This window comes from Haliotis rufescens, unplaced genomic scaffold, assembly GCF_023055435.1.
Source record: "Haliotis rufescens isolate VD_foot unplaced genomic scaffold, xgHalRufe1.0.p SCAF_16, whole genome shotgun sequence".
Lineage (NCBI taxonomy): Eukaryota > Metazoa > Mollusca > Gastropoda > Lepetellida > Haliotidae > Haliotis > Haliotis rufescens.
This window is the reverse complement of record NW_025963846.1, coordinates 23,706,348-23,994,705: the sequence shown is the minus strand read 5'-3', so window position 1 is coordinate 23,994,705 and position 288,358 is coordinate 23,706,348. Positions and strand designations below refer to the sequence as shown.

General features: G+C 41.2%; 5 protein-coding genes and 1 pseudogene across 9 annotated transcripts; 5 read left to right on the top strand and 1 right to left on the bottom strand.

The window, feature by feature from the left end:
• Positions 1 to 53,542: 53,542 nt before the first annotated feature.
• Positions 53,543 to 77,836, top strand: LOC124133827 (beta-hexosaminidase-like). The gene is made up of 8 exons (XM_046498365.2): positions 53,543 to 53,718; positions 60,348 to 61,055; positions 63,312 to 63,742; positions 64,893 to 65,627; positions 69,162 to 69,402; positions 71,024 to 71,276; positions 72,607 to 72,753; positions 77,567 to 77,836. The coding sequence occupies exons 1-8, from the start codon at positions 53,652 to 53,654 to the stop codon at positions 77,691 to 77,693; spliced, it is 2,709 nt and encodes a 902-aa protein (XP_046354321.2). The 5' UTR covers positions 53,543 to 53,651; the 3' UTR covers positions 77,694 to 77,836.
• Positions 77,837 to 80,968: 3,132 nt separating this feature from the next.
• Positions 80,969 to 96,270, top strand: LOC124133828 (epidermal growth factor receptor-like). Its single transcript, XM_046498366.2, has 5 exons — positions 80,969 to 81,157; positions 86,267 to 86,605; positions 87,966 to 88,112; positions 92,179 to 92,285; positions 95,676 to 96,270. Exons 1-5 carry the CDS (start codon positions 81,046 to 81,048, stop codon positions 95,784 to 95,786), a joined length of 816 nt encoding a protein of 271 aa, XP_046354322.2. The 5' UTR covers positions 80,969 to 81,045; the 3' UTR covers positions 95,787 to 96,270.
• Positions 96,271 to 101,680: 5,410 nt separating this feature from the next.
• On the bottom strand, positions 101,681 to 258,279 carry LOC124133830 (orexin receptor type 2-like). Of its 4 annotated transcripts, XM_046498370.2 has the most exons (4): positions 258,152 to 258,279; positions 174,172 to 174,201; positions 160,971 to 161,006; positions 101,681 to 103,872 (listed from the first exon to the last, which is right to left on the bottom strand). In XM_046498370.2, the coding sequence occupies exon 4, from the start codon at positions 103,870 to 103,872 to the stop codon at positions 102,619 to 102,621; it is 1,254 nt and encodes a 417-aa protein (XP_046354326.2). In that variant the 5' UTR covers positions 160,971 to 161,006; positions 174,172 to 174,201; positions 258,152 to 258,279; the 3' UTR covers positions 101,681 to 102,618. The 4 variants fall into 4 exon arrangements, with proteins under 4 accessions (XP_046354326.2, XP_046354325.2, XP_046354324.2 ...); XM_046498369.2 differs by lacking the exon at positions 160,971 to 161,006; XM_046498368.2 differs by lacking the exons at positions 160,971 to 161,006; positions 174,172 to 174,201; positions 258,152 to 258,279 and adding an exon at positions 109,426 to 109,545.
• On the top strand, positions 114,873 to 151,893 carry LOC124133873 (annotated as a pseudogene).
• Positions 163,249 to 201,595, top strand: LOC124133831 (aminoacylase-1B-like). 2 transcript variants are annotated; one of them, XM_046498373.2, is made up of 17 exons: positions 163,249 to 163,544; positions 165,613 to 165,677; positions 171,481 to 171,585; positions 174,174 to 174,245; positions 174,536 to 174,558; positions 177,183 to 177,259; positions 179,719 to 179,805; positions 181,920 to 181,976; positions 186,279 to 186,352; positions 187,763 to 187,812; positions 188,757 to 188,820; positions 192,020 to 192,062; positions 193,816 to 193,922; positions 195,191 to 195,270; positions 199,163 to 199,223; positions 200,061 to 200,235; positions 200,308 to 201,595. In XM_046498373.2, exons 1-16 carry the CDS (start codon positions 163,472 to 163,474, stop codon positions 200,208 to 200,210), a joined length of 1,188 nt encoding a protein of 395 aa, XP_046354329.2. In that variant the 5' UTR covers positions 163,249 to 163,471; the 3' UTR covers positions 200,211 to 200,235; positions 200,308 to 201,595. The 2 variants fall into 2 exon arrangements, with proteins under 2 accessions (XP_046354329.2, XP_046354328.2); XM_046498372.2 differs by having other exon boundaries at positions 163,250 to 163,544; positions 200,061 to 201,595.
• On the top strand, positions 204,726 to 279,550 carry LOC124133829. The gene is made up of 14 exons (XM_046498367.2): positions 204,726 to 204,899; positions 206,747 to 206,809; positions 207,357 to 207,458; positions 208,203 to 208,313; positions 211,257 to 211,403; positions 212,122 to 212,229; positions 216,039 to 216,134; positions 224,066 to 224,170; positions 225,444 to 225,548; positions 228,751 to 228,861; positions 242,284 to 242,394; positions 258,168 to 258,272; positions 273,835 to 273,933; positions 279,078 to 279,550. The coding sequence occupies exons 1-14, from the start codon at positions 204,749 to 204,751 to the stop codon at positions 279,230 to 279,232; spliced, it is 1,569 nt and encodes a 522-aa protein (XP_046354323.1). The 5' UTR covers positions 204,726 to 204,748; the 3' UTR covers positions 279,233 to 279,550.
• Positions 279,551 to 288,358: the final 8,808 nt, after the last annotated feature.

Here is a 288,358-nt window from a genome sequence, read left to right as displayed (position 1 = left end):
GCACAGAAAGCAAACGTTTAAGTGGAAATGTGGGACAAAACTGCCGTTGTTGCTGCGTTAATCACCCGATTTTCTATTCATTTAATTGACGTTTTATATATTAAGTAATAATGTCAACATTTTCCCACAAATATCAAGTTTGAAAACCTTTGTCAGTTAACGTGTGAATAATTATATTTTTATTGATTATTATTAGAATTATTAGTATAACGTTATTGTATACGTATATCTATTTTGACTAGGCATTTGCATATTTATACATAGATCATACTGGTAAAATACTGTATTATTCACACGGCATGCTTGTGTGAATTTCGGTGCAAAGGGCACTGTAAGCGTGTTTGAATACGCCTGATAAGCCAATCAGACCAAACCCCATTTTATGATAACTTCTCCCAAGAAATTCGGAGGACCCCTTACAAACATCCCCGTAATGTCCGTACACTTTTATCTGACCTCGTCTGTGATAATTGAGAAAATAAAACAAACCATATCTCAGCTCGATCATCATCGAGAGTCTTAAAACCGATGCCACGCTTCCAAACTTCCATAAATGGCCGACTCTGCTTCGACATCAAATGAATATGAAATATCGATAGCCGTAAGAATCAATATGACACGTGCATCATACTATACCCCATTAACCCGTGGGGAAATAACTTGACATCAAAAACAAATATGTCGCCCATTTTGAACCAGATTGTTACTCAACCAACTTGAACCAGATTGTTTCTCAACCAACTTTAAAGAACATTAGGTCAAAGATAACGAATTTGATCCTTGGCACGAAGCATGTTGGATAGCATTGGTGAGGTTTTGTATCCATTTTTTCTTTATTTTTTAAACTGTTATGTATATTAAACATACATCATAATAACTCAGTGTGTGAGTGAGTGAGTTGGGTTTAACGCCGCTTTTAACAGTATTCCAGTTATATCACGGCGTGTCAACTTAATGTGGGAGGAAAGCCCGAAGTGATGCAGGTCTCAGACGTTTACCACTAAGGTGAAACCCACGAGCACGGGTATGGTGCTGACAAACCTAGAAACATAATCGGGGCGAACCGGGATTTGAACCCACGATCATAGGTTTCTGGCGTGCCCAAGGAACGCAACTCAGCGAATCGCGGCGCCTGAGACGACTGGGCCATCCGTGCCCCCTCATAATAACTGAGCACACCACATTTTGAATCTGATTGTTCCTCAACCAACTATAAAGAACATTACGTCTAAGATAACGAATTTTATCCTTGGCATGAAGCATGTGGGTTAGAACTGGTGAGAATACCCATTTCATTTTTCAATGAAATAATAATAATAATAATAATAATAACTGTAATAACTGAGGATACTCAATTTTGAATCTGATAGTTCCTCAACCACTATAAATAACAGATAACGAATTTCATCTTTGGAATGTAGCCAGTTTACCAAACTGTATATTAAACATACATCATAATAACCTACCATTATATTAACCAACAACGCTAAATTATGTTAATGTGTTAATATGGACCTAATCATACTGGGCATCGTCCACGCTGTTGACAGTTTGCGCAAACCAACACAATACTTCTTTGTCTCTGTCTTAGCAGGTGTGTAAGGAACAGTGGGAAAACGACGGCAAATACTTTCATATGTGTCTTGTATGTCACAGCCTATGAATAACAAGCTAATGAGCTTCTATGTCCCTAAGTCTATAATGTGAATTGTTGTGTGATTAGCTATCACATTATTATTATAGGAACATTATGAGAAAGGTAAAGCTACTTACATATCTGCTGGGTGCCACTTTTTATATTCGGGTGTGTATGTGTGGTGTGGTGTGTGGGGTGGGAAGAAGAAATAAGAAGAAATTGCCTACCACAAAAATTAGATTGTCGCAAGGTGATTTCCTCAAAAATAACTCATAGTTTTAACTACAATTATTACTGATTTTGTAGCTGTAGATAAAAACATATCTAATCTCGATAAAAATACACCCCCAACCCCATACATCAAACGGTCGGTCTCATATGTAATCATAGTATAATTTGCAAAAACATGCTTTTACTTTAAAGTTCCAACGATTCGTGTTGTAATTAACAACGACAAACTCTTTCAACAACCATAAGAAATCTCGACTACATGATAAATATATGGTTACGAATCACTCTCAAATATTGATGATATCAGGTGTTTGTGGTCACAAAAAAACAAGTCAATTTTCTTTTGAAAATACTCGTGAACATATGGTTCAAGTCAAAATAGGACGTTGCATCTGGCGTTATTTTTTGTCATTGATGCGTCAGATTTTGAAATATCCTCCACTTGTCCAACATAAAACATGAAAGTGTTACTGAAAAAAATCCTTAATGTGAACAAAGTAAATACACGACTGAATAATCACTTTATTTAACTGAACTGTCCATAACATGTGAAACATAGGGACGGTTGTACATCAATGGCGGAAAATAATTAGTCTTGAATATCATGGACTGTTTATAGATTTTTTAAACATTTATATTCAGGTTCTCATTGGTTTTTTTGTCTCACTGTGGCAATTGATCCACCAAAAAGAGAAATAAATGTGTAAATTGCGTTTGAATTGTTCCACACGGTTTGCCATGGAACTGTCACGACATCAATAGATCAATTAACCTTGATAAATTTGTGAACTGTATCATTGTGACATACATGCTGGTGACTTCATTTATTATAAACTATACAAATAGCACACACCGTATGAAAACAGGTGCTTTAGCTGTTATAAGCATTGTTATTGGTATGATTCTAAATCGTAACGTAACGTGAGTGAGTAAGGTTTAAAGTCGTTTTAGCTTTTGGCCTGCAATATCATATAAATGAGTTTCACACAGTATACTATTGTTGGGTAATGCAAACCGGGCCATCGGCGTAACGAGTGATTGCTTTAACAAATAGGCCACCCCAATGCCCGTGACAATAATGACAAAGAAAGAAGGCATATCAATGACAACAAGGCATTGTGGACAATCTTCTCTGTGGTGGCAACAGTCTGAACCAAGGATCATTATCGGGACGAACCCAGGGATAGTTCGCTCTCCATGATGTGAACACATATGGTGCTATCTTTCTGTAAATGGTATTCATCAATAGTTTTAATAAAAGTTTCTGTAATAGTTTTAAATGCTATCTTGGAGTTTGTATCAGGTTCTGTAATTGAATAAACGACACTTTCCCTAATGCTAGCCGGCTATTACGATTCAAGGTTATAATGATATGAAGAATACTTGCTCATGGTTCTTTAATGTAGTATTAGTATACCTTTTATCAAACATGGATGTCTAATTTAAATGCAAGTAGCAGATATGATGTGTATAGATCATTCAAATCCTTACTGGAGCCTGAAAAATATTTAAGTGTTCTTTGTAGTTTAAATCTTCGTTCAACATTCACGCGTTTTCGTATGGGACTGAGTGATATTAGAGTAAATACCGGAAGAAGACAAAATACGTTAAAATCTATGCGTTTGTGTCCATTATGTGATATGGGTGTTGAGGACGAATTTCATGTACTTTTTATCTGTGAGTTTTACCAAGATATCCGAAAACGTTTTGTACCCGCTAAATACCCTAAACAGCAATGTACCACATCCCTTATATCACTTATGTCTAATCAATCTTCTGATGTAATCTACAGCCTAGCTCAATTTCTCCATCAAGCACTCAATATTCGTAAAGAACTTGTAAATACAAATGTCTCCTAGAATGCATATATGTTGAAAGTATGTATACATTGTGTGTATTTGTATATAGGCCGGAGGCCTTTCATACAATAAACTTCTTGTCTCTGTATGAAGGGTCCTTGTTCTTGGCTCTACAACGGTGTGAAATATACCTAATCTTATGTAATGAAAAAAATATAGAATACTAAACGAGCTCCCGTGTAGTACCAATTTTATGAAATGAGTGAATGGTTCTGGTATTTGACGAGCGAAAGCAAGTCAGATACCAGAACTATTCACGAGTTTCATAAAATTGGTATTACACGGGAGCGAGTTTAGTATTTTATTTATAACTTGTCATTAATTAACTTTTTTTTTAGAATTTCACTGCCTTGTATGAATAGGCAGACACATTCCCGATCCACAACGTAGTCCAATTGAGTTTTACAGAATAATACTTCAAACACGTAAAACATTGACACATAATAACTTTATACCGTACAACGGTCCACCTTTGGAATTCAGTCGTCCGTGGTGTAACTCACATACTTTTTACATACTTGCGCTACAATACGATCACCTTGTGGAACGGGACCTGCACCACAAAGTTTACAATCACGTCACAATACACTATGACGTGATTTGTGGAATTTTAGTGCAAGATCCACCGGCGAAACAATGCCATGTGACGTCAGCCTAGCAACGGGGTTGCTGGGGTTACTAAGTGTGCATAAGCTTCTCTCAGTGATCATCATCTCCTCACGCAATGCAACTGAATAAGCCAAGAGATTCTTGAAGCTTTTAATGTTTGTTACGGAACTTGTACATAAGCAAGCGCTTTTGTACTACACAATGTGTAATACAGCTGAATGTTTATTAAACGGCTGATCTCTTCACGGGCAAGTAATAACACATATTTTCATACACGACTATAGTTAAATAAAGGATCCCTGTTCTTGGTTCTACAACGGTGTGAAAGATACCCAAACGTCTGTATTGAAATAAAACATATTTGCAAACACCACTTTTTTATATAATGGATCCTTGTTCTTGGCTCTACAGCGGTGTGAAAGATACTCACCCTTCTGTAATGAAATAAAACATACTTGAATACCACTATAATGATATAAAGGATCCTTGCTGGGATGACCATTCATGGTACGGATGCTGGCCGTGTACTATAAGGTATAAAGGATACTTTCTATATGTTTTGGAATTGTGTAAATGATGCTTGTTCTGTGTTCTATAGGATACCTTCTACATTTTTATATTGATGTTTATGGCGGTTTCATTACGGTGTAAATATTTGTTTCAGGTTCTATCAAAGATTAAAGGTCTTTGATTCTATGACTTGGCGGTAAAAACTAAAGTAAGGCAAAAACAATTTCTATTCAATTTTTGTATAAATACTGAAGTAGGAATATATCAGTCTGTAGAGCTGTGCGCTAGATATGATCATAACGAGAAGATATTATACCGAAGTTATAGGACTATTGATTGAATATTTACAGGCTGCAAGAGGGCAGTGATCTCAGAACGTGGCTGGAATGGTTCTGAGAAAGATTTCCAAAGGATGTTATGAAAATTTTGGATCTGTCGTCTATAAAGAGAATTCCTAAGCCATGTTTCAAGTTGGGAGTTGAAGTCATTGCTGCGGTAACATATTGCAAATCCCGTTATAGCAGTATGACACATCACAAACAATGGCGGAAAGCGCAGCGTCTTTGTTTAAAGACTTCGGTACAATATCTGATTTAATCTTAAATAAAAAATCGAAACGAATCTGAGGAAAAAATCTTATCAGAAACGAACAAGAGGCCGCTTAGAAATCTTCTCACATGAAATTAATGTGAAATCGCTTTCTTGGGGAAGAAAGAAAATTGGTTGTTGCTGGAGAGGTCTGATAAGAGAAATGAGTGAGGCGGGGGATGTAGAGAGGCTGTTATCGGCCAAGAGGCTGAGGCCACTGGGCGCATCATCGGTTGCCCTCCTTCCACAGTTTGTCTTTTATCTACTGCAATATTTCGCCATCACAACATAGCGGCAAGATACCCCTAAGTCGCTTATCACCCACAAACTGTAATAAATTCCTATAATGAATATCTGTCTGCCCGTGAACAAAATTGAATTCTAAAATTATCGCAACTCCATTGAGGCTAGAGGGATTTAAAACAGCGGGTTTGTTGTAGAAGGTTAGATGCTCTTGAGCAGTTCAAAACGTCGACCCTGGTGGGTACAGTAGATGTGGATTTACCTAACCTTGGCTGCCACCGGACGGTACGTACACTCTGGCATCAATGCAACCATGCTATAAGCTACACAGAGAAATTCCTAGTTGTATTAACAGGGGTCTGACCATTTCACTCTCACGGAATATGTATTCCATATAGTTTTCATGACCTGTGTTTGCTGAACTATTGTATGTCTTTTGTGAAGACAATGTTTCAAGTGGCCATTTGGTATGCAAATACTGACATTCAAATTAATTTATTGGTTGAAAGATATTTTTATTTTTAAGAGATCATTTGCTTTCGACTATCTACTTATGAATGTACACATTCATTTGAAACCTCTGTTTTTGTCGGGTTTTCATTACGGAAACTGCCAAGAATTGAAGGACATTATGGGTTTAAGGAACCGCCTCATTGAGATTTTAAATAATTTGGTCTTGCGAAGCTTTGTTCACTATTCAAATGTAGTTTATATTTTTCAACATATAAAAGAAAATAAAAAATCTATATCTATTAAGTAGAATAAAGGAGAGACCTTTAGCGAACAAATTGTAAATATATCTTTTGTGTTTTGCTTTTGTAATATTTACAGGTACATATTCAACATTGTGTGTTTATATTCTTTGCGATATTAACGGACAAGAAACACAAGGTTTCATGAGAAAAACAACTGGTTATGGTAATGCTAATTTAATTCAACATTAACTTATTTTATGTAAACCCCATGATCTGTCTGGGATAATAATACGTATGATGTTGTGGTTTCATTGTAATATTTATGTGTGCAAAATAGTTACCAGTATAGATGGTGTTGCAACCAAATGCACATCTGAATCACAAGCTGTTATTTTATAACCTCACGTTACTTCCGTATTACCATATTCTCTTTATGCACATTGCATCCTTGATACATTGGATGGAGTAAAAATAAATTACAATATTTAATATGTCAATTACAAAGCAAGAAATAACATTTCAATTCAAAATTATGATTAGACACTTGTGCTCATGTAAACAATATTTGAATATGATATGATTACTCGCAGCAAAAAAAACATAGTTGAAAATTAGCCTATTTGAATATATATTTGAAGCGAATAAAATGTTAAATCAAGTTGATTTTTTTAATTTGGATATCTCTTGGTTTGAGTTCGTCGTTATGTGGCATCGCCTTACGCAGAAAGGCCTAATAATATATTTAAACTAAGTAACCAAACTTTACGAGGCTAATACATGCAGAGCTAGTCTTTTCCATTGCACAAACAATGGTAGGTGTTAACCAGGAAGTGATCTGTGTTATTACAAGGCCATGAATGATGTTTATTCATAAAGGGAAAGGGAAAAAATCATCTATCGTTAACAGTTTACTGTCCACAATGAATCTATCATATTTATGTTTCTGAAACAAAGTGGATCTTTTATTTAAAAGTATTCAGTATGATATTTTATTTTAAGCCTTAAGTGTTAATTTTATGCGACTTATGCGAGGACATTGTGTCACTCATACGGGACATGTGTGACGCACATGTGAACTTAATATTCTGTAATTTCAATTCCAAATATGAATTTAAATGGTAACTCAATACTTAAGTGTACAAGATAGACGCATCATTTTTATGATTGTTCAATTACTGAAAATGCATTTACTATTAACATGTATGAAATTAACTAACAGCAGACCAAAAATGTCATATAATCGCATAAGATAATGATTTAAATGCAACTTGAACATGTTTCACAGGAAATCACCTGCAAACAACACGTTAATTTGTAAATGATATATATCGTTATTCATAAAAGGCATTTTGTGGTAATTCTTTGTGATATTTCAGCTGATATTTCAATACTAAAGATCACGTTTGAAACTAAACGACCTCAAAATAGTTTGCTCATTTAAGCAAAAGTGTCTGGGTTGGTTCAGAAGTTGTCATTTTATATCTGCAACCAGTTCCCTTTGTATAACCATGCATAAAACCAACTTCAAAGGTAGATTGCCCATGTTGCAACAACTTGTATCTAAAAAGGAAGGAATAACGAGCGCATCTCAGCAGTGTATATAGTTCTATTGAAGGGCAACCAAATTGTCATGTTGGGCTATTCTATCGTGGCAGTATTTGAATAATATAATAGCTGTAAGATGTTCGTTTCATACTTTACGTAACAAACTAATAATAACGTAAACGATCACGCCTTTATTGTAGGTATTCCAAGGTCAAGACATGTTTTAACGGGCTCACCTTTTCGCGAACACCTGTGTCATCACTATTTGATAGTAATTCACGAACAGATGCTTATCATATCGTCGGAAGTATACAATAAGCTCTACTTTCAGCACATACTTCTTGTGATTTTGGAAAAGGTTTTGTTGTATACTGTAGACCTAAGTAACAGCTTTTAACTTTCCAACTTAAGGCATTTAGACCACATCTATACTTACATATATCAAGAGTTTGAAGTATTAAAATATGCAATTAATGACGTACGAGGCAGTCATAAATTGAAACGGGCGTACCTATTAAAAGGAGAAGCTATTTTGTAAGAAAACCCGTGAACAAATACGTGCACTGATACAGTAAAGACACATAGATAAGTCAATTTCATAATTCAACAAATTAAAATTTTGATTATCCAAATATGTAATATTTCCGAAAATATTGAAAGGAAAGTTTCAAGAAATTATAAATTAATTTTCATCACTTCTGAAACGGCGATGTAACGTGGATGGTAAGATTTGCTGCAGATGGTGACAAATACCTCGCAATATCTTACTGGATATCTCCCCATCACATATAATGTGCGCCATGTGCATGAAATTGTGGTACTTTGCTGTAAAGTGCGCATCACTTTACAAGGTAGATGAGCCACGGTAATATATTACATGGCCACTCAATTCATGCCTTGTACTTCATTACGTTATAGTACTGTCCAGTGGGGGCAGCGTGTTGCCACTCAAACACATCGCATCACAACAGCGGGAAATCAGAACTTCAATATTAACAGTAATTGAACATTGAAACCGCCCTTATCTGTCAAAGGTATGCACAGGTGAATGGCGGTTATTGTTCCTCCACTCATTGCCGTGAAATGAACAAAGCCAAACTGAAAATCTCCTGGGGCAGCGCTATCAGGGCAGCCCACCTGTTACCTGGGATCTTCAGATGAGACCCGTCACACTGCAGGCAAGCTGATCTCCTGCCGATAGGATCAACCGTAATTACCCACATAAAGACCCAGCAAGCGTAATGTTTCAATAGTAAATCTATTTTTTAATTTGGTTTTATATACATCTTGAAAAGAAACAGAACAGAAATTAACATGTGTACATTTCAGATGGTTAGGTTGTTCAATATAGGTGCTAAGTTATCAGGGTTTTGAAAGAGTTTTTGGATGTTGGTAGACGGGGAACTGTCATGCATCTCTATTGCAGATATGTTACAGTATTTATCCGACACGGGTTGCTTGCCATGTATGTGTCGATGTGTAACGGTAATTATGCCGTTTCAGCTTTTGCAAGCATCTTTCACACGTTATTTTCAGAAGTTGTAACATAACCATTATATGACTATTAACGCTGAAGTGATACACATATATATGTGTTATGAAATTTTTTTAAGGTGCCAATTCGCGAACATATAATATTTGAGGAGTAATAGTTTACAACTCAAAGGAGACGCATGCAAATTGACATGACCATCAGTTACTTTTGTGCAACTCGTAGTTTTGTGACATCTTTAACATGAAAAACATGATCTACATCTGTAACGGTCAGTGAAGATCTGTATACATTACGCTACGTATCTATGCTGATAGCAAAACAAAACTGAGGGTTACATTCACATGTATCTTACTAAGGGTGTCGAGTATACTTGTAATTTTATTTTGAGCAGCTTATACTTGTACGAGGTGACCAAATGGTCAGACTCGATGACTTGGTTGTCATGGTATCCTGACGTCATTGGCGTTGTTCATAATATCAATCACTGCGTGAAGATCCGGGGTGGAATAGGTCTTCAGCAACCCATGCTTGTAAGAGGCGACTATGCTTGCCGTAAAAGGCGAATAACGGTATCGGTTGGTCAGGCTCGCTGACTTGGTTGACGCATGTCATCGTATCCCAGTTGCGTAGATCGATGTTCATGATGTCAATCACTAGGTTAAGTGTCCCAGACTCGATTATTTACATACCGCTGTCATATAGCTGGAATATTGCGGAGTCCGGCCTCGAACAACAAAGAAACATGAGGATGCTTAAATATTGCGTACTGTTTACATGTACGCGTCATACATAACTAGTAGCCTGTATCATGGAATTATAGAAACAACGCTACAAAAAAAATGTAAATGAAAAGTGATACCGAAGTAAAACGTTAACATTTACCTATTTCATAAGGGATTAATATGTAAAAACATCTGTGTTAAACGCTTTCAGTTGGTATTGATATATAAATATGTAAATATGTAGTGATACATGCATTTATGTATGCATGTGGAGGTGGCTGTTTCAAATAGTATGTGACTTAGGAGAGATGTATGGCTAGCTGAACTAAATCATATAGGAAGGAAGGCTTTGGGTTTGAGGGAAAACTTATGTTACATCGGAGAATCATACCAACGTATTTCCAAATACAATTATATGATCAATAAATAATTTTATGTTCTTCGCAAAATACAAGAGAATCTGATTTGGGCTTCCAGTTATTATATGTTAGTTATTTCATTTGTTGACAGATTTCTATAGTAGTCTACTGGTAGTAACCAATCCAGAATTTTAATTCATTGCATTTGAAATCTATTGTCTTCTACCCTTGTCCCTTGTCATATCTGTAATATCTTAAGAATGTTATAATGTTCTTTTCACCAATTGTTACTCCAAAACGGTACCTGTTTTAATTTGAAGCTATAGTCGCATGGATTATGTGGGTGGGTAATCAAATTCATGAAACTAGCAGACTTATTATGAAGAACGTCTTGTAGAAACGGTTCACAACACTTTAGTTGTAGTCGCGTCGCTTGGTTGAATTGGACGGCACATTAATCAAGATCTGCCCACAACATTCAACTCTAGCCAACGGCCAGAGAAAGGTTAAAAAGGTAACTGAATGCTTGTCATAGTTTCTGTAAAGAATCGCCTCACTACCGACACAAGCCAGCAATACATAACGTTTTCAACCAATAAAATGAAATGGTTAACGACAAACAGAATAATAAATATTAACCATAATTCATAGCTTACTGTCTGGTGTATAAACGAGAAAGGTGAAACTGTACCCTTTTCCCACGTTTTCTCAATAGGTCTCTCGAACAAATACAAATAAAAAACAAACCTAAAACGAACAAGCGGCCGTGATTGTCATAATGGTAACATATTGCTTCAGGGTTTTATGATATTTCCGTTTATTCATAACTAAAACCATTCTGTGGTCATGAAAAAAAAGGTTTGGCAATTATACCGTGACGTTTGCGTTCACCTTAAAGGAAAGAGTGGGAGAGAGCCACAATTTGGTTTGACTATACTGTCACAAATTAAGTAAAGTGAAATTGGGTTTAACGTCGCGTTCAAGGTTATTTCACTTATATAGAGACGTGCATGCACGCGTGTGTCTGCAGCTTAATAACTGTAGCATATGTGACCTCTGAAATGGCTATTATTTCTGTTTAAAATATTATATAAAATATTTGTATGAATGTCACATATGGCAACAAGACAATTATTTTATTTCTGTTAACCAAACATTACTCCATCAGTACGACTCATTTGTGAATGGATGAATACGTGTTTTAATATTAGCAACCTTAATCAACCGAATGCATAATAGTCAACATTTCAGAAAAAATACATCGTAATGTGGCATTGGTAATCAACCGCATAAAGAAGCATTATACTTTGTTCTATTTTAGTCAAAGATCAATGTTTTTTTATTAAAGACGGTCGTACGGGGGACATAATTTTGAATTAAGAAAATTAATTTAATTACGTTTACCTAAAAAGCGGTAAATCATTACTTTAACCAGATGCGAAATATGTATGAATAATAACAACGCACTACATGGCATTTGCACAGTTATCGTGTTAACAGAACGTCACTTGCCGTTGTTAACATGGTTACAGTATTTGTAAAGAAACACTATGTTGTTAATGCTCAAAAGATGTCCAGTTAAGGAACGCTCGACAACATCAGAATAGATCATGTTGATTCATATATTCTCGATGGGGTTTTCTAATCCTAAAACGCTGAGCCGGTCATTCCACAAAGGATTTTGATGCCGAAACTCAACAGTGTCGTTTTCGCAAATGTAGGAACATATGTAAAATGGACGCTTTGCAGAAATTCAGCCGTTGTGTTATTAAGATATTTGCTGATAGTGTCAGAAGTTTTTGTATGTAATGAAGAACAATATGCAGTATATGCTACGACATGTGATGCAAAACTGCATGGCAATTAAATATTATATATTTGTTAAACTATATTTTAGCTCAAAATGAAGGCAGATTTCAAATTTGAAGAAGGAATTATATAGATAACACAATCATTGCATATTTTAGATTCATATCTTTAACCGTGGTTTTAATAGCCTACAGGCAAGATAAATCATGAAAACGAAATATTTAAATCGAAAAATGACTTATTCGGTGACCCCAAAATTTATACCCATGAAGTTGTACACTCTACCATCCAGGAATTTATTAAATTGGTCTGTGTGACTGAATGAATAATAGCGCTATTTAATAGTGACACGGGTTGATTTATTTTTTTTAAGAAAACATTAAAAAACTTCGCTTCGAGGTAAGTACTATCAGAGAAAACAGCGTGCGTCCGTCGGTGATGTGATGTGGAGTGTTTCCATAATGTTCCGATGCTATCTGGGAGCTAGTATGGTATCTATTACACGGCGACATCACTCAACGGATAGAATATACTTTATAGGCTAACTTCATAAATTACTTTATGTCAGCTTCATAAACACCCCTGCCTACGTGTGGCCCTCACATCTGCTTGCCATTGTCGCACTTCAGATCCATTATCACTCAACCATATTACGATATTTGCATAATTATCAAAACATTCACTTGACACAAAATTAAAGCTGGTCCACATGGGTGAGTTTGAAAGCTTTTACTGACAATGAGTATGTACGAGGTGAGGTGAGGGATTTTGGCAAGGGGAGAGGGAGTGTGTATGGGGATGTGTGTGTCTTTGCGGAGGGGGAGGAGCGGATGGGGGGGGGGGGTTGACAGCTTCACCCTTACACCTGTCTTGCTTTTGGGGCCACAACCACCTGTCACAATGTATAAAACCTATACACACGCTTGAAATATTCAAACTCTTGGGTTTCTAAAACGACTAGAAATCTGTCGACGGGGGTCCCAAACACACTGACATATACTGATACAGTTTGATACAAGTATTGAATATATTTAAGCTGTATCCATGCTGGTAAGGGCATGTCAGTATACACGCAAACTTTGAAATGATACCAACAATGTTTATAAATAACATGCATATGAGATAAAATACAACATTATGACAAATACCATATACGTATGTACAAAATATATCATTATGAAATACTTGTGTTAAATGTCAACAGGCCTTTAAGGACGAGTACTGTGAAGATACAGTCTATTTTGAAAATATTTCTACATGTACATTAGAACGGTTAGGATGGGAATCTCGGGACATGTGTCTCCGTTTTAGGTAAAAAGATGAAAAAAGTCTATATTCTTATATAGCTGTATGTATACTGTTTATTCCCTCGCTAACCGATACAAACCTACACATTCATTATATTTACCAGATACAATGAACTGCATTGTGGGAACTTATGCTTATTAGAATATCAAAAGAAATTTATTTTGATCATCATTCAAACGAAACATTTCATGCTAATATGTCATGAGAAGTAAACAAAACGGAGATATGAACATAGAACATTACGTTGCAGAACGTGAACTCCCTGCCAATTATTTTATGTAAAACTTAATCATCCAAAGGTGAAACCTAGCTTCAACCTTTTCAAACATTTGCATGTGTAATTCCAAGTCAAACGCTTTCCCAATACATTTATGTACATCGAAATCAGTATCACATTATCACACAATTTCCATGAAACGCAACTCCACGAAACTTTCCTAAAATACTTGACCATCAAGCAAAGTTCAATCAGAGTGTCACTAATATAATTGAGTAGCCCCCCACCCCCCTCCCCCCGACCCCCCGCTAATGACGTCAGTCATCGACCAGGACAACCTCTCTTATCTCTTGCCGCCACGCTGCAGTCTTATCTTCAGCATTCGTACGGGAGTGATTGTGCATTAAAGAGAATCTAATCAAACCTTACAGTGTTAATCTGCGCGACTGTAACCAAACTGAGGATTTGCAAGAAATAAGACGCATTGACTCAGGCATTAGAGACTAATAAAATTTGCTTCCTGTTCTTGTAGGTGTACATTTCGACCTTGCATTGTCATTACTCGTTCCTAAGAGAAGCTTCTTTTCAAATAGTCGTCAGAAAAATAAACCGAAACAGTCCTGGGTGTTATTTATGGTGAAATGAGACTTAGATCTTGCCAAGAACATGATAGAGACTTCGTAACACTATCTTCACTGCATATGTGGAAATCTAAAAGTGTCTGGTGTAAAGGTTTTTTTGCGGGTAGTTTTTTTTATGTTACTGATCTAACCTTCTGAGAAGGTCATTTCTTTTTTATATTTCACCAGAAATGGAACTATGCAAAGATAACTTATATTGTCGTTAGTATTTTTAAACAAATTGTCCCGAGCCTGATTTTTCGTTAAGTAACGAGTCAATCATGTTTCTGATAATTGTTCGGGGTTATTTGAATAGGGAATGACATGTCTCTCACAAATTTACTAACTTCTCACGCTTCATTTAACCTTGCCATGGAGTTCTGAACGCTGTTCAACAAATATGAATATTCCATTGTACACAAATGCATTTATCAAGATCCAGAGTTGATTCAATTCCTTTTATATGCCGAGAGGTCACGCAACGAGGACAGTGATTCCAAATGTTTCGTTCTAAATGATCTTCTTGAGGACGATCGTTCAATTTCTTTACATGCTACATTATTGCAACACCGACGCCTTGCCGCTATAACTTACAATCACATAATGTCCCTGCATTGTAAGTTAAACATGTTTATGTTCATTATCTGGACAATCCTTATTGAATATTGAAATTGAATTAGCATGTATACATGATATCATCATTATGATGTACACACGATATCTTCATTATGTTGTACACGATATCTTCATTTTTAATCCACCGAAGCATTGACGTTTTTAATGATAACTACATTGTACGTTATCCCACAATATACCTAAACTACCTGCATCCATTAATATTTGGTGTCGTTTTTCAAATATATTGTTGCATAAATAATGGACAAACACATAAAATGTTTAATTTTTCACCAAATGAGAATGCGGAAGTAATATTTATTTTTAATCGTTTTATTTCATTCCATATGCAATCGGGGATGTTTTAGTTGATTGTGTGATATTTATCTCCTTTAAATCAGAGCCATTACATATTCTCGTGGATTTTCTCAATTTCTTTATTTCCGTACTGATGGAGGCCACAGGCCTATGTACATTTATGAGTTGTACATTCAGAATAGTAGAGTCTATAACATAATATGTTTTCTGTGTCTCATTGCATGATAAATGTACATAGATATATTTTGTAAAAGTAAGTACTTAGAGTTGTTTAACAGAGCTGTGAATTTAAAAGAATTGGGATTGACATGGTAACATTCAGGTATATACTTAGCCCTTAATGTTGCATAAAATGGGCATATAAGAAGGAAGTGGTATTCATCTTCAATGTCATTTAGGGCGCATTTTCTCATTACATTTGGATATAGCCCTAATGTGCATACATGCATCACATATTAAATGAATACTACATAAAGAGTGTGTTCTAAGCACATGTATAGGTTCTGAAGGTTTTTGCGAAATACGGTTTCCTTATTTTCAGCATCAGTTACAATAGCGAAACCCTGTTAATCCGGACTCTTCCGTTACCATTGAAATCGCCCGGATTAACACATTTCTGGATTAGTGGCACAAATAGTTGTGCCCCCCTTATAGTATATAAACGTTCCCCAGAATAACTGTCCGTAAAGTCGGGGTTCGGACTAACGCGGGTCCGTTGTGTATGGTATGTGAAAAATATGAAACCACTTTCCATATTAACTTTCAACAGTCATATAGCTTTATACAATACCCACGTGACCCAATACTAATTGTACTCAAGTTCAGGTTTGTGGATAATTAGGATAAACGCTTGCCAAAGAAAAACGATTTGAAAATATTATTGCATGTCTCTCACATAACACCCTTCGATTCGACACCATCCCCACCACGCACGCACGCACGCACGCACATACACAAACACACGCAGAAACTACTTGTCAGACAAAATATTGTTCAAATAAACTCGTAATGATAATTCCGTTATATGTGTAATTAGCGGGGTGCATCTCTTATAGCAAGTTAAATATTCTTGAGCGCCCGGAGACCACATCATATACAGACGAAACCAGGTATTCGCGGATGTTAAACGAAAACACCAACATCAGTCCAAAACTACAGGCTTTGAGACGGTCGTGAATCACGCTACCTTCACTTTGACGAATTCCATTGATAAGAACGGACCTATTCATCAAATTCATCAACACCTAGTCATATCATAATAAACTTAATTATTAGCAGTGAACGTGTTGTAAATGTGTTTTTTCAATTTGTTTTTATTCCTGTCAATCTTTCAAAAATATACACATATAGTGAGTGAGTTGTACGGAAGCCTTTTAGGGCCATTTGTTTTGCTGTTTTTTTCTGATTTTTTTTTCTCTGAAATTTCAAGCTACTGACAAGTTGTGTTTAACGGCCATTGGTAAAATGTATTACGCAGCAGATGTAAAACCCAAACCAATGATCGCAATCAGGAAGAATCTGGATTCGAACCCACGGGAATAAGTTCGTGGGATTTTTTATCGAAATTAGTTTTTTTCAGCTAGAGCTACAAAACAATTTTTCTTTTAATTTAAAACAAAGAGCCTCGACCTTTTTTAAAAAAAAATACATGTCATTTTTGTAGCAGGGAATTTTCTTTTCTTCCATGTCTTAAACGTAATTATTTTTTTCAAGAATTTTCTAGGTCAATTTACTTTTTTTATAAAATCCTAACAGTCGTCACTAAGCCTTTAATATCCGACTGGGCTACCCGCGCCCCTAAGTGTATACAGACTGCATGGCATTGACATGTACATTCGTGTCGTGGGGGCAATGCTGAATCCTGTTTGGGTAACACACTTCTGACTCACCCCAGTAACGTCATATATGCAGGACTAGGTCAAGTGTGATCATCTACCTTTTTATATTTATTTCAGTATAGGGGCCACCATTATACAAACGCAATGAATACATCCCTGGTTCGCAGGGAGATCGCTATTATGTATCACAGAGCAATGCATAATCAAGCATGCCTGATCAACCTGCAACTGCATGTGGGTACATTGTCAATAAACATGTACCCATTTTCATCACAATGGGGTGGGGGGTGGGGTTTGGGAGGGGGAGGGGGGAGTAGAGAGAGAGTAAAGAGACTGTTTCCTAACATGTGGGTTTATCGAGTTGAATAGCATATCACAACTAGAGTGAGTGATGATTATAGTTATTTCTTATTACAACCATCATAATAGGGACATTACATAGTACATCGTACTCAGTTTCTTGAAATGGTTCCTTGCCAAAAGGTCCCACTGACGGTCGTTGTTTGTACATTTAAGAAGGTTGGAGAAGTGTACTAAACAGTCAATAATACTGACAGTTTGTGTGCTATACCAACTACACCAAGCAGCTCCAGTGTCTGGTGTCTACATTTTACAACTATGGAAGTGCAATCGACCATGCTCTTTCAACGAAGATTTCAAATAGCGTCGTACGATTCTTGCTCAAAAGTTGTTTCGATAAGGGTTACAACAAGTGAGTGAGTGAGTTGGGGTTTACGCAACTTTTAGCAATATTCCATGCAATTTCACCAGAAACGGGCTTCACTCATTGTACCCATTTTGGGAATCGAACCCTGGCCCTCGGCGTGACGAGCGAATGCTTTTACCACCAGGCTACCCCACCGCTGCTCCAAGATAAAAATTCTTAGTGGGCTATCAAAAGGTGTACGGTAGACAAATGGAAAACACTTCCAAATTTGACCCATCGGTGATACATATGATGTCTTGTGCAATTCCCTATTTTGACTTGTACCATATGTTCTTGTGTTTTTAGGTAAACAATTGTCTTGCCTTTGCATGTGTTTTGGCGGGTGCTACCGTTGGAGCAGGATGCTCACCTTTTTGCGAACGCCTGATATCATCAATTTTTATAGCGATTAATAAACACATGCTTATAATCTGGTCGAAATCGTACAATGGTTCGTATGATTGTGGAAAGGATTGTGTCGCTTATATTTATCAACCAGATAAGCAAGAGCACACATCACTACGTACATTTAAGTATGTCTGTTGAAGAATGTTGGTACCGTCAAACAAACAACATTCCTACAGTTTGTATATGAGAGAACACCATTGATCCGCCTATAAATAAACTTACAATACAGGAAGCCGTTATTATTGTGTGTATGTGCAACCGTGCGTGTGTTCTTCGTGTAAAATGAGCATCTACATACATGATCTGATACTGAAATATATGATCTGATAATTGACATATATAATCTGACAATTTACATATATGATCTGATACTGAAATATGTGATCTGATACTTTTAATATATATGATCTGATATATTTCATATATGATGTGATCTGATATTTTATATATATGATCTGATACTGAAATATGTGATCTGATGCTTTAAATATATGATCAGATACTTAAATATGTGATCTGACACTTTAAATATATGATCTGATACTATACATATATGATCTGATACTGAAATACCTGATCTGATATTTTATATATATGATCTGATACTGAAATATGTGATCTGATGCTTTAAATATATGATCTGATACTACACATATATGATCTGATACTGAAATACGTGATCCCATACTTTAATTATGATCTGATATTTGAATATATGACCTGATACTGAAATATGTGATCTGATATTTTAAATATTTGATCTGATACTGAAAAAAGTGATCTGACGCTTAATATTAATGTCCTGATACTTATATATGATCTTGCACATAACATGTGATAGTTTGTTATACTTGTGGCATAATATATATGATCAAGGGTATTGTGTATCTTCAGTATGACCCATCTGTTCTGATACATTGCATATGCTCTATCACAGACTTTATGCTAGAAGATATCTGACTGTCACAAGTAACACGTTCCACTTTTCAGCTATGTTATGTTGACAATATTCAGAAATGTCTAAAACAAGATATGACTATTTTAAGAAATAGAATATCACTAAACGCATAGGGAGAAGACGGCTACTATATTATTTGTGTAAGTGATTTCTATCATTTTATTTGGACAATACCGCCTATATATGTTATAATTTATATTATGCCAACCTGCGTCCACTTTTGCCTAGGAAATACTTGTGTCATATAATGTCGATATGAACATCGCCTGGAACAGCTTCAGCACTAGTCCGCGACTAGAAACCTTAGCAATGCATGATAAGATTATTTAATTGGATTTTTTAGACATGGCGAAACCTCACATTTTAATCTTCCCCGAGCGTCTTATTGCACATGCAAGGGCGCATTTAATGCGATATAAAAGTAATCACAAAATGAGGTTTCAGGATTTTGAAACCAGCCATAATGTGAATTTAAGAAACTGTATACACCTCTGTGTTACTACATGTATACATCTCTGTGTAACTACATGTATACACCCTTGTGTTACTACATGTGTACACCTCCGTGTTACTACATGTATACACCTCCGTGTTACTACATGTGTACATCCCTGTGTTACTACATGTATAAACCCCTGTGTTACTACATGTGTACATCCCTGTGTTAATACATGTATACATCCCTGTGTTACTACATGTGTACATCCCTGTGTTAATACATGTATACATCCCTGTGTTACTACATGTATACATCCCTGTGTTACTACATGTATACACCCCTGTGTTACTACATGTATACATCCCTGTGTTACTACATGTATACACCCCTGTGTTACTACATGTATACACTTCTGTGTTACTACATGTATACATCCCTGTGTTACTACATGTGTACATCCCCGTGTTACTACATGTGTACACTTCTGTGTTACTACATGTGTACACTTCTGTGTTACTACATGTGTACACCCCTGTGTTACTACATGTGTACACTTCTGTGTTACTTCATGTGTACACTTCTGTGTTACTACATGTATACATCCCTGTGTTACTACATGTGTACACTTCTGTGTTACTACATGTGTACACCCCTGTGTTACTACATGTATACATCCCTGCGTTACTACATGTATTCACCTATGTGTTACTACATGTGTACATCCCTGTGTTACTACATGTATACATCCCTGTGTTACTACATGTATACATCCTTGTGTTACTACATGTGTACATCCCTGTGTTACTACATGTATACATCCCTGTGTTACTACATATATACACACCCGTGTTACTACATGTATACACCTCTGTGTAACTACATGTATACACCCTTGTGTTACTACATGTATACATCCCTGTGTTACTACATGTATACACCTCCGTGTTACTACATGTGTACATCCCTGTGTTACTACATGTATACACCTCCGTGTTACTACATGTGTACATCCCTGTGTTACTACATGTATACACCCCTGTGTTATTACATGTATACATCCCTGTGTTATTACATGTATACATCCCTGTGTTATTACATGTATACATCCCTGTGTTACTACATGTATACATCCCTGTGTTACTACATATATACACACCTGTGTTACTACATATGTACACACCTGTGTTACTACATATGTACACCTCTATGTTACTACATGTATGCATGTATGTATACTACTCCCTTCTCCTCCCCATCTACTCCCCTACTACTCCCCTACTACCCCCTTCTACTCCATTCTATTCCACAACTACCCCCTTCCAATCCCCTACCACTCCCCTTCTACTCCCCAACTATTCCCCTACTACTCCCCTTCTACTCCCCTTCTATTCCATTCTATTCCACAACTACCCCCTTCTACTCCCCTACTACTCCCCTTCTACTCCCCAACTACTCCCCTACTACACCCTTCTATTCCCATATTACTCCCCTTCTACTCCCCTACTACTCCCCTACTACTCCCCTTCTACTCCCCTACTACTCCCCGTCTACTCCCCGTCTACTCCCCATCTACTCCCCTACTACTACTCCCCTTCTACTCCACAACTACTCCCCTACTTCTCCCCTTCTACTCCCCGTCTACTCCCCGTCTACTCCCCTACTACTACTCCCCTACTACTACTCCCCTTCTACTCCACAACTACTCCCCTACTACTCCCCTACTACTCCCCTACTACTCCCCTACTACTACTCCCCTACTACTCTCCTACTACTACTCCCCTACTACTCCCCTTCTACTCCACAACTACTCCCCTACTACTCCCCTTCTACTCCCCTACTACTCCCCGTCTACTCCCCTACGACTCCCCGTCTACTCCCCTACTACTCCCCGTCTACTCCCCTACTACTACTCCCCTTCTACTCCACAACTACTCCCCTACTACTCCCCTTCTACTCCCCTACTACTCCCCGTCTACTCCCCTACTACTCCCCGTCTACTCCCCGTCTACTCCCCTACTACTACTCCCCTTCTACTCCACAACTACTCCCCTACTACTCCCCTTCTACTCCCCTACTACTCCCCGTCTACTCCCCTACGACTCCCCGTCTACTCCCCGTCTACTCCCCGTCTACTCCCCTACTACTACTCCCCTTCTACTCCACAACTACTCCCCTACTACTCCCCTTCTACTCCCCTACTACTCCCCGTCTACTCCCCTACTACTACTCCCCTACTACTCCCCTACTACTACTCCCCTACTACTACTCCCCTTCTACTCGCCTACTACTACTCCACAACTACTCCCCTACTACTCCCCTTCTACTCCCCTACTACTCCCCTTTTACTCCCCTACGACTCCCCGTCTACTGCCCTACTACTCCCCGTCTACTCCCCTACTACTACTCCCCTTCTACTCCACAACTGCTCCCCTATTACACCCTAACTACTCCCGAACTACTCCCCATCTACTCCCAAACTACTCCCTAACTACTCCCTCTACTACTCCCCTACTACTCCCCTTCTACTCCCCGTCTACTCCCCGTCTACTCCCCTACTACTCCCCTACTACTCCCCTTCTACTCCACAACTACTCCCCTACTACTCCCCTTCTACTCCCTACTACTCCCCTTTTACTCCCCTACGACTCCCCGTCTACTCCCCTACTACTCCCCGTCTACCCCCCTTCTACTACTCCCCTTCTACTCCACAACTACTCCCCTTCTACTCCCCTACTACTCCCCTTCTACTCCCCGTCTACTCCCCTTCTACTACTCCCCGTCTACTCCCCTACTTCTACTCCCCTACTACTCCCCTACTACTCCCCTACTACTCCCCTTCTACTCCCCTACTACTACTCCCCTACTTCTCCCCTTCTACTCCCCTTCTACTCGCCAACTACTACTCCCCTTCTATTCCCCTTCTACTCCCCTACTACTACCCCCCTTCTACTCCACAACTACTCCCCTACTACTCCCCGTCTACTCCCCTACTACTCCCCTTCTACTCCCCTACTACTCCCCTTCTACTACTCCCCGTCTACTCCCCTACTACTACTCCCCTACTACTCCCCTACTACTCCTCTTCTACTCCCCTACTACTACTCCCCTACTTCTCCCCTTCTACTCCCCTTCTACTCGCCTACTACTACTCCCCTTCTACTCCCGTCTACTCCCCTACTACTACTCCCCTTCTACTCCACAACTACTCCCCTACTACTCCCCTACTACTCCCTTACTACTCCCCTACTACTCCCCTTCTACTCCCCTACTACTACTCCCCTACTTCTCCCCTTCTACTCGCCTACTACTACTCCCCTTCTATTCCCCTTCTACTCCCCTACTACTACCCCCCTTCTACTCCACAACTACTCCCCTACTACTCCCCGTCTACTCCCCTACTACTCCCCTTCTACTCCCCTACTACTCCCCTTCTACTACTCCCCGTCTACTCCCCTACTACTACTCCCCTACTACTCCCCTACTACTCCTCTTCTACTCCCCTACTACTACTCCCCTACTTCTCCCCTTCTACTCCCCTTCTACTCGCCTACTACTACTCCCCTTCTACTCCCGTCTACTCCCCTACTACTACTCCCCTTCTACTCCACAACTACTCCCCTACTACTCCCCTACTACTCCCCTTCTATACCCCTACTACTCCCCTATTACTCCCCTACGACTCCCCGTCTACTCCCCGTCTACTCCCCTACTACTACTCCCCTTCTACTCTACAACTTCTCCCCTACTACTCCCCTTCTACTCCCCTACTACTCCCCTACTACTACTCCCCTACTTATCCCCTTTTACTCCCCTACTACTCCCCTTCTACTCCCCGTCTACTCGCCTACTACTACTCCCCTTCTTCTCCACAACTACTCCCCTACTACTCCCCTACTACTACTCCCCTTCTACTCCACAACTACTCCACAACTACTCCCCTACTACTCCCCTACTACCACAACTACTCCCCTACAACCACAACTACTCCCTAAACTGTACTAAAATGCACTACACTGGACTACACTACACTACACCACACTGCACTGCACTGCACTGCACTGCTCTGCACTGCACTGCACTGCACTACACTACACTACACTACACTACACTACACTACACTACACTACACTACACTACACTACAATACACTACACTACAATACAATACACTGACAGTTCCACTACCACCTCCACTACCAATACTAATACCACTACACTACTACCACCACCACGACATCTATCATTACCACCTCTACCATTCCTTCCACTACCCCCATCACTACCACTACCGCCACTACACCTACTATCACCACCGTCATCGCAGCTACTACTACCACTAAAACTACTTCCACCACTACCTTCATAACATCAATTGCAATAAAAACGACAAAAAGTATAAACTATTTCCATATATCACCGGAAATCTTAACCAAAAGCACAGTCCAGGGTATTGACCATATCAAACGCATGTGTTTATGAACCACTATCAAATAGTGACTAAACCAGGTGTTCGCGAAAAGGTCAGCATATTCAGCCCTACCAGTTGCACCGTCACAAAAACATGCAAAGGCAAGGCAATTGTTCACCTGATAAAACACGGAAACACATGGTGCAAGTCAAAATATGCATTTGCATCGGAATCATATTTATCACTGATGTATCAAATTTGCAAATGTCCTCCACATGTCTACCGTAAAAAAATGAAAGGTTTGCTGAGGCCCGATCAAACATCCTTGGATCAAGAGACGTAAGACGCGAGACCGCCTCCGTGGTCTTGTGGTAGAGCGTCCGCCCGGAGAGCGGAAGGTCCGGGGTTCGATCCCGGGCCGCGTCATACAAAAAGACGTTAAAAGATTGTACTTGTTGTTACCCTGTCTGGCGCTCGGCATTAAGGGGCTAAAACAAGGACTGGTCGGCTCGGAGTCAGTATACTGTGTCTGAGTGGGGTATTCATGTTAAACTGCGGCATGGTATCTCAGTGAGCTAGCACTATAAATCGGCATCAGTCCGGACTAGTACAAGCAGCCACACACACACATACACAAACATGCACGTCGCTATATAAGTGCAATAATCTTGGACGCGACGTTAAACCCAATTTCACCTCAACGTAAGACGCGCTTTGAAATTTTCGTGGAAAGAGCATGCTCGATTGTGCCTGAAGAGTTGTGAAATGTAAACACCAAAGGCTGGAGCTGTTGGAATATTGCCCGACATAAAGGGAAAGTAGACAATTGGAAAGCTAAAGTCATCTTCTTGCCATACAGTCTTGTGGATCGGCAAGTCTACAATCACCACAGCGTCCGTCTTGGTCTTCTGTTATGGTAATTCTCCCAGTCAGAAGTAATCAAATTCATCTGCCAGATTCGTATGTTCAATGCAATATAGAAACTTCCTCGCTCATCCCGAGAGAGATATTCGATTGGACGTAATACAATTATTTCATAAAAACAGTCCAGATAAGAAGTTTTCTAATACAACCTACAGTGTATTTCTCTATCTTTCAACCTTTGAGAGAAGCCAGCGCATATGCGTGGTTGCCAGAGATATGTCAAATATACACTTAAGTCAGCTAACGGCTCGAACTTAAGTATATTTTTTTAGACGCATTTTAGGGTAAAGTATATCTTCCTACTTATTCCATCCGTCCTTTCTTCATTACCTGGGTACACGAGTGACCCAGTCGTCTAAGGCGCCCCAATTCGCCGGGAACAGATGCTAGACATACCGATGATCGTGGGTTCGAATCCCGGTTCGCCCCGATTATGTTTCTAGGTTTGTCAGCACCATACCCGTGCTCGTGGGTTTCACTGAAGTGGTAAACGTCTGAGACCTGCATCACTTCGGGCTTTCCTCCCACATTGAGCTGACACGCCGTGATATAACTGGAATATTGTTAAAAGGAGCGTTAAAACCATCTCACTCACTCACTCACTCTTCATTGCCTAAACTAGACACAAATACAAGTTCAGTCTCATGGTTTTGAGTCATTGTTGCCATAGTGACCGTGTGTCAGGTCTTTGGTGTACGTAAACCATGAGACTTAAGATGTATTTGTGTCCAGTTTAGGCAATGAAGAGTGAGTGAGTGAGTTGAGTTTAACGCTCCTTTTAACAATATACCAGCTTTATCACGGCGGGTCAGCTTAATGTGGGAGGAAAAGCCCGAAGTGATGCAGGTCTCTGATCATGGCGTATATATATCCGATGACAATTTATATCACGCAGCGAAACTATTACAAGCACATCCAATCCATACGTGCTCATGATATCAACCACTGGATTGTCTGGCCCAGACTCGATTATTTACAGACCGCCATCACGTTAATGGAATCTTGCTGAGTGCGGCGTTAAACAACAAACAAACACAAATCTAACCTCGCCCTACGATCCTCCTTCTTACTCATCTTATGGGGCGGTCGGGTAGCCTAGTGGTTAAAGCGTTCGCTCGTCACGCCGAAGACCCGGGTTCGATTCCCGACATGGGTACACTGTGTGAAGCCCATGAATGGTGTCCCCCGCAGTGATATTGCTGGAATATTGCTAAAAGCAGCGTAAAACCATACTCACTCACTCTCTCGAAATCCTTATACTGCCATTCGATAAGTTTGGAAATTAAGTAATTTGAAAATTAGTTTTTTTTATTTGTGCAGAATGATTTCATTATATAAATTGTAACGTCTCCAATGTACTTTTCAAGCTGATACTAATTCCATGCATTTTTGTCGTTGGCGGTGTGGATGGAGAGGCGTAAAACCATACTCACTCACTCACTCATCTCATGTCCGTGTTCACTGACCCGTGTCAAATTTTCCCGATGGTCCGATGGTATATGAGAGAACTGAGTTAAACAATAATTGGAACAGTATTTCAGTTACTCCGCCCATCGGTATATCACGGCGTGTCAGACTGATGTGATTCACACGAGTATGGGTATGCTGATTCTGACGAATCGATGCGAATTCTGGTTTCGACGCCATGATCAGCAAATCCTGATACAGCTAAGGGGCACAACTCTGCAAGGAGAATTACGATGCCTTGTTCCCTTTAGGCACTTCTAAACTCGAATCGTTTCTGGAAATATATACTAAATTCAATATTGTACATTAAGCAGGTTCTTTCTTCATTAAACCAAACATCTTTCTTAACTCGCGTTGTAAAACGTTGTTTATTTGTTGCTTTACAGTCAGCAATTTGGTTGTAGTCTTGCTGTAATAGGAGATTGCAAAACTACCCGGGAAAAGGAAATAAACAATTTAAAATTAGATTTGACCAAGCAATTACAACGTTATTAAAACGTTACTAGGTTGAAAACGGTCGCCGAAACACTGCAAGGTCCAAAACACCAAAAAAGCTGGGATACCCGTATCAAATACCTCACCATCGGATAACCATTTCTTGTTTGTTTCATCTGTAGCCACCATCAAACATGGGTGTATACTTTTCCTTTCCTTGCAGTTTGTAATCAAAACTTAACTTTTGAATTTATGTATTCAAACTCATATTTCCATTTCTGATAATTAATTAATAACTACAAGAGTTAATAATAGTTATCTCGAACCGTTACAACGAATTTCTGAAAATAACCAATTAACAAAGCGACTATTATGCCCCACCTCGATACGATGCTTCATACGAGGGTTAACATAAAATTATTATGTGTAGCGCTATGAGCATCCACTTGGTGAATGGAATCCGGCGCATTATAAATGCAATGATGATGATGATGATGATGAGGGTTAACATAACAGTATTATGTGTAGCGCTATGAGCATCCACTTGGTGAATGGAATCCGGCGCATTATAAATGCAATGATGATGATGATGATGATGATGATGATGATGATTAGATGCATAAGTGAAACTGATCAGATCACATGTTGTTTAATGAAGGTTTCCGATTATATAGTAACAAGTCATTTTCATACCCAGGAAATGTCGGAACATTGTTTTCAAGAAAATGAGAAGGCTGAATTCAACCCCTAATTCATTGTTTTTGTTCCGAATCTAACAGAAGTCATGAAACAAAAACCCGGCTAGCAACATGACACAACCCCCTCTCTTGTTATAAAACTATAGTAATTGTGATTTTATACACACAGGCCGGTCGTTGTTATTCCTGCCAAGAAATATAAAATTAGAATTTTTGACGGAGTCAATAGTAATGTTATCTCTGAGAAATAATGAGGGGGATTTATCAACGTTGTGTTAGGCATAAGTGTCTTCCCTCCTGTCGCCTGGTCTCCATCAAACCCCCTCCCAGTTCCCCCATTGCCACCCCCCCATTTCTCTCGAGACCTCTGGAATATTGCCGCTTGCTTATCTCGCCGACTTAAACCGACGATAAAACAGCAACTCTTCCCAAGGGAAAGCTACAATATCGAAATATTACTTCTTTATATGTTTAATGATAGTGTTGGATCCATTTGCGGTAGAATTGTCGATGGCGGGTCAAATTTTGCTCTCCCTTCGCACGTAGCCTCTACCGCCACCAGATTTTTGAAATGGAGATTCCGACGAAAACAAAATTGAACGGTGACTTATCTAGATACGATCAGAATCGGGACAAGCATGTCAATTTCCACGCTATTCCCCCGAGTACGATTCGATTTCCCGACGAAGCCAGCATCAAAACGATTGAAGATTGATGAAGCATATCAGACCACGGGATCAGCTTGAGCGGAGGATGGAGCGAAGACGATTCACAAGACAGGATCGGTCCTTGGCTTCTGTAGCTCAGGACAAAGTCCTATGCCTCTCAATCTCCGCTGATAAACATCACCATGTCACACGCTAAAGACAAACTCAAATTAAGAGTCGTCCTTTTGCATAATAATCCGTACACTTTATTGTTTTTTCTTCTTAAAACAAACTTTTCCCATGAAAGTATTTTCTTGCAGCGATAAGCTTGCAGGCAAGAAGGAACTGCAAATAGAAGCCATGATCATTAATGTTTACGAGGTGGCTTCTATTAAATTTAAACTTATCGAATCGGTTTTTTTATTACTTTTTGAAAATATATTTACAAGATATTTATGAGATTTCAGACTTTTTCTTCAGGAGTTTGCTCACAGAAGTCAATTTCTAGATAAGGGATAGGTGAAGAGTCAAACGCATGTAGACAAATGACTGTTTTGATTCTTTGGAATTCTTAAGATCCTTTTTGTTTATGATCACCAAACCCTAATGAAAAGACCGATAAAACACTGCCTAATGATAGAATTATCTTAATTAGAAGAATGTACGTACGTAAATCGCGCTTATCAAGTCAACACTCATTTAAAATCAATGAATATATGGAAATAATGTTGGAAACGATGATTTATAATGGAAATAAGAGCTTTGGCTTAGTTTGCACATGATATTTATCACTACAATATGCCTAGAGAGAGATCCAACACGCCTCATTACATCGAATATGATGAAACGATATGGTGATATGCCAATTCCATATGTAACATTCCTACTATAAAGCTAAAAAAATACGTTAAACGATTTAAAAATGATCCAGAAAGTCGTTAATAATGCATTGCATTCATTTCTAGTGGTCTTAATCACACAAACATAAATGAATGATGCCACGGAGATATTTCGAAATGTTAGATCGGGTAAGAAAATTATTGCTTGAAATATAATCGTTAGAATCAAATAATTTAATAACCTCGTTTCATGTAATAAAATTATTGTTTTGGTATCATTGTTTGATGGGACCGTTTACGATGTGAAAAATGGTTCCAGTTGGTTCCATGCGATGCCGTGGCCAGAGACGATTGCAATGTCAAGAAATATTTTGAAATTAAGTACTTTGGAAAAAGTACTATAGAAAACGAAGGTCTGGATGTTTTCAGATAAGGGAAATTTATTCAGAACGATTGTGTCCGTCGTGTGGTCCGTCGCTTGTTGTTGGCGTCCGTCGTCTCCAGCTCTCTCATCAACGCCACTCCACCAACACCTGCAATCGCCTGTTGCAGTGTTACCTGGCTGATAACGATTACTCGAGGTTCATTTACTTTGCCGCTAAATAATGAAATCTACACTGAATGTGTGAAATCAAAATTGAGTGACTCGTGTCAGAATCATTATGTTCATTTCAGTGGAGTCTGACGATGAAGCTGATTCGTTTTCATTTTCTTGGTTTCCTTCAAGTGGTTTCTAATTTTTAGATGTACAGTTTGTTTTGTCATTTATTTGATGTTTAGGTAAAAATACTCAAAAGATGGAAACATAATCATGTCCTGAAGATTATTACAAGAAATAAACATGTTTTTTTATGAGATAGTAAACAATAACAAATGATATTTCGTTCTATATGAACACCTGGTGTCATTTGTGACCCAAAAAATATACTGATGGTCTGAAATGGTTGGGACTGGATTTTGAACCGTGCTGGTAGATTTAAGGAATTGAATTACCCATAAGCTTTTCTTTTATCTTTCATAAAGCGAGAAATAATTCCTGTAAAATCGGGGTTGTTTTGATACTCGACTACCTGAAATAGACCGTTACACACAATCTTCTTTCAATAACATGGAGCCTGCTTGTATGTTAGCTTTATCCAGTGATGAAAGATGTTTCGACATATGGGCATTGGTTGTATCTTTCTATGTGGAAGATGCTTTTGTATATTTCGTGTCCATAACCATTGTTAAATACGGCGATGGAAGAAAGGTTTCAGATGACTTACAATATGTTTTGGTCTTATTTAATATTATGATTGCCCCAGAAACAGATCATGCAGTATGGCTGCTTTTGTGGTACTGTTTTTAATACCACTAATTCTGACGGCTTCTCTCGCCAGTGATTTTCTTCACAAAAGAATGTGTGAATATTCTTTATCACGATTCACCTTTTGGTAAAATATCGTAATTTTTAATGACTAAATACCAACCCTTATCCTCATCTTCATCCTCACCCCACCTCTCCACCCCACCTCTCCACCCCACCTCTCCCTCCCACATCTCCACCCCACCTCTCCATCCAACCTCTCCATCCCACCTCTCCATCCAAACTCTCCACCCCACCTCTCAATCCCACCTTTCAACCCCACCTCTCCACCCCACCTCTCCATCCGACCTCTCCTTCCCACCTCTCCCACCCACCTCTCAACCCCACCTCTCCATCCAAACTCTCCACCCCACCTCTCCATCCCCACCTCTCCACCCCACCTCTCCATCCCACCTCTCCATCCCACCTTTCCATCCCACCTCTCCAACCCACCTCTCCAACCCACCTCTCCATCCCACCTCTCAACCCCACTTCTCCATCCCACCTCTCAACCCCACCTCTCCATCCCACCTCTCCATCCCACCTCTCCTTCCCACCTCTCCATCCCACCTCTCAATCCCACTTCTCCATCCCACCTCTCCACCCCACCTCTCCCTCCCACCTCTCCATCCCACCTCTCCACCCCACTTCTCCACCCCACCTCTCAACCCCACCTCTCCATCCCACCTCTCCACCCCACCTCTCCACCCCACCTCTCCCTCCCACCTCTCCATCCACACCTCTCCACCCCATCTCTCCACCCCACCTCTCCACCCCACCGCTCCACCCCACCTCTCCCTCCCACCTCTCCATCCCACTTCTCCACCCCACCTCTCCATCCCACCTCTCCACCCCACCTCTCCCTCCCACCTCTCCATCCCACCTCTCCACCCCACTTCTCCACCCCACCTCTCAACCCCACCTCTCCATCCCACCTCTCCACCCCACCTCTCCACCCCACCTCTCCCTCCCACCTCTCCATCCCACCTCTCCACCCCCACCTCTCCACCCCACCTCTCCCTCCCACCTCTCCATCCACACCTCTCCACCCCACCTCTTCACCCCACCTCTCCATCCCACCTCTCCACCCCACCTCTCCATCCACACCGCCAACGACAAAAATGCATGGAATTAGTATCAGCTTGAAATGTACATTGGAGACATTACCATTTATATAATGAATAATTAAACAAAATTATAAAAACTAATTTTCAAATTACTTAATTTCCAAACTTATCGAATGGCAGTATAAGGATTTCGAGTGAGTGAGTGAGTATGGTTTTACGCTGCTTTTATCAATATTCCAGAATTTTTACGGCGGGGGACACCAGAAATTGCCATCACACATTGTACCCATGTCGGGAATCGAACCCGGGTCTTCGGCGTTACGAGCGAACGCTTCAACCACTAGGCTACCTGATCCCCCGAAGGAAATAACGATGAATAGTTATCTTTTTTCTGTAATTATTTAATGTTTTGCGTGGCAAGTGGCATTATTTTTCGTGCTTACAACTAAGTACCATGATGTGGACGATTTCATCACATATGTTTTCAAGCAACTAGAGAAATCACGAACATGAATACCACATACCAGCATGACGTGGAAGAAGTTATTTGTGCGAGGTAGGCCCAATGAAAATGGAAATTCCAATATCCTTTACATCCCTGTTTTGAAAATGCTTCTGTTGATCAGATGGGGAGAGAAGATACGGACCCAAAACGTGTATTGGTGTATCACGACGTGCTTCTGATACCATCTAGATTAACGCAGTGCTACCGTAAGTGATTAAACCGTTTCTGAAATAGTTTCAAAACCTGACATTGATGGAGGCCGTTGTTAACAAACGACTGATCATATACAGCACGTGATCCTTCGGGGGGGGGGGGGGGGGGGGGGGGGGGGGTGATAAACGTTGGGGAAATATCAATAAATATACTTTTCTAAGAATGTTTAGCCAATAACAAAATAAAAAAAAATTTGCATTGCAAAGGTTGAAGGCGTAACTCCTATACACACCCGACCCCGACGCTTATCCCAAACACTACCCACACCGCACCCATAACCCCCACCCCTAACCACTACCCGACTTCGATATGTCCCTACCCCTGTTTGGGTAATACCACAACACAACTGATAAATACCTTATTTGGAGTTTTTGAGAATTGTGATAAGAGAGAAAAATACGATAATATCATGTGACATATTATATTTACAGTCTAACATGACACATGACTAATGCTCTACGATATGTAGCGCCAGTTTCAACAGAATTTATTGTGCTCCATTTGATTTTTCTTTGGACAATGAACTGACACATTTGGTTTCGTAGCACACTGCGTTTCAATGTCTCCCAATGATTGTCGATGCCTGAAATAAAATTTCAATACATTTAATATCTATTAAAACCCATCGGAGTTTCAACCGTCAATGATAGATGTCGGTTTAACATGAAACCTTCAGCCGTTGCATTGACCCGCAGTTCACGAATATTAGCACGATATTACAGAATATATACACGGCCCAATGTTACTGTACAAATGCACGCGCACTGCTTTAAAAAAAGATGACCTTATTCCCGTGTTGCGCCGCGTAAATCATAATGCAGCTAGGAAGCGTCTGTTTGTGGATTCGGCGCATTATAAGTGCCGATTATTATCATCGTCGTCGTCATCGTCATCCTTATTGTTATTACAGATTACAGATTACAGATTAGGGTACAGATTAAAATTTAAAATGCAGCAAAGAGGGTTTGTGTGATCCGTCAGGCTGGTTAGGCTCATCATCAGGCTTTATCAAAAAGGACAAGATCAGGTTTGTTGGCCACGTTACGTCTGAGGCTGTATACGGGCCTATGCCAAAGAATTTTGTATTTAACATTTTCCATGACGCCCTCTGCATATTCTGGGTCGTACCATGGATGGACCTCTGTGTCAAAACCATAAGCATTGCGAAGACGGTAATAAAATGATCGAGCGATACCATCATGCCGCTTAAGATACTGTATTTGTGCCTCCTTAAATTCATTACATAATCTACATTTCATATTTACATTTTGATGCAAAATCACACATTGACGGTTTCGATTATTAATATTATTGTTGTTGTTGTTGGTGGTGGTGGTGTTTTATTCCCCGTCAAAGCACTACTTGTTGTTATTATTATTTTACGCGTGGTGGTTACGCATAAAATACACTTAAGACATTTTTTTATAAACCCATCGTCTATAGTTTCCCGTTCCCTCGTAAGCAACAATTCCTGTGTCGAAATCCATAAAATCATATGAAATTATTATTACATTAACTGGATTTTTCCTTCAGCTTTGTGTGATATATTAGACTAAATTCATAATACCCTGACACGTTCTTAATCATGCAAATATGATTAATCACAAATGGCACAAGTGACTTTGTTTTGTTATTAATACGATGTTTACACTCTGAAATGACTGTATTCACGCATACTGTAGTGTTGCCTTAAGTCAAGGTTCAATATAGACATTATTGTGTGTTTGTTAATACATAAAATCCTTCCTTGTATAATCTTTAAAAAAAAGAACTTTACAGTATTAGATCATATGAAGATGGGCAATATTCTCAAAGGAAATGTGTATCTAAAGAAAAGATTCAGCGTTCGTCGTGATGGAGGGGAGGAATTGATAAAAAACGCCAATGTATCTGCATCGGCCCTAAATTCAAGGATGTGTGATTAAGGTGGATAGGAGCTGCTCCGTGTATAGAAACTTCAAACGATGTCAAAACATCCATCCAATTTTAACATGTAGCTTTAGAGTAATATTTTAAGACAGATTTACATGGCTGACTTGAGACGAGCCAAACAGCGAAAAGAAGGAGAATCGCGGAGAATAAGTGTCTATTATTGTCTACAAGTACCCGGGAGACTTAGATAAAGTCTAGACTTGATGACATATAACTAATGCATTCAACTCCACTCACCCGTCATAAATAGTGAATAATACAATTTTAATATCAGAAGAAAACAATGATTAGGTTAAGTAACTAAATGTTGCCAAAGTGCGAGCAAGATTTTCCGTGTGGGCTCACTTGAATGGCCCCAAAGTCCCATGATCCCAAAGGGCCGGAGAGGCGCGAGGCACACTCCTCTGATACTAGCTGTTTGAGCCACTTGCTAAATCCCTTGGTTGATAGTAGCATCAAAAGCCCATTACATCCACACTAGCCTAAGCCATCTGTTCAGAGGATACATCTAATTTTAGAGTGCCTTAATCGTTTGACATAAACTTTCGTATGAGGCTACAAAGCCCCTTAGCTAGCAAATCCCTTCCGATCATCAGTTTTGATAAAAGACACCGTTTTAACATACCCGCAACAATTATTTGCTTTGTATTTCTTGTCATAAGGCAGTGAATAGAAACACGTTGCTCTTTGTCGCCATTCTTTAAGATCTTTGTCTTGCGAGATGTTGCTTTGACAAGATGCCCCTTCTCTCCAACTGAAGCCTAATTTCTACACCATGGAAATATTGAAGGGCAATAGTGGAATATTACTAAGATTCTCTTTGTTATAAGGAAAGCAACGTTTGATCGCTACTTCTTCCCCTGTATGAGAAAAGGGTTCTCTGGTAAAACTGTTTTTTGGACTGAACGAAGTTCGGCTCCCCATTGTGACGAATGACGACTCCTTGTTGTCATGATGTGTGGGGTTCATTCTTCTGTTGTGTTATATATTCACAACGTCAGACCACGCACAACACATGTGTACATGCACTTCAAACCCGGATGTTCCATCTCGTCATTGTGTATTTGTATGATGTACGTACTCATAGTAAGCTGAAATAATAATTGCTAATTGGGTCGTAAAAAAGCACACATATTTTCCTTACGGGTCAGAAATAAGGGAAATAGGATGATTGAGCACGCTCTCTGTGTGACGGCGAGGGAACAATGGACCACACAGTAACGTCGTACCCAGTGAGTTCTCCTTGATTAACCGCACCCAGTGACGTTTTCCTGATTAACGTATTTCCGGATTAATCACAGTACGATGTAATGATCAATTATGTACATATTAGACTTACAGTAACAACTTGTAGATGGGGTTTCTGGTCTTTAGGGGTTCCACTGTTTTGGGTTTTTTAAAAATAATATTGACCCAACAATTGTAGATTGTCGAGATTGATATGATTCATATAAAATTGTATGATATAGGTGGGATCGGAGCTATCTTCTCACAGTTCACATGAGATGGAATATCTGCATCTATCCCATCTTGATTGCTCGGTGGGCCTCGGTTTGAACCAATTGTTTACTGGTGTATGTCTGGACCAGGAAAGGTTGCGAAAATATCTACAAGAGCCTGTGCACCTATTGTAATACATTTAAATAGAAGATCTTTATGACTTTACACTCATTTGTCCATTTCGGGATCATTTAAGAAAAAGATATGGGATGTATATCCGTCAACGATTCCACGTATCGCTACTCAATACTTCCGTGATAGGGGGCGGTCGGGTAGCCTAGTGGTTAAAGCGTTCGCTCGTCACGCCGAAGACCCGGGTTTGATTCCCGACATGGGTACAATGTGTGAAGCTCATTTCTGGTATCCCCCGCCGTGATATTGCTGGAATATTGCTAAAAGCGGCGTAAAACCATACTCACTCACTCACTCACTCCTTCCGTGATGTCAAATCTGTAATGTTTTGCCCCCGCTGTTACATAGAGATAAATTTGTTTGTCTTGCCATGTACTTTAGAATTCATGCATAAATGTTTTTTTATTTATTTATTTTTTATTTATCATTGACACCACTTACTATAAGTTTTTTGTATCTTGGATGATAGTCTTTCATAAAAAAAATATTTCATGCATGATATAAGATGCTACTGGGGGGGGGGGGGGGGGGGGGGTGGGGGTGGGGTGGGGGGGGGGTTGGGGGTTGGGGGTTGCTTTCTTGTTTTTATGCCTACATCAGGTTCCTTATACACGACTTGTGTCTTTATTTTAAACCTCGATTATTCAAATATGTATCTTCGCAATACGAACAATAAGTTTATTTCGTTTATAGCAGGTATTTATCATAATTTATTCAGTTTTGTTTTCATTCTTGTGAAAGTGACTGGCTATATCTACAAATACATTAGTAGTCTTTTGTATTGGCTTATCAAGCCAATTTCTCATAGATGTTCTGAAAATGCACTCTGCGATGGCTAATCCTCCATTTGCTCTACCGTGAGTATAATAATGTGTGTTGTGTTTGAAAAAAATTTAGTCAACATGGCGTTACATTATTGGTATCCGTTTCTATTAGGTGACGAAGCCGGCATCATTAAACCTGGAATATTTGTTTCATGTAGAAAATATTAAAACGAAAGTGGGAACTACTGAATGGCACCCTTTCATCACAAAAGCTGGAGTTGTTAATAGTGTAAGTTATCAGATGAAACATATATGTAATTGTCATTCGTGGCGTTAGATCGATAGAAAAACAAGTTCAGATTGCAAATGTATCAGGCTCTGAAAATGTAATATATCTGGCATATCTAACGCTCAACGTTCTTCACATAACACACATGGGTATTTTTAACTTTACAATTATAATATATAAAAATATATATAAAAATATATTTATATTACCTATTAAAGATCTTTTCAATTTGTTTTTGCATAAACACTTTATCGAGGCGAGAAGCTACATACAAGGTAAGCGCCGGTATATATTTCGAACAATTCAAAAATATTTTGATTGAGTGAGTTGGGTTTAACGCCGCTTTTAACATTATTCCAGTTATATCAGGGCGTGTCAGCTTAATGTCGGAGGAAAGCCCGAAGTGATGCAGGTCTCAGACGTTTACCACTTCGGTGAAACCCACGAGCACGGGTATGGTGCTGACAACAAAAATATTTTGAATAACAAACGTTTGCGAAATCAAATAAACACATTGTGTGTTTCCAATGTAGAACTAGGTTATCTGTAGATTTAACAGCGTAAAATATAGCATTTGAGGTTGCGTTCATTAATGTTTGATTCCTCAATCTACAGGTAACCTAGCTCTACATTGATAACACAGTCTGTTTATCTCCCAAATTAATAGGTGTAATAAATAGGAATAGGAAATTGGTGCCCAATTAAAGTCTAGACACAGTATGACTGTCCCCATTCTGAGGATTAAACGGCAAATAATGGCCTTCTTAAAGTATAGCGATGTAAATATGCTCAATGATATCCGAATACTTTCCTCGCATGCATTTGAGAGTGAAAACTGCTTTTGAAAGTGTGTACAAAAGTTTGGTCGTGGGCCAATATAAAGTGGGCTTCCCTGATGAAAATTAAGTATGGCTTGCAAGGTATACATCGCACGTCACAGTTATGACGTCACATCGCTCATTGTGACGCAACAGATATGACATCACAGTGTCATATATTAAGCCGAACATTTCAAGCTCTCTGTAGTCCCTAAAACGTGCAAACCACTGTTTAGAAGATTTTTATCGTGTATTCAGCCCTAAATGTTTTACCACACATACATTGAATTCCGACTACAGTCATCTCCGGATTGTGTTCCCCATTATCTATCATTATTTCAAAACGCCAACTGATAAAAGCTCAGAAAGAAGTACGTTTATAGATATTAGCTTCTGTTGCGATGCGGTCGTCAATTCAGGTCTTTTAATCAGAGGTGTTTATTGTGATTTGAAATCAATGATATCCACACTACCATAATCACGCAAACCAAAGTGTATCATCACTAATACAACCGTGTATCATCACACATACCACCGTGTATCATCACGTATACCACACTGTATCATCACACATACCACCGTGTATCATCACACATACCACCGTGTATCATCACACATACCACCGTGTATCATCATACATACCACAGTGTATCATCACGTATACCACAGTGTATCATCACACATACCACAGTGTATCATCACACATACCACCGTGTATCATCACACATACCACCGTGTATCATCACACATACCACCGTGTATCATCACACATACCACCGTGTATCATCACACATACCACCGTGTATCATCACACATACCACCGTGTATCATCACACATACCACCGTGTATCATCACACATACCACAGTGTATCATCACACATACCACAGTGTATCATCACACATACCACCGTGTATCATCACACATACCACCGTGTATCATCACACATACCACCGTGTATCATCACACATACCACAGTGTATCATCACACATACCACCGTGTATCATCACACATACCACCGTGTATCATCACACATACCACCGTGTATCATCACACATACCACAGTGTATCATCACACATACCACCGTGTATCATCACACGTCACCGTGTATCATCACTAATACAACCGTGTATCATCACACATACCACAGTGTATCATCACACATACCACTGTGTATCATCACACATACCACCGTGTATCATCACACATACCACCGTGTATCATCACACATACCACAGCGTATCATCACACATACCACAGTGTATCATCACACATACCACAGTGTATCATCACACATACCACCGTGTATCATCACACATAACAGTGTATCATCACACATACCACAGCGTATCATCACACATACCACAGTGTATCATCACACATACCACAGTGTATCATCACACATACCACCGTGTATCATCACACATACCACAGTGTATCATCACACATACCACAGTGTATCATCACGTATACCACAGTGTATCATCACACATACCACAGCGTATCATCACACGTAACAGTGTATCATCACACATACCACAGTGTATCATCACACATACCACAGTGTATCATCACACATTCCACTGTGTATCATCACAGATACCACAGTGTATCATCACGCATACCACAGTGTATCATCACGTATACCACCGTGTATCATCACACGTAACAGTGTATCATCACACATACCACTGTGTATCATCACAGATACCACAGTGTATCATCACACATACCACAGTGTATCATCACACATACCACAGTGTATCATCACACATACCACAGTGTATCATCACACATACAAGGGTGTATCTTCACGCATACCACAGTGTATCATCACACATACAAGGGTGTATCATCACACATACAAGGGTGTAACTTCACGCATAGAACTGCATATCATTAAGCATACTCAAGCTGTAATATCACGCATATTATATATATACCATTCTCAGTGACAATGTGTTCGCCAGGGCACGTTAAACATCAATCAACATCGTCACTGGGAGACGCAGAGCTGGAATATGCGCGTTTGTGCACAGTAAACCTTCCGTTAAGACGCGAATTCTCGACAATGTTATTCTCAGAATAACACAATACTTTATAACACAAAGCCAATCCATATACCACCTTGCGTCATCGTGTAACATTTGTTGGAGACTCGGGCTGAACCCCGTGTACCTGGTGCACTGGATGTGTGAGGGGAAAAAACATTACAAAGCCCATTTTCCTGATAACCTATTTTTCAAAACAATATTCAATAAACACACAATCAATCCACGGTCAGATAGCATCACCCAGGGAGCATCCGTTTGAGGGGGGGGGGAGAATTATCTATTAATTACCAAGCTGTATCCGACAAACTATTTATTCACTGATAATCATCAAACAATCTATTTATATTAACTACTACCACACAAAAAATATACTAACATTAGTATACTAATAATTTGACTACAAAAAAGTACAGTTATCAAAATTGTTATTAGTTTATTAAATTGTAAATCAAACAAATTATTCATCTTTTTCATCACTGCCGCAAACTGTTGATTTTGGGCATGTTTCTGAACAAACTATATTTAAAAAATCAAATTGAACTCACTTAAGAAAAGTCGTAAGGTTGTAAACATTGAACTGGTCCCCCAAATCCATCTTCGCGTAAGGTTAACTGATGATAATTGTAAAAGAGAACCCACGAGTGTTAAGGAAACGATCCAGTTTCTTGATTTTCCTGAATTGTTTGATAGGCATTACTTAGAAGTTGACGGATGACAAAGTAGACACAATTTATAGATAACAACTTCTTTAATGCAGTAAAGGCGACGTTTCTGTAAAGATCCTGATACCATTGTCAAGCAGGACTTGCTTGATAGGGAATCAGATATGCCCTATTTAAATATCGAATTGCATTTATATATGTATCCGACATTATTCAGTAGCACAGTACACATGATAGTGTTGGTTTATTAATTAAAATATAACAACAAAAATATAATAAATAATTAATACTTCGGTTGGTTGCTGAAAAAACGAATTTAATCAGGTTTGGGATGAGGCCCGTGGGCCGGTACTTCTTATTGTGTTAGAGTCAGATATCCGACTGATTTAAAATAATATTCCTGAACTAAACAGGCGGACAAAAGAAAGTATATGCTTGATAATTAGATTTGACCCCGAAATTAAAAAAGGTATCAAAAGGTTTCGAGGTTGAAAACAGGTACCGAAATACTGTAAACTTAAGGTCAAAAACACACCCATGACACCCGTATCAAGTACACTACCATCGGATAACCAGTACTTGTTTGTTTCATTTAAAGCCACCTTCAAACATGAGTGTTTACATTTTTAGCCCGGTAGTTTATGGTATATATTGACCGCTATCTGTTCGTGAAAGAAAGTTATATCGAAATTATCAGAAAATTGTCAAAGTCAAAATATCATCGTTCTTAAATATTAAATTTTTGAAAATTCATTTTATCATTTTGACTTCATATACATAGTGATTTACAAATGTCTCACTTGAGAGGATATCGTGGGTATATCAATGCATTGCTTATTTCGGTATTAGAAAAATTATAATGTGTCTCAAAAGAAAATCTATTTTTTCGAGAAAATGTTCCCTCTTTGTACCAGGACGCAAAAAAAGATGAGAAAATGTTTTTTTGGCGTTAGGAAATCCATGGATGTCATAACAATAGCTTGAAGATCCGGGTTTGTTTTGTTTTTTATCTCAGATGGTTAACCCCCAACAACAAGACGGCGGTCTGTAAATAATCGTGTCTCCGATCTGGACCGATTGTACAGTGATTGACGTCATGAGCATCCATCTAAGCAATAGGTTGAAAAGAATACATCAACCAAGTCACTAGCCTGACCACCGGATCCCGAAAGTCGCCTCTTTCGACAAGCATGGGTTGCTGAAGACGTACCTCCACCAGATCTTCATGAAGATCTGTAAAAAATATAGAAGTTCTTGATTACACCGAATAATACACAATGACGTGTTTCAGATAATCTTCCTTCCTTCAGCTTACATAGTGTAAAGTTTGGTTTTCGCTTTTAACACGTAGGATATGTTTTTGATTGAATTATGTGCACATAACTACGAGTGAATATTCCCGTGCTCTTTACATTTCCCGTGTGGTTTTAACTGTCTCCATTATGTTCAGTTTGCTGAGCTGTGTTTCTATGCGATGGACATGGTTGTCAGTTTGTGGGATCTGTTAAGGCCAGATCATAGTTTGTAAACTGTACCTGCTTCCTACGCTCCCTCCTCACGCTTGAACACAAACGCGTATGTGAGTGCACCGATATCGATTGGCGATGTCATGAGGCAAAATTTGTGGTCAAAGGGACATAACTCGGGAGCATCTTAACTGAGCGCAGTTGTGAGAAACTTCATTCTCTATTTCAACGCCGTTATGCACTAATCTATTGCCTGGGTCGATACAAAGGGTTGCGTTTTCCCTTTGAAAAGACTGGCAGCTTTGGTGTCATCTGAAATATATATTATTTTAACTTAAAAAATTGAAACTTTTAGCTGTTGTTTTATCTACTGGTAGGTGTACTCCTGTGGCTTTGTTTAATATTTACGAAGAGGGAACTCAATTGTTTATTATCTCCACTATGTCTACTGTATTCAGATCGTTTAACTGGTTTATGTCGATAACACCTCACTGACAGCAGTCTATATTGTGATAGGCCTGAGAACATAAATCGAAATACGACTACTTCTAACTAAATACTTCAGAAAGGTTAGGGGCGTCGGGTAGCCTAGTGGTTAAAGCGTTCGCTCGTCACGCCGGAGACCCGGGTTCGATTCCCGACATGGGTACAATGTGTGAAGCCCATTTCTGGTGTCCCCCGCCGTGATATTGCTAATATTGCTAAAGGCGGCGTAAAACCATACTCACTCACTCATTCAGAAAGGTTAAAGTCATCGCTGGATTTTTGTTTCTTTGTTTGTTTGTTTGTTTGTTTGTTTGTTGTTTAACGCCGCACTCGGCAATATTCCAGCTATATGACGGCGGTAGGTAAATAATCGAGTCTGGACCAGACAATCCAGTGATTGACATCATGAGCATCGATCCACGCAATTGGGATACGATGACATGCATCAACCATGTCAGCGAGCCTGACCACCCGATCCCGTTAGTCGCCTCTTACGACAAGCATAGTTGTCTTTTACGGCAAGAATGGGTCGCTGAAGACCTATTCTACCCCGGATCTTCACAGGTCCGACAATATCTGAAGCCAAATTTATGTTTTTCCTGCTGTGGTGTTGATGCAATGTATTTGAAGCGGCGTCAAAGTTCATTCACAATCTGGACGTCGATTTTGTGAAATTTATTATTTTATTAAAAAAAATTAATATATTTAATACATTTTTTTAAACATAAGGTCTCACATTTCAACCTTTAATGAGGATGTTCGTATCATCCCATTGTGCAATATTATCCCGGTATCCCGCCAATTTGAGTAGTGTATAATACATTTGACCGAAATTATTAAGAAATCAAGGATTAACGATGATGTTTACTATAGTGATTGAACGAGTAAGATTGGTTCAAAGCATCTTTGAATAGTATTCCAGTTATATCACGGCGTGTCAGCTTGATGTGGGAGTAAAACCCGAAGTGATGCAGGTCTCAGACGTTTACCACTTTGGTGAAACCAAGAGTACGGTATGGTTCTGACAAACCTAGAAACATAATCGGGGCGAACCGGGATTCGGGCACACGAAACTGGTTCTGCCAAGTCTAAGGGACGCAACTCTGCACAGCGAATTACGGCCTCATCGACTGGGCCACCCCCTCTGTATCATACAACTGGTTCACGGTGTCACGGTAGTCTGATGATACGGCCTCGTTGTGACAGGAACCAGGTAAAAGTGTGATTTAAGGTTTTGTCTTTGTTTAACGCCGCACGGTGGTATGTAAATAATCAAGTCTGGACCTGACAATCCAGTGATCGACATCATGGGCATCGATTCACGCAATATGATGACGTGTATCAACTAAGTCAGCGAGCCTGACCACCCGATCCCGTTAATCGCCTCTTGCTGCAAGCACAGTCGCCTCTTAAGATAAGCATGGGTTGCTGAAGACATTCTACCCCGGATCTTCACGGGTGGTGATTCGAGGAATCGCTCGTCACGCCGAAGACCTGTGTTAGGTCGCCCCGTAGTAATCACGTGTGAAATGCCGCGATGTTGCAGGAGCATTCGTTTAAAGCGGCGCAACACTCTATTCGCGCACTGAAACCCTGGCAACAGTGCAGGTAGTTGAAGCGTACGTAAAATCCCTTATGACAACCAGCTGCTCAGCCGGAAGTTTAAGCTACGCTATTCCAGCATGTTACGTCTTCATAAATAACAAAATATTACAGAAAAATAACCAACCCACCATCAGCCTCCATAACTAAGCAGTAATGCTGAAAGATTCCTCAGATATAAATTCAATCTAAGGAACCTTTACCACAGGCGGTGCAAGGGTGGCCCAGTCGTCTTAGGCGCCGCAATTAGCTGTGCAGAGTTGCGTTCCTTGGGCACACCAGAAACCTGTGATCGTTTGTTCGAAATCCGGTTTGCCCTTATTATCTTTCTGGAATTGTCAGCACCCCCTGCTCGTGGGTCTCACCAAAGTGGTAAACGTCTTACACCCGCATCACTTAGGACTTTCCTCCCTAATTAGGATGGCACGCAATGATTTAACTGCAATACACACTTCACCACACGCGGCCCGTGAAGATCCGGGCTAGAATAGGTCATCAGCAACCCATGCTTGCCGTAAAAGGCGACAATACTTGTCGTAAGAGGCGGCTTACGGGATCAGGTGGTCAGGCTCGGTGACTTGTTGATGCATGTCATCGTATCCCAGTTGTGTCGATCGATGCTCATGACGTTAGTCATTGGATTGTCTGGTCCAGACTCGATTATTTACGTACCGCCGTCATATAGCTGAAAGATTGCTGTGTTCGGACTTAAACAACAAACAAACAAACAAACAAACCACAGGAACAGTTGCATTCATGTATGTCACCGCATAGCTGAGGTAAGCGCATCTCCGTACTGCTCCGTATAAAGATTTTGATATTGACTTGACCCTACACAGATCTTCGGTCTGCCCATACTGTTTTCCTAAAAGGTCCCCGACCCAAATCTGCATCGCACAATATATGCTTCAGCAAAGTGTATTTGTTGTGATCGTGATTCACTTCCTGAGACACTGGCCTTCAAATACGAATGCTTGTATTTTAGATCGTGGAAAACATATTTGTTTTTCGAGTTGAAAATCGGACCTGTGAAGATTGTTTATCCGCGACCAAAATCCTCACCCCTTTGATGATTCCAACTAGATAAGTACTAGATAAGTACATAGAAGGTTGTATGATTGAATATATAAGTACCCGTATTTGACGGCTAGTGTTTAAGGAAGCGAATCGTGCTGCAGAGATCATGGGTTACGATTTGTGATTTTGTATGTTCCGAACCGGGAATCTGTCAGAAAAAAAGACCCGTGAAGATGGGGGGAAGAATTGGTCTTCAGCAACCCATGCTTGTCGTTAGAGGCGACTAACGGGATCGGGTGGTCAGGCTCGCTGACTTGGTTGATGCATGTGATCGTATCCCAGTTGTGTTGATCGATGCTCATGACGTCAATCACTGGATTGTCTGGTCCAGACTCGATTATTTACATACCGCCGTCATATAGCTGAATATTGCTGAGGGCGGCGTTAAACAACAAACAAACAAACAAACAAACAGGAGACCCCTATGGACCGGTAGCGCTGTGTAGCGACCTCCTTGGTGTGATGTTTAAAGTCTAAAGTAACCGCTCTAATAAGCACTGACCTGCTACGTACACTAAAACTCCGTTAATCCAGACTGCGGCGTTCCCAGGTGAAAATCCCGGATTAACAAATTTCCGGATTAATGAATTAAGGGTGTGTTACAATTTCCCTTTAATTAATTAATCCTCCGGAAGTCGGAATTTCATATTAACGCGGTTAATGGCTCATACCTAAACGAAACTGAAAAAACAAAATGACTTAAAGTTAACAAAAGTGAAAGTAACATGTATATTCTATATGTGCATATTTAGAGATTACATATCGATTACACATAGAGATAACGTATATAACGAACAACGTATATAACGAACTGATTTCTCCGGTACTTTGTAGTTCGTTATATCCACGATCTCCTGATAATTTTTTTATTTTTTATTTTCCAGAAACGTTTCAGATGGACAAAAAAAAAACATTCGTGATTCCTTCCTCGACAAAAACTGGACATAAAAGGACTTTGTTTCAGAGCAGAATATGCAAACACCAACACAAACTCCAATGCCAGCGACAACGACAACGACAACGCCAGCAGCAAGATAGTTCGTTTACTGTTACATTCTCATCGACGCATACTGCATGGATCAAACTGACCAGTGGACCACGTACCTGTCTGCCACCATGTATTTGGATACCGCCTTTCTGTCTGCAGGGGGGGTTGGGGTAGCTCAGTAGGGTACAACGAAGACCTTGGTTTGATTCTCATGATGTGTGCACTATATGAATCGATGGTGTCCCACGCAGTGGCATACATGACCTATTGCAGCAAGCTGTGTAAAACCATACTCCCTCCTCAACATTCCCACCTTTCCGGCATCCAGTTAGTAGTGAGTGAGTGAGTTAATATGTTAAGTCACGTGGGCAATATCTCAGCCATATTGTGACTAAGCAACGTAACACGTGTATATTTTCTTTAAAAAAACTGTCAACAAACTAATGTAATATAATTAGTGACATCACAGATTTGTGTTTAAAACAAGTTTGACAAGAATATTAAGAGTGAGTGAGTGAGTTGGGTTTAACGCCGCTTTTAACAGTATTCCAGTTATGTCACGGCGTGTCTGCTTAATGTGGGAGGAAAGCCCGAAGTGATGCAGGTCTCAGACGTATACCACTTCGGTGAAACCCACGAGCACGGGTATGGTGCTGACAAACCTAGAAACATAATCGGGGCGAACCGGGATTCGAACCCACAATCATAGGTTTCTGGCTCGCCCAAGGAGCGAAACTCTGCACAGCGAATCGCTGCGCCTAAGACAACTGGGCATCCCGTGCCCCCAGAATATTAAGAATAGACTTGCTATTAAACAACGACACAATATAAAGCTCAGACTATATACTGCAGCAACCAACAGGAGGCCCCCTTCCGAGGGACCTGCTACCTAAATGGTACCCCGTCAGATTTACACTATCCCTCTGTTAATTTTGATTGTGAACAGACATACATATCTGTAAGCATATTATTACATGACATGTATGTGGCTCAAATCACACAGCCGCACTGAGCTGGTTTCTGTTATCTTTTTGAGGCAAGGGAAGTGAGTGAGTGAGTGAGTGAGTGAGTGAGTGAGTGAGTTTAGTGAGTGAGTGAGTGCTTGTACTAGTCCGGACTAATGTAGGTTTTATTTTTGTTTGTTTTGTTTGGTATTTAACGCCGCACTCAGCAATATTCCAGCTATATGACGGCGGTCTGTAAATAATCGAGTCTGGACCAGACAATCCAATGATTGACAGCATGAACATCGATCCAAGCAATTGGGATCGATGACATGTATCAACCAAGTCAGCGAGCCTGACCACCCGATCCCGTTAGTCGCCTTTTACGACAAGCATAGTCGCCTTTTACGGCAAGTATGGGTTGCTGAAGACCTATTCTACCCCGGATCTTCGCGGGTCACGGTTTTATAGTGCACTCAGACACAGTATACTGACTCCGAGACGAGCCCCTTACAAGGTGACAACGCGAAGACGCTCTGTTCACTACACCACAGAGGCGGTCTGGGAGTGAGTGAGTGAGTGAGTGAGTGGGTGAGTGAGTGAGTGAGTGAGACATACCAAAAGTTGATATCATTGGTGTTCGATGCTACACAGTGAGCGAGGATAAACATTGGAATAAAACTTTAGTTTACACACGAATAATTGTGGATCTTATCTGCCCCGGAATTGCCACGGGTTATCGAAGTGGAAATAATGTGTGATTGTGTACAGGAAAGTTGAAAATAAAGAAAGCTGGAAATATTTATGTTCTGTCGTAATTGTTAATCTGAATATGTCCATTGTTGAGGTACACAAGTGCATCAATAAAATAACCGACACAATTTTTAACTGACAGTCGTGTTATGATTGGGACTGCAGACTACAATATTAGACACAATGGGAGCTAGATACAGTGGGAGTTTGGCAAATATATTGTAGGGAATATGCTGAATACTGCCAGTTAAGAGTGAGTGAGTATGGTTTTACGCCGCTTTTAGCAGTATTCCAGCAATATCACGACGGGGGACACCAGAAATGGATTTCACACATTGTACCCATGTGGGGGGGAATCGCACCCGGGTCTTTGGCGTGACGAGCGAACGCTTTAAACACTTGTTTACCTCTAGGCATTCAGACAAAACTTATTTAGGCATGTTTGGAGTTGGGCATTTTGTTGGCATGTACTGCGGAGGTGAGGTGAAATTGGGTTTAACGTCGCGTCCAAGATTATTGCACTTATATAACGACGTGCATGCACGTGCGTGTGTGTGGCTGCTTGTACTAGTCCGGACGGATGTCGATTTATAGTGCTAGCTCACTGAGATACCATGCCGCAGTTTAACATGAATACCCCACTCAGACACAGTATACTGACTCCGAGCCGACCAGTCCTTGTTTTAGCCCCCTCAATGCCGAGCGCCAGGCAGGGTAACAACAAGCACCATCTTTTAACGTCTTTTAACCCCGTACCTTCCGCTCTCCGGGGGGACGCGCTACCACTAGACCACGGAGGCGGTCTAGTTAGGCGGAATGTAACGTATGATATAGGTGTACGTCGGCGAGACAGAATGTAAGTTGGTCATACTTTGAGTTGGGAAGAATATGACGTAGGGCAGGTATGACGTAGGCATATTTGGATGAGTGAGTGAGTTAAACTTTAACGTCGCATCAGCGAATCGCGACGCCTAAGACGACTGGGCCATCCGTGCCCCCAGAATATTAAGAATAGACTTGCTATTAAACAACGACACAATATAAAGCTACGTCATATTTGGATGAGTGAGTGAGTTAAACTTTAACGTCACATCAGCATTATTTTAGCCTTGTGGCGACGAACATTTGGATGAAGACAAAAGGTGTTACAATGCAATAGTTTGTTTTTTTGTGATGATGATTGTACATACATGCGAAATCGTGTTGTAGGCACATTTAATTTGTCTGTTACAACGCGAACACAGCATTGACGCCCACACAAAGCCCGTCTCCAGGACCTAAATCCCTCTCGACACAAAGAGGTGTGCACACCCCCACACACGTCGGTGGCTGTTGGTGCGATGGTACTCCGTGGTTCTCACCTGATCCCTATAACATAAGGGCCTCACGTTGGACGTCAAAGAACACGGACACCTACACCGTTCAACTTTTATAAGGGATATTCCAGATTAGGGAAGAATTTAATTGGATGCTTTAAATGGCAAATAGTATTCAATATTGCCATGAGAATGACACATTTCCATCTTTGTTTTTAATGAAAATAACTGCACACGACTAGGAGTAGTTATCCAATATGTTCAGCTTCCCAATCAAGGTGAGGTGAAATGGGGTTTAACGTCGCGTCTACGATTGTTTCACTTACATAGCGACGGGCATGCACGTGTGTGTGTGTGTGTGTCTGTATGTCTGTGTGTGTACAAGTCAGGACCAATGTCTGTTTTATGCTACCCCACTGAGATACCATGCCGCAGTTCAACATGAATACCCCACTCAGACACAGTATACTGACTCCGAGCCGACCAGCCCTTGTTTTAGCCCCTTAATGCCGAGCGCCAGACAGGGTAACAACAAGTACCATCTTTTGACATATTTTGGTATGACGCGGCCGGGGATCGAACCCCTGACCTTCCGCTCTCCGGGTGGGCGCTCTACCACTAGACCACAGAGGCGATGTCGCATCCCAATCAAACGTTGAGTGGTATTTTATAGGAATGCACAATGGGATATGGATTTTCCTGGGGCAGTGACGCAAGGTGATTTCCCCACACTACAATCATGGTTTGGATAACGGAAATCCTTACATACTACTCCCACAATTCAAATAAACACAGGGGCGGTCGGGTAGCCTAGTGGTTAAAGCGTTCGCTTGTCACGCCGAAGACCTGGGTTCAATTCCCGACATGGGTACAATGTGTGAAGCCCATTTCTGGTGTCCCCCGCCGTGATATTGCTGGAATATTGCTAAAAGTGGCGTAAAACCATATTCACTCACTCACTCAAAGGAACATAACGTTTCGGATTAATAATCACCTATCAGCGCCGATTATCAGTTGACTTCCCTCGTTAGTTTCCACCTTTGTTATCTAATTACTTTTGTTGTTCTAACATGTACATTTATATGTTCTCTGCCTCATGGCATTCATTCACCTGATGAAGGTGTAAGCACATACTCCGAAACGTTGTGTTCCTCATAATAAAGAAGTTGACATCCATAAATTATCTTCTTTATGTGTATCACTTCTAAATGCCTTTCAAAGACTTAATGGTGACATAGTCAAAATTCTCAAAGCTAACGTTCGTGTACCTCTACGCAATGTATACTGCTATTTTGTCAAAGAAAAGGAGAAAGGTAGATCCCTATCAGTTATGGCAGACTATATCAGACAAATATATCACATTGGCAATAAAAGGAAACTCGTAAGGGCCGTCTCAAAGCAGAAAAGTAGAATTCGTGCCAGATAGTTTTGATATGAACGGGTTATTAGAACGCAGAATTTCATCAACTTGTGAAACGATTCAGATTGAAATAAAAGATTCTATAAACGCCTCCAGTACTACAAAACTACTTGCCTAAATTGAATTGGGTTCAAATACACTTAGCATAGTGACGATAGGGCAAGATGAAAATTCGGTTTTCAATGTGTGTACCTTGATGAAACATGGGTAAATAAAAATCACGCTACAAATAATAATAATTTTAATAACAACAACAGTCTATTTATATTGCACACATTTCCACACAACTCGGGGGCAAGCTCAAAGTGCTATTATTACCCTAGTCACTGGATCAGTGTGCACTCAAGAATCATTCTCAGCTCCCTGGGGAGTATACAACCCATGCTGCCTGTTAGACGCTAGAGGGTTAACAACTACCAGGTACCCATTCACTGCTGTATGTGGCTACCATCCGACGGCAACAGGCACCTATCCCTGTTCTGTCATCTGGCAAGGGAAGGCGTGTCATCGTCCCGGATGCCGGATCTCACGCCAAAGGTCTGTGACCAACTCTTTGAGGCCAAGGAATCGGAGAATGATTACCACGGAGATCAGTATTCCTTAATGGTTTGAACATAAGCTCCTTCTAAACCAACAAATTCGAAACAACATATTTGTTTACATCTCCAAGCAAATAAATTCCACAAAGTTAACATCGTATTTGGCAGTCTTATGTGATGTCTCCTAAACCAATACAAACCGACATGCTGTTGTAACTCGCGTCTAACCATCAGTAGCCACAAAAGCGAATGTCATCTGGCAAGGGAAGGCGTGTCATCGTCCTGGATGCCGGAACTCACGCCAAAGGTCTGTGACCAACTCTTTGAGGCCAAGGAATCGGAGAATGATTACCACGGAGATCAGTATTCCTTAATGGTTTGAACATAAGCTCCTTCTAAGGATGGATACCCAAAACGTGACAGACGAATGATGCGAGTTACCATCACATCCGCGAACCAAACAACATAACGCAGCATACCAGGCTGACGAATGTCAAGAGTTTGTCAGATGTGTTTTTGTCATCTTGTTGCAATATGAACTCTGTCCTAAAGACCAACGTTGGATTTTTTGTGGGAGGGAGAATGCTGCTTCAACGTACGCACTGTTTTCCTGGACACCCAGGATGTACACCGATCAATTACATCTGTGTTTGCTAGGTCCGTATTTGTGAGATTTATGTTTGTGAGATATGTGATTGTGCGATCTGTGTTTGCAAGGTCTGTGTTTTGTGGTGTGTTGGTAGTGAGTGAGTGAGTGAGTGAGTGAGTGAGTGAGTGGTCTTCGGCGTGACGAGCGAACGCTTTAACCACTAGGCTACCCGACCGCCCCGTGTAGGTAATGATTATGACTTCTCATTGTGTTTGTGAGATTTTATATAATAAAGTGCTTGAGAGCTTGGATTGTCTATTCGTATGTACACTATTTTTGCTAGGACTATGTCTGTTGATTTTGCTACTTTTACCGATTGTGACCACAACCCCCTCCATGATATTGTCTTGAATCGGCTGACAACCTGACTATGAAAGTAGCGACTGGGGGCCGATCGAACCAACGAGAACTTGTCCGGGGAAAGGTAGATAACTCTTGTATGACATCAAAGAAACTTACGAAACTGAATCTATCGAATGGGAAAGACAACAATAAGAGGTCAGCAACGAGTGTTTCAAACCTACACCTAGAGCAACCAGCACAACACCCATGTATTACTTTATCAAGGCAATGGTGCACATTCTGTTTATATCACAGAGAGTGAGTGAGTTGGGTTCAACGCCGCTTTTAACAGTATTCCAGTTATATCACGGCGTGTCAGCTTAATGTGGGAGGAAAGCCCGGAGTGATGCAGGTCTCAGACGTTTACCACTTCGGTGAAACCCGAGAGCACGGGTATGGTGCTGACAAACCTAGAAACATAATCGGTGCGAACCGGGATTCAAACCCACAATCATAGGTTTCTGGCTCGCCAAAGGAACGTACATCACAATTAAGTTGGTCAGACACACCAAAGTGGGGAAAAAGAATGTGATCATCTTCCGAACCTAAACTCGGATGCATGTATAAATACAGCGTTGTATTTCACAATTAAGAGCAATCGTGTTTTTATTCCATTAAAAAGTCACTATAGATGATGTCAATAACATAAGAAGTCAACGGGACCCGTGCGACGTCATGACGTCACGTTTTCACTATCATCTGATAACTTGACTTGACGTCCAACACTCCGGTGAGAAGTTCTTACATGCATAATTTAGACTACTGATATCTACAATTAACTGAGAATGTTATATTTCATTTCCACTGACTTTATAAACAGAGAATCTCACCCGAGTGTCTTTTGATATCAAATATATCAACGATTGAATGTAGATATCGCTTGATATCACCCAAGCGATATCTCCCGTGGGAGCCAGTTTTGGATGATGATAACTGTTCTGGAAATGTTTTTTATGTTGTTTTTGCATTAACCACATGTTATATACACATGTCGTTTACGCATAATTATTAATATATCTATTCCTACATATACTTGTACCACCTCCACATTAGTGAATTACGCCACAGGCGATGAAATAATATTCCCACGTACATTTAAAAAAATATATATGTTATCGAATTTTATGAATGGAAATTATGAAGCACTGGTGATATGGACTTGGGACACCGTATCCTAAAAAATATTCAACTTTCACAAAATGTTGATGAACATCTACAAAAACCAACAAATTCGAAACAACATATTTGTTTACATCTCCAAGCAAATAAATTCCACAAAGTTAACATCGTATTTGGCAGTCTTATGTGATGTCTCCTAAACTAATACAAACCGCCATGTTGTTGTAACTCGCGTCTAACTATCAGTAGCCACAAAAGCGAATGTCACCACAATAGCAGGACTTAACCTAACGTGCCAATCTCCACATCATGTGACGCGCCAGTGTTCAAGGTTAAACAGAGGCACGTTCGTGAGCCAACGTCGTCTCTCGTGCCCCGGCCCGTCCCCGTAGCATTAGCTTGTTGGGCCGCGAGACAAGCAAGCGTTCATATGACGGGACAAGCCATCTCCTCGTCAGACGCTGTGTTCGGTTGAGCCAGCACACATCGTACCTTTGGCTGTCTCTGGTGTTGACCCGCTGTCATGAAGGACTACTTCCATCCCATCATCTGTCTGTTTGCTCTTAACTATCTCTCTACACCACTTAACGGTAAGATGTGTTCAACGTTATTAATAACGTCAACTGACGTTGAATTTTCAACGTTGTGATGCGCTCATTGTTTAACTTATAACCTATTTGAAAATTTGTTGTGCGAATTGGACCTTGGCAATTCATGTAAAATTTAAGGTGTAAATGTATATTATGAAACATTGGGACATTTTACATTATGATTAATATTATTTTTGTTAAGCAACGATATCACGTAATGATTATTTGAATTCTACTTTCAATATCACTTCATGCGCTTGTTTATGTTATCATATGATTTGGTTGTATATCTATTTACCCTTTTATCATTTTTGATTGAGTCTGTCATTATTGTCTTGATTCACATACGATTATTTATCAAAACAATCAATACTATTTCTAAACATTTGATGTTTAGAAATATGGAAATTATTTTTGTTATCGGATACCACAACCATGTTCAAACTGGCAATCTGCTTGATATTGGCCTCGAACTTCAAACATTAGTATTTATTTGTTTCATTTTATATGTAAACTTTTCTTTTTGTGTGGGTAGACACCCAGTCCACTGTATAAACTAGTTTCCAACAACGTGAATCAAGGGAAAAACTCACGTCGCCCCCCTGTGTTGAAGGCAAAGATTAACCCACAACGACCACGTTGTTTAGACAGAGTGACTCGGGGAATAAACACGAGGCGTGTGGCCAGAAAGAGACATTTGTAGAAACACAACCAATATTTGCCTATCAGTTAGTCCTAATCCCTTCCTATAATGTCTCGTTAGGGCCACGTTCTTCACAAAAAGCGGCAGCAAAAGTAAAACGACCACTTTGTAATGAATTATTTATAGTGTACACATTATCAACTTATTTTCTTAAAGAATGCAAAAACGCCAAATATTTAAAGTCGTTTAAGTCAGTGCAAATACAACCCGATCACACGTGGAACGCTCTACAAATAACCTTTTTAAATTAACTCTAGTTACAAGAGCACGTGCAGAATGGTATGCCTTCGATATTTGCTGAACGATTAATACCCCCGAGGAAATTACAGAGGTTGCTGACAACCTCTTTTCTTACTTTATTTCAAAGTTTATGCTATTCTTGCCTTGTCATGTACTGTATATTCGAATTTGGTTATTTATGACGTTAAAACTCCCCTCTTAAACAAATTACAACATTTTCATTGCCGTAATAACTTGAGCAGTTGTGTATTATGCGATTTAATTTTTTTAAAGTTCTAAATCAAATTATATTTGTTAAATAAACTCATGTATAAGTATTCCTTGAGTGCTGACTAAGTGCTGTTCATTGTTTTATACAGATATCGCTATCTAAAGATATTTTCAATTGAAATCAAACATAATATTATGATAAAATCAACTGAGAGGTATGGGTTTTTTTCTCATTTGTTTAATAAAGGAGCGCAGAGGATGTCTTCATCATCCCTACTTGTGTTGATTGAACTGTTTTATCAATATTTTTTGGGTTAAAACAACAAGACGTTCAACGATTATGATGCGCCTGCGGTAATTGTCACCGACGTCACTTGAAACTTACTTGGTTGGTTGGTTTGTTGTTCAACGCCGCACTCAGAAATATTCCAGCTATATGACGGCGGTCTGTAAATAATTGAGTCTGGACCAGACAATTCAGTGATTAATATCATGAGCATCGATCTACGCAGTTGGGATACGAGGACATGCATCAACCAAGTCAGCGAGCCTGACCACCCGATCCCGTTAGTTATTCTCTAGAAATGTAAACCCCCATATAACCTAGTTCGGTATGGAGAAATAATAATACAGTAACTAATAATGGTTGATGGTTCTGGTCTGGTGGACGGTACAGAAATGAGGGTTAGCCAAGCGAAGTGTCATATCAAATCAGCGCAAGGAGGACGAACGACCACTGCATCGAGTTTTTGTGCAGTGTGTTGAGAAGAGCAGCAATTGGATGAGGTCGGCTAACCTAAAAAATTGAAACTGCTGCTCAGAAACAGTCATTTCCTACTCGAAACCCTCAATGTGTGATTTTGCATCAAAATGTAAATATGAAATGTAGATTATGCAATGAATTTAATGATACTGTCCAACACATTGACAGTGGATGTCCAGCTTTGGCACAAACACAGTATCTTAAGCGACAAGATGGCGTTGCTCGATCCTCTTATTACCGTCTTCGCAATGCTTGTGGTTTTGACTCAGAGGCCCATCCATAGGACGACCCAGAAGATGGAGAGGGCGTCATGAAAAATTATAGTTACAAAATTCTTTGGAATAAGCCCCCTTTTGACACATGTGATTGACAAGATTCAGGAAAACACGGCAAATATGCACACCTCGCTTTCGAAATGTCACGCTTGCATCCCAAGTACAGAACGGACAAATTCAATTGCCTACACTCCCCATATCATTTGTCTACCAAGAGGACCGCCTCCGTGGTCCGCCTGGAGAGCGGAAGGTCCGGAGTTCGATCCCCGACCGCGTCATACCAAAAGACGTTAAAAGATGGTACTTGTTGTTACCCTGTCTGGCGCTCGGCATTAATGGGCTAAAACAAGGACTGGTTGGCTCGGAGTCAGTATACTGTGTCTGAATGTGGTATTCAAGTTAAACTGTCTTATGGTATGTCAGTGAGCTAGCACTATAAATCTGCATCAGTCCGGACTAGTACAAGCAGCCACACACACACACACACACACACACACACACGTACATACACGTCGCTATATAAGTGCAATAATCTTGGACGCGACGTTAAACCCCATTTCACCTCACCTACTCGCCCACTTGCACGAAGCGATCTTAGCGCTAAGTCGGTCGTAAGTCAATGTTAAAGTATGGGAGTTACGATCATCTTAGCGCTAAGATCGCTTTGTGCAAGTGGGCCCTGGTGTCCGCGAAATGAGTGGCAACTTCGTTGCTACGTGTTCGAGGAAGTATATATGGCAATCGTGTAACATGACAATACGACAGGACCCATTTGTCTAAGGCGCCGCTAATCTGGTTCCAGAGTTGCATCCGAAAGGCGTGCCAGAATCCGCTCATCGAGAGTTCTCATCCAGATTCACCCTTCCCCTTGGCAGCGATCCTTGATTGTCAGCAAAATACCTGTTCTCATGGGTTTCACACAAGTGTTAAACGTCTAAGACCTGCATCACTTTGGGCCGCGATATAACAGGAATGCTGTTCAAAGCGGTGTTAAATCAAAATCACTCGCCCACTACAGGACCTCCATTTAACATTCTGAGATGTTTATGTAATCTGCGTGGTGCACGTGCGTGTGTGTCGGGGGGCCACTTGTCCGAGACGGAATATTTTTGCGGTCACTACTCTTCAAAGTCCGCATTTGTTTTCTTTCAAAGAGTTGTTGATTCTTTTAATAAAGCGATGTCAGTTATTAAATACCATTTATTTGCTTTGAAAATAGACTGAAATTTTCTTTAAAGATAAGTAGAGATTGGTAATTCTTTCAGAAGCAGCAGAAGTAACTAGTTTTAATCACCAAAATTTGTTAACTCCGATTCGGAGCGGTTGGGTGGCCTAGTGGTTAAAGCGTTCGCCCGTCACGCCGAAGACCCGGGTTCGAATCCGGCATGGGTACAATGCGTGAAGCCCATTTCTGGTGACGAACGTGATATTGCTGGAATAATGCTAAAAGCGGCGTAAAACGATACTCACCCACAACCCTTATTTAATCATTTTCACACACTAATTGAAGGTGTCTCGGCTTGAGGTAGTCATCTGTGTCTTGTCATAAACGACCTATTGTTGGTGAACTATGTAGCTTGAAGGCGCCGCGATTCGCTGTGCAGAGTTGCGTCCCTTTGGCACGTCAGAAACCTATGATTGTGGGTTCGAATCCCGGTTCGCCCCAATTATGTTTCTAGGTTTGTCAACACCATACCCGTGCTCGTGGGTTTCACCGAAGTGGTAAACGTCTGAGACCTGCATCACTTCGGGCTTTCCTCCCACATTAAGCTGACACGCCGTGATATAACTGGAATACTGTATAATAATACAACCCAACTCACTCACTCACTCACGAAAATAGAACACTACCAGTGGCTACAATACACTTATGCATGCAGACCCAACTTGAGGTTAAAGTACCCATTTATCCTTGATACACACATCTGTGGTCACTCACTGCCCCTCTACCAAGCATCAGTAATATCCTCATACAAACAGGCGTACACTCCATCTGCTGAAGACGAAGTCTATTCTCGTGCTTAAAAATGAGATTTTGCAAATCTGTTTTGAAGTGAGTTAATATTTATCGTCGCATCGGTAATCGGCGATTAACCCTTTAAGAGTTATCATTCATATTCATAATAAGCACATTGATTGTTACGTTTACATCTGCAGCCCAATATCAGTTAAAAGAGAAAGTAGTATTATCCCAATGATGGGATTCTTGCGTTTTATTTACATATTTACATTCAGTTTGTGATCTGTCAATCAAAATATTGTTTCTGTTCTAACGTTTTTATCTATTTTTTTTAAATATAGTCGCAAACATAACATAACATAACCTGCCAGACAATTCGCATAAAAAATATCAAGCTGAAATAAGAATTTTATAATGATTATATTGTTGAAAGATATTATAACTAAATGTTTCCAACACATACTTCACATAGTTCATGAAAAAGTCGAATACGCGCATACGCAAAGACATTATTGATAAATGCAAATCTCAAAATATGTTGTCCTAGTGCCAGAGATTTGTCACAACATTCTGAAGATACAGCGTCAGAGGATAGGACCGGTCTCGTGCCAACATCTTCTCCGTTATGTCATCGGGATTCCAGACTAAAACTCTTCTTTCGGCTTAAAGCACACAAAAAATCCTTCGGGCAACATTTTATCAATAACGTCCATTGACACGAACCTGTAGAATGTTTCATTTAGAAAACCTTCTGAAAACACAGTTTCTTAAAAAAACCACTTTACAATATGAATCATTGGCTTAAATATTTTTTCTTCTGCAAGTCATTTATTGGACTTGAGAAACCCTATCCTCTGTCACAATCTCTTCCTCTAGATTCACTACTTGGTATGTAAAGTTGTTGACGTATTTGACGCCAATATTTACACAAAGGGGATTGTTGACATTTCCCCCCCTGGCTCAATTGCCCAGCTCTGCATGTGACCCTGGGGCCACGGAGGGAATCTGGGTGTCGGGGCAGTGTGATGCGCCACAGGTCTGCTGCTGTTTGTTTGTGTGGACCTCGCCTTTACTTCGCGGATTAGGCAGCTATTCTGACCTCGCAGTTCTGCTGTTTTGCCTTTCTAACATATTAGTCGCTAAATTTAAACTCAGCTTGTGAGACTGGTAATCGTAGCTGTCACCTTTGGTTAAAATGTGGTATACGTTTCAGAGCAATTTTCATCACAAACCTAATTAAATGTTTAACAGCGGTTCATTTAGTGAGTGAGCTAGTTTGGTTTAACACCTCTTTTAACAGTATTCCACTTATAGAACGGCGTGTCAGTTTAATTTTGGAGGAAAGCCCGACGTAATGCCGGTCTCAATATTTACTAATTCGGTGAAACCCACGAGCACAGGTATAGTGCTGCCAAACATAGAAACATAATCCTGGCGAACCGGGATTCGAACCCACGATCATAGGTTTCTGGCGTACACACTTACTATAAGAGGATATGGCTTTCAAAATGGTTTCAAGTAAATCATACATTTTGGAAGAACGTGATATTGATAAAGCCAAACATGAACAGGGGGCATCATTAGTTGACAAAATAGTGTATTAAACTAAATATACTGTTCAACATATTATAAGAATGTTCATATTATTCCATTATACACCAAAATGACCCGTGAAGATCCGGGGTAGAATAGGTCTTCACCACTTTGGTGAAACCCACCAGCACGATATGGTGCTGACAAACCTTGAAACGTATGAAAGGATTCGAGCCCATGACCAGAGGTATCTGGCACGCCAAAGGTGGGAACGTAACAGCGAATTGCGGCGTCTTGTACGACCCCATTCCCCAGTGTTCGAAAAATGAGCGATTATTTTGACGTCGATTTGCTTCTGTATATAGCATCAACGTGACTCAATAAAGCAGCAAGTGAATATTCAATAAACGATCGTGAAGTTTTAATTGAAAATATATTTAACTTATTGACGCTGTATGACATATATGCGAAAGGTTTTGATATGACCTTCAACGGTTAAAACACCAAAGTTGACGCCCTCAAGAACATTTTTAAACCAGTCTACAATGTTTGACTTCGCATCACCATGGTGACAAAATAACTCATGATATCAACTGAAGTATCGGTAAGATTAGACAAGCTGTTGATACTGCACGGGCACAGCCCAATTGTTACAAGGCTACACACGTAATCATTCCGACAAACAAGACCTTCCACATTAGAAAAACGCTTTAAAAACCATCTGTTTTTAACCAAGTCAATACAAAACGTGCGAGTCCACATTTGTGTTTCGAATTTATTGTTTTGTTTTCCATTTAGGTTCTCCGATGGAGCAAACATTCATTCATGACACTGTTTTGACAATTTAAAACCTGTTTTCATTTGGTTTGATTTAGTTTTAAACAATCTGTTTTTCAAAAGAGTACAAATCAAAATATCATGGCACTTCCACTTTCTGTTCTCTAGGTCTCCGCCAAGAAACTGTCAACTATATAGCCCGGTACATGGATGTAAGGTACGATGTGATCGACAATCTCCGCGACGCTCTGAAGACATTTGAAGCTCAAATAACAATGACCAATACGGGATCCAAAACGATCCCTGGTAAAGGCTGGTCTATATATTTTTGTCATCTGAACCTTCTGGAACCAGAGTTCCTGCCTTCTGTAGAAGGTGCTGTTCTTGAGAACTATGGCATCAGGTTCCGCCACACGCAAGGGTGTCTGTTTATGCTGGAACTCTTAGACAATTTTCAGGCTATTCCACCAGGAGCGACAAGGAGTGTGAAGTTTCTCTCTGAAAACTTCTCCGTTTCAAAGTCTGATGGACTTCCAAACTGGTACGTTGCATCTGAAGGGCTAGAGTCTAGAGTCATCCTCAGCACCGCTGGAGAGTCTTTTGACTTCGTTGGCGACTTTGACACGCCTAATAAATGGAAAAGGTATGATTTCATAACCGAAGAGGCCGAAGGCCATGACAGATACGACCCATTCACCCCCAGAGTCAGATATTCTATGAATCAGGATACCAAAGACCTTGGTTCTGCTAACAATCACCTAATCCCCACACCAGCTAAGATGTCCGTTAATGGAAAAGATAAGATCTCCTTACAAACAAAAGATTGGAGGATATTTGCTGATGGAAACTTCAGCTATGAAGCACAGTATCTTGCAGGTAAGAAGTCTTTTGTTAACTGTTGCCATAAGCTGCCAGACTCTCTTACAACCCGTAAGAAGCTTTAATTTCTGTCTTGCAACTGAAGTCATGAAATACAGGCGTGATTCTTCAGGGAGCAGCTCGGATTAATTTTTATGAATATGACACACCTGTCTATGTGTCAAAATTATATGTGCACGAGTGTCTCCATCTGAACGCTATCTGTAGAATCTGCAGCAGGTGCTGAATATGAGTTTAGCCACAAAGTACATGATTTAGCATGGAGGATTTGTGACGAAAACCCCTGTTTCTTTCTGTTAAGTTAATTGCAACTGTGTTTGAGCGGTTTGCAGGGAGATGTTTTTAAGCCCTTCAAGTTTAATCCAGTTTAACTTTGCTGCCAGCAATCTTAGCCATGAATTGCAGTATCTTGCAGGTTTTAAAATGTTTTCCTCAAAGAACACACATTTCCTCTGTTAAGTCAATTTACATGGGTTATTTCTTGCGACAGATGTAACCAGTGCACCTGACAACAATGTTGTCTTTGGGATTAACCATCCTGTGTTAAATCCACCCATAAAGCTAATAAGGCACAAATAGCTAATGGATTGTTGTGCATAATGTGAAGCATATGTCAACACACCTTTTGTACGGTCATTTAGATTTAAGGGGAAACCGTCACTGACTGTAAATAAAGCACTAAACAGATACTTTCATTTTTATGTTCATATGGATTTTCTTGTCCAACACACAGTCAACTACGTTTATAACGGACAAGTCCCGGCCCTTTCTTGCATATATGCTGTATATATGGTTATAACGAACTACGGTTATTACGAACTAAAATTAATGGTCCCTTTGAGTTAGTCTTAACCGTAGTTTACTGTTTACACTTCGTAAGCTTACATCAATCTGACCTGTTGCCAATATTCCGCACGAAGATGCCATACCATATTGTGATAACAAACACTCTCATTTGAGCAGAACTTCTCTCAAATGTGAATTTCAAATATTGCTTTAAATGCTATTGGAAATTTAGTTTTAATACTCACACTTCTTAATAATAGCATTGGTATAAGCATGTTGTATTATACTAATTTATTTTTTTTAATTTTGAAACAAAATTATAAATGATGAACTCGTTCTCCCATTAGGAGCTGTAATAATGAACGTTTGAGACAGTAAACACTGTTGTTTGAAGACTTTAAACTTTAAATATTTAATCTTTAAAACGTACTGGTGAAATTTAATATATTCTGAGATGAAGCTTCCCGGGCCATTCTTTTTTATATTTCCTTCGCTCTCTGGAAAAATGTCAAACCTAAATAGGCCTTTTGACGTCACTAGCGTGGGGATAAGCCTCCCTTCAAACAGATTAAATGTCAGCCAAGTGTTTGTCATTGTATCTGAGTGTTACCCAAGGAGGGCGTGAGGTTCTATTTGGATTAATGCTATAGGTCATTGTGAACTTCGGTCCAGTTTTAACGTTTCTGAAATTGTAGGAAGAGGTTCAGAAAGAACTAACATTGGAATTGAGTCATGTCTGTTTGAGGCTTCAGGGTTATCGCCTAAGACTCAGTGTGGATAACCGAATCTGTTCTCTTGCCAGTATCCGACGTACTCGTGTGCGATTTGTATTTCACTCTTGATAAGCAGCAAACAAGCCCTGTACATTACACTGGCCTGGTTCATAAATGGTTGATGGCATCGATGTACTTGAAAACAAACTTTACTTTTTCAAGTTTCATTGTAAGATTAAGGCTGCATGTATCCGTGTTGGAAGCTTGAGGTTACTTTTATTATACTACATGTTCCAAAAAGTCGAATAAATTTATTTATATACAACATTTCTCTTGGTATATTTGAATAATTTTTAAACGTTTTTTTATGCTAAAATAATAAAATTATTTTGCCTCTATAGTTATTCCAATTTTTCAAAAATAATGAATAAAAGTAACTTTTTCAGAATATATTTTTCTTACATGGCGATGTAATCATTTGAGGGGTGGTCGTGATATTGCTGGAATATTGCTAAACGCGGCGTAAAACCATACTCACTCACTGTAATCCTTTGATCAAACTAAATAAAATTCTTTTTTATTATTTCGGGCGTTCGAAATCATTTTTAAAACTGTCTGATATAAATAATTCTATCTCAAAACTACAGTTTTCTGGGGAATATAAATCCGTTAAACAAGGCATTAACAGTATAAAATATAAGGTTTCGCACTTTGCCTATTGTACTGTATTCACATATGATGGTACGAATTTCAGAACGCCTTGGCATCAACGTCATAGCCACGGAGCCTAGTAGTGGCTACATTAAACTTACTAAAGGTAAGGTCGAGATCAACATTCCTGGAAGACAGCGCAACAGTCCTGAAGCTTACTCCTTGTCTGTGGATCCAGACAATGGATTGATAGAAATCAGGGCCAGTGCTCCAGCGGGAGTCTTCTATGGTGTGCAGACGCTGTTGAAGTTGATGGACGACGACCTGAACGTTCCCCACGTGACCGTCGTCGACGCTCCTCGCTACGCCTACCGTGGCGTGATGCTGGACGTGGCCAGGAACTTCCACAGCAAGGAGCAGGTGCTCCGCCTCATCAATATCATGGCCATGTTCAAACTGAACAAGCTGCATCTTCATCTCACTGATGACGAGGGATGGAGGCTCGAGATTCCTGGCCTGGAGGAACTCACTCAGGTCCGATCACTTTGTGATTATTTCATATTTTATTGTAAAACTGCACGATAACTTAGAATATAGTTGATTTCATGCACCAGGAATGCTCTTGGGAAAAAGGTGTTTTCTTTTTAACATTCACAAGTCCGCGGTAACTCTATTATGCAGTTTGGAAACTTGATGGTGTTATAACATGGTAAAATCAATGACCACAGCAAACTAGATGTAACTATAGAACGAGATCGCCAATAACGAAAAGGTTCTCCTCTCGGGGAGTGGTTATAGGCGTTAAAGGAGGTCCATTGGAATTGTATATACATGACGTTATGTGGAGAGAGAGAGAGAGAGAGAGAGAGAGAGAGAGAGAGAGAGAGTGTGTGTGTGTGTGTGTGTGTGTGTGTGTGTGTGTGTGTGTGTGTGCGTGCGGGCGTGCGGGCGTGCGCGCGTGCGGGCGTATGTGTGTCTGCTTAAGCAGTGAAACGGTTTTGTACTGTAAACCATGATCTAAGCTCTATCAAGATTCTTCCACCTCCAGACAACCTTAGCTTTATCAATGCTCAGTGGCCAGTTGACATGCAGTCCATGTGTAGAATTATCAGTTGGCAAGATAGTATATATGATATTTTACACGTTATATTTACTGCTAAATCAGGGAAATATTTCACCTGACTTCAACGTGACCTATGACAGTCACATCAACAGTCATGATTGAATTGTTCATTTAATGTTGCATGGAACCATAAATTGTCTTGGGACGTTGCGAAAATATTATACTGGTTTATACTGGAAAACAAAATGTTGATAATTTCGCTGGACAATCTGAAACCTAAAACAACACACACACACACACACACACACACACACACACACACACACAAAACACGAAACCGACATGTTAAACAGTCGGCTTCCTTCCATCAACCACAGGGGCGGTCGGGTAGCCTAGTGGTTAAAGCATTAGCTCGTCACGCTGAAGACCCGGTTTCGATTCCCGACATGGGTACAATGAGCCAATGTCTGGTGTCCCCCGCCGTGATATTGCTGGAATATTGCTAAAGGCGGCGTAAAACTATACACACTCCATCAACCACAAACTTGTTCAATTCAGTCTTGGCGTGCATTGTCAGACATGTAGCTATGAGTACCCTTCATCTTGAGATATTAATTTCAGGTAGCAGGCCGCAGATGCCATGACCCGAAAGAGGAACATTGCATCCTGCCCTTCCTTGGCTCAGGACCAACCTCCAATGCTCCGGGCACAGGATTCTACACCACCAAGGACTACCAAGAGATTGTCCGCTACGCCCGTGACCATCACATCGAGGTCATCCCGGAAGTGGACATGCCTGGTCACGGCCACGCCGTCATCAAGGCCATGGAAGCCAGAAGGAAACGCTTCCTGGCTCTGAACAACGTGACCGCAGCTAACGAGTATGTTCTCGTGGAAGCCAATGATCCATCGGTGTATAAATCCATCCAGATGTACACTGACAATGCCGTTAACCCCTGTCTCCCGTCAACATACAGGTTCATATACAAGATCGTTAAAACGCTGCACGATTTACACAAAGACATTTCACCTTTAAAAATATTTCACTTCGGTGGGGATGAAGTTGCGAAAGGAGCATGGGAAAATTCCACGGCTTGTGAACAGGTCTTTGGCAATGGGTTTGATATAGCTGATACAAAGATCCTAAAACAACTGTTTCTCCGCCAAGTTGCTAATCTCACCTCTCAGTTCGGGCTGGATTTAGCGGCGTGGGAGGATGGCATGATGGAGTCGGGGAGCACCCCCTACCAGAGAGGGGGGCTGCAGAATAAGAACATTTACGGCTACGCCTGGGACAACATCTGGGAGTGGGGGGCTGCAGCCAGGGCCTACAAACTCGCCAACGCTGGATACAAGGTAAAACGGAGGCACCATTAGGCCCAAGTGGCTGTCAATACTGCGTCATCTCATAAGTATTTTATGTGTCAAAACTTACAATTTTCTGTACAAGTCAAAGGAGTTATCTCATTAGATTGTGCAGATGTCAACAGGGTTATTTTCATCAAAACAAATATATTTTCAAGTAATTACACATTTCAATAACTGTTTACTGACAGTCGAAAATAATACTCTTTTAATGTAATTTATGTAACACATTTCGATTCGATATAGGACTCATATTCTGTAGCGCAATCTCATAAAAATCAGATCTTAGTTCTCGCTCCGGCTAAACAAAGATCTGGGGACATCCCATTACGGGTCACGTCAGACCGACCTTTCGCAAACTTTGACCGGCCAATGGAATGACTAACAAAAAGTCGACAATAGCCAATCCGCAGGCAGCTTAATCGAGCAATACGGCATGAGTTTCAAACTGGCGACAACGCTTCGAAACATATTTTGACATATACTCGATTAAAAAAATAAAAACTGAACAAAAGAACACTCTGGAATGGCTAATAGCTGGTCTAGATTGTATGAATACAGACATAAAGCCCATAACTGTCGTTCGGAATACCCTGTGTTATTATTCGAGGTTGCACCATCAAAAATCTCATTCCAACTGTCACTTTCATAATCTGATAAGCGATGCTCTGATTGGTCAGATGAAAGGTCGTTCTGACGTGACCCGTAATGGGATGTCCTCAGATCTTTGTTCAGCGGTAACGAGAAGTAAGATCTGATTTTAATGAGATTGCGCACAAACCAAAGTTGAAAGACGAATATTTCACAGCTACTTGTAACACCTCCCAGTAGTAGCCGAGGAGCTTGTGAACTATGTATAAAATGTAGTGTACATACCGTAAGTTTTCGAATAAGCGCCTTTAGGGTATATATTTCTGAAGTCCCTTAAGGCGGTTATTTTTTACATACTGGCGTTTGCACATTTTTTTTTTATTCCAACTGGGTTTGTTTGTTTTTTTAAATTTCTCTTCTCGGGGTTTCGCGGGTTTAGAGGGAACGGGTCAAATCATAGAATTGTTGATCGGTTTCTTTGGAAACCTGAAAACATGGTCAGTATTACTAAATATCCCTTTAATAGAATAAATAAGCAAGAATAGTTTTCCCTTATGTTTCGCAAGAAAATTGTTTATTTGTTTGAAAAATACTTTCGGAGATTTAATGAGTTTAAGATACCGTCTGTGAGTGAGTTGGGTTTAACGCCGCTTTTAACAGTATTCCAGTTATATCGCGGTGTGTCAACTTAATGTGGGAGGAAAGCCCGAAGTGATGCAGGTCTCAGACGTTTACCACTTCGGTGAGACCCACGAGCACGAGTGTGGAGCAGACAAACCTAGGAACATAATCGTGACGAACTGGGATTCAAAAACCCACAATCACAGGTTTCTGACGTGCCCAAGGGACGCAACTCTGCACAGCGAATTGTGGTGCCTCTATTCGCTGTTATTCAACACGATTTGAAGGTTTTATAGAAAGCAGGTTTACAAACTGAGGTGTCTTTTATTTATTCGAGGATTTACGATACATGAGACATTACCTGGTGAGGCCTTTTGCCTCTGTGTGCTATGACTGAGATACGTCGACTAAGTTGGAGGTCTAACAGCACTTAATTGTACATATAAAACACATGTTAAAACATGCATCTTAAGGCACAATATAATACACACTGCTAAATCCACGAGTTTGTCTTTTGATTGTGTCGTTAAAACTGAAAAGCTGTGCTTTTACGACTGTTGTAAAAAGATATAAAAAAGATGTTATAAATTTGATACCCCAGTGTCGGCCAACATTTACAGGCAACTGTAACGAGGCGTTAGGTTTCATTGGCACGGCGCGTTAGGTTTAAGAGCGCACGTTGGAGTTCGGTCCATTTATAATAATAATAATACTAATACTAATAAGAATAATAATAATGAGGAGGAGGAGGAGGATGATAATAATAATAATAATTCACACCCTAAAGCATGCTTCGATCGGTAAGTGGTTTACGGTGAAAACATGTAATATCACAACGCCATTGCTGCCCGAGGTATCATGGTGGTTACGGAATATTCCGGAATATGCCGAGTTTATCTACATTCGCCCTGATTATGACCCTTGGTTAGTGTTTGTTTCCCCTAAAGTAGTAAACGCTGCAACCTACGTCAGTCTGACTTTCCTCCCACAAGTCACACATCGTGGTAAAACAGAGATACTGTTCAAAGCGGAGTGAACTCACTCACTCACTCACTTTAAGACTATATTAACTGGGTTTTTTATATACAACTCCCCCAGCCACTATCCCACTGCTTGGATACGCGTTGGGTCATTTGTGGTCTGCTTAATTTAAATAATGAGTAAAATAAAATATTAATAAACATCATTGTCATAAAAGTATACATATATAGGAATATATTAAAGGAATGAGAACTCGACTTTGTTCATCACGACACGTGCATCTTTTGGACAACACAACTAAATGTAAAGATGAGGCTAGCCTGTGTCGAAAAGGCTGAATTTAGAGGTTTCCGGAAAGTTTGTTTTAAAAATGTTTGAACATGTGCCTTTTTTTATTCAAGTTAAGTTTGCAGATAAACGGTACGAACGTATAGTAAAAATCATCGTCGGAACCTCACTTCCTCGTGAAGTTGGTGATATCGGTCTTGTCACTCATATTGTTATCCAACACGTACACGTGTCAGAAAGACAAAAGGCTAGTTGTCAACCATATCAACATATCCGATAATTTTCATACCACTTTTAAAATATGAGTGAGTGAGTGAGTTGGGTTTTACGCCGCTTTTAACAGTATTCCAGTTATATGACGGCGTGTCAGCTTAATGTGGGAGGAAAGCCTGAAGTGATGCAGGTCTCAGACGTTTACCACTTCGGTGAAACCCACGAGCACGGGTATGGTGCTGACAAACCTAGAAACATAATCGGGGTGAACCCGGATTCGAACCCACAATCACAGGTTTCTGGCGTGCCAAAGGGACGCAACTCTGCACAGCGAATCGCGGCGCCTTAGTCAACTGGGCCACCCGTGCCCCCTTTAAAACATGACATTCCCATTTGGCAAAAAAAGGCCGTTATCCTACCTCGTTATGCCGTATCACTGCCTGACCCGTGAACATCCGGGTAAGCATAGGTAAGCAACCCATGCTTGTCTCAACTATAACAGGCGACTATGCTTACAAGGCCGTAGCTAATTTTGACAGGGGGCGGGGGGGGGGGGGGGGGGGGGGAAATAAGTTTATTTATTTTAATTCAAGTTAACTTTGACAAGGAAAAATGTTTTCTATAAACAATATATATGCCCCCTGCTCCCTGGCTGGCTACGACTAACGGAATCGGGTGGTCAGGCGCGCTGACTTGGTTGATGCAGGTCATCGTATCCCAACTGCGTGGACTCGATTAGTTAAAGACCAGATCATCCAGCTGGAATATTGCTGGGTGCGGCGTTAAACAAAACAACAACAAAAACCGGTACCACTGTCTTATGTATTTCAGGTAGTCATGGCACAAGCTACGCATCTCTACTTCGACCACCCCTACGAGCCCGACCCCCTAGAGCGCGGCTTGTACTGGGCGCCGCGGTACACCGACACCAGGAAGACGTTTGGCTTTATGCCCATGAACATGTACGCCAACGCGGACGTTGCGAGGTCGGGGGATCCGCTCACCAAGAAGGATGTCTGCGGAGAGGACCTAGACGGATGTATCCCTCTCGAGAAACCGGAAAATATTGTTGGTGAGACGACAGGGGGACATTGCGTTATTATTTACTTTGGCCGTGACCTTGACCTTGTTATTATTATTATTATGGAGACATTTTACGGTCGGTGTGAGGTTGTAGGTCTTCCGGGACCGGATAAGACAAATCACTTTTAGACATTTAAAAGGTGCCTGTCGTAAGTCAAGCTGTGTCGACTACCGGTCGGGTTCGCTTCCGGGGCAGAAGAAAGTAGCAATTGTATTTTGTTTCTCGGAACTTGTAAATATATCATCTTGTGTCGTCAACATGCAGACTGCTATTGAGGATGCCGTTATATATTTTTAAACATTTCTGAAACATCCTGATTTAAGACCCAGACGGTGAGAGGGAGGGGGGGGGGGGGGGGGGGAGGATGTGTGTGTGTGTGTGTGTGTGTGTGTGTGTGTGTGTGCTTGTACTAGTCCGGACTGATGCTGATTTTAGAGTCCTAGCACACTGAGATACCATGCCGCAGTTTAATATGAATACCCCACTCAGACACAGTATACTGACTCCGAGCCGACCAGTCCTTGTTTAAGCCCCTTAATGCCGAGCCGCAGACAGGGTAACAACAAGTACCTTCTTTTAACGTCTTTTGCTATGACGCGGCTGGTGATCGAACCCCGAACCTTCCGCTCTCGGGGCGGGCGCTCTACCACTAGACTAGACAGTGTCGTTTCAGTGAAGCTGTGACTAGTAGTCGTCCTGCCTACATGTAAACATATAAACAGTTACGTGCCATGGAGCATGCACAACATGTCAGGGCCAGGATGGAAACAACTTGCGAATTTTCTTCCTTTTGTTTGATAAACAAGTCTTAACTGGAATATTTATCCACCTCCCTGGTTTTCTAGAATCTTCGTATCCGTAAACCAAGTTAGAAAATACTAAACACATATATATAAGAGCCGACTCAAATGTGGATATGATAGTTAAATATCTGCCATTTTTATGCCTTTCTGATTGATGCTCATGCTATCAACCACTGGTTTGTCTGATGGAGTCGGATACTCCCTAGCAACCTATATAACTATAGTTGTAATATTCCTGGTTTAGGCATAACTGACATTACATAACTGATGTTCTAGTGTCTTAAAGCATTGCAAGTCGCTGAGACGAGTAGCGTCCCTTAGTCGTGCCAGGATCCGCATCCCAAATTAGTCCATATTAACATGTTTTGTCAGCACCAAAACTGTTCTGCTTGGTTTCAGACAAATTGTAAAAACACATTTTGCATTTGATGGTGATGTATTACGATATATAATACTCAAAAGAAGTTAAGAACACCCGATTCTGTCACATTACTATTGTAAATCTGCTATGCCATGCCACGTCATGCCATATTAGCTTTAAGAATATGAAATAATCGGGTGTTCCGTAACTTCTTTTGAGTGGTATATGTTATATTTGAGTGAGTGAGTATGTTTTTACGCCGCTTTTAGCAATATTCCAACAATATCACTGTGGGGGACACCAGAAATGGGCTTCACACACTGTACCCATGTCGGGATTCGAACCCGGGTCTTTGGCGTGACGAGCGAACGCTTTAACCACTAGGCTACCCAACCGCCCCTGTTATATTTGATAAATAAAACACATGTCACTCACCGTGTTGCAGGAATGCAGGGTCATCTGTGGAGCGAGCTGGTGAGGAACCGTGACATCGCCGACTACATGATGTTCCCCCGGCTGCTGGCCCTGGCGGAGAGGGCGTGGCACGAGGCGGCGTGGGAGGAGGAGGAGGACAATACGACCAGGCAGGCTATGGAGGACAGGGACTGGGAGCGGTTTGCCAACACCCTGGGCTACAGCGAGCTGAAGAGACTCGAAAACATCGGCATCAAGTATCGTGTGCCTCCCCCGGGAGCAATGTAGGTGGAGTTGTGTTTGTTTGTTTGTTTGTTTGTTTGTTAAGCGCCACACTCCTCAAAAGCAGAACTGTACGACGGTGCTCGTTAAATAATCTAGTGAGTGAGTATTGTTTTACGCCGCTTATATTCCAGCAATATCACGGCGGGGGACACCAGAAATGGGCTTCACACATTGTACCCATGTGGGGAATCGAACCCGGGTCTTCGGCGTGACGAGCGAACGCTTTAACCACTAGGCTATCCCCATCGCCCCTAAATAATCTAGTCTGGACTCGACAATCCAGTGATTGATATCATGAACATCGACCCACGAAATTGGGATATGATGACATTTAAGCCACAGGATCACCGAGCCTGACCTTCTGTTTCATCTTGTCGCCTCTTCCGACGGGTTGATTTGTGGTGGGACGCCCGTCATTTTTTTCATCATTATTTGAAAACTTACGTCACATTAATAACACATGTAGGCTTATATCTTTATACATTCGAAAATTTCTGTCCGTTGATTAAATGCTGCTATTGGCCTGATTAATGTTTCAATCAAAATGCGTTGCATGATCGTAGGTATTTTACCGCCTCTTTAAAAATGAGTTATCTCCCTTCCATCACACATCTACGTTAGCTACTAAAACTAGGCATGCCGCTGATCGACAAAAAAAACCTCTGAGGTGATCCACGTTGTCACTTGTTCTAATGAAACAGAAGATGTATTACATATATTTTGGGAATGCAACAAAGTGCGCTCAATCTGACGAGATTTGAAAACTTGGATCACGCACGAAACGCAAAGCACGGTAGCAGTATCAAAATAAAATGTTCTTTTTGGTTATTTATGGAAAAAAACAAATCGTTTAAACCTGACCATTATTTTGTCAATGCGAATCATTTTCAACTTTAGACTACCCACTAACTATCCACCAACATTCCAGTTTATACAGAAGGAGCTCACTGAATTTAATAAGTTGACAGAGGCGGTCGGGTAGCCCAGTGGTTAAAGCGTTCGCTCATCACGCCGAAGACCCGGGTTCGATTCCCGACATGGGTACAATGTGTTAAGCCCATCTGGTGTTCCCCGTCGTGATAGTACTGGAATATTGCTAAAAGCGGCGTAAAACTATATTTGCTCACTAATAACTAAACAAAGTATTCCGTCATTAATTTAACAGAGATTACTTTAATAATTTTTGGTCAAGCTATAATGCTTTATTTTTTTATTTATTTTTTTTTGCAAAACTGTGTAAATGCTCTGGAAATAAATTATAAAAAAATAACCACAGGATGTAGTTATTAGTCCATCATACAGTCTATACATGTAGTTATTATATTGCAGAGTTGAAGGGGACATTCTGCGGACGAACGTGGCGTACCCAGGCCTGACCGTGGAGTACAGCTTGAACGAGGGGGAGTCATGGTGTCAGGCTTCGGAACCAGTTCTGCTGAGACTAGTCAAGAGCACACGTATATTGCTGAGAACACGGTAACCACAATTGTCTAGCTGTCTGTTAATCCATCCGTCCGTCCGTCTGTGTGTCAGTGTGTCTAACCATCGATCGATATGTCGCAAAAGCATCCATCTTTCCGTACATTAATCTTTGAGAGCGACCCATAAGGAAGTCGTTCTTCCGTACTTTCGTCGTTGACTAGTCATCCGTCTAGCGGATTGCTTGACGGGCGACTGAAAGTCCTGACCAACTTCCTTATGGATGACTAGTAAGAGAGAACAGTACGGGCGGGCGGATTTCATAATCGATAAATGTACGAAGGAGATACGGTGGCCCATAAGGGACATGGAATCTGTTTTTCAATATTTCGATATTTCACTTACTGTTATCGTAACCTTTTGCAAATTAACACGATTTGCCATAAAAATGTGTGATTAATCATGTATAAAGAAGATATTGAATCGCTGAAAAGTGAAGCGAAAATGTCAAAAACTAAAACGAAAATGTCAAAAACATAAATGAAAATGTCAAAAACTAAACTGAAAATACAGAAAACTATTTTCACCGCGGTGGGAATAGTTTTCTTTTTTTTCATTTTAGTTTTTGACATTTTCATTTATGTTTTTGACATTTTCGTTTTAGTTTTTGACATTTTCGCTTCACTTTTCAGCGATTCAATAGCTACTTGAAGGTACATTTTCCATGTTTTCGGTTGTTTTTAATACATGATTTATCACATATTTTTATGACAAATTGTGTTAATTTGCAAAAGGTTACAATAAAAGTAAGTGAAATATCAAAATATTGAAAAGTAGACTCCGTGTCCCTTATGGGCCACCGTATCTCCTCCGTACATTTATCGATTAGGAAATCCGCCCGCCCGTACTGTTCTCTCTCTCCCGACAGCTATTGTTTGACGGTCACCATTCGTCCCTGTAGTGTTTACGGTTTTGTTTGTTTGTTTGTTTGTCAAAAACTAAACTGAAAATACAGAAAACTATTTTCACCGCGGTGGGAATAGTTTTCTTTTTTTTCATTTTAGTTTTTGACATTTTCATTTCAGTTTTTGACATTTTCGCTTCACATTTCAACGATTCAATAGCTACTTGAAGGTACATTTTCCATGTTTTCGGTTGTTTTTAATACATGATTTATCACATATTTTTATGACAAATTGTGTTAATTTGCAAAAGGTTACGATAAAAGTAAGTGAAATATCAAAATATTGAAAAGTAGACTCCGTGTCCCTTATGGGCCACCGTATCTCCTCCGTACATTTATCGATTAGGAAATCCGCCCGCCCGTACTGTTCTCTCTCTCCCGACAGCTATTGTTTGACGGTCACCATTCGTCCCTGTAGTGTTTACGGTTTTGTTTGTTTGTTTGTTTGTTTGTTTGTTTGTTTGTTGTTTAACACCGCACTCAGCAATATTCCAGCTATATGACGGCGGTCTGTAAAATAATCGAGTCTGGGACAGACAATCCAGTCATTGACATCATGAGCATCAATCTACGCAATTGGGATACGATGACATGCATCAACCAAGTCAGCGAGCCTGACCACCCGATCCCGTTAGTCGCCTCTAACGACAAGCATAGTCGCCTTTTACGGCAAGTATGGGTTGCTGAAGACCTATTCCCAGATTAATTCTGCGGTAAATTATCAAAACTCTGCGGTACAATTACCAAACATCTGCGGTAAAATGATCTTTCCCCTTAAAAAATTAATACAAACTCATTCGTGTAGACATTTCAGGTTCAGTTTAACATGTCAACTAATACCACAAGACCGTCGAAAAGTGAGAATTATTTATATTATATTTCGTTTTATCGTATGAATACTATTCTGTATGTTTGAATCGCATGTTTCATGTTTGGATATCATTCGAGTGCAAAATGTGATAGGAAAGCTAGAAAATAATGAAAAATAGTGTATTGATTGATACGAAAGGGGCAGATTTTTCTGCAATCTGCAGTGAGACACATTTCTGCAAATCATTCCGCAGAATTCGACTAGGACTGATAGATATAATTCTATTATTTATCTGATTTGTAAATGCCCAAATTATTCTCTTCTTTCATTCATATATTTTTCTTTCTCCTTTTCTGATCTCTTGTTTTCTGTGAGGTGTCACACTGTCTTCTCTCCCTAAGCCATGCTGTTGTACGTGACCTGCAGAAATGACGTATATCATTAGGAAATATTTATTTGGTTAAGCCTTTTATGTCGGAGCATGGTGAATAGTTAATGTCGAGACAGTTATAGAGAAGTCTCGACCGTGTCGACTCAATAGGATTGCGTATTATAAATATATTTAGATTACACATTGTGTTACAACTTAATATTATGAATACGCCATAGTTCGCCCAACTCATCACGTTTTAGTGGAACTAACTGCACATCCGTATCAAACAGACACCGTTAAGTGCATTATAGATTTAAGATAACGTGACCATCACGGAAGTGTGCACATTGTTGCGCTCAACAGGACATGACAAGAGCTTTAGTATGGATACGTCAAGATGTGGTAATTCCAGTGGCTACTTTAATCCGGAATTCTTCCAACAAGTTTAAGTCCAACCTTTTTACCACCAGGATGTAAGTCTCTCGGTTCCACACTAAGTCAGTAATTACGTCGTTTTAGCAATATTCCATATATGGCTTCTAACATAAATCCGATGTGGGGAATCGAACCCGGACCGTCGGCGTGACGATTGGACGATTTAACCACCGCAATACGTGTAGAATATTGACTGGGATCTGTTAGTTATTTGATATAGTAAAACCCTCGTTAGTCTGGACTCCGTTACAGTAAACTACGGTTATAACGAACTCAAAGGGACCACTAAATGTAGTTCGTTATAACCGTAGTTCGTTATAACCGTAGTTCGTTATGAGCATATTTACAACATATATACAGCAAATGGACGGGACCTAAAAACAGTTCGTTATATCCGTCAGTTCGTTATAAGCGTGTTCGTTATAAACGTATTTTGCTGTATTTCTGCAGGTAAATTTGCCGGCAGCCGTTACTAAAAGATTCACTTAATTTTATGATCAGTGTATTGTGAATTGAAATACTTTGCCTTGGACTTGAAACATCTAAAGTTTCTATGTTAACATAATATTGTCAACATATTGAAGCCGCTATGGATACAAGGTTGATATTTTTTACATCAATTAATTAATTAAATTTAATAAAGAATTTGAATAGTGCATTTTCCAATTAACAACTGCTCAAATGCGCTTAGACCATGACTGATCTAGTCAAAGGTTTATTTGAAGTGCGGGATTGGCTCAGCATGTTGAAATTACCTATCGCCATGTTTTGGTACGTGATTTTGGTACTACTAGCAGACGTTGGTCTTTTGATCGGAGAACACGTGCTGGCTTGTATGGTACTATAGGTTCCTGTAAGTCTGCAGGAGCCAAACTATGCATTGTCTTGAAAACCAGAGTAGTTTGAATTGCACTTTTTGTTGGATTGGCAGCCGGTGTACTTCAGTCAATATTGGAGTAGAGAGTTCACGCTTGGGTTAATGTCAGAATTCTTGCAGCTGTGTTCTGAATCCGCTGTAGTTTTTCTGCATCCTTCTTTGGTAGGCCAAAGATGAGGGGGCGACACCAACCCCACCTGGAGACGACATATATATGTGGATCAAGTTCTAAAACCTTTATGGAAAATATATATTGTACAGAGTTATGTCCCTTGTTTGATCTTTGGACATGATGCATTGCCGACAGTTTCTTGGAAACCGCTATAAGATGACCTGTTGAATTCGCCTTAAGTGATGAATGCCTTATCAAGTATGAAAACCGCCATCGAGAAGTACTATTTCCCAAAGGTATCAGCGTTAGAAACTAACAGTTTTAGACCACTTGTCCTTATAAGGATAACATACAGCAAAACCCTTAAGGGGCTAATTTCTACTAGTCCTTATGATACCTTAACTATTGGGCAGTTTGGCAAGGACTACAGGACTAGGGCCAATTTCTAACGCTGAGTATGGTCACAGCTTTATTGTATTGTTGTCATTGTTTCTTCTGCTCAAATGAGGGTAGGTTTTACTTATGAATCGTTTCATATTTCACAAAACTGTGTACACACATCAGGCAAGTACTGAACTGGTACTTTTCTGGAAATTTAATCTTTTACTTTTCCAAGGCACTAAGTTCAAACCTTTCATTGTTTGTTTGAAAATATATCAGGCCGCCTCCGTGGTGTAGTGGTTAGGGTGTCTACCCGCAGAGCGGAAGGTCGGTGGTTCGATCCCGCGTCATGCCGTGATATGTTGAAAGATGGTGCTTGATGTTTCCCTGCCTGACACTGGGCATGTATAGGTTAGAGTCCTCCTCAAGGACTTTCAACGAACTAAAGTCCACGTCACCAGCAGAGGGGGGCGTCCACTGACGTCATCGTACCTACAAGGGTTGTTGCTGATATCAAAAACTTGTTTGTCTGGTCGAGACTAGTTGTATACAGGTTGCCCACCCGTGAAGATTCCAGGGAAGAATAGGTCTTCAGCAACCCATACTTGCCGTAAAAGGCGACTATGCTTGTCGTAAGAGGCGACAAACGGGATCGGTGGTCAGGCTCGCTGACTTGGTTGATGCATGTCATCGTATCCCAATTGCGTAGATCGATGCTCATGATATCAATCACTGGATTGTCTGGTCCAGACTTGATTATTTACAGACCGCCGTCATATAGCTGGAATATTGCTGAGTGCGACCTTAAACAACAACCAAACAACAAACAAACAAACAGGTTGCCGTGATATTACAGTATAGTGATGGCTGCGGCGTGAAACAATATTCCCTCACTCACTCACTCATTCTCTTTTCAGAGGCGCTAACGGATCCCGAGTGAGTCGAGTGGTTCATCTGTTCACGGGGGCGACGGTAAACAGCGGAAACACGTTATACCCTATGTTTGCATTAGTTTTGTCAATCATATGTGTTATGTTCATGTAAATGTTATAAACCACCATACATTGGCTTATTCATAATGCTTCTCTCACGAAATCCTATCCACATTGAAATTAGAATCATTAGTTTGTATGTAAAATTGTCCGTCCAGCATCGAAATAAACATGAATTTTGGACATTTCTAACCAGTTGGGCTGTTATTTTTCCTTGACAGTCAAGTGCGCACGCACGCACACACACACACACACACACACACACACACACACACACACACACTCACTCACTCACTCACTCACTCACTCACTCACACTCACTCACTCACTCACTCACTCACACAGAGGACAATAAAGAACGAAGCGTGGTTTATTTCACGATAAAGCAGCGTTCTATCATGACGTCATTTTTGGAGATTTCGAATATGCGCTCGCAACTTGATGGCGTCGCATACATAGATATTGCTGGACAGCGCAGGTGAACGCAGTGGCTGGACGATCGCACCCAAAAGAGGGTATTGGGATAAATGGTGCAGATAATCGACGTGAAAATTGTGAGAATACCAAACACACACACACACACACACACACACACACACACACACACACACACACACACCTGGGTCTTCAGCGTGACGAGCGAACGCTTTAACCACTAGGCTACCCTGCCGCCCCTTTAAAAGGCGACTAACGGGATCGGGTGGTCAGGCTCGCTGACTTGGTTGATGCATGTCATCGATTCCCTATTGCATGGATCGATGCTCATGATATTAATCACTGGGTTGTCTTGTCCAGACTCGATTATTTACAGACCGCCGTCATATAGCTGGAATATTGCTGAGTGCGGCGTAAAACAACAAACAAACAACAAATTAGATAAACCAATTTTGACAATAAAAATATGAGTTAAACATATTTATCATCTAATGGGCAGGTTTCTCGGAGCCAACGGAGAAAATGATATCCGTTGGGGTCATATGAGGATACAGATGCAAATATCAAAGGTCAATTAGGGACTACTTTCAGTGTTTACAAACAAACATGGCGTCGCCCTTGTCACTCGGCGATCGTGTGAAAATTCACCATCGGGAATCTAGGCTTCCCCTTTCACGTTAAAAAATATGAAGTCTCAAAAAAAAATCCATTTATACTGGACGTATCTACCAGAAACCCCCCAAATGTACAGGTGACCGAATATTTGAAAGTATAGTATTGTGTGTGCAATACTCTTTAATATTCGGGGCGGTCGGGTAGCCAAGTGGTTAAAGCGTTCGCTCGTCACGCCGAAGACCCGGGTTCGATTCCCGACATGGGTACAATGTGTGAAGCCTATTTCTGGTGTTCCCCGTCGTGATATTGCTGGAATATTGCTAAAAGCGGCGTAAAACCACACTCACTCACTTTAATATTTTCTCATTTGTCCCCTGAACACGTGTATCCTCAGTTAAGCAATGTCGTGGAGATGTCGTGGAGATGTCGTGGTGATGTCGTGGTCGGAAGGGGCGACTAAATGGATTGGTGGGAGACTTGGTTGCTTGCGTGGTATTCCGACGGTGGATCGTTGCTCACAATATCGATCACTGGATTGTCAGGTCCAGATTCGCTTATCCTCAGGCTGGGGTCATAGAGCTGGAATATTGCTGAGTGCGGCGTTCTGTAACAAACATTCATATTGCTGTCACGTCGAGTTTCTGATCGTATTAATAAATCTTGTTGTGATTTGTGTGCAATATGCACTCGTGGGTTTCACCAGGGCATGCTGCCGCGACACTCAGGCCCGTAGGTGAGGTGAGGTGAGGTGAGGTGAGGTGAGGTGAAATGGGGTTGAACGTCGCGTACAAGATTATTGCACTTACATAGCGACGTTCATAGCCGATTCATAGCCGATTTATAGTGCTAGCTCACTGAGATACGATACCGCAGTTTGACATGAAAGCACCACTCAGACACAGAATACTGACTCCGAGCCGACCAGTCCTTATTTAGCCCCTAAATGCCGATTACCAGACAGGGTAACAACAAGTCCAATCTTTAAACATCTTTTGGTATGACGCGGCCGGGATCGAACCCCGGACCTTCCACTCTCCGGGCACACGCTTTACCACTAGACCACGGAGGCGGTCCAAATAGCCCAATAAACGACATTATGTAGATGAAAGGGTGTTTAAAATTGTGTTTGTAATTATAAGCGCGGTTAAAGATTAATATGTGCCTTCTTTGCAAACGCTAACATATTACCAAAGTAAAGTAACACACACGGAGACCAGGAGATTTACAGACATCAAGTACATTTCCCAAACAAAAGGTTCACATATGAACAAAATAGCACTTTGTTATTTTTTTAGCTATATCTCAAGATATTAAAGAGTGTAGCATAAACAGTGATTGATTGATTGGTTTGTTGTTTTACGCCGCACGCAGCAATATTCCAGCTATATGACGCCGGTCTGTAAATAATCGAGTCTGGACCAGACAATCCAGTGATTAATATCGTGAGCATCGATCCACGCAATTGTCAGCGAGCCTGACCGCCCGATCCCGTTAGTCGCCTTTTACGACAAGCATAGTCACCTTTTACGGCAAGCATGGGTTGCTGAAGACCTATTCTACCCCGGAATCTTCACGGGTCAGCATAAACAGAGAGAGCACGAAACAAATTAGGTCAGTTGTGGCATTCACGTAAACAACTATCTGATTTTAGATAACCCGACCAGTGAGAATGACGCCTACGAGCGATAAGAATCAAAGGTTGCCCCTATTGAATGTACCTTGTAAATATAGCTGCCATCTACAGTTACCTCGTGGGCATTCTAGTGACGGTCGCGTCCATTTGCCACTACTGTTTCAGCCCAAAAAAACATACCATTCAAACCTCCAAAACATATTTCCTATGGCAGGGGCGGATACAGAGGGGGGCGCGCAACCCCCCCCCCCCCCCCCCCCCCCTTTTTATTTCGAAAAAAATCTTTATTTCTGCATAAATTACCACCAAAGACAATAAATCAATAAATAGTTTTAATTGTGCAACCCCCTTTTCAAAAAAGCTGTATCCGCCCATGTATGGCAATACAATTTTCCTAACCGAATTGCATATGATCTTATCATGATGTCCAAAATTCGTCCGGAGAAGAATTGCCCGTAAGTTTCACATCAAAATACAATAAGTTAACCTTTTAAGAGCATGTGAAACTATTTTCTAATATGTGAAAGGGCGGAGGTTGGTCTTTCGGCCGGATGTTCTTATCAATTAATTAACGTGAATTAGATAATTGTGAAACTAGAAACGATATGACAGTAGATAAAAAGGTTGCTGTCGCCGACGATTTCAGTAAGCACATATATCCAGCGCGCACATACCCCGCACTTGTACAGTGCTTGCGGAGTTGAGTACCACACGAGAAGTGATGATGTTGCTGGTGGCAATGGTGGTCCTGGCGTTAGCCACGAGGACGGCTGTAAGTCTGAAACTTTCGTCGAATGACATCCCCGAGACAGGTATCACGGAAAACGATAGAGGTGTGTGTTTTTAATGTCATTATTTACTAAAGAGATAGGATTTTTTTACAGGTTTTACGACTTATATTTTGTGCACTTCTTGGTTTGATGTATACTGAAAGGTAGAAGAAAGCATACATTTTGAAACTGCATTTGACAAAAAATTACAAACGTTAGTAGGCTGAAAAAATTCGCCTGAGATTCTCATTGACAAGAGTCATGTGCATGTGATATCGCCTATGATACCATGCGGTCAATCTTGTACCTCTGCCTTAGGTCAGCGAGATGTGACGATTCGTCACAGTAACACAGTCCATTCACTAAATAATCTACACTTTTACACATGTCATGAAATGGTTAACTTTCATTAAGAAAATATCACAATAATTGAAGAACTATTTCCATTTGCGTATTTATCCTTTGTTTACATTGGTTGTACGGCTCCACGTGCTGTCGTCGAAGCACGACGGAGAGTTAGAGACAGGGTCACTTCAATGTTTAAAGATGTCTTGTCATGCTCCTCGCTGTGGCTGTTGTGGCATATCTATATAATTATGAAAAACAATATGTAAAGCGCACCGAAAGGGTTCCGTTAGGCTAGTCTGGTCTCATTTCAGACTAAACGCCATTCGTGACCAAATCGTGTTATTCCGGGACAAGCCGAATAGCGACTCGTGCCCCACTCGTGGCCATTTTTGCAACCGGGTTCCGTCTTAGCGCAAACGGGCATACATAAAACAATTGTCAACTCGTTGCGCAATGGTTCACATACATTTACCCATATATCATTTATATTTCAGACGCAATTAAAAGCACATCAGGACATGCGAAATTGTACAGTATGATTGAACACATTTAACTGTGTCTTGGGTATATTTTTAGATGCAAGACATATGTTAAAACAGAAATTATTTCTGAGGGATTCTTTGTCGAAGAACTTGAAATCATACGCGCATTCTGATTGGTTTGTCGTATTTTCGCACATAACATTCATCGATAGGGGGACGAGTCTTCTTGCAGGTTACGGAAAGGGGCGAGTGGTGACGAATGACTAAACGCGTCTGTTTTCAAGCAAAAGAAAAGTCCGGTCATGTGATATGCAAATTAGCGGTGTAATGCTAATCATTACTGCGCCGGGGTGTTGGCGGAGGAGCCGATAAAATTATGCAAATGAGGTAACCTGATATAGGAACTTTTTAGAAGTCCCGTGCATCGAAGCGGTGTCGTCTTACTAATACAAGCTATTGCCTAATGTTCCCAAACAGTTTCGAAATAGATTTCCGTATGTGTGTGTTTATGGAACCAAACATGGCAGCATACTTCTTCTTTTTTTAATGACACTATAACACTTGCATGTTTCCGTATTGAGCATAATACATAATTTTGATTCCATATATGTGGTAATTACGAAAGGAAAACACGGTGGTGTAACTGAAATACTGTTGAAAGCGGCGTTTAACCTCACTCACTCACTCACTCTCTCACTCTCTCACTCACTCACTCACTCATCACTCACTCGGAATTTTGGGAGGTATCACCAAAATGGAAAATGTCTGATCACATTAATCTGACATGCTGGAATATAGTTCAAAAGCGGCATTAAACCAAACTCACTCACTCACTCACTTGCTCTCACTCACTCACTCACTCACGCTCGCACGCACGCACGCACGCACCCTGCCTGATGCTCGGCATTAAGCGAATAAAACAAGGACTCGTTGGCTCGGATTCAGTAAAATGAGTCGGAGTTGGGTATCCATGTTAAACTGCAGCATAGTATTCTAGCGGACTTTAAAACCGACATTACCACAGGACTAGCACACACGCGTGTCATAAATAAATAAACAAACATGGTGTCACCCTTGTCATTCGCCAAGGCTCGCTAAATACAAAGTTTAATCCCAAAACAGGATATTTACCATCCCCAAACACACTCGCTTAGCTACGTCACAGTTAAACACTGATTTTCAGTATATTAGACTATTCTATTCATAATGATAGCAATTATCCCAGTAGTTTCTCCAGATTCCCGATGGTTAATTCTGACTCGATCGGCGAATGACAAGGGCGACGCCATGTTTGTTTGTAAACACAGGAAGTAGTCTCTAATTGACCTTTGATATTTGCATCTGTATCCGCATATGACCCCAACGGATATCGTTTTCTCCGTTGGCTCCGAGAAACCTGCCCATTATATGATATCTATATTTATCTCATTTTGTTGTTGTCAAAGTTGGTTTATCTTAACTAAGCGGCAAAAGAAAGTATAGGTTGACAATTTGTAATTTTCCTAAAACCAGCGATAACTAGTGGAAAGTGGGTATTGGGAATATGACTCCCGGCCCAGGAACAGGTACCCAAAAACACCTCACCCGAACGCGCCACCTTTGACGGCGCTCGTGCGGTGACAAAAAAATGGTGAAACAGGTTTCCATAAACTGCACGTGCATGTTAGCTGTATAAATGCGTTTGTCTGCAGGGTATAACCACACGTGATGAAAGCACACAAAAGAAATGCCACGACTGTCACAGGAGCAGAGAGAGAGAGAGCCATCGGTATGGCCGAAATGGGGGCAACACAGGTCCAAATTTCACAGAAGGTTTGTTTGTGCACCATTTACAGTAGCCAGGCTGATTCAACGGTACATGCAGACAGGGAGGACACAGGACAGGCCTAGAACCGGACGACCCCGAGTGACAACACCACTGGAAGACGGTCAGATACGGCTCATTCACCTGCGAAACAGATTCGCAACGGCGACGGCGACGGCAGCAACAGCGCTGGGACATCCCATTAGCCAACGTACAGTACTACGACGACTTCGTGCTGCTGGAATCCGAGCGTATCGTCCTTTCCGAGGAATGGTACTGACTGCTCAACATCGACGCCTGAGATTGCGATGGGCGAGGCAGGTTCGACGCTGGCAAGTGTGAAATTGGCGTCGAGTGCTGTTTACTGATGAAAGTCGGTTTAACTTGTTTCGAAATGACGGCAGAGAACGAGTTTATCGACGCAGAGAGGAACGTTTGGCTCCGGCGTGTATTCGAGAGGTCCATCCATTTGGCGGGGGAGGTGTCATGGTGTGGGGCGGTATTTGTGGAGATCAGAAGACTGATTTGGTGATTTATACAGGGAAACCTGAACGCTGTGCAGTACAGCGACCAAGTGTTGCAGCCAGTTGTGCTTCCGTCCTTACAAAACCAACAGCAGGGGACATTGTTTCAACACGACAATGCCAGACCCCATACTGCAAGACTGACTCGGAACTTTCTAAACCAGCAGAACGTTGACGTTTTGCCCTTGCCTTCCCACTCACCCGATATGAATCCTATTGAACATATGTGGGACCATCTTGACAGACAGATTAGAGCACGCCATCAGCCTCCCGTCAACAGACAAGAATTGTAGCAGGCCCTGAGAGACAAGTGGCAACGGATTCCAGTCCACGTCATCAGAAGACTGACGTCATCGATGAGGCGGCGTATCACAGCATGCATTGAGGTAGCTGGAGGTCATACACGCTATTGAAGGCAACAGTGTCGACAATGAACTTGTAGTGTGTCTGACAATTTTTTGGTGAAATTTCAGACAATTTTTGAAAATGAAATTTCTTACCCCACCATTGTTTACCTTGAGCTTACATTACCTGTGATTGTACAATTTCATTCAAACTGTGGTTGATCAATCATTTGTTAACCCTCCCTAGATTATATTATGATTCACAACAAAACTCTTCTTGTTTTTTTTTATCGATCATGGAACTCGACCTATACTTTCTTTTGCCGCCAAGTTTAATTGATTTTTATATGAACATTATTATAGGTAACCCACTGTAAGACAACACATATTTTTCCGACAAAATTTTAAAAAATAATTAAAAAATGGACCCGTGAAGATCCGGGGTAGAACAGGCGACAATGCTTGTCTTAAGAGGCGACAAACGGGATCGGGTGGTCAGGCTCGCTGATCGTGGATCGATGCTCATAATGACAATCACTGGATTGTCTGGTCCAGACTCGATTATTTACTGACCGCCGTCACAAGCTGGAATATTGCTGAGTGCGGCGTTAAACAAACAAACAAAGTTGTCAAAATTAAAAAAGAAATAGTTTCGTTATTCCAAGCGTAAATAAATTGAAACGTTGGTTTAAGATAATTTATAATTGACAAACAACTCTCCATTCCTGAAAAATAATGGACCGCTTAAACAATATAATGACGTCACAGATGTGTTTCAATGGAACATCCTCGCGTACTGTGATTTCGAGCCCCTAAAAAGTATTTATAATTACGTGTCGAATAACAAGGCCAATCCACTAAAATTAAGTCTTACCATAGAGAACATTCATTTCTGTTAACACTTGGATTATCAGATGACTGTGTCTTAATTTTATAGTGGTAATGCCTGGATGAGACAGGCGAGTCGAGCAGGCGCCATCTTGTTTCGGTCAACTGATTTCAGCCTCTCCATTACAGTCGGGTTAAAAATAGATGCACCACATGACAAGTCACATGACATTACACACTGGAGGTTCACAAACAGCAGCCGATGCATCATCGGCACATACAATTGTGCTGTTGCACAATTATCATCACATCAAGTCTGAATAAAAAGGGCATATATGAAAAAGTAAGTTTTGAGGTATGTTTTTCATTACTGATTGAATATTTTACCTCGTACCTTAATTCGCAATATACACTGTAACTTGACCAGTTGCAAGTGGCGATCACGTTGGTGTCTACAGAAGGCTCAGAAACGTCTACATTGATTACATCATGAAGTGACCCGAGAAGAGCCGGGATGGAATAGGTCTTCAGCAACCCATGCTTGCTGTAAAAGGCGACTATGTTTGTCGTAAGATGCGACTGACGGCATCGGGTGTCAGACTCGCTGACTTGGTTGATGCATGTCATCGATCCCAATTGCGTGGATCGATGCTCATGATATCAATCACTGGATTGTCTGGTCCAGACTCGATTATTTACAGACCGACGTCATATAGCTGGAATATTGCTGAGTGTGGCGTAAAACAACAAACAAACAAACATCATGAAGTGCGAAGTGACCGTGGTCACATATTGTTAAGGAGCTCGAAAACATGTGACGTGGGTATACTCTATCCTTGCAGTATGTTCCGGGAGCAGATCATCTTTGTCTTCTTCTGGCTCGGATAGCTGGTGGTACAACAAAACGGTACAACTATACACCAACTGCACCTACGTGGACGGCAACCTCGTCGTCACATGGCTTACGGACGAAAACATCAACTACGACCTAACTTTCCTACGTAACATACGGTACGTCCGAGGCTTCGTACTGATCGCAGGTTCGTATGAGCACATGGACCTGAGCCTCCCAAGCCTGGAGGTGATCAGGGGGAACTACACATTTCCCTATGGTGGAAACGAGTATGGGCTCGCAGTACTACTCACCAACTTTACGTCAGTACGACTACCCCGGTTGAAAGGTAAGTCCAAATAGGCTAGAGAGTGAGTCAGTGAGTTGGGTTTAACGCCGCTTTTAACAGTATTCCAGTTATATCAGGGCGTGTCAGCTTAATTTGGGCGGAAAGCCCGGAGTGATGCAGGTCTCAGACGTTTACCACTTTGGTGAAACCCACGAGCACGGGTATGGTGCTGACAAACCTAGAAACATAATCGGGGCGAACCGGGATTCGAACCCACAATCATAGGTTTCTGGCGTGCCCAAGGGACGCAACTCTGCAAAGCGAATCGCGGCGCCTTAGACAACTGGGCCACCCCTGCCCCCAAATAGGCTAAAGAATGAGCCGAAGGTTCATGGATACAGTAATAAGGCCTGTCGTTCAAGCGACGCTGAGCCATATGCTATAACACTGAAATAACACGCACACTATTCGCGGCGCAGTCGCGTTGGACCATCGGGAAAATTTGGCACGTGTCAGTGAACGCGGACATGAGATGAGTGAGAAGGAGTTCGTAGGGCCAGGTTAGATTAGTGTTTTGGGGGTTTTTTTTGTTGTTTAACGCCGCACTCAGCAATGTTCCAGCTGTCTGTAAATAATCTAATCTGGACCAGACAATCCAGTGATTGACATCATGAGCACCGATCCACGCAATTGGGATACGATGATATAGATCAACCAAGGCAGCGAGCCTGACCACCCGATCCCTTTGGTCGCCTCTTACCACAAGCATAGTCGCCTTTTACGGCAAGCGTGGGTGGTATGTGTCGATGTGGATACAAGACGGTGGGCTTATTGTTTCAGCTTTAAATTGGCTGGAATAGACCCGGGCGGTCTTGTGATCATGTGTGGTGACAAGTTCTCAAATTCCAGTGTGAACTTTTCCTTTCTTCCATTGAATTCAATATTTGACAGTAAGACACCGATATTTAATTTAAATTGCCCCACAGGCTTTATGAGAAAATTGTTTTGGTAGCATATTTCTTGAAGCAGTGGCCGAAAACAAGTCTGTCAGAAACACAAACCAACATAAGCACACATCATATAGGTATTGGCCAATGAACTAATAATTGTGTGCTTGTGTCAACGGTCAATCAGGTGGGTGAGTGAGTGAGTTTGATTTTACGCCGCTTTTAGCAATATTCCAGCAATATCACGGCTGGGGACACCAGAAATGGGATTCACACATTGTACCCATGTCTGGAATCGAACCCGGATCTTCAGCGTGACGAGCGAACGCTTTAACCGCTAGGCTACCCGACCGCCCCAAGCCAATCAGGCGGTCTACTGGCGGAAATCGTCAAACATGACCGACAAAGCATATGTCATGAAAGAATACAACTGCCATTGCGCTTTTTAGATAGCATCCTATCTCATTTTACAGAGATCTCAAACGGAAAAGTTATTTTTTATGCAAACCGACCCGACATTCGGGTAGAAGTGAGCAGGTCCTGGGACTCCATCGTGCGAAACAGGGAACCCGGGGCTGTCAACATACAGGGGCACATCATGCCTCTCTCCCCACATTCAGGTAAGTACGAATATATAGGTGAGGTGAGGTGAAATGGGGTTTTAACGTCGCGTCCAAGATTATTGCACTTATATAGCGACGTGCATGCGTGTGTGCGTGTGTGCGTGTGTGTGTGTGTGTGTGCGTGCTAGTCCGGACTGATGCCGATTAATAGTGCTAGCTCACTGAGATACCATGCCACAGTTTAACATGAATACCCCACTCAGACACAGTATACTGACTCCGAGCCGACCAGTCCTTGTTTTAGCCCCTTAATGCCGAGCGCCAGACAGGGTAACAACAAGTCCCATCTATAAACGTCTTTTGGTATGACGCCGTCGGGGATAGAACCCAGGACCTTCCGCTCTCCGGGCGGACGCACTACCACTAGACCACAGAGGCGGTCTAGTACGAATATATAAACTGCAGAGTGGTATCACAGTGGGCTAGCACTAAACAATCAGAAACACGCACGCACGCACGCACGCACGCACGCACGCACGCACGCGCTCAATCACGCGCACACGCAAGTCGCCATATTACTTGAGCGGAAAGATACTCCCAATTTCCCGTCACTTAATCGATATATTTTTTTTATTCTCTTATGGTTAATTGTGATTTGACATATGGTAAAATAATATACTATACTGTCGGTAATGATTACATAGCTGAACGTTCGCAATAAAGTCAAAGCCACAAATACTTATGCTGTACCCGTCCTTTCGTATTCTTTTGGTGTTGCTGATTGGACGAAACAAGAATTTCAGGGTACTGACACCCTCACACCAAGAATCATGTCAGACAGTAGATCCCACCACTCAATCACCTCAATCGCTTATATGTACCAATTATGATGGGAGGGCGTGGTTTGAATAATGTGGAGGCTCTTCATGATAGAACTGTTTTGTGCACTTTTGCACACATTTATGTGTCTGATGATTCTCTTGGGAAGCATGTTTAGAGCATGATGAAAACAAGGCATTCCACAGTTTTCTTAAACGAGCCAAGGATGTGGACATAATCTCATTGTCAGTGTTAAATTACTGTGTTCTGTACTGCTGGACGGTACAGAAATGAGTGTCAACCAAGCGAAGTGCCATTTCAAATCGGCCCAGACTCGGTTTTTTCAAGAAGAGGCTATCTGAACGGCCACTGCATCGAGTTTATGTGCAGTGTGTTGAGAAGACCGGCAATCCTGCAGAGCCCTTCACTTGGATGAAGTCGGTTGACCTGAAAAGTGAAACAGAAGGCTTTCTGTTTGCTGCTCAGGACCAGTCACTTCCAACTCGAAACCGTCAATGTGTGATTTTGCATCAAAATGTGAATATGAAATGTAGATTATGTAATGAATTTAATGAGACTGTCCAACACATTGTGAGTGGATGCCCAGCTTTGGCACAAACACAGTATCTTAAACGACATGATGGGGTGGCTCTTTATTACGGCCTTCGCCATGCTTGTGGTTTTGACACAGAGGTCCATCCATAGTACGACCCGGGATATGTAGAAGGCGTCATGGAAAATGATAAATACAAAATCCTTTGGAATAGGCCCGTTTACAGCCTCAGACATATCCAGGCCAACAAACCTGATCTTGTCCTTTTTGATAATTCCAATCAAATCATTTATATCATTGAATTTTCTGTCCCTTTTGACAGTAATGTGATTGACAAGATTCAGGAAAAACATGGCAAATAAGCGGACCTCGCTTTCGAAATGCCACGCTTGCATCCCAAGTACCAAGTTCTCCGACTTCCAATTGTGCTCGGTGCATTAGATTTGGTACCTCCCCCTCTGTTGACTGACACTGGGAGAGCAACTGGGTTAGCTACCAGGAATACAGCCCTTCTGACAAACTTGGTAATGCAGAAGGCTGCAGTGTTGGGGAGTCTTCACATTCTCCGAAAGGTTCTGGGTGGGTTTGACAAGGCAGTGATTCCTGGGAGATGTCCCATTCGCTGTCTGGGCTGCGTGTAGAGGGGGCAAGGGCCCTGGGCTGATGATGAGCCAAACCAGCCTGACTGTGCCAGGATCACCCAAACCCTCTTTGCTGCATTTTTAATTTTAATCTGTAAATAATAATAATACCATGAAAATGTCTGCCATAATTGAAATATTCTTCATGATTATTCATGATGAAAGTGAAATAAGATACATGTGATCCCTGCCATGTCGTCTCCAATATAAACTGAAAGAATTCTGAAATATCATACAATACGGTCATGTTTAAATGTTTATTTCACCCATTGCTCATCCATGTATGCGTGTATCATTATGACATTTTATATGCAGTAAGTTTATGGTAATGACAGTAACCCGTTACATTTTGGCATTGTGTATTGCCATATTCGCCATGACTTCAAACTTTGACCTTTAAATATGTTCCGCTGCATTAATGCCATGACAGGAATGAACATGCTGTTTTGCCCGTCTGAGAGACAATTTACATACCATTGTCTATTTTGATGATAACACGCGTTCCATATTCATAATAAATCTCGGCTAAAAGCAGTGTGGATTGTACAATTCCGGCTATATCATGAACATGTGTTTATGAATATAACTATCAAATAGTGATGATAGAAGGTGTTCGCGGAAAGATGTGTGTCTCCTGCCCCACAGGTGGAACCCGTCACAAACACATGCAAAGGAAAGTCAATTTTTCAAACTGATGCGTCAAATTTGGAAATGGCCACGAAATGTTTTGAAAGCTTCACCTTGTCTGTTGTCTGGGATCTTCTGTTATTTCGGACCGCCTCCGTGGTCTAGTGGTAGAACGTCTGCCCGGAGAGCGGAAGGTCCGGGGTTCGATCCCCAGCCGCGTCATACCAAAAGACGTTAAAAGATGGTACTTGTTGTTACCCTGTCTGGCGCTCGGCATTAAGGGGCTAAAACAAGGACTGGTCGGCTCGGAGTCAGTATACTGTGTCTGAGTGGGGTATTCATGTTAAACTGCGGCATGGTATCTCAGTGTGCTAGCACTATAAATCGGCATCTGTCCGGACTGGTACAAGCAGCAACACACATATACATGTGCATGCACGTCGCTATATAAGTGCAATAATCTTGGACGCGACGTTAAACCCCATTTCTCCTCACCTCTGTTATTTAGTTTTGTTATCCTTCTTTCCCCTTGTATGACCTTTCTGATCTGGTTGAAATAATGTCCAGACAAACTGTATTTTTACGGTAAATTACCAGCAACCTTTTCACCATTTTTTACAGTAAAAACGGTAGACGGTAAACCTATCTGAATCCAGTTAATGTACTGTTACTATAACGGTAAATTACTGTAAGACGCCAAACTCACAAACTATACAATGGTTTGCCAAATAAGGTATGCATCTAATGGTATGTTACTGCAAGTGGCAAGGAAACTAACTCCAATATCAGAAGAAGCCCCTTTTGACAAACTGATCCTTCGCAGTAAAGTTTTTCATAATACTTTTTTTATTTTGGGGGTCGAATTTTTGTCGGAATATATTCTGATGACTCAATGTTTAATCGACAACATATTTCCTCGTATGTAAACACGATACCTTCCCACAGGGAGGAGTAGTAAACAGATTAGGTAATTAGGAATTAGATTTATGTTCATCAATCTAAAAATTGATACCTCTCTGCATGAAGATCTGACGACGTCTCCATATGATGTCTCTCGAAAACGAAGATAATCGGGCTGTTCTCAATGGAAATAAGAAAGGCCACGCCCTTATATTGTTGTGGATAATTTATACACTTTGTCTTTTCCGTAGGCAATTGAATCTACATACAAAAGGGAGTACAATCGATGGAATATTTGTGTTCTGAATGGATTTATTCTTCTAAAACTTGACATTTTCGTGGTGGTAAAGAAATGAAAGCTGGCATCTGATTGTAACAATATTCATTGATATTTGGGCGGTTTCCGATCAAGCGACCATCTGTGGAGGGGTTGTCAGAACTTCACGCAGTAATGCAGCGTATCGGAGTAAGATATCTGATTATTATGAGATTGTTCCTTTATCAAACAGATAATAATAAATATCAATAAATGTTACAAAAAGAAGCAGGCTAACTTATCTTCACGTGACACTGGTGTTTGTAGATGAGTGCCCCTTGTCCTGTCCCCGGAGGTGCTACTGGTATGGTGCTGGGTGCTGTCACTCACAGTGTGCAGGGGGGTGCTGGGGTCCCACGCCAGCCCAATGTGAGGTAAGTGTCCCTCGCCCTGCCCCCGGAGGTGCTACAGGCATGTGGCTGGGTGCTGTCACCTACAGTGTACAGGGGGGTGCTGGGGACCCACGCCCGCCCAATGTGAGGTAAGTGTCCCTCGCCCTGCCCCCGGAGGTGCTACAGGCATGTGGCTGGGTGCTGTCACCTACAGTGTGCAGGGGGATGCTGGGGTCCCACGCCCGCCCAGTGTGAGGTAAGTGTCCCTCGCCCTGCCCTAGGTGGTGCTACAGACATGTGGCTGGGTGCTGTCACCTACAGTGTGCAGGGGGGTGCTGGGGACCCACGCCCGCCCAGTGTGAGGTAAGTGTCCCTCGCCCTGCCCCCGGAGGTGCTACGGGCATGTGGCTGGGTGCTGTCACCTACAGTGTGCAGGGGGATGCTGGGGTCCCACGCCCGCCCAATGTGAGGTAAGTGTCCCTCGCCCTGCCCTAGGGGGTGCTACAGACATGTGGCTGGGTGCTGTCACCTACAGTGTGCAGGGGGGTGCTGGGGACCGACGCCCGCCCAATGTGAGGTAAGTGTCCCTCGCCCTGCCCCAGGAGGTGCTACAGGCATGTGGCTGGGTGTTGTCACCTACAGTGTACAGGGGGATGCTGGGGACCCACGCCCGCCCAATGTGAGGTAAGTGTCCCTCGCCCTGCCCCAGGAGGTGCTACAGGCATGTGGCTGGGTGCTGTCACTCACAGTGTGCAGGGGGGTGCTGGGGACCCACGCCCGCCCAATGTGAGGTAAGTGTCCCTCGTCCTGCCCCCGGAGGTGTTTCTGGTATGGTGCTGGGTGCTGTCACCTACAGTGTACAGGGGGGTGCTTGGTATCAAGTTTACCCGAGAATTTTTAAAATCTGTTAATATCCCTTTTCCAAGACACCTCGGTACCTCTAACATTTGCTCCGACTTGCGCATGTAGGGCTTATCATCCTGTCCCGGACATCGCTATGTAAGTGCAATAATCTTGGACGCGACGTTAAACCATTTCACCTCATCTCATCCGGCCACGACATCGTTCACGGCGAGGCAGCAGCCAACCAAGACATCGTTCACGACCCAGGTCGCTATGTAAGTGCAATAATCTTGGACGCGACGTTAAACCCCATTTCACCTCATCTCATCCGGCCACGACATCGTTCACGATGCGGCAGCAGCCAATCAAGACATCGTTCACGACCCAGGGTGAGGAAGGTTTCTCCTAGAGACTGGTGCAGACATCATGCATGGCACCTCTGCAATCCAATCAAATAGAGTGTCGTGTTCTTCTCCGGTCTATATGCGACCTGGGATTCCTCTTGGGTCGTATACGGCCACGTAATGATTTACTCGGAGGTGTTAATAAAGTATGAAATAACGGATTCGTCGGAGAATGTCTCCGAACCGGTTTCTCGGAAGCGGTGGCAGAACCAGTATAAAGTAATGTGGGAATGAGGCACGATATTCCCCGTAAAGTCAAACATATCATGTCGGACATTTTAATGAAACAGAAACAGAAACAGAAGACAGAAACACAAACCTTCATTGCCACACTAACCAAATCGCCCCAAAATGAAATGTGTCTATATATTCATCTAAAGTGAATAATTGACCACTTTCTGTTATAAAGTGGATAATGGAAGTTAATTCTAATATTAGCAAAGGCAATCTCCTGACCGGAGCTCTGAGGACGTCTTCGTCCCACAACGAATAAACATAAACATCCACATGTTACCCCGTTCAACGTAGTGGTCCGTCACATCAGCATGACACGCACGAGATTTACCAAAAAAGAACATGCGCAACGGGTGTGTTTGGGCGAGCACTTCCATATTAATCAAGTGTATTTGGACGAGCTATACCAACCCAACCAAGAACAACTGTTTCCTTCTGTTCAAATGTGTTTCTCGGAAGCGGTGACAGAACCAGTATAAAGTAATGTGTTTCTCGGAAGCGGTGACAGAACCAGTATAAAGTAATGTGTTTCTCGGAAGCGTTGGCAGAACCAGTATAAAGTAATGTGTTTCTCGGAAGCGGTGACAGAACCAGTATAAAGTAATGTGTTTCTCGGAAGCGGTGACAGAACCAGTATAAAGTAATGTGTTTCTCGGAAGCAGTGATAGAACCAGTATAAAGTAATTTGTTTCTCGGAAGCGGTGACAGAACCAGTATAAAGTAATGTGTTTCTCGGAAGCGGTGACAGAACCAGTATAAAGTAATGTGTTTCTCGGAAGCGGTGACAGAACCAGTATAAAGTAATGTGTTTCTCGGAAGCAGTGATAGAACCAGTATAAAGTAATGTGTTTCTCGGAAGCGGTGGCAGAACCAGTATAAAGTAATGTGTTTCTCGGAAGCGGTGACAGAACCAGTATAAAGTAATGTGTTTCTCGGAAGCACTGACAGAACCAGTATAAAGTAATGTGTTCCTCGGAAGCGGTGACAGAACCAGTATAAAGTAATGTGTTTCTCGGAAGCGGTGACAGAACCAGTATAAACTAATGTGTTTCTCGGAAGCACTGACAGAACCAGTCTAAAGTACCGTGTTTCTCGGAAGCACTGACATAACCAGTCTAAATTAATGTGTTTCTCGGAAGCAATGACAGAACCAGTATAAAGTAATGTGTTTCTCGGAAGCGGTGGCAGAACCAGTATAAAGTACCGTGTTTCTCGGAAGCGATGACAGAACCAGTATAAAGTAATGTGTTTCTCGGAAGCAGTGATAGAACCAGTATAAAGTAATGTGTTTTCGGAAGCGGTGACAGAACCAGTATAAAGTAATGTGTTTCTCGGAAGCGTTGACAGAACCAGTCTAAAGTAATGTATTTCTCGGAAGCAGTGACAGAACCAGTCTAAAGTAATGTGATTCTCGGAAACACTTACAGAACCAGTATTAAGTAATATGTTTCTCGGAAGCTGTGATAGAACCAGCATAAAGTAATGTGTTTCTCGGAAGCGGTGACAGAACCAGTCTAAAGTAATGTGTTTCTCGGGACCGGTGACAGAACCAGTATAAAGTAATGTGTTTCTCGGAAATAAAGTATTACTGAACCAGTGTGAAGTAGTATATTCCCCTCCTTACTGACACTGAAACCCGTTTCACCCACACTGACTTGATCCATATATATAATGAATTAGTGAGTGAGTATGGTTTTACGCCGCTTTTAGCAATATTCAAGCAATATCACGGCGGGGGACACAAGATATAGGCTTCTCACATTGTACCCATGTCGGGAATCGAACCCGGGTCTTCGGCGTGACGAGCGAACGCTTTAACCACTAGGCTACCGACCGCCCCCATATAAAAAATAACATTATGATTGCTCATGTTATTTTGAGGACTTTATAAACTTGAAAATGAAAGAATTTGATCTAGATCTATCTATTGTCTTTCTTATTTTTCTTCCAGACGTGCAAAGATTTCGAGCTTGAAGGCGTGTGTCTGAGTCATTGTCCTGCAGACCACTACCGGCACGGTCGACGATGTCTGTTAAACCCCCTGTACAGAGGCGGACAATAGAGATGATGGAGTAGGAGGTACGCCGTCCCTGTGGATGTTTGGGGGACAAGGAGAAACATCCCAGATAGAAAGTATATATTCATTTACGTAGATTCTGAAACTTTTGTTGTGTATTTTGTATTATAATAACCCCAGTGACCGGTGTGAACACAAATACAGTAAATTACGGTTATAACGAACACGCTTATAACGAACTGACGGATATAACGAACTTACTTTTTTGGTCCCGACTATCTGTTGTAGTTATGCTGTATATATGCTTATAACGAACTACGGTTATAACGAACTAAAATTAGTAGTCCCTTTGAGTTCGTTATAACCGTACTTTACTGTATACCGATTTATGTCAAATAAATGTAGAGGCAGGACGAGAATGTGTAAAAAAACGTTGTGATTTTAGAGATTTCAAGAGGCCTGTTTCGTTTATTTGAACTGAGAATGTTTTTGTTTTGTTTTTAAATCAATAAAACGTTTTACTACGTGATGATGAATTTGTTTGACACCAAACACAATTTTATGTGTTTATAATTAATGATTGGACTTATTACTTTTTCACAAGACCCATCAAGATCCGGGTAAGAATAGGTCTTCAGCAATACATATGCTTGTCGATAGAGGCGACTAACGGGATCGGGTGGTCAGACACGCTGACTTGGTTGATGCATGACATCGTATCCCAATTGCGTGGTTCGATGCTCATGATGTCAGTCACTGGATTGTCTGATCCAGACTCGATTATTTACAGACCGCCGTCATATAGCTGGAATATTGCTGGTCGGCGACATCTGAGGTTGTTGGAACGGAGCCGTCGGATCAAAGTGTCCCGGCTTATGTGTCGATTATGTGTTCCTATGGTCTGTCGAGCACATTTCACTTGTAGTTAGGAACGGATGTCGCTGGTGTTGACGGGTAATCTGCCGATCTTGTAGAGGTGTGGTCACCCTAAGACGACCGCTCCGAGGAAGGTCATCTGTGGTCTGTGTAGCATTGTATAGATGCAGGAGACGGTAAATTGTGGTTATGTTAACGTTGAAATGACGGGCAACATCTTTGACACTCTCCAGCTTCCAAACGTCCGATAGCCCGGTTTCTCTGAATTTGAGTTAGGCGTGGCATTGTTGACCAAGGAGTGGTAGGTCCAAGAATCGTCCACAGTTTTATACCCACTAAAGTTCGTGACAGTTCGTGCATTTTCGATTTCGTGAGAAATGGGTGCATGATACCCACATATTCATTGAAATGGTGCGTTTTGGCGATTCGTTTTTTATGTTGCGTTTTTACTCGGGGCTTCCAAAATGCAACCAGAGATATTGATAACACCATCAGGCTTCACTGCATGCTAAAACTCATATCAATTTATGGTTCCTTGTTTATTACCTATTTGCTTAAAACCACTTGCGTTTCTTTTGCGTGTGAGTATATATTGTATATATCATATAAATAATCAACAGATGATAATCGATTGTTCAAAACTGGCACACATCATTGTCATTGACCCAGGTTCCACATGGCACACATGGATCGGTAGATTATAGGTCATTTGTTCTCAATATCTTGTATCGCAACCAATAGAGTAAAAAACTGACTGGCGTCATCGTCTCATGGAAGCAATCAGATTCCGAATTGCGGACTGGGGAATGTTCACTCACTCTGCCTGCAGTGCTTGTGTCAACTGTTGGCGGTTCTGTGGTTGTTGCTGACGTGCTCGTAGTCGTTGCTCAAGTGCATCCCATACCTTTTCTATTTGGTTCAAAACTGGTGACCTGGAGGGCCATGGCAGGAACTGGGTGTTGTGATTCCTGAAAAAAGCTGTCTGTCTTGCCGTGTGAGGTCGGGCGTTGTCTTGTTAGAAAATAACGATCGCTGATTGCGTAATGAGAAAGACGTGGGGCCGAAGAACATCATCCGTGTAGGAGAGTTCTACCCACATCATCACGCTACCTCCACCAAATCTGTCCACTTCCTGTATGCCGTTTCATGCATAACGTACTCCGCGACGCCTGTAAACACGACGTCTACCAGCCGATCGGCGAAGCATAAAACATTACTCGTCACTTAACCAAACCATTGTCGTCGCAGTCGTCCAAATGACACCTCGGACTGGTCGTTTAGCGCGAATATCTTCAGCGCACAAACGGTCCCTCACTGTCTTGGCTGAAATCACACGCAATCCTGGCATTGCCGTAGTTGTAGAGCAATCTAGTTCCCTGGGCATGCTGCACTGCCTCCCGCAGCAATTAAACAAGTTGTTAGCACTTCCGGTTTGGAAAAAACACATGTACATCGTAGAAAGCCCTGTTTGTCTGTTTGTTGTTTAACGTCGCACTCAGCAATATTGCAGCTATATGACGGCGGTCTGTAATTAATCGAGTCTGGACCAGACAATCCAGTGATTGACATCATGAGCATCGATCCACGCAATCGGGATACAAAGACATGCATCAACCAAGTCAGCGAGCCTGACTACCCGTTTGTCCCATATGCAGTGGGCCTTTTATACGGAACGTCCAATGCCTCTAACAACGTTAATAAGAAAGTGATATGCACTTTCGGTTTAATGGCATCACTTCCGGTTTGGGAAAAGACTTGCCTTTTTAAACAGGAAGTACCATGCCAACACTCAAACCTCAAAGGGGTTAGTAAACATCTTTTTCGTGTCATGGCCTTGAGGATTATATTGATATGACACATCAATGTGTCAATAACACATTTCCGAAGGCTATGCAGGCGATATACACGAGGTTATACCTCTGAGACTCAAGCCCCATGTGGTTTTCAAAACAGTGTGGCAGTGGCAGTCAAATTCAGGTAAAACGAAAATGCGAAATAATCAATTAAAAATATTGCAACGAAAAAAGTTGGTTTATTTCAAAACTTCACAAGACAACGAGATGATGATTATGGGTGCATTAAGGCATTTCTTCTTTAAAATATAATCTGAAACTGTGAATAACTAGGGTCACCACTTGTGTTAAATAAAATTGATCTAAACACTTAACAAAAGACAAGCCGACTTCTTGCAATGAAATTTCCCGTACGATTCTGTGAAATCGGCACATCGTATATCACCTATCAGCAGACAGGAGCCCAGTCTCTGAAAAAAAGTACCAAGTGTGTGGCTAAGCATACAAGATCGGCGGCGTTATGGCTATGAAGAAATGAAAGCCCATTAATACAACATTAAACTCTTCCAATACACGATATTATATGGGCGTCAACAATAGCGAGTATAGATCTACATTGTCCAAACACGACAGGATATCAAACAATACTGATAATCACAGTAACTACAAAACAGCGAACAGCGAACAAACGCATGGTCAAGACACATTCGTCACTACTCGCATATTTCAATATATGTTCCGGACAGGCGAGTGATCACAAATACACGAATGAATACTGAAATTCATTTCGATAGAAACAGGGATTTCAAAAGAATTCCCATGTCCTACCAAGTGCAAAATTTACATATTTTGATAAAATTTACAAAATTCATTGCTTCAAAATCATGCTGTCATTTTATGAAAACATTTGTTTTAAAACCTGAAGGCATGACAGTCGGAGCATATTATGATGAACATTATTTCAATTCAACCAGAACAGCTTGATAAAACTAAAAAAATAGATTATCAAAATCTGGGTTAAAGGCTTAATTTTCTCTTGGTTAATCATAGGCACTTGGAGCATAATAGTAAATGTGTGGGTGTTGGGTTAAACGCCGCCTTGGGCAGTATTTAAGATACTCTAAGGGTGATGAAGGCAGCAGACGTGGAAACACCCAAGAGCACGGCCATGACACTCACCAACCAGGGGACATAATCAGACTATACGGCACAATCTAATACCACATATACCCAAGGGCCTACGAGTGTGTTATTATATTAAAAACTTATACTACAAGTGTTACGCCGATGTCTAGTGAAACTGTTCAAACTGTTCGATACACGCCATAAATTGGCCATATTAGAACTGAAAGTGCCCGGATGTTGAAGTGACCGGAAGAGACAAAGGGAGATAAGTCATGTGAAATCAGGTAATTCAAAGGTGATTGAGCCCAGGTTAATCTCCATACACCGATGAACATGTAGCACGTGAGATCCGTCGCTAGTTTGACCCGCAAACAACACTATACAAATAGCATGGAAATATACAAAACGTTAAATGAGACAATTCCAGAAGATATCAAATATACACGGACACAAACCATATAAACAATCTTAACATGTTAGTATAAACATAACGAATAAATAACAAATAGGATTATATTGACATTTATACACAAACAAAACATTAACGAGTGATATTTCATGTAATATGACATCCATGACATCCATGACATTAAATCAACATATGAATACTTCGCACACAACTAACTACAACTTACTAAACGGCGATGATTGATTCTAATAAGGTGCATCGGTGCTTAGTTCATTTCGTAGCCAATAATATTATATGCGTAGTTAAACAATCAGCCCACTTTCTAAAATAAATATTAAAACGTTGACCCACTTACGAATGGAAATCTTCATTGTTTTCATATGCATTCATCTGAACGACCATAATTTACTTAACAATATAAGTATAGGTTTAATTTACAACGAAATTGTTATAAATAGTTGCGGCCTGAAACAGCCACCCTGGCCCATGCCAAGACTTGGTGTTTTTCAGCTAATACCTCAACTCTAAATGCTCTTCCCTCCCCGACATAATACCACTAAATTGGACAGTTTTTTGTTCAGTAGTGTATGGATATTTTTTCTTTGGTCTGTGGTCGAAATGAAAATTAGTTCTTTTATTGTAAAAATGTAGGTTGGTGGGGTAAGAAAAATAATCTCGATTTTCCATGTGAAATTTTTGTGACATTTGACAGGAATGTTAAAATTGTGTAAACGTGTGAACAGATAATTCCATACGCTGCTTGAAGTGCATGTGAACCTATGCGTGGTATTTGAGCGAACATTATGGGTCAGTGTATCATGTCTAGGTCAGGCAGGAAAACAATTTGTGATTTTTTATTCATAAGTGTTATAATCAAGTCTAAACTTGATCTGATTCAGTAGATCCGTAAACCAAGCAATAAAAATATAACGCCAAACGAGAAAAAAACTGAAGGCGACGTTATTCGCCGCTGATTCTGAGAGCATCGTTAAGCTTGAATTGTACGTTATCATCATTTTGTACTGAAATTGGGTTAGGGGCACCCAAAGAGCGAACGAGTTACTCCTCCCCAACGTGTTACTGTCCTGGTCTACCTTCCTGGTGGCAGCCTGCTTACTAACACATGGGTGACTGGGCCGAACTCACACCGACGTCACGCCGAGTTCCGACCAGCGGATACAGCTTTACCACTATGTCTAAACTCCCTGCACTGTTACTGGTGCTTCGCGGCGTGTTGGGTCTCCTAGTAAATATGTGCGTCGTTAAGCAGGGTTTCCATTATTATATGTTTAAGTTACGCCTAAAGCTGTTTCACATAAATTCATTTATAAAAGGATGAAGAGCTATATTTTAGAAAACAGGGTTATCTTATTTTTTACCATGGTGATAAAAAAACACGTACAATAGGTACGTGCCCTGTCGTGTGTTGTATATACTGTAAGCAAAGGAAACGCACCATATACCATATTTTTATGATACACCCTTCATTAATCTATCGGACCGCCTCCGTGGTCTAGTGGTAGAGCGTCCGCCCGGAGAGCGGAAGGTCCGGGTTTCGATCCCCGACCGCGTCATACCAAAAGACGTTAAAAAATGGTACTTGTTGTTACCCTGTCTGGCGCTCGGTATTAAGGGGCTAAAACAAGGAGTAGTCGGCTCGGAGTCAGTATACTGTGTCTGAGTCGGGTATTCATGTTAAACTGCGGCATGGTATCTCAGTGAGCTGGCACTATAAATCGGCATCAGTCCGGAATAGTACAAGCAGCCACACAAACACACACACGTGCACGTACGTCGCTATATAAGTGCAATAATCTTGGACGCGACGTTAAACCCCATTTCACCTCACCTCATTAATCTATCGTCACATCCTATTCCATGTAAAACTGGTTACCGGGCGTGAATTCTAAAGACGTGAAAATACTAGGAGACATAACTGAGACAAAATAGCCCGGTGTATGTACAATGCCTCTCTATATATGTAATTAAAATATGTTCAATGGTTAAATAATTAAAATATATAGTATGAGAAAGTGGTTTTGTTTAAGGCCGTATTTAACAGTATTTAAGTTACATTACGGCGTGTCAGCTTGATGTGGGAGTCGTGTGGGACTTTTACCACCCCAGGTGAAATCCACGAGCACGGATATGGTGCTGACAAACCAAGAAACATAACCAAGGCACTCTGGGATTCGAACCGAGCACCACATGTTTCTGGTATCCAAGGGGACGCAACTCTGCACCTTAGACGACTGGGCCCGTGCCTCCATATATAGGATGAATATGTTCCCCTTTACATGAATTAAGTATATATATTTTGTGACGCAGTAGACATTGTTCACAAATAGCATACACAACAAACAGAACTACTCATATTAATACAACCAGGTAGTTCTATGCAAACACAAGCATGTATACTACAGGAATGCGAAGAGATGGGCCGGCCATCTCAATCATGAGGTGTATACACTAAAACCTCGTTAATCCGGACGGTCTGTCCCCGTTGAAATCGTCCGGATTAACAGATGTCTGATTAAAGAATCATGGGTATTTGGATACGATCCTCTTATGTGTAGAGGCGTGACCAACAGTAATCGTCCGGAAAAGATGAGTTCCGGTGTGGCGGGGTTCGCTATAGTCGGTGTTAATACACTTACAAGCTACTCGAGCAATGTCAACAGTCAATAGGAATCATTTCCTTCTTCGTGCTTCTGTCAGAGTCACATTTCTGGGGGTATCGCCTTCTCCTTCGTTCACAACATAGGATTTTCTTGATAGCTATTTTAGCCTGGCGTCTGAAGTTAATGTTTAAGAAACTGTAGATTATTGGATTAATTGCGTTATTGATGAGAAAGAACTTTGAGAAGAGCTTGCTTGTGACGGCAGCCGTGGTGCTCTGAGTCTCTTCTATGCTTTTGTCCACAGATCGGATGATCATAATGACAATAGCAGGCAAATAGCTTATAAGGAAGGCTACGGTCACGGCGAAAAGTACGATTGTCGTACGACTTACGTGGAGTTTGGAGGCATACGCGGACAAGCTTGCGAAACGGGAGCGTACGGTTTGAGTAGCGGAGACAGTATGGCCGTTGCTGTTGTTGCAAGAGTCTTCGTCGCTCACGCTAGGGAGGTACTTGACTCGCATCTTCTTCCTCTCATGGACTTCCTCTGTCGGTTTGGAGATTTGGTCTCCGATCACCATTTTCTGTCGGCTTCGTATCTCCATCCAGATCCTAATGTACAGGACCGTTAGGATCAGAAGAAATGCCACGAAGATAAACATCAGAACGCCGTAATAGACTATCTGGAACACCTTGTTTTTGTAGTCTTTGTCGATGGAGCAGTCGTAGCCCATGATGTTCGTGTTGGGGATGATGGGGTGGCTGATGCCGAAGATGACTGCTGCGGGTGCCGAAAGAACAAGGGCCATAACCGCTGCAAGAATACACAGCATCTTGATCTTAAACAAGCTGATCACCATCAGCGGACGGCAGATTTTGAAGTAACGATCAAAGGCTATTTCAAGCAAGACACACGCAGACCCATATATCGAAAACGTCTCCGCGAACCGGAAGATCTTGCATCCGGATGAACTGTAGAAGGCGTACGGGTAGCGCAGGTCGTAGATCTCAGTGGGCATCCCCACCAAGCAGGCGACAAGGTCGAATATGGCCATGGTCAGGATAAAGTAATTGGAAGATGTCTTCTTGAAGCGACGTCGATAGACGTAGACGACTAAGCCGTTGCCAAAGACGCCGGTGACCATGAGCATGGCAACGTAGATCATCACCGGGATGTACTGGAGTGCATGCCTGTCGTTCTCCTGCAGCAATAGGTCGTGATCCACTTCGGTCAAGGACGAATTGCATACGGGTTCTGTGCAGTTGACCATAGGCGGTGATAGGGACATCTTACTGGCGTTCATCATCTGCAAAATACGATTAATAATAATAATAATAATAATAATGAGTCAGGATCACCCAAACCTTCTTTACTGCATTTTAGATTTCAATAAAGAAACAAGTAAATAAATAAATAAATAAATAAATAATCATCATCATCATCATCATCATCATCATCATCATCATCATCATCATCATCATTTCGTCAGCGATAGGGATTTATTCTGTCCGAAATCAAACATCCTCGAATAATAAATAGTAATAAAGTGACAGAAGTGACAGAATATTGTACGTGTATTTCTGAGATCATATATTTTTATTATAACCAACGTGAAATAGACGAGGATATGTAAACTGCTGGTCAAAAGAAAGTATCAACTTCTAATTTGGATTTGACCAAACAATTACAAACGTTACTAGGCTGAAAACAGTGGTCTGTCAAATGATGCATGTGAGATCCTCTATACCAGAGTCAACTTCATCACCACCTGATAACAATTTCGTTTAGCCAGCATAAAAAAAACATGGATGTGTAGTTTCTTTTTCCCGAGACCCCGGCCTATTGCCGTATAAAATATCAGTCAGAATTAATACTGTTGATCGGGTGTCTTGGTCTATCTCACAGTCCCTGAACCAGATTATTTTTTCTTTCGCCTAGCCCTTACCGTAATGCTACAGTACTAACTAAACACATTACACCCGTCCTGAAAGAGCTGCACTGGCTACCTGTGAGACTCAGGATCGTGTTCAAGCTGATCATGTTTGTCTACAAATCGATCCATGGGCTATCCCCAGTATACCTCCAGGAACTCACTGCCCTTTACCAACCTGGCCGAACACTGAGATCTGCAAACAAACTACAGCTTGCTGTTCCACCAACCAGCAGAACAACATATGGCGACAGAACCTTCCGAAAAGCAGGTGCAACTCTATGGAATGCACTGCCCATTGATGTCAGGGGATCTGAAGATGTCAACACCTTTAGATCAAAACTTAAGACCATCCTCTTCAAAAGAGCATACGACTGAGCGCTCTTGAGCAGGCAGTTGTCTGGATAAGTAGCGCTATATAAATGCGTAATTTAATTTTAATAATTTAACTGAAGCAAGTCGAGACGTGCTATATATTCCACATTCCAACAAGAAACGCCTTTCCATGATGGAAACTATGACAACTGCAGTTAGATATGTGGTGCGCTTTCAGTACCTGGGAGGGGGGGTGGGGGTGGGGGGGTGGGGGGGTGGGGGGTGGGGGGGTTGCAGGGGCACGCAGTCAACCCTTTTTCTTCTGAACATTTATACGTGTGATTGACAAAGCGTGAACGTTAATACAATATGCAACTAAATTATTTGGTGACATGTTTTCATTAATTAATTTCATCAATTAATACATTCGACCAAATGCAACTTCATCTACCAACATTGCTTTTTTACTGTATTTTCTGGAAGAAATTATTTTTGTTTTAAAACCCCATCTCCCAAAAGTTAACAATGTAGACAATCAAAGATGCATGAATATGAAATATAATTAACAGCAGAGTATTGTTTTTTCCTTCTTATCTAACGGAATGGCGATATACATATTTTTACCATCACAGATTTGGAAGCGACTTCAAGATGTGTCGCTATATGGCCGCAATATTAGGCTGAAAAAAACCCATTTGTTTCTCGAGCATTGGCGTCACTTTAAATCATTTAATTTTAATTGCTTGTAAAAAATAGTTTTTAAATTTCCCGCGTCATATAAATCACACTCTATTATCCATAAAATAACTGGCTTGACAACTGACATTGTGCTACAGCGACGAGTTCAATGAGTGCTTGTTGGTTTTCGGGGTGGGGAAACTAAAACGTGTTCCACCTATATCATCACATATATTTTCAAAAATATATAAATTTTAAAAATCCTACAACCCTCCTCACTTTTGAGGAAAATATTATTTTGTTTACTTTATTTTATTATGCAGTCTAATACTGGTACCATGTTCGTTCGGGCACGAGCGCAAAGAGAAAATATTCAGATATTTCAGTCTTCGGAAATAATATTCTTTTACTTAACCTTTTTGGAGTTGTAGCTTCAAAAATAAAAGAGAGATGACTTCTTTGAATTAACACCAAACTGGCGGTGAGGTTCCTCGTTATGTGTGAAAGGATTACAGAGCATAGGTAAAAGTACTTCTATACACATTTAATAATAAAATGTACAAAACAGAAGGCTTACGATCTTGAAGCCAATCTCATTAAAATCATATCTTAGTTCTCGCTATCGCTAAACAAAGCTTTGTTGACCGGCAGCGAGAACGTAGATCTGATTTTAATAAGATTGTCTTGAAACCATCGAAACAGTGATCTTTGGTTCTCAAATTGAGAAAATAATTTTACATGTGGAGCCACCCCTTAAACCTACAATGGGTTTTATTGTACAAAAGTCTGTAAAAAAAAAAAATATCTGTAAAATTAGTTGACATTAAACGCCGCCGAGATAGGCTTAGGTGAGTGAGTTAGTTTTACCGCCGCTTAGAACGGTATTTCAGTTATAGCATAGCGTATCAGTTTACTGTGGCAGGAAAGCAACGAGTGAGTGAGTGAGTATGGTTTTACGCCGCTTTTAGCAATATTCCAGCAATATCACGGCGAGGGACACCAGAAATGGGCTTCACACATTGTACCAATGTCGGGAATCGAACCTGGGTCTTCGGCGTGACGAGCGAACGCTTTAACCACTAGGCTACCCGACCGCCCCAGGAAAGCAACGAAGTGATGCGGGTCTCTGATATGTTTTGGGCCGACCATGTAAATATAAACTGTTATATACATACCGGTTACAGCAGGATTTAGCGTGTGTGGGGCAGTCCACGAAGTATATGGAAAACAGCTAGTTATTTACTAACGGGAAAACGACACAAGCTTCGACACTGTCCACAGGTCATGTATCGAGTGATGGCGTAGACCGATGTTGATTTCAGTTCGAAGAAATAGTGTTGAAATATGACTCATTGTTGCCGAGGAGATTCGATTGGTCAGAATTATCTGCGTTGTTAATGACAGTTTCTAACTTCCTGGTGGTATGGGAGGTTAATTTACTCATCTGTCGTTACTGTCATGAAATTGTTGATGTTTTATTATTTTTCATTATTAACTTAATTGAAGTAATTGTTGTAATTATATTTATAATATAATACAATGTAATTATGTTAATAATATACATATACAATGTTACACGAGTGAGTGAGTGAGTATGGTTCTACGCCGCTTTTAGCAATATTCCAGCAATATCACGGTTGGGGGCACCGGAAAATTGGCTTCACACATTGTACCCATATGGGGAATTGAACCCGGGTCTTCGGTGTGACGAGCGAACGCTTTACCAACTAGGCTACCCCACCGCCCCCAATGCTTTACGAGGAACCCTGAGTGAAATGAGGAAAAAGCAGTGGGGGCAGCTGGAACCAGTTGTATGGTTGTTGTTTTACGCCGCACTCAGCACAATTCCAGTTTCATGACGGCGGTCCGTCATAAATCGAGTCTGGTTCAAACAAACCAGTGATTGATATCATGACAGGCAATCAACTCGACCACCGAGCCGGACAACCTGATATATCTAGTCGCCCTTGCAACAAGCATAGGGTGGGGACCAAACCTAACCAGGGATCATCACGAGGGCTATTAGGGTGCACATGAGTCAGTATGTGGGGTTGGGTGGGGTGGGGTGAAGGTGTGGGGAGGGGAGATGGTGGTGGGTGGAAGTTGACACAATAGTCACCCACTCGTTCCATATGTGTATACACTTTCATGCATCTTTTTAATTTGTCACACTTCAGAAACCTTTTAATGTTTCTTTTTATGGTTTTACGTAGATATGTATATAGGTCCCGTTCTTGTAAATATGTAGGATTTCAACCGTTTCTACCTGTTCGTGTCCATTTCGGATTTGTATCGCTCTTTCATCGAACCTGTTCGGTTGAATACGTTTTAGGCACTTGACTTAACTTGATCTAACCGAAATACTTAGAAACAAGAATAGCAACCAAACCACGACCTGAAACTGAACTTGTTTGAAATTCATATGAAATTTATTTTTTTTTAAAATAACATCGACTGTTCATAAATTGATCAAAACTCCCGTGTACTCCAAAAGAAAGACTTTTAAGGTTGTTGTTGATCGTAACAAAGTCTACACAATATATATGTATATCAAAGTGCATCTTATAGGCAAGATTTCCCCGATGTTGGTAGATGTACGGATGTCATCAGAAAACATCTGACTGTATGACAACCGACACGTGAAGTCCGAGTGTTGATGGTGAATCACTCCATAGTTTCACAACGTACAGGGGGCACGGGTGGCCCAGTCGTCTAAGGCGCCGCGATTCGCTGTGCAGAATTGCGTCCCTTGGGCACGCCAGAAACCTATGATTGTGGGTTCGAATCCCGGTTCGCCCCGATTATGTTTCTAGGTTTGTCAGCAACATACCCGTGCTCGTGGGTTTTACCGAAGTGGTAAACGTCAAAGACCTGAATCACTTCAGGCTTTCCTCCCACATTAAGCTTGCACGCCGCGATATAACTGGAATACTGTTAAAAGCGGACTTAAACCCAACTCACTCACTCACTCACAGCATACATTGTTGGCGGTGAACGGTATGCCGACTGCTTCACAATATCATTACTGTTATTACAAAGTACACATACAAATTTGTCAGTACAGAGAGAGTGAGCTTCGTCGCTTCTTTAAACAATATTCCAGTAATATCACGGGGGATGACAAAGAGAATAGTCTCACACCTTGTGCCCATGTGGAGAAACAAACCGGTCCTTAGGAGTGACGAGCGAACGCTTTAATTACTGTATTTCCCCATTAGTATTGCCCTTATCGACACATTTTCACGTCCAATATTCCCTGTCTAAACAATTAAATGTTTCTGACGTTTCTCCATTTTCAATTTAGTTTTTTTAAACATTTGTTTTAAATAACACCGTATAGGTCAGCCATTACGGTCGGATGTTCATGCGGCGAAACGTCCAAATTCGGTGATATTTGCAATATTTCAAAATACTCTGACAAAAATGATTTTAGTACAGCTGATTTAAGGTGATCATTTGAAAGCAGACATGTTTCGCTAAATTGAGCAAAGATTTGATTTAATATGGGTGTTTGGTAGCCATGTTGTAGCAAGCTATACATTTGTATACCATTTATACTATTCTACTTTATACTATAAATGAAATAAATAAAAATAATAGCAAATATATAATTAACCCATTTACTTAAATGACATGGTTAAACATCAGGTACAAATAAATACGAATTAAATATTCATCATATGTGCTGAAATATTAATATATTTTAGAATTACGTTAATGTGAACCCATGACAACCACGAGATAAAAATGAAATGTAATATTGTGTATGGATACGATCACAATAATGAATTAAATTATATAATAATAAGGTTAATACTAGTACCAGCACAAGAAGAAGAAGAAGAAGAAGAAGAAGGGGAATCCCAAAGCGTTGATACAAGGATAAAAACTTAAAGATGATAGATGCTTAAGAAACATGGCAACATCCATACATACCTCAGCTCGCCTCAAGCACATCGTATTAGCGATCACTATACTACCAAGCGTACTGTGGCTCAACGTAGTAAAATGGCCTTTTACCATACATAACAGGAAAATCGTCAACCATAACGGGAAAGGGGGGCGGTGAGGTAAGGGGGACCTGTCAGCGTCTGTTTCTCACACTGGCAGGAAAGACCATCTCTTGTCTGACAAGTAGTGAAATCAAGGGGACGCGCACCTCTTCCTAAACAGCTCGTCTTCCACGCTTACTACGTACTGAGTGATTAATAATACATAGATACGCGTGCTGTAGGTCACTAGGTCAGGGACGAGCTTCTGGGTGTGTCATATGAAGAAAAATATAGAATTTTAGTTTTGTGTGATTATTGTACGATACTAACGTATGCGTACTGAGTATGTGTCTGTGTGGAAGGCAAGTAGATATCGCGTTCGCTCGTCACATACAATTCCCGGTTCTATTGTTTGTTTGTTTGTTTGTTTGTTTGTTTGTTGTTAACGCCGCATTCAGCAATATTCCGGCTATACGACGGTGGTCTGTAATAATCGAGTCTGGACCACACAATCCACTGATTGATATCATAAGCATCGAGCCACGCAATTGGGATACGATGACATGCATCAACCAAGTCACTGAGCCTGACCACCCGATCCCGTTAGTCGCCTCTTACGACAAGCATAGTCGCCTTTTACGGCAAGCATGGGTTGCTGAAGACCTATTCTACTCCGGATCTGGGTACGGGTTCTATTCCACATGGGTTCAGCGTGTGTAGACCACTTCGTGTCTTGGCAGGTGGTTGCTGAAGCGGTTAAAAGCTATGATAATTTATTCGGTGGCCACTTGTGTGTTCACATGGACATGTATGAATTTTAGCAAATAATATAATATTATTGAAGATGGTACAAGATGGTACTTGTTGTTATCCTGCCTCGCTAAAACACGGGCTGAGTGAGTGAGTTGGGTTTAACGTCGCTTTTAACAGTATTCCAGTTATATCACAGTGTGTCAGCCTAATGTGGGAGGAAAGCCCGAAGTCATGCAGGTCTCAGACGTTTACCACTTCGGTAAAACCCACGAGCACGGGTATGGTGCTGACATACCTAGAAACATAATCATGCCGAACCGGGATTCGAACCCACAATCATAAGTTTCTGGCGTGCCCAAGGGACGCAACTCTGCACAGCAAACTGCGGCGCCCTAGTCGACTGGGCCACCCGAGCCTCCACGCAAGTACTTGGTCGAGCAATAGGATACAAAGGAAAAGAGAAAGCATCTGAAAGGGATATCGAATAATTATTATAAGGGATCAGTCACAAAATATGACATTAGATAATCGATTTCGATTTCTGTATTGTAATATTATATGATGTAACTTTGTAAACAGAAACATATGTGTTTTGTTATAGAATTATAAAAGAATGAGATTTTAATAAATACTAATTAATATGGAAAATACAGTGTAAGCGGCGCTTAATTTTATCCAAGTGCAGACATATCAGTTTATTATCGCATGTATAGGCGTGTCGTTCTTAATGTCTCGTGTATGCAATTGTATTGCTCGGGATCTATAACAATGTTACTCGATCTGTCTGGATGGATATGTCTTGTTATCTCGAACGTTCGGATATCTCGAAGTTACAACACGGCCAGATAACGGTAAGCGGTATACATAAAGACTGTATTAACTGGTAATATAATCCGGTTTGAATGATATAACACTATAACTGTATTTTAATGTAGAATTAACAGTAGACCGAACTCTAACGATCAGCCCACACTTCCATTAGTCACGGTGAATAAAAAACGTATTTGGTTGGAGTGCATCTGCAACTAGTGACATCACTGCATCCTGGGAAATTCTTCGAGGCGCAATTAGAGATAGAAAACGTCCGAAGTTCGTAAAAGAACAAAGCGTCTCCGTGAGTTTACGTTAGAAAACTTCAGTGAGACAGACTCATTACAGCAATATACAGACAAAAATACAGCAATATTCAAGCAAAAAAATTACAGATCGATAGCACCATTCTCTACTTTACTGTCATAAATTGTAAGTAATGTCTTAGAACATCAGAAAAGGGGTTACTGGCGGTAACAAAGACAGATTAATGCGACCTTGTTAATCCCAAACCGCGCTACCCTGCCGATTACTGTAAGAAAATCTACAAATATTCAAGGGACATCACTCCTGACAGTGTATCCTTTATCCAGAAGCGGCACTGTCCGGGTGAACGGGGTCTGGTGTGTATACAAGAGATGAACTCCAAAACGGTGACTCGTTTATCCAGACATTTATTAATCCGGACGGTTTAACTGAAATGGTGCTGTCCGGATTAGGGGGTTGGGTGTATTTGAGTTGATCTACTGAATGACAAATGACTCTACTCCATAACGTTAGAACATTCAGAAATGTGTTTAACTGGGCCCCGTTACACAAAGCGACTTCGGGCTACCATGGTCGTAAGTTTTTGTTAAATTATGGGAGTTCCGATCGCCTTAGCACTATAATAGCTTTGTGAAACGGGACCTTGGTCCCGTTCCACAAAGCGATCTTAGCGCTACCATTGTCGTAAGTCAATGTTAAAGAATGGGAGTTAAGATCGACTTAGCGCTAAGATGACTTTGAGGAAGGGGACCCTGGATGATTTGACTGAAATGTTACCGTACGGATTAACGGTAGTTTGAGTGTGTTTGATTCGATCTACTTAATGCCATGAATGACTATGAATGAGTATGTGTAGTTTCAGCGTGTGAATGACAAACGAGAGGTGTTCATTTCCTTCAGCCAAACACGACCTGAACCCCGACACACAGAGACCATTGAACTCGGCGCGGATACCATATCCGCTGACACAGCAAGGATCAGCTCTGCATATCATGCTTGCTATACGGCGTGGGGATTCAAGTTAGAAAATGTCACCAGCATACGGTGGCCCATAAGGGACATGGAGTCTGTTTTTCAATATTTTTATATTTCACTTACTTTTGTCGTAACCTTTTGCAAATTAACACAATTTGTCATACAAATATGTGATAAATCATGTATAAAAACAACCGAAAACATGGAAAATGTACTTTCAAGTAGCTATTGAATCGCTGAAATGTGAAGCGAAAATGTCAAAAACTAAAATGGAAATATCAAAAACAAAAACGAAAAGGTCATAAACTAAAATGAAAATGTCCAAAACAAAAGTGAAAATGTCAAAAACTAAAATGAAAATACAGAAAACTATTTCCACCGCGGTGATAATACTCCCAACGCGGTGATAATATTTTCATTTATTTTTTTACCTTTTCGTTTTTGTTTTGGACATTTTCATTTTAGTTTTTTGACATTTTCGCTTCATTTTTCAGCAATTCAATATCTTCTTTATACATGATTTAGCACTTATTTGTATGACAAATCGAGTTAATTTGCATAAGGTTCCGATAACAGTAAGTGAAATATCAAAATATTGAAAAACAGACTCCATGTCCCTTATGGGCCACCGTACCAGCAACCTACCTGATGGTCGAAATACGCGACCAAATCACAGGAACTCGTTATTGGTCAGTAAATAAAAATATATACCCCCTATATGTAAAATTCTCTACTTACATATAGGGGGTAGATTTTTTTTTATTTACTGACCAATAACGAGTTCCTGTGGACCAAATGGATAGAGTGGTCAGACACCGTTATTTGATCATTTGCGTGTCATAGTTCCCTGATGACATGGAGCGTTCCACGCAATATCAATCACTGGATTGTCTGGTCCAGCCGTCATACAGCTAGCATATTTCTGAGTGCGGCGTTAAACAACAAACAAACCTGTATGATACACGGGTCTTTATTGTGAATAATGGCTGATTTACTGTCAGCTGGTGACACGTTCTTGTACGATCGTTAGGTTTTATAGACACCACATAAATAGTCACCTCGCTGTGTTAATAGCTATGTTTATAGGATCCTATTATAACCTACATATTGTTTTCCAAGCACGAGCACTGAAAACCAGCTTATTATGGAAATGAGGCAGTATATATACTTAATAGAAATGACTCAATATACCAGTTCACATCGTGACATTAAAAAGATATTTTCAGTAACATTATACACGTTCGGTTTCCTGATTTAAACACGACGTTTTTTTTATCGTGTGGGGAACATATTTCTCTGTGGATGTTTGTTACAAGAATAGGACCTGTGAAGATCCGGGGTAGAATAGGTCTTCAGCAACCCATGCTTGCCGTAAAGGGCGACTATGCTTGTCGTAAGAGGCGACAAACGGGAACAGGTGGCTAGGCTCGCTGACTTGGTCGATGCATGTCATCGTATCCCAACTGCGTGGATCGATGCTCATGATGTCAGTCAATGGACTGTCTGGTCCGGACTCGATTATTTACAGACCGCCGTCATATAGCTGATGCATAATTTGTATGAAAGATATTAGGTGCAACTGAATGTTTGTCGAAATGGTAAATGTAAAAAACGGACCAGCGCCTGGACTGGAGCAGTCCCCTTTTTTCATATAACAACGTTTAACATCACTTACTTCATAACGGTGTTAGAATCTACACCAAAACGTCGGTCCTAATTGTAATAAAGAAGTTGTTCACCCATAAATCTTATCCTTACTTAGTACCCAAACTTCTAAATGCCTCTCAAAGAAGTTAAACGTAGAAGAAGTTCAAACAAGTGTGAGTGAGTGAGTGTGGTTTTACGCCGCTTTAAGCCATATTCCAGCCAATTAGTTCTCGCTGCCGCGAAACAAAGCGGTGGCGAGAACTAAGATCTGATTTTAATGAGATTGTATTCCAGCAATATCACGGCGGGGGACACCAGAAATGGGCTTCACACATTATACCCATGTCGGGAATCGAACCCGGGTCTTCAGCATGACGAGCGAATGTTTTAACCACTAGGCTACCCGACCGCCCCTTCAAACAAGTACACGAATAAAATGCAACAAATCAGATTGAAATGATGTCAGAAAACGGAGCATTCCAGATTTTATGCATTCGGCACACACGAGGGACGAGGACTACGAACACTACGGTAGTAGGGTACAATAATTTTAAAATTATGTATTTTATTAGAAAATACGGCCATTTCGGAAATACGGAAAATTCGTACTACGCATGGAGAAGCATCTCCAATAACCATCACATCCTGATACCTATATATGTATCATCTGGACTAGACAAACATCGAGCAAATACGGATTACCTGCCCCGAATGAATTAATGGAATAATTACCGCTTTCTGTCAAAACTGATAATTCGCGATCAACGTATCCAATAGGGGTTGGGGTTTTTCAAAATATTAAGTGACCTTTTAAGAAAGTGGGTGTTGTTTGGCGCAGCAGTACTGCTATACCAAGGCGGTTTATGACTTATCTGATTTAAATTAGATTAAATTAGTGGATTTGAAACTGATCAAGAACGGTTGATTTCCGCTAGCTGCGGTAACAATATCTTTGTGCAGATCTCTATTTGTGATAATGACATATGTCACTACAGTAACCACAGATTGGGTTTCCACGAAGTTCAGCCCAGATTTAGAGTTATCTCCCTTCCGCGGTCTCGGGAAGTCTAGCCAACAGAAAGCCGAGCTTCGTCGAGACGAGTCGCATCTCACCTGCTCAACAATGTCGGAAATTAGTGAGGATCCTGCAGTGTCACTCTTCAGGGAGTACTTGAAGATACCAACAATGCACCCTGATCCAGATTACAGTAATTATGACTTTTACAACTTGTTTGCTTCTAATGCATATACTTGGTAAAGACGGGATATATGTCTTGGGTCATATGCCAAAACGGCCTCCGGCAAAAATGACTCCAAGACGTGGTAGAAACGGTAGATTGTCGAAAGAATTTCCAATGAATAAAACGTTAAAAGTAAACTTAATCATTGATTGAGTAATATTTCGCTATGTATCTGCAAAATCATACAGCATTTCTAATGTATGTGAAAAAATGTTTATGATATAAAGTAGACACAATTTATGGATAAAATCTTCTTAACCAGAAACCATATAATCTATTATATGGTCTCTGTCTTAACGTACTATTAGCAACGTTTTACTATAGACCCTTAAACACCTGTCAAGCAAGACTTTTGATTGTGATATACTGTATTTGACCCTTTAAAACCATGCTTCTGAAAAAAACAAAACATTATACAGCACACAATGTAATATGAGATATGTGAAGCAGTTGTGTGGCATATGTACTTTGTTACAAAGTGTTTTACTCAGTGGTATGATCGCCAATATCTGCTCAAGATCAACTGCCCCACCCCTCTGGGCAGCACCCTTGACCACCCTCCATGACCACCCTCCCCCCTCCTTCCAATACGTCACCTACGGTATTCGTCACTTGTGCTCTTGCACATATGGAGGTGTGTACTTATTAAAGGGGCACTAATCTCTGGCTTCTTCTCGGCGGTCTGACACTGGCCAGTAGGGCCCACTAGCTACCGTGAGTCGATTTGCTCGCCAACACAAATGAGCGTGACAAGAGACTGGGCTACCATCTGTAAAAACTGCGTAAATAAACTTGGAGGCAATATTTGTATTACTCATTTTTGAACACAGATTGGTTACCCATGATCTATGAAGATTTCGACAAAGGGCGCATGGTAATTAATTTCTTCAGCCTAAACAAACAGACAAAAAGAATGGTGGAAGATCATCAGATTTCGTTATTTGGAAATACACCTGATGGTTATAGTTTAATAATGAAAAAAAGGTATCCCTGCAGTGAAAGCAAATTCGGATTGCGTGGATAATGGGATTACTACTCCCTTGTTGTCATCCACGTTTTCTGGTATAACCCTACACATGTGTATGTATCGTTATTCACTTGATGCTCAGTTAATTAATTTATTACAGGTATAATTAGTGATAGCATCACTCAGATCACCTGATAAAGGCTCCCATTTGGCATTTATTGTGTCCTGGGTAATTATTCAATCTAAATCCAGGTTTGAAGTGAGGTGAAATGTGTGCTATGTAATATGCACGTGGCAGCCCAGCAAGAGATGAATGATTAGTTGATTTACTTTTTTGTAAATCAACGGATCATTCCTAGCCATCAAAGGATCAACAGAAAATTTGTTGATTGATTAATCACTGTTATCTTGCAGAGTGGATATGTCAAAAGTGAGTGTTTACATGTGTGGGTTTACTAAAGCAAAGGGAATACACTCATATTGTGGCGTGAAGTGCCGATGTAAAAACAACATACTTTGTTCAAAGGGTTAACCGATAATATGTTGATTGATTGCTCATCGTTATCTAACTCAATGGATTGTTTTAAAGAACCATGGACATATTGAAATAGTTGTCACGTGGGCTTTCTCAGCCGACCTTTGTGATTTGACACCTATGTGAAACACCTGAAACAAAGTGATCAGTTGAAAAACGAACCCTTGTGTCGAAGTCTCACTGACTGGAAATTTATAAATTTATAAATAATAACTTTAATAATAATATAATATTAATAAAGTTAATTACACTGCACATATACAGATACAATTTACCTATCTGCAATTAATCAAGTTAATACTGAAAATGAACTGGCCTCACCCATGAGGTGTTTCATTTTGAATTTTCTGCATTCTTATTGACCATCTTTACAATGGTAATATTAATACATGTACATAAAAACATTTCTTTGGCAATAAATATTAACTAAGTATCTAAAAAAACGCCTCCGTGGTCTAGTGGTAGAGCGTCCGCCTGGAGAGCGGAAGGTTGGGAGTTCAATCCCCGGCCGCGTCATACCAAGAGACTTTAAGAGATTGTACTTGCTGTTAGTTACCCTGTCTGGCACTCTGCATAAAGGAGCTAAAACAAGGACTGGTCGGCTCGGAGTCAGTATACTGTGTCTGAGTGGGGTATTCATGTTAAACTGCGGCACTATAAATCGGCATCAGTCCGGACTAGGACAAGCGCGCGCGCGCACGCACGCACGCACACACACACATCGCTATATAAGTGCAATACTCTTGGATGCGACGTTAAACCCCATCTCACCTCACCTGATATCTAAAATTTGTATTGATACAGTATCGACATATGTCGAAATATCATTATATATTTAGCAATAGATCAATAATGTGATATACGATGACATCCTAACTGAGAGTTTGGTGATCAGGTAGTCAGACTCGCTGACTTGGTTGATGCATGCCATTGTATCCCAATTGCGTGGATCGATGCTCATGATGACAATCACTGAATTGTCTGGTCCAGACTTGATTATTTACAGACCGCCGTCATATAGCTGGAATATTGCTGAGTGCGGCGTTAAACGACAAACAAACAAACAAACAAAAAACCAAGTCATTGGATGAGTACCAAGTCTACCAATCTACCATGTCCATTTGGTTGCCACAAGCGTAGATTACCAGGGCTCTACTATCACCTACATACTCAACGAGAATGTTAGAGAATAAGAATATTCAAACTCAGAGTGATACAAATATTCCAAGCACAGAATAGTGTTCATATTTTATATGCCTCTCCTGATGCTGAATATTTTAAGAACCATATTGTTATTCACTGAGTGAAGAATTTATGTATAATGTGGGGAATTCTGGGTAATACAAATATTCCAAGCACAGCATTATGCTAATATTGTATGTGGGTACCTGATGTTGAGTATGCATAAACATTTGTTGTTCCCTGAATGAAGAATTAAATGAAATCTTTGTGACTTGTCTGCTGTGGATCAATGCTCATGATATTAATCACTGGATTGTCTGGTCCAGACTCGATTATTTACAGACCGCCGTCATATAGCTGGAATATTGCTGAAAACAACTTAAACAACAAACATCCAACCAACCAATCAAAGTACAGAAGCAGTTGTCGACATCTTGGTCATTGGGTCAAATGTCATTCTTTAGGTGAAGAAATGATACACTAAAATTTTTATTCTGATGCACGTGGCCTTCGATACAACACATAATATGTATTGACCTGTGTTGCAATACATGACAATACAAAATACGTATTTTTGCTTACATACCATATTCAACGTAATAAGCGCCCAGGGCACTCTCAAAATTAGAAATATAGGTCTCTTATTAGAATGTTTTTTTAGTTTAAAGATAAATTTCGTGGTTTATGCTGACAGCCTGAAATGCTTATGTACGACAGATATATTTTTCCAGAATTTAATTGCCAATAATAAAGGGTGCATATTACACACGAGTGCGTATTATACGCGAATAGGGGTCGGAAGGGGTGCTAATTGGGATTGTTCACTCGCCAATATATTAGCAAATCTCGACGTGGGCGCTTATTAGAGCGGGGTGCTTATTACGTCAAAAGGGGGCGTGGTCGGCCCAATCATCTAAGGCGCCGCTATTCGCTGTGCAGAGTTGCGTCCCTTGGGCACGCAAGAAACCTCTGATTGTGGGTTCGGATCCTGGTTCGCCCCGATTATGTTTCTAGGTTTGTCAGCACCATACCCTTGCTCGTTGGTTTCACCAAAGTGGTAAACGTCTGAGACCTGCATCACCTTGAGCTTTCCCCCCACTTTAAGCTAACACGCTGCGATATGACTGCAATACTGTTAAAAGCGGCGTTAAACCCAACTCACTCACTCACTGACTATTACGTCAAATACGGTAATAGATAATAGAACTCTATGTGTGCTTGAAAAAACACACTACATAGAAGCTGTGGCTTTCCTGAAGCAACAGTTGGTCGCCATTTTCACACACATCTGCTATTCATGAGTATTTTAGTTGATGGCCTTTGAGTTGTGGTTGTGGCATATTGAGATACATTTTGTATCGTGATCAGTGTATCGAGATACGCATCATATCGTGGCCACCCGTATCATTGCACCCCTCAAGGGTTGATTTAGCTTTGTAAAATATGCATCAATGCAACCTTTTATTGATAAATTTATGTGCAAATTATATTTAAGTCTATATGCACCAAGTTCATGTTTAATCCTTATATGTCTACACCTCAATCTTTTAGACTTACATTTAGTCTATGAAATCTTATATTACACAATACTCTTCCCGCCTCTAAAATTAAACAAATTATCTTCCTAATGCTGATTTCATATACCATATTTAATGTAATATGCACCAAGGGAGCTCTCAAAATTATAAATAGGGGGCTCTTATTAGAATATAATTTTGGATAAAAAAACAGAGTTGAAAGATCATAAATTTCATGGTTTATACTGACAGCCTGAAATGATACAAAAGAAAAGTCTGTGTGTATTACACATGACAGATATATTTTTTCAGAATTTATTTGCCCATAATCAAGGGTGCATATAACACACGAGTGCATATTATACACAAAATTATAAGTCTTGTGTACATTGCCAATTGGAAGGGGTGCTAATTGGGATTGTTCACTAGCCAATATATTAGCAAATATCGCCGTGGGCGCTTATTACACATGATTACGTCAAATACGGTAATAGTTGAATAGAGCTAGCTAGAGTTGGCTAGATTTGCTTTTGTATCTAGATTGGGTGTTTTTAATAAAAAAAATATATTCCACAGTCCTGGTGCAGGACTATAAATCTTTCAAACATTCAATGCCTCTAAGCTTATTTACCATACCAAATCAACACCCTTATTTATGTGTAATTTGTCTTGCGTTATGGGGCTTGATGTCATCAAAATGTGTGAGCTTCAAGATTATGTGCACATACTTAAACGTTGATATATCTTTGGATCAGGGTGCAACCTGCTTTTGTCTGTGCAACTAGGTCTTAATGTCAATATGCACCTAGTGCAAGTTAAATCAAGTTCCTTAAATCAAGCCCTGCCTCTAGAACAAGCACTTTTCGCGTCTTTCTCTGACATAAATAATTCAACAGATATGGGAAGCAATAGGGCTGGGGCAGGTAACTCAGGTACCCAGGTCGGGTTGGTACCGACTAGGACCCGGGTACCCACAGGACTACCCGGACCCGTGGTTAGTCACGTGATATATTGTTTAATGACAAAAATTGTCTAGAACTGTATGGTTACACTACAAGTCACTAATGTTGGCATTTCTTTCTGACTATGCACCCATTCCTTCTGATTTTTGATATGGTTGAATAAAGATATAACTTAAGTCAACTTCAGTGTATGAATGACCAGATTGTTTAATACATGTATCTAAATACTTTTTGCCAGGTTTGCTAAAAGTGTTCCCAAGCAGACATTTTGAGACATCTCCTGAGACCTACAGTGGGTACCCGGGTAGGGTAGGGTAATAGGGGGGCGGGTACCTGGGTAGTAAATTTGGACTTTTCCCAGCCCTAGGAAGCAATTGCCAGAACATAACCTATTACCCTTTGTTTCAATGAGATCAACCGTGAGAATGCACACTGGGTACAAGTATGCCTGGTGCAGACTTTGGGAATGGTCTATCACATTATAATTAGGGGTGTTTGTTGTTCAGCATTATAACCAGAAACAAATGCTCCCTTAAAACAACAGGATGATGTCCCAAGAATTATTTATTTGTTCTTAAGAGTCACTCAGGAGTATTGAAAATCCCGGTTCGCCCCGATTATGTTTCTAGGTTTGTCAGCACCATACCTGGCTCATGGGTTTCACTGAAATGGTAAACTTCTGAGACCTGCATCACTTCGGGCTTTCCTCCCACATTAAGCTGACACACCGTGATATGACTGGAATACTGTTAAAAGCGACGTTAAACACCCAACTCACTCACTCACTCAATGGCAAAATGTTCCGTTATATGGACATTTGTCAATGTTCGTTCTCTTACTATCCCTCTACACCAAGACTACAGCTCAAGCAAAACTTTGATCTTGTTTTATTGTGAATCAGTATGTCGAAAATAGTCGCAAAATTTTGAAGGCCATGTGTGCTTGCAAGCCTTAAAAGTTAACAGCCAGTTTCAAATTTCACTAGCTTAAAAATCATATGCGACAGTTTATTTTTGTCCCCACAATGTTTAACGTGGTCAAAGTGTGTTAAGTTACACAGCTTGTGATTGGTTAAACTACAAATCACTCTTATCTCACAACATTGATACGTTTCAGTCTTCTGTATTTTTTGTTCTACAGAAATGGGAGAACTTTTTTGATTTTAATCAACCATGCGGTGTACATAAAAAAAATCCCTGTTAAAATTTCAGTTACAAAATTGGGTTGGGGACATTTTAGAACACAGCTGTGAATTGTAAATGAGAAATCCTTCTTTTTCCAAAAATTGAACTAAACAATGTACTAAGAAGACTTGTTATTTTTTGGTCATGTTGGTTGATTGTCATCTTTGTAGGGAAAATAATTGAAAAGAATATTTGATACATTAAATTCTATTTTCTTCCAGGAAAAGCCATAGATTTCCTCTCTAAACTTGCTGAAGATGTTGGCCTGGATTTCAAAACGATTGAGGTGGGTTTGCTAGTTCTTCCATCTTTCTTTCTGTACCTTTATTGTATGTTCTGTACATTGGTAAAATTGGGTTAAATTGGTAATATTTTTATATTTTCATATCCCTTTTACTGTTTTTATCCTTTACTCCAGACTGGCCCAAAGGAGTTATTTGTGATAATGTCACTGGTCTGAACAAACGCCTCCCTCCCAACCCTGGGTCTCTACTCTCACATGGACGTGGTGCCAGTGTTTCCGGTAGGTATATATAGAATACTAGTGAGTGAGTGAGTTTTATTGTACAAAAGTCAATAAAAATATCTGTAAAGTTAGTTGACATTAAACGCCGCCGAGATAGGTTAAGTGAGTGAGTTAGTTTTACCGCCGCTAAGAACTGTATTTCAGTTATAGCACAGCGTTCAGTTTACTGTGGCAGGAAAGCAACGAGTGAGTGAGTGAGTGTGGTTTTACGCCGCTTTTAGCAATATTCCAGCAATATCACGGCGGGGGACACCAGAAATGGGCTTCATACATTGTACCCATGTCGGAATCAAACCCAGGTCTTTGGCATGATGAGTGGAAGCTTTAACCACTAGGCTACCCGACCGCCCCTTTAGAATACTAAATGAACTCCGGTGTAATACCAATTTTATGAAACGAGTGAATAGTTCTGGGAGCTGAACCAGAACTATTCACAAGTTTCATAATATTGGTATTACACGGGAGCTCGTTTACTATCTTATTGATTACTTGCCATTTATATCTTTTTTTAAGAATTTCACTGTCAGGTATGAATAGGCAGACACCTACATGATCCACAACATAATCCAATTGAGTTTAACAGAATAATACTTCAAACACGTCAAACGTTGACACATATTAATTTAATACCATACAACGGCCCACTTTACAATTCAGGCGTCCGTTCCACAAAGTTATCGTAGCGCTAAGGTTATTGTAACTCACATACTCTAACAGAAACTTTGCGTTGTGTTGTGATGCGTTGCGTTGCGTTGCGTTGCGTTGCGTTACGTTACACTACGATCGCCTTGTGGAACGGGACCTGCACCACAAAGTTTACAATCACGTCACAATACCCGATGACGTGATTTGTGGAATGTATATTGCAAGATCCACCGGCGAAACAATGCCATGTGACGTCACCCTAGCAACAGGGTTGCTGGGGTCATTGAGTGTGCATAAGCTCCTCTCAGTGATCTATCATCTCCTCACGCAATGTCGTTGAATCAGCCAAGAAATGTTAAGAGCTTTCAATATTTGTTCGTGAAACGTGTTCCGAGAGTACATAAGCACGCGTTTTGGTATTACACAATGTGTAATACAGCTGTATGTTTATTAAACGGGTGATCTCTTCACGAGCAAGTAATAAAAACCTTTACAAATACAATACTCAAAATATAAAACATCCCGATGATTGACCATTGGGGGTATCTAACCTTCACATGGCAATAATTAAGAACATGTTTAAATGTAATTGAAGCCCGGGATCTTCTGGGCCTTTTCTGTGCATGAAGAATGTCCTTTCTTTGTGAAGAGGGTTTTACACGACTCACAAATGGATGGACACAGAACGAAAATTGACTGCATCCCGAAAGACACACAGTACCAGTGTTACTGCTGGCTTTTGAGTGAGTGAGTGAGTGAGTTTGGTTTTACGCCGCTTTTAGCAATATTCCAGCAATATGACGGCGAGGGACGCCAGAAATTGGCTTCACACATTGTACCCATGTCGGGAATCGAACCCGGGTCTTCGGCGTGACGAGCGAACGCTTTAACCACTAGGCTACCCGACCGCCCCTGCTGGTTTTTGAAACTGTCAGTCCTGGTGGACGGGCAACTCTATGAATTACCAGTCCCCCCTAATTTTTTATAGTCCCAACTTTCAACAAATAGAAAAACTTACGAAAATTACCTTGTTTTAATTCTTTCAACACCATGTTCAGTGCAATGATGTCATCTTTGAAGTAACTTAGATCTACACGTCATTCACATGAAGTTGAGTCACAATTATATCTTTTTTTTGTTTGGATATTTCGGAACTAAGTTGCTACAAAATATATATTTAACCTTAAAGCAACGCGAAATGATATTTCCTTGCACTCAAAAAAAGACAAGGGGAAACCCTGATGGTAACAGACAAGCTGACTTTGTTCAAAAAATATACTTATATGAATATCACCGATGTTTTGTTCAAAAACAAGGATTTATGAGGTACTTAATTTGCCGGTTCACAGGGACTGGAAGTCACATGAATTACCGGTCCAAGCCTAATTTTACTGGTAAAAAACTGGTAATTACCATAAAGTGGAACACTGGAATACTCTTTGTACCTACAGCATATCAAGAGTGTGTGTCTGTTATTTCATCCATCAAGCATGACCACTGTCCATTATTCTTTCGAGGCTCTAAGTGATTATATAAACGTAGAGTACACTACATCATTTCATTACTTACAGGACCCTCATATTGCCTGCAAGGACCCTTCAAATTAAATATTGGGGTGCCTGGCCCCCACTTTTGTAAGTGCAGCTAAAACCCTGCTGTGTATCATTTAATTTTCTGTTCAGGCGCGTCTGTCGGCTTTGGGTGGTGAATATTGTATATGTTATGTTTGAATAATATTTTACAGAAAAAACAAAACTTTTTGTGGATATGGTAGCATATGGCATCGTCCATTGTTCAGGAAAGCCATCGCATTCACCAACGACATCATGCAGGTTGCAGAGCTGTTTTATATTAAATATTAAATATATATTAAAATAATAGAATATTAAATATTGAATTATAACTCATTTACGCTTACAAATTTGATAGCATGCTCTGTTTTCACATTTGCATTTCTATTGCTGTGTGGAAAACCGGAAAATTGATAACATCTGGTTGCCTCCATCAAATATTAAAAAAAAGGGACAGATTAAACACATAATATTCATCTGTAAATTCTGCATAATGAATGTTTTGCAGTGCCTGTAAATGAAAATGTCAATTGCATAGAATTGGTGATTATGTTTTTATGATGTTAAGGCTGTTTATTCTAACATGTATGCCTCAATCAGGCCATAAATAGGCAAATGTATGAAGCAAATACAGTAGAACACGGATATAACGAACACGGATAGAGCGAACAAACAGATATAACGAACTGTTAAAAGATCCCTGATTTATCTCCTATATAATATCATATAAAATTTACATACATAACAAACTCTCTACAGCGGACTAATGGATACAGCAAACTGATATCTGATCACCAACAAGCCCATCTATCACTAATTAGTGACGTGTATAGCGAACTGAGAAATCTCACTCAGTGTCAAGTGTCACTGACAATTGGCTGTACGCAATCGGACGCGAATCAACACAATCGCGGCGAATCAACTCAATCACTGGTGACAATTCAAACCTTGTTAAAATTGCATTATGTTAATCTTAATTGTCCATGTAATTGGACTAATCTAGTAAAACAAACAAATTTCATTCAAAAATGTTTACATTAATTTTGGCAATATTGGAATATATTATTCTGATAAAATAATAACGTCAGATACAATATCTTCCGACCATTGCATTAAAATTTTGGTACCATTTAACTGAATCACTGGTAGATGTGGGAGCAAACGTGTATAAACGTGTATGTGTATTGTATTTTGTTTTAGCCAAGATGTCAGACGTTTCCGACCGAAAACTTATATAACAAACAACATATATAATGAACTTATTTTCTCCAGTCCCTTGTAGTTCCTTATATCCATGTTCTACTGTACATGTTTTGTTTGTTTGTTTGTTGTTTAACGCTGTACTCGGCAATATTCCAGCTATATGACGGCGGTCTGTCAATTATCAAGTCTGGACCAGATAATCCAGTGATTGATATCATGAGCATCGATCCAAGTAATTGGGATCGATGACATGCATCAACCAAGTCAGGGAGCCTGACCACCCGATCCCGTTAGTCGCCTCTTACGACAATGCCCTGATAATAATTATACCGGTGTATGTGCCCCGATTGGTGATACCTTTCTATTATTTATAATTTATTATTTATTAGCATACTATGTTTTCAATAAAGAGGTAGGTTACTTGTAGATTTAACTATGCTAACTTGAATTTGTAATGAAATCAATTTAACTGTTTCAATCAGAGGTGGTTAATGTGATATGAACATTTCAGCAATGATTGAACAATCAGAATTGATCATTTTCCAAATTCAATGCATATGGTTTTTTGTGTTTTCTTATTATTTTCCTGTTTTCAGCACAATTGACTGACGGTGTTTGATGTTGCAGGAACACTGGAAAGTGCCCCCATTCAGTGCAGAGAAGATGGAGAATGGGGATATCTATGCAAGAGGAAGTCAGGTGATCGCTAGTGTTTGTTTAATAATAACCAATAAAGGATGGAACAAATATCTACAGTATCGTAAAAATTGAAACAAAATTGCAGCAAGAGAGAATTTACTTCTGTTGCCAAAAGAATTTTAATGCATTTGGAGTGAGTGAGTGAGTTTGGTTTAACGCTACTTTTAGCAATATTCCAGCAACATCACAGCGAGGGACACCAGAAATGGGCTTCGAACCCGGGTCTTCGGCGTGACGAGCGAACGCTTTAACCACTAGGCTACCCGCCCTCCCCTAATGCATTTGGAACAGCCATTTCAGCAACCCATGACATTTTTCACTCAAACAGGCATTGTCTAGGATTCTAAGCTACGTGCCCTTGGCAGGCAAATTGGGAAAATCATTATCTTGTTCAATTTGGGATTTTTTTTAAGTTCCTATTTTCCTTAATTCAGGTCTTTTAACATTGAATTGTTACATGGCGTTAAATGCAATAATGTTAAACTATGCATTACAGTCTGTACCTCTGTATTGGTCCTGTTATCAGTGAAATACAAGTCACCACTGCCACAACAAAGGAGTGAGTGAGTGAGTATCGTTTTACGCCGCTTTTAGCAATATTCCAGCAATATCATGGCAGGGGACACCAGAAATGGGCTTCACACATTGTACCCATGTCGGGATTCGAATCCGGGTCTTTGGCGTGACGAGCGAACGCTTTAACCACTAGGCTACCCGACCGCCCCTCACAACATAGGAATAACTAGAACAGCATGAATTGGGAAATGTTTAAATATTTTGGGTGTGTTTACTGACACATGTGTCTTCACGAGGCAAGGGAGGTAACTGACTTCAAAAGTCCAGTTTCCACCCTTGCCGAACAAGGCTGGAATTTCTAGGCTTTATCGAGGCGCCACCAGTGGCTGTTACGAGTTATGTCACGAGTTATGTCCCTTCTATGTCCTTCCTATTGACCAATCAGATTCCCCCTCTCATATCACTTGCGTTTGCTTCAAACAATATTGTGGCACCCGGGCAGGACGATCGGATTGATAATCAAAATCTATATCGGGATAAAAACGGTCTTACATCGCAAAGTGCATCAAATCACATGAGCACATGAAAAGATTAAGGAAATATTTGTTGACACCCAGTTGGCGGTGCACATGCTTTGCAAATCCTGCTATCAACCAAAATCTGCACGACAGTTTACGAACCGGATTTTGATTTGGTTATGCAATTTTGATTGGATGATGCATAGACTTGTTAGTCCAGCCAAAATTTGACTTCATAACTCCTGCCCAGTTCAACAAGGGAGGAAACTGGTGTTTTATAGTCCTTTAACTCCCTTGCCTCAGGAAGATGTGATACTTGCTGCAGACATGGGGCCGATTATCAGCCTCTGAGCAAATCTAGATAAATCCCTGTGATTCGCCTCGATTATGTTTCTAGGTTTGTCAGCACCATACCCGTGCTTGTGGGTTTCACCGAAGTGGTAACCGTCTGAGACCTGCATCACTTCGGGCTTTCCTCCCACATTAAGCTGACTGGAATACTGTTAAAAGCGGTGTTAAACCCAACTCACTCACTCACTCACTCAATATGAAATGGGATATGTAATTGATAACAGCTGTTCAGGAAATAGCAGTAATACCTATGACAGCTTGTGTGAGTTCAGGGGTGGTCGGGTAGCCTAGTGGTTAAAGCGTTCGCTCGTCACGCCGAAGACCCGGGTTCGATTCCCGACATGGGTACAATGTGTGAAGCCCATTTCTGGTGTCCCCCGCCGTGATATTGCTGGAATATTGCTAAAAGCGGCGTAAAACCATACTCACTCACTCACTCACTCATTGTGTGAGTTCGAGTAATAGTTTGTGAAAAACACTCAATAAAACAACATTGCTATTTGAATTATCCAAAATGTAATGAAATATTAAGAACCTGTCGTGTGAGGCACTTACGTTCTAGCTGATATTTACATTTTAGAAAATTGTAATAAGTAAACTACGTTTATAACGAACACGCTTATAACGAACTGGCGGATATAATGAACATATTTTTGGTCCCGGCCATTTGCTGTATACCCTATTCGGCGTAATAAGCGGCCAGGGCGTCTCAAAATTAGAAATAGGGAGCGCTTTTTATTCCCCGTCCCAACGAAGTTGACGGGGGATATTGAAATAGGTTCCGTCCATCCGTGTTTGCGTGTGTGCGTTTCGTCCCAAAATTGTTTCCGGAGCATAACTAAAAAACTGTTCAATATTTTTCTACGAAACTTTGCATGACTATTTAGGAATTTCAGAAATTTACATTTTTTATGTTTCCATGGCAACAAGTTGGTTCTATAAGGGTGGTGTTCCTTTCAAGAGCATAACTCAAAACCCATTCAATACTTTCTTACAAAACTTTGCATGTCTACCAGGCACATACTGAACTGGTGCCTTTTGATATTAAGCACTTTTAGAAATTTTAAATTTTTTATGTTTCCATGGCAACAAGTTGGACTTAGAAAACAATAAGGGTAGGATTCGATTCCGGATGAAATTTTCCACATCTATCAGACACATGCTGAATTGTTGCCTTTTGCTATTTATGAATTTTAGAAATTTATATTACTGGGCATTATTTCCAGAGCTTGCTAGATTTTGAACTACACAGTTACGGCCCTGAATCCATGTTATTTTACAAAGTGCATAGTGTCTGCATTGCAATTCATTAATGACAAAGCGATCCAAGTGCCTGTCTCTACTTAAGGCTTTATAGGACTCTTTTTTTATAGTTTAAATTCACTACTACAAGAACAAACAAATTTCTAATGTGCCCCATGGCGGGGGATAGTGATAACACTGTTTCCTTGTTAGAATATGATTTTGGTGGGAAAAAATTGAAAAAGAATTTGGTGGAAAAAAAACGAAAAAGAATTGAAAGATCGTAAATTTTGTGGTTTGTTGAACACAGAAAACGATCGCTCTCAAAATTTTACCCCTTTAGATATAGATATCTTTTACAAATTATACCGTGTGCATGCCTGCACATATTGACTTACATATCTACGTATTGGTAATAACGCATCTCCATATTAACAGTGAGTAAAAATTATCGTCGATGCCCATTGTTCCAAATAGGAAGTACCGGTAATCAGAAGGTTAAGTTGAAAATATCAGCAAATATCGCAGTGGGCGCTTAATAGAGTAGGGCGCTTATTACGCCGAATACGGTATATGCTTGAAACGAACTACAGTTATATTGAACTAAAATCAGTGGTCCCTTTGAGTTTGTTATAACCATAGTTTACTGGTTTTTATTGCAAATCTTTCAGTGGTTAAAGCTCTGCACGCTAACGTCGAACCCATTCGACAGAGGTGTCCATCCCCGTGCATCTGATGTCGAACCCATTCGACAGGCAAACAGCATAACAACACCCCAAAATAAAACTCGCCATATCTATTTACCAAGAAGGCTTTGCGTAACATTTAAATTACGTATGACATGCATAAATCCTCAGCTTGCTCAATATCAAAACGTTCAGTCATTTATTTACCTCAAAAAGAAAATATCGCGAGTTAAAAATGTTTCGGCCAAACTTCTCGGCACACAACTACCAGAAACGGCCATTGTTGACTTTTGGCACTTCACGTTGAGCGGCATGCAGTCCGATATTTTCTTTATAATTTCATCATTTTTCCTATTCGATCATAATTCTTTGTTTGCTGGCGAAAGGAAAACACTCATGTTCCTTAATTTCTAAAAATTAGCAACTTTCGGTGTAACTAATTGTAAACAAAAACAATCTGAATCGTAACATCATCGATTGGATGAAACTTGTACTATCATGGCAACGGCGGTAAACAAACAACTCCACATGCATAGTTATCCCGTTAGACTATTACAATCATTTTGTTACATGTAACTTAATTTTCTAGAATTATTGACACGTATGTATAAATCTTTGTAAAAAGAATTTCATTTTTAAAGAGTTTGCAAATGATTTCGTTTGATAAACTTTCCGACACATTGACAAGCCGACAAACAGCTGACAAACGTCAGTGATACGTTTGGGCGTGGCCTAACTCGCGATTTGTTGAGTTGAACAAAGTCAACAAACACTGCGAAAAATGACAAATATTGGATGATACGCAAAATCTGAACTGATATACATTCTAGGTAAACCATTCAATAGCAAAATAATGCATTTTATGAGAAATAATCAAAATACTTGCAATTTTAGCTATGATTTCTGAAACCGGAAGCACGTACCGCATGTGACACATGGAAGCAAAATATGCAAAAGTTGGTAAGCAATCATAAAGAAATTCCGAAATAGATTCAAATTCAAAAGAAAATACATAATTTACTATTTTTCGTCAACTCTTTACTATTTATTGATCTGGAGAGCAGTCTTTACTCCTATTTGTTTCATATTTCTTCGTGATTGTCGCCATCAAATGTGCAAGTCTAAATCCGAAACCGTAATGGATTTCACGCTCGATGATATTAATTTTAAAATATTTTCTAAAAACGAACGCAACGGAGAGCGATACAACGTATTGATATGCCATAATAATAACATAATATTGTTATAGGTCTAACATTACAAAAAGAACAATTTAAATATTAAAGATGTTGTTGAAAACTTTCTGAGAACCTCCCGTCCTCTGAACCGATAAAATTTTGGTACACAACGAGGTAGGCTAGTGTAAATATATATAGATTCTAGGCTCCTATATATGTGATTTTGTACCCAAAACAAATTAAATTGTACCCAAAATACTTTGTGAATTTGTACCTAAGAAAATAAGAAAATAGATCTATAATTATATTTATGTTTTCATGTAGATGAACAGAACACACAATAAAATATTTCATCAAGTTCCAAATATGATTATGACTGTGATCCTTGAAATTGATTGTTTAGTTTTGAGAGAAAATTGACGTCTTGTCACTGAAGGAGAGGCCAGTTAAGTTGGTTAAACCTAAGTTAGAATGAATCGTTTTGATAGGAAAGTGATATGTTAAGTTTAAGACACCAAATTAATGTATATCTTTGAAATAATTCTAGGTTGATCTACAAAATCACATACCCATTTGGGTAACAAATTACTAGAAATTTTGGGTACAAAAGTCACCACTGTACATTTCAACTGATTTTCGTGAATCAATGGGATAAAAAAAATTCGTCTGAATGATTCCTTTTCTCATTTTTTAAGACAAGAATTTGTTTTACATAACAAAACAGGCAGATCTACACAGATCACGTTTAGTCCTAAAAATGTTTAAAATATGGACACCTCAGAAATGAGGGCTTATAAGGTTATAATTCTACCTAACTTGTCACATGGTTTGACTTAGATCTAGGTCTACCTAAGAAAAGTCCTTATGAAAATCTGTTTTTAATTTTTTTATGACACTGACATTTCTGGCACTTAGACAAAGAGTATTCAAGGAAAGACAGATATGTTTTTGAATGAAAATATGACTTTCCTTTATAATTCTTTTTTCATGATGACAGGGGAACTTTTATACACACCAGCTGAGGAAGTTGTGATACTGTGATTGCATACAAAGAAAAAACAGGTTGGAAGCAGTACCTGTATGTATAAAATAGGCCACATAAGGTGAACAAAAGTAATGGATTGGCTGACTGGAAAAAATACATCTGGCAAGGGTAAACATGTACACAGGCATGTTTCTTTTCATTCCAACCAGAAGACTGAGATAGCATTGTCTAAGAAACCTGTGGCAAACTTACCAGCTCATGTGCCACCATGGTTCTTGTGATTAAACAAACAAAAATGTCATGTACTGTTACAAGTACTGTTACTGTAATTAAATTAAATTAATTCCTATTAAATTTTATTTTAGAATTGTTTTATTTGGAAACAAACCACATAATGCACAAGATTAATGTCCATATGAGTTTAGTATGTATATGTTAAGGATCTGATTTATTCATTATTCATGGAATACTAAAATTAAAATGATGACATCAGAGAGTTACTTATTCACATAGTTGATTTTCAGAGTGCAAGATAATAATTGTTGAATAAATATGTTTAAACTAAAGATAATAATTGAAGTTTGATCAGTTACACTGTGCTGATGCAAAGACTAATATGTACTGTCCCCACACACCATCATTGTGGGAAAAATAACTACCGGTATTAAATATAACTTAAAATTTTTAAACCTGTAAACAGCTGTAAATAATTAAACAATTACAAATCTATCATCAATACGCCATCATGGTGCCATTGGTGGTCTTCATATTTTTGGAATAAATTTAGAAATCCTTCGTGTAACTGTTCTAAAATCATGCTAGAATCTATGAATGTATTCCCGAAAGGAAGCTATCCTAAATGTAATGTGGAACTAACACCGAAAATATGTACGTAGCATTTTATTGCTTATATATACCCTATCATATTCAGCAACGCGGGGATGTTATTTTGAAACACGTTTTGTCAAGCCCATTTTCGCGCACCTGTTGAAGAGGGTGATCTTGCTGATCGACGATATCCATAGACGTATTACGTGGGATACACTTGTTGTAGTGAAACTTATCAGCGTTTACATCGCAGAAATATGAATCATGTCCCATTTATATTCACAACATTGAATGGTGATTCTTAAATATCAACAGAAGTTCAAATAAAAGATACCGAGAAACTTGCATGTGGCATGTTGATTTATCGTCTACCGTTTCCGGGTCACGGGAGCATGCAAGGTCAAACGGATTAACTAATACGCGAATTATATCGTCAAAGTCACATTTTTATTTCATGTTAGTGGCGATTACTGATACTGTGTATCGACTTATGTTTTTGCTGTATGTGATAGGCGAACTATTTCAAAATTTACTGTAATTGTTTTGTTTCGAAAGCTTATCAGCAGACTACCCCTGTCTGTGACATCACATCCGGTGACCTATGCACTTATTGAAATAGTGCTGTCAGAATTCACGATCTTTATTTTCATTTTTCTCTCGTCATATTTATTGGAATATGACGAATAAAACATTCTTCGATTGAGAAGATCGTCAACTTTCGCCAAGTTATATTTTTAAAGGCAATGTAAACTTTGTTGATGTTAAAATAGCAGTAAGATATGCGGAGATCGAGCGAAGCGCGCCATGTTTGATTTTAGGACGTCTGCTAGCATCATGACACGGGTTGTTTATTTTTGTATATCGTAAATATTCAACCAAAACGCTTGAAATTAGGATTAGTGAATATTTATAAGTCATTAATTGTTTCCTGCAAATTTTATAACATGACACGTCAGATTAACCCGAATATTCGTATTTCTGCAACCGACATGATGACCTCGAAAATTAAGTTATTTTTATGTTTAACGTTTAGATAATAAATTCACTGAAATGGTTCCTAATTTACCATCGCGCTGTTATTTGCTGATAAAAAAACCCGAATTTTTACTCAATTAAAATTAAGATATCGGAGATATGATTATTGAAATCAATTTGCACAAATGTTACGATATTAAAAGGTTCCTAGCATGAAATGCAAACCACCTTCAATAACGCAATTCAGGTAAGTTCAAGAAAATTTACAAATTTTGTGTTCGCTTTGGTCTTAACATTGGTATGATTGAAAACATCAGGATATTTTTATATAGTACTGTGTAGTTTTCTATCAGGAATAAATGTGCAAAATATTTCTTCAATTGGCCCTTGTTTAATGAGGCACCGACTGTTTGAAATCACCCACCCTCTTTAGAGCGCCTTATGCTAAAATTAATCCAGCAGGCAGGGGTAAGAAGTGTGAAAATAATTCAGCAGGCTAAAGGTTAAATAAACTGTAGAGTGAACCATGCTTATTATTTATTTTTATATCTTTCAGGATATGAAGTGTGTTGGTATACAGTAAGTAACTTTTCTGGCTGTGGGGAAAATATGATGATTTTTAGTTTTTTAGTTACCATATATACAGAAAGCTTCTTCCTGTCGTACAATAATTCACTATGAATTGTAATTCGTTATCAGTGGGATTATTGTTGTCTTATAAATTAGAACTATGAAAAATTTCAACTTTTACTGGTATACCACTTATGTGTGGGCTGAGTTACCTGCCCTTGGCAGGAGTTACCTGACATGCGTCAATCTTTTTGAAAACAAAGAAAAGATGCATGAAAACAACAAAGCATTTTGGGTGATTTTTATGATGTTTTAATTCAAGTTAACTTGCCATTATTATGATATTCTCCATGTTCTTGTTATAATGTTGTTGGTTTCGAGTTGAAGTCAGTGTTGCATTGTCTTTCAGATATGTAGAAGCTATTAGACGATTGAAAAAGGAAGGAAAGAGATTTGTGCGTACCATCCATGTGATGTTTGGCCCAGGTGACTATGTTTAGATGTTTCTTTTTCTTTTTAGTCCCCCGCCGCGCGAAAGCGCGGAGCGGGGAATATAGTATTCACGACCGTCCGTACGTCCGTCCGTACGTCCCACCTGTTTGTTGCCGCGATATCTCAAGAACTAAACACTGGATTGTCTTCATATTTGGAACTATGGTGTATATACAGACTCCGCCGCAGACACCAGTCAGTTTTGGTGACCTTGACCCCATTTTCAAGGTCACAGCAGGCAAATCTGCTTTTGGAGTTGGAAAATGGTGTTGCCGCAATATCTCAAGAACTAATCGCTGGATTGTCTTCATATTTGGTACTATGGTGTATATACAGGCGGGGGACATTTCGTCACTTTGTGACAAATACTTGTTTTCTTTCTTTTTTAATGGAAACAATCAGGACACAGCCACTTTGCAAAATGTTTCGGCCATATATCCATTCTCTATCCACTAAAGTTTGTTACAAGTGTCAATAGCAGTAATATGACCATTTTTCCTGTAAATAACGGTGAGTTGTGTGATCTAGGGCTGGGACGAGTCCAAATTTACTACCTGGGTACCCACACCCCTCTTACCCGACCCTACCTGGGTACCAGCTGTTGGTTTCAAAAGATAGGTACAAAATGTCCGATTGGGAATAGTTTGACAGTAGCCCTGGCAGAATGTATTTAGATACACGTATGAATACACTGAAGTTGACTGATTTAGTTTGTTCAAACATATATAAGTCAAAAGGAACATGTTCATAGTCGTAAAGAAATGCCAACATTAGAGACTTAAAATTGTCGTGTCACCATGTAGTTATATTGTGAATTTTTGTCATGAAACAATATATCACATTACTAACCACGGGTCCGGGTAGACTTGTGGGTACCTGGGTCCTACTCAGGACCCACCCGACCCGAGTACCCGAGTACCCGAGTACCCGAGTTACCCGTCCCAGCCCTGGTGTGATCTTCCTCTCACTTCACATATGATTTCGTCGAAATGAATATTTACAATATTAAATGAAATTTTAAATAAAATTTTAAATAAAATTTTAAATAAAATTGATAAAATAGATTACAAACATCAGTCCAGATATATAATGAACTCTTTTTATAACCAGACAGTGTAATTACATGACTGGTTTGCGTACTTCAGTACAGATTTGTTGACATGGTATTTCTGGTGTTATGTGCTCGAAGTGATGTCTTTGTGTTGGGGAAAAAACATCAAAACTCTTCAACCCTGCGTATAAGACAACCCCCCTTGAAAGCCCCCTTATTCTAGGTACGAAAAACTGACAGTGATATACGGTATATCAAATCAAAACCTATTCTTCAAGATAGACAGAAATGTTCTCTAGTATTCCTTTAATAGTGGACAGAGCGGCCTAGTTGTCAAAGGTGCTGACATTCACTGTGTGGAGCTTCCTCAAGGCACTACCCCAAGCTCCTCACAGCTCTCTACACCGAGAGTGTAACAGAGGAGTCACGTGCTAGGAAGGAGCTTGGCACAACCCCTGCTTGTCTGTTTTAGCATACCCTATTCGATGTAATAAGCACCCAGGGCACTCTCAAAATTAGAAATAGGAGGCCCTTATTAGAATATTATTTTGGTGGAAAAAACAGAGTTGAAAGATAAATTTCTTGGTTTATGCTGACGGTCTGAACTGTTTATATACGACAAATATATTTTTCCAGAATTTAATTGCCCATAATTAAGGGTGTTTATAACACACGAGTGCGTATTATACATGAATAAATAAGTCTTGTGTACATTGATCAATCGGAAGGGTGCTAATTGGGATTGTTCACTAGCCAATATATTAGCAAATCTCGCCATGGGCGCCTATTAGAGTGGGGCGCTTATTACGTCGAATATGGTAATGGTTAATATCTAGACTCTGTCTGCACCACTTTGGGGTTTCAAGATGACAAATGATATACAGTGATCCCTCACTACAACGCTACCATTGGGGTCCAAATAATTGATAAACGTTATAGACGATCAGCGGTTTAACTGAGGTGGAGTCGTAGGGAGTAGATGACCACCAAAACAGTACATGCTTTGCCTACCTCACACGATCTACGCTGCATTTCAGTTTAAAAAAGATAAGAATAGCAGTTGTTTATGATTCATAGTGTAAAAAAAGATTTATCAAGGGTATTCGCTTTTAAAAGAACACATCGTATCCCTTCAGCGAATTCTGGTGAAAGAACAGGTATAACAAACTTGGTCAAACAAAATATGAAATTTGATACAAAACATCACTAGACAGGATGATTCACCATTTAAATTGTATTTCCTGCTCTCCAAGGCATTGTTTTATATGAAGAGATTAAGATTACCTTTATTTAGCCAGAAATAGCAACTGAAACATTGTTCAAACAGCGGTATACCAAACTTAATCAACCACAGACCGCCTCCGTGGTCTAGTGGTAGAGCGTCCGCCCGAAGAGCGAAATGTCCGGGGTTCGATCCCCGGCCGTGTCATACCTAAAAATGTTAAAAAAGATGGTACTTGTTGTTACCCTGTCTGGTGCTCGACATTAAGGGGCTAAAACAAGGACTGGTCGGCTCGGAGTCAGTATACTGTGTCTGAGTGGGGTATTCATGTTAAACTGCGGCATGGTATCAGCATTAGTCCGGACTAGTACAAGCAGCTACACACACGTGCAATAATCTTGGACACGACATTAAACCCAATTTCACCTCACCTCTCTCAACCCTTGTGAACACCTTTTGATTTTACTGGTTCTTTTTTCAATTTCAGATGAAGAGACGGGTGGAAAACGTGGCATGATACCATTTATGAAGCATCCTGAATCTAAAAGACTCAATTTGGGATTTTGTCTTGACGAAGGTAGAACCAAGGAAACTATTTGATTAAAACTAATTATTGAAAACTTAGATTCAGAAACAATGTTTCATTGGGAGGTGGATTTCCTTCTGTGTGTCACCAATGACACAGTGTTAATGTCATGTTAAGAGTTGTTGATGGTTGTCATTAATTGAAACCAGTCCCTGTTATCAATATGAATTTAAAAAATAATTTTAAAAAACCTGAGATATTTTTTCCCTACCTTGTGTGTACTGAATGCCTAAATATATGGGTTTGTTTTATTGTTGCAATTTTTCTTATTTTTATCTTTTTTGACATGTTTAAGGTTATACGATTTTGTATTTACATGATGTTATAATAAACAAGTTGTCATGAGAAACCATGAGATAAACTGCATATTTGCGTAAAATATGCATTAAATAAATACACAAATTATAAATTAATGCCTTTATTATAACTATTAGATAAAACCATTGCATATATTTCAACTGTAAGATAAAATGATTTGTATCAGCCGATCGCCAAATTCACTTATCGACAGTTACATTTGTAAAAGCTGCTGCAATAAACATACTGATTGATGATAATTGAAAAGCACATCAGCGATATTGTATGCCATGAAATGCCATTAAATGTATCAATGTACATGTTGTATTTTAATTAGTCATTGAGTGGTAATGAAAAAAAAAGGTTTTGTAAACAAAAAATGGCTTCCTTGAGTGAGTGAGTTCTATTTTACACCACTTTTAGCAATATTCCAAATATAAAAAAATAACCAAAAGTTTTATCTGTAGCTCTGAATCAGGACATGCTGCTACTGTCTATTCAATCAGATGTACGTATACTGCAGCAATTGCTCTTTCCAGAGGTGCATGTGTATTCAAGGGAGGATTTTTTATGAAAAGTTTTCAAGCTTTCTAGATTACTTGGTCAAATGCAAAAATGAAGAAAACAAATTAAAATAAGTCATCGAGTTTATTCTTTGACAAAAACTCTCTTGTAATAAAAATCAACAAATAGATATGTATTTTTCTTTTTTTTCACTTTTGCAGAAATAATGGCAATTTGAGCATAAGATTAGAATAGTCTTTTTGTCTAGTCTAAAGTTTGTTTGTTTGTTGTTTAATGTTGCACTCAGCAATATTCCAGCTTTATGATGGCGGTCTGTAAAAAATCGAGTCTGGACCAGACAATCCAGTGACTGACATAATGAGCATCGATCCACGCGATTGGGATCAATGACATGCATCAACCAAGTCAGCGAGCCTGACCACCCGATCCCGTTAGTCGCCTCTTACGACAAGCATAGTCGCATTTTACGACTAGAAGGGGCGGCCGGGTAGCCTAGTGGTTAAAGCGTTCGCTTGTCACGCAAAAGACTTGGGTTCGATTCCCGACATTTCTGGTGTCCCCCGCCGTGATTTTGCTGGAATATTGCTAAAAGCGGCGTAAAACCATACTCACTCACTCACTTCAGGTTTAATGTTCAACATGCTCTTTATTAAAATATCTTTCTAGAAAAATACTGACGACATGTTCTGTCACACCATTTGATTTCACATGTGGATTTGGAAATATTTTGCATTCAAAGTATGTATGCATGGGATCAGCATTTAAGATTTATCAAGACTTTTCAACCTCACAAGTCTATGGAAAAAAATGGTGGTCTGAATTGTGATGAGCAAGGAGTCTGTTCATGAAAATAACAATATTGTTGCAGGTATTGCCAACCCTGGACCAGAGTTTAGGGTATTCTATGGCGAACGATCATGCTGGTGTAAGTATGACATCATCCTCACCACACAGGGGTATATTCCAACTATTAACCCTGGAAAATACAAGTACACCATGTCGGGTACACTAGTTAGGTGAAATGGGGTTTAACGTCGCGTCCAAGATTATCGGGTACACCATCAAAGAATTCCTGGGTCAAATCCTATTGTTACGCAGAGGAAGGCAACGATCACATGTAAAGTGTGTCTTGCTCCATCGAACGAAAAGCCTACACTGACGATTGCAATGCTTCACTTGTCAGAATCTATTTTCTGCACTTGCAATGAATCCCACGATCTGTTTTCCACGAAGCATGTGGCGTTTTTATTATTTGTTCATGTTACATGAACTAAAACAATGTTTTGTTTTATTGCCCCTCCTGAACGCCCATTAATCTCAAATTCACACAAGAATCCTTTGAGCTTAGTGGTCAGGTAAATGGTATAATTATCACACTTTGATGTGACATATTTGAAGTTAAACTTTAATGCAGCTGTCGTTAAGAGTATTATGAGACCCATTCAAATGCATAAGTAGCATGTGCCTATATGAAATTATTTACTGAAGAAGTGTACGTGAAATCTACGATGACGTTGATATATGGGGAACCAGGAGTCACAATGTCTTAAAACCAATTCACCAGCTCATTCTGTCAAGGGAAAATTCGGAATTAGGTCCAGATTCTGAGGGTGAGGTATTCGTGTTGCAGGGATTACTGTCAGATGTCGAGGAAATCCAGGCCATGGCTCATCGTTCATACAGGATTCCGCCGCGGAGAAACTGGTGAGTTTTCTGTTTTTCTCTGTCCTCATTTTTAGCTCACCTTACGGGCCAAAAGTGAAAGAAATGATTGTGATTTTTTTGCAAATACAAAACACCAGGGCCCACATGCACAAAGCGATCTTAGCGCTAAGATGATCCTAACTCCCATACTTTAACATGGCCTTACAATGATCATCGTGCTAAGATCACTTTGTGCAAGTGGGCCCAGGAATTTGTTTTAACCCCAGTGGCGGATTGTTTCCTTTTGCCTGTCATTTTTTATTGTCTTTTTTTTTCAAATTTAATTTTAGAAAAGAATTTGTGAATAAGTATGCCCAAATGAATTAAAATCTGCAAAGTTGCTGATGTCCTTCTCAATTCTATCAGTCACAAACATCGTCCCTGAAACCAAAAGGGATAGGAATCTGGTACTTTGTATGGCTGACCCCTGAAACAGTGTTTCTCGAAAGGCCAATGTATTCTGATCTGATTTTAACCATAGCTACCATAACACAGCAGTGACAACTCACTGACATTAAGCAGGAGATAGATAAGAGGGCTTCACATTCTGATGATAACCACATGCGTTGCTTGAGTGCTGTATGTGAGGTACATGATTGATGAAGGCGGGGGCCCCAGTTGGCCGAGTAAGGTGCACTGTTTACTCTCTTAGGCGTGACGTGGCTATATAAGTGCAATAATCTTGGACGCAACGTTAAACCCCATTTCACCTCATCTCTTAGGCTCCCAGTTTCACCGTGATTGTGTTTCTAGGTTTGTCAGCACCATACCCGTGCTCGTGGGTTTCACCAAGTGGTAAATGTCTGAGACCTGCATCACTTCGGGCTTTCCTCCCACATTAAGCTGACACGCCGTGATATAACTAATGATAATAATACTAATCTGCATATTCATAATGTGCCCAATCCATACCCTAAAACATGCTCAAAGCGCAACATTGATAAATACCCTGGTCGATGGATCATTGTGCACGTGTATTTCATTCTCAGCTCCCTGGGGAGTATACAACCCAAGCTTCCTTATGAGGTGACAGAAGATAAACATTCACATTACATTCACTGCTGGTTGAGGCATTTTTCGAACAATGTCACTTGCCTAAGGATACACCACGTTTGAGACTGAGGCCCTAGAAACTAAAGGAATAAAAACATTCATTAACTGAAATACTGTTCAATGCACTCAATCAATGCACTCACTCACTCACTCACTCACTCACTCACTCACTCACTCACTCACTCACTCACTCAATGCACTCACTCAATCAATCATTCCATCTATCCATCCATGCACTCAACCAATCAATCAACTCACTCAATCAATTCACTCAATCAATCAATGTACCCAACCAATCAATCAATCAATGTACTCAATCAATCAATCAATGCACTCAATCAATCCAGCTCGCTCAATCAATCCAGCTCACTCACTCACTCACTCACTCACACACTAACTCACTGCAGACAAAGATAAAGCAATGATATAAACAAGAATACCACGACCCAGTGCATTTATTTGCATGCTTCATGACTTCGGCTCAAATGTTTAAAAATGTACAAGAAGGGGGTACAACCTGTTTAGTCCCCCTTCATCCACAAATCTAATTGATTTATCGCAAAGAAGACCCACGGTGTTCAGACCCGTGATGTTTATGCAATGTGTGCAACATCAATAAATGAATACCTACCTCACTCACTCACTCACTGTTTGCAGACAAAGATACTGAACACGGCAATGGACTTCCGGGCCAAACAAGAACAAAGGTTTGTATCAGGCTACTATCTCTAGAATTATGCTGTTTTAGATTACATTGGCTGAATTGAAACCAGAACTGGGCCACCATAATTTAATTACTGTATTCGGCATAATAAGCGCCCAGGGCACTCTCAAAATTAGAAATAGGGGGCTCTTATTAGAATATTATTTTGGTGAAAAACAACAGAGTTCAAAGAGCGTAAATTTCGTGGTTTATGCTGAAATGTTTATATACGACAGATATATTTTCCAGAATTTAATTGCCCATAATTAAGGGTGCATATAACAAACGTATTATGCACGAATAATGTGTAGATTTATCAATCGGAAGGGGTGCTAATTGGGATTGTTCACTTGCCAGTATATTAGCAAATATCGCCTTGGGCGCTTATTAGAGCGAGGCGCTTATTACGTGGAATACGGTATTACATTTTCAAATCACCACATAGTATTGCCCCCAAGTATCTTAAAACAAAGATTTACAATGTGTATTCCCTCTCTTCTTTTTGTCAGATACTCCATATACATAGTCACAAGCTATCATACTTCATTTGGACCCGTGAAGATCCGGGGTAGAATAGGTCTTCAGCAACCCATGCTTGCCGTAAAAGGCGACTATGCTTGTCGTAAGAGGCGACAAACGGGATCGGATGGTCAGACTCGCTGACTTGGTTTTCAATATCATTCATTAAGCTCAGAAGCATCCCCTGGGATGAAGCTGCAGATAGAAATCAAAGTGAACCAGGAATAGAATATCGCCAATAAGAGATTATACTTTTCTACAAGTTCTCGGCAATTGTTTTTTCATTTGTGTCAGTTTTGTTGCAGGCTGAACTCGGACCCAAATTTGACCATCGGGGATGTGACCACTCTGAATCTGACCATCATTAAGGTTGGTACCTGTGATGAAGTGTACAACACGTCCGGCCCTCTTGTCTCCCAGTGTGTCAAGTCTTGCCCTGTGTTCGTCACCTGAACACCAGTAGTGAAGGTGGAGGACACGCTGTGAGGATGGTCAGTAGTCGAGGGAATTGTATCTTGTAAGAATGGTATCTAGGTGGAATAGTATCAAGCCATTGGAGTGTAATAGTATAGGTATAGGAATCTAGGAGGACTGGTATCTAGGAGGACAGGTATCTAGGTAGAATGCATCTAGGTAGAATGCATCTAGGTAGAATGCATCTAGGTAGAATGGCATCTAGGTAGAATGGTATCAAGGTAGAATGGCATCAAGGTAGAATGGCATCTAGGTAGAATGGTATCTAGGTAGAACGGCATCAAGGTAGAATGGTATCTAGGTAGAATGGTATCTAGGTAGAACGGCATCAAGGTAGAATGGTATCTAGGTAGAAACCACAATGTTATCTATGCATCTAGGCAAAATGGTATCTACCACTCCTGTTCAGTGTATTGCACCTTTAGAATACAGTACCACAACTTCTCATGAGGACGATCTCTTTCGTAGGTCACGTCTCAAAGATGAGCAACCAGTTTTTGTGAGAATCCATCAGACGCGAACTCGCAACCTTGAATTGTTAGCCCAACAAATTCCAAGATAGTTTCCTGTAGCCGAACCATTTGACATGAAGCTACTGCACCCTACTAACTCGACGTTGTTTGACAAGAACAAAAGGCAACTGAAAATGTGAAAACAAAATAATCAAGAAGTGCATGTATTTATGTCTTCGGCTCCCATGTTTGAAAATGTAGTAGAAAGGGGGCAATACCCTAAGACCCCTTTCACTAGGGCTGGGACGAGTCCAAATTTATAACCCGGGTACCCAACCCCTATTACCCGACCCAACCCCGGTACCCACTCATGACTGTAGGTCTCTGGAGATGTCTCAAAATGTCCGATTGGGAATTTTTCTTTACCACAGCTTTTGCAAAACGTATTTAGATACATGTATTCAACGATCTGGTCATGCATGAATTGAAGTTGACTTAAGTTATATCTTTTAAAAATTATCTAGAACTCTATGGCTACACTACAAGTCACTAATGTTCGCAGGGAGAAGGTTACACAGGAAGAATGGCTTTGTGTTCTTTTTGTTCAGGGAGGCGTACAGCACAATGTTGTCCCTGCAGAGCTGTTTGCAAGTAAGTCAGGTTTTTGAATGTATGATGGAAAAGTTAACATGTAAACAGATTCTTGATTGATGTGTCCCAGTATGTCATTCAGTGAGGTGAGGTGAAATGGGGTTTAACGTCGTGTCCAAGATTATTGCACTAATATAGCGACGTGCATGTACGTGTACGTGTTTGTGTGGCTGCTTGTACTAGTTCGGACTGATGCCGATTTATAGTGCTAGCACACTGAGATACCATGCTGCAGTTTAACATGAATACCCCACTCAGACACAGTATACTGACTCCGAGCCAACCAGTCCTTGTTTTAGCCCCTTAATGCCAAGTGCAAGACAAGGTAACAACAAGTACCATCTTTTAACGTCTTTTGGTATGACACGGCCGCGGATCGAACCCTGGACCTTCTGCACACTGGGCGGACGTTCTACCACCAGACAACGGAGGCGGTTTGTGTCATTCAGTGAAATGCATCTACCTCTGTCGATGGACTTTTGAGGCCATGTCAAACTAGATGTTTAACAGTAATTCTGGGATATTACCAGGGGTAACGATTAATTCCGCGTTTGACATGTCTTGTACTTGGACTGTTTAGGTTTCGACATCCGTATACCTCCTCACGTGGATCTGCCCGGGTTTGAGAAGGAGCTGGGGAGATGGTGTCGGGAGGCAGGAGATGACGTAACCCTAGAGTTTGATCAGGTCCGTATGTCAACACCCTGTAGAGGAAGTCAGTGAGTTGGGTTTAACGCCGCTTTTAACAGTGTTCCAGTTATATCACGGCGTGTCAGCTAAATGTGGGAGGAAAGCCCGAAGTGATGCAGGTCTCAGACGTTTACCACTTTGGTGAAACCCGCAGGCACGGGTATGGTCCTGACAAACCTAGAAACATAATTGGGGCGAATTGGGATTGGAACCCACAATCATAGGTTTCTGGCGTGCCCCAAGGGGCGCAACTCTGCACAGCGAATCGTGGCGCCTTAGACGACTGGGCCACCCGTGCCCCCTGCGCAGATTATAAGTATCATATGACTTTTGTGAGTTACACACAACCTCATTTCATTACCTGACTAATAATAGACACGTCGGTATTACGCAGCAATGTAGCCATATGTATTCGTGGGTGATAAACGTATTTAAAGCTACCTGTCAAGTATTGATGATTATTTTGGGATTTTTTTCCCATTGCTTCATGTTTCCTTTCAGAAATGTGACTCTCCGCACAAAGTCCCCCTGGATTCCAGCAACCCCTGGTGGACTGCCTTCATGTCCGCCTGCCAGTCTCTGTGAGTTACGACACCGCCCAATCTCATTAAGATCAGATCTAAGTTTTCGCTACCGCTAAACAAAGATTTGTCGACATCCCATTAGAGGTCACGTCAGAACGACCTTTCGTAATTTTGACCGACCAATGAAATGACTGACAAGAAATCGACTTTAGCCAATCAGAAGGCAGCTTTCTTGAGCTTTACAACACTAGTTTCAAACTGGCGACTACGTTTCGAAACATATTTTGACGTATTCTCGATTAAAAATTTTAAAACTGATAAGAACATTCTGGAATGGCTTTTTGATGGCCTAGATTGTATGGATATAATCATAAAACCCGTAACTGTCGTTCGGAATACCCTCTGTTAAATATTTCGTGGTTGCATGATCAGAAAACACATTCCAACTGTCACTTTCATGATCTGGTAAGCGAGACTCTGATTGGTTGGATGAAAGGTGGTTGTGACGTGACCTGTAATGGGTTGTCCTCAGATCTTTGTTTAGCGATAGCGAGAACTTAGATCTGATTTTAATGAGATTGCAACACCGCCTCTTTGGTCTAGTGGTAGAGCATCCGCCCTGAGAGTGAAAAGTCTGGGGTTCGATCCCCTGCCCCGTCATACCAAAAGACGTTAAAAGATGGTACTTGTTGTTACCCTGTCTGGCGCTCAGCATTAAGGGGCTAAAACAAGGACTGGTTGGCTCGGAGTCAGTATACTGTGTCCGAGTGGGGTATTCATGTTAAACTGCGGCATGGTATCCCAGTGTGCTAGCACTATAAAATCGGCATCAGTCCGGACTAGTACAAGCAGCCACACACACAGGTGCATGCATGTCGCAATATCAGTGCAATAATCTTGGACGCGACGTTTCACGCAATTTCACCTCACCTCAACTGTGAGTTACGATGAAGGCATGACAACAGTTTTCATCTCCATCTTCATCATTCACCAAAAGGTCCCCATGCTTTTAAGATCAGGCCAAACAGAGGATTGGTTGGTCACAACCTCTTTACTTATGTTGCCAATTTTCCCTGTTTGAAATTATTATCCCCCGCCGCGCGAAAGCGCGAAGCGGGGGATATAGTATTCACGACCGTCCGTACGTCCGTCCGTCCGTCCGTCCGTCCGTACGTCCCACCTGTTTGTTGCCGCGATATCTCAAGAACTAAACACTGGATTGTCTTCATATTTGGAACTATGGTGTATATACAGACTCCGCAGACACCAGTCGGTTTTGGTGACCTTGATCCCATTTTCAAGGTCACAGCAGACAAATCTGCTTTTAGAGTTGGAAAACGGTGTTGCCGCGATATCTCAAGAACTAAACACTGGATTGTCTTCATATTTGGAACTATGGTGTATATACAGACACCGCAGACACCAGTCGGTTTTGGTGACCTTGACCCCATTTTCAAGGTCACAGCAGGCAAATCTGCTTTTGGAGTTTGAAAACGGTGTTGCCGCGATATCTCAAGAACTAAACACTGGATTGTCTTCATATTTGGAACTATAGTGTATATACAGACTCCGCAGACACCAGTCGGTTTTGGTGACCTTGATCCCATTTTCAAGGTCACAGCAGGCAAATCTGCTTTTAGAGTTGGAAAACGGTGTTGCCGCGATATCTCAAGAACTAAACCTCTCGATTGTCTTCATATTTGGAACTATGGTGTATATACAGACACCGCAGACACCAGTCAGTTTTGGTGACCTTGACCCCATTTTCAAGGTCACAGCAGGCAAATCTGCTTTTGGAGTTAGAAAACGGTGTTGCCGCGATATCTCAAGAACTAATCGCTGGATTGTCTTCATATTTGGAACTATAGTGTATATACAGACACCGCATACACCTGTCAGATTTGGTGACCTTGACCCCATTTTCAAGGTCACAGCAGGCAAATCTGTTTTTGGAGTTGGAAAACGGTGTTGCCACAATATCTCAAGAACTAATCGCTGGATTGTCTTCATATTTGGTACTATGGTGTATATGGCGGGGGATATTTCGTCACTCTGTGACAAATACTTGTTGTTATAGTGCTGACCCCACTCTCTCACTGGTATGGTGCTGACAAACCTAGAAACATAATCGGGGCAAACTGGGATTCGAACCCAGAGCTCTTATTAGAGCGGGGCCCTTATTAAGTCGAATACGGTATATCGATAACCATGTTCCCCACATAGCATCTCTACTTATTTATGTTGTAGGTCAATGGAGGTGAAGACTGAGGTTTTCCCTGGTGCCACCGACAGTCGTTTATTGAGAGAGGTTTGTGTTTATCCGTGTGATCATCATAGATGAGTTGTATATGAAGACTCTCTGAAATTTGATCATCATAGATGAGTTGTATATAGAGACTCTCTGACATTTGATCTTCATAGATGAGTTGTATATAGAGACTGTCTGACATTTGATCATCATAGATGAGTTGTATATAGAGACTCTCTGACGTTTGATCATCATAGATGAGTTGTATATAGAGACTCTCTGACGTTTGATCATCATAGATGAGTTGTATATAGAGACCCTCTGACGTTTGATCATCATAGATGAGTTGTATATAGAGACTCTCTGACGTTTGATCATCATAGATGAGTTGTATATAGAGACTCTCTGACATTTGATCATCATAGATGAGTTGTATATAGAGACTCTCTGACATTTGATCATCATAGATGAGTTGTATATAGAGACTCTCTGACGTTTGATCATCATAGATGAGTTGTATATAGAGACTCTCTGACATTTGATCATCATAGATGAGTTGTATATAGAAACTCTCTGACATTTGATCATCATAGATGAGTTGTATATAGAGACTCTCTGACGTTTGATCATCATAGATGAGTTGTATATAGAGACTCTCTGACGTTTGATCATCATAGATGAGTTGTATATAGAGACCCTCTGACATTTGATCATCATAGATGAGTTGTATATAGAGACTCTCTGACGTTTGATCATCATAGATGAGTTGTATATAGAGACTCTCTGACGTTTGATCATCATAGATGAGTTGTGTATAGAGACTCTCTGACATTTGATCATCATAGATGAGTTGTATATAGAGACTCTCTGACGTTTGATCATCATAGATGAGTTGTATATAGAGACTCTCTGACGTTTGATCATCATAGATGAGTTGTATATAGAGACTCTCTGACATTTGATCATCATAGATGAGTTGTATATAGAGACTCTGACATTTGATCTTCATAGATGAGTTGTATATAGAGACTCTCTGATGTTTGATCATCATAGATGAGTTGTATATAGAGACTCTCTGATGTTTGATCATCATAGATGAGTTGTATATAGAGACTCTCTGACATTTGATCATCATAGATGAGTTGTATATAGAGACTCTCTGACATTTGATCATCATAGATGAGTTGTATATAGAGACTCTCTGACGTTTGATCATCATAGATGAGTTGTATATAGAGACTCTCTGACGTTTGATCATCATAGATGATCTATGGCTACTACACATAACCCTGGTCATCGCTATGGCTACTACACATAATCCTGGTCATCACTATGGCTACTACACATATTCCTGGTCATCCCTATGGCTACTTCACATAATCCTGGTCATCACTGTGGCTACTACACATAATCCTGGTCATCGCTATGGCAACTACATATAATCCTGGTCATCACTATGGCTACTACACATATTCCTGGTCATCACTATGGCTACTGCACATAACCCTGGTCATCGCTATGGCTACTACACATAACCCTGGTCATCACTATGGCAACTACACATGATCCTGGTCATCACTATGGCTACTACACATAATCCTGGTCATCGCTATGGCTGCTTCACATGATCCTGGTCATCACTATGGCTGCTTCACATAATCCTGGTCATCACTATGGCTACTGCACATAATCCTGGTCATCGCTATGGCTAAACACATAATCCTGGTCCTCACTATGGCTACTACACATAATCCTGGTCATCGCTATGGCTACTACACATAATCCTGGTCATCGCTATGGCTACTACACATAATCCTGGTCATCTCTATGGCTACTACACTTAATCCTGGTCATCGCTATGGCTACTACACATGATCTCAATTGTTTGGGGTCACCCTAAAATTACACCTGACAATTTGTACCCCCTTTCGTTTTTCAGATTCAACCATATACAATCAGTAGATAAAGCAAAATATGTGTTGTTATTTGTCCAACCCCACTTTCTTTGATGGAGTAGAAAAAATGATACTACAAACATACATAAAATAAATATTGTCATCATTAATCACCACCACATAGAATCAGCCAATTTTCATAAGAACAATTTCACTATATGACCATGACTGTTTCACCCTGTCCCCATTTGAATACACCTGTAATTGTACCCCCTTTCCAGTGTGGCATCCCTGCCCTGGGTTTCTCCCCGATGAACCACACCCCCATCTTGCTGCATGACCACAACGAGTTCCTCAACGAAAAGGTCTTCCTGCGGGGCATCGACATCTACTACGAGATCATCCCTGCCCTCGCCAACGTCTCAGGTTCCTGCCATTTGACACTATAACTGATCTCGTGTTAGTCGACCTGCCTGGTACAGAGGATAGAGTGACTGAGTCGGCTTGACGCCCCGTTGACAACATATCATCAATGTCAGGACCTCAATGTCATCTGTCGTCTATGACAAACTTGATATGCAGCATATACTTTTCCAGGATTCCTGTAAGATGGGACTGTTTTTGTATTGATATTGTTACTGTAAATCTTGAAATTAACGTGAGCGTGAATTAAATGCGAAAAATGCGAGTGGTCTTTGTTCGCATTAATGAAACTTTCGCATTTATGTCTTCAAAATGACAATCAACAATAAGACTGCACACTTTGGATAGCAGAAATACCAACTTATATATATTCACAACCACAGGTTATTGAGCAGCAGTTGTAACAAGTATGTAACAATGTCATTTATTGAATAGGAATTACACAATAGGCATCTGGTGAGTTATCACTGCTGGGGTCTACCCACTTGTGTCAAACTAGGCATCATTGACGACATTGATTTTGAGTTGCATTTTTGTCTTGGGCTGAGCAGTCATATCAATTTGGAGATACATTAATTTCAAGATTTACAGTAACCATAGCCACCACCAGTGCCTTTTTGTCACATCTACAGCACGAAGATTATTGACATCTGAGATTATTTTTCAAAGGACCTCCTCCTCCATAGTCCTGGGGATTTTTTAACGCACATTTCAGTCAAAGGTCAAGGTTATTGGATCAAAAAGTTTTATCTTTAAAATTTTATATTTATCTTTAAAAGTGGTACATATCTTCTTTTGGATGGTGCCCTGCTTGGAAACATTTTGGGTCAATAAAAGTCAAAGGTCAAGGTCAACAGGTTTTTGTAAAACATGGCTGCATCATTGTCAGTTTCTGAGGCAAGTCTATTAGGGTTCAACGTCATCTTTGAAGTCATTGAGAAACATGGCTTATCATTCATTGTTACTACTACCTATTCCACTCTGCATTTGTACAATCCAGAGACTTGGTAATTATTGGATCTTAAGAAATTATCTTAGGTGAAGGTCAATAAGTAATGTTCTCAGACAAAAAATACATGGTCGTTAAGATGTTATGGACCTGTGAAGATCCGGGATAGAATAGGTCTTCAGCAACATATTGCTGGGTGCGGCGTTAAACAACAAACAAACAAAGAAATAAGATGTTAGGTTTCATATTTAACGCCTCTCTCAGCAATATCCCAGCAGTAGGAGCTTGGAGGAAATGTCAGTGAAGAAGCTGCTTCTGAGTTCGAATGTACTTGCAAACACCTCTGATAATTCCTTTTTTTAACATTTTGTTCATACAACCAGAAAACAGTGCAATAGTTTTTTATCCCTTATATGTATGTATTCCTAATCAGATGTCGTTTGATTGTCATTCTAGAAGTTGGCAAATAAGTACGAAAAAACGTACAGCTTTATGGTTGACAACTTCTAGTGTATTGCGACGTTTCTTACACTTTCGTCAAGCTGGAGTGACAACAACGAAGTGATGATTTTGTTTCTTACTTAGGGTAGGGATGTTGATGACTAGAATGCTGTTGTACAAAGCGATCTTAGCACTAAGGTGCTCGTAACGCCTATACCTAGACTTATGACAGTTTGGGTTGGGTGTTTTGTACAATGGCACCCTGGTGTCCTTGTTTACTTTGGGGAATGTTTTATGATCTTGCTGTAAAAGGCGACTATGCTTGTCGTAAGAGACAACTAACGGGATTGGGTGGTCAGGCTTGCTGACTTGGTTGAAGTTAATTGCGTTGATCGATGCTTATGATGTCAATCACTGGATTGTCTAGTCCAGACTCGATTATTAACAGACCACCGTCATATAGCTGGAATATTGCTGAATGCAGCGTTCAACAACAAATAAACAACAAAAATTATTTATACTGATTGCACAATGATATTGACCTAAATGTATGTCAGCCTCTACATAGTTGTACAGATGCTGGCCCACCTGTGTTTGATGCAACCTCCATCCAAAATACTCCCAACAACATTATATTCATCAGTCAATGGTACCTCAAAGGTCAGGGTCTGGTAATAAAGAAGTTGCACATCCATAACAATTTTGTCTTAATTACCATTCCAGCTTCTAAATGCCACTCAAAGAAGTTATGGCTGTATCATTGTCCATTTCTGATGCAGGTCCATTAGAGGTCAAGGTCATCTTTGAGGTCGTTGAGAAACATGGTTGTATCATTCATTGCCAGTTACTACTGCGTATTCCATCCTGCATTATGTTACTCAGTCCATGGTGCCTCCTATACAATGGCTTCCAAGGAACTGGAACTGAAATTGTTCATGTCTTTATTGTTATCAATCTTGTGAATAAAAGTTGAACTAATACATGAATGACTCTCTCTATTGTGCTAATCATCCAGTTCTCAGGCTAAGTGTCTGTGGGGATGCCAGGTTAGAATTGGTCCCCAGAAACCTATGCTGGTGGTAGGAGGCAGCTCTAAAGGATGGAGTGATCAGGCTCCGTGACTTGGTTGAGGGTGTTACATCCTGCCCTGGATTGTTGCTCACAACACAGGTTTCCCAGGTGCTAGGTATCCTTATCCCACAATGCTATGTTAGTGCTGAGACTACAAGTCTGTGTTAGGAAGAGGGATGGGGTCACCCAGTCATCATAGGTGCCACAATTCACTGAGCAGAGTTGTGTCTCTTTGACATGCCAGGATCCTCTTGTCATGGGTTTAAATCCCAGCTTTGTCCTGATTATGATTCTTGTTACTTAGCAACATACCAGTGCTTGTGGGTACCAACATACCAGTGCTTGTGGTAGAAACATACCGGTGCTTGTGGTAGAAACATACCAGTGCTCGTGGCTAGCAACATACCAGTGCTTGTGGTTAGCAACATACCGGTGCTTGTGGTAGAAACATACCAGTGCTCATGGCTAGCAACATACCAGTGCTTGTGGTAGAAACATACCGGTGCTTGTGGTAAAACATACCGGTGCTTGTGGTAAAACATACCGGTGCTTGTGGTAAAACATACCGGTGCTCGTGGCTAGCAACATACCGGTGCTTGTGGTAAAACATACCGGTGCTTGTGGTAAAACATACCGGTGCTTGTGGTAAAACATACCGGTGCTTGTGGTAGCAACATACCGGTGCTTGTGGTAAAACATACCGGTGCTTGTGGTAAAACATACCGGTGCTTGTGGTAAAACATACCGGTGCTTGTGGTAGAAACATACCGGTGCTTGTGGTAGAAACATACCGGTGCTTGTGGTAAAACATACCGGTGCTTGTGGTAAAACATACCGGTGCTTGTGGTAGAAACATACCTGTGCTTGTGGTAGAAACATACCGGTGCTTGTGGTAGAAACATACCGGTGCTTGTGGTAAAACATACCGGTGCTTGTGGTAGCAACATACGGGTGCTTATGGCTAGCAACATACCAGTGCTTGTGGATTTCACCCAATGATTTACTCTAATGAGTCAATGATTCACTCTGATGATTCACTGTGATGAGTCAATGATTCACTGTGATGAGTCAATGATTCACTGTGATGAGTCAATGATTCACTGTGATGAGTCAATAATTCACTCTGATGATTCACTCTGATGAGTCAATGATTCACTCTGATGATTCACTCTGATGATTCACTCTAAAGAGTCAATGATTCACTCTGATGAGTCAGTGATTTACTCTGATGAGTCAGTGATTTACTCTGATGAGTCAATGATTCACTCTGATGAGTCAATGATTCACTCTGATGATTCACTCTGATGATTCACTCTAAGGAGTCAATGATTCACTCTGATGAGTCAGTGATTTACTCTGATGAGTCAGTGATTTACTCTGATGAGTCAATGATTCACTGTGATGAGTCAATGATTCACTCTGATGAGTCAATGATTCACTCTGATGATTCACTCTGATGATTCACTCTGATGATTCACTCTAAAGAGTCAATGATTCACTCTGATGAGTCAATGATTTACTCTGATGAGTCAATGATTCACTGTGATGAGTCAATTATTCACTGTGATGAGTCAATGATTCACTGTGATGATTCACTCTGATGAGTCAATGATTCACTCCGATGATTCACTCTGATGAGTCAATGATTCACTCTGATGAGTCAATGATTCACTGTGATGAGTCATTGAATCACTGTGATGAGTCAATGATTCACTCTGATGATTCATTCAACGATGAGTCTGCGATGCATCACAGTTGACTCTTCTCTTTTCTGGCAAGATCCGGGGTAGAATAGGCCTTCAGCAACCCATGATTGCCGTAAAAGGCGACTATGCTTGTCGTAAGGGGCGACTAACGGGATCAGGTGGTCAGGCTGCTGACTTGGTTAATGCATGTCATCGATCTCAATTGCGTGCATTGATGCTCATGATATCAATCACTGGATTGTCTAGTCCAGACTCGATTACTTACAGACCGCCATCATTTGCTCGTTCACCACGCTGCACGCACGTATCATTTTCTGGATCTTAGTGAAGGAAAATGAAGTGCAGCTTAAATCATGTAGCTTGTTGACAGTTGAGTTCATACCTAGTCACCTGCGGTGTATTTACTGAAGGCCAAGACTGGCACTGTAATGGATCCGACCATATCGATGGCTCAATACATTTCTACCGCAAGGAAGCACCAGTAGTTCATTTGATTCGCATGGGTCGAATAATGTTTCTATTCATAGCAATATATCCCATTTAAGTGTTCCTGTCATGCGTGGCTTCGGTGATTCAGTAGTTGGTATAAAGGTCTACGAGCTAGTACAAGGAAGGCCCTGTGTTTGAGGTGCACAGATAGGTATTGGGATCATATTGTACTGGATCTCTGTTATCAAGTCAGCAATCAAGTCCACTTGGGTATTCGGCTGCTAACTCGTCCAAGGCACCACAATTCATAGTGCTGAGTTGTTTCCCATGCAAGAAACCTTTGAACATAGGTGGTGACGTGAAATGGGGTTTAACGTCGCGTCCAAGATTATTGCACTTATATAGCGACGTGCATGCACGTGTGTGAGTGTGTGGCTGCTTGTACTAGTCCGATCTGATGCCGATTTATAGTGCTAGCCCACTGAGATACCATGCCGCAGTTTAACATGAATACCCCACAGTATACTGACTCCGAGCCGACCAGTCCTTGTTTTAGCCCCTAATGCCGAGCGACAGACAGGGTAACAACAAATACCATCTTTGAACGTTTTTTTGGTATGACGCGGCCGGGGATCGAACCCCGGACCTTCCGCTCTCCGGGCGTACGCTAGACCACGGAGGCAGTCCTTTGATCATAGGTATGAGGGAGTATGGTTTTACGCTGCTTTTTGCAATATTCGGGGCGGGTGACACCGGAAATGGAAAGGCAGTTGAAGTGGACTGCCATATACCTTTTAGAAACAGACTGGTTTTGGGTCATCTTTGCATGGTGTCACATATGTGATGTACAGGGGCTTATTGCTATTATCAATTGTAACGAATCGTTTTCAGTCTTATTTGAATATCACTTTTGTATGACACTTTTATTTTGCACAAAAAAGGGTTAAAGTGTATTTGGGGATTTTTTTATTTTTTTCTATATCAAATGGACCCAAGAGAGTTAAATACACAGATCGGACATGTCCCTTTAAAGATTTTCAATTAATGCTAGATTGAACAAGATAAACAGAACCGAGTTATCAGACAAGTGTTCGAATGACGTCAAAAGCAGTCCATTAAATGTGCAGACAGGATATCGTCTAGTTCAGAACCCTTGACACTCTCCCGAAATAGGGTCCTGGGCCCACTTGCACAAAGTGATCTTAGCGTTGCGACTACCGTAAGCCTATGTTAAAGCATGGGCGCTACGATCATCTTAGCGCTAAAAACGCTTTGTGGAACGGGGCCCTGGGCCCACTTGCACAAAGCGATCTTAGCGCTAAGACTATTGTAAGCCTATGTTAAAGTATGGGAGCTACGATCATCTTAGCGCTAAGAACGCTTTGTGGAACGGGGCCCTGGGCCCACTTGCACAAAGCGATCTTAGCGCTAAGACTACCGTAAGCCTATGTTAAAGCATGGGAGCTACGATCATCTTAGCGCTAAGAACGCTTTGTGGAACGGGGCCCTGGCCCACTTGCACAAAGCGATCTTAGCGCTAAGACTATTGTAAGCCTATGTTAAAGTATGGGAGTTATCTCTTAGCGCTAAGATCGTTTTGTGCAAGTGGGCCCAGGCGTAAGGGGGATCTGGGTGCCGTAGTGCCGGTAAGGTGATCGTAACTCCCATACCTTTAACCCAGGCTTACGATAGTTCTACGACATTGGAACAATGTGTCGAGTCCATTCTTTGCGTCCATGTAATACAGTTAGATGTACAAGCAGACCCGATTCTAAGTGTACCCTCATACTGCTTTAACAGTGATGAAACCAGAGCCGCTAATAGATGTGTCATTATTATTTCTGTAATACAAGAAAGCTTCGCAATAAATCGCAAAGAGTGAGTGAGTGAATGAGTTGGGTTTAACGCCACTTTTAACAGTATTCCAGTTATATCGCGGCATGTCAGCTTAATGTGGGAGGAAAGCCCGAAGTGATGCAGGTCTCAGACGTTTACCACTTCGTTGAAACCCACATAATCGGGGCGACCCGTGCCCCCAAATCGCAAAGAGCAATGAAGAACGAAGCGTGGTATATTTAAGGATTGACTGTGTATTTATTTCGGTTCATTGAGGTATGAATCGAAAAACCGATGTGCAAACTGTATGAATCCGCGTGGTTAGAAATGAAACCCGAAGACATGAAAGTTGAACCGAGGTGAGCGGGGAAAAAACAGGCGAGAGAGCCTGCACGTTTGCTGTTTCTTTCATTCTCGGCCTTTGGTTTCAAAGGATAGTTTGGACAATGAATATCCATGAAAGTCGCTAAATGTCCTGTGCATGACGATATACTAGAGCAGAAAGGGAATTCCCTCGACTGTAACATTGGGATTCCCCGACATTCCGCAGTAATAAAAGTAGTGCGCCTCGGTGGGCGTGGCTTAGTTTTTTACATTCATTGGGAACATTCGTGAGCAACTCGTGTTATTCCGGGACAAGCCGAATAGCGACTCGTGCCCCTTTCGTGGCCATTTTTGCGACCGGGTTCCGTCTTAGCGCAAACGGGCATACCTAAAACAATTGTCAACTCGTTGCGTAATGCACAAATATTTCCCAATATATTATATATATTTCAGATGCAATTTATATCACATCGGGACATGCGGATTTATACAGTATGATTGAACACATTTAACTGTGTCTTGAGTATATTTTTAGATGCACGACATATGTAAAATCAAATATTGTTTCTGAGGGATTCTTTGACGAAGAACTTGAAATCATACGCGCATTCTGATTGGTTTGTCGTATTTTCGCACATAACATTCATCGATAGGGGGGACGAGTCTTCTCATTCGCGACCAACTCGTGTTATTCCGGCACAGGTTACAGAAAGGGGCGAGTGGTGACGAATGGAGTCTTCTTGCAGGTTACGGAAAGGGACGAGTGGTGACGAATGTCATTGGGAAATGAATGCAATAACACGTGACCAATTTAGCTAATCAGAATGCAGGAATGTCAATGAACACAACGAAATTTTTATTATTTCGCGATAATACATTATTCTATCATGACCTCACTTCTGGTGATTCGAATATGCGCTCGCAACTTGATGACGTCATATATTGGACGACGTTATTTTGAGAGGGAAGTGGGAAGCAAATTCTTCCCCATATTTGTACCTGGGCTACGCAGATAAACGCAGTGGCCGGATAATCACATCCAAAAGTGGGAGAGAAATGACAATCGGTTTAAGGAGAAAAGCCCCAGATAATCGAGGATATACGGGAAATACAAAACTTCACCCACCTGTTCGTAAAATGGAATTGTCCGACATTTCCGAAGTCGGATTCAATTAGGGAGTCATCATTATTAAAATTTGGGTAAACATATTTAAAGCTTATACATTTTATCAACATCCTAAAGAGGCTGTACATAATGTTGATAGACCCGTGAAGATCCGGGGTAGAATACGTCTTCAGGAACCCATGCTTGTCATAAAAGGCGACTTGCTTGTCGTAAGAGGCGACTAACGGGATCGGGTGGTCAGGCTCGCTGACTTGGTTGATGTTGGTTGTTTGTTTGTTGTTTAACGCCGCAATATTCCAGTTATATGACGGCGGTCTGTAAATAATCGAGTCTAGGCCAGACAATCCAGTGATTAATATCATGAGCATCGATCAACGCAATTGGGATCGATGACATGACTTGGTTGATGTATGTCATCGATCCCAATTGTGTGGATCGATGCGCATGATGTCAGTCACTGGATTGTCTGGTCCAGACTCGATCAAGTCGTCTCAGGCGCGGCGATTCGCTGTGCAGAGTTGCGTCCCTTGGGCACGCCAGAACCCTATGATTGTGGGTTCGAATCCCGGTTCGCCCCGATTATGTTTTTAGGTTTGTCAGCACCATACCCGTGCTCGTGGGTTTCACCGAAGTGGTAAACGTCTGAGACCTGCATACTGTTAAAAGCGGCGTTAAACCCAACTCACTCACTCACTACCTCATGTCTGAAACAACGATTAAGGAACCGACAGTCTGCGCCTCATCCTCTGTAAGGAATTTGTTTAGATCCTGAACAAAAACCTATGCGCGTCCCATAATTTTGAAGCGTCTAGGAGTCTAATTTTAACAGCTAAACGTGCTTCCTGTGTGATGGAAAAACTATATAACCACTACATAGTCATATAACAACAACACATTTATGGACACAATACTTTTAAAAGGTTGGCACAAGAACCGGCAACCTCTTGATTTGTAGGTTCACGCTACCACAAGCTCCCGTAAGATTTGTTGACGTCACAAATGTCATTTTTTCTCGTCGCTATTAGTGAGTGAGTGAGTTTGGTTTTACGCCGCTTTTAGCAATATTCCAGCAATATCACGGCGGGGGACACCAGAAATGGGCTTCACACATTGTACCCATGTCGGGAATCGAACCCGGGTCTTCGGCGTGACGAGCGAACGCTTAAACCACTAGGCTACCCGACCGCCCCGTCGCTATTAAACTATCGATTTATTTGTACATTGAATACATCTCCCTGCACATCGACATATTGACCAGGAAATTTAAAAAAACCGAGGGAAATGCGCAGATTTATTTTGTTTGCTTGTTGTTTAACGCGCAGTCAATCTCATTAAAATCAGATCTTAGTTCTCGCTACCGCTTTGTTTAGCGAGAACTGAGGTCTGATTTTAATGAGATTGACGCGCAGTCAACATTATTCCAACTATATGACGGCTGTCTGTAAATAATAGGGTCTGGGCAAGAAAATCAAGTGATTGACATCATGAGCATAGATCAACGCAGCGAGGCTGAACACCCGATCCCGTTAGCCGCCTCTTACGACAAGCATGGGTTTGCTGAGAATCAAGTTAAACACGGATGTTCATGGGTAGCCGAGCTAATTCACTGCATAAGCGTCTATTCGTCTATTTTGATAAAACATCCGTGTCAACAGAGACAGCATGGAGTCTGTTTACGCAACAAGTCAACGTGCACCTGCTCAGAACCAGTAAAAAATATTATTTTGTACTCGCGTGACCATGCCTAGCGCAGTACATAAACATCCAAACACACAAACACGATCGTGTCTCTATTCAGTCTATGCATAGGTGCCGATTGTGAAATCGATCAAATCAATAATTGCGTACATATATCTTTATGATCTATACAACACGAATGTCCTTGTGTTTAATGTAAGTATCATCGATATACTTAGCATATTATCATATTGTTTAAACAGAAATTATAGGTGATAATATATATGCATCGTCAGTACTTCACTGGCTTGTTGGTACAGTCATGTGTAAATTCAGTCAGTTTGTAAAATGAAGAAATAATTGGGCATTTTGTAAATTGCTTAGGTGAAAATTTCATTCGTTTCACACATTGACTGTAACATATATACACACTAGGTGTCCCAACACAGAACGAAGTGGGTACAAAAATATGCAAAGGGAGGTAAAATAAACATTTTTAATATGTTTTGCAAGAGCGCAGCTGAAAAAGATGGATATTATGTTACATTAATGTCTCACTGATATTCGCCTAGGATTCGGGTGTCTTGAAAACGAGCTTTCGAAGACTCCCTGAACGACTTTCAACCAGTTTTAACAGGAAGGTAAAATACGCGAAAATGTAATTTTGCAGAAAGACATAAACACGAGAAACGACTATAAATATTTTGTTTAATTTAATGCAACAGTCAACAGATAAACAAGCGTCCCAGGTGTTCTGTGAACAGGCGATTCCTGCGTTTTAGTTGCGTAGATTTTAATAAACAGAAGATCCAATTACACAGGTGAATGTGATTAAGAGCATTTTCATTTTAGTGATCTAGTAATCCTTCTTTCGACTACAGTTCATGTCGTCTACAGTCAGTTCGACTTCAGTAATTGTGGTAAGGTGGGATGACTCCACTCCACTCAGTTAATCCCATCCCTCACTTGATAATGGACTAGTCAAAACGCCATCATACTATAAAACAACCTTAATACAATTAAAACTTGAACTGAGGCCGAATAATTTAAAATATCCTGCTCGTGAGTTAGGGAAGCACTCTTTGACTATAACATCAATTATAAGGAAGCTCATTTACCCCGATTAGTCTCTCATATGTGTTTCAGTTATTTTAGTATAAAAAAACATTAAACCACTCATCATGCCGAACACGTGGCTTACCAATAACCAATATATATATATATATATATATATATATAATGTAAAGTTCTAACTCTCAGGCACAGTACGAGTTGAAAGCGCTAGCCAATTAAAACTGTGTTCAATCTTACTCCACTTATTTAATATATATAGATAAAATACAAAAGTCCAAAGATGAGCTGTATAATTTACTCAACCGGTTTCACGCATGAAAACATTATTTATATATATATATATATATATATATATATATATATATATATATATATATATATATATATATATATATATATATATATGTATATTATATATATTATATATATATATATTCGAAAACGAACTGAAGACGAAAGTGGGGTATATATATAATAATAATATGTATATTATATATATTATATATATATACATTCGAAAACGAACTGAAGACGAAAGTGGGGTGTAATTTTACTCGTCTTATGTTCAATTCATCGTAAAGCATAGTTTCGTATATAAACTCAAGTTCTTTTTTTTATACAGCTACGTAAACATCATTTATAAGTTTTTTAATTATGTTAGTTAAGTGCGACACAAATTTCATTCATGACAAATGCTGTACACGTATACCGTTAATTCGATTGTATTAAATAAACAAAATAAAACTTGGTGATCTATACTTATGCAATGGAAAAAAATATATTTTATGCTCTTAAAGATATCAAAATTACTTACCCTTAAATATTGTTAAACCTCTGCGTCCTTCAAGTCCTAAACGAAAAAAGTATACTTGTTACATTAAACGAAGCTTTGCACTCTGTGTAGCCCCTTCTTTGCGCCGGTTTCTTGTGCCATTCTTCACCAATAATTACTGTTATTTAAACATTCTTTACTGTATCACATTTCCTACACAAACAAAAGTTCGCGTGATTACCGAGACGAAATTCCTCAACTTTGATACCGCCACCTAGCGGCAATTCTTGGCGAAGCCTGTCAAAGTCGGTGACTGTTGAGGAAGGAAATAGCTTTAACAATACCTTTAATTGTTGCCACTGTTAGCATCATAGACTGAAATGATTTGGAGCAGTGTGTCTAGTCTAGCGTAAGCTCGTGATATGGTCTCAGATTACGAAAGCCTTTTAACTGTTCTCTTTCATTACCGTTTTGGCGCGGCGTCCGAGGATATAACTTATAACAGTTATTGGAGGCTTTGTGTGGCTTTTGTCTAAGTCGCACACGGAGCGATGGTTGACTTGTGATTGAGCGGACAACTGGGGTCTTACGTACTTTTAGCAATAATCCAGAATCGTCACGGCGGGGAACTACACAAACTGGTCTTTACATATTGAACCTATGTTGGGAATTAAAACCGGGCCTTAAGCATGCGAGCGAACGCTTGAACCACTGGACTAACCCACCGCCCCCTATGGACTTGTGGTTGGTTGGTTTGTAGTTTAACGCCGCACTCAGCAATATTCCAGCTATATGACGGCGGTCTGTAAATAATCGAGTCTGGACCAGACAATCCAGTGACTGACATCATGAGCATCGATCCACACAGTTGGGATACGATGACATGCATCAATCAAGTCAGCGAGCTTGACCACCTGATCCCGTTAGTTGCCTCTATTGCACTTATATAGCGACGTGCATACACGTGTGTGTGGCTGCTTGTACTTGTCCGGACTAATGTCGATTTTATACTTTTTAATATATACTTTTTAATGAGTTGACATGCCGTAGTTTAACATGAATACCCCACTCAGACAGAGCATACTGACTTCGAGCCGACCTGGCCTCGTTTTAACCCCGTAATGCCGAACGCCAGGCAGGGTAAGAATAAGTACCATCTTTTAACGTATTTTGGTATGAGACCAAATGAAACTCCCTGTCAGGGGTGGGTTTGCTTGTGGAATAAATTTGATGTATTCTTATACGCGACTTTATTTCAGGGACTATATGTTCATCTGGGATATTGTCACAAAACATGCGGGTACTGACAGCCAAGAAAGGCATTTTTAGGGTATTGGTCTGTAACGTCTGTGTACTGAATTCTCGCACTGAAAGAAATCCAACCTAATAGTAAGAAATCAGGTCTTCGTTAGGAGTGAGTGAATATTTTTGTTTTACGCCACATCAGCAGTTTTGCAGCTTTTCGAGGTGAGAAATCGGAGGTAATACACACTGTTAACCCTTAATGTACTAACCATACACATACTGACTGTAAGACAAATGAGATCCCTTGGTAAGAAAGATCAACATGACTGTATGTACATGGATGGCGAAATTAAATTATATACAATATCAACATTTTCTATATAGTATAAGTTTCCAACTAACTGTTATTATAACAACAACAAATAGTTGTTGCGGGAGATAAATAAAGATGCCAAGAAATGGGACTGGCCACAAAGAATTTTCAAAAAAGAAAACTTTGAACAAGAGTTATCTCCCTTGGTACTTTAACAGGCAAGCTCCTCACGGCGATAGCCCGTTCGCGGAGCTCTCAAAACTATCGTTGCCACCAGTCAAAACTCCCCACTGTGATAGGTGGCCACAACCATGCTTGGAGTTGAACTCGCAACCGACGGACCGTTATGTTTACAAACAAGTGACAACTGTCGTGACACCGAATAAACTTGCCGCTGCTAAATAACATTCATTGTTTGTCAATTTGAATTTCTATTTCATTAAAACTATCATGTAATTGATATAGTAAGAATGTAAAAGTTGGTTGATTTTCCGTTAATCTGCAATCTCGAACCAATCTGATTATTAAGAAAACAAAGTAAATTCATCTGGAAAACATGGTCAGTCGTAAACCTTTTCAAAATGAAATATGATGGCATTCCCAAAACATAAACAAAACTATGAACGTTACGACATTTGGGGTAGGAGGGCAAATTTCAAGATTCTTGTAATGGCCGCGCCCACACTGGTGGCAGCACAAGCTCCTCACAGCGATAGCCCGTTCGCGGAGCTCTCTATATTATGAGAGAGTGTAACGAAGGTGTCACGCGCAGGGAAGGAGCTTGGTGGCAGCAATGTTACCAAGAGTGTAACGAAGGTGTCACGCACTGGAAAGAAGCTTGGTGGCAGCGATGTGACCGAGAGTATAACGAAGGTGTCACGCGCTGTGAAGGAGCTTGTGTAACAGGGGAGGTAATTCAAAGCCGTTGTTTCACTATAGTAAACTGATAACTGTCCCAGTTAAACAGCTACAACAAGTAACAGAGATGGAAAATCCAGCCGTGACAATTTTCAGAAATTACCTCAAGATAAAGTCCGTGCAGCCAGAACCTGATTACAGTAAGTATCCGTCTTTCTTCCCATGCGCTCCACGTGTTTATGTTATAAGAAAAAGAGCAAGCAAACACATGTTCAATGGAAGCCACGCCTACTTTATTCAATCCCTCGATCAGCGACTACATGTGACTGATATATGCATGAACATGTCTTAGCGCTGAGTCTTAGTTCGCTTCGTTTTACCTTGACCTAGAATCAAGTACAGACCACGCTTGCTCCTGTGTATAATAGCTATGTCAATAATAATTCGGTTGCCAGTGAAATCTTCCACTCCGGTTGAAGCACAGGGATTAGCACCTATGCACAATTAAATACGACTATACATGTTTTTTAGTGACCCCGAAGGATACATGGGTCAATGCAAGTTATGTTTATTGTGTACAGCTGCGAATTTCTGTGGCTGGAGTCAAAACAACCAACGCCATGCTTGTCTTAAAAAGCGACTACCGTATTCGACGTAATAAACGCCCTGTTCTGATAAGCGCCCACGGCGATATTTGCTAATGTATCGACTGGTGAACAATCCCAATTAGCATCCCTTCCGATTGATCAGTGTACACAAGACTTATTTATTTGTGCATAATACGCACTCGTGTGTTATATGCACCATTAATCATGGGTATTTAAATTCTGGAAAATATATATGTCGTGTAAAATACGCACAGACTTTTTTTTTGTATCATATTAGGCTGTCAGCATAAACCACAATATTATTATATTATTATTATGAATATATCTTTCAACTCTGTTTTTTTTTCTTACCAAAACTATATTCTAATAAGAGCTCCCTTTTTCTAATTTTGAGAGCACCCTGGGCGCTTATTATGTCTAATACGGTATGCTTGTCGTAAGAGGCGACTAATGGGATTGGGTGGGCAGGCTCGCTGACTTGGTTGATGCATGTCATCGACCCCAATTGCATGGATCAATGCTCATGATGTCAATCACTGGATTGTCTGGTCAAGACTTGATTATTTACAGAAAGCCATCATATAGCTGCAATATTGCTGAGTGTGGCGTTAAGCAACAAACAAATAAACAAACTAACAAACAAAAGTGGACCAAACTGCTAAACAACTTAAATGAAAAAATATAATTTGTTTTCCATGCACTTGGTGCCTGAAGACATAAATATTATGTCACATTTTTCGATAATAGGTTGCACTGGCACATGATTTATAAAGATTAATCGAGCCCTGTAACACATTAGGTCTACGGTATTCGACATAATAAGCGCCAAGGGCGCTCTCAAAATTAGAAATAGGGGGCTCTTATTAGAATATTATTTTGATGAAAAAAACGGAGTTGAAAGATAAATTTTGTGATTTATGCTGACAGCTTGAAATGCTTATGTACGACAGATATATTTTTCCAGAATTTAATTGCCCATAATTAAGGATGATATGACACACGAGTGCATATTATACGCGAAAAAATAAGTCGTGTGTACATTGATCAATCTGAGGGGTGCCAATTGGGATTGTTCACTAGCCAATATATTAGCAAATATCGGCGTGGGCGCTTATTAGAGCGGGGCACTTATTACGTTGCATATGGTATTATAATATATTGTAATTAGAAAAGTTTTTCCTTCTTCAATGTTTGTGCAATGTTTTTTCACAACCTTCTCTCAGTGGTTGCCCTTGTACTCATGAAATCTACCGCGATCATATTTTTTTGGCAAAGTTATCGAAAAAGATTTAAAAAATATTTTCAATGAATTTCCCCCCTTAACCTGTCATGTTTTTGGCAGCTCATGATTATGCCTGCACCCGTGCCCCCCTCCTCCGCTGACATCTCAAATATGAATGTTTCTCAGGGCTTTTTTTTCAAAAGCGACGAAGGACCTTTTTAATTTGACTTTATTGAAAACAAATGGAATAAGAATATCAACAAACAACTGGACACACACTGAGCTCTAACACAATGTGAGTTTCAAATGACGCAGAAAATATCAACTTTAACCTTTTTTTCTCACTGGTAATAAAAATGATTCCCCAATGCTCGAGACACATTTCCTCTTTTGTTTTAGCCTTACAGAAATGTATCTATTGTCTAACAATTCTTGCAGGCGAAACTACAGCATTTCTGTCAGATCTAGCAAAGGATATTGGTCTAGAATGCAAAGTTGTGGAGGTAAGTTTTGTTAATTTCATAATCAGAAAGTGAATGTATTTGTAAATTTTCTCAATATAAATGGGGTTTCTAGGTCAGAAGAGATCCTCATCAGTTATCCCCCCATCCGAGGTGTCCTATCAACCGACAGCTCGTGTTGGCCAGTGTTGAGGACTGTACAGAGTGCAGTGATATGTACCGTATTCGACGTAATAAGCGCCCAGGGCGCTCTCAAAATTAGAAATAGGGGGCTCTTATTAGAATATTATTTTGGTGGAAGAAAAAGAGTTGAAAGATCAGAAATTTCGTGGTTTATGCTGACAATCTGAAATGTTTATCTACGACAGGTATATTTTTCCAGAATTTAATTGCCCGTAATTAAGGGTGCATATAACACACGAGTGCGTATTATATGCGAATAAGTCCTTTGTACACTGATCAATCGGAAGGGGTGCTTATTGGGATTGTTCATTAGCCAATACATTAGCAAATATCGCCATTGGCGCTTATTACGTCGAATACGGTAACTGTAATACTGCTGACCAAGGCAGTGACAACAGTAGCTCTACACACTTCTTTTTTGCTGTGCTGTCAGTAGTGACCTTTGCACTTTGACCTTGATGCATGATTTATTTGTTGCTCTGAAATTACCGCTTAAAATTTGCACCCTGGATATTAGTAGTGTTGACATAAAGTTCCTTTAATTTGGATCTTTCAATAATTACTAAAACTTCAGCATTTTATTTTTGAAAAAACAAAAGGATCCATCCTTATGCCAGATTTTATTTGATACTTGGTTTACAATTCGCTGATTAAAAAAAATAAAAAAATGTAAAATAAAAAAATTAGAAGCAATGTTGTTGTTTTTATTCCACAGATATAACTAAAGTATTATCAAAACAAACTTATTTACTGATGCTATCATAAAAATGAAATATTTATAGAACTAAAATTAAAACCTTTTGAAAATGTGTCTTTTTAAAAACTTTAAAATTTTGTATCAAGATTAGATTTTTTTAATCAACAGCTATAAAACCAGATATTTTTTTCCATTTCAAACTATGAGCCTGATTCCCTTTTTGATAAAAACTCCTTGCAACTAGGTAATTGATGTGGCTTGCAATTTCTTTTTTTTTCAATAATCTGAAGCAATATTATTTTGTTCAAGAATTTTCAGGAACAATTGCTTGTTTTTGATAAAATCCAAGCATTAATGTTGTGCTCAGCTAAATCAAATATTGCGGAGAAAGGTTATCTGCATATGGACACACAGGGAGAATCTGCCTTTCTTTGCATACGCTCCTCATGTGCAAGCTCTGCAGATGTTTCCTTATTGCACTGTTGACCATGGCCGGTACTGGTGGTAGCAAGTGTTTAGATAAGTAAGATCATTGATGGTAGACATAAATTGGAGAAACAATTACATACTGTCCATTCACAAGTAATTAGGCAATCTTGACCAAGGTCTGAAACAAGATGTCAATAATCTAGGCCACAGTTAGTAGCAAGTAACTTGAGCCAACCTAAACCATGACTAAAAGCAAGTACTTGAACAATCTAGACCCTTGAAGGTAGCAAGTACTTGAACAATCTAGACCCTTGAAGGTAGCATGTAACTAGACAATATAGACCCTTGATGGTAGCATGTAAGTAGACAATCTAGACCCTTGATGGTAGCATGTAAGTAGACAATCTAGACCCTTGAAGGTAGCATGTAAGTAGACAATATAGACCCTTGATGGTAGCATGTAAGTAGACAATCTAGACCCTTGAAGGTAGCATGTAAGTAGACAATATAGACCCTTGATGGTAGCATGTAAGTAGACAATCTAGACCCTTGAAGGTAGCATGTAAGTAGACAATCTAGACCCTTGAAGGTAGCAAGTAAGTAGACAATCTAGACCCTTGAAGGTAGCATGTAAGTAGACAATCTAGACCCTTGAAGGTAGCATGTAAGTAGACAATCTAGACCCTTGATGGTAGCAAGTAAGTAGACAATCTAGACCCTTGATGGTAGCATGTTAGTAGACAATCTAGATCCTTGATGGTAGCATGTAAGTAGACAATACAGACCCTTGATGATAGCATGTTAGTAGACAATCTAGATCCTTGATGGTAGCATGTAAGTAGACAATCTAGACCCTTGAAGGTAGCAAGTAAGTAGACAATCTAGACCCTTGAGGGTAGCATGTAAGTAGACAATCTAGACCCTTGAAGGTAGCATGTAAGTAGACAATCTAGACCCTTGATGGTAGCAAGTAAGTAGACAATCTAGACCCTTGATGGTAGCATGTTAGTAGACAATCTAGATCCTTAAAGGTAGCAAGTAAGTAGACAATCTAGACCCTTGAGGGTAGCATGTAAGTAGACAATCTAGATCCTTGATGGTAGCAGGTAAGTAGACAATCTAGACCCTTGAAGGTAGCATGTAAGTAGACAATCTAGACCTTTGATGGTAGCATGTTAGTAGACAATATTAGGCCCTTGATGGTAGCATGTAAGTAGACAATATTAGGCCCTTCATGGTAGCAAGTAAGTAGACAATCTAGACCCTTGATGGTAACAAGTAAGTAGACAATCTAGATCCTTGATGGTAGCAAGTAAGTAGACAATATAGACCCTTGATGGTAGCATGTAAGTAGACAATCTAGATCCTTGATGGTAGCAAGTAAGTAGACAATATAGACCCTTGATGGTAGCATGTAAGTAGACAATCTAGACCCTTGATGGTAGCATGTTAGTAGACAACTAGACCCTTGAAGGTAGCATGTAAGTAGACAATCTAGACCCTTGATGGTAGCATGTAAGTAGACAATATAGACCCTTGAAGGTAGCATGTAAGTAGACAATCTAGACCCTTGAAGGTAGCATGTAAGTAGACAATCTAGACCCTTGATGGTAGCATGTAAGTAGACAATCTAGACCCTTGAAGGTAGCATGTAAGTAGACAATCTAGACCCTTGATGGTAGCATGTAAGTAGACAATATAGACCCTTGAAGGTAGCATGTAAGTAGACAATCTAGACCCTTGAAGGTAGCATGTAAGTAGACAATCTAGACCCTTGATGGTAGCATGTAAGTAGACAATATAGACCCTTGAAGGTAGCATGTAAGTAGACAATCTAGACCCTTGAAGGTAGCATGTAAGTAGACAATCTAGACCCTTGATGGTAGCATGTAAGTAGACAATCTAGATCCTTGAAGGTAGCAAGTAAGTAGACAATCTAGACCCTTGAAGGTAGCATGTAAGTAGACAATCTAGACCCTTGAAGGTAGCATGTAAGTAGACAATCTAGACCCTTGATGGTAGCAAGTAAGTAGACAATCTAGACCCTTGATGGTAGCATGTTAGTAGACAATCTAGATCCTTGATGGTAGCATGTAAGTAGACAATACAGACCCTTGATGATAGCATGTTAGTAGACAATCTAGATCCTTGAAGGTAGCATGTAAGTAGACAATATAGACCCTTGATGGTAGCAAGTAAGTAGACAATCTAGACTCTTGAGGGTAGCATGTAAGTAGACAATCTAGACCCTTGATGGTAGCATGTTAGTAGACAATATTAGGCCCTTGATGGTAGCAAGTAAGTAGACAATATTAGGCCCTTGATGGTAGCAAGTAAGTAGACAATATTAGGCCCTTGATGGTAGCAAGTAAGTAGACAATCTATACCCTTGATGGTAGCAAGTAAGTAGACAATCTAGATCCTTGATGGTAGCATGTAAGTAGACAATCTAGACCCTTGAAGGTAGCATGTAAGTAGACAATATAGACCCTTGATGGTAGCATGTTAGTAGACAATCTAGATCCTTGATGGTGGCATGTAAGTAGACAATCTAGACCCTTGATGGTAGCATGTAAGTAGACAATCTAGATCCTTGATGGTAGCATATTAGTAGACAATATTAGGCCCTTGATGGTAGCAAGTAAGTAGACAATCTAGACCCTTGATGGTAGCATGTAAGTAGACAATCTAGATCCTTGAAGGTAGCATGTTAGTAGACAATCTTAGACCCTTGATGGTAGCATGTAAGTAGACAATCTTAGACCCTTGATGGTAGCAAGTAAGTAGACAATATAGACCCTTGAGGGTAGAAAGTCAGTAGACAATATAGACCCTTGAGGGTAGAAAGTCAGTAGACAATCTTGACCCTTGAGGTTAGCAAGTAAGTAGACAATCTAGACCTTTGATGGTAGCATGTAAGTAAACAATATAGACCTTTGATAGTAGCAAGTAAGTAGACAATATAGACCTTTGATGGTAGCAAGTAAGTAGGAAATCTATACCCTTGAAGGTAGCAAGTGAGAAGACAATATAGACCCTTGATGGTAGCATGTTAGTAGACGATACAGACCCTTGATGATAGCATGTAAGTAGACAATATAGACCCTTGATGGTAGCATGTAAGTAGACAATCTAGACCCTTGATGGTAGCATGTAAGTAGACAATCTAGACTCTTGATGGTAGCATGTAAGTAGACAATATAGACTCTTGAAGGTAGCATGTAAGTAGACAATATAGACTCTTGAAGGTAGCATGTAAGTAGACAATATAGACTCTTGATGGTAGCATGTAAGTAGACAATCTAGACCCTTGATTGTAGCATGTAAGAAGACAATCTAGATTCTTGAAGGTAGCATGTAAGTAGACAATCTAGACCCTTGATGGTAGCATGTAAGTAGACAATCTAGACTCTTGAAGGTAGCATGTAAGTAGACAATATAGACTCTTGAAGGTAGCATGTAAGTAGACAATATAGACTCTTGAAGGTAGCATGTAAGTAGACAATATAGACCCTTGATGGTAGCATGTAATTAGACAATCTAGACCCTTGATGGTAGCAAGTAAGTAGACAATATAGACTCTTGAAGGTAGCATGTAAGTAGACAATATAGACCCTCGATTGTAGCAAGTAAGTAGACAATCTAGACTCTTGAAGGTAGCAAGTAAGTAGACAATCTAGACCCTTGAAGGTAGCATGTAAGAAGACAATCTAGACCCTTGAAGGTAGCATGTAAGTAGACAATCTAGACCCTTGATTGTAGCAAGTAAGTAGACAATCTAGACTCTTAAAGGTAGTATGTAAGTAGACAATCTAGACCCTTGAAGGTAGCATGTAAGTAGACAATCAAGACCCTTGAAGGTAGCATGTAAGTAGACAATCTAGACCCTTGAAGGTAGCATGAAAGTAGACAATCTAGACCCTTGGAGGTAGCAAGTAAGTAGACAATCTAGACCCTTGAAGGTAGCAAGTAAGTAGACAATCTAGACCCTTGAAGGTAGCAAGTAAGTAGACAATCTAGACCCTTGAAGGTAACATGTAAGTAGACAATCTAGACCCTTGAAGGTAGCAATAAGTAGACAATCTAGACCCTTGAAGGTAGCAAGTAAGTAGACAATCTAGACCCTTGAAGGTAGCAATAAGTAGACAATCTAGACCCTTGAAGGTAGCAATAAGTAGACAATCTAGACCCTTGAAGGTAGCATGTAACCCATCAGTGTTGCCCAAAAATCGCAAAAACAAAAAGACAACTCACGTCTTGATTAAGTTGAAATAATGCAAACTTGAGAATCTACAAAGCGATATAATAAAACTGAATACGTAACTAGTCTTAAAATTATCTGCCAGACAGAAAAATTACCAGCCACGGGCAGGCAGGCTGGCAGTTATTTCGGACACTGTGTTATGGCAGGTTTATAAATATAATGAATTGGAAATACTATATGTCCTGCTGCATGATAAGCGACAGGTAGGCTGGTGAACTGTGAGATGTGACTGATCCATGTTTGTCCTGTAACCCTACATCTTCACTCTGCAGGCTCTGCCCGGCAAGCCGTTTGTGGTGATGACGTGGAGGGGGACGGACCCGGGGCAGAAGTCGCTGATGCTGCATTCCCACGTGGATGTGGTGCCCGTCTTCCCTGTGAGTGTGCCCTGGGGCACTGCTTGATATGGGCAATATACCGTATTCAACGTAATAAGCGCCCAGGGTGCTCTCAAAATTAGAAATAGGGGCTCTTAGTAGAATATTAATTTGGTGAAAAAAAGTTGAAAGATCATAAAGTTTGTGGTTTATGCTGACAGCCTGAAATGTTGACATACGACAGATATATTTTCCAGATTTCAATTGCCCATAATTAAGGGTGCATATAACACACGAGTGCGTATTATACACGAATAAATAAGTCTTGTGTACATTAATCAATCGGAAAGGGTGCTGATTTGGATTGTTCACTAGCCAAAATATTAGCAAATATCGCTGTGGGCGCTTATTAGAGCGGGGCGCTTATTACGTCAAATACGGTATCCCCAGGTTATGGGTTTTTGGACCCTTTAGAAACATTTTTAATTTTCTCTTTAATCACTAGAACAACTGTAAAACATCTCATTCAGTTATGATAGATGACTTGATCTTAAAAACAGGTCATCGTCTGAGTATTTACAATGTCTTTGTGAAGCCACACCCCTTGTTATAGCGCGAGTCATCGTGATAACAATGGCTGTCCTGAAACGTATATGTCTGAAAGCCTATGATCCGCCGATATTGGAATTCAAGTTGCGAAATAATTTTGGAAAAAAAATGGTTTACAGATCCACCAAGCCTAAAAAACTGAAAACTGGAAACAAATATTCTTAAATGTTAAAAGAAACTTAAAATATACATTAAAATTTTTTTAAGTGATCATATCAAACAATCTACAGGTTGGTGAAATAAAAAGAAAGGGATCTATAAGACATATGAATATAAAAAATGTGAATATCATACATGTTGGTTAATGTATGAAGAATGACTCATAGTCAAGAGATATTAGATTGATTCGATGCACAAACGAACATACTGGCATGTTGTGTGAACCGATTCTCATAAACGTATCATATGTGACGTCATAGATCCATGACTCGAGATGCACCATTTGTCTCGTGCAGGATTGGCGTGTAAAGTTTGGAAATCATGTGCAGCATATCGTGATAAGAACAAAGACACTGTGGTAACACTTGACTGATTGTTAGTTTTGTCATGAAGTGGTACACATCGGAAACATGTCTTTTTCACGTACATACTTCTCTATGTGTTTCTACGGTTCTCGTTTATTTTGGCAGTGTGTATATAAGAAAGACAGACTTTATCAGAACTAGATTTGGACAAAATATATCCTTTTTTCTATTTACTTGAATTGGCATTTAGTTGTTAGTCCTTGATAAATCTGTAATCATTTAACATGACTCATCTATGCCTTGTCATCGTGAGGGCAGAGGAGTAGCCTAGTGGTTAAAGCATCTGCTCGTCACGCTGAAGATCCGGGTTCGATTCCCACATGAGTACAATGTGTGAAACCCATTTCTGGTGTCCCTGACATGATATTGCTGGAATATTGCTAAAAGCAGCGTAAAAACCATACTCACTCACTCACTCTGTCATCATGATCCCATTTCTTAAATAATGAAAGTGTTGCTTCCCTTGGCTATTCCTTTCTGCTGACCATGGTACCGATTCCTTGTTGTACCCCAGTTATCATGCCAAAGACCATACCAAAATGTCTACGACCTGATCACTTCCTCGACCCTACTTCCACACTACTCTTACACTTTATCTCATAATTGATATTAGGGGCGGTCGGGTAGCCTTGTGGTTAAAGCGTTCGTTCATCATGCCAAAGACGCGGGTTCAATTCCCGACATGGGTACAAATTTGTCAGGCCCATTTCTGGTGTCCACAACATGATATTGCTGGAATATTGCTAAAAGCGGCAGGACTTCATCTAGACCAGCTCGGTGGATATTCTGCCCAAATTCTGCAGCAATAATTTCAGGAAAAATTCCCAAATGGAAATTAATAATTTCCTATTTCATGTAAATATAGTCATTACTAATGTGAGGTTTGGTGGAGGTGACTTGTTTTCGACTTATAACAAGACCATGCGAGAGAAAGAGGTTTACTTATCTTATTGAGTATCTTATTATTACATTCGATGGTAAGATATGTCCGAAAATAAAAACATATTTTCCTCAATTTGTCTGCCAAAGTCAATAAGTTTGAAATCGTAGATACAACCCTGTATTGTTCAAAGCAGTGTTAAATCAATAGATGTTCTTAAGTGATGAGTGAGTGAGTGAGTATGGTTTTACGCCGCTTTTAGCACTATTCCAGCAATATCACGGCGGGGGACACCAGAAATGGGCTTCACACATTGTACCCATGTCAGGAATCGAACCCGGGTCTTCGGCGTGGCGAGCGAACGCTTTAACCACTAGGCTACCCGACCGCCCCCTTAAGTGATGAAGGTGGTGGGGTAGCCTGGTGGTTAAAGCATTGGCTCGTCACGCCGATGACCCAGGTTCGATTCCTGACATGGGTACAATGTGTGAAGCCCATTTTCCAGTGTCCCCTGCCATGATATTGCTGTAATATTGCTAAAAGCGGTGTAAAACCATACTCACTCACTCACTCTTAGGTGATGGGAAAGTAAGAAAAGACAGAGGAACTATATGTAAATAAAGTGTTACTTACAGGAGCAATGGAAAGTTGATCCGTTCAGTGCTGAAAAGACAGACAATGGAGATATCATAGCGAGAGGGTCACAGGTATGTAATTCAATACACACGAGCACTTCCGTGACTGTTAAAATACATTGACCATACGCTGTATAATAAGGAAGTATGATAATTTCAATCCTTGTTTGAAAAGGATATTGACTAATCACAGCTGTTACAAGGACTTTAAATGATTTTGCAGGAAAAACAGTGAATGCATATGGATGTATTGTTTTTTATTTAGTCTGTAACAATGAGTTCTTTATTTGTTTGTGTCATATTGACATTGAGTTGTTTACAGACAAATTGAACTTACAATACAATATTTGTTTTTATTCCAGGATATGAAATGCATTTCAATTCAGTAAGTATTCCTTGGGTGGTTTTGTGTATACAATATTTTTAACATCCTCCTCAGCTTTTCAGGAAATTGTTACTTTTTCACAAAACAGCAGCAGTACCACTAGGATGTTTGTTCGTTAAATTGGGTTTTCATCATGAGGGTTTTCACTGACTGAATAAAAATGTACTTAAGGACCCATGTCTCAAAACCCGACCTCGGGTACCTGATTTCAAATGTATTATTCCACATGATCAACATTTTGTGAAAATATGTCCAGAGACTAGCTGCATTGTTTTTCTTCCATGTTTGCAACAAGATGTGAGTTATCTCCCCTGGTTGGGAACTCGGGTGTTTGACGTTGGGACTCGTATTCATCTAAACCGTTCCCATGGATCCCTATTCAGCATTGAAACTTTATTTTTCTGTCATGCGTTTAATGTATTTACTGCCTTGGCCATTGACATCACATTTTGTTGAAAAACAAGTGCATGGTGTGATTAATAAATATTCCCTGACATAGGGACTTGAGTCTTTATAGCATCATTTGTCAACACTTGATCACAACATTGCTCCTTCAAACACAATCTCATTAAAAGTTCTCGCTGCCGCTAAACAAAGATCTGAGGACATCCCATTACAGGTCACGCTAGAACAACCTTTCAGGAACTTTGACCGACCACTGAAATGACTAACAAGAAGTCGACATCAGCCAATTAGAAAGCAGCTTTCTTGAGCTTTACAGCACTCGTTTCAAAAATGGCGACTTCCATTTCAGACTACGCTTGGAAAAATATGTTGACACAGTTCTCGATTAAAATTTTGAAAACTGAACAAACGAACATTCCGGAAAGTCTAATATATGGTTGAGATTGTATGGCAGTGCTCCCCACGTACTGTGCAACGCCTCCTTCGTTCAAATGTTTCTCCCACTGAAGCGAATGATTTTGACGGAATCAAAGTCGTACGGGCTGTAACTGTCGTTCGGAATACCCCATGTTTGCGTTTACGAGGTTGCATGATCAGAAAACACATTCTAACTGTCACTTTCACGATCTGGTAAGCGACGCTTTGATTGGTCTGATGAAAGGTCGTTCTGACGTGACCCGTAATGGGATGTCCTCAGATCTTTGTCTGGCGATAGCGAGAACTAAGATCTGATTTTGATGACATTGCTTCAAACATGAATACATATACGGCTGTTCCATGTTTTAACTAACAAGTCAAGCCACAACTTGGTTCCAGAGAGTTCACAGACCTATACGATTACACAGCACAAACGACAATGTTTCCCGTGAAACATGTCACAGCCTTGTGACCATCTACCCCATACATCACTTCAATATCGACAGCAGTAGGTTCACACATAACTCATACACAGAGTTGGACTCATTTGACTTCGTTGAGGAGTTTGAGGTCTCATTTCATAACTTGACTAGGGGCACGGGTGGCCCAGTCGTCTAAGGCGCCGCGATTCGCTGTGCAGAGTTGCGTCCCTTGGTCACCCCAGAAACCTATGATTGTGGGTTCGAATCCCGGATCGCCCTGATTATGTTTCTAGGTTTGTCAGCACCATACCTGTGCTCGTGGGTTTCACCGAAGTGGCAAACGTCTGAGACCTGCATCACTTCAGGCTTTCCTCCCACATTAAGCTGACACGCCGTGATATAACTGGAATACTGTTAAAAGCGGCTTTAAGCCCAACTCACTCACTCACTCATAACTTGACTAACTTGACGTGCATCACTTCTTCATCGCTTATTGGCCATGTGCATGTCGAGACACTGTGAAAACGAATCATCAACTTTATCTCGAAATCAGAAAATAATTGTTGTGCTAAAAAAATCCACCACGAAACACATCGTATAAGATTCGAAACCATATGACGACATTGTTGTGTTTGATTATCTGATGCCTATATACCCAGAACAAATTAATTTGATTTTTGGAACCATTTTGACAAATATTACGAGAAATCGAATATGCGTTTTCAAAGTGATGGTGGGACGTAATGTAAACAGATGCATGAAATGTTGATGATGACATCGTGTTGCATAAATATATGTCTTATTATTTAGAGTACATAGTGAGCTAAGTTGTCTAATTAAAGTAGCGGATGAAATAGAGATCTTGTAAATGTCAAATATAAATGTTTCAAAATAATCGAAAGTTTATTATGAAAATTGTCAGACATGCCCAGATGACTGACAAATAGTTTTTTAGATCACCTGTCAAGTGAGCTTATGTCATGGCATTTTTGTGTCATCTGTCTGTCGGTCTGTCTGTCAGTCTGTCTGTCATCTGTCTGTCTGTCAGTCTGTCTGTCATCTGTCTGTCATCTGTCTGTCGGTCTGTCTGTCAGTCTGTCTGTCATCTGTCTGTCTGTCAGTCTGTCTGTCATCTGTCTGTCATCTGTCTGTCTGTCTGTCTGTCATCTGTCTGTCAGTCTGTCTGTCATCTGTCTGTCAGTCTGTCTGTCAGTCTGTCTGTCAGTCTGTCTGAAACTTCTGAAGAGACTGGTCGCAAGTGTTCAATATTTTAGTTTGCTTTTGGTTGGATCACCCAAACAAAATTTGCAATGTTCAGAGATTTTCTCTGATAAAACAACTTATGTCGCCGGACCAGTCACCATCATTCTCTTCCTCCAGATACCTGGAAGCTATCAGACGTCTGAAGGCCGATGGGAAACAGTGTCTGAGAGACATTCACCTCACATTCTCTTCAGGTCAGTAGAAGGGAAACAGTGTCTGAAAGACATTCACCTCACGTTCTCTTCAGGTCAGTAGATTGGAAACAGTGTCTGAGAGACATTCACCTCACGTTCTCTTCAGGTCAGTAGAGGGGAAACAGTGTCTGAGAGACATTCACCTCACGTTCTCTTCAGGTCAGTAGATTGGAAACAGTGTCTGAGAGACATTCACCTCACGTTCTCTTCAGGTCAGTAGAGGGGAAACAGTGTCTGAGAGACATTCACCTCACATTCTCTTCAGGTCAGTAGAGGGGAAACAGTGTCTGAGAGACATTCACCTCACATTCTCTTCAGGTCAGTAGAGGGGAAACAGTGTCTGAGAGACATTCACCTCACATTCTCTTCAGGTCAGTAGATTGGAAACAGTGTCTGAGAGACATTCACCTCACATTCTCTGCATGTCAGTAGAGGGGAAACAGTGTCTGAGAGACATTCACCTCACGTTCTCTTCAGGTCAGTAGAAGGGAAACAGTGTCTGAGAGACATTCACCTCACATTCTCTTCAGGTCAGTAGATTGGAAACAGTGTCTGAGAGACATTCACCTCACATTCTCTTCAGGTCAGTAGAGGGGAAACAGTGTCTGAGAGACATTCACCTCACATTCCCTTCAGGTCAGTAGAAGGGAAACAGTGTCTGAGAGACATTCACCTCACATTCTCTTCAGGTCAGTAGAGGGGAAACAGTGTCTGAGAGACATTCACCTCACATTCTCTTCAGGTCAGTAGATTGGAAACAGTGTCTGAGAGACATTCACCTCACATTCTCTTCAGGTCAGTAGAGGGGACACAGTGTCTGAGAGACATTCACCTCACGTTCTCTTCAGGTCAGTAGAGGGGAAACAGTGTCTGAGAGACATTCACCTCACGTTCTCTTCAGGTCAGTAGAGGGGAAACAGTGTCTGAGAGACATTCACCTCACGTTCTCTTCAGGTCAGTAGAGGGGAAACAGTGTCTGAGAGACATTCACCTCACGTTCTCTTCAGGTCAGTAGATGGGAAACAGTGTCTGAGAGACATTCACCTCACATTCTCTTCAGGTCAGTAGAGGGGAAACAGTGTCTGAGAGACATTCACCTCACATTCTCTTCAGGTCAGTAGATTGGAAACAGTGTCTGAGAGACATTCACCTCACATTCTCTTCAGGTCAGTAGATTGGAAACCGTGTCTGAGAAGTCTGCTGATCCACCCTGAGTATTATCCCCCGTCACAAACTGGGAGGGGGATATAGGAATGGGTGCTGTCCATCTGTCCGTCTGTCCTTCCTTCACATTTCATTTCCGGAGCAGAACTCAACGAGAGAGAGCCATGAGATATTTAAACCAAACTTGGCACATAGATAGGTCTTGTGGTGAACTGGTGCCTTTTGATAGTTTTGGAAAAAAAATTCAAAAAACATTATAGTTTCCATGGCAACGACTTTGATTTAGATTGAAAATGGCAGGAGTGTTCCTTTCCAGAGCTGATCTTGAAATACGTACAATATTTCTCCACTAAACTTGGCACATAGATAGGTCTAGTGGTGAACTGGTGCCTTTTGACAGTTTGGGATTTTACACAAAAAAATATTTTTCAAGTTTCCATAGCAATGACTTTGATTTTGATCATACAATATTTCTTGCCTTGCACACAACCGGGCATGTCATATTGGCGGGGAATATGAGAATGAATGTTCGATGTTTGATTCTTATGATATGTGTATATGGTTTCTTTATCAAGTAAAGACACTGGACAAAGCACAACATTTCCATGGTGTATAAGAGGGTATCATATCAACTGTTTGATTGGCATTTTAGAAGTTGACAAATAAGTAAGGAACGTACAAATTTATGGATAACAACTTCTGTTTTATTCCATATAAAGACATGTCACTCCAGGGTGCCGTTGTACAAAGCGATCTTAGCGCTAAGGTGATCGTAACTCCCATACATTAACATAGACTTACGACAGTCGTAGCGCTAAGGTTGGTTTGTACAACAGCACCCAGGGCCCTGTTCCCCAAAGCGATCTTAGTGCTAAGGTGATTGTAAGTCTCATTCTTTAACATAGGCTTACGATCATCGTTGCGCTAAGATCGCTTTGAAGAACGGGGCCCTGGTTGATAACGGTGTCAGAATCTACATGGAAACGTCACTATTTGCAATAAACTAGAAGTTGTTATCCAATATCCATAAAGTTTAGTTTTCCATAGGGTATGATAAATTGAGAAATGATAGTTACTGTTGTTTCCTATCAGACACAGTGGATATGTTGACTCCAGATATATTTTTAATGATGGAGATGGGGTCACTCCCAGGAAGTAGCTCACTCCCCAACTTTTATAAATGAATCAGATAGGCCGTATGCACCTATATCTGCAACACTATGGTATAATTGTCCTAAATGTTTAAATGGTAAACAATTACAGTTTAATTGTCCAAGATCTTCCTGTTGTTTCAGATGAAGAGATTGGGAGTAAGCCGATGGCTGCTTTTGTGAAACATGAGGCGTTCAAAAAGTTAAACGTTGCTTATGCTTTAGATGAAGGTACGTTGTCAGTACTGATGGAAATACTTTTTTGGTACAATACAAATCCTGAATTATTTAAGTTCATATTTATGCAAACTTTTGAACAAACTCTAAAAATCTTTTTTAAACAAGATGCATCTGTATGAAATATGGCATCTTCCCGAGGCAAGGGAGTTAACTGACTTTAAAAGTCCAGTTTCCACCCTTGCCGATCTAGGCTGGAATTACTGGGCTCGATCGTTGCGCCACCAGTGGCTATTACCAATTATGTCCCTTCTAAGCCTCTCCTATGGACCAATCAGATTCCACCTCTCGTATCACTTGCAATTGCTTCACACAAAAAGGTGGCGCCCAGTCAGGACGATCTGATCGATTATCAAGATCTATATTGTGATAAACGGGTCTCACATTGTGAAATGCATCAACTCGCGTGAGGACCTTGATTAAAAACATGAAAGGATTTGGAAAGTATCTGCTGACAACGAGTTGGCGGTGCACATGCCTTGCAAATCCTGCAATCGATCGAAATCTGCACGACAGTTTACGAACCGGATTTCGATTTCGGTGCGCGAATTTGATTGGACTATACATAGACTCGTTAGTCCAGACAAAACGTAACTCCATAATACCAGCCTAGTTCGGCAAGGGTGGAAATTGGATTTTATAGTCAGTTAACTCCCTTGCCTCGGGAAGATGGAAATATGGATGATGAGGTAGCGTCCCATGTGGTTAAGATAAATCTGGACAAGATTTGATTCTCGCAGAGGAGCAAAATGTGAAGTCCCTTCTTGCTGTCCTATTCCCGGAATACTGCTTTCAATGGACCATCCATGGGGACTCCAGGAAAGAGTTAATCCCCAGCAACCTTTGCTGGTCATTAGAGGCTACTTTGTGGATTGGGTGCTAAGGCCAGTGACTCGGTTGATTACGTGTCATCGTGTCCCAACAACCTGGGATGATACTCATGATGTCAATCACTGGATTGTCTGGTCCAGACTCGATTATTTACAGACCACCGTCATATAGCTGGAATATTACCAAGAGCATTAAACAACAAAGAAGCTAACATGGTGTACAACCCTACTCAATCACACTTCATCTTTGATGAAAAGGGTGCACATGGGTTTCATCGAAGTGGTAAACGTCTGAGACCTGCATCACTTCAGGCTTTCCTCCCACATTTAGCTGACACGCCGTGATATAATTTGGAATACTGTTCAAAGCGGTGTTCAACCAAACTCACTCCCTCAATATTAAAAAAGTATAAATCCACAAATCTGTTTAACTCTGACATATTTCATAGCTTTAAAGGGGGCACGGGTGGCCCAGTCATCTAAGGTGCCGCGATTCGCTGTACAGAGTTGCGTCCCTGGGGCACGCCGGAAACCTATGATTGTGGGTTCGAATCCCGGTTCGCCTTGATTATGTTTCTAGGTTTGTCAGCACCATACCCGTGCTCGTGGGTTTCACCGAAGTGGTAAACATCTGAGACCTGCATCACTTCGAGGTTTCCTCCCACATTAAGCTGACACGCTTGATATAACTGGAATACTGTTAAAAGCGGCATTAAACCCAACTCACTCACTCATAGCTTTAAAAAACTAAGGAAAACCCTTTTATAGCAGTACACCATCATTCCTAAACATCAATGGATGAGATGAAGGAAACAACTCACCTTCAGTACCAAGTAGACACAATTTGCAAGGATGCTTGACAATGGTATAAGGATCTATACTGAAACGTCACCTTTACAGTAAATAAAGAAGTTATCCCTAAATTGCATCTTCTTCATCCATCAACTTCTAAGCAATGCCTATAAAACACTTCACCTGCAATAGTACCAGTACATATGATACAGTCTGGCAGTGAACCGGCAGTGACGGAGACGTATCACATCACATGCAATGTTCTTCCCACTTCATCTTTAATCCGAGAGAAAGTGGGCAATATGGTTGTTCCAGGTGCAGACCTCTTGAGTTGATCAGTTAGTGGGAGGACACTTAATAATGGCACAAGTTACACAGCCCTCTGCACAAACTGAAGTCTTTGACCTGTCTTCAGTTAGTTAAACTCTCCCATCCTAGTGTTTGGTTTGGATAAAGTCATCATGATGTATTTAAAATTGTTTTCAGGGATTGCCAACCCTGGGAAGGAATTCCGTGTGTTCTACGGCGAGCGCTCCATGTGGTGTAAGTGATGGGTTCAGGAATCAATATGATTATCAGAAAAGTTTCATTGCTTGTTGTACAGAGTTTCTAAGCTGTTAGGCTTAAAAAATGAAAGAATTGGTTCTCAGACTATGGCTTTTGAAAGTAGTGCAGGCAGGTGTTTTTAAGGGGGGAGGGGGTGTTGTTCAAACTAGTATGTAATGAAATAAACAATTGTGTAACCAAATAAACAGTTGTGTACAATCAACCTGGGAAAGGGCCTCCCTACATAAATGTATTCCTTGATGAGGAAAATACTGGAAGGCAGTATTTGACAACCGTTGGATATTTCAGGATTTTGTTTTGTTTTTTTAAAATGGAAACTTTATGATGATGTGGGCTGTGCCTGAGAACCAAGACTATTATTTTTTTTAGCCTTAAGTGGACATACTGGAAGTACTTTTTTGTCAGGCCCTGACCTGAATTAATAAGCAACTATTCTGGATATTATTTCAAAAATACCTGTTGACTTCAAGATCAGTTCAGAATTATGAGAAAAAAAATATTATGAAAGTTTTAAATGTATGGATCGGACCTTTAAAACATACAAAAGAAAAGAATTTAATTGAATTCTGCTTTTTGTTATTTTTTTATCTTTGCCTGTTTCAATTAGATAATTTCATCTATGAACCAAAAGAAATTAGGTTTTGCTTGATAAGAGAAAGTAGGAACAACATATTTTCTGTTCTTGGTGTTTGGAAGATTGATACAGAAATATGAACACTGAAGCATTGAATTGAATTCTATGGAAGCCTTCGAGGTCCATTTGTTTTTTTCTTTACATTTCAAGATACTAACTTGAAATTTCAAGATAGTTTCGAAAAAAAACAAAAAACAAATGGCCCTTAAAGGCTTCTGTAGAAGTCAGCATTTTGTCATCTGAAAAAATGTAAATAATATAAGGCCAGATAAAAATGTTTTTGCCTGTGAAAAGAAAAAAGAAACATTAAATCTTTCAGTTTAGATTGAAAGGCATTTTCTATTTACTTCCTCTATAAGATCCTGTCTAAAAGTAAACTACAGTAAACTAGTAAGTAAAGGTTGAAAAACGCATTTTTGAAATCAATCAAATTTTGTTTTTTTTGTAACATATCATGGGAACTGTTTTAGAAACAAGTGAGGTATTTCATGGTTGACTGCATATTGGAGTAGTTTTTACCCCAAGTATTTTTAATATTCTACATCTCCTTGAAGTGTGTGACATAACCATCCATTGGTTCAAGGTCAGGACACTGTGACTGATGTCTGGCACGGTTGTTTTTGTGCATTTGCACTTCTGATGAAGCAGTTCCTTGTCTACACCCTGTCTGTGCTGTTTTACAAATGATAAAAACATCTGCTGATGAGAGAGGACCTAAATTGAGAACGAAGGGTTCACCAGATGCGGAGCACTGTGTCCTGCGTACATACAAGTTTAACACTGATACAAATAATGTACATTGCTGGTCCTGGGGAATGTGATTGAGGATGGCTGTTCGAATCATTATTGCAGATTGTATGTTTAACTGATGGTACTATTTGAGTGAGGAATTCTCTCTCAGTTCATAGTGTCATTGGTTGATTTTCCTCCATAAATACTTCAGTAAATTCCTCGGCAATCAAGGTTAGCCAGCGTGGGCCTCTATGTTCCTGCTGTGGACCCCAAAATATTTACGTTAAGAATTCCCCGGAGTTGAAAATAGAAAGACCAAGGTCCATTTCAGGTTGTGGGAATTTATAATAAATCCCCAATAATTTGAGTTATTTTGTTGCCATCTTGGCATATTAACAGAAAATCTGTACAAGAAGTCCTAAATATGATCTGATCTTTGGGAGAATTTGCAGAAAACACAACCTAAAACCAACTTAAACACCTCAAGGCTATATATTTACTATATTGATAAATATATAATAAAAAAATAGAAATTGACCAGGGTGCTGTTGTACAAAACGACCATGGTGCTGTGTAAAAAACGACCTAATGCCCTAGTCACATTTGGCGCGGCAGCCTCGGGGTCTAAAATATCTATGGCCAATAGCAATTATAGGGCCGGCATAGCATTCCCACTGTCACATACTGTAGCAGTCACATATGTTAGGCTAGCCGCACGGCATATTTTGAATTTGTGGAGACAGAAAACCTGCAGCTGCCGTACAGCCTTTGAAGTGATGACGCACGGTCGCCTTAGGGCATCCCTGCAGCGGCCGTAGGTTTTTGACAAATACCAAGGTAGCCACAGTGGGACCATACGGAAACCGTGCGGACAGGGAGTAAGTGAGTGAGTATGGTTTTACGCCGCTTTTAGCAATATTCCAGCAATATCACGGCGGGGGACACCAGAAATGGGCTTCACACATTGTACCCATGTCGGGAATCGAACCCGGGTCTTCGGCATGACGAGCGAACGCTTTAACCACTAGGCTACCAAACCGCCCCCTGTGCGGACAGAGGCTACCACTACACAGGGCAGCCGCACGGCAAACACAAGGTCCATGTACGCCCTAGGGCGACCCTAAGGCCACCGCAGATCGTCTGCAGCCGCTGTAGGTATCTCTCAATTTCAGGGGGGCTACAGCTGCCGTATCCTGGCCGTAGAGCAAACGTGACTGAGGCATTAGTGCTGCGACTGTCGTAAGTCTGTCGTAAGGTATGGGAGTTACGATCACCTTTGTGCTAAGACTACTTTGTACAACAGCACCCTGGTGTTATGACGATGTATTTGTAAAGAGCAATTATACATTTGATGGTACTGATATAGTAAATGTTTTATTACTCTCCCACCGCTGACTAAACACTATTTCTGTGTGTCTAGTAACGCTGCAATAGTCACAATGAAAAAAAACGATTCAATATTTGTGTCCCACTAATTCAGTGATTTGTTTGTGTGAGGTTTGATGAGTTCAATCCTTTGATAATCAGACCCTGGGGGCTGCTTCCTGGAGAGGATAATTGATTGACAAACACTCGCCCGTCTACCATTGACAGTGATTGTATGGGTTGCACTAGGCAGCAAACCTGTGCACTCACGATGACTTTCATAGTGGCAGAATTTCACCATTAGAATACATGCATATGTTTGTTAGACGATGTTGTTGCCAAAGCAACGGTTTGTCCAACTGGTGCCAAATGTATTGTCAGACAAGGTGTATTTTTAAAACTGGTATCTATAATGTCTCATTATGCACACAGTTAGAATTCTTGTCTCAAATTATGTCTCTGCCAATTTTGCAAATGACGTTTTTATGATTTATGATTATCAGTGAACGAGACAGTTTGTATGCAATATCAAATTTTAAACAGGATTAGAAATATTAAATCATAAATTCAAAGCTAATATCTTGGAGCTTGATACACATGTATTGCTGAATTGACCTTACTATAAGTCTTCCATGAAAAAATTATATTTTACCCACGTTTAGAGTTTGAAAATCAAAGTTGGATGATTGAGTCTCAAGTCATTTTTTATGTTATATTGTCTTAACAAGTAAAAGGGTAATCCCCTTTAATTAGATTCTACTCATATCCATACCGCCTCAACCATCATACCATATTACTCAGAGAATGGTAGGTCGATGGTTCGATCCCCTGACCACGTTTTACCAAAATACTTTAAAACATGGTACTTGTTGTTTCCCTGCCTGGTGCTTGGCATTAAGGGGCTAAAACAAGAACTGGTCAGCTCAGAGTCAGTATACTGTGTCTGAGTGGGGTATTCGTGTTGAACTGCGGCATGGTATCTCAGTGTGCTAGCACTATAACTGGTGGTAGTCTGGACTAGTACAAGCAACCACATACATGTGCAAGGACATCACTATGTAAGGGCAGTTATCTTGAACTCGACATTAAACCCCATTTCACGTCAACTTAAACCCCATTTCACGTCAACTTAAACCCCAATTCACCTCAACTTAAACCCAATTTCACCTCAACTTAAACCTCATTTCACCTCAACTTAAACCCCATTTCATCTCAACTTAAAACCCATTTCACCCCCCATTTCACCTCCACTTAAACCCCATTTCACCTCAACTTAAACCCCATTTCAGGTCAACTTAAACCCCATTTCACGTCAACTTAAACCCCAATTCACCTCAACTTAAACCCAATTTCACCTCAACTTAAACCTCATTTCACCTCAACTTAAACCCCATTTCATCTCAACTTAAACCCCATTTCACCCCCCATTTCACCTCCACTTAAACCCCATTTCACCTCAACTTAAACCCCATTTCACCTCAACTTAAACCCCATTTCATCTCAACTTAAACCCCATTTCACTTCACCTCTACCCATGTCTGTCCTAGGGGTCCAGGTGACCTGCAAGGGGCGGCCAGGTCATGGGTCAGGGTTTATAGAAAACACTGCTGCCTCAAAAGTGGTGAGTATTAGGCTAAAAAACAAAATAGTCTCGGTTCTCAGGCACCGCCCATATCATCTTAAGGTTAGCCACATGTTTCGTTTTTATTTCCATTTTTGAAAAAAATAAAAGTTCCTTAAATATTCCAAGTCCACCATCAAATACTGTATTCCAGTATTTCCCTCATCAAGGAATACATTTATGTAGGTTGGCTGGTTGGTTGGTTGGTTGGTTGGTTGGTTGGTTGTTTAACGCCGCACTCAGCAATATTCCAGCTATATGACAGCGGTCTGTAAATAATCGAGTCTGGACCAGACAATCCAGTGATTAATATCATGAGCATCGATCTCACGCATCAAGGAATACATTTATGTAGGTATTTGGTTACATATTTGTACACATACTAGTTAGAACAACCCCCCCCCCCCCCCCCCCCCCCCCCCCCCACACACACACACACACACACACACACACACACACAGGCTAAAAAAAAAAAAAAAAAGCACTGCCCACATGCACTATATTTTGGAAGCCATTGCCTAAGAACCAATCCTTTTGTTTCTTTTAGGCTTATAGAGAAATGATAAATGCTTCATCAATTATGTCAACAATATATATGTAATGATCCCAGAACAGGTCCCCAGTGTCTCATGTGTGTTGTAAAAGTCAACTTATGTTTGTTTGTTTGTTTGTTTGTTTGTTTGTTGTTTAACCCCGCACTCAGCAATATTCAGCTATAGGATGGTGGTCTGTTAATAATCAAGTATGGACCAGACAATCCAGTGATTGACATCATGAGCATCAATCCATGCAAAATGGGATGCGATGACATACAATCAGCCAAGTCACAGAGCGTGACCACCCAATCCATTTTGTTACCTCTTATGACAAGCAGAAATTATATTATACAAATATATTTGACTTTCAACAGTGAGCGCAACCTTTGTTAAGTGTCTGTCTTTGTAGACATTTTAAATTGTTGACTACATATCCAGGTGAGCTACAGTGTCATGACATTATTATTAATATTTTATATTTAATAATTTTATTATTAATATTTTAATACTCAAACTGTTGATACACCTGTCTGCATTCACTGCTAATGGATGTGATTACCTTGCATGAATGTTTGGTAACACTGTGTGTTTCCTGGGTGGTGGGGTAGCCTAGTTGTTAAAGCGTTCGCTCATCATGCCGAAGACCCGGGTTTCGATTCCAGACATGGGTACAATGTGTGAAGCCCATTTCTGGTGTCCCCCGCCGTGATATTGCTGGAATATTGCTAAAAGCGGCGTAAAACCGTACTCAGGTCTTCGGCGTGACGAGCGAACGCTTTAACCACTAGGCTACCCGACCGCCCCTTGTATCTACTGAGGCTGAAAGCTCCACCATCAATTGTTAAATCAGTTAAATTACTCTGTTTATTTTTAGCGGAAAGTGATGAATAGTTTCCTCCAGTTCCGTGATGATGAAGAAAACAGGTACGTTGACTACAAACCGATATATTTTGATATTATCAGGCGGTACAGATGTAAACGCATGTAAACACATGTAAACACTCTGGCTGAACCTGTAATAAACACAAAAATCATGTATGCTAAGAAGCTCCCCATTCCTGGAATACACGCAGTCAAATCTTCTAATGTGGCCTTTGTGCTCTGAGCCAAACAGATAATGATCTGAGAAAGATTATGTTCGCTTGATAAATGTTGATGTTTTTATGTGACGAGCTTGTTTAGTGTGCTTTATCATGAATAGATGCAACATTAACGATAATAGGCCACATGAAATCAATTATTTGATTTTCATCAAATTTCTAACATATGCGAGGTGTGAGGCATTTAATTTTTATGTTTTATTTAACTAAAAACAAGGGTGTGATTCACATGTTTTGATAGAAACAAGCAACTACATATAAAATTAAAAGGAGCCCCAGTGAGAACCTATGGAAAATCTAGACTTGCTTTATTTATGGCTTTTGTGTTACGGTAAGGGTCGGGCGAAATGGAAAATAATATGGTTCAGGGAATGTGAGACAGACAAATGCAAGTGATACAAGAGGTGGAATCTGATTGGTCCATAGGAGAGGCTTAGAGGGGACATAACTGGTAATAGCCACTGGTGGCGCAACGATCGAGCCCAGTAATTCCAGCCTAGTTAGGCAAGGGTGGAAACTGGACTTTTAAAGTCGGTTAACTCTCTTGCCTCTGGAAGATGAAAGTCAGAAGGAATGCAAACATTTGTCTAGCCATAGAGTTCTAGATAATGTTTGCCATAAAGCAATATAATCACGTGACTAACCGCAGGTCAGGGTAGTCCCGTGGGTACACTGGTCCAACTCAGTATCCACCCAACCAAAGAACCAGCCCTTTTGGAATCAAGTTCAAAGAAATGTATTATGGCTTGATGTGTTTTTCCATTGTAGATTGAAATCAGATCCGAATCTAAGTCACGGGGATGTGACCACCGTTAACATGACAATACTGAAGGTAACAATTAATGTCGTTTCAGCACACGTTATTGTTTTGTTCAAATGACATTTATTTTTTCAAGGACTAAGATTAAGTGGTGAACTTCCTGTATTGTTTTAGTAAGATCACAAAGACAAAATATCAAATTAGCCAATGATGTAGACCTCAGACCTAATTATCATTAAACACACAACAGATGAGACTGAGACATACCGTATTCGACATAATAAGTGCCCAGGGCGCTCTCAAAATTAGAAACAGGGGGCTCTTATTAGAATATTATATTAGTAAAAAAAACAGTTAAAGATAAATTTCGTGGTTTATGCTGACAGCCTGAAATGTTTATGTACGACAGATATATTTTTCCAGAATTTAATTGCCTATAAAGTGTGCATATAACACATGAGTGCGTATTATACGCGAATAAATAAGTCTTGTGTACATTGATCAATCGGAAGGGGTGCTAATTAGGATTGTTCACTGGCCAATATATTAGCAAATATCGCCGTGGGCGCTTATTAGAGCGGGGCTCTTTTACGTCGAATACGGTATTTTATTTCAATTATATTATTGATTCTACTATCAGTTGGAATGATTAATTATCCCCCGAGGACGAGGATCTCGAAATGGGTGCTGTCCTTCCATCTGTCAAGCTTTGCTTCCGGAGCATTACTGAATATAGCATTCAATATGTCTGGCAAAAATCTTGTTACAGATGTCTGGCTAACAATGAACTAGTACCTTTTGCTTTTCTGAATTTTGCAGAAAAGGAATTTCTGGTTTCGAAGACAGCAAATTACAATCAATGATGGGTTCTAATCCAAAACCATTTTTGTTTCCTGATTTATCAGCGCTCTAGGGTAGCCTAGTGGTTAAAGTGTTCGCTCATCACACCGAAGATTAACTTGAATTTTTATCTTATGTATCTTGAAATTTCAACTTAGCATCTTGAAATTTCAACTTAGCATCTTGAAATTTCAAGAAAAAAAGAAAATGGCCCTAAAAGGCTTCCGTATTTTGTTGTCAAGCGCTTGAGTCTTTTACTCAATAGAACATAACATTGACGGGATATGAGTATCTCATGCTTGATGTCGTTGACAGCCGATGTTATTACTATTACCGTATTTGACGTAATAAGCACCCAGGACGCTCTCAAAATTAGAAATAGGGGCTCATTAGAATAAAATTTTGGTGGGAAAAAAAACAGTTGAAAGATCGTAAATTTTGTGGTTTATGCTGACAGCCTGAAATGATACAAAAGAAAAGTCCATGCATATTTTAACGACGGATATATTTTTCAAGAATTTAATTGCCCATAATTAAGGGTGCATATAACACACGAGTGCGTATTAAACACGAATAAATAAATCTTGTGTACATTGATCAATCGGAAGGGGTGCTGATTGGGATTGTTAACTAGCCAATATATTAGCAAATATCGACGTGGGCGCTTATTATGTCGAATATATGGTACATGTCCATAGATAGGATGTCTCCTGAAATTAGCATTATGGCACTATTGTCTGTTTTCAAGATTATTAGATACTGAAATACTTAACCTGAGGAGAGAGTTTAATTTTGATTTTTAGTTCACCTGGCCTGAGAGGACATGTAAGCTTATGTCGTTGCAAGTCGTCCATCATCATCTGTAAACCTTTTACCTATTTGACTTATTTACTGAAATGGCTTAATCGATTCAGCTGAAATTTAATGAGGATGTTTGTTACTTGGATTCAATATGGCTGCCAGGTTTCCATAATTTTATGTAAAATCTTTTTCTCAGTATTGTAAAGGCCTGCAAGTTGATGGATGAGAAGGTCACCATCTGCAGGTTCAAATTGTTTGAGGCATCTTGATCAGAAATCCAATATGGCTGCCAGGAAAATAAAAAATCATTCATCTTAAACGCCTCTTCAGAAACCACACAACCAATCAGAGCTGTTGATAAGCTGCATATTTGCATAAAGTATGCATTAAATAAACTGAAATATGTGACAAATCAAATCATTAGTATATCAAATACACGACAAAAACTATAAAATCGCTTCTAAAATAAGACTAATGTCTATATTACAACTGTAAGATAAAACAATTGTGTATCACCCTGTCAGTAAATTCATTTACAGACAATTATATTTGGTAAAATGTGTATTCTACTGTTCATTTGGTTTTAGTAATTTACAGGGTTTGATACGAAACAGGTCTCATGTAAAGACATGTGGGTAAAAAAAATTTGAATACCAACTTAAAATCAAACCCATGGGAAACACACCCAAATATCCAACAGCTTATCTAGAGCTCTGACCAACGAAGCTGAAACTTCAAATGCTTGTGCCTACCAATGATGCCACCCAAGCTGATCAAGATGTTCAATTCCAGTAATCAATATGGCCTCCATGACGGCCATATTGGAAAAGCTATTTATACTTGTTACTCAGTTATGTTTGTTCAAAATGTAATGCCATTTGGTCCATGTGTAGTAGGGCTATTTATATATTTTTAACTTTGTTTTGATCATTTTCTTGAATTCTGTCAAAAGGCAATTTCAGCTCTGTAATCTTCTTCTCTAAACATGCCAAAATAGCCCAACAGAAGGAGGAGCAATTTGGCATGGATATTCTTCTTGTGATAAGGGGCACGGGTGGCCCAGTCGTCTAAGGCGCGGGGATTCGCTGTTCAGAGTTGCGTCCCTTGGGCACGGCAGAAACCTATGATTGTGGGTTTGTCAGCACCATACCCATGCTCGTGGGTTTCACCAAAGTGGTAAACGTCTGAGACCTGCATCACTTCCGGCATTCCTCCCACATTAAGCTGACACGCCGTGATATAACTGGAATACTGTCGTTAAACCCAACTCACTCACTTACTCATTCTTGTGATAACATCAAATGTTTTAGTCGTGAGTCTATATGCAGGTAATATTTGAATATCAATAGTGACAGCAAGTGGATCTTTCAAATCTTTCATATCCTGGCGAGCTAAAGACTGTATTTATGTTCAGGAGTTAAAAGATCATCTTAGCACTAAGATCCTTTCGTGGAACAGGGCTGTGGATTGTGACTCTGAGTTATTGTCTTTTTCTTATCCTGGCGAGCTAAAGACTGTATTTATGTACAGGAGTTAAAAGATCATCTTAGCACTAAGATCCTTTCGTGGAACAGGGCTGTGGATTGTGACTCTGAATCAAATAAATAAAATAATTCCTTTTTCTTTGCAGGGAGGAATCCAGTTTAATGTTGTGCCGGCAGAATTAGGTTTATGTAAGAAACATTTACTCTTCTCTCAGTACAAAAACATGAGTCGGTGTGGCATCACTTTTTCCCCCGTGGGGAGTCCAGGTCGGAATCTGTCCCCAGCACTCCATGCTTGTATTGACAGTTGACTAAAACTGATTGTGTGTCAGTGTGACCCGATGACATCGATGGTGATCAGTGTTGCACATGATATTAGTCGGCCTTGCTCAGAATCAATTATTTATGTGCTGTCAGACATAGCTGGAATATTGCTGACATTCACTCCTTCCGTTGCATGAACTCAGTAATTACCATCTTCCCGAGGCAATACGGTGTTAGCGTTGGGCGTCTCAACGTGCGTGATTCCCTTTCACCCTTTCGAGTTGAGTTGATTGGTTCAACTGTGTCATATGGCCCTGTGACGCAGGGGTAGCATTATGCAGATGGCTGTTTCAATGTATGCTCGTTCCATCCGTGACGAACAGGTCTGGTTGTTGATGAAATATAGTGATAGCTAAATAGACAGATTTTTTATTCATGCACCGATTGTCTTTAAATGTAATATCCAGTTATGTATGACTGTTTAATAATCTCATACCAACTTTGACTGGAGTAGGTCCGATAGTTTTTCAGATATTGTAGTAAACGTTGGTACCTTAAATTACCTTCCAGACTATAGCTGACTACCGAACTAGGCTGGAATTATGGAGTTATAATTTGGCTGGAATAACAAATCTATGTATAGTCCAATCAAAATTGCGTAACGAAATTAACATCCAGTTTGTAAATTGCCTTGCAGATTTCAGTCGATTGCAGGATTTGCAAAGCATATGAACCCCCAACTCAGGGTCAATAGATATTTCAAAATCTTTTCATGTTTTTAATCTCGCTGATTTGATGCACTTCGAAAAGTAAGACCCCTTTCATTACAATATAGATTTGATTAGCGATTTGATTTGATTGAAGCAAATGCATGTGATATGAGAGGTGGAATCTGATTGGTCAATAGGAGTGATGTTGAAGGGACATAACTCGTAATAGCCACTGGTGGTGCTACGATCGAGCCAAGAAATTGCTAGCCTTCCTGTGTGTTGGCCGAAACATACAAGGCGGGATATCTGTAATGGCACGATAGGGAATCATTAAAAAAAATACGAAGAGTCGAATATCATCGTGAATATTTGTTACTTTTAATTCCGGATTGGTTGCTCTTTCGAAAAAACATGCTGGTATGTTGAACAACAAAGATTCATGTTTTAATACAATCTGGTTGTCCTCGCAAGGAAACATGCCAGCTGTGCCAAGGATGTACCCTGGACCCATTCGTCACTTAAGCTTCACTTTGGATGTCATCATTTCAATCACGATCTTAATTTCTCGAGCCCATTTGATTGGCTGGCTAAATTTGGCATCGTGCCATACAAAACAGAATCAAAACAAGCTATGGCTGTGTATGGTCCAGGGTATTTTCGTATCAATTTACGTATTTTGTCAATCACTGGATTGTCTGGTCCAGACTTGAATATTTACAGACCGCCATCATACAGCTGGAATATTGCGTTGCAAAATGTGGCATTAAACAACAAATAAGCAAAAAACAAAATATATTTTTGTATCATAATAGAATAAAGGTATAATACTCGAGGATGCAGCACTTTCAGAGTCTTGCTTTTCATTTGATGGAGACCCGGTATACTCAACTCCTACAGTGTGTGTCATTCACAAAACTGTTTCTGGGGATACGTGTGTAACCTTCTCATACATGTTATTTTCCCCACAGCATTTGATATACGTATGCCCCCGTCTGTGGATGTGATCAAGTTTGAGAATCAGATCAAGGCGTGGTGCCAGGAGGCCGGCGAGGACGTCACATACGACTTTGTTATTGTAAGTTCCTTGTTCTGCCCGCTGAAAGATCTTCTGACATTTGGTGGGGCGGACGGGTAGCCTTGTGGTTAAAGCATTCGCTCGTCACGCCGAAGACCAGGTTCGATTCCTGACATGGGTACAATGTGTGATGCCAATTTCTGGTTTTCAACCGCCGTGATATTGCTGGAATATTGCTAAAAGCGGCATAAAACCATACTCACTCGCTCTGATATGGTTTTCCAGACTGTAACTGTAACATCAATACAGTTTAGAGGACAAATTATTTTCCTCTTCACCATTTATTATCGAAAACAACTGAAATAAACATCTTATCTCCTTAAAATAAAATCAGTGTGTGTCATGTGTGTGTCTGTGTCAGTGAGTGTGTCTGTATCTACATGAGTGTTAGTGTGTGTGTGTGTCTTTATGAGTGTAAGTGTGTGTGTGTGTCCACATGAGTGTGTGTGTCTGTGTGAGTGAGTGTGTGTGTCTGTGTGAATGAGTGTTTATGTGTGTGTCTGCATGATTGTGTGTGTGTCTGTGTGTGTGTGTGTGCGGGTGTGTATGTGTGCGTGCGTGCGTGCGTGCATGGGTTTAAGTTGTTGTGATATAACAGAACTCAACCTTTTGTATGATCGCTGAATGTTAAAACAAAAATTAAATCTCAGTTAATATTTAAAATTTAAATTTAAATTATCCTAATTAAATTTTGACCGATTATATACTGTACATAGAACTAGGCATGTGGGGCCTTCATTTATACCGTCTCACACACACACACAGAGATTCGATATCCTACCTTCTGAGGTCATTACGTACACAAACACAGCCATGACTGCACACAGCTGTGCTGGAGAACAGTGATTGATTGTCTGTAATTATTAACTTTTTGGTTACTGACCCAACACATGAGGATCTCACTGCATGTTTCAATAACGTAATTCATGTCTGGCTGTATTAGTATACGATCATACTCGGACAGTGTGGATCATTATTAACCACGGTCTTCCGGAGATCCTCACTAGAACTCATTATATATGTTATATATTGAGTTGGTGGCCATGGGGGTCTAAGGCCCTGTAATTTGATGTGCAGAGTTGTGTCCCTTTGGTATGCCAGGATCCTATTATCATGGGTTTGAATCCCAAATTTGTTTTGATTATGATGATGGGTTTGTCAGCACCACATATGTTTACGGGAGTAAACATCTCAGATGTTTTACCCCCCTCCCTATAAATATCAAACAGACCTGGACTAATATGACGTGTGCCCCTTTGTTTGCACAGAAGGACACCAATACTAAGACTGCTCCCATCTCCAAACAGGACCCCTGGTGGAACGCCTTCAGCTCCACACTGGAGAGACTGTGAGTTGGCCGAGGAATTTGACAACTTGTTATTGCTCATCATGACACCTGCCTTACATCTGAGTCAAACACTTCTCCTGACACCTGCCTTACATCTGAGTCAAACACCTCTCCTGACAACTGCCTTACATCTGAGTCAAACACTTCTACTGACAGCAGCCTTACATCTGAATCAAACTCTTCTCCTGACAACTACCTTACATCTGAGTCAAACACTTCTACTGACAACTGCCTTACATCTGAGTCAAACACTTCTCCTGACAACTGCCTTACATCTGAATCAAACACTTCTCCTGACAACTGCCTTACATCTGAATCAAACACTTCTCCTGACACCTGCCTTACATCTGAGTCAAACACTTCTGACAACTGCCTTACATCTGAATCAAACACTTCTCCTGACAACTGCCTTACATCTGAGTCAAACACTTCTCCTGACAACTGCCTTACATCTGAATCAAACACTTCTCCTGACAACTGCCTTACATCGGAATCAAACACTTCTCCTCACAACTGCCTTACATCTGAGTCAAACACTTCTCCTGACTACTGCCCTACATCTAAATCAAACACTTCTCCTGACAACTGCCTTACATCGGAATCAAACACTTCTCCTGACAACTACCTTACATTGGAATCAAACACTTCTCCTGACAACTGCCTTACATCTGAATCAAACACTTCTCCTGACACCTGCCTTACATCTGAGTCAAACACTTCTGACAACTGCCTTACATCTGAATCAAACACTTCTCCTGACAACTGCCTTACATCTGAGTCAAACACTTCTCCTGACAACTGCCTTACATCTGAATCAAACACTTCTCCTGACAACTGCCTTACATCTGAATCAAACACTTCTCCTCACAACTGCCTTACATCTGAGTCAAACACTTCTCCTGACTACTGCCCTACATCTAAATCAAACACTTCTCCTGACAACTGCCTTACATCGGAATCAAACACTTCTCCTGACAACTACCTTACATTGGAATCAAACACTTCTCCTGACAACTGCCTTACATCTGAATCAAACACTTCTCCTGACAACTGCCTTACATCGGAATCAAACACTTCTCCTGACAACTACCTTACATTGGAATCAAACACTTCTCCTGACAACTGCCTTACATCTGAGTCAAACACTTCTCCTCACAACTGCCTTACATCTGAATCAAACACTTCTCCTGACTACTGCCTTACATCGGAATCAAACACTTCTCCTGACAACTGCCTTACATCGGAATCAAACACTTCTCCTGACAACTACCTTACATCGGAATCAAACACTTCTCCTGACAACTGCCTTACATCGGAATCAAACACTTCTCCTGACAACTACCTTACATTGGAATCAAACACTTCTCCTCACAACTGCCTTACATCTGAATCAAACACTTCTCCTGACAACTGCCTTACATCTGAATCAAACACTTCTAATGATAAAAAGTCAAGAATCAAATATGTGATTGAAATAATTTTCATGACAAAAGTCCTCAATCACATGATAACAAAAAGCCTTTCTCATGAAAAAGTCTGCAATCTGAATCAAACTTTTCGACTTCTCGCGACAAAAGCCCGGACTCTGAATCAAACACTCCAACAACAAAGCCTCAAATCTTAATCAAACACTTCTCACAACAAAATTTCTGGAACTAAATCAGCAATAAACCTTCTGAATCAAACATTGCATAATTTTATCGTATATATCAATATTTGGCCATGTTTTGTCAAGTCAGGTCGTACCAGCTGCCAATGAAATCAGTCCCTAATCAATTTCACTCCGCCAGCCAATGTACAAGATCAATAGCTATTGTTGGGCCACTCTGCTGAAGTATTTGCCCGTGACGTAACACCCTGACATGTCGCCCACCCGAACATGGAGCAGTGTTTCCCGCTTTAATTACGAGATTGGATCTCTGACAATATATTGACAAATTCCAGCCAACAGTTCTCCGATCAGCAATGATTTATTGATACATTTATGGCTGAACAATGTGGCTACATAGTGCAGTCCATTTATTTGAGCAATCAATCCGAGTTATTCTCGTAAGGGGCCCCATTCAGTGCATGTAGTAATGATAAATAAATGCTGCTTGAAGTGACGGATGTCCCCACAATTGTAAGGACGTTTAATTCAAGGACTTTGTCACGGACATGACGGAACAGAAGGTCATTAGAGTTATACTTATGGTCGTAAGTAAGGCAACATGAGCTTCATACCTGAGAGTTTCTAGGGTTTGGGGGGGGGGGGGACACGGGTGGCCCAGTCGTCTAAGGCGCCACGATTCGCTGTGCAGAGTTGCGTCCCTTGGGCACGCCAGAAACCTATGATTGTGGGTTCGAATCCCGGTTCGCCCCGATTATGTTTCTCGGTTTGTCAGCACCATACCCGTGCTCGTGGGTTTCACCAGAATGGTAAACTTCTGAGACCTGCATCACTTCGGGCTTTCCTCCCACATTAAGCTGACACGCCGCGATATAACTGGAATACTGTTAAAAGCGGCGTTAACCCCAACTCACTCACTCACTCTAGGGTTTGGTCCTGCCCCACTGAAGCACATGTACCACATGTAATTTCTCCTCAGCAAGTGACTTTGTTCGAAATGTGCCTCTGTTCACCCAGCTGTATAAATGGGTGCCCCGTAGAATGAGATGGTAATATGACTGTAAACCTAGCATCTCACAAAGCAACTTACGTAGGTAGTATACTCCCTAGGGAGCTGAGAATGAAAAATGTGTGCACACTTATTCATTGCCCTGGTTAATTAATGTTGGCGCTACGAGCATGCAAATGGATGGAATTAGCGCTCTTGGAATCCACTTTATTATTATTATTGTTGTTGTTATTATCATTATTATTTATTTTATTTTACATTTTAGACACCTTTTGGAAAGAGACATGAAACATACATTGTAACATGATACACATAAAATGAGTCGTATTCAATGTATATGAACACAAAATATCATTAAAATCAGATCTTAGTTCTCATGACATCACATTACGGGTCACGTCAGAATGACCTTTCATTGGACCAATCAGAGCATGTCTTACCAAACTGGACAAGTCACAGTTGGAATGTGTTTTCTAATCGTGCAACCTCAAGAGGTTATCACACGGTATTTCGAATGACAGTTGCGGGCTGTACGACCGATTCCGTCAAATTCATCGTCTATCTCCAACTTCATTTGGATAAACATTGGAAAAGGAAGAGACTTTCCATCCCAAGTGGGAAGTACTGCCATACAATCACGGCCATCTATGACACAATCCAAAATTTTCTTTGGTTCAGTTTTTTAATTATTTATCGATAATTTTCTTAGTCTGTAATGGAAGTCGCCATTTTGAAACTACTGTTGTAAAGATTGAGCAAGTTGCTTTTTGACTGACTAATGTCGACTTCTTGTTAGTCATTTCATTGGTCGGTCAAAGTTTGCCAAAGGTCATTCTGACTTGACTAGAACTAAGATCTGATTTTAATGAGATTGATGTTAACATTAAACTTCAGGAAAACATTTAAGAACCAGTTGAGCACTGCCTCTCTTAACGGCTCTGCTTGGTAATAGAGCAGTCCTACTAATGTAAATCAAATAAAAATGTTACCATCCACATGGTCAAACTGGAGGCGAGAAAAACATCATTTTAATGCTACTTTTATTGATATTTTGACTAAATATGTAAATTTATGGACAATTCAGATATATATGGTTAAGATCTGTTCATCTATTGCATAATTTACAGCCAAGCATAATTTATGTAAAGGAAGTCAAGATTATATCTCTGTGGGGATTAATTTGCTCTGAAGGGATAGTCGATATTTTCTCTTGAGTTTCTCTGAGTTATTGTTCAAATAACAATGTAACATTACCTGCTGTATTGTTGTTTCAGGGGGGTGGAGTATAAGACAGAGATCTTCCCTGCTGGCACAGACAGCAGGTTCACCAGAGAGGTGGGTTCAGGCCAGAGTGGTCATGTTGGGTGGAGGGTGGGGCAGGTTTGAGGGTTGGTCATGTTGGGTAGAGGGTGGGGCAGGTTTGAGGGCTGGTCATGTTGGGTAGAGGGTGGGGCAGGTTTGAGGGTTGGTCATGTTGGGTAGAGGGTGGGGCAGGTTTGAGGGTTGGTCATGTTGGGTAGAGGGTGGGGCAGGTTTGAGGGCTGGTCATGTTGGGTAGAGGGTGGGGCAGGTTTGAGGGTGGGGTCAGGTTGGGTAGAGGGGTGGGGCAGGTTTGAGGGTGGGGTCAGGTTGGGTAGAGGGGTGGGGCAGGTTTGAGGGTGGGGTTATGTTGGATAGAGGGTGGGGTTGTGTTGGGTAGAGGGGTGGGGCAGGTTTGAGGGTGGGGTTATGTTGGGTAGAGGGTGGGGCAGGTTTGATGGTGGGGTTATGTTGGGTAGAGGGATGGGGCAGGTTTGAGGGTGGGGTCATGTTGGGTGGAGGGTGGGACAGGTTTGATGGTGGGGTCAGGTTGGTTAGAGGGGTGGGGGCAGGTTAGGTAGAGGGTGGGGCAGATTTGAGAATGGGTTCTTTTTTGTGTTGCGTTTTTCATATTCAACCATATACAATCAGAAAAACATGTAAACAAAATATGTATTGTTATTTGTCCATCCCCACTTTTTTTATGAATTAGGAATAAAATGATACTACAAACATACATAAAAAAAATATTGTCATCATTAATCACCACCACATAGAATCAGCCCATTTTCATAAGAACAATTTCACTATATGACCATGACTGTTTCACCCTGTCACCCTAGAATAACACCTGTAATTGTACCCCCTTTCCAGTGTGGCATCCCTGCCCTGGGTTTCTCCCCGATGAACCACACCCCCATCTTGCTGCATGACCACAACGAGTTCCTCAACGAGAAGGTCTTCCTGCGCGGCATCGACATCTACTACGAGATCATCCCTGCCCTCGCCAACGTCACAGCCTAAAAGGGGGACTCATTGCTTGAGTGTTTCCCATGCCAGGCAGTCAGACAGTGTTATCTGTGGCATTTAGCCTTGTTTGGAGGAAAGAACACCCCTTGTCTCACCGATGTACTTCAGTGGTATGAATACTGTAATATGCAGATTTATTTAGTCAAGCTATTTAGGTATTATTTAGGCAGATCTATGTTTTGGTGCTGGTCATGCTAGCATAGCATCCTCATCACTTATGCAATTTTATGGTTTCAGCTTGTTAAGTTTGTTTTGGGTTTTATTTAGAAATCTGTATTAACAAACCTACTACATTTGTTTTTGTTTCTGACATGGATTTAGAACTACAGTCAAGTCTCGTTAATCCGACACTCGTTAATCCGACAATCGGCTTCATCGGACACTAATGATGGGAACCGATTAAATCAGTGCTATTTAAACCCATTAATCCGACAGTCGACACTCCGACTCAGACACACCTAATTTGCAACGAATTACCGAAATCACGCATTAATCAGTCTCGTTAATCTGACACAATGATCAGCGTACTCCGTGGTCATCTGCCCGCGAGTACACAGCCCGTGTTTTGATGCGAAACGAGTTGGCTGGTAGCTGCATATTACAACGGCTGCAGAGATAAACTTGCTTAACCATAAACAATTAATGAACAATTAGTGTTTGTATCGTTATCTTTCGTGTAGTTTCGATTTTCGATCATGAACGTTGATACTACTTAATTTCGTTTATCCGACATACTTGTTAATCCGACATAATCATATGCAGCCAACCATGTCGCATTAACAGGACTTGACAGTATACAGAATAAAAATCTAATATATTTTTAATGTTATTTGACTTAGAAAATCTCAATACAGTGCCTAGTGATACAAGTATGTCAAGAAAATATTGCCATGAACTTCTTTATTTAATCAGAGTCATTATTGGAATGAATTTATGTAAAATTATTGCCAATCAACTAATCGCAAAGTTGATAGCGTGTCATGACATGGGTCATGGCTCGCAATATCAGTCACTGGATTGTCTGGTCCAGGCACAATTATGTACAGACTGACATCATATAGCTGGAACATTGCTGAGTGCAGCGTTAAAAAATAAACAAACATATATTTTGATCACAGAAAGCAAAGGTTATGGTTATCGGACATGGTTGCCATGGTTACGTCATGTAAGCAGGTCACGTTAGAAACTAAACAAATGAAGTACTGTACAAAAACATAGTTTTATTTGTATATGTATGTACAGAATGAGTTGAATGATATTTCAGGGATGATTGTATTGAAATTGTTGCAATATTTACCAATTGAACAAATTATGTTATTTGATATTTCCTGATATTTCCTACTTATATTTGAACATGGAAATAAACAGTTTTTAAAGTATCTGTCTTTTTCTAGCATTTTTTTCACTGGTCAATGGATGCTGAAAGTGTATAAACGTTTCTCTTTGCTGGCTGTTTTTTTTTTTCATCATTTCCGGGAAGAGATCATATATTTTTTAAATCCCACACCCCCCAGAAGCTATGCATGACACTGTTGAAAGCATTCGTCACTATCCGCCCCTTTCCGTAACCTGCAAGAAGACTCGTCCCCCTATTGATGAATGTTATTTTCGAAAATACGACAAACCAATCAGAATGTGCGTATGATTTCAAGTTTTTCGTCAAAGAATCGCTCAGAAATAATTTTTGATTTTACATATGTCTTACATCTAAAAATATACCCAAGACACAGTTAAATGTGTTCAGTCATACTGTATAATACCGCATGTCCCGATGTGCTTTAAATTGCATCTGAAATATATATAATACATGGGGAAATAATATGTGAACCATTACGCAACGAGTTGACAATTGTTTTAGGTATGCCCGTTTGAACTAAGACGGAACCCAGTCGCAAAAATGGCCACGAGAGGTGTCCCGGAATAATACGAGTTGGTCACGAATGTGTAGAAAGAAGGCTGTATTATGTCACTGGTGTGTCTGTCTGTGTGTGTGTGTCTGTCTGTCTGTGTGTGAAGCGTGTGTGTGTGCGTGTGTTTTTGTGTGTGCGTGCATGCGTGTGCTACACAGCTTTGAATTCATGTCTATCACATTGTGTCAGATTATGCAGGAGGAAAGCCAGAGTTGAATCTGGGCATAGAGATTTTACTACTTTGTTGAAACCCATAAGCATAGGTATGGTGCCAACAAACCAAATGTATACCCTGAATAGGACACTATGGGCTTCACACCACCATCATCCAATCCTGGCACAGCTAAGGGATGCAACTCTTCACAAAAAAATGCTGGGTAAAGCCATATGTCCCTGTTGAAGCCTGAGCTGTGGGTCATTCAACATTACAGAGTTGCATCCCTTGGGTATGCCAGAAACCTATGATGAGTTCGAATCCCAGTTCGCGCTTTTTATGTTTGGTTTGTTTGCTGTTTAACGCTGCACTCAGCAATATTACAGCTATATGACTGCGGTCTGTAAATAATCGAGTCTGGACCACACAATCCAGTGATTGACATCATGAGCATCGATCCATGCAATTGGGATATGATGACATGCATCAACTAAGTCAGCGAGCCTGACCACCCGATAGTCGCCTTTAGTGACTTCGTCAGCACCATACAGGTGCTCTTAACTAAAGTGGTAAACGTCTGAGACCTGCATCACTTCAAGTTTTCCTACACAGTAAGCTGACAAGCAGTTATATCACTGGAATTGTCAAAGCGGCATTAAAATCAACTTCTTTTAAAACATGCCAAGCAGATTACTGTTAGACCCTCTATATGCTCATCTGAGGGGCGGAAACTGCCTAAATTCGGATCGAATCGGGAATGCAGCCATGCACGTAAGAACTGCTAAGGCGCTTAGGTAAAGTCTTGCGTTTCAGGTGGATTTGATACATCGCACACCTTGGATGAAACTCATCGTGACAACGAATGCGGTTAGTAATTTCAGAAATAGTGGACGAATTAATGGTACTTTCGGATCCCTTTAATATGCCTACCCAGCTATGGCGCTCGGTTGCATTGCCACATACATGTATATATATACTACAAACCCTTGGCGAACGCTGCAACCCTAACTAACTTAAACCACAATGAGCGCGCTTTCAGGAGATGTAGGGCGTGCAAGTTATTAAATACGCTTCGCTAGTGGACAGAATGTCCGGATCATCGTAAGCCATTGCCGTATGCAGTCATTTCGTCGGCACAACTCGCTATTCTTCACATATTATTCGGATTTCCTAAGGGATCCGAATTTCCAAGACAAAAAAGGCACACGTTCGTCGCCGATAAACTACGATCCGAAGTTAAAAATGTGACCACCGGAAAGGCACGTGGATCCGATCTTAGGGTATAATTTTGTGCAGTTTTTACAAAGCGACCCGTGAGTATATAAGAAAAAAAAGGTGAAATGATTACGAAAATGACAAAGCACAACTAAAGTTTCTAATCAAATTATAAGTTTTGTTATATTTGGTAAGGAAAGAAGTGTGACGTCATCTTATGTACTGATCACTTACCAATTCAGCCACTTGGTGGGTTGCAAATTAGTGTGTAAATTTTGTCATGTTGGAATATGTTTCAAAATTATTATGATTAGGAGTCTGCGATTAGGTTCTTAGACCTGCATCAATTCCGGTTTTTTCCATTAAGCAGACACGCCGTGATATAATTGAAATTATGTTCAAACCGGCATCATATCCCAAGCTTTACATCAACCGTGAAGTTATTATTTATACTGAAGATGTACTAAACGGTCAAGTTTGGATTATGTCCAATAAATCCTTATCTTTAGCTTTGTTTGTTTGTTGCTTTACATCGCACTCGGAAATATTCCAGCTATATGACGACGGCCTGTAAATAATTCAGTGATTGACAACATGAGCTTCTATCACCGCATCTCTAAGATAAGCATGCAAACTTTCATTCATGTTACTTCAGTAGTTTCTGAGAAAACTTGTCCCATTGCAAACACCACTTAGTTGAAAAGCACGGAGCAAAAAAGACTTCTGTAAAAAATCATGTACGGCACCAATTGTCGAACTCATTCTTGACAATACCTCCTATATAAACATTCAAATCATTCATGTAACTACAGTAGTTTCTGAGAATACTTGTCCCCATTTCACGCAGTGTGCACGAAGCTGAAAAGTACGGAGGGCTATAACTCTGAAAAATGATCAAGACACCAATTATCGAACTCATTTTAAGACCATGACCAACAGAATCATTGTGTAAAAAGAAAATCATTTCACAAACTTAGATATTTTTTGGAGAAAATTTGTCCACTCTGAGAAGCGGACGAAAGACGGACCGACGGACTCCGTTCCTATATACCCCGCCCCAATTGTGGCAGGGGATAAAAATGCCCAAATCTTTTTCAACATAAAGTACAAAAAATAAACAAATCAAAGATGACCACGTTCCATTTTCAACCAATACGATCACGCCACGTCATGATGCGCCTGGCCTAGTGAGCCCTTCTGTGACGTCATAATAAAGGACGGCTAAGCACGGGGCGGTCAAGTAACCAGCAACCATGTCGGACGAAGACATGAAACAGCCGAAGACAGAATCGACAATTATGAAGACAATTCGTGCCCCCAAGGCACCCCAAAGCCCCGACCCCAGTTTTGTCAGAACGGAGGACCTCTACTACACACTGGAACCACCCATGCCACCTCAGAAACGTGGGTAGATAAGCATGTGGGTGACCGTCTTTAATTACGACCCTTAAAACTTGACGAGCATTATTTTCTTCTTTATTGATGGAAAGAAGCAATCCTTTTACTTTTCAATTACAGTAAACTACGTTTATAACGAACACGCTTCTAACGAACTTACAGATATAACGAACTTATTTTTTGGTCCCGGCAATTTGCTTATATTTGCTGTATATATATGCATATAACGAACTGCGGTTTTAACGAAATAAAAGAGGTGGTCCCTTTGAGTTCGTTATAACCGTAGTTTTCTGTACTCTTTTTAATTTCTTTAATTAATTTTTCATTTCACCCGTTAGACAATTTTGTATTTTGTGTTTGAGATCACTTCAAAACATGTTTTTTAGATATTATATATTTATTTTTTTACACTATTCCCTGTGGTTTTGGAAACTAAAATTCCTAATTCCACTGATTTACCAAGAGGGCTCGGTACGTAATCGTCAGGCCCATTTTTTTTTACGTGTTGAATGTTGAACTTTATATCGGTCTTGGGTTCGTTGTTTTTGTAATAAAGACTAACTTTGAGTATGGAAGAGTTTACCACTTGCTATCGCTATTTCATCAACAATCTTTCATCAAAATATTAACCCGAACTCTTTATGTTATTGATCACATATGGATTTTTTTTTATCTTCGTGACTGACCACCATTCAACCGAGTTCCGCTTTCTCCTATGACATTAAGGCGGAGTTAGACTAGTGTAATACCCTTCTGATATGCACTTGTATAGATCGATGCGTAGATCGATGTTCATGACTTCAATCACTGGATTGTCTGGAACAGACTCGATTATTTACAGACCGCCGTCATATAGTTGGAATATTGCAGAGTGCGGCGTTAAACAACCAACAAAAAACAAGCTTTCAATTTGCCAACGAGATACATTTACACTTAGTGGTGACACAGTATAATCGCGGTAACCTTCGGCAAACAGAACAAATCCTTTCACCCTGGTACGAGGGAGATGGGTTTTGGGCCGTTTTGAACAATAATTCAACCATGCCACGGCGTGTCCGATCATAGGAATGAGCCATTCGTCACCACTCGCCCCTTTCCGTAACCTGCAAGAAGACTCGTCCCCCTATCGATGAATGTTATGTGCGAAAATACGACAAACCAATCAGAATGCGCATATGATTTCAAGCTTTTGTCAAAGAATCCCTCAGAAACAATTTTTGATTTAACATATGTGTTAACTCTAAAAATATACCCAAGACACAGTTAAATGTGTTCAATCATACTGTATAATTCCGCATGTCCCGATGTACTTTTAATTGCATCTGAAATATATATAATATATGGGGAAATATATGTGAACCATTACGCAACGAGTTGACAATTGTTTTAGGTATGCCCGTCTGCGCTAAGACGGAAACCGGGCGCACAAATGGCCACGAGAGGGGCACGAGTCGCTATTCGGCTTGTCCCGAAATAACACGAGTTGGTCACGAATGAGGAATGAGCGAGTTGGGTTTGACGTCACTATTAACATATTTCAGTTATATCACGGCGTGTCAGCTTACTATGGGAGGAAAGCCCGAAGTGATGCGGGTCTAAGATGTTTACCACTTTGGTGAAACCCACAAGCACGAGCATGGTGCTGACAAACCCAGCGAACGTAGCGAACCGGGATTCGAACTCACGACCATAGGTTTCTTTCGTGCCAAAGGGACGCAACTCTGCCACCTGATAGCAAGAGAACGTATGATGACAGTGGCATCATTATTCTAATATCACCCCACGTGTAGACAGGTGTCCATGTTAAGAAAATATAGTGTTTGATTAAACCGATGTTTGTTTACTGTTTTCAGTCAATCGGACGCCGATGGGGGACTACATCGTACCACAGGGGGGAACGCCGCTCACAAGCCTCGGTAATGCTTTCCTAAAGATATAGTAATGATATTTCATCACGCTGGCGCATTACCTATACAGGATAATGTGGCACTTCGATTTTACTGATGTTGCTGCAGATGATGGTTGCGATGTTGTTGAAAATGCATCATGGATTAAGATACATTGTACTGTAGTATTTGTGATGATGATGATGATGATGATGATGATAAAAATCTGGATGACGATACTGCATCACAAAGGCGCCTTGCGACTCTGTATTTCGATATTTCTCTTATGATGATGATGATTATTATTATTATTATCATTGGAGACATAACGATTATATTTTCTGAAGATGGTGGTAACGATTAGTCATCACCATGGCAACTATACGCCATCTTCCCGAGGCAAGGGAGTGAACTTACTATAAAACGTTAAGTCAGTTAACGCCCTTGCCTCGGGTAGATGCTATACGCTGATTGCCAATCTGTCAAAATATAGAGAAATAACTTTGTTGTGTTGTTGATCTACAAGCTATTCTATACATCTAACTCTGTTTTGCTACTGCCCCTATGTCTGCTGCAGGCGACCATGTACCCGGGCCTGCGGACTACACGCCAAAGATCGACCTGACCAGAAAGTCAGCGCCGCAGTACTCGCTGGTCGGGAGACTGAAGAAACATATACGTAAATAATTTCTACCTAAACCTACACTGATATGTAACATATCACAGACAAGAAAACATACATTAAATAGTGAGTGAGTATGGTTTTACGCCGCTTTTAGCAATATTCCAGCAACATCACGGCGGGGGACACCAGAAATGGGCTTCACACATTGTACCCGTGTCGGGAAACGAACCCGGGTCTTCGGCGTGACGAGCGAACGCTTTAACCACTAGGCTACCCGACCGTCATACATTAGTGAGTGAGTATGGTTTTACGCCGCTTTTAGCAATATTCCAGCAACATCACGGCGGGGGACACCAGAAATGGGCTTCACACATTGTACCCGTTTCGGGAATCGAACCCGGGTCTTCGGCGTGACGAGCGAACGCTTTAACCATTAGGCTACCCGGCCGCCCCCAGTTTTGAGTACTATTTATAACCAGTTCCATCGCTTGGTAAATTCTTTGTTAGTATGTGTCTGTCATTGCTAAGTACATATTCAAACAGATATTCATACAATACAACAATTTCAATATTTCATCACAGTAAATAATTTCAAATTGGCTTGGTTATTTTGTATTTACTTCAAATTTGATTCGATTTGATGTTTTTACATACTCATTCAGTAGATATACCTTTACAAGTCATCATAAATAATATCATAAAATATCCACGTGTTTAGAGTATGTGATCAGCCACGTTTCACGTGAAACATTCATGTACCGGATTGATAGTTAAAGGTTTAAGCATCTCGTCCCTCAGCAACCCGGTACCCCGGCCCTGCGGATTACCCGTGTGGGGCGAACCTTATCTGGAACCACCGAACCGTCACCCTCAAGGGCAGAGTTGGCAAGAGCTACCTCGAGGAGAAAGGTTAGAAATCACATATGAACAGTAGAGCTCTTCTACAGTCTTTTTTAACCAGGAAGGGGTGTGACCCTTGCTTCGTGGATTGACTTGTCACAGGAAACAAACTAACTTTTGTGGATATACCTCGTCACTAACTTTTGTAATGATATATTTTACTTTCATTGTCGGTTATTTCAATGAGATAGCTTAAATTGTTCTGATTCTGGTCACCATAGAACATTTCTCTAACAGTTTCATAAACATTTCATTTGTATGCAAAAGATATGCCTTCGTTAAATCTTTTAATGTCATCATCGAAGCAATCAGGATTGCGGCCTAGAACGCCCCAAACATCCGATATCAAACTACCGTATTTCCTCAATTTGACGCTACGCCGTCTATTAATTTCGCGAGAGCCCTTGACTCGGCGTGTATTAGAGACCTGGCTGGTATTAGAGACCCAGCGTGTATTAGAGGAAATAAAGATTTGTTTTACAGTTTATATGGGGGTGATCGATCGTCAGCCATTTTTTTATGAATCGATATGTATGCTGTGCGCACATTTTTTGTGTGAAAAGACTTAATATATTTGAAAAGGGTTTCCGTAGCAAAAAGGAAACCTCTTTTTAACCAATCAGAATCAAGCATTCATCAATATCATGGTAGAATATTACGCAACTCCTTCTGCGTGAGGCATAGAACTTATCAATGGATCCTTGTATTTTTACACATCAAAGTGACCCTTTCGCCAGCTATCCACAAGGCTTCGCTAAAAGAACGTTGAATCATACCACCAATGTAAACTAAGGCTACATGCGCATGGAAATACTTTTTCACGTTTTAGGAAATTTTGTCCATGAACGTTAATCATTTCACGACATATGTTTCCCTGAATGTGAAGACTATCCAAAATTAAATCGATGATAAACATATGCAATTTGTTTAATTGACTTTGCAAGGCGTGACGAATTGCCACTGAACAAAGATCTGAGGACGTCCCATTAGGGGTCACGTCAGAACGACCTTTCGTTAATTTTGACCGACCAATGAAATCGACATTAGCCAATCAGAAGGCAGCTTTCTCGAACTTTACGACACTAGTTTCCAACTGGCGACTACGTTTCGAAACATATTTTGACGTATTCTCGATAAAAAATTATAAACTGATAAGAAGAACATTCTGGAATGGCTTAAAGATGGCCTAGATTGTAATGGATATAATCATAAAACCCGTAACTGTCGTTTGGAATACCCCGTGTTAAATATTTCGTGGTTGCATGATCAGAAAACACATTTCGACTTTCATGATATGGTAAGCGACGCTCTGATTGGTTGGATGAAAGGTCGTTCGGACGTGACCCGTAATAGGTTGTCCTCAGATCTGTGTTTAGTGACAGCGAGAACTAAGATCTGATTTTAATGAGATTGAAAAAATGGCTTCAAGGTGAGGGAGCCTCAAGCAGATGCAGACGGGTATACTACTATTCACATAGTTTTAAATGGTTTACAGGGATTGTTACGAAACAAGATTTAAGTTAAAATACCCAAATGTCAAGAAACAGGTGGGTAAATACAATTTGAATACCCTTTAAAACTTGTGGATACCCTATCAAAATTAAACCCCAGGGTAAAATACCTTAAAATAACAAAAGGTGAGGTGAAATTGGGTTTAACGTCGCGTCCAAGACTATTGCGCTTATATAGGGTGCATGCCGATTTATAGTGCCAGCACACTGAGATATCATGCTGCAGTTTAACATGGATACCCTACTCAGACACAGTATACTGACTCCGAGCCGACCAGCCCTTGTTTTAGCCCTTTAATGCCGAGCGCCAGACAGGGTAACAACAACTACCATCTTTTAACGTCTTTTGGTATGACGCGGCCGGGGATCGAACCCCGGACCTTCCGCTCTCCGGGCGGACGCTCTACCACTAGACCACGGAGGCGGTCCAAAATAACCAAAAGCTTATCTATAGCTCTGCAATCATACAAACCAATCAAAGAGCCGCTTATGTTGTTAATTTATAAGTACAAGTATTGGAACGTCGTTTTGGAAACGATGACCTGGCTGACATACTGAGCCATCGCACACCGACGTCGTTGATCGATGTTGACGTTAATGACGTGTTCCGTTCCTCAATTGGGCGGTGGGCGCTTGCAGACCACTTCAATTTATGGCTAGCTACTTCGTACGTGAATGTTGGTCTACTCCCAAGTAAGCGGTATGACAGCTTTATTCATTCGGTAAACCAGATACTTCAAGATTTGCTTTGATTTTCCACCGTTACGTTAAAAGATGAAATAAATCTGTTAATGAAAATCAAAAACCGGAAGTGAGACCCAAATTAACGGAAACGAGAATCTCATTTAGTTGAAGTTTGACAGGTGGGGGCACACGTCTAACAGCTGGAGGGTTCCATCCACGGTAAATGTCAGGCTTACATGTAGGTCATTCTGGAGTAACCCGTCAAGGTCCGGGGTAGAATAGGTCTTCAGCAATCCACGCTTGCCGTAAAAGGCGACTATGCTTGCCATAAGAGGCGACTAACGGGATCAAGTGGTCAGACTCGCTGACTTGGTTGATGTATGTCATCGTATCCCAATTGCGTGGATCGATGCTCATGATGTCAATCACTGGATTGTCTGGTCCAGTCTCGATTATTTACAGACCGCCGCCATATAGCTGGGATATTGCTGAGTGCGGCGTTAAAAAACGTAGTTAATGATGAGTCTAGCCCAGACAAACCAGTGGTTGATATAATGACCAACCACGCTTCGAAACTGACAACCTGATCCCTTAAAACGGCTTTTGCGAAAAGGATGGAGTGCTGGTGACCTATTTGTTTCCAGACTACTTGAGAGGTTAGGTCACTCAAGAACAATATGGACTTTGACGTTGGCCTACATATTCTATTCGATTGTGATTTGGCTAAAGGTTTGTTTGTATTCTATATCGGATCCAGGTGCGTCAGACATAGGGCCCGCCATGTATGACACGATGAACCCCATGGGGAGTTGCGGGCCCTGCTTTAGCATGGCGTCCAAACACACCTGCATCGACGTCGTGTCCGGGCCCCCCGACGACCTCGTGCAGCCCGTAGACACGCACGGTAAGCTACGTTTTGTTTGTTTGTCTATTTGTTTGTTGTTTGACGCCACTCTCAGCAATATTCCAGATTTATGAGGGCGGCCTCCAAATAATCTGGACCAGACAATCCAATGATTGAAACCATGAGCATCGATCCACGCAGTTGGGATACGATGACATGCTTCAACCAAGTCAGCGAGCCTGACCACCTGATCCCGTTAGATGTCTCTACGTACAGTGATAACTATGACTAATTTGAATGTCCCTGTTTACCACGTCGCGTTCAGTATAACAATGGACCCGTGAAGATTCCGGGGTAGAAAAGGTCTTCAGCAACCCATGCTTGCCGTAAAAGGTGACTAAGCTTGTCGTAAAAGGCGACTAACGGGATCGGGTGGTCAGGCTCGCTGACTTGGTTGATGAATGTCATCGATCCCGATTGCGTGGATCGATGCTCATGATATTAATCACTGGATTGTCTGGTCCAGACTCGATTATTTACAGACCGCCGTCATATAGCTGGAATATTGCTGAGTGCGGCGTTAAACAACAAACCAACCAGTATAGCAATGGAATCTGTGGACACAAAATATCAATGTTCATATCCCATGGGTATTAACGAATTCCCATAACATGTAATAACTGTTGATACAGGAATATTTTTCTACGTAATTTAATGTGCTAAATTTGCTCGTTCATCCAAAAAAATTACATTAACTTTTTTCGACCTTGACCTTCAGGGTTTGAGACGCCTGGCCCCGACTTCCGGCCAAACTCAGGCTATTGGGGAAGAGGACCCAAAAAGTCGTTCGGAAGCAGACGTCCAGTCTTTTTTCAAGACAAGCCAGGTTTGTTTTGTGGCCCCATCCAGCATAGCCGGATCCAGGGGGTCAGGCAGTAAATTATCTGGGGGAGTATTTTGATGTTTTGGACTTCCCTTTCAAAAATGCCGGATTCGCCCTTGTGAGTGATATCATTTCAGCTTCATGTTGGACCCGTCAAGAATCATGATCTGTCACCACGTGTTTGTACGTTGTTTTGCCATGGATGTCTGCGTACAGCATCTCTGTGGAGTGAGTGAGTGAGTGAGTGAGTATGGTTTTACGCCGCTTTTATTCCAGCAATACCAGGACACCAGAAATTGGCTTCACACATTGTAACCTTCTTGGAATCGAACACAGGCCTTCGTCGTGACGTGCGAAGGCTTTAACCACAAGGCTACCCAACCTCCCAACATGAATTAAGCTCGATTACGTCTATCTATGATGACACCTAAATGTGTTCAAATATGTTTTTGGATAAGTTGTGATTATGGATAATTAATATCTGAACTTTAGCTCACTTTGGTCTTGTTCTTAATTTGACGTTATTTTCATATTCTTTACGTTATTTAGACTTATTTTCCCATTAGGATGCACATTTATAAGCTAGAGGAAACTGATATGATTGTAATACACTCGTCATGTCTTAAATATCCTGAAAGAGGAGGCATCTTGTTGCTGTACGTGTGTTCTGTGTATCAACATTACTGCGTCATAGAGGGGGCACGGGTGGCCCAGTCATCTAAGGCGCCGCAATTTGCTGTGCTGAGTTGCGTCCCTTGGGCACACCAGAAACCTATGATTGTGGGTTCGAATCCCGGTTCACCCCGATTATGTTTCTAGGTTTGTCAGCATTATACCTGTGCTCGTGGGTTTCACCGAAGTGGTAAACGTCTGAGACCTGCATCACTTCAGGCTTTCCTCCCACATTAAGCTGACACGCCGTGATATAACTGGAATACTGTTAAAAGCGGCGTTAAACCCAACTCACTAACTGCGTCATAGACATTTCAAAACATAATCCAAATTTATCATATTTATCATATTTGAATGAATAAAGACTCTGAATAATCGATAACACATGCCCAGCAAACACGCTCTTGTGAAGCAGTTGTAGTGAATGTATTACCATAATCAGGTGAGCTACTGCCCCTACTTTTTTCTAACAACGTTCTGTCTTCATGGGGTAGCCAAGTGGTTAAAGCGTTCGCTCGTCACGCCGAAAATCAGGGTTCGATTTCTCATGAATATAATGTGTGAAGCTCATTTCTGGTGTCCCCAGCCGTGATATTGCAGAAATATCGCTAAAAGCGGCGTCAAACCATACTCACTCTCCAGCTCACTCACTGACTGTATTTATGGTGTTAAGATTCTAAGACCGAATTCAAAATTATTTTAACAGAGCTGCTGACAAAAAATCAGATGTGACCGACTGGCCTACAAAGGTTATCATGTCCGCCACTAGTGGATATCGAGTCATTGTCTTCGGCGCCTGAGCAACCCGTCTAATTGTATCAGCCCATTCGTCACCACTCGCCCCTTTCCGTAACCCGCAAGAAGGCTTGTCCCGGAATAACACGAGTTGGTCGCGAATGGTATCAGAGATGACTGCGCCTATTCTTTTAGGCCCTCGGTTCTACATCTGGAATAGTGCCTGCGGCAATCTGTAATTTGTCAACAAGTAGAGTAATACAGTTTCCATGACCCCACAGCTCCCATCCCATCTATAATGAAGCCGACACGATTATTTCTGCCATTTGTTGATCAACGCCTCGGCGCATGATGTATCTCTTCAGTCGGACCTATTAGCAACATGTGCATAACGGTACTCGTGTATCCATCACTAGGCGATATCACATCGATGTCACAACATCTCCTTTCCCATTTCCCAATTACACACAAGCGCTGTTGCATAAACTAAAACGAACTTGGTTAATGTGATAGGGGGTCAGTAATCCTGACGCCATGGAGATGGTAAAAAATCATTTATTTATACAAATCCGCAGTAGCTTCTGCTATCTGCGTGAATTTATGTCTGTTTTAGCTGATCAGGGTGTATCTACGTAGTTAATACGACTGCCGTGTATTAACGCTGTACGGCGGCTGCTGTAGATAAGTTTGTGGCAAGGGGTTGTGTGAATGAGTTTAGCGCTGCTGTCAACAGTACTGCAGTTAAGGTGCGTGAAGTGAAATATGTTTAACGTCGCGTTCAAGGTTATTTTATCTATGTGTGTACACGTGTGGATGCGTGTAACTAGACCTTTGCAGTGCTGGCCCATTGAGATACCATGCCGCAGTTTAACAGAATACCCCACTCAGACACAGTATACTGACTCCGTGCCGACCAGTCCTTACTTTATCCATTTAAGCCGAGCGCAGGCAGGGTAACAACAAGTAACATCTTTTAACGTCTTTTGGTATGACGCGGCCGGAGATCGAACCACCGACCTTCCGCTCTCTGGGCTTACGCTCTATCCACTAGACCACGGAGACGGTCTATATTTCAGTTAAACCACCGTGTCAATTCGTTGACTAACATATTTTCCTCGGAATAAACTTAAAGTATAAAAGACCCCCCACGTATGTTAATTTTATCTGAGGAGATGAGTATATACTGCCCGAGCTGAGAAGGGGGATGGCAATATAATGGATAAATGTTTTATTAGGGAGGTGAGTGAGTATGGTTTTACGCCGCTTTTAGCAATATTCCAGCAATATCACGGCGGGGGAAAACCAGAAATGGGCATCACAATTGTACCCATGTCGGGAATCGAACCCGGGTCTTCGGCGTGACGAGCGTACGCTTTAACCACTAGGCTACCCGACCGCCCCAAATGTTTAATTAAATTTATGCCCTGGGATCTGTAACAGAGACTATAGTCAGCTCGATGAACGCGGAAATCCCAAATTACCGAAACACGGTGTCATGTACCGAACACAGGTAGATGAATTGGATTCGAACCAACACAGATACTGCCAGCTAAGGGACACTACTCTGCATCGCAAAGTTTGACGCCTTAGACTGCCAGAACGCCATCACCTATGAGTGGTGAATTTGGGAAGGGTCTGTCCGCGGCCATCCCATGGTATAATCATTCCGAATAGCTCCCTCATGTTAAACATTTGGCATGTTTTCTTATGATTTTACTGATTATTTAATCATGTTGATTTATTGATTAACAGCCTGCTTTGACATGATATTGGCTAAAATCTAAATCCGTGTTTCCTGTCACGACGTCTTCCCTCTCCCTTGTCCACATTTTTTTTGTAAAACCTGTTCCAAATGTATTTTTTCTGTATAATTTCGAACATTTATTATCCCCCGCCACGAAGTGGAAGGGGGGATATAGGAATGGGTGCTGGCCGTCCGTCCTTCCTTCCGTCCGTCACTTTTCGTTTCCGGAGCAGAACTAAAAAAACACGAGAGATATCTTAACCAAACTTGGCACATAGCTAGGTCTAGTGGTGAACTGGTGCCTTTTGATAGTTTGGGATTTTTGAAAAAAATATTTTTTCGAGTTTCCATGGCAACGACTTTGACTTAGACTGAATATGGCGGTAGTCCTCCTTTACGGAGCAGATCTTGAAAAACGTACAATATTTCTTCACCAAACTTGGCACATAGATAGGTCTAGTGGTGAACTAGTGCCTTTTGATAGTTTGGGATTTTGAAAAAAATATTTTTTTCGAGTTTCCATGGCAACAACTTTGACTTAGACTGAAAATCACGGACGTGCTCGTTTCCAGAGGACTGATGCCTTGCATATAACCAGACATGTCATATTGGCGGTGGATATGAGTATTTCATGCTTGATTTTGTCAATTTTGTGTTGTAGGTCCTGGTCCCGGTGACTACGATATTCCTGATTCCAACAGGGGCCCATCCTACTCACTGGCCAGGCGGTTGAACAACTCGGACGAGACAACCAGGCGTGAGTGACAGCCATTACACTCGTGGGCAAAACAAAAGTCCTCTCGATCGCGGCGGAAACACGAAAGGTTCGCGATCGTGGATCCGTTTGTAATGCATTACTACTCAAAACTTAAACGCCCCACATTCGCAACCGTGTCTCATGTTGCGATCAACGGGTCGTTTGTTTTCACTTTAAGCCTACATTGCCCTCCGGGGATGTCGAATACGTTAAGTCCGTCTTTTTTCACACAAAAAAACCCAATTCTTCTTCAAGATTCCAACTATGCTTTGAATTAAACCTTATATTTTGTAATAAACAAGTCAACACTGGCTTCCAAAGAATACAAATGCTTATCTTAGGGACCAAGCATTTGAGTGAGTGAGTATGGTTTTACGCTGCTTTTAGCAATTTCCAGCAATATCACGGCGGGGGACACCAGCTTCTTGTGGGCTTCACACATTGTACCCATGTCGGGAATCGAACCCGGGTCTTTGGCGTGACGAGCGAACGCTTTAACCTCAAGGCTACCCCACCGCCCCAGCAAGTATTTGATATTCGGGGAATAGGGGTGGGTGTTTGCTGGGGTTTTTTGTCAATAAACTGTCCCGTAAAAAGCTTTAAAAAAATGTTTCAGACCTTTAAAAGCATTGCCTGCCACAAAAAACACACATCGTTTATAGATGTTCTTTTACACACATAATTAGGCTCATAGCAGTGTTTGAAACTCAGCAGAGTAAACTGAGAGTCTAAAGATGCCCAGCACATTTAAAAAAACTGTAGGCCCAGTGGAAAAACTGAAGGCCCAAACATTTTAGCTGAAGCAGGGAGACATATTCTTGCAATATAAAATACAAGACACAACCAGTCAACCAGACGCTTTTACTGCTATCACACCGAGTTCCCAAAGACTCGGCGGTGATAGATGAAGCCTACACGTGTCAGGAAATTACCAGCTTGTAAAACACCTTTGCGACTATACGTCATTTGAAAGGTATAATCGTACTGTTTATAAATATGAAAGTTATGTTCATCACCTAACTTAAATAATGCTCAAAAAGTAATTACAGCAAACCACGGTTATAACGAACACGCTTATAACGAGCTGACGGATATAACGAACTTTTTTGGTCCCGACGACTTGCTGTAGTTATGCTGTATATGTGCTTATAACGAACTACGGTTATAACGAACTAAAATGAGTAGTCCCTTGAGTTCGTTATAACCGTAGTTCGTTATAACCGTAGTTAAATGTACTTAAAAAAACTGCAGGCAGTAAGGGCCTGCTGAAATATATAACTATCAGTCCGATAACAAATCTGTCGGCCCCGGGCCTACGGGCCGATGTCTTTTTCGAACACAGGCGCATAGTATTAAATACAAAAGTAATTGCAGCTGTACCACTATAAAATTCCAGCACCCCCACCATTCCCACCCAGAATATGAAATGACGGTTCAATAAGTATGAATGAGTCTAACGACCCGTGAAGATCCGGGGTAGAATAGGTCTTCAGCAACCCATGCTTGTCTTAAACGACGACTATGCTTGTCGTAAGAGGCGACTAACGGGATCGGGTGGTCAGGCTCGCTGACTTGGTTGAAGCATGTCATCGTATCCCAATGGTGTGGATCGATGCTCATGGTGTCAATCACTAGATTGTCTGGTCCAGACTCGATTATTTACAGACCGCCGTCATGTAGCTGGAATATTGCTGAGAGCGGCGTTAAACAACAAACTAAAACAAAAGTTTCTCTGATCTTCTTTAACTTCCTTATCCCCAGATGCAACGTTAAAACAGACAGCTTCACTGAAGCACAAATGTAACATGGCTGTGCTTCAAAGTCGACCTCCAATGACATTTCTAAATACTCTAACAAAATTCACCTACCTCTCTTCTGGCGATGAGACATCCCCAGTTGCAGGGCTCTAACTAACGGATAAAGTCTGTAACAGGTTGTGATCATGTAGACGCTATATGCGCATACTGTTCCGCCTTAAGTAGTGTTCACTAAGAGACTAAAGACGTTGAACCCACCTTAGCGACCGAGATTGGCACATCAGCACAGGACTCGAGCAAAACTGACGATTTTAATTGCTGATTAAAGGTGCGTGCCTGGCGCGGCATCAACAGATAAACAACTACAAACACGCAAGCATGTCGCCTATAACACTTCCTGTGCAAGCTAAAATAACCAGAATTGGGAAAAAACCGTGTGAATTAATCAATACCTGATATGCGCAATGACAATGCAAGTGCATACAAAATGGCAACAAATTTGTGAAAGAGGTAACAGCGTTATATGATCCTGTTGTAGAAAATGGGTGAGTGTGGTTACGGGTAATAATTTCTGAAAATGTGTACTAAATGGTTGGATATTGTCTTGATTTAACATCTCTGTCATCGGGAAAAAGGGTATTGAGTTTTTGAAAACATGTCCATTATCAGTATCATGCTTCTTTTGTTGGAATCATGTATATAATTATTAATTATGCGGCAGACTATCGGTGCTTCAAACAGAGGCGAACAGTCACATAGATATAAGTGATTTAAGATATGGATACTATGGTTTAAGTGAGTGAGTATGGTTTTACGCCGCGTTTAGCAATATTCCAGCAATATCACAGCGGGGGACACCAGAAATGGGCTTCACACATTGTACCCATGTCGGGAATCGAACCCGGGTCTTCGGCGTGACGAGCGAACGCTTTAACCACTAGGCTACCCGACCGCCCCATTAAATAAGTGATTGGTTTAGCATATATAGTTGACCGGTACGATTGTCTGTGGTTAAGGGTATAGAAATCATAGGTCACACGGATATTAATGGTTTTGAATATAACGGTGGCCGGTCACATGAATGTCAATTATTTTTAAAGTGATCGATCATATTGATGTCAAGAGTTTAAATTGTAAGATTCACGGGTCAATCGGATGTAGAATGAAATAGGGCTCTAACGTGTGTCAATGGTTTCGATAAAAGACTTGATTGGTCAAACGCGTCAATGGTTTAGATCAAAGACCAGATTGGTCAAAGGCGTGTCAATGGTCTTGTGACAGAGATGATCGCTTACACGCCGGTCAATGGTTTAGAATAAGGTCAAACAGATGTCTATGGTTCAGAATGTGAAGATGACCGGAAACACGGATGTCAACGGTTAGAATATAGAGATGGTCGGTGACACTTATATCATAGCTTGGCACTATAGATGTGATCAGTGAACGAGACCACGGTGTGTCAGCTTGCTGGGGGAGGACGCTTACCACTTTGGTGAAATCTACGAGCACGGGTATGGTGCTGACAAACCATGAAAGACCAAGGAGAACCTGGGATTCGAACCTACTATCATAGTGTCTAGTCACCCAGATATGCACAGCGACCCGTCACTCGGCATCGATCAGCCTTGTGATTATATACTGCTCAACTTTTGGCAAAAATACTCAGATGTTTCCTCAAAAACCTATTGTATTTGTTTGATTCCATTTGTCTGGTTGCCATAGAAAGCAAACCTGACCGTGGATGGAGTTGACTTTCACAGCATTTATAGACACTATCGTTTGGTTGATTCATGCAAAGTTTCAGCTTTGTACACAAACCGGCTGAGGACATAATGGCAAGGAAAGGTTTAGCTGGACAAGTCCCAAAACGGACGACGGACAGACCTTTCAGAACATTCCGATACCCCAGATCCGGGTAAAAAAATACGAGTCGCTTCGGCCGTAGAGGCAAGGAAAACATACTTTTGTGCTCGGAAGACAGGACTCTGTATTCTGCCGGACAACTTAAAAGGGCTAAGATCCAGTAATCACCATTCGCATCCTTCCGTAACCTACAAGCCTTCGGTTTGTCCCGGAATTGCACGGGATGGTCACTAATGGGCTGAGATCCCCGTGACCTTGACCTTCATTTTTGGATTTCTGCTATCCTATTGCCGCCTATTATTAGGGAATGTCAAACTTCACATGTTTCTGCAGATTAAATGCTTGACATTTTATCTTTGACTTAGGTCATTTGTAACGTGGCTTGGCAACCATATTGGATTCACGCTTTTCACATAGCGTATTTATTTGTATTGGGTACATGTCTTCAAATCCCTATCCCTCTGAATCTGTCACTTGAAATAATTCCATATATTTTCTCCATACTACATATATTAAAACGCTACCGCCGTTTCCCGATATCTATTTTGTCTCCTCCTGGTCGATTTCTTTTTATAAAAGTTACTAAATAAATCATTTCAAAGCTCTACATAGACAACATTGAAATTAGGAATTATGTATCAACATCGCAAGTTGCATCTTTTTAGTTTTCTTCTGCACGTCAAAAGTAAAGGCGCTTGGCGGCGAAAGTACCAAAATGCTGTACAGTTAAAATTAATTTACAGTGAAAGTAATTTGTTTAAATTAAATGTGTTTTAGTTTTTAAGTAAGCCATTTTTATGGGCAATTGACACACTCCAAGCCATACCCATTACTTTAACATTGATGATCCATTATAATTCAGTTTTGAAGTAAGAGTGTGTCCTCCGAAACCGGAAGTGAAAAGTCCAAACCGGAAGTGAAAAGTCCAAACCGGAACAACCAGTTACTTTATCACAAACTGTGCAGGAACTACTCGTATGTGACTTTCTAGTCATGATTTTAATGTGAGTGAGTATGGTTTTTCGCCGCTTTTAGCAATATTCCAGCAATATCACGACAGGGGACACCAGAAATAGGCTTCACACATTGTACCCATGTCGGAAATCGAACCCGGGTCTTCAGCGTGACGAGCGAACGCTGCAACCACTAGACCACCCGACTGCCCAATTTTAATGTGAGAAGAATGTGTTCTGAAATCATCTTCCCGAGGCAAGGGAGTAAACCGACTATAAAAGTCCAGTTTCCACTCTTGCCTGACGAGTCTATGGAAAGTCATTTCAAAATCGCGTTACGAAATCGAAATCCGAAATTCGTAAACTTCCATGCAGATTTCGGTCGATTGCAGGATTTGCAAAGTATGTTTACTGCCAACTCGGCGTCTGCAGATATTTTGGAGCTAGAACCATGGGCCTTTCTAGTATAAAGCTCAAATGCAGTAAGAAAGTGACCCGTGAAGATCCGGGATAGAATAGGTCTTCAGCAACCGTACTTGCCGTAACAGGCGACTATGCTTGTCGTAAGAGGCGACTAACGGAATCGGGTAGTCAGGCTCTCTGACTTGGCTGATGCATGTCATCGTATTCCAATGGCGTGGATTGATGCTGATGAAATCAATCACTAGATTGTCTGGTTACAGACCGCCGTCATATAGCTGGAAAGTTGTTGAGCACGGCGTTGAACAACAAACAAACAAAAAGTGTTATTCGAAACCGGAAGGGGCATGATACAAACCCGAATTTCCTTTTAACTTTGTTATTTACTGAACTAGAACCATCTGACTCTCTGGTTTAAGATTCTGATGTAGTAATAACGTGTTTTCCGAATTCTTAAGTGACATGATCCAAACGTGAAGAACCACTAGCGTTCCTTACAAAGTAGCTAGAACCATCAAAGTTTCTGGTTAAAGCATTAAATACTTAAGCATGTGTTTTCTGGAACCGAAACATATTTAGTTGGCTGGTTGGTTTGTTAACGTTGTTTTACGCCACACTCAGCAATATTCCAGCTATATAACGGCGGTCTGTAAATAATCGAGTCTGGACCAGACAATCAAGTGATTGATATCATGAGCATCGATCCACGCCATCGGGATCGATGACATGCATCAACCAAGTCAGCGAGTCTGACCAACCGATCCCGTTAGTCGCCTCTTATGACAAGCATAGTCGCCTTTTACGTCAAGCATGGGTTGCTGAAGACCTATTCTACCCCAGATCTTCACGGGTCAGATCCAATAAGTAGTATATCTTGGAGCCCTATATAACTGCTTTCAACTATATTTTCAACCTTATGTCATCAAAAGTATTCAGTAGAAATATCAAACACTATTCGTATCGTAGAATCCCCAAGCAATCAGTCAAAGGTTACGGTTGTAAGTACCTGATACAGTGTGTACTTGTGTGTAGGTTGTGATTACGTTAAAAAACTGTGTAGCTCTTCACGGATACTGCCTCGCCTCGTGTGATCACTGAGAAAACCAAAGACGTTGCACCCACCTCAGCGACCGCGACTGGCACATCGTCCATGTTTCTGCAGGACTCCAGCAATACTGATCATTTTAATTGCTGATAAATTGTTCGTGCTGGCGCGGCTTAAACAGATAACGACAAACACGCAACCATGTCATCTTCAACATTTCCAATGCATGCTAAAACACAAGAATTGGGAAATAACAAAAATTAATCAATACCTGATACGCTCAGAGACGACCTTAAGTGCTTACAAAATAGCGACAAATTCGGAATGAGATAACAGCCTGCTTCAATCCTGTTGCAGAATATGGGTGAGTGGTTAGGGCAATAGATTCTGAAAATGCAGGCTGGAAAGTCATTGTGTTGGGTTGATTTTTAATCTCTCTTATCAGTCCAAAGGTGAATCATTCGATTACCGCACGTATTTAATGGAGGCTATATATAAATCGCATTCTGGGATTAAGTTACACGTTCAGCAAAACGATCCATGGGTACCTTGTGAATCTTAATTATTGTGTGGGCGTATAAGAGGCAGAGTTTGTCAACTGCGTGTTTTTTTATGTTACAAAATAAAATTAGAAAATGCATGTAAACACTGAAAGGTTTGCAGCATTATCACTCGTTACCTCGGATGCGAACCAACATCAAATATTTTTGTTAGGAAATTGGTCTCAACAATGGAGATATTTTTATACAGCTCAGAATTAACCATAGCGATTACGAATGAGCTCATATAAGTATTGTAGAAGACAAAAAGGACGCAGAGTTGCCGATTGAATGTAGGTTTAGTTCTACGTAGATAAACAAGAAGGCAATCATCATCTATTGATTTATTCCAACTATTTTACTGACAAATACAATCAAAAGAATTGCTAAAAGCCCAAAAGGGATTACAATCTGCGTTTAATTGATACAGATGTATTAAGTAAAGGAAATATATAGGAACGCAATTACAATTGACAGAAACATATAGAAATACGCATGTCCTAATTGTTGTATAAATACTGTGGGCAAAATTCCAGTTATATCACTGCAGCCGTAAATGGACGTACCTGTCATGACAAACCAATGGTTGATAGCATGAACAACGACCCAATCTGTCCGCACATGTCACACAATCAGCAAGGTTAACTGCAAGATATTTAGTTTAGTCTGCTCTTACCACATTGCTGTCCAAAATTTAAATATCCACGTAAATTGAAGCTATCTGTAAAATTATAACTTTGGTCTTTAATAACACGGCTTCAATACCAATTGTAGTGAATGCGCCCCACCAATCCTCTAAAATAAAGTATCATTTGCACTTTCACTTCGAGCTACTAGACCTCATCGGAAAATATTACCCTGGATGCCGAGGATGGATACGCTCATCCTTTCGCCAACACCTGTTATCATCACTTTAAAACTGTGATAGTGATTCATAAACACATGCTCATGATGTAGTCGGAATACTTTAATCGACTCTGCTTTTGTCAGAGATTTCTTAGGAATATAGTGAGTGAGTGAGTGAGTTGGGTTTAACGCCGCTTTTAACAGTATTCCAGTCATATCACGGCGTGTCAGCTTAATATGGGAGGAAAGCCCGAAGTGATGCAGGTCTCAGACGTTTACCACTTCGGTGAAACCCACGAGCACGGGCATGGTGCTGACAAATCTAGAAACATAATCGGGGCGAACCGGGATTCGAACCCACAATCATAAGTTTCTAGCGTGCCCAAGGGACGCAACTCTGCACAGCGAATCGCGGCGCCTTAGACAACTGGGCCACCCGTGCCCCCCTTATGAATATAGAACGAGTTTTGTCGCTTTTATTAATTAAACAGTAAATTAATATTTTCAGGCAAGAAAAAGAAGGACCCGGCACCAAATACATACGACGTCGGCAGTACCATCGGCAAAACTGTGGCAATCTCCATCGCCGGCAGGAGGAAGGAACACCCAAAAAGTAAGCCAGCTGATAGACTGACACGCCTTTATTAAAACTCTCCAAAATGTGGAGAAGAAAAAATAAACTGCATGATTATTTTTCGGTGCAATGAAAACCACTCTGATTTTATACCAGGGATAATAAGTGCAATACTGATATACAGTAAACTACGTTTATAACGAACATGCTTATACCGAACTGACGGATATTACGAATTGTTTTTGGGTCCCGTTCATTTGCTGTATGTAGGCTGTATATGTGCATATAACGAACTACGGTTATAACGAACTAAAATTAATGGTCCTTTTAGTTCGTTATAACCGTAGTTTACTGTAATGAGGTATAGCATTGTTCCAGCGTTGCACGAATGCCTTAACGTTTCACTAGAAGGTGAGTTGACGCATTGGTTCGTCACGCTGGAGACACCTGGTTTAATGCTGAAGATGGTTGCAAAGGTCAAATATATCTTTCTTGCTGTGGTACATTGGAAGAAATGTGTACCGTTACATTATGTGGGGGCACGGGTGGCCAAGTCGTCTAAGTCGCCGCAATTCGCTGTACAGTGTTGTGTGTCCCTTGGGCACGCCAGATTGCAGGTTCGAATTCCGGTTCGCCCTGATTATGTTTCTAGGTTTGTCAGCACCATGCCCGTGCTCGTGGGTTTCTCCGAAGTGGTAAATGTCTGAGACCCGCATCACTTCGGACTTTCCTCCCACATTAAGCTGACACGCCCGGATATAGTGAGTGAGTGAGTACGATTTTACGCCGCTTTTAGCAATATTCCAGCAATATTCCAGCAATATCATGGCGGGGGACACCAGAAATGGGCTTCACACATTGTACCCATGACGGGAATCGAACTCGGGTCTTCGGCGTGACGAGCGAACGCTTTAACCACTAGGCTACCCGACCGCCCCGCCGTGATAAAACTGGAATACTGTTTAAAAGGCGGCGTGATATAACTGGAATACTGTTTTTATATAAAAGGGCGGCGTTACACACAACTCACTAACTTTACATTATGTGTAAAATCATGCTTTTACAAAGCTTGATAAATATAGCAATAGTGTAGCCTGATTTATTGTTGTAAATGTGACATTTACATGCAAAATATATATTTACATAAATGTATGTCTGAATATACATACCTTCAGTCTGTGTCTAAATTTACATGCATTCACACACATTTAAATCCAAATGTACAACTTTGTAAACCTTGTACAGGTGATGGTAATAGTGCTGGATTGTTGCTTAAAGCGTCGAAAATCCTTCTGTTTTTCTTCACATCTAGGTATCGAGAAGGCCGGACCCGCAGCCAACGCCTACACGCTGAAGACGTCGTTTGACCCCTTTTTCAAGGCCGCGACAATGTCCTACCGCTGGTTTGACGTTAATGGTAAGTCTGGCATCTGGGGTACGATTTCGGGGGAGGCGGATCTCACACAGTCAGATGGGGCTTAGCCAGGGCGACCCTAACCATCACTATCTCTTTCCATATAACTGCATTGTTCCATAATCTGACGGCCATCATTTCCGGTAACCTTTATACAGTGAAACCTCGTTAAACCGTAAACCTAGCTTTCTGGACGATTATTGTTAAGAACGCGCGTGCGTGCATGCGTGTGATTGCAGGGAAAAGGTGGTTTTGATTTAAGGATGTGTGTTTATGAGAAGGTGAGGTGAGGTGAAATTGGGTTAAACGTCGCGTCCAAGATTATTGCACTTATATAGCGACGTGCATGTTCGTGTATATGTTTGTGTGGCTGCTTGTATTAGTCCGGACTGATCCCGATTTATAGTGCTAGCTAACTGAGATACCATGCCGCAGTTTAACATGAATACCCCACTCAGACAGAGTATACTGACTCCGAGCCGACCGGTCCTTGTTTTAGCCCCTTAATGCCGAGCGCCAGACAGGGTAACAACAAGTACCATCTTGTTTATGAGAAGGAATGACAGGGTTGGTTAAAGCTATAGTGTCTTGACAAATATCCGCTGTCTGTCACGTTTTCACATTTTCGGATAAATAACAAACACAGATACCTGTTACGCAAATATTATTTATCGATCTCTCATAAAGATGACTGCCAAAACCAATAAGATCAATTCAGTCAAAAGTTCACATGACCGAATTTGGTCTTGAAGAGGTAAACATCACCATGATCGATAAACAGATGTCAATGGTGTGAGGTCATAGACACAACACTCCGGTCAAGGATTTAAGTGAAGTGAAATTGGGTTTAACGTCGCGTCCAAGATTATTGCACTTATATAGCGACGTGCATGCACGTGTATGTGTGTGTGTGTGGCTGCTTGTACTAGACCGGACTGATGCCGATTTATAGTGCTAGCACACTGAGATACCATGCCGCAGTTTAACATGAATACCCCACTCAGACACAGTATACTGACTCCGAGCCGACCAGTCCTTGTTTAAGCCCCTTAATGCCGAGCGCCAGACAGGGTAACAACAAGTACCATCTTTTAACGTCTTTTGGTATGACGCGGCTGGGGATCTACCATTAGACCACAGAGGCGGTCGGTCAAGGATTTAAGTTCCACACGTACGCTATCACGCACGCACGCACGCATGCCTCAAACTCCTGATGCCATCACTGATTTTCCGTGATCCGTTTTTTCATTTTGCCAATTTTGCCCAATGGAATCGTTTTCGGTGGATATTCTCTGCCGTTGACGTCACATATTTACCAAATACACGCTTAAACAACTACATCACTGAAATAAGGTTCAAAGCGGCGTTAAAATCAACATGCCCAGTTATTATCGTCGACGCAGCTCAAATTATACCAAGGAACGTGAAGTTTATGTTGAACTTTGCAGATGACCTTCACCCAAACAACTGTCACATTCAGTCTGATATGTATCATGTGTGAAACGATTAGTCCTCGCGGCTCACTACAAATATGTCAATTATGCGACAGATGGTCTCTTATGGGCCAATTGTTTTCAAATTTATCGGATAATGACGATTTGATTCAAATCTATCCCACTGTTATCAGAAAGCAGGTAGTAACTTTCAGAATGGCACTACTAACACAGTCGATACACATGGCACATGTGACACAGTGTGGAAAAGATTACTTCAAAGATCACTGACTCTAGCCCAGATGATCTACGTCTGTAGACAACCAAAACACCTCACATTTCTGCAGTATTTCCAACACCTCACATTTCTGCAGTATTTCCAATACCTCACATTTCTGCAGTATTTCCAACACGAAATCATCAAGATCGTTAAATAAGAAACGTGAAGTGCACATATGCCCGGTGATGACTGTTCCTGAACAATGTGATAAACACATACACCCGGTGATGACTGTTCCTGAACAATGTGATAAACACATATGCCCGGTGATGACTGTTCCTGAACAGTGTGATAAACACATATGCTAGGTGATGACTGTTCCTGAACAATGTGATAAACACATATGCTAGGTGATGACTGTTCCTGAACAATGTGATAAACACATATACCCGGTGATGACTGTTCCCGAACAATGTGATAAACACACATTCTCGCTGATGACTGTTCCTGAACAATGTGATAAACACATATACCCGGTGATGACTGTTCCTGAACAATGTGATAAACACATATACCCGGTGATGACTGTTCCCGAGCAATGTAATAAACAAACATGCTCGGTGATGACTGTTCCTGAACAATGTGATAAACACATATATCCGGTGATGACTGTTCCTGAACAATGTGATAAACACATATTCCCGGTGATGACTGTTCCTGAACAATGTGATAAACACAAATACCCGGTGATGACTGTTCCCGAACAATGTGATAAACACACATTCTCGCTGATGATTGTTCCTGAACAATGTGATAAACACATATACCCGGTGATGACTGTTCCTGAACAATGTGATAAACACATATGCCTGGTGATGACTGATCCCGAGCAATGTAATAAACAAACATGCTCGCTGATGACTGTCCCTGAACAATGTGATAAACACATATACCCGTTGATGACTGTTCCCGAACAATGTGATAAACACATATACCCGGTGATGATTGTTCCTGTACAATGTGATAAACACATATACCCATTGATGACTGTTCCCGAACAATGTGATAAACACATATACCCGGTGATGACTGTTCCCGAACAATGTGATAAACACATATACCCGTTGATGACTGTTCCTGTACAGTGTGATAAACACATATACCCGGTGATGACTTCTCGAACAATGGGATAAACACATATGCCCGCTGATGACTGTTCCCGAACAATGTAATAAACAAACATGCTCGGTGATGACTGTTCCTGAACAATGGGATAAACACATATGCCCGCTGATGACTGTTCCCGAACAATGTAATAAACAAACATGCTCGGTGGTGACTGTTCCTGAACAATGGGATAAACACATATGCCCGCTGATGACTGTTCCCGAACAATGTAATAAACAAACATGCTCGGTGATGACAGTTCCAGAGCAATCTCAAACTGCATAGCACCGCACCTTAGACTGTGATTGAAGATAAATTGTATGTAACAAAAACAGCCATTATTTCACGTATGCTACCATGAGAAAAAAAACCCGTCTTTTTTCAGCTCCCATAGAGCCCGGACCAGCCGACTATCATGTGCGTAACGTGACCCTGAGGAAGGACCCAGTATTCACCTGCAGGCAACGTTGCAAGCCATCGTTTCCGGACCCGCTATGTAAGCTACATTCGTTCCTTCAGGAAACCCGTCAATCGTTGTTTCCCGTATTCAAAATAATAGGCTCTGTCACGCATGCGCTAGACCACTTTGCTACAGGAACGACTTCTAATGGCACATTCTGTCCTTGCATGGGATGTTAGCACCATTTGTGTTTACATGAATACAAATTATTGAAGCGCAATTGGATTAAACCTAGTAATGATTTACTGAAACACATAACCAGATATTTGGTGTGGGAAGTAACACAGTAGTACCGGAGATTTGAACACTTGATGAGTCATGACATATTACAACTAGGACAACGATGGACACTTGTCCAATACAGGGAGACCGACAACGTGGTCTAGTGGAAGAGGGTCCGCCAGGAGAGCGGAAGGTCTGGGGTTAAAAGGTGAGGTGGTGAGGTGAAATTGGGTTTAACGTCGCGTCCAAGATTATTGCATTTATATAGCGACGTGCATGCACGTGTGTGTGTGGCTGCTTGTACTAGTCCGGACTGATGCCGATTTATAGTGCTAGCACGCTGAGATACCATGCCGCAGTTTAACATGGATACCCCACTCAGACACAGTATACTGACTCCGAGCCGACCAGTTCTTGTTTTAGCCCTTTAATGCCGAGCGCCAGACAGGGTTACAACAAGTACCATCTTTAACTTCTTTTGGTATGACGCGGCCGGTGGGGTTAAAAGACATTAAAAGATGGTATTTGTTGTTACCCTGTCTGGCACTCGGCACTAAGGGGCTCAAACAAGAACTGGTCGGTTCGGAGTCAGTATGCGAGTGGGGTATTCATGTTAAACTGCGGCATAGTATCTCAGTGGGCTAGCACTATATATCGGCATTAGTCGGGACTAGTACAAGCAGCCACACATACACACGCGCACGCACGTGCGCACACATACACACACATGCACGTGGTTTAAACATATTTTTATTCCTTGAAATGAGTTGGGATTGGTGAACAAGCTTTACAGCTTATGTTAACACCGCTCCCATACAACATATATTTTATATTGAAATGAAGGATGTGACCTCATCGATATAGACATTATTTAAATAATATGTTTGTACATATTACATCAAATACAAATACAAAGTGAACATAAATAGAGAGTTAGAGCTTGTGTGTGTCTAACAAGTCGTTTGTAACAAAAGTCAATCATGAGGTTATTGTCCGGTTTATTTAATTATTAATTTATGAAGAGCTGAAACGTTTTGTCTTGATGATGAAATCGTGGACGGATTCAACTAATTTCTGGTTTTCAGAGTAAGCAAGTTCATTGTTTCCGTTCATAATAGTATCCAGGTTATAACCGGTAGTGTAAAAGTGCATATTAAGTCTTATCTGAGTAAAGTTACAGCAAGTAAAGAAATAACGTAAGGCGTTTTCACTCTGATATCCACAGGAGCAACACGGACTGTCAATTAAATGTCTGTTATAATACTTATCGGCGTTTAGGTCGCTACAGCCGAGTCTGAGGCGGCAGTGAACGATTTAACAGAATCGAGTGCCATAGCTAATGTCAAAATAAGTCTTATTTTCGGTTTTCGTAATTAGGTTTTTAAATTCTGACAGACTACTTGACTCTTTGGACTTCGGTAGAGCATTCCATAAGTGTATTGTGTCTGGTAAAAAGGATTTGGCGTAAGAAGAAGTACGGCTATAAATTCCTTGTATTTCAGAACTGTTTCTTAAATTATAGTTTGTAGTTTCGGAGACAAAGTTTGGGATCAAATCACAAAGATAGTTCTGGAATTGGTTGTTATACATTTTAAAGAAAAAAGTTAATTTTTGGCAGTATCTTCTATCTTGCAAGGATTGAGATTTAGTTTCATTATAAAGCTTCTAATGATTTGTGCCACGAACGGCACCACATATAGTTCTCAGGGCATCAAGATGTAAACTTTCTAATATACGCGATTGCTCAGACGTACAGTTATCCCAAATATGCGAACAATAGTCAAATGTTGGCAAGATGACTTATACATAGTATCCAAGGTTTTACGTGATAACCGGTATTTAAAACTCCTCAGACAACTGATCATAGGGCGAACTTTTTGTACAATATCATTAATGTGATCAGTCCATGTACAGTCGCTTTGGAGTGTCACTCCTAAATGTTTATGACTTTGGACTTCTTTTATGATTGTTCCGTCCATAAGTAGGTTCGGCTTTAGAGACGGTTTAGCTTTACGTGAGTATTGGATGGTTTCGGCCTTATTTGGGTTAAATGTAACCTGCCACTTACGGGCCCATTGTGAAATTGTATCTAGATCATTGTTAAGACAGGTAGCAGCAACTGATGGATCTTCTATGATAACATATAATGAAGTGTCATCTGCAAAGAGACGAATGTTGCTGTCAATATCACATACAATATCGTTAATGTTTATCAGAAAAAGAAGTGGTCCAAGGACTGAGCCCTGGGGTACTCCAGCTAGTACAGCTTTCTTGTCAGATTTGTACCCGTTAACTGCTACCCGTTTTACTCTATTTTCAAAATAACTTTCAAACCATTTTAATAGTTCGCCTTGGATACCATGAGTTTTCAGTTTATTAATAATTCCTCTATGCCATTCCTCCACACATGCACGTCGCTATATAAGCGCCAAGATTTAGAACAATTATACTTTTCAACAAAAGTAGGGGATGTGACATGAGCAGAACAAAGATGAGTGTTGACGATAAACACCCTATGCAAGAACGTTTATGTTTGTAAAACATGACGCCAAAACACATCCCATAGTTTGCACGTGCCACGCGCAGTAGCGCCACACGCGTGCGCAGGGTGTCATTCCTGATTTTGAAACTTTCAAATACGGTAGATTAATCTGTGGATCATTATTTCTGTCAATCATATTGACTCTACTGATCATGCAGTCGTGATTTACTTGATGTCATTCATTGTGTGTGTATGAACTAGCGATGCTGCGTCTGCAACGCGCGGAGCGTCTACGGACTATTGGCATGCTGGAAGTCGGCGTGGAAGGTGGTGAGGTGAAATGGGGTTTAACGTCGCGTCCAAGATTATTGCACTTATATAGCGACGTGCATGCACGTGTGTGTGTGTGGCTGCTTGTACTAGTCCGGACTCATGCCGATTTATAGTGCTAGCTCACTGAGATACCATGCCGCAGTTTAACATGAATACCTCACTCAGAAACAGTATACTGACTCCGAGCCGACCAGTCCTTGTTTTAGCCCCTTAATGCCGAGCGCCAGACCGGGTAACAACAAGTACCATCTTTTAACGTCTTTTGGTATGACGTGGCCGGGGATCGAACCCCGGACCTTCCGCTCTCCGGGCGGACGCTCTACCACTAGCCCACGGAGGCGGTTGAAGTCGGCGCGTAGTGGCCAATACGTTCAATGTTTCACAGTCAGATTAACAGACATAGGAACAGGTACCAACAAACCCATACTGTTGACGATCGACGCCGTTAAGGGCGTCCCAGATCAACAAGAGTACTTAGTCGATTGATCCGAAACCAGACTCAACGAAATCAAGCTCAAACGACGAATCAAATCGCTGCAAACTTTCATCAGGCTACTGGAGTACGAGGCCCGGGTCCGACAATTTGAAATCGTCTACAGGCAGCTCATCTCCAAGTTCGACCTCTCCAACTGTTGTGCCGCTCCTAACAATCGTCATATTGTCAACAGACGTCCATGGTGTACACAACGTCGATGCTGTATTCGTCGTTGGTCACGTGTCGTTTTTTCTTGAGTCCCGATTCACGTTGCACTTCCTTCGTAGACGTGGTCGTGTCTGGCGACGTCGACATGAACGTCAAGCAATGTCAACCCGTGACCTCAAGACAGATTTGACTGTGGAGCGGTTATGGTGTCGGTTGGCATCACTATAAATGCCCAAACCCAATTCCATATTGTACAAGGAAGGGTCACGGCACACAATAACACACTGACACCCTTCGTTGTCCAGTTCGCAGGGCATGAGGGTCGACGTTTTGTCTTTCAGAATGACAACGCCCGTTGTCACCCTGCACGAATAGTCACTTCACACCTCCAACAACACATGACAACAATTACATGGCCAGCAATGAGCAAGACCTTTCCCTCATTGAACAGATCCGGGCTAGAATAGGTCTTCAGCAACCCATGCTTGCCGTAAAGGCGACTATGCTTGTTGTAAGAGGCGACTAACGGGATCTGGTTGTCAAGCTCGCTGACTTGGTTGATGCATGTCATCGATCCAAATTGCGTGGATCGATGCTCATGATATCGATCACTGGATCGTCTTGTCCAGACTCGATTATTTACAGACTGCCGTCTGGAATATTGCTGAGTGCGGCGTTAAACAACAAACCAACCAACCGGGCCAGTAGTCTAAGGCGCAGCGATTCGCGGTGCAGTATTGCGTCCCTTGGGCATGCCAGAAACCTATGATTGTGGGTTCGAATCCCGGTTCGCCAAGAATATGTTTCCAAGGCCGTAGTTACGTTTTTTTGACAGGGGTTTGTGAGTTTTGTTTAACGCCGCTTTGAACAGTAATTTCAGTTACATGGAGGGGTGTCATCTTGGGGTGTGAGGAAAGCCCGAAATGATGCAGGTCTTAGATGTTTGACCACCAACACTGGCATTGTGCTGTCAAACCAAGAAACATAGTCAGAGCGAAGTGGGATTCGAACCCACGACCCCACGATTCCGACATGCCTAAGGGACCTATCATAGCAACACTGAGGTAAAATACCCTTGATAATGGAAGATGGCGTTCAGTTGGGTTTTAAGAATGTCGGTCATAAAATGTCTTTTCCCCTCTTATTTTCATTTAAAACTTTTAATTACACATTTCAGTTACTCCTTTATTTTGGATTATTCATTGAGGAAAAAACATCATCATTGTCAGCTTATAGTTATTCATTGCCATTGTATCAATGTTCCAATTAATGAGAAAACAATTTATCCTTTAACAATTTGCTGGCTACAATTATTGTTCCATAATCACATCCATCAATAATCCCCAAATGTGACATAAAGATTTATTTGTTTTGTTGAAAATGCTATCAATGATCTAAGTTAATTGTTAACGCAAAATATCCCGATCGATTCAGGTAATTCTCCCTCACCCAGGAAATATAAAGCATATTTGTCTGGTAATCTTAAACGCAGTGACACACAGGGGGACTATCCCAACTCTGTAAACACTGAAGGAATGATCGCATACCATTGGTTGAAAACTGTAACGGCTTGTAGCAGTTTAATTGAACCATGCGCCGGCACTGTGTTTCTGGACGCAGCCCATCCTCGGTACCCAGGGGTTTATTTCTACATGTGATCCATGTTTTGCAGAGCAGCTTGAAATGATGTACCTAACTCATTTGTCACCACTCCCAGCTGTTATGAGTGAGTGAGTGAGTGAGTTGGGTTTAACGCCGTTTTTAAAAGTATTCCAGTTATATCACGGCGTGTCAGCTTAATATGGGAGGAAAGCCCGAAGTGATGCAGGTCTCAGACGTTTACCACTTCGGTGAAACCCACGAGCACGGGTATGGTGCTGACAAACCTAGAAACATAATCGGGGCGAACCGGGATTCGAACCCACAATCATAGGTTTCTGGCGTGCCCAAGGGACGCAACTCTGCACAGCGAATCGCGGCGCCTTAGACGACTGGGCCACCCGTGCCCCCCCCCCCCCCCCCCCCCCCCACCCCATGCCCCCCCCCCACCCCCCACCCCCCACCCCCCCACCCCACCCCCCTCCAGCTGTTATGAAACGTACAAGAAGGCGTTCAGTTTGTCCCGAAATTACACGAGTTGTTCTCGAAGCCGAAGTCACCGAGTATGAGAACTTCTCCACATTACTTATACACCTACCTCCACCAGTAGAACAAATCCCATGCATCTCAAAATTAACTACTTTAAAAATTTAAAATTACTTTGATCCATTGTAAAAAAAAAGTTCTAATTAGAAATGCAATTCGAAGCATTTTATAGCACCCGATGTCGACAATGTTTTCTAAAGTAAAAGATCAACAAATATTTTTTAAAGTTTTAAGTGGATTTATCATAACCCCCAATACAATGCCAGTTCAACAAAGCGATTGTAGCGCTTAGGTGATCGCACTTTCCATACTTTAGCATTTCGCTTAACGACAGTCGTTGCTCTACGATCGCTTTGTGGAGCGTGGGAATTATTCTGGACCTGTGCAATTGCCCCGTAGTTTCGATTAAAAAATGACACAACTCTAATCAATTTAGGTAAGGGGAAAGAGATTTCACGTCGCGCTGAAGAGTATTGCACTAACATCGCGACGTGCATCCACGTGTGGCTTCTTGCCCTAGTCCGCACTTACGACTGTTTTATAGCGCTAGCCCACTGAGATACCTTGCTGCAGTAGAACATTGATACCACACATAAACTTCCCCTGAGCCACCAGTTCTTGTTTTATAACCCGCATGCCGAACCCCAGGCAGGGTAACATTAAGTACCATCTTTTCACGTCTTTTGGTATGCATATGACGCGACCAGGAATAGAACCACGGACCTTTAGTTTTCCGGGAAGACGCTCTATCAACGAGCCCAGGGAGGCGGTCGCTGATCAAATTACACTTGTTTGCGAGAGATAACTAGAACCTGATCATCATTCTGAGTGAGTGAGTGAGTTTGGTTTAACGCCGCTTTTAACAGTATTCCAGTTATATCACGTCCAGTTATATCACGAAGTGATGCAGATCTCAGATGTTTACCACTTCGGTGAAACCCACGAGCATGGGTATTGTGCTGACAGACCTAGAAATATAATCGGGGCGAACCGGGATTCGAACCCTCAATCATAGGTTTCTGGCGTGCCCAAGGGACGCAACTCTGCACTGCGAATCGCGGCGCCTTAGACGACTGGGCCACTCGTGCCACCTCATCATTCTGCAAGATGAGTTTGATGGCATCTTTGGTTTGTTTGTAACGCCGCACTCGCTATATGATTGCAATCTTTAATAATCGAGATTACCCCAGTCAATCCCGTGACTGATATCATGAGCAACGACCCAGGTCGCTGGGGTAAGATCACACGCAGTCAACCAAGTTATAGTAGCAAATGAGCCCATATATTTTACCATAGTTGCACGGGGATCTATTACCCTGCGTCCAATAAACGGTCACATACAATATCTTCATGAACTCACAAGGAAGAGAATTTATGGATGTCAACTTCTTTATTATGAGGAACACAACATTTCGGAGTATACGCTTACTCCTCCATCAGATGTGTATCACTTCTAAATGCCTTTCAAAGATCATCTTCCCGAGGCAAGTGAGTTAACTGACTATAAAAGTCCAGTTCCCTTTTAAAGTCAGTTAACTCTCTTGCCTCGGGAAGATGTTCAAAGATTTGATTCATGAACTTATTTTATCCATACCAAAGTCAATGCAGGATAAACCCACAGGTACAGATCTCTGAAACGCAATAGTTTTGTAAATAGTGTGCCCTTGTTAAATAAATTTGAATTAAGCAGTAATAAAAATAATAAAAATAATAAAATAAAAATAGTCTGTTATAATATGACGATATTTAACCTCTGTCTTATTTATGAAAGCAATTTGGTTTTAAGATGTTGTGTAAATCTACCCATATTAGTCAATAACATTATTTTTATTTGTTTTCCAAAGGGTTTTTTATCAAAGTAAACAAGACAAATGTGAAGGACAGAGCCCCTCCTGGCGTAAACCGGAGGTCAAATGTGCTCTCACGTTGTCTCGCGAGACTGCTGCATTTATCGCGTGTCCGACCTCTCCAGGGAGGAACCATGAGGGTGTGCAGAGTCTAGTTGTTTATACGAATCTCATCTTCTTCAATACAACCCTCCTGAGACCTGCTTGTGGGGATAAATCACTAATCCCATTTGACACGCAGCAAAGGCTTGTCCAATGTAATTTGTAGACACCATTTCTTCAAAGTTCCTCAATCTCATTCCCGTAATGACCTTTTTGTTTTTCTTTTTCTTTTTTCCCCGTAATGAACTTAGGCTTGACGTATCATTAAAACACATCTGTGACGTCATTCTATTGTTTGAACGCTCCATTATTTTTCAGGAATGGAGAGTTGCTTGTCAACTGTACATTATCTTGAAGCAGCATTTGAATTTTTCAAATATTTTCAACTTCAGAATATTTTTGTAAAAGTAGGGATGAGTTTTAAGTAGGGGAATATCCTCGTAACTCTCCATTCCTTAAAAATAATAGGCCTCGGCCCCTGCAGGGCCTCTGCTCCATTATTTTTAAGGAATGGAGAGTTACTCGGACATTCCCCTCTACGTCAACTGGGGTGTGATGCAGTTTGATGTTTTCTAGAAGATATTATTTTAAAAAATCGCATAAATCTTACAAATTAGTGAGTTGGTTGGGTTTGATGCCACTTCGAACAATATTTCAGTAATATCACGGCGCGCCAATTTTGCGTTGGAAGAAACCCTAAGCTGATGCAGGTCGTAGATCAACACGCACAACTCTGCATAGAGAAACCCACGAGCACGGGTATTGTGCTGACGTCCAATTATCCAAAAAGGAATTTGGGATCAGCAGATCCTGACACTATTAAGGGATGCAACTCTGCACAGCGAATATCTACCCCTCAGACTACCGGGCCACTGACAAATGAAATATATTTACCATCAATTAAAATCATCAGAACTTAAAAAGGGAGGGAGGTTAATTAAAGGTTAAAATTCAACCCTGACCTTCGCCTAAGGGTTATGAACTAGGTTCTAGCATAATGTTTGTTTGTTTGTCGTTTAACGCCACACTCAGCAATATTCCAGCTATATGACGGCAGTCTCTAAATAATCAAGTCTGGACCAGTCAATCCAGTGATTTACGTCATGAGCATCGATCCATGCAATTGGAATACGATGACATGCTTCAACCAAGTCAGCGAGCCTGATACCCGATCCCGTTAGTCGCCTATTACGACAAGCATAGTCGCCTTTCAGGACAAGCATGGGTTGCTGAAGACCTATTCCACCCCGGATCTTCACGGTCGATTCTAGCATCAGTATCATGTTACTTGTTCTACGGGCCTTTGGCCTACAGTTCAGAAATAAACACATTTCAAATAAAAAGATTTCAAAGATTCTGGCATCGTGACCTAAGCACAAACATTTGGACAATGCCAGCCATACTTGTGATTTGGTGCCAGTGAAGCTACTTGAATGCAGTCGCCGTGCTGCATCCTGGTCACCCGACATGCAGGCAGTTACAGCCTCTTTGAAAGCATATCCACGTCCACAGTTGCGTCCTGCCTGGCCTTGAGATAACGTGATCTGGCATATGCATTGCCATTTACTCTCAGTCGTAATTGTGTTTTTTTATGAAGGCAACAATATAAAATAATACCCGCTCATGTTTGTAAGCACGTATCGCGCTGAAATAACAAGGGGAGAATGGCGAAGGTCGATAAACCTTTGGCATTGGAGTGTTGGCAATGTGATCTAGAGTAACACTAATCTTTGAAAACATTTCTTGAAAATATATTTTTATAATAAAACCTTTCTTCCTCTGCCGTTTTCGTTGGAAAATAGACTTGGTTTAGTTTGATGTAGACTTACTTAGGCTTTTAGTAAAAAATTATCTAATAAGCATATAAATTCCCCAGTCATGTGCAGGACTATCGTGATCGTGGCGTAGATGGAGTCTCCATCCAACTGGCGAGCCAAGGCTACGATATAAGTGAGTGAGTGACTATGGTTTTACGCCGCTTTTAGCAATGTTCCAGCAATATCACGGCGGGGGACCCCAGAAATGGGCTTCACACATTGTACACATGTCGGGAATCGAACCCGGGTCTTCGGCGTGACGAGCGAAGGCTTTAACCACTAGGCTACCCGACTGCCCCTGGCTACGATATAAAGTGTCTGGTGATGCCAGATTACGTCCCCCTAAGACCAACCAGATCACACCCATTCTGCTCGCGTCCGATTCCAAAACCCTGGACGGCCTGGTCAAAACAGGTTGACCAAAGAATGGCCGATTTTAACTTTGGTTGACCAATGCTAGCACATTTCAACTGATTGACGTCATACTTCGATTGACCAGAGTTTCCGAAACCGACAGATCCCCTGGGTGCCATTGTACAAAACAACCTTAGCGCTACGACTGTCGTAAGTCAATGTTAACGCTAAGATCGCTCTGAACAACGGCACCCTGTTAAAGCTGATCAGTTTTATTGATTGATTCTATCATGAATAAAAGCATTGTTATGAATATAAATAACAAGGCATTTATAGAACATACATATATGGAGGAAGTATATTCATGATATACATCAGGGAAAAGTAAATATCGATTGTTGATATACATACTTTGGAATCAATAATAAAAAATAGATGTTGATTTTGGATCTCAGTTTGGTGTTCTGCGCAATATTTTGTATAACATGCATTACAGTAAACTATGTTCATAACGAACACGCTTATAACGTTTGTATAACCGAGTCAGCGAGCCTGACCACCCGATCCCGTAAGTCGCCTCTTACGACAAGCATAGTCGCCTTTTACGGCAAAGATGGTTGCTGAAGACCCATTCTACCCCGGATCTTCACGAGTTCGCTTATAACGAACTGACCGATATAAGGAACTGTTTTTGGCCCCGGCCATTAGCTGTATATACTGTGTGTATGCTTATGACGAACTACGGTTATAACGAACTTAAATAAGTAGTCCCTTTAATTTGAGTTCGTTATAACCGTAGTTTACTGTAGATAGAAGAGGTTCAATGGCAGGTTTGACAAGCAAACAAAAACACTTGCTGACCCTCATAGCTTTGTTTTATCCTATCACACGTGAGTGAGTGAGTGAGTTGGGTTTAACGCCGCTTTTAACAGTATTCCAGTTATATCATGGCGTGTTAGCTTAATGTGGGAGGAAAGCCCGAATTGATGCAGGTCTCAGACGTTTACCACTTCGGTGAAACCCACGAGCACGGGTATGGTGCTGACAAACCTAGAAACATAATCGGGGCGAACCGGGATTCGAACCCACAATCCTAGGTATCTGGCTAGCCCAAGGGATGCAATTCTGCACAGCTAATCGTGGCGCCTTAGACGACTGGGCCACCCGTGCCCCATCTATCACACGTATTTCACAGAGCCATAGTATGTTTATCGACAGCCATTTTGAATAAAGTTCCCGATTTAGGTTTTCTATTTCAGGTTCTGCCCTAAGTAAATCGTTGAATAACACTAGTTAACTCAGGTTGAACCTAATCAGCCCTGGTTGCCAGACATGTGCCACAGCGTTAACCTCAGTTGACTTAGGTCACCCACATTTTAATAATAACGCACTGACGGCAGAAAGGATGCAACCGGCTGCCTATAGGGATCAGTAAGAACGCTTTATAAATCAATGAATTTCCGTTATTGTAAGTGTCCGCTATAAACAGAAACTGCTGAGTGGACAAGTTCTAAAGCCCCAATAGAGCTCAGAGCTCTCTGGTCATCTAACGTGCATTAGACGCTGTAATTGTCGTCACAAACCCAAACACACTTCAAGTACCCGGTATCGTAATATGGATTGGGTAGCATAGCAGTGAGTAAATCTCCCGTGGTATCGCGGGAACACGACAGCCATGTTGAGATGGGATCGGCTCCCCTTTTATCAGCGTTATTCAGATGTCACATTATTCAATAGTGCAACATGTTGTGGGCTCAACTCGTAATCTGTAATAACCGAAAACATAAATTAGAGAGATACAGACTGAAAAAAATCGTCAGCGAAAATAAGCATAAATGCTGTGGAGAAAGAGTCAAACGGTGCGTTTAGATTCCACTGCATTTAGGAAACGGCAATGCTAAATAATTGCCAAGACATGCTTCTTAGGGAGGGGGTACTTCAATCTATTTTTTAAAGTATTTAAGAACTTGAGTCACAATCCTTTTTGTGTCTAACAAATATCAAGTTCTATTTAGCATTTAATATCCCCTTGTCATAATATGGTTCGTGGAACAGGTAACGATAAGTGGCTTCTGTGTGTGGTCTCCCTAAATTAGAGGTGAGGTGAGGTGAGGTGAAATTGGGTTTAATGTCGCGTCCAAGATTATTGCACTTATATAGCGACGTGCATGTACGTGTGTGTGTGTGTTTGTGTGGTTGCTTGTACTAGTCCGGACTGATGCCGATTTATAGTGCTAGCTCACTGAGATACCATGCCGCAGTTTAACATGAATACCCCACTCAGACACAGTATACTGACTCCGAGCCGACCAGTTCTTGTTTTAGCCCCTTAATGCCGAGCGCCAGACAGGGTAACAACAAGTACAATCTTTTAACGTCTTTTTGTATGACGCGGCCCGGGATCGAACCCTGGACCTTCCACTCTCCGGGCGGACGCTCTACCACTAGACCACGGAGGCGGTCACTTGAATTGGAGAGTTTACAACATCAGATTATCGTGGTATTAATGACAGGATAAACCAAATGGGGTGGGCGATGTTCTTGATTTACTTTAGAAATATGTATCAGTCATAAGTTCAAACATACGATGATTCAGACGAGTTGTCAAAAAGAAAACAAATTAGCAAACGCGCCACTGCAATGCCCGTCATTCCACCGTGGTATTTTGTTTCTTCCCCCAAACACCCTCACACACCTTTCTAGATCCGCTCTCAAATTCCATTCTCAGCTTCCTGGGGAGTATACTACCCAAGATGCCCCTAAATCCCCTTTTCGTTTGGGACCGAACATTACAAAGTACTTTGTTCCAGTAAATACAGGAAAATTTGTAAAATTTGTAAAATTGTCTTGCCTCAAGTTTATGGCCAAGGATTGCTAGACAGGCCGAATGTCCTAAAAAAACTGATTGGCTCCTCATTTTAGAGGGGCCGAGGGGGGGTTGGGTAGCCTAGTGGTTAAAGTGTTTGCTCGCCACGCCGAAGACTCAAGGTTTGATTCCCGACATGGGTACAATGTGTGCTAACCATTTCTGGTGTCCCCCGCCGTGATATTGCCGGAATATTGCTAAAAGCGGCGTAAAACAATACTCACTCACACAGAGAAAAAAGTATTTATTGAAGCAGTGACCATTTAGGTATCCTGTCTCTAACCACAAATATGTCATACATCATTGTAGTTTGTGACTGAGTATAGTTTCACGCCGCAATGTTCCATCAATAATGGACGCCAGAAAAGGGCTTCACACATTATACCCATGTGGGGAATCGAACCCGGACCTTAGGCGTGAACGCTTTGACCACAAGGCTACCCAACCGCCCCTTGCAGATAGAATGACAATGGTATACCATTCATATTATTCCATCAAAGAATATTGTGGCTTACGGCTGGTCTCCTAAGAAAGCGTTGGCGGTCGCGTCCATATATTGATGACCCGAGAAGATGCCCAAACTGATGCCGAAATCAACAACACATAATCACCACGTTCCTGTAATTGTCATTTTCCTCTTTTTGCAGCATACCCGACGGTGAGCCCCGGGCCTGGCAAGTACAACGTGAGAAAGGAGACCCAAAACAACGACGATCCTGCTTTTTCGATGGGGTCACGACGAACTAATCGCCAGAAAGGTAAAAAAGATTAAGTGGCTTACCATGATTGTCTGGTGTTGCGTTTGTACTTTTCTTACTTTTTGTTATCCCTGAAAATTCTTGAAAAATGTCATTTTTCTTCAGACTGTTGAAAAGTATGAAAGTGACTGCCACAAAAAAATAGCTTGATGCAAGGTGTTTTTCTTTAAGAAATATTCAGGCGCATAAATACAAAAAATATGATTTTGTAGCTCTAACTGAAAAATGGGCTTCACGCAATGTGCATGACAAGCGAACGCTTTAAACACAATGTTCCCCCTCACCTCTCTTAATTTCAGAGCTCACCCGTGAAGATTCGGGTTAGAATAGGTCTTCAGCAACCCATGCTTGCCGTGAAAGTTGACTGTGCTTGTCATAAGAGACGACTAACGGGATCGGGGGGTCAGGCTCGCTGACTTGGTTGATGCATGTCATCGTATCCCAATTGCGTGAATCGATGCTCATGACATCGATCACTGGCTTGTCTGGTCCAGACTCAATTATTTACAGACCACCTTCATATAGCTGGAATATTGCAGAATGTGGCGTTAAATGACAAACAAACGAACAAACAATTTCAGAGCTAAAAAGGGTACGAGTATAGGCTCTGGTTTATGTAAGAGTGAGTGGGTGAGTGAGTTGGGTTTAACGCCGCTTTTAACAGTATTCCAGTTATATCACGGCGTGTCAGCTTAATGTGGGAGGAAAGCCCGAAGTGATGCAGGTCTCGGACGATTACCACTTCGGTGAAACCCACGAGCACGGGTATGGTGCTGACAAACCTAGAAACATAATCGGGGCGAACCGGGATTCGAACCCACAATCATAGGTTTCTGGCGTGTCCAGGGACGCAACTCTGCACAGCGAATCGCGGCGCCTTAGACGACTGGGCCACCCGTGACCCCGGTGTATGTAAGAGAGACTGAAAGCACAATAGCGGACGCCCACACATTCACACATCATGTCTACACGCTTTTTATGAGTTCGAAGTGCAAAGCATATTTATGATAACCCAAACTGTTCTAATTTAACAACATACCCATTCCGGGACTGATCCAAAAGACCAGGGTCCAGAATAGGTCCCAAGAAACATACATGCTTGTTGTAAGGGGCGATAAATGAATCGAGAATCGGGCGCGGTCTCTTGGTCGTCTTATCCCGTGCTCACAATATCAATCACTGGTTTGTATATTCAAGGTTCATGTTATTGCAGGCAACTGTCATGTACCTAGAATATGGATGAGAACGGCGTTAAACAACGAACAAATAAACAAAACAGCGTAGACAAAAGTTATAATAATTGTAATAAAACGCTGCATATTCTGGTTCTTAATGATCTCGGGGGCACAGATGGCCCAGTCGTCTAAGGCGCCGTGATTCGCTGTGATTGTGGATTCGAATCCCGGTTCGTCCCGATTATGTTTCTAGGTTTGTCAGCACCATACCCGTGCTCGTGGGTTTCACCCAACTGGTAAACGTCCGAGACCTGCATCACTTCGGGCTTTCCTCCAACATTAAGCCGACGCGCCGCGATATAACTGGAATACTGTTAAAAGCGGCGTTAAACCCAACTGACTCACTCACTCACTCTAAATAATCTCAAACTGTTTAACGTCTTCGTCTCCAAGTAAAATTATTGGGGACCGCCTCCGTGGTCTAATGGTAGAGCGTCCGCCCGGAGAGCGTAAGGGCCGGGGTTCGATCCCCGCCCGCGTCATACCAAAAGACGTTAAAAGATGGTACTTGTTGTTACCCTGTCTGGCGCTCGGCATTAAGAGGCTAAAACAAGGACTGGTCGGCTCGGAGTCAGTATACTGTGTCTGAGTGGGGTATTCATGTTAAACTGCGGCATGGTATCTCAGTGAGCTAGCACTATAAATTGGCATCAGTCCGGACTAGTACAAGCAGCCAAACAAACACACACACGTACATGCACGTCGCTATATAAGTGCAATAATCTTGGACGCGACGTTAAACCCCATTTCACCTCACCTCACCAAGTAAAATTACGTCAACCACAGACTCGAACCCGGTACTGACGCATTAGTCTACGGTTCTCTTACGCAGAAAGCCAGCGCGACATAACACTGCACTTAATGCCCCGAAGCCCTAAACGAATTCAACCTGTTTTATGTCTAAGTATCCAAATTTACCAACATGATGAGGTCACAAACTCTTGAGAAACACCACGTGACGGCCCTCCCCTAGACTTTCGACATAACTGGGTCGGCCTGCTCAAAGTTTCTAGCGTCCCCAGCGCCGTTAACGCAGTGGGGGCGGAACTGCTCAGCTCGTCTCACCCAGTGAACTAACGGATCCATTGATTACTCCTGCCCCAGTTGTCTCCCACAATCATAGTATCAATGTATTGAAAGCATGTTCGTCATATAACGCTGTCAGTCTTCATTACCGTCCACCCACGTGGATTCAGGTGGGCCTGGGTCGGGGTCATATTGATAATATACCTAATGACCCCGTGTTGCTCTATTGATGTTTTCGTGTGTGCTTGTTTTGATAAGGTGAGGTTAAATGGGGTTTAACGTCGCGTCCAAGATTATTGCACTTATATAGCGACGTGCATGTACGTGTGTGTGTTTGTGTGGCTGCTTGTACTAGTCCGGACCGATGCCGATTTATAGTGCTAGCTAACTGAGATACCATGCTACAGTTTAACATGAATACCCCACTCAGACACAGTATACTGACTCCGAGCCGACTAGTCCTTGCTTTAGCCCCTTATGCCGAGCGCCAGACAGGGTAACAACAAGTACCATCTTTTAACGTCTTTTGGTATGACGTGGCCGGGGATCGGACCCCGGACCTTCCGCTCTCCGGGCGGACGCTCTACCACTAGACCACGGAGGCGGTCTTGTTTTGATAAGAAGTTGTACACTGTAAGTGTATAGTTTGATAAATAGTTCAATAGGTCAACCAGGCGCGGGTAGATAAGGTGATATGGAATACGGTGATACATAAACTTCATTATCGCTGTTTGATAGGCGGAGTACAGGTAGGATGCAAATGAGAGCTCGTCCAAGTGACGAATAGTCCTCCCGGACCAACTATCACCACTCAAGGTGGTTATATATGGTCCGGCCGGACTCACTGATATCGATCTTATTTTAAAAACCTACTATACAGGTTACCATACGCACATGACATAAGGGTTATCACACGGTGCTTGACATGCGGGTTATCACACGCTCATGACATGCGGGTTATCACACGCACATGACATGCGGGTTATCAGACGCACATGACATGCGGGTTATCAGACGTACATGACATGCGGGTTATCAGACGCACATGACATGCGGGTTATCACACGGTGCTTGACATGCGGGTTATCACACGTACATGACATGCGAGTTATCAGACGTACATGACATGCGGGTTATCAGACGTACATGACATGCGGGTTATCACACGGTGCTTGACATGCGGATTATCACACGTACATGACATGCGGGTTATCAGACGTACATGACATGCGGGTTATCAGACGTACATGACATGCGGGTTATCATACGGTGCATGGTATACGGGGTTATCATACGGTGCTTGACATGTGGGTTATCATACGGTGCTTGAAATGCGGGTAATACGTACATGAAATGCGGTTATACGGTGCGTGATGGACGGCTTATCATACGTACATCACATAAGGGGTTTTCACACAGTGTTTGTTATACGGATTATCATACGGTGCATGGCATACGGGTTATCATACGTACAAGACATTCGGGTTATCATACGTACATGATATTCGGGTTATCATACGTACAAAACATTCGGGTTATCACACGTACATGACATTCGGATTATCATACGGTGCATGAAAGACGGGTTATCATACGGTGCATGGCATACGGGTTATCATACGTACAAGACAGTCGGGTTATCATACGTACATGACATTCGGGTTATCATACGTACAAAACATTCGGGTTATCACACGTACATGACATTCGGGTTATCATATGTACATGAAATTCGGGTAATCACACGTACATGACATTCGGGTTATCATACGGTGCATGGCATACGGGTTATCATACGTACATGACATTCGGGTTATCACACAGTGTTTGTTATACGGATTATCATACATACATGACATTCGGGTTATCATACGTACATGGCATACGGGTTATCATACGTACATGACATTCGGGTTATTACACGTAGAAGACATTCGGGTTATCATATGTACATGACATTCGGGTTATCACACGTACATGACAGACGGGTTATCATACGGTGCATGGCATACGGGTTATCATACGTACATGATATCAGGGGTTATCACACGGTGCTTGTCATACGGGTTATCATACGTCCACGATTAAGTGCACGATGAAAAAAAATACCAATCATTATTTCCTTGGAATGTGATACTATCACAGCTAAAACTTTAAAAATTAAGGATTATAGATGGCTATTACCTATGTTATGTTGACATTTTCTTCACAATATCTACCAGGGCCTCATTACGCCAATAACAGGAATTGTGTTGACATCGTCCATTGTACTGCATGACTTCTCTTGTTGCTATGGGAACCATCTTTATAGTGCATCGGACATGTGGTTGAAGTAAAGTCTGTTCTTTTCCTCCATCTTTACTAGACCTTGATGTATTTGTGGGGTATAATCGGCGCTCTGATCGATCATCGCGTCAATAAAACACACATAAACCATAATTGAGTGTTTCGTAAGCAGGTATGTTAAAAATAATTTTGGTGTGCTGAATTATACATTTGTTTGATAACTGATTCAGATCAGTTGTGAGCGAGAGGTAAAAGAGACATTTCCATGTTCAGTACTGAAGAATTCTTTAGATGTATACTTGAAGATACCAAACACAGGGAAATGGACACCTTTGAAGTGGATATAATTCTTCCAAGTGGCCCACTTCACCCTTTGTTCTGGAATGATTCTTAGATCAAAATTATTGATTATCCAGAGTTGCTAAAAGTACAAGAACTCCGCCTGATCACGCTTGAGAATTCTCAGCCATTTTTGCAATCGGTTGAAACAAAAAGTGGAACATTAAAACAAAACGAAAAGAGATTCTATCCAACAATCAATTCTGGCATGGTACCAGTATCAGTGATCGATATTTTATATCAATGTATCGATTGACGTTAAATATGTCACTATCTAAAAGCTTTTGTGCTACTGTTAAATGAATCATATAGCGTAATATATAAACTGTGTCTGTTCGATGAGAATAAATATTACGAATATGAACCAATGCATTATTGTAGAGTTGCACCCACTTAACGCCAATCAAATTGTCAATAAATTACATTTGCTCTGTGTCAATATTATCATCATCATATTCCCTCAGATCGCTGCACAGTTTGAAAGATGACATTAAGCTCAAGACAGTTTATCGTCAACCATTCTGCGGTCTACACCGGAAACGCAAGCGGAGCATGACGTCATTTTCATCCGCGCACTCAAAAAGATGTCAATATTAATTATATCTCTGAAAATACAACATGAAAGCGCCCAGTAGGCCGATATAGCTGCCAGCACGTCGAATGACGTTAAATTAATAATGCGACGTTTTCTCTCATTTGTCCTATCGCTTGTCAAATATTTGCTTATGTTTATTCAACCTTTCCAGTAATTGTTTTGTGCAATCAGTTATACGGAGGATATGAGGAAATAACAATGAGAAAGCTCTGACTAAATTATACCATCAATCCTAAACAATCAGCACGTTCATATTTCTCATTGCTAATGTGTCAACTCTTGTATTTAATGGTAATGGACGCTTACGACTTGCCCTTACAAAGCACACACAACTATATCAACTCCGTTCCAGTTGTTTAGTTAATGGCACCATTTCGATTTGTCGTTGATATATCTAACAAACGCACGCTGACCCAGTGCAGTCCTTAATAATAATAATAATAATAATAATAATAATAATAATAATACAGTAAACTACGGTTATAACGAACACGCTTATAACGAACTGACGGATATAACGAACTTACTTTTTTGGTCCCGAATATTTGCTGTAGTTATTCTGTATATATGCTTATAACGAACTACGGTTATAACGAACTAAAATTAGTAGTCCCCTTGAGTTCGTTATAACCGTACTTTACTGTAATTAGTAATTAATAATATATAACTTTTTTATTTATTTTAAGTTTTTAATTGAATGTGGTTGATGTGAAACGGGGTTTAACTTTGTGTTCAAGATTATTGTACTTATGTACGTACAGCAGTAGATACACTTATATTCAAAATATACTTTCCCCCGATCGCGTCATGTTTGACACGTTAGGACACGTTTAAGCTCCACAAACGTCGTATTGTCGCGCCTCATGCGGGATAGCTGGGGTGTTTATTTTGAACTATAGTGTACCTGTCATGGATCTGTAACTACCGTACAATGAATTGTGTTCGTTTTAATATATATATATATATATATATATATATATATATATATATATATATATGCTATTTTGCCACGGATAGAGGCGGCTGTCATACATAAGATCGCTCGAACGAACTCGAAGTCTCCGCAAACTACAGTACATTCCAATAGTTCGGTACAAGCGGAGTACCCACATCAGACCATCGCCCTAGTAGTAATGGTCTCCCAGACCCTAGAGAATCAATTAAAAGTGAATCCAACTCATGCCTAGATTGCCCCAGCTCTCAGAAATTAAGCATTGTTGTCAATTAAGCATTTAGATTTTCCTTTTTAGTTTGTGGATTGATATTATAAAATAGGCGAGGTGAGGTGAAATGGGGTTCAACGTCGCGTCCAAGATTATTGCACTTCTATAGCGACGTGCATGCACGTGTGTGTGTGTGGCTGCATGTACTAGTCCGGACTGATGCCGATTCATATTGCTAGCTCACTGAGATACCATGCCGCAGTTTAACATGAATACCCCACTCAGACACAGTATACTGACCCCGAGCCGACCAGTCCTTGTTTTAGCCCCTTAATGCCGAGGGTAACAACAGGGTAACAACAAGTACCATCTTTTAACGTCTTTTGGTATGACGCGGTCGGGGATCGAACCCCGGACCTTCCGCTCTCCGGGCGGAAGCTCTACCATTAGACCACGGAGGCGGTCTATTATTAAGTACGTATACTTAGTCTATGACGAAAGGAACTCTGTGGGTACCAGACATTGCGTGTCTTTTCGTGTATGACCATAAAATAACAACAGATTGGACTTCAGACAGAAACGGTAAAAAAGTAGGTCTATTACGTCTTCAGGCACTGCCACGAACATGGTGTAATGAAGAATTTTCAATAACTTCCGTAATCTCAGCGTCTTGGAAACGTCAAGAATTAGCCAAATCTGTCAGCAATCTCCAGTAATGCGCACAATAATATGTGCCATGGGTTTTAATGTACACATTATCTTCCTCGTGTTCCGGGCCCATCTTCCAATCGTTATAACTTGTACTCGAGCATGAATATTAAGTCAAGGGTTACATGTGTGTTGCTCACGACAACGTGGGCGACAACATCCTCTGAGGAACGCCGGCTTCGCAACATCGGCTACACGATTTACCAATTACCTTCATCGGAAACTTCATTGTCGAGAACTGTCGGAACCTAATTTTCGCCTAATGCGGAGATGTGTTTTGAATATGCTCGGTCGGGGCTGGTTAACCGTTGATCGATTTTCATACAGAGAATATCTATCTGGAAACACATTTCTTGTTCTTCAATAAGCGTAGCATCGAAATATGATGAAGTTAAACAGACTCAAATGGGGCTGGTTCTTTAACTTGTTAGGCCCCAAAGTAGAATTACTTGTACTGAAGTTGTGGTAAATGTCAACCGCTTGTTAAGTATCCAGCAGAATGTACACATTATAGCTTTTTGAGAGCACGAAGGTGTTAATAAAAGACTGCCATATAAAAGATAATTGAGGAACAAGGTTAATATTTACCGTTATTTATTGGTGGTGCACAGGGGAGATAACTGCAGCTCATAACTGGGCAAAGGATTTCCTGTAGGTTTAGATCGATGAATGAATATCGTTATGGCAAACATTTAAACTGATTAATGAGACAATAGTCTAGGTATATGTCATGGCAGCCTGTTAATAACCCGAGGCTTTGCGAGTAAAACCTGTTATAGTATGTGTTAGAGAGTGAGTGAGTGAGTTTTGGGTTTAACGTCGCTTTAAACAGTATTCCAGTTAATCACGGCGTGCCAGCTTCTTGTGGGAGGAAGGCACGAGGTGATGCAGGTCTTAGACGTTTACCACTTTGGTGAAACCCACGAGCAAACCTAGTATCATAATCGGGGCGAACTGGGATTCGAACTCACAATCATGGGATAATAGGTTTTGGGCGTACCCAAGGGGAACAACTCTGCAAAGAGATTCCCCACATAGGTTCACTTCGTGAAGCCCATTTCTGGTGTCCCTCGCCGTTATACTGCTGGGATATCGCTAATAGCGGCGTAAAACCATACTCACTCACATTTCTATCAGTTATCATTCCAGTTATATCACGGCGTGTCAGCTTAATGTGGGAGGAAAGCCCGAAGTGATGCAGGTCTCAGACGTTTACCACTTCGGTGAAACCCACGAGCACGGGTATGGTGCTGACAAACCTAGAAACATAATTGGGGCGAACCGGGATTCGAACCCACAATCACAGGTATCTGGCGTGCCCAAGGGACGCAACTCTGCACAGCGAATCGCGGCGCCTTAGACGACTGGGCCACCCGTGCCGCCCCCCCCCCCCCCCTCCCCCCCAACGCACACACACACACACATTTGTATCATGCCTCACGGTACATAACGGAAAGCCTATCTAACAAGAATAAAAAGCGTGTTATCTCAATCATGCCTGACTTTCTAACATGTAGTTGACGTGAAACATGCCATCCTGGACACTGATGCTCATATCCTGCCGATGACAACTCCTTTGAAGACCATTTCCCCAAAAGGTCATGTCAGTTTCTTTAGCCTTGTCATAACAAACGGTCGTGTATGCTGTAACCAACACGCCCTTCGCAATTCTTTCATCCTGTATTGCATAATCAACACACCGTTGTTCGTAATTGACATTAACATGAAATAGGGCAGTTGTTCGTTGCATTTGGAGTAGGAGGGCAACCGAGTCATTGATTACCATATATAAAGTGCTTTGTTCCATGTCTGTTGGTTGTTTGTTTGTTGTTTAACGCCGCACTCAGCAATATTCCAGCTATATGACGGCGGTCTGTAAAATAATCGAGTCTGGACCAGACAATCAAGTTATTAATATCATGAGCATCGATTCACGCAATTGGGATCGATGACATGCATCAACCAACTCAGCGAACCTGACCACCCGATCCCGTTAGTCGCCTTTTACGACAAGCATAGTCACCTTTTACGGCAAGCTTGGGTTGCTGAAGACCTATTCTACCCCGCATCTTCACGGGTCGTAAACAATCTGAATGAGGAGAAACAGTGACTGAATACATGAGGGTATGTGTGTGGTTTGTTGTTAACGAAATATTCCAGCTATGTGACGGCTGTCTATTCTACCCCGGATCCCAATTGCATGGATCGATGCTCAACTATGTGACGGCTGACCTATTCTACCCTGGATCCCAATTGCGTGGATCGATGCTTATGATGTCAATCATTGGAATATTGCTGACTGCGGCGTTAAACAAATAACAAAACAAATAACCAAACAACATTATGAAAACAGAACGAGCTCTCTGCATCATTTTCAACACTGGATTTTTGATAAGGTTAACATCCTGGACAGCGTCCGTCCGCTACATCAACATCACGTGATGCTGCACGGGCTTATTGGACGCGATGGTGAGATAACATGTGTTATATGATGTAACATGTTTTGTCTGTTGCCGCTCAAACAAAACGAGAACATTCTGGAGATATCGATCAGACCACCTGTTGTTGTATTTGTTATTGAAACATGTTTTATGAGGTAACAGTTATTGCTCAGAAATAATCCTTCTTCTCACATGCATCCATCCATTACCCTCCATCACACAACAATCCCCGTGAAGATCCGGGGTAGAATAGGTCTTCAGCAACCCATGCTTGCCGTTAAAAACGTCAATGCTTGCTGTAAGTGGGGACTAATGGATTGGGTGGTCAGCTCGCTGACTTGGTTGATGCATGTCATCGTATCTCAATTGCGTGGATCGATGCTCATTATGTCAATCACTGGATTGTCTGGCCCATACTCGATTATATACAGACCGCCGTCTTATAGATGGAATACTGCTGAGTGCGGCTTTAAACAACAAACAAACAAACATCACACAACATCGATTCATTGTCTATCGTCCACTCTAGCCATACATCCACACTCCTTCACATAACCGGGCGCTCGGGTAGCCTAGTGGTTAAAGCGTTCGCTCATAGTGCCGAAGACCCGGGTTCGATTTCCCACATGGGTACAATGTGCAAAGCCCATTTCTGGTGTCCCCCGCCGCGATATTGCTGGAATATTGCTAAAAGCGGCGTCAAACTATACTCACTCACTCACCATCTATCCATTCATCCATTACCCATCCTTCCACTACCCATCCATCCACTCACTCTCCATCATCCCATTACCCATCCATATAAAAAAAAACGTGAAACTCCGGGTGAAAATAGGTCTTCAGCAACCCATGCTAGTCGTAAGAGGCGACTGACGGGATCGGGTGGTAAGGTTCGGTGACCTGGTGTGAGGGTTTTACCACCGAAGATAATCGAAGGCGCTGCCCAGAAGGTTTAAGTACCGTACAATGATTGCCTTCCCCCCTCTTCACTGAGTAAAATGCTTTGATTCAGTCATTTTGACAGCTTCAGACAACAAACCGAGTTACTTCCCTTTACCGAATGCATTCGGATAAACATCGCTTCATTTCAGCTCAACGATACGTATACAGATAAGCACATTATCTAAGGTGTGTTCCGATTGATTTCTCAGCAGGCTACATGAAATATATATGACCACTCCTTAACCAATCAGAAGCTAGTATTTTAATGTAATGTGAGATACCATGTATTGTGTCAGAACGTCGTTTTAAACCTGCATAATGAACCTTGAAGATGGTTTATAACGTCGCGTTCAGGATGAATGAACGTAAATAGCGACCCGTGCGTGCATGTCCAAACTGATGGCGGTTTTGTTGTGCCATACCATTCTGAGTGAGTGAGTGTGGTTTTACGCCGCTTTTAGCAATATTCCAGCAATATCACGGCGGGGGACACCAGAAATGGGCTTCACACAGTGTACCCATGTCGGGATTCGAACCCGGGTCTTGGGCGTGACGAGCGAACGCGTTAACCACTAGGCTACCCGATCACCCGCCATACCGACCAGTCTTATATCCCCTTAGTTCCGAGCGCCAAGCAGGATAACAAGAAGTACCATTTTTCACGTCTTTTTGTATAACGCGGCCAGGAGATCGAATCACCACCAGCCTTCCGCTCTAAGGGCAGACGCTGTACCCACTAGACCACGTAGGCGGTCGCTAATCAAGTTACACTCGTTTACAAGAAAGAACCATAACCTTATGTTTCTGTTTCTGTTTGATGACGACATTATTTAATCACGATGGCATAATCTTAGGTTATGATTTTTTGTTTGTTGATCGAAACTACCCCAGACAAACCAGTGATTGATATAATGAGCAACGATCCAGGCCGCTATATATATTCCAGCTCTAAGACGGCGGTCTGACTTAGGCGGTCCATGTACAGTAAACTACGTTTATGACGAACACGCTTATAACGAACTGAGGAATAAAACGAATTGGGTTTTATTTATGTCCCGGCCATTTGCTGTATATGTGCTGAAAATATGCTTATAACGAATTTCGGTTATAACGAACTAAAATTAGCAGCCCTTTTGAATTCGTTATACCCGTAGTACACTGTATATGCCACAGACATAATGAATGTGATCTATACAACAACATGACTTTTGTTTATTTGTGATGTCAAAGCACGATGTTTGTCCGTCTGCGCTTCTTCACACCACCAGATGGCGGTGTAGCGATTGTTGCGATCAGCCGGCCACAGCTGGTGGCTCGGTGTTGCCGTGTCAACAGGTCACTCTACGCTGGGAAGACAGTTAAACATTAACCAGGCTAGAAAACAGATCACGTGATATTCTAGGTATTTGGTTACCCATACCCCAGCCAATGAACAAACGCTTCTCATAAGCCTTCGGAGTTTGAAAAATAATCTTAAATCTTTCGACTGGTTTTAAATTACTATTCCTGAAATATGTTATTAATTGCATTTAGTTTGATATTATTCGTCTAAGCAATAAAACTTTGAATATCTTTATTGCATGTGTTTAAATCACCTTGCAATAATTTATAGATTTGGATGGACAAGAAGGGTAGGCTAGTTGTTTAAGGCGCCGCGATCTGCTGCGCCGAGTTACGTCCCTTAGACGTGCCAGAACCCTATGACCATGGGTTCGAATGCCAGATTCGCCATTGTCATGTTCCTAGGTTTGTCAGTACCATACCCATGCTTGAGGATTTCACCAAAATGGTAAACGTCAACGACTAGCATCCTGCAGCTGACGCGCTGTGATATAACTGGAATACCTTACAAAGCGGAGTTAAATCAAACTCACCCACTACAAGATGTGCTGTTTTCGAGGTACAGGGAACCGGACTTAGTCGGAATCTCCTCCGGGACGAATATCTATCAGTATGGGTACATTATGCAAAATCCCATGATTCGATTATCCGGAGATGTGTTAATCCGTACATTTACACCGTGAAGGGTACTGCCTGGATCAACGGGTTTCACTGATAATCAGATCATACATGTTTATGGGCACTGAAAGGCTAGTGTAATATGTTCGGATTATTTTTATTTTCATTTTTTGTATAAGTATAATCGCATGGGTGAGTAAGGTTTTGAAATGCTCCAAGCTGCACTGAAGCCATATGACGTCAAGAAATCAGAGTGCGTGAGTGAGTTGGGTTTAACGCCGCTTTTAACAGTATTCCAGTCATATCACGGCGTGTCAGCTTAATGTGGGAGGAAAGCTCGAAGTGATGCAGGTCTCAGACGTTTACCACTTCGGTGAAAACCCACGAGCACGGGTATGGTGCTGACAAACCTAGAAACATAATTGGGGCGAACCGGGATTCGAACCACAATCATAGGTTTCTGGCGTGCCCAAGGGACGCAACTCTGCGCTGCGAATCGCGGCGCCTTAGACGACTGGGCCACCCGTGCCGCCTCAAGAAATCAGAAGTAGACTTGTAGCCTGTGAGATTTAAACCCGACTTTAATGCGCGACAAGCGAACTGAGTAACATTTCGTCTACCAAGCAGAAGGTCGTTTAAACAGTGTTTGTTAGCTGTAGACTGGTGGGATTAGGGACTTTGGTCTGTTGTTGTTGTTGTTGTTGTTGTTGTTGTTGTTGTTGTTGGTCTGTTGTTGTTTGGAAAACTTGCTTATCAAAATATATCTGAACATAACCCCGGTGATTGATTGTCTGTCTGTCTGTTTGTCGTTTAACGACGCACTCAGCAATATATTTCAGCTATATGACGGCATTCTGTAAATAATCGAGTCTGAACCAAACAATCCATGGATTGACGTCCACGCGATCCACACAATTGGAATACGATGACATGCATCAACCAAGTCAGCGAGCCTGACCACCCGATCCCGTTAGTCGCCTGTTAGTACAAGCATAGTCACCTCTTACGGCAAACATGGGTTGATGAAGGCCTATTCTACCCCGGAATCTTCATCGATCGGGGATGGATAGGACACTACTACATAAATATTAGTAATCAAAATACCACTTCTAGACTTGATTGCCCCAAGCCCGTCACATATCATTTTTAGTTTCACTTAAGCTATTTATTAATGCAAACATGCCATTAAGCCTGGACTTTTAGACATGTAGATATTTGAAACTCAAAACCGTTTCTTAGCTACGATGAGTTAGACAACCTCAACAGCCTTCCTTTCATAGGTAATAAGTATCTTCTTACAAAAGCGTATAATTTTTGTAATTCGACTTTGACGGCGTTTTTATAATCATGTTCATCATAATAAATAGCCAAAGCTTCATAAACAGTCTCAATAAACGTTTAATGAAAAGGGAACGTAAATTGGATGTCTCAATTCAAAGACAAAATTTGGGACTTAACTCTTGCCAGCAATATGATAGTGATAATCATAATCATAATGATAGTGATAATCATGTCATAATCATGAACAATCTATGTTTTACAAGGTAAAACAAGTGGCTCGGAATCTGCTTAAGAAAGCATCAAACAGTTTGATCATTATTCTATTGCCATTTAGTTTCCTTATAAATAACAAGGTGATGACGGCTAATAATACTTTCATCGGTTAATGGAGCGTACGTCATAAGATGCGCATCGTGACTTAATGACCCGCATGCTTCTCTAATTAGAGTGATTAAAAGCATCGGTGATAACACACGCTGATGAAGAGGAGCGTGGCTGTTTATGTTTATGTTAACAAACTACCGTCGTAATTAAGGCCCACAGATTAAACACGACCCCATGGCGCATCCAGGGCTGTGGTGTACGACAGGGAGCGGCGCTCCTGTTTCGCATCAACCACAAGTTACCATTTTCGGTTCCAGTTTCGCTTTTTACGGCAATCGTGCTTGTTCTTTCAGGAACGATGATTGTGTTCACGGCATAACGTATGCCTCTCCCGCTTCGAGTCCACGTCTTTGATATTTTTGTAGTCTTTTACAACCGTTGGAATTGACTTAAATTGTTTCCGCCGTCGGAACAGATTTAATTTTCTATCTTTAGTGGTGATTACAACAGCGAGGGGGGTGATGCGGAACACATGAGTGGGGTCGTGTCTTCCTCCAAGTGGTTACATAAATGTTGAGTGGCGCTTTAGAAAGTAATGCACCGAACGCTTATGTCAATTTTTTCAAAGGGGAGTGTTTGTTTTTAATCACTAATTCTGCCGACCATCCGTGGATTCTGTATTCTTGGGATAAAGTGATTATTATAATATTCCAAGATTCCACGCGTATCCGGTTAAAGTTTGTAAAATAAAATCAAAAGTTAACATTGAGGGTTTAAAACGGTATATTCTACCAGTAGATGGAAACTGACGGATTCTTGTTTTTTATTTATCTTGAAATGACCACTTTAGTGTTGTTATTCGATAAAGTTTTAGTGATGAATTTTCAACAAACCACACGGGGTTAAGCTTTTGTGTGCTCAGTTATATAATCACGTTTGTCAATACAGTAAACTATGTTTATAACGAACACGCTTATAACGAACTGACGGATATAACGAACCTACTTTTTTGTCCCGACTATTTGCTGACGTTATGCTGTATATATGCTTATAACGAACTACGGTTATAACGAACTAAAATTAGTGGTCCCTTTGAGTTCGTTATAACCGTAGTTTAGTGTACAATATGTTTCAAGTATCGGGGAAGTGAAGCTGTACAAAGCTCCCATGTTGAATAACTCTTTAAAATAAATTATTTTTTTTGAAACTTTGAGTAATACTTCCTAACAATCAATGAAAAAACTGGCAGTATTAAACTTCTTAAAAACTTATATACATACACCCAGACCGGTCGGCTAACGGTTTGGTAGTTCGGTACAGCACTTCATTCAAACATCCCAGTGTCTCTCGTCACATTTTCAAATCGCGTGAGACCTACCTCATTCTAAACTACCATCAGGTACATTACAAAACTAATCCATTACATGCTTAGATACATCGATGAAGTTCCTAACTTACCTTCACTTTGTTACAGGTGGTGGACCAGCTCCAAATCAGTACAGCGTCGAGAAATTCCAGAAACCGGGCGCCGAGCGAGCACCTGCGTTCACTATGGGCCGGAGATTTGAGTCCCCCGACAGTAAGAGATTATCCTCTCAGTAACTATATGCTCTGGCAGCACACCTGAAGCTCCGCGTCCTACACATCCAGAGTCATCGATCTCTCTAAATTCACTGGCTGGTTTATCCATCGACAAAATCAACACGCTGTTAATTCTCGGTAAAGGATGGCAGATGGTAGAACCAATTAGGCTTGCGTTGCTTTTCAGCCGCTCTGTCCCGTGGCTCTGGCCAATCAAAGCTGTCCATGCAAATTGACCGGAATTGGGACGAAGCGGGTAATTTCGTAATAGTGGTCATTATCAGAATAGTGAGTGGTTTGCTTTCGGAGAATATGGACACTGATAACGGGGATGGGGAAGAGAGGAGGGTGCTTCCTTGGTGCATCTTCGGGTTATCAGGGCTCAAAAGTGATATTGTCAGAAGCGACACGAAGTAGCTGACAACGCGACAAACGGGTGATGATTTGGGGTATTATTTTCTTGGGGCATTTGTGGGAGGCTTAATGGAATCGATGTGAGCCTGACAACGATGCTTGGAGAAGGAGATCGGAGATGACAAGGAGCACAGGTTCCCCCTCTGGGAGGCTGGTGTTACTGATAGGCGTTTGTGTGGATAGATTTCCTATCATCGCATTGGCGTCTTGAAGTGTGGGGATAAAAGTAAGGGTGACGGTTAGTTTCGAGTGTTTGGATGAGCAGGTCTTGCTGGTCTGCGTGGGGAGGAAAAATCATCATCGGCTAGTCTGAAACACCGTGATTGACTGTTCTGAAACATCGTGATTGACTAGTCTGAAACATCGTGATTGACTGTTCTGAAACATCGTGATTGACTAGTCTGAAACACCGTAATTGACTAGTCTGAAACATCGTGATTGACTAGTCTGAAACACCGTAATTGACTAGTCTGAAACATCGTGATTGACTAGTCTGAAACATCGTGATTGACTGTTCTGAAACATCGTGACTGACTATTCTGAAACATCGTGATTGATTAGTCTGAAACACCGTAATTGACTAGTCTGAAACATCGTGATTGACTATTCTGACACACCGTAATTGACTAGTCTGAAACATCGTGATTGACTATTCTGAAACATCGTGACTGGCTAGTCTGAAACACCGTAATTATCTGAAACATCGTGATTGACTAGTCTGACACACCGTAATTGACTAGTCTAAAACATCGTGATTGACTAGTCTGACACACCGTAATTGACAAGTCTGAAATACCGTGATAGACTAGTCTGAAACATCGTGATAGACTAGTCTGAAAAAGCGTGATTAATTGTTCTGAAACATCGTGATTAACTAGTCTTAAACATCGTGATAGACTAGTATGAAACATTGTGACTGACAATTCTGAAACACCGTGATTGACTGTTCTGAAACATCGTGATTGACTAGTCTGAAACATCGTGATAGACAAGTCTGACACACCGTGACTGACTATTCTAAAACACCGTGATAGACTAGTCTGAAACATCGTGATTGACTAGTCTGAAACATCGTGATAGACAAGTCTGACACACCGTGATTGACTGTCCTGAAACACCGTGATAGACTAGTCTGAAACATCGTGATTGACTAGTCTGAAACATGATTGGCGTCTGAAACATGATTGGCGATTCTGAAACATCGTGATAGACAAGTCTGACACACCGTGATTGACTGTCCTGAAACACCGTGATAGACTAGTCTGAAACATCGTGATTGACTAGTCTGAAACATGATTGGCGTCTGAAACATGATTGGCGATTCTGAACCATCATTGCCTATTCTGAAAATTATGTCTACACCAGGGCCGCCTGTCAGCAAAAAGCCAGCTATATCACCAGTGTCCTCAAGTATTCGCATATTGCCCAGACAAAGCATAAGCATTGATCGGGTCACCTCCAGATCCCAAATTTCAAATAGCATTTACGACAAACATGAGGTACTTAAGACCAACGTATTGACCATGTCCATAGGATTTCTGAACTAGAAACAAACAGTGGTTAATAGCATGAGTAAAGGCCCCCAACCTTGTCGCACAGTGTACCCACTGATCTGGTTGAGCAGCACTTCCAAGCGTCCCTTGGGCACGCCAGAAACATATTCTTGTGGGTTCGAATCCCGGTTCGCTTCGATTATGTTTCTGGGTTTGTCAGCACCATACCCGTGCTCTTGGGTTTCACCGAAGTGGTAAACGTCTGAGAACTGCATCATTTCGGGCTTTCCTCCCACATTAAGCTGACACGCCGTGATATGACTGGAATACTGTTAAAAGCGGCGTTAAACCCAACTCACTCACTCACTCCAAGCGTGATGCAATACGTCCCTGTTGCCATGGGATGCCAACGAGTCCTTTACTTATACTGTTAAACGCCCATCACATGAATGATTTCTAACTCCCGAGCTTGGACTTTGCTGAACTTATGACCCCGTGTCCAGCTGTAGCACTGATCGATGCCTTGATTCCAATCTCTGGTTTACATGTCGATGTCGTATTTCAATGTGTTTGTTTGTTTGTTGTTTAATGGCGTACTCGGCAATGTTCCAGCTATACGACGCCGGCCTGTACATAATCGATTCTGAACCAGACAATCCAGTGATTGACATCATCAACCAAGCCAACGAGCCTTACCCCCCGATCCCGTTAGTCGCCTCTTACGGCAAGAATAGTCGCCTTTTATGGCACGCAAGGGTTGCTGAAGACCTATTCTACCCCGGATCTTCGCGGGTATTCTCTGGTTTACATGCCCATGTCGTATTTCAATCACTGGTTCACATGCCGATTTTGTATTTCAATCTCTGGTTCACATGCCGATTTTGTATTTCAATCTCTGGTTCACATGCCGATTTTGTATTTTAATCTCTGGTTTTCATGCCGATGTCGTATTTCAATCACTTGTTCACATGCCCATGTTGTATTTCAATCTCTTGTTCACGTGTCGATATATTTCAGTCTTTGGTTCACATGTCGATGAGGTATTTTAATCTCTGGTTCACATGTCGATGTGGTATTTTAATTACTGGTTCACATGTCGATGTCGTATTTTAATTACTGGTTCACATGTCGATGTCGTATTTTAATTACTGGTTCACATGTCGATGTCGTATTTTAATCTCTGGTTCACATGTCCATGTCGTATTTTAATCTCTGGATCACATGTCGATGTCGTATTTTAATTACTGGTTCACATGTCGATGTCGTATTTTAATCTCTGGTTCACATGTTCATGTCGTATTTTAATCTCTGGTTCACATGTCGATGTCGTATTTTAATTACTGGTTCACATGTCGATGTCGTATTTTAATTACTGGTTCACATGTCGATGTCGTATTTTAATCTCTGGTTCACATGTCGATGTCGTATTTTAATCTCTGGTTCACATGTCGATGTCGTATTTTAATTACTGGTTCACATGTCGATGTCGTATTTTAATCTCTGGTTCACATGTCGATGTCGTATTTTAATCTCTGGTTCACATGTCGATGTCGTATTTTAATTACTGGTTCACATGTCGATGTCGTATTTTAATCTCTGGTTCACATGTCGATGTCGTATTTTAATCTCTGGTTCACATGTCGATGTCGTATTTTAATCTCTGGTTCACATGTCGATGTCGTATTTTAATTACTGGTTCACATGTCGATGTCGTATTTTAATTACTGGTTCACATTTTAATTACTGGTTCACATGTCGATGTCGTATTTTAATTACTGGTTCACATGTCGATGTCGTATTTTAATTACTGGTTCACATGTCGATGTCGTATTTTAATCTCTGGTTCACATGTCGATGTCGTATTTTAATCTCTGGTTCACATGTCGATGTCGTATTTTAATCTCTGGTTCACATATCGATGTCGTATTTTAATTACTGATTTGCATATTAAAGTTTGCATTTTAACCGCTGGTTCGCAGGCTCCATGTCGACTGAGTTAAATTAACTCACAAATCGCTGAATCGATGGGGTGAGATCATCAAAGGGTGCAAGTCAACTGATGCTGTGAGAAATTTAACAAATAGTACAGTAATATAAATGAGACACACGCAGTGATTCCTATTTACATGAAATGCTTATAACAATAACACAACACACACACCAGCCCCACCACCACCCCGACCCCCACCACCCTTAAGGGTGTACGTTAGTGAACGTTTTCACAGGTAACTCGACCCTTAAAGATCCGGGGTAGAACAGGTCTTCAGCAACCCATGCTTGCCGTAAAAGGCGACTAACGGGATCGGTTGGTCAGACTCGCTGACTTTGTTGATGCATGTCATCGTATTCCAGTTGCGTGGATCGATGCTCATAATGTCAATCACTGGTTTGTCTGGTCCAGACTCGATTATTTACAGACCGCCGTCATATAGCTGTAATATTGCTCTGAGTGTGGCGTTAAACAACAAACAAAACAAACAAAAACATGTCACTCATTAACCGACACGCTATCTGTCAATGGACTCAACACCCGCCGAAACCGGACAGAGAGGGAAAACACCCCATCCCCGTCCGCTGTCAATTGGCAGCAGACGTGACGGGTTAGCGGGGATCCCACCGAGTAAAAGTCAGCTACAAAAAACTATGTCGAGGCCAACCTATGAGGATGTTTTTGACAATCTTGGAATATGATAATACTTTTAGATTGTATAGGCAAAATCTCAAAATTGCATGTTTTCCCTAGAGGTAGTGAGTGAATATGGTTTACGTCGGTTTGAGTAATATTCCACCAATATCACGCGATGGACATCAGAAATGGACTTCACACATTGTACCAATATGGGGAATCGAACCCCGATCTCCGGCGTGACGAGCGTATGCTTTAACCACTAGGCTACCCCACCGCCCCTGTATGCCATAGACTAAACACGGGGAGGTGGATGTATTGGAGCGAATGTAGGTGGTTAAACCCCGCTTTAATCAGCATTCAGTGATATCATGTGGCTACAGCTTTAGGAGTGACAAGACGCTGTGCAGTCAGGAACCCGATTCCAGTGTAGGTCCAGACGTTGTGAGGTGAGATGAAATAGGTTTTAAATTAGCATTCAAGATTATTTCAGTCATATAAGCACGTCCATGCACGTGTGTGTTTGGCTGCCTGTACTAGTCCGGGCTAATGCTGGGTTTAGAATGCTATGTTAGGGGCTGGCCATTTGATATTCTGGGGTGGGCTTGGGATTTTATCGAAAACAAAGTTGTCCGAGAAAAATCGTAAAATCATTATTATGCTTCAGACTGCTGAGCAATAAAAAAATTGTCTCCAGCAAAAATTACATTGTACCAAGGTGTTTTTCTTGAGTGAGTGAGTATGGTTTTACGCCGCTTTTAGCAATATTCCATCCAGCAATATCACGCCGGGGCACACCAGAAATGGGCTTCACACATTGTACCCATGTCGGGAATCGAACCCGGGTCTTCGGCGTGACGAGCGAACGCTTTAACCACTAGGCTACCCCACCGCCTCTGCTTTTCTTATGTAGGCTCATAGTTTTATTTTTTAAAATCTAGTTTTGCATCTGAAGCTGCCAAAATATCTTCTCCATACAAAATCTCGACATAAACGGTGTTAAAGTATTCGTCACATTGAATCCGACGTTGAATTCGTGTCCTCACAATACGACATTGCAATGTAATTGACCAGCTTCACTTCCGGTCAAGGGAGACAATCATGCTTGCGTACCCCTGTACTTCTCTGGTATTTCACAAAAGGCCACAGGGCATGTATATCCCAATACTACCCAACCAACGACGACAGAACAAAAGGGAAGAGACTTGTTATTCATAGGTTGTCTGAGTATCACTTCTCACGTTTCAGTTAACACTGAAAGCCATTAATATGAAAAAGTTGGGTCTGGAGAATGGCTGATTATATTCCACGTGCGTACATTCGATGCAACTAGCTAGGCGACGGCATGTCGGCATTCTATCCCGTCAGCGTCAACGCTATTGATTTGACAATAGTATCCGTCTATTTTCCCTAACCCGCAAATATATGGGCAGGTGACGTGTACACTTGGTATCATGGGCGATATCATTCATTTGCACTCTATATGATGTGCTTAAGACATGGATATTTATTTTTGCAAAAAAAAGGAGCCGAAACAATCTTATTATCAGCAGAAACTCTGAATATAAACGTCAGAAATTTATAGTTTCTTCACTTTGCCACATCTAATCTACTTTCTGTTAACACGTGACTTTGCCATTTGCAAATATAGGATATCGATGTTTTTTGTTGTCCGAACAGAGAAATGTTTAAGACTTGAAAAGTGTTTCCATTGATTCAATGCCCCAAGGCCTCCAAAGTTATATAATATAAATCCACAAACATTGAAGATGAACCAATGTGCCTCAGCAAGTCACGTGACATCCGACCTCGCCTGTATTCAAGTTTCAATGGCATCGCATTAATTATGTGAATTAAATAAATTAAATAATTGTGAATTATACCGTTAACTATTTTTTCTCCGTGTATAAATAGCCGTTCCATCTACCACAACCATGTTGTATGACATGGGGTACTGAGGTACCATGAGGTACTGATGTCACTCGTCACCACTCGCCCCTTTCCGTAACCTGCAAGAAGACTCGTCCCCCTATCGATGAATGTCATGTGCGAAAATACGACAAACCAATCAAAATGCGCGTATGATTTCAGGTTCTTCGTCAAAGAATCTCCCAGAAATAAATTTTTATTTTACAAATGTCTTGCATCTAACAATATACCCAAGACACAGTTAAATGTGTTCAATCATACTGTGTAATTCCGTATGTCCCGATGTGCTTTAAATTGCATCTGAAATATATTTAATATATGGGGAAATATATGTGAATCATTAGCAACGAGTAGACAATTGTTTTAGGTATGACCGTTTGCGCTCCGAGCCGACCAGTTCTTGATTTAGCCCCTTAATGCCGAGCGCCAGACAGGGTAACAACAAGTACCATCGCTTAACGTCTTTTGGTATGACGTGACCGGGGATCGAATCCCAAACCTTTCGCTCACTGGGCGGAGGCTCTACCAGTAGGTAGACCACGGCGGTCCAGATTCCTATAAAAAAAAGATGCAGATTGAAATGTTTACAAGGGTGTTGAACGCTTCTTTCAAAAGAAATTACTTTTACCAACAATTCACTTCACTCACACAAGAAGTCATATCTGAATCTACACGTGTGGGGTTTCAGGAATGACGTCATCAAACCATTCAGTCATTTCACATGTTAATCAATGACCTTGATGATGACCTTGACATGTGACAACACTATAACATATGGCAGATGTTAATTGAGATCATTTTGCTTCATCTCCCTGAAGAAACAATGCTTGTTTCTTTTTGACGTTTGTTAGGGTACAAATGTCACGTTACACAATGTGACCTCTGGTGACCTTAACCTTTTACGGAGGTCACTCAGAGTTAAGGAGAACGTCAGTGTCGTTAAAACCCATTTTATATACTTGTACACTAAAGGTATCATGTAAACATATTTGTACACCCAGGTCACAATGAGTGACCTTGACCTTTAATGTTCTGCAATCATGTCAAAATGACCATGAACTCCGCTAGGAGGGTGATAGAACTGAACAAAATATACCCGCTGTCATGGCAACAGACATGTCTGTCCGATCTCTGTCATCTGTGCAATTAAAGCTCCTTACAGCGAAACGAGGTCGCGTAATGCATATAACCATAGACTTCAGATTTACGTGATGCACAGAGCCTAAACATTAACAAATGGTCGTCTGACAGGTTGGCGACATACAAACGCTTCGCATCTCCATTTGTTTTCAAATTGTCATCAATGATAAACATGGCGGTAAGAAGGATTCGTTGTAGGTTTATCCCTCGAGCAAACTGGGCCACACAGAGGGTACATCAAACCGTACTGTCTAGATAAATCTACCACTCATATGATCTCTAGATCTAACATTTGTTGAAAGTTCGCAGTTGAGAAAAGCTATTGCGGCGGCGATCAAACTCGTGCAAACACATTAAGCATGCCCCGTCACTGATGGCTCTTAATGTATACACACTTTAAGTATCCTTTGGTATATTTAGCCAGGATTAAATTTTGGGCAACAAAATATACCGTGAGATACTTGCAAGCCCAATGACTATAAAGGAAAAGAATGCGATCAACGGAACCCCTGGAAACATCAAGCCGTTCTGTCCATCTTCCCGAGGCAAGGGAGATATTGACTATAAACGTCCAGTTTCCACCCTTGCCGAACTAGGTTGGAATTTCGTGGCTCGATCGTAACGCCACAAGTGGATATTACGAGTGATGTCCCTCTCATTGACCAATCAGATTCCACCTTATGTCACTTGCATTTGCTTCAAACAAAATGGCGGCGCGACCAGTCTTGTTTGCTTGTTTGTTGTTGTTTTACGCCGCACTCAGCAATATTCCAGCTATATGACGGCGGTCTGGACCAGACAATCCAGTAATTGACATCATGAGCATCGATCCATCCAACTGGGATACGATGGCATGCATCGACCAAGTCAACGAGCCTGACCACCCGATCCCGTTAGTCGCCTCTTGTGACAAGCATAGTCGCCTTTTACGGCAAGTATGGGATTTTGAAGACCTATTCTACCCCGGATCTTCACGGATAGCGCGCCCAGTCAAGACGATCTGATCAATATATTGTAATAACTTCGCGAAGTGCATCAAATCATGCGAGTACCTTGATTAAAAACATGAACAGAGTTTGAAAATATATGTTGACGACCAGTTGACGGTACACGTTTTGCAAATCCTTCAACTGGCCGAAATCTGAACGACAGTCGCCATGCTGTTGACGAACCGGATGTCGATTTCGTTTCGCGATTTTGATAATAGTCCGTTTGCTGCAAAATCGTTCCGATTAAATGCACATATATATAAATACCAAAGCAACAATTTGTCTTAATAGCAATCGGACTATTGACTACGCATAGACTCGTTAGTAAAGCCAAACGCCGAAATTCCAGCCTAGTTCGGAAAGGATGGAAGCTTGACATTTATAGTCAGTAAACTCCCTTGACTCGGGAAGATGGAAGACATTGGTGCATCTTGATATGAGTCAGTTTCACGTCGGTCCTGTCACGCGTCGCAATTGGCCAAAGGTTGAATGTGTGTTCTGACATGAGTCGCACGTGTTCTGACACGAGTTGCACGTGTGTTCTGACACGGGTTTCACGTAAATCTCATGTCACTGGCTGTGTATACATTGGTTGGTTGGTTGGTTTGTTGTTTAACGCCGCACTCAGCAATATTCCAGCTATATGACGGCGGTCTGTAAATAATCGAGTCTGGACCAGACGATCCAGTGATTGATATCATGAGCATCGATCCACGCAATTGGGATCGATGACATGTATCAACCAAGTCAACGAGCCTGACCACCCGATCCCGTTAGTCGTCTCTTGTGACAAGCATAGTCGCCTTTTACGACAAGCATGGGTTGCTGAAGATACAATATGTGATCACTGGGTAATGGCTGGAAGATCACGTGATTTTTGGTATGCGAAATGATAGCTCAGCTTGACAAGACTGGTGGCATGTGTCATAATGACTCGGAAATTTATAATTGTTCATATTGAAAAAAAACACAATTATCTGAATCAAACAGCCAAACAACTCACCGTCTTCGTTGTATCGCCGATCACGTTGGGAAGACCCTGCTGGCAAGTCGCCTGTGTTGGCTGCAGGGCCGGGGCAGCATCGTTCACTGTGTCACACCACAAACAGGCTTGACAGGCTCGCATCAATGTGCGTTTTACTCAAATTTGCCATGAATGTTGCTAGTAGTAATAGCAATAATATTTGTTGGGAATCGTTAATTATCATTAATAAGGGGATATTTTTAAGTTGATCTTTTTTAAATAGCCTGGTTTCGAAAATGCTGTGAAAAATAGTTTGTTCGGCAATGAAATTCCTGAATTCCATGTAAACCCGTTTCCACATCTATCATACCCAGACCTACCCGCCTGTCAGCCCTACAGTCGGTCCAAGTTTTATAACCTGATTCGGGCAGTTTTATCATAGGCAATTTTGTCCACCGTGGGACGGCGCGACTGTAGTGCACGTGCTGCACGAAATTCACGAGGTTGAAACGTGACACAACATACCAGCAGATGCCGTGTGGCAGTGGGAGCTTTGCACTTGACACTCACGTAGTCTGTAAAACAACATACCAGAGAAAGGGAGAACAAATACTCCATTTGCCCGGCACCAGTCAATCAAGTTCTTGAATTGCTTGTAACGAATCCACATCTCTCAGGTCCCAGTTACGCACCTCATAATGACTGAAAATTCCAGGTATCTTGATCAGCACTTCTCCGAAATAAAATGTTAATTTCACACAATACACTCAGCAGCTATGAACTCTGTCTTCGAATGTATTAAGTTTCCATCCTTTAATTATTAATTCCCTGGATCTATTCGTCACAACAGTGTCGTTACGGAAGTGACGTCATAATCTCCATCTTTTATAGCACCCTGCTCAGATCTTTTTTTTCTAATTACGAGCTTGAAATCAACAAACATGGTCATTATTCTTCTGAACGGGAGTACGACATATATCTACAGACTAACAAGCCCATTTTTCTTAAGACCCGTGAAGATTCCGGAGTGGAATAGATCTTCAGCAACCCATGCTTGCCGTAAAAGGCGACTAACGGGATCGGGTGGTCAGGCTCACTGACTTGGTTGATACATGTCATCGTATCCCAATTGCGTAGATCGATGCTCATGATGTCAATCACTGGATTATCTGGTCCAGCCTCGATTATTTTACACACCGCCGCCATATAGCTGGAATATTGCTGAGTGCGGCGTAAAACAACAAACAAACAAATAAACAAACAAACATAATATCAAAATGTTGACATCTTTAGTGTCTACCGTGTTGATGTTTAATCTAGTGAGGAGAAGGTTATATTATATAGAGAGGTGAGATACAGTGCTGTGTTCGCGTCGCTATATTCTAAATCAAGACTTCATGAGCGTCTTCGTTTTTCTCCCCGGCATATAACAGCGTAAACATCCATGTTTATCCTTTACCGTAATGTGTAAAATTGACCCCGGACCTCCGCTTGGACCACAAGGTTGCCATACCGCCCTCTCACTAAGTGACGATGGCCAAGTCACAGCTGTGTTGATATGGTGTACCCCTTCTTAAAGACGTGCTCAGTTGTTCAAGGTTGGGTCACCCATTGCAAGCCTCTTACCCACAGGCACACGTCCTTCTTTAAAACAAGTCAGAATATCGGGCCCTGTACCTCAGGCTTGTAGAACCCTGGAGGCACTGGTGGCCCAGTCGTCTAAGGCGCCGCGATTCGCTGCGCAGAGTTGCGTCCCTTGGGCACGCCAGAAACCTATGTTTGTTGGTTCGAATCCCGGTTCGCCCAGATTGTTTCTAGGTTTGTCAGCACCATACCCGTGCTCGTGGGTTTCACCGAAGTGGTAAACGTCTGAGACCTGCATGACTTCGGGCTTTCTTCCCACATTAAGCTAACACGCCGTGATATAACTGGAATACTGTTAAAAGCGGCGTTAATCCCAACTCACTCACTCACTCACTCACTTTTAGAGCCTCAATTGGGAATCGGACTATTCTACACTACTCTACACTACTAGTGATATGTTTTTTATAGAATGTAACCTGACTGCTATAACAAATCCCAGCACCAATTTTTTTAAATTGTTAATAAACAAATTAACAACAAATTAATTCGTCCCAGTGATATACAGCCGCGCCATATCACACCTTGCGCGTGTAACCAAAGAGACACGTGTCAATTCGACCCGGCTTCTGACATAATGCAAACAATATCACATCATATCAATATGATATACATTTCATGTCTAAATAATAGTGCGGTGTCATATCCATATGGCCGAACCGATTGTTTACAGTACGGCTTAAACAAAACCCAAACCATCCTAAATCACGCCGTGATAAATCAAGATGGCGGCCACATACGAGCGTGTTTCGCACGTCGTGTAAATATCATGATCAATTATTCCACCTGGAGATGACTGGTGAGTTTGTGACGTCACAGACGCCGTCACGGCAGGCCGACACCATACATCATAATCTACGCGTTTATTGCTATAACTCATGAATTATATCGATGTTATATCAGACACAAATCGTCTCGTTTGTTTAGCGCCACGTGGTTATCCGTCCGATTGTGTTGAGAGCGAGAATACAAAATGTGTGGATATTTATTCGGAGTGTAACATATTAGGGTGGGAGGGGTGGGGGGAAGGGCTTGCTTGGGAGAGAGAGTGCGAGGAGGTCATTTACTGGAGAGGGGTAGATAAAGTTTGTTTGATTGAGAGAGGGAGAAATTATTTGCTTTTTAGAGAGGGAGGGAGGGAGGGAGGAATGAGTGGATGTGTCTCCTGGTGCGAACGAGTTGAAGGGGGTCATTTACAAAGTGAAGGGAAAAGTATTACCGTATTCGACATAATAAGCGTCCAGGGCGCTCTCAAAGTTAGAAATAGGGGGCTCTTATTACAATATTATTTTGGTGAAAAAAAACAGAGTTGAAAGATCGTGAATTTCGTGGTTTATGCTGACAGTCTGAAATGTTTATATACGACAGATATATCTTTTCCAGAATTTAATTTCCCATAATTAAGAATGCATATAACATACGTATTATACACGAATAAATAAGTCCTGTGTACATTGATCAATCGGAAGGGGTGCCAATTGGGATTGTTCACTAGCCAATATATTAGAAAATATCGCCGTGGGCGCTTATTAGGTCGAATACGGTAATATTGATTGCTTGACAGAGGATGAGGTAGATTATTTTCTTGAGACAGAAAGTTTAAGTGATTTGACATGACATTTCAATGTTACCATACACCGACATCTTGCAATGCAGGTATTAGTGCGAACGGGACCGCCTCCGTGGTCTAGTGGTAGAGCGTCCGTCCGGAGAGCGGAAGGTCCGGGGTTCGATCCCCAGCCGCCTCATACCAAGAGACGTTAAAAGATGGTACTGTGCTCGGCATTAAGGGGGTAAAACAAGGACTGGTCGGCTTTGAGTCAGTATACTGTGTCTGAGTGGGGTATCCATGTTAAACTGCGGCGTGGTATCTCAGTGGGCTAGCACTATAAATCGGCATCAGTCCGGACTAGTACAAGCAGCCACACACACACACACACACACACACGCACACACACACACACACACACACACACACACACGTGCATGCACGTCGCTATATAAGTGCAATAATCTTGGACGCGGCGTTAAACCCAATTTCACCTCACCTCACCTTTAACATATTGGTGCTGGAAAACCAAGATTATCATAATCAAGGCGATTCTGTGGCAGAATTCTAAGGATGCAACTCTGCACAGTGAATCGTAACCACTGAGGTGATTAGGTTTAGTTTGTACTAGAAAACTGGAAAATTTTAGCCGTAGACACTAATTTGTCCACACTTAGTTTCGGACTAGTTTAACGTGGTATTATGGGGACACACACACACACACACACAGGTGCATGCACGTCGCTATATAAGTGCAATAATCCTGGACGCGGCGTTAAACCCCATTTCACCTCACCTACTGCGAACTGATAACCACGGTTGGCAGATACCAGAACTTACTTTGGTTAGTTTTTCACTCTTACCCCTGGCTGTTTGTGATTATTTGCTGGAGACAGAATGCTGAGTTTTTCCGCCTCGAATTGTACTCAGTCCCATTTCCACACTCACATCGTGCTTACAGCATTCGTGAACCTGCCAGAACACGATCTCCCACTGAACGCCCCCATGAAGGCACTGGTGTATAACCAAGACTGCTGTTAACCCATCATCCACCGCCATTCCATAGCGTCTATATAATCATGTATTCATTAAGACGTGCGTAGTATATGTTTCCAACATGTAAGCTTGATTTATGACAATGAAAATGAATACAGTCCCAAACGCTGGGGCGGAAAGTTTATTGACCCATGAGTTTTTACTTCCGCTTCCGCCACCTGCGCACACACCTCCCGCGGATCGATCTCATGATTGAGGCGGTACGCAGTGATAGGCTTCTGAAATATACACGGCGTCGGGAAGTGTTTTAACAATGTAGCCTTTTAAGGCTACACATTTAAACCTGTAAACACTAAATTAAACAAAGCCACTTCTTCTCCTTCCTCACCATTTAGTCAGCTTCTACTCTATCCAAGTCCCAGCCCCGATTATCCATTATATTGTATAGGCAGCTTGGGTTGTATACTCCCCAGGAAGCTGAGAAAGCCATTTGATTGCACGCTTATACATTGATGCTGAAACAGTATTAATTGTAAATTTAAGAAATAATTGTGATTGAGTATATTTCTGACATTCTATAGAAGAGTCGACAGGGCTACCAAACCGTATTCCCTGGGGATAAGCCCTCATTTATAACATGTTCCGGGGAAGAAGATGTCACAAGTACCCTGTGCTTCTAGAGTCCGCCTGATGATGACCGGCTGGTTTTCAAGTGTGACCAGGTAGATTGTGTCACCATGACCTAGTAACGTGGCTCTTGCTGTCAATCACAAGCTGCCAGGTGCAAACTTGATCATTTACAGACCGGACCCGTGAAGATCCGGGGTAGAATAGATCTTCAGCAACCCATGATTGCCGAAAGAGGCGACCACGTTTGTCGTAAGAGGCGCATAACGGGATCACATTGTCAGGATCGCTGACTTGATTGATGCATGTCATCGATCCCAATTGAGTGGATCGATGCTTATGTCAATCACTGGATTGTCTGGTCCAGACTGGATCATTTACTGACCACTGTCGTATAACTCGAATATTGCTGAGTGCGGCGTCAAACAACAAGCACACACAAAATACAGGTGAAAAAATGCACTTCTACACTGAAGCCAGCTTGATCAAGTTTCCAGCTAATAAGCTGATTAGTTCAGTGGAGTGCTTTGCATATAACCAGAGCGCCGAGGATCAAGGGTGTCGATATCTACGTGCATCCTTGCAGGGTTTTCATGTCGCACGCGAGAAATGTTACAGACAGTTTATTTTGTATTTAGTTATACAGTCACTTAATTATTGTCAATCTTTATTACCGAAGGCGCAGCGGTTCGATGTGCCGACCTGCGTTCCAAAGACGTCAGAATCCTATGATTATGATTATGAATCTTGATTTGTCATCATCATACCCCTGCTCGTGGAGTTCATCTGCCCGGAAGTGGTCTAGTCTGCCCGGAAGTGGATGGTCGATGGTTCGATCCCCGGCCGTCGTTAACTGTCAGAATACTGTGTCTGAGTCGGGTATTCATGTTAAACTGCGGCATGGTATCTCAGTGGCCTAGCGCTATAAAACCGACACTAGTCTGGACAAGTTCAAGCGCGCACACAAACACACACACGTACGCACACGTGCATGCATTAATCTTGAACACGACGTTAAACCATTCCCCATCACATCATCCCTGCTCGTTGGCTTCGCCTAAGGGGTCAACATTTTGGACCAACCAAACCTCGTCTTTTTCCTCGCCCGTTAAGATGACGTCATGATATAATTGATTAACTGTGGTGTAAGCCCAGCTCCTCAAAATGTTAAATCGTATGCTATGTGTTGCAGGCAAGGTGAGCCCCGGCCCAGCCGCCTACAATCTCCAGACAACCATGGCAGGGGGACCAAGATACACCATGTCCAAGAGGCTCCCGAAATACACCACAGGTGAGGGTCGGGCACCTGCCCCAGGGGTGGCAGTGTGGGGTGGTGGGAGTCGGGTTAGAAGAGGTGGGGGGGGGGGGGGGGGGGGGGGGGGGGTATAGAAAGTTGAAAAGGGGTGGGTTGTGGGCAGTAGGAAGTGGGTGGAGGAGCGTCCGGGCCACCGATTGTTTACTGTATGAGAAAACAAAAACAAAAATATCATTAATCACGCCATGTGAAATTAAGCTGGCGGACATGTACAGGTGTGTTTAGCACGTCGTGTAAATATCATGATCAATTATTCCACCTGGAGATGACTGGTGCGTTTGTGACGTCACAGACGCCGTCACGGCTGGTCAACACCATACATCATACTCAACGCGTTTAATGATGTTTGTTTGTTTGTTGTTTAACGCCGCACTCAGCAATATTCTATATGACGGTGGTCCGTTAATAATCGAGTCTGGACTAGACAATCCAGTGACTGACATCATGAGCATCGACCCACGCAATTGGAATTCGATGACATGCATCAACCAAGTCAGCGAGCCTGACTCCCGATCCCGTTAGTCGCCTTTTACAACAAGCATGGTCGCCTCTTACCGCAAACATGGGTTGCTGAAGATCTAATCTAACCCGGATCTCCACAGGGGTTTGGTGATGTATTGGGCGTCAATTGAGAGAGGGGGGTGGGGGGGGGGGGGGTGTTATTATTTTTGTTTAGTGGATATCAGAAAGCAGGGATGATGGCTTTCACATAGTTCTGTTTTTAAGATCAGTGCTGAGATTTGAAATTAACTCAGAATCGACTCTCCAGAAAAGTACTTTCAAACAAAAAAACACACGTTTCTTCAGAGTTCAGATAGAACGTTGTACCTGGTGCATGTCACACCAGATGACAAGCCTGGGTCAGTGGGAGTTCACTTGCTCTGATGAACGGATTCATTCGTCACTACTCGCCCCTTTCCGTGACCTACAAGAAGACTCGTCCCCCTATCGATGAATGTTATGTGCGAAAATACGACAAACCAATCAGAATGCGCGTATGATTTCAAGTTCTTCGTCAAAGAATCCCTCAGAAATAATATTGGATTTTACGTATGTGTTGTATCTAAAAAAGACACAGTTAAATGTGTTCAAACATACTGTATAATTCCGCATGTCTAGATCTGCTTTAAATTGCATCTGAATTATATTATATAATATACGGGGAAATTTGTGTGAACCGTTACGCAACGAGTTGACAATTGTTTTAGGTATGCCCGTTTGCGCCAAGACGGAACCCGGTCGCAAAAATGGCCACGAGAGGGGCACGAGTCGCTATTTGGCTTGTCCCGGAATAACACGAGTTGGTCACGAATGGTCCCGGAATAACACGAGTTGATCACGAATGGAACGAATAGTATCGTTGACGAACCGCTAGCCGGACACAGGATGTTCTCCATTGCCGGGATACGCTTAAGGCTGAATGTAGACAAATTCAAGTTATTTCATGGCCTTAGGATCGCGGACAACTACGAATACCATTGAGTTCTAGTTCACATATAAATAAACGTCACGAATTAAAATAAATCGCGACGCAGACCGCCAGATGGGATTGGGAAAAATACATCCCTGACATGATAGTTGCAGCACGTGCGCAACCCGGAAGTACTGTGCGAACCTCTCACCCTCTCTTGCAACACCGGCGACACATGCCTACGTTGGTTAACTCAGAACTGCATTCTTTGACGTGAGGCTTTCTTCTTCAATTAGCGGGAAATGCACAACTGCTACATCTGATTTGTATCACGTGTACATTTGAAACGTGTTTTTCTGCGTCAGGTTTGTTTTAGGATAATCTTTCGGCCACTGCAAAAGAAAACGCCTGTTTTCGTGTGGGTGGGTGTATTTGTGGGTTGGGTTGAATGTGTGTGTGTGTGGGGGGGGGGGGGGGGGGGGGGGGGGGAGGGGGGGTGTTGAAGGTGAAGGTGTGTGTGAGGTTTTTTTGTGTGGGTGTCAGGTGGGGGTGTCTGACGATGTGGGAGTGGTTGTGTGTGGGGGTTAGGTGGAGGTGAGTATTTGTGGGGGTGGATGTCTGTGAAGGTATGTGTGTGGTTATGTTTGGATGTGGCGGAGTGTGGATGTACTCTGTGTGTTAGTGTTAGTGTGAACATTTATAACTAACGTCACATATTTACAGGACGACCACAGTGTCCAGCAAATTATTTTAACACTCTAACACACACACACAAACACACACACACACACACACACACACACACACACACACACACACACACACGGTCGGTCTCTAAAGAGGATCGGATGGTTACGATGTCAGACCTCTGAGGTAGGACGGCACTGTGCCCCGACCGCGTTAAACGTTGTTCATTTCATCAACCATGGTCTCCTTGGTCCTGACTCGAACATGCACAGACTGACGCGTTAAGCTGGAAAACAACAAATGACCACCCAAGACTATCTGAGAGAAAATCAATGGGAGAATTGCAGGCTTGAACCATTTTAATTTTAATTATAAACCATGTTATGTGGAGTTCACTCCACGAAGCCTACTTCCGTTAATTGAAACCACAGATTGAAACCCCAAAGTCCTTCCACTAGGAGATTGCTCATCCATTAGAGTACACGCAACCGAAGTCCGTCATCAAATGCATGTTGTGTTCCACGCCCACACCCAATGCTCGACCAGTGGATTTTACCCAAGGACGCAAAACAACCAAAGCAGTTTGTTATTATAAAAATATTTTAGTTATGAAATAACTGTCCCTCCCTTTCACGACCTTTCCATCAAATGTGTCATTTCCGTCCTCTGAATCCATCATGTTTTAGACGATCCCCTGTCCCCGCCGACGACAACGACAACGACAATGTTGACGGCAACATCGGCGACGCAGCCTAGTATTCACCATCCCTGCCACATCAGTCGTATCAATTCCTTCTTCTAATGAGCCCCGTAGAGCTAGCCCTCTACTTAACATTTAACTCAAGCACACCGATCAAATCTCGGGGGACGCCAAGAATTATCGTTTACATTGTCCCGGAGATATATTTGTTTAATAACCAGAGAACTAAACGATAACCATGGAGATAATCATAATTGAATTCAAATCGCTTTTTACAGCATAACTGACACGATCCAGGTTAATAGCCTCGGAGCTGGACTGATGTCACGTTACCGGAGACAGTGTAGGGCTTCGTCATCTTTAGTAATATACTACAGGAGATAAAACTAGCTTTGTTTGTTTAAGTGATACTACAGGGTAATGGACGGAACGTCCGTGTGTGTGCATAAGCCTCTAATATCACAAGTTTTATTGTCATGCGGAAATAATAATAAGGGAAACTATTCACGGACATGATATTTAGGGCTTTGATGAGAATCTGAATAGGTCAAAGTAGGCATTATAAGTGAGAATGAAGTGAATGGTAAATATATCATGATTAAATGAACACGGTGCAGACTTACATTTGTATTAAGTAACGAAATGCATCAAATGTATTTAGGTCCTTTTAAGTAGCAAAGACCATATTGGATGACAGCGTTTAGTATTTCCCATCGGGGTTCTGTCGCCAGAATGAGAGAAACGTCACGTAGGTGGATTTGAAGAGAGAACAAACGGGGTATTATACTTTTTACAGTTCCTTTCAGTGTGTTATTATTGGATTTCGTGATCTGGTTTCAATAATGGGTATTTCAGTAGCTTTGTTATTCGACACATCCTGTCTCGTGTTATATATGGTTCAGCGTGGAAGGGTAATAAACGCCGATTAGTGTTGGAGAGTTGTTAGGTAAGAGAAATGTCTGTAGAACCGTACCAACACATCCGAGTGTTCATGACGGAAACAAATACAAAAAATACACATCAGCTCGAAATCAAAGACGATGCTTTCTTGTGGTTCCGGAAAAATCTTATGGACACTTTGTTCTTATCTCGAACAACGAATTATTCGACATGCGTTCGACGGTCCACACGACTTCGAGTTAATGAAGTTTCACTGGACGAGAATTGATACGATTGTCTGTTCATACTGACATACTGTTCATACAACATAAATATTATTTAACTTGATGTGTTGTCATTATATGGACCCCAGAATTATGTTAATATTTTTTAATAATCGGATTTCAAATGTATGTCTCCCTATGCATTACTCCGATGCATTATTCCTCCTGCATATACTAGTACTAGAGGTGGGGTGAAATGGGGTTTAACGTCGCGTCCAACATTATTGCACTTATATAGCGACGTGTGTATATACTAGAAATAGTATTATAATAGCATTCGGTATATGTATAATTAGTTTTCAAGTATAGGAGTAGTATATGAACCAATGACGCGGCACTATTGAAAGACGACATCAAGATAACATGACACACGATGGTGACGTCACAGTGGGAACCTGACACACTGTTATCACGGCACATTGCTAGCGCAACAAAATGGTGTCTGGCCGTCTGTTTTTTTATTCACGCACTCAGCAATAGTCCAGCTATATGACGGCGGTCTGTATATAATCGAGTCTGGACCAGACAATCCAGTGACTGACATCATGAGCATCGATCCACGCAATTGGGACACGATAACATGCATCAACCAAGTCAGCGAGTCTGACCACCTGATCCCGTTACTCGCCTCTTCAACAAGCATAGTCGCCTTTGCTGGGTTGCTGAAGACCAGACCCGTGAAGATTCTTGGGTAGAATAGGTCTTCAGCAACCCATGCTTGCCGTAAAAGGTGACTATGCTTGTCGTAAAAGGCGACTAACGGGATCGGGTGGTCAGGCTCGCTGACTTGGTTGATGCATGTCATCGTGTCCCAATTGCGTGGATCGATGCTAAAGATGTCATCACTGGATTGTCTGGTCCAGACTCGATTATATACAGACCCCCGTCATATAGCTAGAATATTGCTGAGTGCGGCGTTAAACAACAAACCAAACAACCAACCAACTGAAGACCTATTCTACCCCAGATCTTCACTGTCCAACACAATGGTAACGGTGAAGTGGGAACATGACACAATTTATCACGCCACAATGCTAGCGCAACACGATTGTGGAGACACAGCGGGAATATGGGAATATGTCTTAAGTGAAATCGCCCCACAAAACTCACACTTCGTTACAAAAAACTGTTACATTGTGATCGTCATTGTATTTTTCAGGTGTCATCATCCCGGCCCCTAACGCCTACAGACCCCCCAGCGCTCAAACCTACAAGGGTCTGAGGACCAAACTAGGGTTGAAGCTAAAGAGCCGAGCAAGTCCGTTTGTATACTCGGGTTTCAAGACCAACAGGATAGTTGACCCCGTGGCATGACCCACCCACCCACGCGTCTGTTGTCATTGATTGTAGAGTATTTATTTGTCGTAGGCGTCCATCCATCCATCCTCCCTCAGACCGGCTCATTGATCCTCATCACTCCGACTTTACTCATTAGTATAAGAGGGTTCTACACCGGTTTTGTAATAGAGGATTATAGATATTTTATAGTGTATTGATTTATCTGTTTTGTTGTGATGGGATTAGTGTCAATGTGATTTTGAATTTGATGCTCCTGTAAACGTTTAACATTTACCTGTCCATTGAAATGATGAAGTTCTGTTTTGAGGTTGGTTATTTAAAGAGTATGGTCTATTAACGAGTTGACTTTGATGTTGTGACTGGAAATTTCTAGAGAGGTTACACAGAGGAGGAAATTGACCCTGTTAATGGAATGTGTTTTGATTAACTGGCTTTCAACAGTTTTCAGCGACATTAGTTCTGTCAGCTTCATGTGGGAGGAAAGGCCACAGTGATTAAAGAATGGAGATTATTTTACATGGGTAAAAGCCCCGAGTGTGGATGTTGACAAAGTGGTATAATCGGGGAGAATTTGGTATTCAGTACATCCTGGCATGACAAGGGGACATAACTCCCCACAGCGAGCTGTGGCACCACAGAGATCATTGAACCGCCATGGCCTATTTAACAGAGGCTGTGATTGGATGACACTTAACATGGCATCCAATGGTCCTCGGTATCGAACGAAACCAGTCAGCGGACTACCTGAAGTTTGTGTTGAAAAATTGCTCTCGCCATCAATTACATCAGCAGAGCAGATGATTTTAATCGTTATCGCCAGAACAACTTTCTAGGTGTAGACATATCTCCATCTTTATTCACAGTCGTAATTTAGAACGCTACGCACGCGCGCTTATAACAGGATATGGTACATTTATGGGCGCCGCCTGCAAAACAACAGTTCAACCTGGGTTCGAACCCACGACCATAGGTTCCTAGCATGCATAAGGGACCCAACTCCCCGCCGTTAATTGCCGCGCCTTAATCCACATGGCCACCCGTGCCTCCTCACTGCAAAGAGTATAAAGTCTTGAGTTGGTTTTGATATTTCAGTTGTATTCCGCTAAAGGTGTCGTTTACCACTTTTGTGATACTCGCTTGCATGATGCTGGACCCGTGAAGATCAGGGGTAGAATAGGTCTTCAGCAACCCATGCTTGCCGTAAAAGGCGACTATGCTTGTCGTAAGAGGCGACTAACGGGATCGGGTGGTCAGGCTCGCTGACTTGGTTGATACATGTCATCGTATTCCAATTGTGTGGATCGTTATGTTTTTTTAAGAATATTGAGATGACGTTTTAATGTAGAGGCGCTAAGTTTTTTTCTGTGGCCATCGACGTAGTTGATGAGTTGGAACAATTCCCCTGGATTTGTGCATGATTGTTTTCTGTCTAAAACGTGCATTTCGTTTCCTCAATTGCTAGGGGACATTGTGTGCAGCCCATTTCCGTAATGATTCTTGATTTTTGCTAAAAGCAGCGTAAAATCACACTCACTCACTCACTCACTCACTTAACGTACATGGTCGTTTCAACTCGACACAGCGGTAATTGATACTCAGTTCAGCGCAGACTGGGCCCCTGTCTATTGATATTCACCAAGAGTGACAAAATCAAAGTCTTGTACCGACTTGATGGTCAAAGGGGCGTCAGAGTTTACAGACCAAATATTTGTGAAGAGCTGTGCCTCTATTGGTCGTGGGTTATGGTCCTTGATCTGTCGATTGACGACGGGCCATTATCACGCGCGTTGTTATCTGACGTCAAAGGATAGGATAGGTGACGTCACGTTCAATAGTGACGTCATCTGGTTTGTTTTATGATGAATCCTTGAAAATGAATGAGACCAGCGCTAAGTCTTTCATAAGTATATGTTAAAGCATGGGAGTTACGATCATTTTAGCCATACGATCGTTTTGTGGAACGATGCCCCCGTGTTCGCGAAGAGGATAAGTATGTCCTGCCCTCCCGGAAGTATCCCCCACTCATCCATTTTGCATTAAAAAAGTGTTTGCTTGTTCCCTTGGGGTCGCAAAACCTAAGCCATCGCACGCGTGTTTCAAAGTTACACAACCAATCGCCCTTGGACATTATCTAGTTAATGGAACAACGCCGGTTGTCCTTTGTTAACGGAAGTTGAGTAAGGGAATGTGATCTATTAACTTTTAAAATATCTCTCTACAATGACATTTTCCTGATAACTAATTCCACGAATGGTCTTCAAAATTCGGATACGAGGGATTACAGGGAATATAACGCCAACACGTTTGTGTTCACGATGTTCAATTGACACACGACGTGTTCTACAGCAACAGGATACTTCAGTCCCCTGGAGAGTCACGTTTATGTCGGCAATCAAGGCGATCCGTCGCTGAGATTGCACAAGAGTTTTAATATTAAGGAAACCATGTTGAACGATTAGTGTGTTTTTTTCCGCGGATTATGAGCGATGTGTCATACACGATAATCATGTAGGCATGCCAGTCACCGAATACTGTACTCTGACATTCCACTCAGCAGAACGTTATGTTTAACACGGCTTGAACAGGATTGATTGATTGATTGATTGAGTATGGGTTTACACCGCTTTTAGCAATATTCCAGCAATATCACGGCGGGGGACACCAGATATGGGCTTCACACATTGTACCATGTCGGGAATCGAACCCGGGTCTTCAGCGTGACGAGCGAACGCTTTAACCACTAGGCTACCCGACCGCCCCTTGAACAGGATGGATGTTTGGTAATGTCCCACTTTGGTGAAACCCATGAGACAGGTATGATGCAAGGCAACGAAGAAGAATAATCAGAAGGAATATGGGATACGAACTTTAGGATATATGACCGTGTCCCACCTAAAGGGGGCGGTCGGGTAGCCTAGTGGTTAAAGCGTTGGCTCATCACGCCGAAGATCCGGGTTCGATTCCCGACATGGGTACAATGTGTGAAGTCCATTTCTGATGTTCCGCGTCGTGATATTGCTGGAATATTGCTAAAAGCGGCTTAAATCCAACTCACTCACTTACACTCCCACCTAAAGGGCCCAACTATTCACCTCATGTTTGCAAGTGGTAAAATAGAGATAATTACTAATCTTTAATGTTTAATCTGCCTCGCATTCTATACAAGGATGTGATGAAATCAGTTTCTTTTGTATGTTAGGTTCAAGGCCACTATGAACAGCAAAACAAATCATGAGAGAAAGCTCGAAGTATAATGGCACGTCTTTGACGTTTAACATATTGGCGACCGCCTCCGTGGTCTAGTGGTAGAACGTCCGCCCGGAGAGCGGAAGGTCCGGGGTTCGATCCCCAGCCGCGTCATACCAAAAGATGTACTTGTTGTTACCCTGCCTAGCACTCAGCATTAAGGGGCTGGTCGGCTCGGAGTCAGTATACTGTGTCTGAGTGGGGTATTCGTGTTAAACTGCAGCATGGTATCTCAGTGGGCTAGCACTATAAATCGGTTCGGACTACAACAAGCAGGCTGCACACACACGTGTGTGCACGTCGCGATATAAGTGCAATAATCTTGGACCCCATTTCACATCACCTTAAAGATTAACCACTTTTGGTATGATGAGTTATATGACAGGAATATATGCTTCATCTGCTATGCATGACCTTGGCCATGTTAAACTGCGCCATGGAATCTCAGTGAGCTAGCACTATAAATCGGCATCAGTCCGGACTAGTACAAGCAGCCACACACACACACACACACGTGCATGCACGTCGCTATATAAGTGCAATAATCTTGGACGCGTCGTTAATCCCAATTTCACCTCACATATTGGTGCTGGAAAACCAAGATTATCATAATCAAAGCGATTCTGGCACAGAATTCTCAGGATGCAACTCTGCACAGTGAATCGTAACCACTCAGGTGATTAGGTTTAGTTTGTACTTGAAAACATAGCAAAAATTGTAGCCGTAGACACTATGAACTAAATCTAATTTGTCCACACTTAGTTTTGGACTAGTTTAACGTGGTATCATGGGGAGAAAACGATCGGTCCTTACTTTTCACTTGTCTCCACCAGCAAACTGTTGGTGGCATCAAATCTTGCATAACCCTCAACTCAGCAATATTCCAGCTGTATGATTGGGGCGTGTAAATAATGGAGTCTGGACCAGACAATCCAGTGACTGATATTATGAACCATACTTGCAACTATATATCTAATAACCCAATCCATTAAGTTGCCTCTTCCAACAAGCGTTGGTAGCTGGGGACAAAATGTATTCAGAATCACTGGTTAAGTGGCACTATGGGTTTCAGCACCAGAGACCACATATAGTGGATGGAAGTAAATAAACACACAGATCAAAGACAGAAAACTAATGTTAGTATTTAAACAACTTTTTATTAATCCTGATTTTAGATCAAATGTATCATTGGACAAGCTTAGCACAATCTTTACATGTTATAGCTCTTTAGAAAGTGTATATTTTCTTAGTTGAAAGAACAATTAAGGATAAACTTCACAAAAAGATATAGAATGTCAGTAAAAGTAGCCGAAAAAACCCTCTTAAGGACTACTTTGAACACGTCGCCTGTGCGCATGCGCACTTGTATTTTCGTACATTTTATTTTATTGAATAGATATTGAGGTCAACTTTTCCAACAACGAAATCGACAAGAGACAGAAGTGTATTTTAAGGTTCAAAAACGGCTTGAAACTTTATCACAATGTTTCTATTTTCGCCACTTTTCAGATTCATAGGGCTGCTCTGGCGTAAAATGTAACGCTGTTGTCAGAACAAATGTTTCATTGGACAAGCTAAGCATAACCTGTACATGTTCTAGCTCTTTAGAAAGTGTATATTTTTTCAGTTGAAAGAACAATGCAGGATACACTTCACAAAAGATATAGAATGTCAGTAAAAATAGCTGGAAAACTCTCTTAAAGGGTTACTTTGAACACGTCGCCTGTGCGCATGCGCACTGGTATTTTCGTTTATGTTATTTTATTGAATAGATCATATTGAACTTTACCAACCAGTTTGTGACGTCACAGACGCCGTCACGGCAGGGCAACATCATACATCATACTCAACGCGTTTAATGATGTTTGTTTGTTTGTTTGTTTGTTGTTTAACGCCGCACTCAGCAATATTCTATATGACGGGGGTCTGTAAATAATCGAGTCTGGACTAGACAATCCAGTGACTGACATCATGAGCATCGACCCATGCAATTGGAATTCGTTGACATGCATCAACCAAGTCAGCGAGCCTGACCATCCGATCCCGTTAGTCGCCTGTTGCGACAAGCATGGTCGCCTCTTACCGCAAACATGGGTTGCTGAAGACCTATTCTAACCCGGATGGTTTGTTGATGTATTGGGCGTCATTTGAGAGAAGGGGGGGGGGGGGAGTATTAATTTTGTTTGGTTGATATCAGAAAGCAGGGATGATGGCTTTCACATTTTTCTGTTTTTAAGATCAGTGCTGAGATTTGAAATTAACTCAAAATCGACTGTCCAGAAAAGTACTTTCAAACAAAAAAAACACGTTTCTTCAGAGTTCAGATAGAACGTTGTACCTGGTGCATGTCACACCAGATGACAAGACTGGGTCAGTGGGAGGAATTAGCCGCCACAGAGGCAAGGTTCTCTTGCTCTGATGAACGAATTCATTCGTCACTACTCGCACCTTTCCGTAACCTACAAGTCGCTATTCGGCCATTCGCCACCACCCGCCCCTTTCCGTAACCTGCAAGAAGACTCGTCCCCCTATCGATGAATGTCATGTGCGAAAATACGACAAACCAATAAGAATGCGCGTATGATTTCAAGTTCTTCCTCAAAGAATCCCTCAGAAATAATTTTTGATTTTACAAATGTCTTGCTTATAACGATATACCCAAGTCACAGTTAAATATTCACAGTTCAAACATACTGTATAATTCCGCATGTCCAGATCTGCTTTAAATTGCATCTGAAATATATATAATATACGGGGAAATATGTGTGAACCATTACACAACGAGTTGTCAATTGTTTTAGGTATGCCCGTTTGCGCCAAGACGGAACCCGGTCGCAAAAATGGCCACGAGAGGGGCACGAGTCGCTATTCGGCTTGTCCCTGAATAACAGAGTTGGTCCCGAATGGTCCCGGAATAACACGAGTTGGTCACGAATGGTCCCGGAATAACACGAGTTGGTCACGAATGGAACGAATAGTATCGTTGACGAACCGCTAGCTGGACACAGGAGGTTCTCCATTGCCGGGATACGCTCCAGGCTGAACGTAGACAAATTCAAGTTATTTCATGGCCTAAGGATCGCGGACAACTCCGAACCCCATTGAGTTCTAGTTCACGTATAAATAAACGTCACGAATTAAAATAAATCGCGACGCAGACCGCCAGATGGGATTGGGAAAAATACATCCCTGACATGATAGTTGCAGCACGTGCGCAACCCGGAAGTACTGTGCGAGCCTCTCACCCTCTCTTGCAACACCGGCGACACATGCCTACGTTGGTTATCTCAGAACTGCATTCTTTGACGTGAGGCTTTCCTCTTCAATTAGCGGGAAATGCGCAACTGCTACATCTGATTTGTATCACGTGTACGTTTGAAACGTGTTTTTCTGCGGGGTGGGGTAGAGTGGGTAGGTAGGTGGGGGTGTTTTAGGGTGGTGGTGGTGTATATGGGTGTCTGTGAAGGTGTGTGTCAGCTGGGGGTGTCTGTGACGATGTGGGAGTGGTTGTGTGTGTGTGTGTGTGTGTGTGTGGTGGGGGGGGGGGGGGGGGGGGTGGAGTGGGTAGGTAGGTGGGGGTGTTTTAGGATGGTGGCGGTGTAAATGGGTGTCTGTGAAGGTGTGTGTCAGCTAGGGGTGTCTGTGACGATGTGGGAGTGGTTGTGTGTGTGTGTGTGGTGGAGGGGTGGGTGGAGTGGGTAGGTAGGTGGGGGTGTTTTAGGGTGGTGGTGGTGTATATGGGTGTCTGTGAAGGTGTGTGTCAGGTGGGGGTGTCTGTCACGATGTGGGAGTGGTTGTGTGTGTGTGGGGGGGGGGGGGGGGGTGAGTATTTGTGGGTGTTGATGTCTGTGAAGGTATGTGTGTGGTTATGTGTGTGTGTGTAGCAATGTGAATTTACTGTGTGTGTTAGTGTGAACAATTATAACTAACGTCACATATTTACAGGACGACCACAGTGTCCTCTAACACACACACACTAACACACACACACTAACACACACTAACACACTAACACACACACACACACGGTCGGTCTCTAAAGAGGATCGGATGGTTACGATGTCAGACCTCTGAGGTAGGACGGCACTGTCCCCCGACCGCGTTAAACGTTGTTCATTTCATCAACCATGGTCTCCTTGGTCCAGACTCGAACTTGCACAGACTGACGCGTTAAGCTGGAAAACAACAAATGACCGTCACAGACTATCTGAGAGAAAATCAATGGGAGAAATGCAGGCTTGAACCATTTTAATTTTAATTATAAACCATGTTATGTGGAGTTCACTCCACGAAGCCTACTTCCGTTAATTGAAACCACACATTGAAACCCCAAAGTCCTTCCACTAGGAGATTGCTCATCCATTAGTGTACACGCAACCGAAGTCCGTCATCAAATGCATGTTGTGTTCCACGCCCACACCCAATGCTCGACCAGTGGATTTTACCCAAGGACGCAAAACAACCAAAGCAGTTTGTTATTATAAAAATATTTTAGTTATGAAATAACTGTCCCTCCCTTTCACGACCTTTCCATCAAATGTGTCATTTCCGTCCTCTGAATCCATCATGTTTTAGACGATCCCCTGTCCCCGCCGACGACAACGACAACGACAATGTTGACGGCAACATCGGCGACGCAGCCTAGTATTCACCATCCCTGCCACATCAGTCGTATCAATTCCTTCTTCTAATGAGCCCCGTAGAGCTAGCCCTCTACTTAACATTTAACTCAAGCACACCGATCAAATCTCGGGGGACGCCAAGAATTATCGTTTACATTGTCCCGGAGATATATTTGTTTAATAACCAGAGAACTAAACGATAACCATGGAGATAATCATAATTGAATTCAAATCGCTTTTTACAGCATAACTGACACGATCCAGGTTAATAGCCTCGGAGCTGGACTGATGTCACGTTACCGGAGACAGTGTAGGGCTTCGTCATCTTTAGTAATATACTACAGGAGATAAAACTAGCTTTGTTTGTTTAAGTGATACTACAGGGTAATGGACGGAACGTCCGTGTGTGTGCATAAGCCTCTAATATCACAAGTTTTATTGTCATGCGGAAATAATAATAAGGGAAACTATTCACGGACATGATATTTAGGGATTTGATGAGAATCTGAATAGGTCAAAGTAGGCATTATAAGTGAGAATGAAGTGAATGGTAAATATATCATGATTAAATGAACACGCTGCAGACTTACATTTGTATTAAGTAACGAAATGCATCAAATGTATTTAGGTCCTTTTAAGTAGCAAAGACCATATTGGATGACAGCATTTAGTATTTCCCATCGGGGTTCTGTCGCCAGAATGAGAGAAACGTCACGTAGGTGGATTTGAAGAGAGAACAAACAGGGTATTATACTTTTTACAGTTCCTTTCAGTGTGTTATTATTGGATTTCGTGATCTGGTTTCAATAATGGGTATTTCAGTAGCTTTGTTATTCGACACATCCTGTCTCGTGTTATATATGGTTCAGCGTGGAAGGGTAATAAACGCCGATTAGTGTTGGAGAGTTGTTAGGTAAGAGAAATGTCTGTAGAACCGTACCAACACATCCGAGTGTTCATGACGGAAACAAATACAAAAAATACACATCAGCTCGAAATCAAAGACGATGCTTTCTTGTGGTTCCGGAAAAATCTTATGGACACTTTGTTCTTATCTCGAACAACGAATTATTCGACATGCGTTCGACGGTCCACACGACTTCGAGTTAATGAAGTTTCACTGGACGAGAATTGATACGATTGTCTGTTCATACTGACATACTGTTCATACAACATAAATATTATTTAACTTGATGTGTTGTCATTATATGGACCCCAGAATTATGTTAATATTTTTTAATAATCGGATTTCAAATGTATGTCTCCCTATGCA

Excerpts from the sequence above, each read along its gene's own strand:
- LOC124133827 (XM_046498365.2), top strand. The coding sequence starts at position 53,652 with ATGAAGGACTACTTCCATCCCATCATCTGTCTGTTTGCTCTTAACTAT. Across the intron at positions 65,628-69,161 it reads TCGCCAACGCTGGATACAAG|GTAGTCATGGCACAAGCTAC; the intron begins GTAAAACGGAGG and ends TATGTATTTCAG. Across the intron at positions 69,403-71,023 it reads GAAACCGGAAAATATTGTTG|GAATGCAGGGTCATCTGTGG; the intron begins GTGAGACGACAG and ends ACCGTGTTGCAG.
- LOC124133828 (XM_046498366.2), top strand. The coding sequence starts at position 81,046 with ATGATGTTGCTGGTGGCAATGGTGGTCCTGGCGTTAGCCACGAGGACG. Across the intron at positions 81,158-86,266 it reads TATCACGGAAAACGATAGAG|TATGTTCCGGGAGCAGATCA; the intron begins GTGTGTGTTTTT and ends CTATCCTTGCAG. Across the intron at positions 86,606-87,965 it reads ACGACTACCCCGGTTGAAAG|AGATCTCAAACGGAAAAGTT; the intron begins GTAAGTCCAAAT and ends CTCATTTTACAG.
- LOC124133830 (XM_046498368.2), bottom strand. The coding sequence starts at position 109,512 with ATGGTAAAAGGCCATTTTACTACGTTGAGCCACAGTACGCTTGGTAGT. Across the intron at positions 103,873-109,425 it reads TGTGCTTGAGGCGAGCTGAG|ATGATGAACGCCAGTAAGAT; the intron begins GTATGTATGGAT and ends CGTATTTTGCAG.
- LOC124133831 (XM_046498373.2), top strand. The coding sequence starts at position 163,472 with ATGGAAAATCCAGCCGTGACAATTTTCAGAAATTACCTCAAGATAAAG. Across the intron at positions 174,246-174,535 it reads TCATAGCGAGAGGGTCACAG|GATATGAAATGCATTTCAAT; the intron begins GTATGTAATTCA and ends TTTTTATTCCAG. Across the intron at positions 174,559-177,182 it reads ATGAAATGCATTTCAATTCA|ATACCTGGAAGCTATCAGAC; the intron begins GTAAGTATTCCT and ends CTCTTCCTCCAG.
- LOC124133829 (XM_046498367.2), top strand. The coding sequence starts at position 204,749 with ATGTCGGACGAAGACATGAAACAGCCGAAGACAGAATCGACAATTATG. Across the intron at positions 206,810-207,356 it reads AACGCCGCTCACAAGCCTCG|GCGACCATGTACCCGGGCCT; the intron begins GTAATGCTTTCC and ends TGTCTGCTGCAG. Across the intron at positions 216,135-224,065 it reads CTCGGACGAGACAACCAGGC|GCAAGAAAAAGAAGGACCCG; the intron begins GTGAGTGACAGC and ends TAATATTTTCAG.